This window comes from Podarcis vaucheri (assembly GCF_965113315.1).
Source record: "Podarcis vaucheri genome assembly, chromosome: 1".
Lineage (NCBI taxonomy): Eukaryota > Metazoa > Chordata > Lepidosauria > Squamata > Lacertidae > Podarcis > Podarcis vaucheri.
Genome location: NC_138759.1, coordinates 76,744,932 through 76,989,313, shown reverse-complemented (window position 1 = coordinate 76,989,313; position 244,382 = coordinate 76,744,932). Strand labels below are relative to the sequence as shown.

At 43.9% G+C, this 244,382-nt stretch overlaps 2 long non-coding RNA genes across 3 annotated transcripts; both read left to right on the top strand.

Annotated features, from left to right (window-relative positions):
* Nucleotides 1-10,627: 10,627 nt before the first annotated feature.
* On the top strand, nt 10,628-225,815 carry LOC309516684. Its single transcript, XR_014212969.1, has 3 exons — nt 10,628-10,786; nt 223,273-223,359; nt 224,174-225,815. It is a non-coding gene; the product is annotated as an uncharacterized lncRNA (long non-coding RNA).
* On the top strand, nt 51,675-92,737 carry LOC309516995. 2 transcript variants are annotated; one of them, XR_014213103.1, is made up of 5 exons: nt 51,675-51,737; nt 87,876-88,010; nt 89,489-89,558; nt 91,394-91,498; nt 92,335-92,737. It is a non-coding gene; the product is annotated as an uncharacterized lncRNA (long non-coding RNA). The 2 variants fall into 2 exon arrangements; XR_014213104.1 differs by lacking the exon at nt 51,675-51,737 and adding an exon at nt 66,588-66,711.
* Nucleotides 225,816-244,382: the final 18,567 nt, after the last annotated feature.

Genomic DNA, 244,382 nt, shown 5'->3' with positions numbered 1-244,382 from the left:
ATTTTTTAATTTATTACGACTGCGTCAGACCAACACGGCTACCTACCTGAATCTGAATTGGCAGACAGCCTCATACTTTGGGCACCTCACACTGTTTCAGGGATAACCTTGTTGGGTGTGTGGGATTGATGTGGGCACCATTAATGAGACACTAGCACAATGGCATATTTGGGAGCGGAGGTATCACGCAATGTCTTCCTGCAGCCTGAAAGAGCGTTCTGAATTTTCAGAACGTGTATACACAAACTGAGCTCCTGACCCAGTAAAAAGCACTGCCTTGCCCACTTAGTTATTGTGTGTGTTGTCAGTGTGTTGGCTTTGTCTATCAGGATTCTCAAATCACTGCATAAGGCTGCACTTCTCTCCCCGACTTGAATCAGTTACAGTGACTTGGGAAAAGGTTGCCATTTGCCTTGATTCTTGTTTAAAGAATTCTTTGCGCTTTTGTGTATGCTTAGTCCTGCTTTCCATTTTCTTATCTCTTATTTTTCAAGTTTGTTTTTCAGTTTTCAATGAAGATGGCACAACATTAGGCAGCCTGCTCTGTGGAAGCTGAGCTCTGTTGCTTTTTAGGGAAATACTAATTCAGATGTCGTGGTCTGTGGCTGGATATCCCAGAGGCCTGTGCTGCTACCTAAACCACCACTGTGTGCTTCAATAAACATGACCCTTTCCCCTCCTCAGTTCTCTTTAATTCAGCAAAGCCTCCGCCACTGTTTAGTAGGAGGGGAAAACATGCTGGATGTGGCAGACTATGAGCATTTTTCTGTTGTTGAGCTCCAGAGCTGCACTGTGCCCAGCCAAAGGCTGAGGCTTTGTTGACTTACTCGCTGCAATAGACCTAAGCCCTTGTGACTGGTGCACATAGCCTAACCTGGCTTATAGAGGTTGGCTTAGCTTGCGTACCTTTCTTTATATCCAGACTCCTTTAGAATCCTGAGTGATCAGTGGGTCAGGCTTGCTTAAGCCTGTGGATGACCCACTTTCCCTTGGGATCTTCCTTTCCCCTTTTGCTAGCCAGCTATGCAATTTTTCCACTGTTACTCAATCAAACCCAAGAGGGAATAATATTTGAATCCCAAGGCAAAGCACATTCAGTGCAACATAATAGACGTATAGAAGTCTGAGGGGGACAGTTTCCTACATCTACCAAAGTGTTGGGGTCATTCTTACTCATATCGCCTGCTTTTTAATTATAAGCTTAATTCATAAAATTTTCCCCACCAAAATATTGCCTCTACACACTCACACACACACACACACACACACACACACACACGCAGTCATACCTTGAAAGTGGAACGGAATCAATCCGGAAATCTGTTTGACTTCCAAAACGTTCAAAAACCAAAGTGTGGCTTCAGATTGGGTGTAGGAAGCTCCTGCAGCCAATCAGAAGCCCCGTTGGACGTTTGGCTTCCAAAAATCATTCGCATTCAATTCCAGGTTTGCCTTGTTTGGGAGCCGAAACTAGAAGCAAGCTGTTCAAAAACTAAAGTACGGCTGTGTGTGTATGTGTGTGTGTGTATGTATGTGTATATATACATACATATATACATATATACATATATATATATATATATATGTGTGTGTGTGTGTGTGTGTGTGTATGCGCGCAGAAGCAATTGATACATTCTTTAAGCTGACTTGAGCAAGTTTTCAGCTTAGATATAAGGATGTTCTGTTCATCCTATGATACATAACCTGGTTCACACAGCTCCTAGTAGGGCATTTCTTCCTGACTCCCTTTTCCACATCAAGACTTTAGGCAAGGAGAAAGTGATTGCCTGGGGATTCAATTGTGCTAAGCTGCTTCTGGCTTCATTTTTGCATAACATTGCTGCTCGACTGAATATGCCCTCAGAACAAAAAAATACCACCAGCAGAAGTTCTTCAGATTTGAAGGTGGAAGGTAGTGGAAAGCTAGGAGATGAGCAGGGCACAGAGAGAATTAATCCCCACCCAGTTTTTTCTAGCTACACCCATGGGCTCTACACTGGAGCCTGGATGGCTGGACAGAGGAATTGTTTGGGGATGAGGATATTTATTGAAAGTGGGGCCAGCTTGTCCTCTTGTGTAATTCTTCTACAAATGTACAAAACAACACAGAATGTCAAAGCTTGGTGAGTGCTTTGGCTTCTACTCAACTGATCTGTCCGGATGGTAGATTATTGATCTTTGGAGTGGTCTTTGGGAGGCAAAGGGTCATGAGTCGTGCTTTCTTAACCAGCAACATAGCAAAATCTCCGAATAGTGAAATGGATAAAGTGGACTTTAGTCCACAAAGGCTTCTACCATAATAAATGTTAGTCTTTACAATGTTTCCAGCCTTGTGCTTGCTGTTTTTAAAATCAAAGTGGGTGATCATTCTGAAGGTATCCCTAGTTTATTTGTTAATAATTTGCTTGCAGGCTGAACTGCTTCATTCCATTCCATCTCTTAATTCTGAAACTCAAGGAGTCAACCCATGAAAGTTAGCAGTACAGTCAGGGCAGGTAAAAAATGTTTTACTGTTTCGCTTAGTGAAAAATTAACTTTCAACGCTAGCTTCAATGGGTTTTTCAAAGAGGAGAAGACAACATGTCATGGAGATAATAACAGGTTTGGGGTTTGTAGCTGAATTAAATATCATTTTTCAGGAGCAACATACCACTAAATATTGGTTTATGTGGACACAAAATTGTTAGATGCTACCTACATCCCCTTTGTAGGCTCTCTGGAGCAATGCCTTCCTGTTTTCTTGTTTTGCTTTCTCTATATGATCAACTGAAGCAGCAGCTCAGTTACTGAGGAGGCTTCATGTGAGCATATACAACTTGAATTTTCTGCTTTTGATAGCCTGTCATTTGGACAAGCATTGAATCTTCCCCACTGACACCTTCTTTTTCTCTCCAACCCCCCCCCCCCCCGCCGCCGCCCTCAAACCTTGGCCACAACAAATGTTTTTCATTCAAACTTGAAATCAGAACAACTCATAAAATGTTTACAAGGAAACAGCTGTTCCCCTGAGAGGCAATCTAAGTAGGACTTTTACGCACACCCCTTCTGCTCATTAGTTGCCTTTGACACCCCCCTCTCCTTTTGAGTGTCCAGCGTGTCGCTTGCTGCTTACAACTGCTAGGAGCTGCCTGCCCCTTTTGTGTACAACTAACCAAAACAAATATTTCGGAGTGCGTCATGATCTACTTAAGCTAGCAGGTTGGTCCAAAACAGAGGGCGATCAGAGAGATTTTTTTGCCACACAGTAGTTAATGAGAAAAAGCCCTGGGTCCACCTACAGCTGGTCTTAAAAAAGAAAAAAAATCAGAATATATGCTGGTTTTCCAAAAGGATACAGTATTGGATTTACAAAGAAATGGCTTACCGTTTTGGATGGAGCTGGTTTGACTGAATAGTTGGCCTCCTGTATTCTATGTAGCACAGCTGCTTTGCAGCCACTATTGAATATTTAGCACCGCATGTGTGCTATACAGGGCAGTGAAGTCAGTGTTCACTGCGGGGTTTGGAATAATGAACAATTATTTAAATGATTAAAAATGGCACCTTCATATTTGGAAGCGGCATGGCTCTGTTTACCAGATACTGAGAATAAACCACAGCAGATGAGTGCTTCTGCATTTCACAAGGACATCTGGTTTATCCCCTGCTGAAACGGGAGTATTGGATTGTGGTTTGCTTTCATTCTGACTCGGCGAGGTGGGCATGTGTCTCGAGAGGCAATGTAGTGTGCCTTGGGATGAAGTCAGACTGCTGCATTAGCAACACCAAAGTGACCTCCCCAGGGCACAAGGCTGGGCAGTGTGTGTATGGAGGTCCCGGGCTGTCCAGGCCTTGCTGATGTGGTCCAAAGGAAAGCAGAGCAATACATTTGGGACCAGCTTGGCTGCGGGAGTTGCCAGAAGAAGGCATACAAGACACTATCCAACCGTCCTGCACTCTGGATTTGTGTAGAGTTTACTCCTTAGCCTTTTCTGCTCCCTAAGATATCCCACAAGGCAGCAGAAGTTTAGGACCAGAGTTTTCCTTCTCCTAGATAGGCTACCTTCCCAGTTGACAAACCCCAACTACTCCTTATTTCCCTCCACACCTTGTTCAGAAACTGGCTTCTTGAGCATTGGAGCCACTATTGGTCTCGTCCGCTCCATCCACTGGAGCCTGTCTTTGCATGCAAGGGAAGTCCCTAATTCACCCATCAGCTACCATCATGTGGTTTAGCCAGCCAGTCGAAGCCATTCCCAGGTTTGGGCTGCTGTTGCATACTGACAGCTTCTAGGAGCCACAGGTGAGAGCTGAGTGCAGGGTGGGGACCAAAGGTGGGCACACTACTCCAAAAGCAGCTCAATGTGTCCCCCACCAGATGTGCTACCCTTAAGGTAGAGCAGCTATGTTATGAGTACAATACAACGGGGCCCAGGGTGTTACTAGGGACTTGGGGAACAGGCCCACAACACAAATTTTCATACAGTCTGTATTTGCTGTTTTATATGTATTCAGGAAAGTGGCGTCTTGCCAGTGCTGCACTTCACAGTGTGTCCATATAAGACAAGTTTTTCTTTTTTCTTTTAGTTAAGAAATAAATAAAAGGAAGGATCAGGAAATCTGGGACTCACCAGAAAAAAAGGTGGTGGTCAGGCGCCCTGGGTTGTCTCCTAACTGGGTTTAATGGGGTTAGGATGAAAGGCAACAAGAATAGTGAGAATTTGGTAAGGAACATTTGGGTAGCAATGAAAGGTTGTGTGAGGCTAAGGTAGGGGAGAAGGGCCTTTGCTAATGGAGTAGGCCTTTGGAAAGAGGGAGGGAAGCAGAACAGCCTTCCTCAACCCAGTCATCCAAAACATCTGGAGGGGTAACTCCCATTAGCCCCAGCCAGGGATGGTGGGAATTAAAGTCCAAGACATGTTGAGGGCACCAGCTTGGGAAGGCTGGTGTGAGGAGGTTGCTTGTGGCCTAGGCCACCAGTAACATGGTGGAATGGCTAATGGTAGATATGGAAGGCAAACTTCTTTCTTAAATTCTCCCACTCCTGCTTAAGCCTTCTCTTTTTCAAAGTGTCTGAACAGCAGCCTGCAAATGGCTCATCTGATCCAGAATGGCGTCTTCAGCTGTTGTGGCCCTTTCAGCGGGTGCATTTTTCAAAAAGAAAACATGCAATAATTTGAAGTTAGCCACTGGACTTCAAAGTTAGCCTTCTGCCTCCTTTTACAGTGGACTGCGGAGAGCCAGCATGTCTGCAGTGCCAGCTGGCCCTGAAAAGGTTACCTGGCCAACTTCATTCCTGCCTCCCTCAGCAGTGGTCAACTAGTCTTGGGCATGTAGCCAAGTGGCTCCTTCCCCTGAAAAGCACACTGTGAGGTAGCCATGAATGAGCATCCTGTCAGCAGAGCCATACAGTAGAAATTCTGCATCAGGCAACAACTGCCATATGTTCGGATAACACCGTATTTTTCGCTCTGTAAGACGCACCAGACCACAAGTTTTTGGAGGAGGAAAACAAGGAAAAAAATATTCTGAATCTCAGAATCCAGAACAGCAAGAGGGATCGCTGTGCAGTGAAAGCAGCCATCCCTCTTGCTGTTCTGGCTTCTGGGATAGCTGCGCAGCCTGCATTCGCTCCATAAGATGCACACACATTTCCCCTTACTTTTTAGGAGGGAAAAAGTGGGTCTTATAGAGCAAAAAATATGGTATATCTTGTGGGAGACCTGGCTAGTGTAATGTAGGGGGTAATAATCTGAGCCGTCCCCTAGGAAGTCCTTGGTTCAAATGTCACCTTTATGACAAGCTCACTAGGTGGCCACAGGCAATTATCTCACAACCTCAGTTCCCCTTTGTACTACTGACCTACCCTGTGGTTGCTGTGTAAAGATCACTGAGAAACTGTATGTGTAGCACTGCTTTGAACACTCAAGACTGCTACGTAAGTGCTAAGTAGGGTTATTTACTGAATGCAGATTTGACTTTGCATAGAAACACAGACTTTTAAAACTGAAAGTAGATTCTGCCAAGCCCTCCACAGTGAGGCCAGCTCTTACATTGCGTAGGCAGGAGGGGAAGGTAAATGACATTTTTTAGACAGCTAGACAAATATTGACATTTTCTAGTGCAAACTTTTTAATTTATTGATGGGGCAACATACATGATTAACACAAGAATGGTTTATAGAATAAGAAGCCCATATACTAGGAGTCCTGGCAATCGAATGCTGATAAAACCCAACCCCAAACCCTACTTTTCTCCCCTGTTAAGAGCCCCATTTCCTCAGAAATCAGATACACAGGCACAGGCAAAAGAGATTCATCATTTATATGAACTGCCTGTTGCTTGCTGACATTGGGTACTCCAGATCCTGGTGTCACTCTTTTTCCAGACTTAAAAAAAACACACCCAAAAAATGCAAAACAAAGAACCACGGTAAATGTGGGATTCAGCTCTCTAGCCTTTTGAAGAAACAAAGGGCTCGTGGCCCCACTAGCTTTTGTGGCTAGCAGTCTACTCAGCTGCAGGCAGTCCTGATGCATTTTAACCTGGGACTTCTCCTCCAATGCAGCCCCTGCCCCAGCCACCCCAGCAGTCAAAGCAGCCCCTTCTGGGAGGCAAGAAGCAACTCGGCTGCCAGCTGGTATTTGGCCGCTGCTGGTAGCTCAGGAGGCAACAGCTGTACCTAGGAGGTCAGGTCCTGGACACAGAAGTGGGTGCATGTCTCCAAGGAGCAAAATGATTATTGGACAGAAGTGCCTGGAATGAAGCAACATCGTTTCTGGAGTGACGCACAAAGCTGTTTCTTACATTTGGCACAGGGAGGGCTGCAGCTGCTGGCCTTTCTGTCAAGTAGCGGAGCTGCAGGATGGATCCTTTCCCCTCTGGCTCTACATAGATCCATGACAGAAAGTGAACCAGGGAGACGGCGAAGGGATTTATGGTGTCTTGCCTCATCTACATGTAGGGGACAACTGCATCTGCACATCCTCAAGGCCAACAAACGGCACTGAGATGATTAAATTGGCTCGCAGTATTTCATTGTGTAATCCTCACATGAAGCTTCAACGATGTAGGGCACGGCGTTCCTTTGCATGGCAACTTGAACATGTTTGCCCCCGGTCCTAAATCTAGCTGATGGCTTTATCTGCGGGGAAAGATACATTTGAGACTATTTCACACACACACAAAATGACTTCATGAGGCCGTTGTCCCAGTAGATTTGTAGAAAAACTAGCTGTGGTAAATTCTGAGCTTCAAAGCAGCATTTCAAAAGCCAGCTCAGCTTAAAGGGCTTTCTGTGAATCTGGGCCGGAGCAGCAGTCCCAGTCCCACATCCCGACAATGTTGAGACTCGCTGGCTTCTGTGTGGCTCCTTAGGTGTGGTTAAAGGGAGTGTTGGCCATTCTGGATGGAATTAATGTGTTAAGGTGCATCATTTCCCTCTCACAGTACCCTTGGAGAATTCTGATGGGTTCAAGGCAACAGTCGCCCTGCTATTTATGCACATAGGAGGCAAAACATTCTGTCCAAAACAGGTTTGCCTTCCATGTGGTGCATTTGAGAGAGACACACACAGTATGGAAGCTGAGATTACATAAAAAGTCGGCTGCAGAATTTGGATCTGAACCCGCTATGTCTAAATGTTTTTGCTTTCCTTTGTTGTATTGTAATTGTTAACCTCTTGTAAGTTTGCCCTGAAAACCTGTTGAAGAGTAGACTATAATTCAAAAGACAAACCCCAAACCCAGGCCTTTTGACTTCCAGTTTGGGAGCATAGACCATCTCACAGAAGATGTGGTAAAACTATACATTAAAGTCACATGTTCAGCACAAAGTAAAACGCAGAGCAATAGACTCTAGTTGTCTTTAACTACAACTGCACAAATTGGCTTCTTTTAGTGTCCTAGGAAGAAGATGACATGATTAGGTTAAAAAAATCAGCCTGATAATGATAATTTGGCTTTCCCTTCCACATTAATTATTCCGTTCTGGACATTGGGAACTCAAACTTTCAATATTTTTAACACTAGGTGATTTCAAGTACAGCCATTGGCACCCTGAGGATCTATTGCTTCTCCACTGGGTTTCATATTTGGTCCTCACATCATGTGTGGTGTTTAGCACAGGACACCCTTGGTGTGTCCTATCAGCTGCAGAAAGTTGGTCAGGATACTTGGGCAACCTTGTAAACATCTTGTTTGTTCCAGAGAAAGGGAACAGAATGATAATGATGATGGCAGTAATAATAAGAATAAGAATAGGTTTCTGTTTTGAGCACTCCCCCTTGTTCTAGACAGCAGACAAAAGAAAATAAATACTTGATAGGCATGTGGATTTCCACGCTCCTCTCTGCTCATGTGGGACTTGACTTGAGCACACGTGGTGCCATATGGTGTGGGAGGGGTGTGGCACCAAAAGCATATCCCGATAGCCAAAAGAAAAGAAAAGAAAGAAGAGGGATTGGACCCAAGGCATAGTTGTTTCACCACAAAAAACACTGATTGTAAATGAGTTGGAAGGAAAATTGTCTCTCCCACCCCCCCCTGCAATGCTCCACCAGTTTGCTGTTCATTTGTCGGGACAGGGGAAGTTGTTTACTTTGCTAGGGAGAAGGCCAGATGCAAGAGAAGCTGTTTTGCATGCAAGGTTTTTATGAAAGGGTTGGGAAGAGGAGGAGGGAAGACAAGGAACATTCCAAGTCCTTTGCAACAGATTTTAAAGATCCAGAAGCCTGTTGTTTTGCTTGTTAAAAAGATGTATCAAGACCAAGCTGCAAGTTCTCAGATTCTAGGCAAAGCTAAAAAAAATAAAACAGAAATGGCTTTTGTGTGTGCATTGCCTGGTGTTGTGTATATACAGTTTTCCTTGGTTGGTATGTTCAACCAGGACAGAATGACACTGGGATATCTAGGAGAATGCACCTTGATCCAAAGGGTATTCACAGTTCAGATGTTTTGCACATGGGGAATCTCCCGTTCATCTATACAGAAGCAGCCTATGCAAGCACTCGTGGATTGATTATACCCAGCAAAGCAAAAGGGAAGGCTGTTCCTGGGTGGTTCCCTCTGTGCCAATTGCATGATTGGAATGACAAAATAGCAGTAAAAATAACCACTGTGCTAGGAGTCTAGTGGGAAGAACATAAATGGTGTCTTTCTTGTGTTGTGGGGGAGATAAAGGCTGTGACATTCATTTTAGAGCTGAAACCAATTTGCACCCAAATTAATCTTTCCTTGCAAACATTCAAATACTTATTTGAATATTTGGTAAATATTTGATGTTCAACAATGCATTTGACGCCCAAACATTTTGCAGTAGCAGTCAACACTGGGCAATTATGTAACAGCTGGCATTCAGCATCAGTCAGCATTTAATGGTGTCAGTATTTGAAAATATTTCAGCTGGACACACAGCTACCACCAGTATCTGACAGTAGCCAACACGTAGCAGCCAGCTGTTGCAGTCAACATCTGACTTGAAGCAGGATGTAGTATTTACCGAATCTGACATATGACTTTTAGCGTTTTGCCAATATATCTGACAACTGATACGCAGTATTTGATAAGTCGTGGCCAATATGTTATATGCAGCAGTAGATGTCAAAATGTCAGTAGATGTCATCAGTATCTGCCAACTGATGTAACAGAATTTAGGAAACATCATTCATTTAACCAATACAAAACAGGAAGATTGTGAAATTATGATGTGAAATCATGATTTCAGATGCCGGATGTAAAATTTCTGAAGGCAAATTTCAACATTATAACTTTTTTTCTTTTTGGTAATCTGTAGTTTTGCTGGGTTTTGAAAAACTGTATTTTGTTTCTGCTCTATTTCTTTCTACAACAGATCCCAAGTAAATGTCAATAATATGTAACATTCACAGCCATATCACACTGCCTGAAGCAGATTGGGGCTGTCAACACTTTTTGCCACAATCTCTGCCCCCCCCAATCTTCCTCATCCTCTGTTGCCTTCCAGGATCCCTTCATATTTGCTGCCTGAGACACATGGCTCAAAAGAGGACCAGCCCTGTAAACATATGAAACAGGCTCAAATGACACTTTCCCCAGGGCTGACGTGAGGAAGGATCCCTAAGTGCTCATCAGTTTAGAGCAGAGTTGGGGAACCTGTAGCCCTCCAGATGTTGTTAAAACCACCCCTGAGCATGCTGTCTGAGGCTGATGGAGTCCAATAATATCTGGAGGGTCACAGGTTGCCCATCCCTGGTTTAGAACCTACAGTAATGAGGCTGTCTTTTGTACCAAATGAGGGAGCTCAGAGGTGGGCAGTAGAATCCGAGTTTCTCTAAGAAACCTAGCAACTGACCCTTGAATTTTAAACACTTTTTACTTGTTAGTCCATGTATAGAGTGAATAATGGAGTTGATAGGAACTTTGGCTTTATTTGGTGCCTGTGCTGAAGCTTGCACACCAGGTCCCCAGATGCTTACTAGCAGCCATGAACCTGTGCTAGAAGTTATCCTCACTTATGTGAATTGGCCTGGTCTGTTTATGGCTATTCAAGTAATTCCCACATGCTTAGTCATTAATTTAGATCATTCCTTTGCTTTTGGGGGGGTGGGGGAGCAGGTTCCAGGAACTCAGCAGCCAGACGTGGTGGGTGTTATTTTGGAACATTGAGTGAAAGTGACTGCATTACTTTCCTGTGTCTTTCTCTTGTTACTGTAAATATTTTCACCGAACATTATGTATCAAATACTACTTTCGGATTATATCTGTGCTACGAGATCTGGGGGTGACGACAATGAAGTGCATGGCCGTGAATGACTCATACCACAGAGAAGGTAAGGAGACTCTAGGATCTCTTCCTGCCTTTGGCTGAATGGCTCTGATAATATTGGGGGAGCTGGAAGGGGAGAAGGAAGAGGGGCCTTGGAAAAGAGAAGGCAGAAGGCCAAAGGAAGTGAGGGGTGGAATGAAAACCGAGTGTGGGCAGAATTATGTTATCAGCTGGTATTCGAGCTTGGTCCTTTAAATAAACAGAACGACCAGCTTCTGTAGGGTTGATCATGTACTAAGGTCCAGTATACAACAGCATGGTAATAAATTCCCAAAGAATGGAGATGATCTTTTGTAGAGCGTTGTTTCTTCCTCCTCCACCTGCTGTTCTTAGATTTCCTTCAGCTTCCTCTCACTACTCAGGAAGCAAACTTTGAAACTTCCTGTTTCTTTCTTCACCTGAGCTCCTAATAGGATCCACCTGTAATTGGCTCTGCCTTGGACTCACTTCACATGTGCTCTAGATCTTCTGCAAGCACTCTCTCACACAGACACCTCCACAATCCTGTGACATAATACACAGACAAATGTCCTTCTTGGCCTCTGTCTCAACAAGGTAAATATCTCCCTGACCTACTGGGACAGAAAGTCATGCACACAAAGCAATTGAAAGGAACTAAGGCCTATAACATTTAAGCAAATATTGGTGAGTCAGCAGTAATTTCATTACTATCATGTTTACAGTAGTAAATGTAGAACAAGAAATGTTTGTGAGCACCTCAAGTGACTGTTGTGGGAAAGCCACTGGCAGACCTCCTCTAGAAAGCCACTCCACATTTTCAGTGACGGGGAGTTCTGTCATGGTCAGGTTTGGAATTGGAATACCAAAAGCATTTCCCTCAAAATGCTCAGTTTCTTCCAAGCTCAATTTAATCAAAACAGACCATGTTGCTATACCAGTTATGTCTTTCCCGAGTCTAATAAGGTCTGAACTCTTCCTCAACTTCCTAGCAAGCCTTGAAAGCTCCTCCCTTCAAATACCTGACCATCTCTTTTTTGTGATTGGGTGAAGGAATGTCTCTTCCCACTCTTGCTCTTGGCATACTAATGAGAAAACTACTTATCCCAGCATTCCTGGCACCTGGAGCAGCAGGCCAGGCACCAGAAGGAGGGAGGCAATAAAAAATTCCTCCTTTCATCTCACCCCTACCCAAGCAGTAAGGAAGGTAGTGAAGCAAATGGGAAGAGGGATTTAAGAACATAAGAAGAGCCTGCGGCCCGTCTAGTCCAGCATCCTGTTCTCATAGTGGTCAACAAGATGTTTGTGGGAAGCTTGCAAGCAGAAATTGAGCACTGCAGCTTCCAGTGGTGTAGCTATGGGGGGCAAACTGGTTTCTTTGTCCTGGGTGAAGCCTCCATTGAGGCTCCCAGCCTGTGTGTGTACACAAATGTGTGTGGGGTAGGTGCCAAACTGGGTCTTTGACCTGGGTGAAATAAAGCCTAGTTTTGCCCCCGTTTCCAGCAACTGGTATTCAGAAGCCTAGTGCCTCAGAACATGGAGGCAGAGTATACCCATCATGGCTAGTAGCCACTGGTAGCCTTATCCTCCATGTGTTTATCTAATCGTCTTTTAAAGCCATCCAAACGGGAAGCCATCACTGCCTTGGGTGGGAACGAGCTCCATAGTTGAACTGTGAACTGTGTGAAGAAGTCCCTTCTTTTGTCTGTTCTGAATCTTCCAGCATTCAGCTGCCTTGGATGTCCAAGATTTCAAGTGTTATGAGACAAGGAGAAAACCTTTTCTCTACCCACTTTCTCTAAGCCATGTGTAATTTTATAAACTTCTATCATGCTGCCTCAGACCATAGCTGTCAACTTTTCCCTTTTCTTGCGAGGAATCCTATTCGGAATAAGGGAATTTCCCTTAAAAAATGGAAAACGTTGACAGCTATGCCTCAGACTCGCCTTTTCTCTAAACTTAAAATCCCTAAATGCTGCAACCTTCCCCCCCTAAGGGAGTTGCTTGGTCATTTTAGTTGCCTCTTCCTGGACCTTAAAATTTCTTCTTTGGTTCAGATTAAAATCCAGGCAAGAGAAGAACTTTGGGGCCATAATGATTGCCTAATATTTGGAAATGAGTACTATGATGTGCTGAGATTCATATTATGGAGCCAGGATATACGAGTTTGGGCAGCGTTACTGGTGAAGATTGGAATGAGATTAGAGCATGCCTATAGGCAATTTTTTTCAGGCTGTGTCCAGCTAAAAACAAAACAATGTAAGCGTCTGAGACATTCCAGTACACATCCATCCCAGGAACTGCAGAAGGCTGCTCAACTGGGAAACTTCAACCTGCCAGGAAAAAAGTGCTCCATGTTATTAATATATGGGATGCCACTCTGCTCATCCTTCACAGCTTTTTTTGCTCAAATGATCTAACTGGTAAAGGCACATTTGTAGTGAACACTGGCTCTCTACAGTAAGTCACAAGGGTCTCTTTAATCCCAGAAGCCTTAATGTCCTATGAAAAATGTGAGAATCCCCCAAAGCAGGCTTGAACCCAAACAGTTTGAAATGGCCTGTTTTGCATTTACACTGTGTTTTCTGCCCTTTTATTTCTGTTTTATCATTTTTCCTCTTTCTTCGTTATTTTAATAGCGCTCTTCCTAGTCATAACAAGCAACTTTTTCCGAATCTGGCTTTGATTGATTTTATTCTGCAGATGCTACTTATGGCTGTGAAAAGGGGGTGGAAGAGGAAGAAGAGGGCAAAGAGTTTTTCTTTGCTATTGAGGCTGTTTTCATCCAAAGGGGAAAAGGAAGCGTTTGTTTGCCAGCTAGATTTCATTGCAGTCTGAAATTTGCCTGGTTTGCATATGAGAGCTTATTGATTTTGAAGCAGCCAACTGTGGCTCATGAGACAAATTCATTTCCAGCTATTGTGCCTGAAAGAGGGAATTGAATGGTGACCCCACCCTCAGCCATAGCTATTTAGCAAGTTGTTTCCCTAGATATATAAAAATTAAAAAAGGGTTTTATATAATACCATACCCCAGTTCTTACATACAGATTTCCCTCCCATGCATAGTGGCTTCAACACCACAGCCAAGTGAGAGAATCCATGTATGAATAGATTTCCCTGCACCATGTCCAATTACACATTCATGTAATGTCTTCCCTGTTTCAGGAAGTTTTTAATGTTTAATGCTCTATTGTGTTTTTGATATTTGGTTGGGAGCTGCCCAGAGTGTCTGGGGAAACCCAGCCAGATGGGTGGGTGGGCGGGGTATTAATAATAATAATAATAATAATAATAATAATAATAATAATAATAATAATAATAGTTTGTGTATACGTGTGAGGGAGCCTCAATGTGGTGAGCACACTGCATGATCAAGCAGCAGAATGGCCCCACAGTACATCTTTCACATGGTTATGGCAACTGGGGCTATTCTGTGCGAAGGAATATTGAAAGTAGGGACTATGGGAACTTTATTGAAGAGGCATCAATATACATTGTTGCCTCTTCAACAAAGTTCCCATAGTCCCTACTTTCAACTCTAGAAGAGTGTTTTAATTTGCAGATTTCTGAGATCTTGCAGGCAGATCACTGGCAACAACTTTTCTTTTCTTTTTTTACTTATTAGTTACTCCATTCCCCCAGAAAGGATGAATCTGGATTGAACAGATGGAAAATGTAGGGTGGCTATTTTTTATGCCGACGACAATGTGTGGACTCTGCAAAGATGTTGCAGGTGCAAGGGACACTGATCCCACAACAAACACCTTGAGTCAGCAGAGTCCATAAAAAGTGGTGATCTAACATTTAAGGTGACAGTTTGGGCCTTGGGCTCCTTTCCTTGTACTGCCCACAAAGGTCTGGTGGGACGCAGAACAAATACCGGTACATTTTGCAGTCATTTTTTGTTTACGTCACCAAAACCAGTGACAGGATGCAAGATACATCAGGCTGGGAGCAACCAAAAGGAAGGCCACACATTTATTCACATATGCCCATTCTACTGAGTCCTAAAATAACAACCACCATCACCACCACCAGGTGGTATGGGAAAACATGCTTCACCAACTTTGACTGATTTTAAAATGGCCTGCAACCACCTACTTGAGACTAATAGTCACTAAATGTTTCACTAAGGAGTCTAACCAAATAGTATACCTTATATTTTATGCATAATTTAGTTTATTTCTGCCAGTGATGGAGAAGAATACCCTGATTTATAAGATCCAATAGTCATGATCTCCAAATCACAGAACTCCTACTGAGACCTTTGCTTTCTGTTGTTTCCTCGACTATTCACTTATCAAACCTTTCCTTATACTGTAATCATATGGACTGGAAGCTTGGTGTTTGTTGGTTTGTTTTTAATTTAATGGAGCTGAGATTCTCAGAATCTGAATCTCTCTCTCTCTCTCTCTTTTATTCTTCATCTTCACTGTTGGAATTGTAAAACAGACCCACTGTACATAATTTCTTGCTTTCTGCTGAACATCTTAAGCAATTGATATGGGAGAAGGTATGTTGTAAGAGCTACGTAAAAGAAAGGCACAATATTGAGCAAATATTTTTTTTTATAAGTCAGTGGGCTTGTTTACAGGGACAAGACATATTACTGCTTATTACATGTATCTGTGTAATAAGAAAAAGAAATGAAAGCATAATTAAACACGTCCCAAATCTCATTGTGTATCTTGGCTTGACACTTTTTGGACCTCTCCCCCTTCTGCCTTTCTTCTTTCCCAGGCTGAACTAGGCCATTAAATCTAGGCCAGTCTTTTCCAGTTATTCAAGAGTGATTATCTTTTTGAGAACAGTAAAACCCTTGCTGCAAATATTAGTTTATAGTTGTTGTATTTTCAGGTGTTTAACATGGTTCCTGAGTATGAAACGAGAGCTCCAACAGTGCAGTGACCAAACTAAAAGAAACAGAGCTACTGCTTTTAAGACTTGACTTTGCTTTTATGCAGTTTATGATCCTTGTAAATAATGCACCACCCTTGTCTCCCTTTGGATGTCTATGAAGAGCACAGTCATTGCCTTACTGGGTGAGGCCAGTAGTCCATCTGGTCCAGAAATTCTTGGCCAGTTACTTGGTGCCTTTGGAAGCTGACAAGAAAGGCGAAAGTGATACAACTCCCATCATCCCTGAGCTCTGGCCTTGGTAGCTAGGGGTGATGGGAGTTGTAGTTCAAATAATCGGGGGACCCACAGGTTTAGAAAGGCTGGTTTAGGCTTTCCCTTGTTGCTCATCTATTCCCCAGTGTCTGGTATGCAGAGAATCACTAGCTGATTTTTTAGCACTTTCCTTATGGCCCCCATCACTTAAACCAGTCCTCCCACTGCATTATTATGAATGAAGGCTAACCATGCTCTCTCTGTTAGGATATTTAGAAAGAACCCCTCCTGCCTGCCCCCCTCTTCCTTTTTAAGGGTGTGTGTGGCTTTCAGTCAAGTCTTTATTTCTGGATCTTTATTTCATACCTTGGTTTGACAAGAGCCTTTAAACCACTTTCCTCCTTCAGATGTCACAGTGGTTTAGGAAACCAGGGTATCTTTGCTGAAGTCAGGCATGCGAGGAGAGACACAGCAAGCACACATTCTTAGCCTGGATCAACCCCATGGATTGTCCATACTGAGATCATAATGACACCTGAACCAGGCTGTTGTACTTTGTCAAACGTAGACCGCAAGACCTCATACTTGCTTTCTGGCAGAGCAGCCAAGAATATTCAGCTGAAAAATCAAATCAAATGGGAACAAAAGGAAGCCTTGATATTCATCACTGAGTAATAAAATAGAGTAAGATGGCAGACCTTTCAGCATGGATTGTAACAGTATTAGAGACATGAATACAGGGCTGGCCCTGCTAGCAGAAGTCTGTGCAAGAACTTAGTCTAGTAGGGCTTCCAACCCCCTCCCACTTGGCTTGGGTGGTTGAGAGCAGGGCTGGGTTTAAGTCTGATGAGGCCCTAAGCTGCTGAAGGTAATGGGTCCCTTTACATGTGATATTTTAGGAAGCAGGCTAGCAGGCGGGGCCCATTACTTACATCATAGGAGCCTACACAACACAAAACACTTGATGTATGTAGGTTTTATTTTATTTGTGTTTATCTTATATTTTGGAAATGTACATCTAGTTTTTTTCCCTTTAAATTTTTTGGGGGCCTCCAAGAGAGTGGGGCCCTAAGCTATAGCTTGTTTAGCTTATACGTAAATCCAGCACTGGTTGAGAGAACCCCCAGAATAGCATGCAGTGGGAGGGGGAGTAAGAAATATTTGCACGGAAGGAGCTAGCACGTTAGCACTATTGTGAATTTATCCCAATGAGAACATTATCAGTAATCTTTTTTAAAAAAAAAATGTTTGAGATATTAATAATCTCTGTTGCTGAAGTTTCAGTGTTTGTGGGGAGAGGATTTAAAAATGGTAATCTAGTGATTAGTAAATGAACCTACTGGAAATGTAAAACCTATTGCTGAAGGGATACCCTCATCTACTCAACTACAGTCACTGAATGTTTTTTGAACTCCAATAAAGCCTTCTCTTGTCTCCCCCAAATGCCTGAATTTCAGAAGTACTTGATTTATCTGTTGTTGTGTGATAAAATATCTGTGGAGCCTATAAACTGCTAATTGAAAGGACTGTAGATTGTACGAGAGCACATTTTCCTTCTCGGTTGTAAGTTCCTCTGGTGCATTTTGTCTTGTCCGCCAACCTTTTGTGTGCCTCTTTGTTCCAGTTCTTTTTTTCTTTTACATAACCCATAGATGTGTGTACTTGATGTGACAAATATGGCTTAGAGGTTTTGCCCCTCCCAACTCTTTTCAGGATTTTTTTTATTTTAAAAAAATCAACCACTAGAGAAATCATCTTGCAGATCCCTACTGAATGAAAACATGCAAATCCTTGATTTGTAGCTCTCATAAAATGTGTTTTTGCCAGAATGTAAAAATTATTTATGTGGCAGAGAAGGTGAAATATGAATGCATCTTTTCTTCTTCTAATGCACTCACAAAGGACAGGGGTTAGCAGTGACGGGATAGCTCAGTCAGTGTTTTCCAGATACTATCCTTATTTTTATGTAGATATTTTAATTTTGTAGGCTCAATAAGGCAAGTCAGGCTCTTACTTTATAGGATGATTTACTGGTTCCTTTCTCTGCTCACATTTGTTTCTAACATTTTGTCCTCTGCTGTGTAATGCCACCTGCAGTCTGTCTGAATAATTCCAAAAGACATTGATAATCAGGGTTGGTTTACATGTTACTCGCTCCCCCAACCTCTGCCAGAAAGCTGTTCTATGTGCTGGGACTCACACACCAAAGAGGCATGGTTAAATGTCTCTTCTGCATGTGCAAGTCTAAATGCATGTAATTTTTGCATACTAACTTCAGGTTGACCTGGAATCCACTGATTCCAGTAGGCAAATCATCCACATATGTAGAGCTTGCCAGCTTTTCCAACCCTATATGCATGAATTGGATGTATCATTAATCTGAATGTTCTCTGGGGAGGGGAAACAAATTATTTGGGGCAGGTAAGGCTGCCTGTCAGCCATGGCACAGCTGCTTATTATTTTTCTAAAGTATTTCTTCTTCTTTTCGGGCTGCCATTTTACACACACACACACCAATTTCCCAGACCTAGCATTGTTCCAGGGCACGCACGCACTCTCTCTCTCTCTCTCTCTCTCTCTCTCTCTCTCTCTCTCACACACACACACACACACACACACACACAGGTGAACCTTAAGAGATTATTCTGTCAAATGGTTGGCTTTAGGATGTGGAGAGCGTTCTTCCTAGGCTGCACACCTCCCCAGACCAAACTCCCTATTAGGGACGGACTTTGGTAATACGGCATCCAGAGCAAAGACAAAATCTGGTGCCCCTCATAAATATAGATATTTCCCCTCCTTGGCTTGGCAGTCTGTACAGGGGAACTGCCCACACCACCCTAAATCTGGTGCTGCTCCTATTTCCCTCCATTGGTCTTGCTCCATGGCCTCATAGGGTGCTTTTGTCTGGATGGAGTGATGTAGGTGTGGTGTGGGTGTATGTTGAAACTTTACAAACCTGTCAAACACTTGTCAAACCTGTTGTTGTACATACCTTTGCCCCTTGTCTTGCCCACCACTGGCATGCAGCCCACAAGAGCAGAGCCGCCTTTCCCATAGGCCTTAGTGGTGCATCGCACCAGGGCACCGGCCTCTCAGAGGCACCCCAGTGAGTGGGGAAGCTGCGCGGCTTTGCCAGCAGCCTCCACTTCCCCTGCATACCCGCCAGCTGCACCCCGCCAACCATATGGCTGGCGGGCATGCAGCTTGCCTCTCAAGTCTCTGTGGGAGGAGAGCGATCTCTGCAGAAGCTTAGGCTGAAAGCTGCACCCCACCAACCATATGGCTGGCGGACACGCAGCTTCCCTCCCAAGCCTCTGTGGGGATTGCTCTCCCACAGCGGCATGGGGGAGAGTTGCGCCCCCCGATGGCTGGCAGTGCACAGCTCCCCATCCCACTATCGTGGTAATTTGGGGGCGCTGGGTGGATATTTGCACCCCGACGCCCCATCTGCTAAAGATGGCCCTGCCAAGGAGATTGCTCATGAGAGAATGTGGCTGGAAGGCTGAAAAAAAGTCCCCCATCCCTGTCCTAAAGAGGGCAGCAAGGCCTCTCTGGTAAACTCTCATGGTGCCTTTTTGCTGGTGATGTGACTGGCTTGCCCTGTGCCCTCTAAGCTAGCCTGCTGCCTTCAGGCCAGCGGAAGACACTGTCCCATCATCAGTGTTGAAGAAAGATTCAACTGCCTTTCTGCTCAGCTTTTGTACATGGTGCAGGAAGGGGTGCCATCTTGTCCTTTGCCTCAGGCAGCGAACTTTCTTGAGCCAGCCCTGAGAATCAGGCACATAAATCCATTGAAATCAGTGAGGTTTGAGCCACAGTAGATGTGACAGGCAGCAGCTCTGTTTAAATGTGCCCTGCTCATGTAGTAGGAGGGCTTGGGTTGGATCCTCTTTCTCTGTTTATTGTGTCCCTCAGGTGCTCTTAACTCTATGTAGGCTGGGGAGACTCATGTCTTCTGCTAGGATTGTCCACTTCTGAGACAAGCCTTGGTCATTATGTTTTCTGCTAGAAACTGAACCTACTGGCGTATGAAACTCTTATTTTTTGCTGTCAGCAAGCAGTCACACTTAAATCTTGAGCAGAGAAAGCTTCAAACTTAAAGAAACACAATGAGCCTAGGAAAAAGATTCCTATTCTGCAGGCCTAACAGTTGAAGGAGTATTTGAAACATGTCTCTTGGCATGTTTGGTCTGCAGGGAAATACAACCAGCCGGTTGCTGAGAGGAAGCGGAGGAGTGTAATACAGGCAGGACCTGGAACTTCTTACCAAGAGGGTTATTCTGTCCCCTTTCTAATGACCTTCCATAAGATCCCACTTGGTGTCCCCCAGATGTTTTGGGCAAGAGCTCCTGTCTGCCACAGCCAGCATGGCCAATAGTCTGGCATGATGGGAGGAGGAGTACAATATCATCTGGAGGGTAACAGATTTGGGAAGGCTACATAAGATGGCGAAACCCTTCATGTTTAGGGAGGCTTTTGACCATAAATGGTTGCTTCCTTTTTCAAGTGGGTTTTGCAGTGCTTCAAATTTCTTTTGATGGTTTTATAATTATTTTTAAAAGATCTTTTTATCTCTCTGTTGTCCTATGGCAGCATTAATGTATTGCTACTGTCAAATGGTTTTGAAAATTATTATTGCTTTACCTCGTGTATCCAAACTGCCTTGGCTCATTGGGGAAAGCAGGGTATAAATGTTTTTAATAAATAAATAAATGTCTCAGGGAGGATGAGAAATGAGGGAAAGAGTGGGAAGGGGAGATAATGTGGGGATAAACCATGGCCAGGCTCTGATTGATTGGTTGCCTAACCACTTCAGGCTTGCCACTCTTGTACATTTAGATCTCTTGACGCAGCTCTCCTTGTACAAAGGGAACTCAAAATGGAAGTACTTCAAAGACTTTTTTATATTGACACTGTGGTGCAACTGAGTTCTTCATGTAGAACAGAAAATGTGCCACGTGTGTTAATTAATTCAATGTTTCTGACTCGAGTTAACCTGGACTCTGTAACGGCAAACGTTCCTATTATTTCACTGTGTTCTCTTGGCCTTGTTTTCTTATATTCACTCTTAAATTAATGCTTAGTGTTTTTACTGGTCATCTGGAGTAGAGTATTCCTCCCCTCCTAACAAAACAATCTGCATCACAATATGCTTTCCTAGACAAACAGTACCCTGCTCCCAACTGAAACATGAAAAATAAAAATAAAAAACCACTGAAGGAGAAAAAGCACACTTGGCTAAGCTCCGTTTAACATTATCTGATGTACAGTATTTGTTATCCTTAGATGGTCTGTTACTGTCTTTCCTTTCCAAAGCAATGTGCCAGCAACCATGTGTGTGTGATTTGCTTATACTGCACATCAGTCTAGACACCCACAGGGAAGTTGTCTAATTGATAGCACGTGCATTTGGGTCACCCCCCGCAGAAGAGTCAGAAGCCATTGGCCTTGGCAAGGTGCCCCATACCACTATACACACAGACACACACAGAGAGACCTATATCTACAAGGGGGCTGTTCAGCCATGCTTTTCAGTGAGTATATCTTTCAGGATGGCACTGATGCATCACTGTTCACTTGCTGTAGGGCTGGCTCAGGCAGCTGAAATGACGTAAGTCACCTGTTGAGAACAAAGCAGGGCACTGGAGGGAGGCTATACTAACCTCTCCCATCCTCTCCAGATGAGTGACCAGTTGTCTGCTAGCAGACATTTGCATTGGCCAAATCCAACAAGGACAACTGTGTGCACAGCTGTAAGTAATGGATGGGGATGATTTTAACCTAGTGCAGTGCCTCCAGTAGATTGCATCCAGCATGACATCTTGTACATAGAAACTTGCTTTTGCAGTTGATTGCTCTTGACTGATCATGGCATCTATCACGTGGCTGTAACTCTCATCAGCCGATTGCCAATTATTATTGTTTTAAAATGCAATGCAACACACTTCCTTTTAGTAACCTTATTGCGAACATATTTTATGGGCTGGATTGATGTATATGAGAAACAAGGATCTCAGACATACGTTTGACTATGCTCCTGTGACGTCGGAGAATGACACATAAGCATTCTAGCTCCTTAGGAGTAACCTCCAATACAGTGTAGGGCAGGGTTGGGGAATCTGGCTATTCATATCACAATGACAAGCATTCCTGATGACTGGGCATGCTGGCCGGGGCTGATGGGAACAAGTCCACTGGTCAGGGATCATGGGAAATTTACTCCAATCACATCTGGAGGGCCACAGGTTCCCAACCCCTTCGACAGGCATCCTGAAGTGGTCTTGGCACTTGGCCCTAGTAAAAGACAGCTGCCTCCATTTCCAGCCTCGCATCTCCTGCATCATGTTCTGCTATCTTTGTGCCATGCCTTCAATATGATTGCAGATTTTTTTGTTTGATGTTTTTAATTTTGTGTTCCAAAGGATATTAGTCAGAGGAAGACGTTATCGTCTAGAATTTCCTCTAGTCAATGAGGTACAAGCTAATTTCCTCTAAGTCAATGGATTGTATTTTATTATCTTCATTGTGAGGTCACTTTAAGTATTTATATGAATTTAAAAGGGAATTGCCTTCGGGACATCTGCTCTACCAGTTGTCAGTGCTGTAACACTGAGAGCAGAAGGAGCTGTCTGAGGTATCTTCTGGGGGTGCAGAAAGAAATTTGCCACTTGAGAATATCTCAGTTTGTATGTGCATTTGCATAGACGTATGAATTTCAGGAATGAGGTTCTGACCGCATAAGTCCCAGTGTATGGATATTAAATCTGTGGTTGTCTGACTTTTTTTTTAAGAATGATGCCACTGACATAAACAGGGCTTCCAAAACATTTCCCAGCCTTTCATGTTCAAGGCAGATGGTTCAAAATTGTCCAGCCTGAAGGTTCTGTAATTTTGTCTGATGATGATAGCTTTTTGCATATGCATGCTGGCTCCTTAGACTGCACAGTTGTTCTGTTGCTTTCACACACTCCACTCTATAATAGTGGCCATACTTCTCATTCCTCAGAGGTGCATTTATTTTATGCATTTTAAATCCTTCCCCCTATGGCATTATCTCTGAATCAAGGTCTGTCTTCCTTTTTGAGGAAGTGCGTATTTTGTGGGGACGAAGTTTGTGGCATAAGCCGCTTGGGCACCTGGGGTGGCACACCCAGGGGCAGGGCGAGCCGCCCATAGGGGTGGGCGGAGGGCGGGGTGCACTGTGGGGGCTCTGGAGTCTGCCTGCCTCCTCCCACTTAGCTGCCCTACAGCTGGGGGGGGGAGGCAGTGGGCAGGCCGTTTGGGCAGCATGGAGCCTGCGCGCGCCCAAGCCACCACGTCTCTCCCAGGAGAGACGCATGACTCAGGCATGCTGCAGGCCCCACGGTGAATGCTGCCCAGCATTTTGTCACCCCCCTCAGTGGGGACACCCGGGGTGACCTGCACCCACCGCACTACCCTTCTTCCACCCCTGGCCCAAGTTCAGTAGCGTAGCGAGCCAGGGGCAGGGTGGTGGTCTGCTCCTGTAGTGTGGCATGGTGCCTGCTGTGCACCGGGGATTGTTGTTATTGGTGTTTTGTATTTTATTGTTATATAACACCCTGACCAGGGCTAGCCTGCCCATGAGGCAGACTGAAACAGCCACCTTGGGGAGCAGAATCCCACAGGGGCACTGCCATCACTGCTGAAGAAGTGAGGAGAAGCAGTGGGGGTGGCTGCCAGTGAGATCCCATAAGATCTCACAGAACTCTGGTGAGATCCTGCCACCGCTTTTCCTCACTCTTCACTGGCAAATATTTGAGGGGGCCGAGGCCTCCTAAAGTGGATGAGCATTGCCTTTCAAATGGTGTCTGTGCATCACAACTTGTTATCAATTATGCTTATCTCTCCCCCCCCCCAATATTTTATTCAAATTGGTACCCCTGCTCGAGGAATCTTATCTTAACAAATTTCAGTGTGAACTGAATCTGATTCATGACCTCCCTTCACAATATGAGAACTGGAACTTAGTTATTCACTAGCCTTTTGGAACGCCACAACACATTTCTTGTTTTGTTTTGTTTTTTAAAAAGTGTTAAAATAAGGTTTCAAAAGGATGTTGAGAGAAAGTACATTTGGAAATATATATTAGCTGCAAATTTGTGTGCAGATTATTATTTTTTAATGCCGCATTAATGCAGAATCAGGGCAAAATGGCCTTAAGAGTGTACATACATAATTGTGACTTGGACTGGAAGTAAGATGGATTTGCCCATCCCTGCATTTGAAATCTCTCAAACCTTACTCTCAGTGTATAACTCTCTTCGCATCAGTAAATATATATGTGGGATGGATGTCCTGGCTGCTAGCTAGTGTTGAATGTGTTGGTTTTTTGGGGTGGGGGCAAACTGTTGCCTATAGGGTACTTCAAGAAGGACTAGCAATTTCTGATAGCTTGAGAAGACATTCACAGTTCTGTGTCCTGTTTCCCTGGCTCACGGTGGCCCCCATCTGCCTCTGAAGGTGTGAAATGTCGCTTCTTATACACGATGAATATCCCTCAGAGTTCTGAAAGCAAATTTGACCTTTCATTCTTTAAAAAATGTTTTTGTGGCTATTGGTATTTTCCAGGGGCCTTAGCTTTTCCCAACTGTGCGTCTGCAGAGGCCAGCCAAATTCCCTTGTTAGTAAAATGCTGGATTAAGAGCAGCAATGTGGCTCTGCTTGCAAGCTATATAAATGGTGTGACTCAGGGTCAGTGGAAGAAGTCTGTTCTACAATGTGGAGCGTAGTAATGGTGCCATGGCAGTCAGCTTGGAAGTCGAACGGTATCATAAAAGGGATCTCTGTAGAACAGAGTGTAATATATAAACAGTGGAGCAGTAGGCCTATTTTATAATCTGGAATGTAGAATGTAAACAGTGGAAACACAAGTTCAGTGGAAAACCCCCTATTTAAGAGAAGCAATGGCTTTTCATAAATGGTGGAAACACTGGGTCAGTGTAAGGCCCCTGTTCCAATCAATACCGTCTGCAATATATGTGAAGAAAATATTGGGTGGAATGAGCTCTTTGGCAATTGCAACAACAACAACAACAACAACAGGAATTGTCGTGTTTCTGGATATTGCATAGCTGCAAGGTCTCCTTGCTTTTAGTAAATCAATATGCTTCCTAAATTGGGTTTGCAACTTTTGATTTTAAAAATAGCATTCACCAAGAAGGGGCATAGTGAAGTCAGAGTAGAACCTGGAGGGTCAGTGGCAGAGCCCAGTGGAATCTGGCTGGTCATGCAGCCAGTGGCGTAGCGTGGGGGGTGCAGGGGGGGCCGGCCGCACCGGGCGCAACATCTGGGGGTTAGGGTTAGGGGGCGCAAATCCACTGGTTAGGGGGCGCAAATCCACGGGTTAGGGGCAAATTACTTGCCTTGCCCCAGGTGCTGACAACCCACGCTACGCCACTGCATGCAGCTGGGACAATAACAAGCAAACTTTGCCAGGTTGGTGCTGAAGTTCAATGGTTTTTAATACTCCAATAGCCTGCTAGAAAGCAATTTTACTGGTTGGCTCAGAAAAACAATATACAATTGCAAACAATACCGTATTGGCCTGAATATAAGCCTAACTTTCCCCCAAAATTTTGACTGTGGAAAGTTAAAGTGAGGCTTATATTCGTGACCTTACGGTGTGCAGCCAAGAGCGTGGGGCAGGCAGTGCCAGGAGCACGGCAAAGTGGTGCCCACCCCGTGCATAGTCCCCTGTCCTCTCCCCCAAGGCCAGGAAGGGAGAGAGAGTGAGGAAGGGGAAAGGCCACCAGCAACGCAGTGCAGCCCCCTCCCCCCTATGCTGCCAGGGGCAGAGAGGAATGGAGCGGCTTATATTCAGGTGTGGCTTGTATTCAGGCCAATGCGGTATTTACAACACATTACTACTGAAGATTAAGAAAGATCTTTGTGCCCTCTTAAGTTTTCAGGACTCTCTAGACCTGAACCACATCCATTACCTCCAGGGAGTGAGTTCCATAGTTTAACTATATGTGACATGAAATATTCCTTTCTTTTATCTGTCCTGGATCTTCCATGCAGCCAGTGGCGTAGCGTGGGGGGTGCAGGGGGGGCCGGCCGCACCGGGCGCAACATCTGGGGGTTAGGGTTAGGGGGTGCAAATCCACGGGTTAGGGGGCGCAAATCCACGGGTTAGGGGGTGCAAATCCATGGGTTAGGGGGCGCAAATCCACGGGCTAGGGGGCGCAAATTACTTGCCTTGCCCCAGGTGCTGACAACCCACGCTACGCCACTGCACCCACCCCCGGTCCCCCAAATCCCTTCCTCTGCTTCTTTACTTCCTTGCCAATTTCATTTGTTAATTGAAGTATGTTGGGTCAATTCGCATCAAGCTACATCTCCTTTACACTTCCAACATTACATGCAGAGGTGTGCTTAGGGCTTAGCGAAACCGGCCTCTGCTGGGGACACAGGCCTGGAAAGGCACAAAAATCACCTATCAGACTATGAAGTGTGTGTGGTGCATATTGTTGGGAGATTCCATTCCACCTTTTATTGTAGACATGGGATTGTTGTGTGTCACATGTCTGTTTACATTCCAGCAGAGACTGCTGGGTCTCTTGAGTGGAACTTCCACTCAGTATGTATTGCTTTTGTTTTTGAGTATCTCTCCGAGAAGACGGCAAGGAGAGACGACATGTTTCTTTGTTCTGATTTATGTAAAATGAATCCACAGTTTTAGTATGTATGCACAGCCTCAAGCCTCTCCTGTTGTGCAATTTACACTGCTACGTATAATGTGCTCAAGTCAGCTAGCTTGAGTCACTGATTTATGTCGGAGCCAGAGGTCGATGGATCTCCGCAGCGTGAAGGCTGAGAGGGAAATGATCTGGTTGCAACGTTCAGGGGGAGATGGATGTGTGTGATGATGTGTCAACACTGCCATGGCAAGATCAAACATGGGAGAAGCTTCCTGTCATTCTTGCACAGTGACTAAAAGGCATGTGGATTTTTCACCCTTCCTCATTGCCTTGATCTCACACTGGACACTTTGAGTACATGGGTCACATAAAATGTAGTAATTTCTAATGTGGCAAGTGGATTTCCCCCCCTCCTGCTGGACATGGAGTTCTGATACAGCTGCTTACACACTGCAGTGGCTTTCTTGAAGACATACAGTCTTGTGAATGAGGGTGGTTTATTTATTTAAAAGAAGAAGTTTTGAGCCTTTCAGTTCACTCTACCATTTGGGCTCCGATCTAAATCCAAAATATAGAGGAAGGCTCTAGATCCACGATTCACAAGTGTTTTCACTCTAAATTGTAGGTGATCAAACTCCTATGGGGAAAGGTGTCATTTTCCATGGATTTCATCTGGCAGGTAACCTGATGGTGATCTCAAGAAAATTAATCATCCCACTGTGCAGAGCCAAGCAAAACAGATAACCATTTAGGAAAGAAAATACCAAACAACTCAATCCACTGATTCACTTTGTTCTGGAAATCCCCATAGTCTCAGGTTTCTAATCCTGGCCTTGTTTTGCACTTCTTCCCCACTCCTTTTTGAAGAACCCCTTTGTCTTTAAATGCAACTATAAATGAACTGTCATAGCCAGAGGATTTTTTTTTTAAAAGTCCACAGCTGTCCAAGTCCATTCCTGGAATTAACTTAACATTACCCTGAAATGGGTGCAAAGAGGTGAAAACGGGACTCATCTATTATTGACTGACTTAGCAATTGCCTCTCTTGGGCCTTCTTGCCTTAAATCCAGATGACTTTTGCTGGACGAAACAGAGGTGAATTTCACCTTGGCAGCTCCTCTGCTGTGCTGGACAGGTGGTCTTTGAAAACAAAAAAGAAGAAGAAAAAGTGTTCCACAACCACAAGCATTTTCTAAACGCCTGCAGGTCCTCATGAGAAAAACATTGAGTAAAAGGGAGAGTTTATGTGACATTTAAAGCAGTATTGTGAAGATACTGTGGCAAAGTTGTGCTTGTATGTATAAACCATGGCACAGCATACATGATAGTTGTTGGTGCAGGAAATGGCCTGAACTTCATGAATGAAATCTAAGTGTGTTTGGTTCTCCTGAGCAGTGGCTGGATGATCTTATGTAAGCCACTCAGGTGTTTTTGGTGGAAGAGCAGAGCATACATATAACAAAATACTTACATTTTGGAGCAAGGGCTTTCATCAGGGAAGGGAAGGAAGGAGTTACTTCCTCTCACTTCACCAGGTTTTATGAGGAGAAGTTGACTATTGTTAGAAGCCTTCCCACTATGATGTCTTCTCTGATGAACCTGCCTAGAATGAGAGTGGGTGGTATTCAGCTAAGCTTTACTCAGAATAGATCTGTTGAAATTAATGGCCCTTACTTAGTCATGTTCATTAATTTCAGTGGGTCTTCTCTGGGTAAAACTTAATTGAATGCCACCCAGTGACTTTTAAAAGCAAAATCTTACTCTTGGACAGATCTCGGAAGATCAGCCTTCCTATGCCTGAGTTTGCTTCCTGGTTTTCTCTGCCTGTCTGAGCATTCTGGCTTCAGATTGGTGATCTCCAGTGTGTGGTTTCTCTTGTGAAACAGGGAATATTATGCTTCCCATTCAAATGAAATGTGTAACATGATCCAAGAGATGAACAAGGTAGGAGGGAATATTCGAAGTAGGGTGGCTACTTATGCATTGCCTCAAAAGAAGACAGTTTTGCATTAAATGTGCATATGCATAATACACACTCTTAAGACAGAAAATGTCTGAAGCATAGACATAGACTGATTTAGAGACTGTCCATTTAAAAGAATGATGCTTCTGCCATTGTGTTCATACACTGCTGTTTATTCAGTCTGTGGCTGAAAAATGATGCCATCAGCCTCAGAAATAAGTTCCACTGTGTTCATATAAAGGGCTATGAAGTCTTGTGACCCTATTTTCTTTACAAATACATGCATAGTTCCCATAGGATCCCATTCTAGCTTCCTGTGCTGGCTTTGTTAAAATGTTCTTTTATTTAGTTTACATTTATGTTTACCACAAACGTATTCCCCTTTCCTCAAAGAGCCATCCATACCAATCTCTTAGTTGCCATTGGATTTCCCTGGTGCAGCTTCCTTTTTAGACTCTAGCTGTAGGCAGAATATGAACCATTCCTTGCTGTACAAATTGTATGCAGGCTTGCTGTTGATTCAGTGGCTTCCTGTGAATGACAAAAAGATCCTTGCCACAGGGAACAAAGGTGTTAGGGAAGGATGTTGTGGGCCTTGAGCAAACACACATTGTTCTAGGTCACCGGTGCTCCTTCTCTCCATGGCAAGAACGAAAACAACAGAAAAGAAGCAGGAGAGAGAAGCAAAATACACTCTCTTGCCAGAAAGGTGGTGCAATTGTCTCCCAAGTATGTTGTGGCTCTCAGATCATGGCCAGTAACACGGCATTGCACAGGCATGACTTCACTTGTTTCCATTAGAGTGCTTTCTCCCGTTTCTTTTGTCTGTAATTGAGAAATGCATGAGCTCATCTCCTTGGAGCAGGAAATGAGAACCGTGATAAACACATTTCTTTGGATACATGTTGATACCCCAACTATCTATACATTCTAAAATGGCCAGAGATTACCGTGAGAGCACAAACACATTCTATGTACCTGATAAATGCCCTGTTAGGTGTCAATGGTTTAGCGACACCTCTGTTTCTTCCCAGATATTTAGACATTTGCTGCTCCATCTTCCTTTTCATAATGCATCCCTCTTCCCCGCCGGGACAGGCTTCCTTCAGAACTTAACTTTCCTAGTGGTTGGTTCTAAATCTGCAAGTGACACCATGCCTGACCCCTAGGACCTGATTTGTCAAGAGGGCCAAAGGAAAATGTTGCCCTCAAAAACATTCCTTTGAGAAAGAAAGGCTTTCCTGATAGAGAGTGTGTGAAATCGGCCACCTAAGGAGGAAGTTTTATTTATCTATTTCCCACCCTTCACCTTAACATCCCTGGGTGGGTTACAACATTAAAACAGTTTAAAACAACTTACAATCATAAAAATTAGATGGGTTCTAAAAATAGACACCTCAAGGATCAAAGGCCAGGGTAAAGGGGTACATCTTCAGCATCCTCTGGAAGCTGTGTAATGAAGGTGCCAGACGTAGCAGGGTGTTCCACAGCTTAGGGGTCACCACAGAGAAGACCCTCTCCTGGGCTGCTGCCACCCACCAAGCCTGTAAGTGTGGAGGAACTACCAAGAGGGCCCTCTCTGCCAGTCTCAGGACCTGAGAGGATCTGTGGGGAAGGAGGCGGTCTTTCAGATATTTGGAGCCTGAGTCGTATCCATCATGGTGCCTATCCAGTCAAGAGTATAAGGATGCTGATCCTTAGCCTCATAACTTTCTAAAGAGCTTCAGGCCAGCTCAGCCCAAGGACCCTCCATGCAAAGTCAGAGTACAGAAGTAAGAATCATACATTCCTCTTTCACTCTGTTTCTTAAATTACTTGAAATTACTGGTGCCTTTTAAACCCTGTGTTTAATCAATACAGATAACTCTACAAGTTCAGAGATACTTCCATATGCCTAAAGAAACTTGCACCCACAATCAGTCCTCCTAAATATTATGCTCCTGTTGTTTGGGGGGATTAAAAAAAAGCAGACTAGCATGGCTTCCTGCAATTTTTATCAGCAAATTGAAAGTATCTCTTACAAAGGTTACCTTCTCTGACCTTTTCTTTAGAAAAGGCCACTATATTCTCTCTAGTTGTCATCAATTCCTCTCTAGTGCAATCTAGAGCTCTTGATGTTGGAAGAGCAACATTTTTTTGGGGGGCAGCTGTTTTTTCTGACATGTTAGTCTGGAATGAGGGACAGATCCATCTGTTATATTTATGATTCACTAGAAAAAGTGACTGTACTTTGAAGTATGGGACTTCCTTTGGAATCATTGACATATTGCAATGCCACAAACCTCCTAGTGTTCTATTCTTTCTATTAAATCTGCTTTGCATTGAGTTATTCTAGCTACTCATGAGTATAGGCGTACTTACTTACTTACTTGATTGATTGATTGATTGATTGATTGAATTTATATTCTGCCCTATACCTGCAGGTCTCAGGGTGGTTCACCCTGATTTTCATCATGCTTTTTCTAGAAGAGGAAAGGACATCTGTCATTTGGGAATGTTGAGAATTTACTCACACAATAAATTTATTTCACATTACAGATAAAATCTTAATTCATTGCTATATTACAATACTGTACAAATGTTTCAATTGGTTAGGTAATACACCTTACCTAGCATTAAAATGAGCCATATTTCCTTCTCTATTGTCACAATGCCCAAGTTTTGTTGAGCCCTTCTTTTAGCAGTACCATTCATTCACCAAATCCATATGAAGAGGGTATAAACAGTATAATATGGGGTGGCTGTTCTACAGTTTTGGAACTTTCTTCTCCAGGAGACTTACGTAATTCATAACACAGCTTCCATAAAACATTCATCCGGAATTGTTTTCAGTAGCAAGCATTGAATTGGCACGATTTTGACCTGCAATATACAGTGGTACCTTGGGTTACATACGCTTCAGGTTACAGACTCCGCTAACCCAGAAATAGTGCTTCAGGTTAAGAACTTTGCTTCAGGATGAGAACAGAAATCAGGCTCCGACAGCGCAGCGGCAGCAGGAGGCCCATTAGTTAAAGTGGTGCTTCAGGTTAAGTACGGACCTCCAGAACAAATTAAGTACTTAACCCGAGGTACCACTGTATTTTGTGTGAATTTAGTAGTGCCTTAATATGGGAGCATGGCTTATAGATAATTGCATCCACAACCCACTTTTTGATCCTCAGACTTAGTAGAATATCTAGCGAGGCCTTGAGTGAAATAGAGGTAAGAGCCAAGTGGGATAATAACAGCAGCTACATCCAGGGCTTGCCCACATTTCAGCACTTTTAAGCTGTTAATCCACTCCTCCCACCACCACTTATATGAAGAGTAACTTGGGTCTTTCCTGTTCATGCCAGTAGGCCTTTTCTTTTATGTCTGTCATTGCCTTCTGATTTGTTTATTCTATGCCATTTAAGCACCAACAAGACATGCACACAGATACCTGTGTGCACCTTGTTTCTTTAAAAAAAATATGTCCTGCGCAAGAGGGGTGCAAAAGTGTGCAGTCAGGCAATTGTAGATTTGCTTGTGCAGTTTTCTGGTTTTGCGCAAATCTGAGAGTTCAACTCCCACCATTTCTCTCCCTCCCTTTATATCTCACCAAATGCCCCCCTTCCATTCCTTCACACCTTGCTAAACTCCCCTCCCACCTCTATTTACAACTCAGTAATGCCCCACCCTTTAAACATTACCACCTCATATGTCTGCAGCTTGACTGGCCTGCCTCCCCACCTGCATCTCTGTCCTCTTTCTCACCTGCCCACATCCTCCATCCTGCAGTTCCCTCTTTGTGCAAATCTGAGAGATCAAATTTAATCTATCAATATCTATATCTATGGCTAAGCTCCTGAACACCCTTACTATCAAGAAGGAAAAGAAATGAAAACAATAGGAAATTCTCAGCATACTTTTCATATTGCAGCTAATCTATATATCTGGTATATATGCCATCCATTAAAATCTGAGGCATCTGCTTGTGTAGTTTTCCGGTTTTGTGGAAATCTGAGGGATCACCACCTGCCATCCAACATTCTCCCATTCAGGAGTGCACTGGAAATAGTTACCAGCAATGACAGAAAAGAAATAAAAGCATTGAGGAAGTAATGGGCATAGAAAGGAGAGTAGCAGAAAGTAACAATTGATCTACCCCAAAACACAGAAAGATTCAGTTTGGAGCCTGATTTTCACCAATTTATACAATTATCCCCATATTGGGTAAACCTGAAATTACAGGGGGAAAGCTACAAGATTGGTGTAATCTGAGGGCAACATTATGTGGACTATGCAAATTAAATGAAAATGTAAACAGCTGCAAACATACAGTAAATTCCAGTGCAGACAAGTCCCTGGAATCTATCCCATCAGATAATGGATGAATTGTGAAAGTGGTGGGCTCTAATGAAGTTTATAAACTAATTTATGTAACAGTTCATCTGTTGGAATAACATCACTATAATAATAATTAAAAAACCCAGCTCTTCATTTTAGGGTTTTGGGCTCATCCTTTAAATGATTTGCAATCATTGGCAGTTTTATATCACCCGCATAGCAGAGAAGGGCACAGTTCACTCCTTCATGCAGATGGAGATGTTGACTGGTGCAGACCCTTGTGACTCTTGCTCAATATCTCTTTTTTTTTCCAGCTCAATGACAAACCATTCATTGTTACCTTTTGCAGGAAGTTTTTCATCCAACTACATATCAATGTCCTATATTAACACTTGCACCTATACCATACAGAACTAGTTTGAACTTATAAATTCCCCCTGCTCTCACACCTCCATGGTTATGTCAACACCATAGGTTGTTTGAATTTAAATCCATGTTCTTCGACCATCACCAGTCTCTCTAGAGTCATTCAATTAAAATAGTGTTCTCCAGCTAAGGGGAAACCTGCACTTTGAATTAGATCTAGTAAAACTAGTCTTTCTCAAGTGGGGGCCCCATATTTGCTATATTATATTTATGTTTCCATTGGATATTTTTCTACTTGCTCTCCCCTTTCTCTCTCCCCCCACCTTGCATAGATTTTTCCTAAATGAAACAGTAACCCAGTAACACTCAAGCCTACCTTTCAAACCCACAATGTTTGGGTGGCCCCTAAATTAGGCAAAACAAGCCTGCTCAACCCTAGAACAGACTGGACTCATTTTCTAGTTTACACACCCTCACTCAGGTCATTGGCATAGCCTGTTTGTATGCCCTAATAAAATATACTTCTGTTCTAGGCTTGGGACACCAGTTAATTCTAGGAGGTTGGGTATGTGTCGAAGCAGAGAAAAATCAACTTAAAGAAATATGAGACATATTAAAGCTTATCCCAGGATGCATCTTAACCAAGCAACACAAAATAGCTATTTCTGGGCATTTATTTTTCTCTTTTGTTAGTTATAAACAGGGATCTCTCACAAATCCACACAGCCTCAAGCCTATTTCACACAAACAACAGTCAATGGGGTCAAACGGTTTTGAGGCCAAGTTGCCTCAAATAGGAGGTGAGAGACACCATGACTGAATATGCCTCCACTGATACACTTCTTTCCCCTGATACCTAGCTTTCTGTGTGCAAAAGGTTTAATAGCCTAGCTTTCTCCCCAGATATGCTGATTTTGTATATGAAGGAGATTTGTTTTTCATGGGGAGGCATTCAGGCATGCGATTCCCCAACTTGTAACCCAAATCTACTGGGATAATCGAAGAATTTTGCTACCTCATCTGCTGGGTCCATGAATTGTCCATGAGTGGGTGGAGCCTTAGGAATAACAATATCATTTCCCAGGGCAGAAATATATGCTGGGAAAGGTATGAAGAGGCAGACACTGGGGTCTGGAGCCCAGTGGGGAAAACCCTTAGCACATGCATCTGCATGCAGGTAGGGCCCATTATCACGGGGGCATGGTTGGTAAATGTCTTGCCAGAGGAGTAGCCCTGGGTGATGCAGCCCGCTACCCCCATGCACACTGGGTGACTAGGCAGTCATGTGTCAATGCCCCTGTCCTGTAAATACCATTCATAAAAATTCACCAAAAACAAATTTGCTTGATAAAGCTGTGCTCTGGATCACAAGGATGATTCTGAATCCGTTCAGCTGAACGTTCTTAGGCTGTGTACACATTACAATTTACTTTGGCTCCAGTGTGTTCCCCTCACTGGTGTTTAAAGACGTGTGCACATGACGTAAGCCACAAGCCGCAGGTGTCCTGTGATGCCTTGAAAAATACTGGTGCGTGGCATACCTTTGCTCAAACCACTTCCACCTGATTTGAACATGTAAGCCACTTTCACTTTATAATTAAGGTGTGTGCATTTGAGACAGCTATTGCACCTGTGTAGATCACAGTTTCATGAATAGGAGACTGGTTTGCAGGTGCATGGAAACCAAACATGCCATGTGCAACAGTTAAAGACATCCCCGCTTTGTCTCTGCTATGTACAACCTTCCTGCATTCTAAGCCACTGAGAATGCCCAAGAATGCATCTTCAGATTTATCTTCTGAACATGAGAAGGTCCAAAGTGGCGCTATCACATCTGAATACACTGGGGCAGTGCATATGTCCTTCCCCACTATTAGTCTCTTTCAAGCAACTACTTGAATAGAGCTTCATTCTGCCTGGAAAGGGCAGGCTGTTCCTTCTTCCTCAACACACCTGCATTTGTCCAGCTTCATTGCCTCAGTTTGATTTAATTGGTGGGTTGCCTGCCAGCAGGCCTGCTTTTCAAGGGCTATCCCTTTCAAGCGCAGCCAGAGGGTTCCTTTTGCGTCTTCCATTTCAGTCATTGAACGGGCCCATTTAGAAAGAACTCAGCCACTCTTTAGAAATTAATCTGTTTGAAATAATATTCTTTCTCTCTCTTTTTTTGTTTTTCCAAGACAGGAAAAAGGAGGTTCATTTATGCCCTATCTTAAAATAATCCACAGAACTGGGTCTGTATTTCCACCATCTCAAAACCCTCAAACAGTGGAGAATTCAGCCAGGGAGTACATGCACCCTGCCCTTGGGGAGTTCTCATGCCAATTCAAGCTTTCAAAAGAAAAGGAAAATATCCCGATAATATTATAAGTGCTCAGTAGTTGGGAGAAGGGCAGAGAAACAACTTGGGGTGGGGGTTAGGGAAGAGAGAATTGCTGCTGTTTCTAGATGGTTCTTGAGGACAATTGAATTATTGCCTTGTGTTCTTATGACCTCTTCCTGTAAAACTCACTTTCTCTTAACCAGCTAATAAATGCTGGAAATGTGGTCAGTGGTAGCATTACCAAGAATAACCGCCCTTTAGCACATGTGGTGTTGGCATTTGGGATTTTCTTTGACATTTAAAGCCTTCTGTTACTTTCTCAAAGGCCAAAGGGATGAGGAGTTGTATTGGGTGGGTAGAGAAACACCCTGCAATTGAGCAGGCACTGCTGCTGCAACACAGTTTCCCTTGCTGGTTTTCTTTATGTATGTATTAAACTTGTTGCCTGACTCACTCCAAAGGCTCAGGATGAGTAGCAATATATAAAAAGCACGAAACCCAACAGACTATATGAAATAGACCAAACCTTATAAACATTAGAACCCGAGCCTTTGATGCTCAGAATAGAGAGTGACAAAGGTCCTTCCTCTGGGCCTCAAGTGTTTTGAATCTTTGAACTATGACAGGTCTTGGAGAAAATAGCCCTCACCAGGCATGGAAAGGAGTTGCTCAAACGACTTCTTCACCTGGACTGCTCCCATGGGTGTTTCTCACAGTTTCAGCTCCTTGAGGAGCAAGTTGAGAGTGTTATGGGTTGTACAACCAGCATCTTGAATTGATACCCACCACGGCTTGCAGAATTCTTTCTTCAGTTCACATAGGATCATAGAATTTGTAGAGTTGGAAGGGACCCCAAGGGCCATCTCATCCAACCCCCTGCAATGCAGGAATCTCAAGCAAAGCATCCATGACAGATGGCCATCCAAGCTCTGCTTAAAAACCTCCAGGGAAGCAGAGTCCACCACCTCCCAAGGGAGTTCGTTCCACTGTTGAACAGCTCTTTTGTCAGGGGGTTCTTCCTACTGTTTAGTCGGAATCTCCTGAAACTTCAACTTGCACAGAATTCAGCAACCAGGTTGCTCCTTGGGGCAAGATGGTTTGAACATATGACACCTGACTGTACTGGCTGCCAGTTAGTTTCCTGGCTCAATTCAAAGTGCTGTTTTTGACCTATAAAGCCTTAAATGGCTCAGAACCACAGTACCTCAAGTTACGCCTCCCCATATGAACCAACCAGGACTCTGTGATCATCATCTGAGACCCTTCTTCATATGCCTCTTCCATAAGAGGTCTAGAGGGTGTCAGCATGAGAACGGGCCTTTTCTGTGGTGGCTCCCCATTTATGGAATGCTCTCCCCAAGGAGGCTCACCTGGCCCCTTTGTTACATATCTTTAGACACCAGGCGAAAATGCTCTTCTTCTCCAAAGTCTTTGCTTAGTTAAACTGGCAGATGTGATCTCAGAACCACTGGCAGTCATCTTTGAGAATTCCTGGAGAACAGGCGAAGTCCCGGCAGACTGGAGGAGGGCAAATGTTGTCCCTATTTTCAAAAAGGGGAAAAGAGAGGACCCAAATAATTACCGCCCAGTCAGTCTGACATCAATAGCAGGGAAGATTCTGGAGCAGATCATTAAGCAAACAGTCTGTGAGCACCTAGAAAGGAATGCTGTGATCACCAATAGTCAGCATGGATTTCTGAAAAATAAGTCATGTCAGACTAACCTGATCTCGTTTTTTGACAGAATTACAAGCCTGGTAGATGAAGGGAACGCAGTGGATGTAGCCTACCTTGATTTCAGCAAGGCATTTGAGAAGGTGCCCCATGATATTCTTGTAAAGAAGCTGGTAAAATGCGGTCTTGACTCTGCTACCACTCAGTGGATTTGTAACTGGCTGACTGACCGAACCCAAAGGGTGCTCATCAATGGTTCCTCTTCATCCTGGAGAACAGTGACTAGTGGGGTGCCACAGGGTTCTGTCTTGGGCCCGGTCTTATTCAACATCTTTATCAACGACTTGGATGATGGACTCAAGGGCATCCTGATCAAATTTGCAGATGACACCAAACTGGGAGGGGTGGCTAACACCCCAAAGGACAGGATCACACTTCAAAATGACCTTGACAGATTAGAGAACTGGGCAAAAACAAACAAAATGAATTTTAACAGGGAGAAATGTAAAGTATTGCACTTGGGCAAAAAAAATGAGAGGCACAAATACAAGATGGGTGACACCTGGCTTGAGAGCAGTACATGTGAAAAGGATCTAGGAGTCTTGGTTGACCACAAACTTGACATGAGCCAACAGTGTGACGCGGCAGCTAAAAAAGCCAATGCAATTCTGGGCTGCATCAATAGGAGTATAGCATCTAGATCAAGGGAAGTAATAGTGCCACTGTATTCTGCTCTGGTCAGACCACACCTGGAGTACTGTGTCCAGTTCTGGGCACCACAATTCAAGAAGGACACGGACAAACTGGAACGTGTCCAGAGGAGGGCAACCAAAATGGTCAAAGGTCTGGAAACGATGCCTTATGAGGAACGGCTAAGGGAGCTGGGCATGTTTAGCCTAGAGAAGAGGAGGTTAAGGGGTGATATGATAGCCATGTTCAAATATATAAAAGGATGTCACATAGAGGAAGGAGAAAGGTTGTTTTCTGCTGCTCCAGAGAAGCGGACATGGAGCAATGGATCCAAACTACAAGAAAGAAGATTCCACCTAAACATTAGGAAGATCTTCCTGACAGTAAGAGCTGTTCGACAGTGGAATTTGCTGCCAAGGAGTGTGGTGGAGTCTCCTACTTTGGAGGTCTTTAAGCAGAGGCTTGACAACCATATGTCAGGAGTGCTCTGATGGTGTTTCCTGCTTGGCAGGGGGTTGGACTCGATGGCCCTTGTGGTCTCTTCCAACTCTATGATTCTATGATTCTATGATTCTATGATTCATTTATGGCCTTTTAAACTATGTGTGTGGTTTTTGTTTGTAACTATGTTATGTATGTTTGTGTTTTTATATTGTAAACCACCCTGTAATCTTCAGTTGAAGAATTTGAATTAAATTATCATTATTATAATTAGTAGTAGTAGCAGCAGCATAGTTGATGTAAAGTAGATGCACATTTCATTCTCAGGGCACCTGTATCTATATGCATGATATAGCCCATAGGCAATGTACTTACTAAAACTAATAGGTAAAGGTAAAGGTACCCTTGCCCGTACGGGCCAGTCTTGCCAGACTCTAGGGTTGTGCGCCCATCTCACTCAAGAGGCCGCGGGCCAGCGCTGTCAGCAGACACTTCCGGGTCACGTGGCCAGCGTGACATCGCTGCTCTGGCGAGCCAGAGCCGCACACGGAAACGCCGCTTACCTTCCCGCTGGTAAGCGGTCCCTATTTATCTACTTGCACCCGGAGGTGCTTTCGAACTGCTAGGTTGGCAGGCGCTGGGACCGAACGACGGGAGCGCACCCCGCTGCAGGGATTCGAACCGCCGACCTTTCGATCGGCAAGCCCTAGGCGCTGAGGCTTTTACCCACAGCGCCACCTAAAACTAATAATGAACCATAAATGAACTGCACAAATTCACTCCCTAGTTTCAGCGGTAATAATAACCATCTCCGCAGACTTTCCATTGAACCAATAACCACGTAAATGCCCTTATGAAATATAGATATGAATATTGATTTGGTTTTCATCCTAGACTTTAATCTATGTCAGGAAGCTTCCGCTGAGGCCCATGTGTGCATCATGTGTTCAACAAGTTCTTACAAAAATCTGCTTCAGGAGCTTCCAGGCCAAAGCACCCAGTGGGGAGTTTAGCACCCTTCCCCCTTTGCTCATTCTTCTGCCCACAGCAGACTCCTCAAAATTAATGAAGGCCAGATGTGAGTGTGTGATCACTACATTTTGCAGTAGGATTTGGCACGCTGCCCCTTGTCTTCTGTATCCTCAGCACAACTAACAGCAGGCAGAGCCTGCCTCCTTTAGCTGAGGTGGACCCATTTCAGCCTCAATGGCTCTGCAGTTTCAAAGAATTTCTGCTCCCCTCTGCCACATCTGAAAACCAGAAGATTTTCATCTCTCAGCCATAGATGTTCTTAGAAGCCTCTGGAAGCAGCATGCAGGAGAGGCAGATGGATTTGGCATGACTCAGAATGGCTCACGTGTTTGCCACTGGAACATCAATGTTACAACATTTCTTAACATGAGAATATAAGACTGCCAATGGCCCATTTAGTCCTGCGTCCTGTTCTCACAGTGGCCAACCAGAAACCCACGAGCAGAACCCAAGCAGTAGTATATGCATCATTGTGCAGCTTTGGACACACTTTTTGTCATCTCAGAATTCAGATGAGGGAAATGCTATTACCCTTTGGTTGTGTGCAAATATCTTCCTAAAATATGCATGTCCAATATAGAAGCCAATATCCAAATGAGTATTTGATACATTTGACTAGCCTATCCACTTCTGCTTCTCCCTTTTCCTATTTGAAGTTTAGTTTGCTTATTTCTGCATCACTTTTAAAAAAAGTTTGCATAAAAATGAATACGCATTTTTGTGAGGATAGTTGTTTCAGTTCACTTATTGCTTCAGGGAATGCGAATTAGATACAATGAATTTCTCTCCCATATGAACCTCAAACTGCTGAGAAATGCACTGCATCATTCAAAGAAGGACAAAATCGTGTGCATAAGTAAGTTCTAGTCTGTATCTGAGAAGAGTGGCTCAGAGCATTTTATTTTGGAATTTAGAGAGATTTCTCAAGCATCCCTACATTCCAGGTGGTTGTGGTAGCCTCATGGGAGGCCTTAAAAAAAAAAATGAGAGGAAGGTGGGTTATAAACATAATGAACAAACAAGCAAACAAACAAACATCCGACTCAGCTTCCCTTCTGCGCCTGTGGTTCCAATGTACCTCTGACCTTTAGGCAGGTTCTGCATGGGCGTGTGATCCATCTGGCCCACAAGGGAAACTGATCCAGATGTTCCACAGCTGTAAGGAGAAATGACCATGCAGAACTGAGCTTGAGGATCAACCGCACTGCTAAGGTCCTGCTTGAATCCATCCTGTGTCTTTGAGGGAAAGGTATCATCCCATAAACATGTGGTAGCAGTTGGGCAAATGACCTCAACAACACATAGACACCACTGTTTCTCGGCTGCTTACAGAGTCTATCCAAACTCTTAGCTTGACTTGGAAACTCACTAGGAATATTTAATGAGCCATTTTACCCAACTTCTTCATCTACGTCTTTCTTGAGTTTCGGACACTCCCTGCATGGAGGACATCTATGCCTGTATTTGTCTGTAGGTAAGGGGGAGAAGGGAGTAACATTTAAACACTGAGCTCTCTCTCTGTTAGACACTCTCACTTTCTTTCTTTCTTTCAGTCACCTTGTTAGAAATACCTGTGGGTAGAAATAGCATTATTGGAACAACCGCTTTGACTATGGTAACATTTTCCACTCAGATCCCTGACTTTTTATTTCATGTTTTCCTTGGACTGGCACACATGCAAACGGGTGAAAAATATTTTCAGCCAATGTCTCTCCAACAATTGGCCTTCCCCGATTCTGTCCCTAGAGGGCAGCTGAAATATAACGTATCTATTAATAATGTGTTCCAGTGCAAACACTATACTTCTATAGTAGGGAGTCTTGAAAGTTCGTCAATAACACACTCACTAAGAGTTGATTCACAGGGTCATTTCCCCTCCCTCCAGAAGCAAGCCGTGCTCCCGAGTTTTCCTTGGAAGGCTGCTCTTGTGGGATATTGGCATGGATGTTGCTGCAGCGATTCCTGGAACAGCAGTGCTGCTTTGACAGTTGGGATTGCTCCTGGCTGTGTGGCATGGTGCACTGCCACACTTACGGGGGTACCACATGATTGTGAGCACATGTGGGGCCAGGGACAGCTACAGTCAGTGGTGCAGCTAATGCTGGACCTCAGGGCCAAAGCTCAGGGGCTCCCCAGAGAGCAGTAGTGCATGGCACCATATCTAGCACCAATCAGCAGCTAGGTTGGCATGGGCATGCTGGAGTGCACCAGAGCTGGCATCTTTTCCATATATATATATATATAATAGACAGGGGTAACTAGCTAGTTAATGAACATGGTTAAGTTGGGTCAGTTACTTTCAATAGGTCTACTTTGAGTAAAGCTTCATTGAATTCCAGCCTTACTATCCTTTTCTACAAATTCTTCCCAAGTTTTAAAACTTTAAATGGTTTTAAAATGCAGGCAGAGCAAATGCTCTACTCCTGAGCTGCATCCTAGGATTAGTGGGTTTTTGGTTTTGTTTCTCTAGCATATCAAGAAGGTAGAAGTGGTTGTAAAGCATGGGATGGTTGTGAGGAGGAGCGAAATGTCAGTTATGCATTTATTACATCCAAGGTCTGCACCACTGCCTACCATTTCTCATGGTGGGGAGCAAGTCGCTGATGGATGTGGCCTGAGGAGGGGGAATAGCTTAGGGAGAGTCCTGAGAGCCAAATAGAGAAGCCCAGAGAGGCCCAGATCTGTGGTGACCCACCACTGGTCTATAGAATAAAATACTGCTGTGGTTAACAGTGTTTAAACCCTGATCCTACTCAGTGGAGTGCCAGTCTAGCCCTGGCTTCTGAAGGGGCCTCAAGGGCCATCACAGTTCTCCTGCTTCCACTCCCACCCTATACTGGAGTCTGGAGATGATGTAGTTTTTTATGGTATGGTATGGTATGGTATGGTATGGTATGGTATGGTATGGTATGGTAGTAGAGGGAAAGGAGGCTGCACCCAGCACTTGAGTTAATGTTTGGGTAGCTCCAGCCATAGGCAAATGTGCCCGTATTGGGTTGAAGAAGAAGAAGAAGAAGAAGAAGAAGAAGAAGAAGAAGAAGAAGAAGAAGAAGAAGAAGAAGAATTTTTTATTTATACCCTGCCCTTCCCAGTTCAAGAACCGGGCTCAGGGTGGCTAACAACAAATTTAAAACACTTTAAAACACTTAATTATAAAAGCAGCATAAAATACAGTATAAAAACTACACCAAACTTATTTGGGAAATGATACTTCTGATGTAGAATGGTGCAACTGTAAGTTTATTTATCCAGCTCTGGGAATGTTGTGCAAGTTGAGGAATTTGAAGCCATCTAATTAGCAAGATTTGACCCATCTGTCCAGGCTTGGTTAAATTTGCAGAAACATGAATAAGCATCTGCCTGCTCTCATATGAACCCATCCATTGACCTTGGAGGTCCTGCTCACTGCCTTGTCCTTACGTGAGATCAGGCAGGCAGCAGAGTCAGGGAAAAGATGAACTTTTCCGCCAGAAAGTGGGTGGGAAGATTCTTACGCAAAGTTGTAGATATGCAGCAAGGAGGGTTGTCAGTGGTTTCGAAGTGGCTTGTGTAAAGGTAAAGGGACCCCTGACCATTAGGTCCAGTCGTGACCGACTCTGGGGTTGCAGCACTCATCTCACTTTATTGGCCGAGGGAGCCGGCGGACAGCTTCCGGGTTATGTGGCCAGCATGACTAAGCTGCTTCTGGCGAACCAGAGCAGTGCATGGAAACGCCGTTTACCTTCCCGCCTATTTATCTACTTGCACTTTGACGTGCTTTCGAACTGCTAGGTTGGCAGGAGCAGGGACCGAGCAACAGGAGCTCACCCCGTCACAGGGATTCGAACTGCCGACCTTCTGATCGGCAAGTCCTAGGCTCTGTGGTTTAACCGACAGCGTGGCTTGTGTAGCTGTCCCTTAATACCAATCTGACCAGCAGCAATTAGCAGGTGATAATGTCATGAAAACCTTTAGCCTGTGATCTGTGCATATCAAACGCCTGTTAAAGGCGTTAAGACAAGGCCAGGTGATTTTCTCCCTCCCCGCCTCCTGTTTTCAGGCCAGTTGGCAGTTGAGGCAGCCAACTACTGCATGAGAGCATCTTTAGATTGTGGTCAGCGTGCTTAATGCTGGAGAGCCTGGGGTCCAGGTTAGTTGTTTACCTTCTCTCTTTCTGGCACCATCCTGGGCATGCATTTAAATGGACCAGAACCAGCCTAAGCTCAAAGGTAATTTAATGCTTAAAAGAATTAAGGCTGCAATACCAACCAGACATATTTGGGAATAAGTGAAGCTTGCTTCTCTGTAAACATGCATAGGGCTGGACTGTAAGCGGTTGGGTAGCAGAGGACCCCCCCTCACTCACCATCAAAACATCGCCACAGCTGCTGGAGAAGCGAGGGGATGTTGCAATGCACCCAGCAAGAATGGGCCACACATTTGGGGGGTAAGACAGGAACTGATGAAACTGTCCTGTTTGTGGCAGGACGAGATGACGAAAACAAGAGCAGGGAAAGCAGTCGGTGCAAACCCCCAAAGCCGTGTATTTTCTCTGTTTGGTTGCTTTTGGAACTATGTGGCAACAGCCATCCAATATCCTAGGGCTCTTGTTTATCTGGGGGTTTTTTTTTTCCGTAAATGAAAAAAGACGAAAAAATGAGAGAAAAACAAGTGTTGCTTCCAAACGGAGAGTCATGTGTTTTGATTCAATCTAATTATACAAAATGATATTTTTATAACCCCTGGAGTTGCCCCTGCTTCTTTGTGTCTTTCTTCATTTGTTTACGTTTAGCACAGTCGAGGATCCAAGTCTTAGTGACTTTTGAAGGAAGGAAGGGGAGGGGGGAAACTTTGCTGGCCTTTGGTATTTGCTACTCTCCATTTCTTCTGGCCTTGTAAACAAACATTATGTTGTCCTTGCTTCACAGTCCTCCTTCCTACTTGCTGCGGCCTCTATTTTCATTCTTCTCAGGAGCACCTGAACAGCTTTCTAGAGCACTGAGGCAGTCCCTGGAGGCATTGCCCCCTCTCAGCCAACTGGCAAGTTGGTTGGACAGCTCCCACGAGGCACAGAGCATATGTGGAACGGTGCTATGCGTCTTATAGGCACCATCAACTGGAAACTTAAGGGCCAAATATGCACCCTCAGGCCCACTTGCTAGCCTTTGTGGCTATCCAGGGGCAAGAGAGGTGTGTGGAGGTGATTGCATTCCTATCTTGCAGTCCATTTCGGAGAAGTGGACTTGGTCTCCGCTCTTTAAAATGGCTCTTCTGTAAAAACTAGGCCCCATCTGCACTATACACTGGAAGCAGGATGGTACTGCTTCAGAAAGCCAATGACTTTCCCCCAAAGCATCCTGGGAACTGTAGTTCGTTAAGCATCCTGAGAGTTTTTAAGAGACCTCAATTCCCCCCACAGAGCTACAGCACTCAAAATTGTTTAGCAGTCAATCCCTCTTCCCAAGAAACTCGAAGGATTGCAGCTATGTGAGGGGAATAGGGACCTCCTAGCAGCTCTCAGAACCCTTAAGAAATTGCCATTCCCATGATTCTTTGGGGGGAAGCCATGACTGTTTAATATGGTATGTTACTGCTTTATATGTACAGTGCAGATGGCTCCCCAGCTGATGAGCTAGGGAAATTATTGTTGTGCTTACCTTTCTTCCTTATGGGCTCCTCTTTTGCATATTGCACACTTAAGATGGGCCATTCTGGTTGCTAACTCTCCTATCTGAACTCTGTCCCTCACATGCATAGTGAAGCACAAGGCTTCTACTTGGCTGGTTGGGTCACATTTTTGTCTCAGGATATTGTAGGCTTGTCCTTGCTTGCCTGCTGTTTTCTTCAGCTGTGCATCCTTTTCCTCCTTTGCTGATAGTTTGGCCTGAGCTAGGTATTTTATTGGTAGGTCTCTTAACATGAATTGCTGATTGGCTTGCTTGATGCCAATGCATGGGTTGGTGTTATTCATGTTAAATGCTGTTAATTGACTTACTGGTGTGCTTTAGGCTTCCGTCCATTTTCAACATCATTTAAGTCAGGGATGGAGAACCTCTGGTCCTTCTGATGTTATTGGACTACAACTCCCATCATCCCTGACCATTGGCCTTGCTGGCTGGGGCTGATGGGTGGGACAGAGGTTTAAATGAACTATTCATTGCTGAACTGTCAATGTTACATTTGTTAAGTATTACCATTTTTGTGTGCTACTTGGATTTCCTATGAGCTACTTTGAACACAATGTGTTTGTAGGAAATGCAGTTTACAAATGTAACCATCACCTATAAAGAAACAGTTGGTGTTTTTTGGGCTCCCAGAAGACATCAGCCTCTGCTTGACCACAGGAGGGCAGTAGTGCTCTACATGGAAATGCCATAGGGAGACGGTGGGACACGAGAAAGATGTCCTTTTGCCTGTGGAGATCTAATAAATGACTGAGAAGTTTGGAAGGTAGGTGGTCTCATTGGCTGGCATCTTAGCATATCATTCATCCTCAGTTCGGCTGATAGCACTGAGGCACATCTAGTTCCAGATAAGGTCAGGTATAGAAGGCTTCCTAATTCTGTGTATCTGCTAAGAGAAATGGTCTGTAGCTCCTCTGAAGCTGCTTTTGCTTTCAGGCAAGGGTGAATGCAATTCATGGTTGCAAGGATGTGAATGCAAAAAGAAAAAGAAACTATTTTGTCAAGTAGATTACACTCTGCTTCTTGATAATATTTGTATTGCTTCATTTTCATAGAATAGTAGAGTTGGAAAGGGACCCTGAGGCTCATCTGGTCCAATCCCCTTCAATGCAGGAATCTCAGCTAAAGTATCCACAACAGACCCAATCTTAGCTTAACAGCCTCCAGTGAAGGAGAGTCCACCACCTTGTGAGGGAGTTTGCTTTACTGTCAAACAGCTCTTACCACCAGAAAGTTCTTCCTGAGATTTAGCTGGAATCTCCTTCCTTGTAACTTGAAGCCCTTGGTTTGGGTCCTACCAGCCAAAGCTAGATAAAGCAAGGTTGCTCCATCTTCCATGTAATATCCCTTTAGATATTTGAAGATGTCTATCATATCTCTTCTCAGTCTCTTCTTTACCAGGCTAAACATACCCAACTCCCTCAATTGCATCTCATCAGGCCTGGTTTCCAGACCCTTGATCATCTTGGTCACCCTCCTCTGCACTTGTTCCAGCTTGTCAATATCTTTCTTAAATTGTGGTGCCCAGAACTGGACACAGGACTCCAGGTGTAGTCTGACTGAGGCAGGATAGAATGGTACTATGACTTCTCTTGACTGGGACGCTATACATCTTTTGATGCAGCCTAGACTAGCATTAGCTTTTCTTTTCTTTTTGCTGTTGAATCACACTGGTGACTCATGTTAAGCTTGTGGTCTACAAAGACCCTTAGATCCTTTTCATTTGTACTACTGGCAAGCCAGGTGTCCTCCATCTTATATTTGTGCGGCTGGTTGTTCCTGCCTATGTGTAGAACCTTACATTTGTCCCTATTGAAATTAATTTTGTTCCTTTGGGCTCAGTTCTCCAATCTGTTAAGGCCATATTGAATCCCAGTTCTGTCTTCTGTGGCATTAGCTGCCCCTCCTAGTTTGGTGTCATCTGCAAGTAAGCATGGTGCTTTGTAGATCCGGGATGACTCTTTGCAGCAGGTAGTCCTAACTTCTGAAAAATGGCATTGAAGCTGGAAGATCTCATTGAAGAGATCTAGTTTAAGTCCTGCTGATGTGGAACTAGGGAATTCATTTGTTCTGGAAAGTTCAGGTCCACATCAGAAATATTTGTTGCATATGTGTATTCCTTGCATCAGAGTTGTGCACCAGCATGGAATGTGTAGTTTTTCCTAATGCCAACAGTTATGGTGCATTTGTATTTCATGTTCCTATATATTTTATTAAGTTTCATGTAAACAGGCATAATGTTCAGCCACATTAAGCATGTAACATAGAAGTGTCTATACACTGATTAACCTCTGTTGTTTATGTTTTGAAGGCTGTTACATGTAGCTCTGGAGCAACTACTCCCCATTGCTTCTGAATATTAGTGCTAATACAATTCACAACCACCACTTCTACACCTAAGCATGCAATGGAAAATCTGTTACTCTACCACTCTGGAAATATAAGCGGGTTTGTAGCCTAAGTGATTATGCAACAGGCTTGCTGTGGTTCAGCTTATGGAAGGGGAAAGGACACCATCATGCTCCCTCACTATCACTACCTTTGCAAATTTCGTAGAATCATTGAAGAGACGGAAGGGTCCCAAAGGCTCATCTAGTCCAACCACCTTTGCTGTCACCTTCATTCTTGACTTTGAATTTGGATTACCTTATGGCCGGGTATCTGTGTGCCTGATTCTACCAACCAATTAATTCCCTGGCTCCTTTCCTTCCATGGAAATCCTAGTCATATATTTCCTCTTCTTCATCCCTAGGCAGTACCCCTTTGGAATAAGTGGGGCAAAGAGATCAAGAGAGGTTTTTCCTGACAATCTCTCCACCATGAAACACATACAACCCAAGCCCTTCTTCCACCATTCATCCTGCTTCATCTTCCCAGGAATTTGGAGTGGAAGGTACTGACTGATTCCATCTGCCAGCTTGACTGTGCTTCAAAGGCAGCAAATCCTGGGGACTTTTAAACTTACAAACAGAAACATGCATTGGAAAAAGGCTGAAAGAAAAGAACAGCTCTCTCTAGGCAGGCTGGCTCGAGCCCCAGAGCAATCTAAAGCAAGCCCCCCAGGAGCCACTCTTCAGTGATAGCCATGCAGCTTTCTTTTTGTCAATAGAGCCTGTGCTGCTTGATGCATCCAGTTTTATTCCTTAGGTGCTCTGTGAGTATGATATAGAGGAAGCAAAGGGAGGAATAAAGAAAAATGACTATATCTGGTGTTGTGAAATGGACTTCCATAAGCAATATTTTAAAACTACATATACAACTTAGGATGACTAGAAAAAGAGGATCAGGCCTGGAACATCACCACTGACCTCATTAGATTTCCATCCCCCCGGTTCGTGAATCATATGCACCCTAGAAATTGAACAGTTAAGACCTATAGAATGATTGATCTCCTGGAAGGGAGCCATATTCTCTTTATTCATATGGAAACTTATGGAAGAAAATCAACCCCATATGCTGCTGTTTTACTATAGTGCCTCTAACTGCGTCATTTCTTATCTCAAGATTACATGTTACAGCAAATTGCACATCCCTTAACATGGTCCAAAGATGTCGTAAGTTTCTCATAGTTGGCCCTCAAAGGCATATTGCTCAGGACCATCCGAACAGGCTTTTTTTGAAAATAGAAAAGGAATCCCAATTGATGAAAGAATGGGAGACACATGGACTTACAAGAAACATGGAAGGGGTTTTTTGTTTTTGTTTTTTGTTTTGTTTTTGGTAATTGCTAATGGAATGGAATAACACGATAAAAATAAATAAATTAGTTACTGCACTCTTATACCAGTCAGGTACCATACAATAAGAGGGGAAATAGGCCAATTTTTTTCTGGGGACAGTGTGAGCAATTAGGAACATATTAACACACATGGTGGGACTGCCCCTTTGTCCAGTCATTCTATGGGAAAGATTTAGGCAAGAAAAAAATTCAGCTCCGAAATGAGACAGGGTCCTAAATTCAGTCTCCAGCTTTTTTTTGCTCAGCGATGTCCTACCTAAATGCAGAAGGAGCTTTTGTTATAGTCTAATGATAGCAGATCTGTTGTAAATCAAACAGGGACAGGAAGTCCTTCCAACAATTAAATACTTGACAGTGATTCCATTGGGAAAACTCACACATACCAGATCAGAGATGTAAGAGAATGGGGTCTGATGCTGATTTATTTGTCTCCTGGCTTCCCTTTATTTTGTACAAAAAGGCTTATTACATAGATCAAAAGCCTCCAAAATAATGTATAATTTACCTACGGTTGAATACAATCTAAGGAAGCTCAAATCTGTACAAAATCACTAACATGTTTTAGTACAAATGACACCCTATTTTCCATTTAGCAAGCATCAATCTGAGAGTTGATTGCAGTCTGGAAGCTCTGATTGTTGTTGTTGTTTGAAATTGTCATTGTTTAATTATATTTGTTGTCATTATCGGGCTTTGACAATATGCAGAGTCTCTCCCCACAACCCCTGAATATTCCAGGATAATAACTGACTGTGACATCAGCACCAGCTACAACCTTCCATCACTTGCTGCTATGGTAACTGGTATTAAACAAGAGATCTTGCCAGTCCCCTTTAAAAGCCCAGAAGCAGTGAGCAGGGATGATGATTGGAACTCCCATTCTATTTTTCCCCCTGGCACTTTCATTCAGCCTCTTCTCCAGCCAGATATGGGGCAAAACTAAAACCGTGCTTGCTACTGCAGGCAGAAGTTGAGTCAAATGTTGGATGGGTGGGTTTTGGTGGTCCAGTGGGTATATATTCTGTCATAAAGCAAACTACATATCACAGGTTCCATATTTTTGTAACATGTCCATCCAAAATCTTAGCCAGCCACCCATACTGCTTAGCATCTTGGAGTCTAATCTGTCCCCTGTTCTTCTTTTGGTAGTTTGGAGTATAATCTGTTTATACTTCTATATATATGGTGAAGCAACATTAACCCTGTTTACATACTACAGTTGTGTACCCTGTACACTCATTGAATGGGATGGGGGAGACAGAGAGGAGATTTCACTCTGCTCTCCCTTCCTTATGCAAATTGAGCATATCTCATGAAAGCATCTTTACACCTAGAAACTGTACACACAGCTGTGGAGATGTGATGGGGAGCCCTGTTTTTGCAGGGTTCTCAACCTGTGAAGAGCTCATGCAGATGCCTTTTATATCCATATATGCTATTTTACCAGATGCTGAACTGACAAAAGGAGGGAAGTTTCTATCCTTGCTCTATGCATGCTCTGTGTACATGACTGCAAGATGTGCAGAGGGCTAATGTTGCTTTGCCCCATCAAAAGAATAGTGTGACTAGGCCCTGAACTGCTAGGAGAGAGGCAGGGGGTAGGATAGACTCCCAAACATTAAGTGTGTAAGAGAGGGGCAGAAGCCAGTGGGTGTGGGACTGTGCCCTCCTCTATGCCTGTTCAGTGGACATGATCTCAACATACATTGAGTTCGTGTCTCTGCTCCTCCACATGCAGCTGCTGGGTGACCTTGGGCCAGTCACACTTCTTTGAAGTCTCTCAGCCCCACTCACCTCACAGAGTGTTTGTTGTGGGGGAGGAAGGGAAAGGAGAATGTTAGCCGCTTTGAGACTCCTTAAAGGGAGTGAAAGGCGGGATATCAAATCCAAACTCTTCTTCTTCTTTCTCTGGAGTGGCAGCCAGCCCTGTGAATGCATCCTCAGACTTCTGTGTTTGCAGCTCACCAGCTTCCCAGAAAACCCTTGGCTTGAGCCAAGAGGTAGTGAGCCATGATCTTCTTGGTACACATTGAAGGTGTGTTGGATCAATGACAAGACCAGACAGCACACTAAAAAGATCAGCTTTGGCCTGGGGGGGGGGATAATGGACTCATGAGTCCCATCTCATTAACTCACTCCTGTCCTCTTCTCAACCTTGTCTCATGAGATGTTCTGGACTCAAGGGGAAAAGACATCGTTTGCTGTGACACTCCAGTGTGTTGTGAATGTCTGCCAGGTTAGGTGCCAGGATGTTACAACACAGCATTCAGGAAACACCACTCTTGTGTCTTTTTTATTTTTTTATTTTTTTTTAAATCCACACTGTAGCATCCAGGAGTCTTTGAGTCCTTTCACACCCACCCAAACGCTTCTCTAACATCATACAAATGGCATGCTGTTTGTGTGCTTTCAGCATGGCTCTCTTGGGATGTGCCTGGTTTGTTTTCCAGTAGGTAAAATCATCCATGACTCAATTCAGCTCTTCAGGAGCTGTGGGATTGGAGAGGAGGTGGAGAAGAGGACTATGCACACAATACACAGTTCTATGCACCAATAAGCCACAAGCATGAGTCTCTGGAATGAAAAAGGCCAGCAGTTTTGGGGGGGGGGTGTTCACAAGAGCTTTCCAAGCTTGCAGAACACAAAGGAAAGATCTGGAGTATCATATGATCATTGTCAGTAGAGCACTGCAGGCTACCAGGCAGTACTGGCACCAATGGGGATTTGTTCACTAAGCCTCCTAGCTGCTTGAGGAGGGTTCGTTCTGATTGTGCTGGAGAGCAATGTGATAAGCACACTGCAGTCCAATGAGGATCCCTTTTCCAGCTGTGCCTGTAATTAAATAAGCAGAAACTTGCTATGTAGCTGCATGCTACGTATCAATTGAGTAGCTACAACACTGGATGTTGTACATATATGCTTGCTTATTAATAAATTATCTGTTCTAATTTACTACATAGAATCTGGACCTTCATGTTGATGACAGCACATGATACCAGCAGTGGAATACGTTGTGTGAAGGTACTGTGGAATATTTGAGGGCTCTGCATCCTTTATCTCTGTCACATGAGGCAGCTGAGGTCTGGAAGAGGGAGAGGTTTGAGTACAACAAGAAGGGAGTGACACTGAAAGGGAAAAGGGGAGTGTTTCAAACAACAGCAGAAGCTTGAGTTAATTGATGGGTGGAGGGACACTGAGAGCATGCTTTTAAAGAAAATAAAGCCATTTTAAGAAGGAGAAATAGCAGAAATGGGTACAACAAAGAAGCTAAAATTATTTATTTATTTATTTACTTACTTACTTACTTACTTACTGTACCTCAAACATTGTTTAAAACTGCCACTTTCCTCCCTCAGTGTCCAACCTCTCCAGTTGTTTAAAATGACTTCCCCTTTCCCTGTATTCTTCCCTCCCTACTTTACTCAAACTTCTGCCAGTGTTTAAAACCACCGCTTTCCACTCTCAGGGTTCGTTGCTACTCATCAATAGCAAGGATCCATTCTGAGTATCTTTGCTTCCTTGGTAGGTAGGGAAAGAGTAGGAAGAGAAAAAGAGAAGCTGGAATCTGAATCATAAATCCTGCTTGCACAGACTGTGTCTGTGACCTATATTCCTGCCAGAGGCAGAAGAGTCTTTTACACTTCTTTATGCTATCATCTGAAACTGTTCCCAGACATGACAAATCACAAACTTGGTAAGATAACTTTAACATTTCATTCACATTTAAAACATATGGCTTGGTTGGAATATTTTGCGAATGAAGTGTTATTTGCGTCACACAAGATTGTAAGCACGATACTTTGCTTGTGTGTGAAAGCCACTGCCTTTAGGTTGATACGGTGTATCATGTGCTGTGATTTGAGGGATGGTGTTTCATACTGCATGTACTGGCTAAAGAGGGATTCTGCTGCTACCTCAGTATGGTGCAATCAGAGTTTGTCTGCTAGATGAGGTTTGCCCTATCTAGGCTCAAAGCTCAGAAGAAGCAGAGTGTAGCAACAGCACTTCAGGTGGAGCAGAATCGCATCAGAGAGAGCAAGGTGGATATCAGGACCTTGGATAGCACACTGAAGAAGGTGCTGGCTAGAGAATTCTCCCAAAAGCATTGCTGTTGATTCAGCAGAGTGATGAGGCCTATTGAAGGCTGACTGGTCTGCGTTTGCTGATAGCTTCACTCCTTATGAAGAACTGCCTTTGTTTGTAAAAAGCATTTCAATCCTACAACATGGGTCTGGTGGGGACTGTTTTGGAAAGGCAACTTCTGATTCCAAGGAGTCCAGAACGGCCACATACGCTAGCCCAGAGGGTCCTGGAGTGGGAGGTGATGGTTTCCTGAGCATTGCCTCATCCGTATTCCTGCTGAAGAGTAGCATGATGTGATACAGACATCACAAGTAGAAACTATTGATCACCCTTTCCACAAATGATGTGGGGAGTGAATGTAAGGATCATGTGCAGGGTTTTTAAAACTCCTAGTCACTTGAGAGACACGTTTGTGTGTGTGTGTGTGTGTGACAAATGACCAACAAGATCCATAAATAATTTCAGTAATTGTTATATTGTGAACCACCCTAAGATCTTTGGATGAAGTGTACATAAATTTAATAAATAATCTTCATCAAGATAAAAATCTGTCCCATGTTGGTCAATGAACACCCAAGCCCACCTTCCGTCCCCTGAGCCCCTTATCCTCATGGGCTTATGCCCGCTTGACTTTGTGTAGGAGGATGCAACCCTATCTACAAACAATGCAGCATTTTCTCAACTGTCTCTTCACAGCCACAAGGTCCTACAAATGTTTGCTTTAAACTGGGGATAAGTCCTGAAGTTGGAAGACCCAAGGTGCCAGTTTCTATTCTCCAAATACCAAATTCCACATGCAAGTGCATGGAATGGATACAACACTGGCACAGCAATCTTATGCTATGGGAGCGAACCCTGTGGAATTCAGTAGCACTTCCTTCCTAATTTAGGACTGCACTACACATGTAGGGTTTCCTGGTTCAAGGCAAGCTCATAATTGCTATTTCACAAATGAAGTTTGTGCGTACACACATGCCTATTCTCTGGCAGCAACAAGGGAAAAGACATTCCAACAGGGATAGCAGTAAACTGAAGGCAGTGCTCAACATGCGAATACACTCCTCAGTTATCAATATTTTACTAAAGGGATGTCCTTTGACATTTGTCAAGAAAGCAACATGTCTTGTTCACTAGCCTGAGAAGTGTTGATAAAAGGATAGTTGAGAGTAGGAAGCCTCAAGAAATTAAAGTGGTACATTGCTGTAACTCTGTCCTTACCTTACCTCAAGCAACACAGGGCAAGTTAAGGACAGGAAAGCAATGGGAATGACTGCATTACCATGCTTGTTGTGGTTTGAAGACAAACTCATAATGTCACTGTAACACAGTTTGGTGAAATTTAATTTCCTTGGTATTATTACCATTATATTTTTATACAGCAGTAAAAAGGTTGATCTTTTTTTCTTCCTTTGCCTGAAGACACATGGGCTTTCTGAATCTCTGCAGATTACAATGAAAGGCATCACTGTGTTCTCACTTGAATACTTTGGAAATATGTTATAATTGATCTGATGGTCAGTGGCAAAGTGCTTTGTGGCTTGCAGAGCAGGACAGCGGTAGCAGAGTGTTTAACTTTACGATGGGAGAATTTCCTTCTTAAAATATATTTTGGGGCATGTGAAGTAGCTGTCTTGGGGAAAACACTTCTCTTGAACAAGGCAGAATGATTTGAATTTAAATCATTTAAATCACCAGAGCCTCAGCAATACAAATGTAAGAGATGGGAACTGGCTAGTCACATAAATGGCCACTGCTGCATTGCTTCACAAAGCCCAGACCAAGATGTCGTTAAAGAAACTGCATGCATGTAAGATGTCGTTAAAGAAACTGCATGCATGTCTCTTCCTTTCTTCCCCCCAGAGAACTACAAAATGTGACATAACCATGGTGTGCGTTTCCCTACAAATGAAACTTACAAGAATGTAGTGGGACAGTGAAATGATGTCCCTTCATGTCCTTTGTATGGGGAATTGAGGAGAAGGTGATGGCTCCTGCTTCTGTCAACAGTTGCACCATTTCTGCAATGCCAGGTTCCAGCTTAAGAAACTTAAGCATTTAGGCTATTTCTAGTCCTTCAAGATAGAGTGACTGTGCTTATGTAGCCAAAACAGTCACCATCACTCCACCCAGTGCGCAAGGGGGAGGTATCAGCCTTGAGGTTTGCAAAAGCACACACACACACACACACACACACACACACACACATATTCAAAGGAAAACCCCAAAGGCTGGAAAAACCACCCCAAATTCCCTAATGAGCGCTGAGCATTTTGAGTGGGCATGGGATGCTGAGTGACTGTTGGGGCACCAACTGTAACATTGTTGGTGGAAATTTAAATGTAAGAATGCTCTCATAAAAACATGGTTTGGTTTGTAAATAGGTAACTGAGTTGACATCTAAATGGAGCCTGGAAGATACAATGTAGAGGGGTTCTGCTGTTGGCATTCTGCCGAGAAGCAGATAGTCTGGCAGCTATTAGTCACTACCAAGGATACATGATAGCCTGAGCAAGAGGAGATTGGTAGTTATCAGAAATGCAGGGCAGCAAGGCAAAGAAAGGCTAGGCAGTCAGCACCTTCGAGGGAGATCGAGGTGGGGTTCAGGACCATGGATGGTGCTCTTGCTGCTGAGCTCAAGCATCTTAGGTTGTCTCAGCAACTGATTGGGGTTTATTACAGGGCTGGGGAATCATTGACTAGTGACTCCACACCACCGCCCCCAAAGTGCTGCCTCCTGGCCAGCTAAAGGGCTGACACCTTCTTCTGCAGTTGTTGGCTCTTTTCGGGTCATGAGGTTTCCAGCTTGGCAGGGTGGGAATCTCTCCTCAGGGCTCTGTTGATCCCCTGAGAAGACTGTGGATCAGCTGTCAGAGTCTGGCAACAGATGTGTCCATTCAGGGCTCAAGGAGATGTGCTCTGGTGTTCATTGACCTACACGGGACAGATTTCTATCTTGATAATAAGCATTGTAATTATTTTTTGAACTTGTGGGTCAATTGTGGGTCAACAAGAGTCTCCCAGGTGACTAGGAGGTGGGTCATCTGGTTGGACATTGCAAGAACAGAATGCTGGACTAGGTGGGCTATTGGTATGATCCAACCGGGCTCTTCTGGTGTTTTTATCAGTCTCCTCTTCAGGGCTGCAGTTGCTAGAGGACTCTGCCTCCAAGAAGTTCTGTTCTGGGCTCCTGAGAGTTGTTAAAGAGATGACTAGGTGTTGTCTAGAGTTTTCAGTCATGACAGTTGACAGTACCTTAGCCTTGGGGGCTGAATGTGGCCCTCTAGCCCTCTCTCTCCAGCCCTTCAGGCTCTGTCCAGGCCATGCACACCCTGACCGCACTGATCCTACTCTGTACCCTTCTCTAATTATGTTGCCTGCATCCTTGATCTTTGAAAATACCTCTTGATTGCCTGGATGAAAGGTGTGTCTGAAAAAACCCACCCCAGCATGGTTCTCCCAGATGTTTATTCAAGAGGCAATGTGGCCCCTGGGTTGAACAAGGCTCCCTGTCCCTGGCTTACATTAATACCATAATACTTGTGCAAATCTATGGTGAGATGGCACTTGGAACGCTGTATAAGAATCTGGTTGGCACACCTCAAAAAGGATATTGTGAAAAAGAGTGGCCAAACTGATCAAGGCACTTGAGCATCTCCCCTTTAAAAGTAGGTTAGAACATTTGGGACTTCTAAGTTTGGAGGGGAAGGGTCAGAAAGAGAGGATATTGTGGAGGTATCCAAAATTATATGTGGATGATTTTGCCAATGAATTTGTTTGTTAGGCCTATCCAAACAAACAAATAACAAAAGCACACCAACCCCAGGACGGTGTTTTCCTATTAATTTCTGCATAGGGTTGTTTTTATATCTGTAACCCATCCCTGTGGTAGAACTTTTCAAGCAAAGGCATACATTATGTATAGCTGTTGGAGGGCTGCAGCTTTGTGTGTGCTTTTCCTATGGTCCTCCTGGCAGATCCTTTGCTATCATTACTCATGTTGACACATTCTGCAAAGTAACTGAGGCAACTTTTGGGAAACAAGGGTTTCTAATTTCCCTTTCAAACTCTGAAGGGACAAAAAAGAGAATCTGCACACACACACACACACACACACACACACACACACAGGAACAGGCACACACACACACACACACAGAGAGAGAGAGCAAATAAAACAGATCATTTAAACTGAAATTTCATTGTGGACTGCCTCTGCTTTCTCTGTCTTACAAGGGAGCGGGAGTACAAAAACCCTTAGGTCTGGTTAGTAAAGGAGCCAGCATTTCTATACCTTAAACCTCCAGAGGTCTAAAAATTCCTGCGTTCAGATCCCATTTCAGAAGTGTAGTACAATAAAACACTGTGTTTTGTTTAAAACATGGCAATTTGAACTTTCAGGCTTGCCTTTCAAGCAGGATTTTGTAGTAGTGCTGAAAAGAGACAGCAAAAGGTTTTAATAATAACAATAATAAAGTTGTATTTCCCAGGACTTCCGGGGTGGCGCCATCAGCAATGGCGGACTCCTTCTGAATTGGAGGGACTAGCTCCGCGCGAAACGGGTCTTTTCCGCTACGGCGAATCGGGGACCCTTTTAAAAATCACAGGCGGATGAAGCCTGTGACCATGGGACTCGGCGGGCACCCTTAGCGCCCCCCCAACCCGCAAAGGAACCCGCTAACGGGCTCCAAAGCAAAGAGGGGGAAGTGGCGCAGTGCTGTGAGTCAACTGCTATTTCCGTGGAGCGAAGCCGCACAGCCGTTGCCGGAGAGCGCTGCCTTTTTCCTGGGACAATTTGGCTTCTAAAATAAGCACCCGTGAGTACTTAAACTTTGAACAATTGGACTTTAAATAAGGACTGGCGAGCAGAAAGGAATTGGACTTAAAAATTTTATTTCAATTTGGTACTGAAACGGGAAGGTCTAAACAGGAAGTCAGCCTTCCGTTTCTTTGTAAACAGAATAAAGCAAAGACAACGTAAACTAGAGCTCAGAAAATCACTTCTAAAGGATTGGCTTTCATCATTTAAAATTGTTGAACCCCCCTTCGGCAGCAGGAGAAGAAGGGGGATCTTTTCTGGACTGTTCTGCAGAAGTGAGTTTAAAGTAAAGTAACTTTCCATCGTCCTGATCCTGGAGCGGGGTGTCAGGACTGACGTTTGAAGCTCATTAACCAGAGACAAACGCTTTTGACAGATAGCTAAAATAAGAGAAACATAGTGATTCCATTGTTTCCTTTCGCACCTTAAAGGAACAAATATTGACAAAATATCTGAAAAATATCTGAAAAAAGGAAACTCTGTTGCTAGACTTGTCTTTAAAAGAAAGATTAAATAGAAGTTTTCCCCCTAGAGGGAGACTGTGAAACTGTAACCAACTCCTGGGAGCTGGCAGCTGTTACAGATTACAATCGTGGGAATAGACATCTGACCTTCAGGACAATGTATTCAGAAGCTCTGTTGTGTGCTTTCTATAAAACAAATGCCCTACTGGAACAGCTACATGAGAAGACGAATTTGATGGCTGATTCGATTAGAAATTTTGAACAGGCAGTGGGAAAATATGCGGAGCCCACCCAGGAATTAAATCAGGAGTGTGCCCTGACAGAACAGGCCCATCAGGAATATGAACTTTTGGATTTGACAAATGAACTTGGAAAAAGCCAGATTTGGAAAGAAAAGGTTTGGTTTGGTCTGGAAATGGGGGGTTGGATAGACCCTCCTATGCAGGGATGTTTGGACTTTTCAAGTCTGGAAATGGGCCGTGAGATGTTTGGGATTGTGGGGGCTCTCAATTAAATACCACATGGAATTTAGTGTCAATTATGGAAAAGGGGCTGATCTGTCGAGAAGGGTCAAAAATATTGCTAAGCTGGAGTTCCCACGAGTGAAACGAGCAGGAGACAAGGGAAAATACAGTTATAAATATGAAGAAGAGCTGCGGAAGGGACATGGAAGAGACTTAAGGGCCTCGGATATTAGGATACCAGGTTAATGCGCCAGATTGATGGGATAATGAGGACTGACAAAACCCGGGACCAGGAGGAAGGGACGATGGATGAAGATTGGATTTGTTTTTATTTCCTTTTTTCACTACTAGGACTGTTTTACAAAATTGATGAATGTTAGAAAAATGTTGGAATGAAATTACTTGGCTTTAGTAAAAATGTTTAAAGAATTATGCAAGAATATTATGGTTATGAGAAGTTGGTAAAAATAAGATTTAAGTTTTAAGTTTCAAGGTTTTTTATAGTAAGATAAGATTAAAATAGTTTAAGGTAATGTAATGACAGAATATTATGAAATATGGAAAGGATTTGCTGTGACAATTAACAACCAGGATACAAGGAAGGGGAGGAGGAGGAGGTCAAGGAAAGAGGGTAATGATAGTTGAGGAGTTGAGAATAATGGATTTGTTTTTAAATGTTTTTATATGTTTGTGGTGTATTTTTTTTCCTTTTTCTCTTATTTTGAATCTGTATATGTATGGTTGGAAGTGGCTTGTTTTTTTCTTTTTCTACTTTGTTTTTCTTTTGTAACTTAAAAAAAATTTTTTTTTCAATAAATATCATTTAAAAAATAAATAAATAAAGTTGTATTTCCCCATTTGCCTCTGACATGCTTGGAAGCGGGTCTGCTTGCTTCAGAAACACCACAACGTTAGTGCAGTCTCCTCCAAGCTAGTGCCCGCTGGGTGCTTTGGACTACAACTCCCATCAGTCCCAGCCAGCTGGAGCTGATGGGAGTTGTAGTCAAAAACATTTGCAGAGCACCAGGGTGCAATAGTTGCATTGGTGAGTTAGATGGGTCCTGACTCTTTTTTCTTTTCTTTTTTTAAACAAACCTTCAAAATGACCGAGACAGGATGCTGGTGTTTACAATAAAACAGGTTTATGGACCTTGTCATTTGACATCTCACATAGGGATGACGGCAATACTGAACTGCAAAATACGCTGCAAAGAGAAAGTCGTCATGTACTGTTCGGAGGTCACTCTGATGGATAATGACACTTTAAAACATGTTTTGCACTTTGGACTATAATTTTTTCTAAAAATGGGACAGCATCAAATACATTTTTGGGCTAATGAAAAACAGAATTGTAAATATATTAGCAAACAGGCCATCTGAATAGGCCCTGCTGGTGGTCTCTGTGGAGTCATATAACTGGGGCTGCTTGCACTTGGATAACCTCCTGGTAGCAAGAGAAAATGTTTATGAATCTAGAATGGCTCACAAACGTTAGAACAAATGATTACTTTATCCTGAAAAACTGAACTGCAAGTGACTTCTCCTGGCAGTTTGTCATTGCTTCGTCTCCCACTTTAAAGCATTTGGTCACCCCGCCAATAAGCAAAGATAACGTGGCTGAATGTTGACACCGAGTTGCAAGCAGACATTTGCAAGATGGCAGAGTGAACAGCTCACAAACAGAAGGCAGCCTATGAATGGATCTTACTGCCAAGGAAGGAAGAATGGCAAACAAATGGGAAGAATCCATAGCTGGCTTCCGAATCTTCTGCCCAAGCCTTGATGCCTCTGCTTGTACAAAATGTCTATACTAGGTTGAGAGAGATGTTCCAGGTGCAGCCTATTAAAGCTGATCCATGTTTGTTACTTTGAGAGCTCCTCACTCTGTTAGTTTTAAGCATCGTAGTATGTGAGTGTTTTGCAATCCTCAACATGTTTACCCCAAATCACCCTGCAAGGGAGGGAAAACTTGTCACTCCCACCCGGACAACATGGAGAACTGTATGACTCAGATCACGCAGGATCTTATTCCCAGAGTAGGAAACTAAAAGCAAGGTCTTGACCCTGAATGGTCTTCCACCTTGCTTCTCTGACATGGCTTTTAGATTTTTTTTCTTTATCTCCATGTTCAGGAGATGGGAGATTCTGAGCTTTCATTACATGTGTCAGGCAGCATACTGTTTCAAAAGAGGCAAAACCAGTAACCCTGAACTGGACATTGCACTCCCTGCAGTTTAATGCACCACCAGCCAGACATTCTAAATAATCCCTGATGCTCTCATTCCAAACCCCATGGCAAGCAGTTTCACATCTATAAATAGTCATACTACAAATAACAGTTAGCACCGGACTATTAACATATGCAAAGTCCTGCAAAGTTATCGGAGGAAGAATACAACAGAGAAGCCAGGCACCAATGCACGATTACTTCCATTTAACAGACTTCTTGTTCTGTTCTTCCCAAGGCATGATTTATGCATGACCCATGTAAATGTTTCACACATGCCTTGACACATTTAAATGCATCTGCAATATGCACCATTTGTTTGCATGAAGTGCTAATAGCATGACATCAGCATGCCCATCTGGGTCCCCATCGCCAGCAGGCTAATACTGCATGGCAATGGGCTGCCATTTGTGATGGCGGACTCCCTTGTGATATAGGCAGAAGTTAAGGAGTCCAGTGTGGTTGCATATGATTTGCAGTAAGATACCATTTGGCAAACGGTTGTCTTTATTCACGCTGAAAGAAATGTTAAAGTAATGAGAGAAAATATTTATGTACCCGTAGAGAGAGAAAGAGAGAAACATGTAAATGTATCCAGAGTATGGCCCATTTCACTTCCTAGCAGCAAAGCACCATGTAGAGAAGAGAATTATGGGATCTCTTTACAGGAATCCACTGAACATACATCTTTGAATGGGGAAATGGAACATATAGTGAGTTGGGAACAGTCTTGGTCATAAAAACATGCCTAACTCAAGTCCAACTGGTTTCACAGTAGGCCGATTGAAAACACAACTCAACCTGTAGGAAGCGTAGAAATAAGGCATGCCCTCCTGATTGACACTTACATAAGTACCAGAGAGCCAGTGTGGTGTAGTGGTTAAGAGCGGTAGTCTCGTAATCTGGGGAACCAGGTTCGCGTCTCCGCTCCTCCACATGCAGCTGCTGGGTGACCTTGGGCTAGTCACACTTCTTTGAAGTCTCTCAGCCCTACTCACCTCACAGAGTGTTTGTTGTGGGGGAGGAAGGGAAAGGAGAATGTTAGCCGCTTTGAGACTCCTTAAAGGGAGTGAAAGGCGGGATATCAAATCCAAACTCCTCTTCTTCTTCTTCTACTACCATGCTGTATGCCTGTGTCCATGTGAGTTCAGAAAGGCGATTGAGGGTGGAATTCAGTGTAGCACTGGGGGGGGGGGGATAAGGTCTGCTCGTGTAACAGGCCTCTCCTCCTCCCACGCCCCACACCACCTAAGCCTATTCTGAGGCTTCCCTCAACCCTCCAGAGCAGATTAGGGAATGCAGGGGATGATGGAGTCCTATTGCATGAGCAGACCTCATTCCACACACATATCAACTGTAGCTGAAGTGTGTGTGTGAGAGAGAAGCAGGATTGGGGAGGGGGGAGAATCTGGGCTTTATTTCTTCAAAATGGGCCTCTGAAGCCCAAAAGGACTTCTGCAGAAGGAGAGAACCTGATGCAAATATCATTGCATATTGCCTGTCTCTGCATCTCCATTGACTTAGGATTGATGTGCATGTTTGTGGACCACTGGCGGAGGAAGAGGAGTGCGGGGGGAGCGCACGGCTCAAGGCAGCACGATCCCGGTGGGGTGCCATTGTGGCTGCACCCCCCGCCCACGCTGGGTGCCACAGCCCCGCAGGCGGCGTGCCACACTCCCAGGATGCATGCCAGACCCACCCCTGCCTGCTTTCTGGCCCCCCCCCCCAGTGCCAGAGCATGACGCTCTGCCACTGTTGTGGACATCACATAATATCTCATCATGTGCACTTGGAGGCAATGTCAGGTGATATGGAAGCAGATGATATGTGATGGCTCTTTATTTACAAATGCCATCACTTCATAATACAATCCGGATGTGCATGTGCCAACTCATCCTTGCATTCCCTGCCTCATAGCTTTGCTTTCTGACTTTCATGATGTGCAGACTGCTCAGTATGTTCAGAAGCAGAAACTTAAGCCTGCCAACTTGCTTCTCTACTACTACCTAATATAGCTACACCTTTTTTTTGGGGGGGGGGGATTTTTGAGCTGCTTTGCTATCCTCTTCCTGTCCCTGCCATGACGCATGCATTGCACACTTTATGGATCATCACTGGTCATTTAATGACTTACTTTCCTCGCAGTGCTTGGGACGCGGGTGGCACTGTGGGTAAAACCTCAGCGCCTAGGTCTTGCCGACTGCATGGTCGGCGGTTCGAATCCCCGTGGCGGGATGCGCTCCTGTTGCTCGGTCCCAGCGCCTGCCAACCTAGCAGTTCGAAAGCACCCATGGGTGCAAGTAGATAAATAGGGACCGCTTACTAGCGAGAAGGTAAATGGCGTTTCCGTGTGCAGCTCTGGCTCACCAGAGCAGCTTCGTCACGCTGGCCACATGACCCGGAAGTGTCTGCGGACAGCGCTGGCTCCCGGCCTTTAGAGTGAGATGAGCGCACAACCCTAGAGTCTGTCAAGACTGGCCCGTACGGGCAGGGGTACCTTTACCTTTTCCTCGCAGTGGGTGGTGGTCATCTGTAGCCACTGGTAAAAGCAAACATTATCCCACCCCATCCCTTCCCCCTTCACATCATGGCCAGAAACGACAGACGATCACCTCTCTATGCAATCAGAGCCTCCATATGGTATGTTTTAAAGTGGCCACTTCATGACTGGCTGTCATCGGATTCCACTTCAGCAAGGCATTTGACAAGGTGCCCCATGATATTCTTGTAAAGAAGCTGGTAAAATGCGGTCTTGACTATGCTACCACTCAGTGGATTTGTAACTGGCTGACTGACCGAACCCAAAGGGTGCTCATCAATGGTTCCTCTTCATCCTGGAGAAGAGTGACTAGTGGGGTGCCACAGGGTTCTGTCTTGGGCCCGGTCTTATTCAACATCTTTATCAACGACTTGGATGATGGACTCAAGGGCATCCTGATCAAATTTGCAGATGACACCAAACTGGGAGGGGTGGCTAACACCCCAGAGGACAGGATCACACTTCAAAACGACCTTGACAGATTAGAGAACTGGGCAAAAACAAACAAGATGAATTTTTTTTGCACTTGGGCAAAAAAAATGAGAGGCACAAATACAAGATGGGTGACACCTGGCTTGAGAGCAGTACATGTGAAAAGGATCTAGGAGTCTTGGTTGACCACAAACTTGACATGAGCCAACAGTGTGACGCGGCAGCTAAAAAAGCCAATGCAATTCTGGGCTGCATCAATAGGAGTATAGCATCTAGATCAAGGGAAGTAATAGTGCCACTGTATTCTGCTCTGGTCAGACCACACCTGGAGTACTGTGTCCAGTTCTGGGCACCACAATTCAAGAAGGACACTGACAAACTGGAACGTGTCCAGAGGAGGGCAACCAAAATGGTCAAAGGCCTGGAAACGATGCCTTATGAGGAACGGCTAAGGGAGCTGGGCATGTTTAGCCTGGAGAAGAGGAGGTTAAGGGGTGATATGATAGCCATGTTCAAATATATAAAAGGATGTCACATAGAGGAGGGAGAAAGGTTGTTTTCTGCTGCTCCAGAGAAGCGGACACGGAGCAATGGATCCAAACTACAAGAAAGAAGATTCCACCTAAACATTAGGAAGAACTTCCTGACAGTAAGAGCTGTTCGACAGTGGAATTTGCTGCCAAGGAGTGTGGTGGAGTCTCCTTCTTTAGAGGTCTTTAAGCAGAGGCTTGACAACCATATGTCAGGAGTGCTCTGATGGTGTTTCCTGCTTGGCAGGGGGTTGGACTCGATGGCCCTTGTGGTCTCTTCCAACTCTATGATTCTATGATTCTATTCTATGATTCACTTGCAGTCATTGGGAGACTTTGTTTCAAGAAGAGCACAAAAACTATCACAAGACCTGCTTTGTTTTCAGGCAAGCAACAGAAATCTGTAGGCACAGGTTTAAGTCCTGGCTAATGTGCCTGTGATGCTTGCCTGTGCAGAGGGGCCATCTTTGTACAATATGGGGCTTCCCCTCCCCTTCTTAGGCACGATTCTGCTTTTTATTAGCGCAAACTGGCAATGAAGGAGATGGGGATGGTGTGTTGTGAGTTACTGGGGCGAGGGAAGGGAGAGCTGGTGCTAGTTCCTTCTTTAATGAAAACCAGCTTTTCCAGAAACAGAAAAGACCTTGATAAACCTCCTGGCTTCCTGCTAAGGGGTTTATTCACCCTTCCTCTTGGATCAAGCACCAGTTTTGGCTGGGATCTTGTTTTAAGACTTTCCACCTTAGGTAATTTATTTCGTTCACCACGGAGAATAACTTTAGGGCAAACAAAAGGATTTGTGCTTTACTGGTTGATCCAGTATGGACCACACATATATTTGGATGCTGTTATTGAACATAACATATACCCCCCACCCAATAACCAAGCACCATAGGATTTATCAGCAGTGGTGTAATGACCAGTGATGCATAGAAGGGCATCTCAAGGACAACAAGAAGCATAGCCATGGTCCCTTAGCTGCATGTTATTATTTGTAATTATTGTAGGAAATTATTTACATAGTATCTACAGTTATCTGCAGTGGAAGAAGTGGAGCATTATTACACTGCTCAAGCAGCAGGTAGGGGGGAAACTGACTGATGCCAGTGGCATTTGCCCACATGCATGTTGGATGGCTACAAGTCGATGACTTATCACTTCCAATGCCTACAGTTTCCTTTTATGCCTTCTAGGTGACCCAGAATGAAATCAGTCTGGCTATTAAAAGCAGTGGGCTGGCACAATCATACTAGGTTAGGTTGGAAGCCAGATCCGGTCACACTGTTCTCTAACTCTGCCGTGTCAGTATAGGAATAGCTCCTGAGCATGAAATTCTAATTCTTAAAATTTTTATTGTGGACATTTTAAACAGGGCCAAAGTAGACATGGCAAGTGAGCACAGAAAACAGCAACTATGTGTCTACTTCCCTCTCCCCTTCTTTTCTATAATGTCTAGTACAGGGGGTCAGCAAACTTTTTCAGCAGGGGGCTGGTCCACTGTCCCTCAGACCTTGTGGTGGGCCGGACTATATATATATATATATTTGGGGGGAATGAACGAATTCCTATGCCCCACAAATAACCCAGAGATGCATTTTAAATAAAAGGACACATTCTACTCATGTAAAAACACGCTGATTCCCAGACCGTCCATGGGCCGGATTGAGAAGGTGATTGGGCCGCATCTGGCCCACGGGCCTTAGGTTGCCTACCCCTGATCTAGTAGATAAGACCTCATACTGCAATATCAGGACAGTCTGTGTATTTTGACCCAAGTCTCCCTCACATGGTTGGCAGTCTGAGATGGGAATGGAGTGGATGCAGAAGACACAGAAAGCCATGACATCATGACATGAAGTAAGCTCTGTGAGGATCTTGACTTGTATTGACCTAATGGCCAGGCCTCCATTTTTACCAGTCCCTGACTCTCCCAATGGCAACACTTTAGTGCCCGTGGAATATTGGTTCTAGTCTTCCTCTCTGCAAATTTGTGATCTTCTGGAGAAACACACACTGAAACTTTCTGGGTGTTTCCCATTATTATTTTTTATTAATGTGTTGCTAGGCTGAAATTACCCAGCCATGGGGTATGAGTAATTCCTGGCCAGGCTGACCCAGAGATGATAATTTGGCCTTCTTCCTGATACCTTCTTTAGTATGGAGATTGGGAAACCATATTAGTATAGGCATTCCTGATTGGCTTTTTACAAGCCCCGCCTTTGAGAGATTGGTTGGTCTGTGTCACAGGGAATGGGTAATGCCCTCTTCTCCATCCTGAATATTCTGAGGTTTAAAAAGAGTCAGGATAGTTCCCCATCTCTCTTTTGGCTTCCTGGTTTCTGTGTCAAACATATTGGGCTGGTGCTTCTTCGGAGCCCAGGGAACATGTGCCTGTTGCCATTTCAAAATGGCCTGAAACAAAGACTCTCAGAAGGTGTATGTAAGTTTTGGCCTCTGTTTGATATTCCCATATCTAGGATAGGAAGGCATCACATAAGCATTTTTGTATTTAGTTAGCATAGAAGCATAGAATTGTAGAGTTGGATATATTTAAGTTACTTTATCTGCTTCTTTTCCATAGTAAGCTACCTTTCTTTTTAATAAGAGTTTGGTCTAAGAAAGGATTCTGTTTTCAGCTGTGTTTAATGAAAAAGTCTACCTGGATTGTTAGGCTATGTACTTTCATGGAGAGGGTTTCATGCCCAGATTAGCAAAGTGAGCTTGGCTTGGGCATGCAAGTGGCTCCCAGGTCTTAAAGCAGGTCTTCCCCCGGAGCTTATGTTTACTTTCAAGTTAGCATGAACTATGTTGTTGGTGGTAGTAATGAAATATCTGCTCATGTTGCTAAATACCCATGTTGCTAAATTACCTTGAAGTATGGCATGGACGCAGTGTTTTCCTCCTTCACAAATTCTAGCACATAGGTTAACTGCAGTTACAAAAGGGTAGAAAACCTTGACAAGTTCTGCATTACGGAGTAGGAAAGGGTAACTACACACTTGGCATATGTTCCTGGTGACAGCCAACCACCCCACTACAATCTGTTATATAGTTTGACCCACAGTGGAAAAAAGCCCATTAAGACCATGGCATTGAAGTTTCCAGCGTGGAGCAGGGGGCTAAATGTTAGCAACTGTATTAGCAACTTAAAGTTTCACTGCAAACAGCCCTAGGTGTTCTATATAAAAGCGTTAAATGTAAATAAAATAGAAAGATGAGGTAATGCTGGTCTTTTAATTTCTTAGGCCAAGTAGAGTTGGCAAAAAAGGACATAAGTAATGGAGAAATGACTGGGCGGGAAACTGACGTGTTTTCTGTCACCCATCTCTTTCTAGTATTGGTACCACCATGATACAAAGTACTGCAAGTTTTGTTTTGGGTGACTGGACAGGATTCTCTGAGAAACATTGTGTGGAAGAGAAAAAGGGCATAGTGAATCAACTCATAAGGCAGAAACATACATGGGGGGGGGGAGAGAGATGCAAATTTAAGATGAGAAAAGAACTTTGAGAAAATGAGGCTGCAAATGGGGAGAGGGAGAGGAAAGATGGATAATGGCTTGAGTGTATCTTGCCCAGCTGGAATGGTCTGAAGGGCTATCTGTCTTGCCTTTTTATTGTTTACTGCAGTGGAAAATCAGGGTTAATAGTACAAACAGGAATAGTACAAAGAGGAACAGCACGTTCCATGAGGAAATCTAGAGATGGTTATCCAAACCTGACAACTGCCTAAGAGGCATCGCAGGGGAGGCAGCCCTTAGCTCTGCTGCCGTGGGCAGTTCAGGTAGACACACACAACTGCCTCTTGCAGAATGGATGGCAGAGGAGAGAGATGCCCAGTGGGAAGCAAAGTGGGGTGGTCTGTTTGGCTAGGGAGCCCTCAACTACAACTTGGGGCTATTTTGCGGTGACCTGGTGGAGTCTTTCTGAGCTTTTCTTTTCCTACCTCATACTCTTTTCCATTCTAAACTGTGAGCTCCCTGTGGGCACAACAAATGTGTTACTATGTGTTTGCATAGCTTCTCATATTATGGTGACCTAATCTCCACTGGGGCGTCTAGGCATGACTATAATACTAAAGGATAATAAAGGATGAATGCCACAATAGAAAAAGGAAAGGAAGGAGGGCAGGGTAAAACAAGTAGTGGGGTTGGGGGCTGTAGAAAAGTAAGTAAGAATGATTTCATGGGAATATTTGACTTTGAATGTATGCAAACCAAATGCAGACTCTCAAGGATACAAGCCTTTTAGGAATAGTGCTTGTGCATATGACAAAGAGGTTTGCAGCTTGTAAAATTCTACTTTCCTCTCCAACTGTTAAATATGTCAAGTTTCACACGCGCAAAATTTGAAAGCATTTCTACACAATTGTACAGGTTTATCATGAGTCCCTTTCAGTTCCAGCAGCAGCAGCAGCCTGCACCTTTGTTGTCCAAAGTACCGCCTCCCCCTTTCCTTCCCCAAACCTTCACATTTTCAGTGGCTGACCTGCCAACACACTGAGCCAAGGAATTTGGTTGATGATGGACCAGTTCTGTCTAAGTGGTTTGCATCTCTGTTGTTGTACGGTGCCATAGTTATTGCTTCCTCCCATCCATTGCTGTCCATCAGCCAAAATGTTACATTCTACTATGATCTTCGGCCATATCCTCACTTCCAGTAACTGCAGCCTTGGCATGACCTAAGAAAATAGAATTGTGAGGTCAATCGAGCTTCACAGTTCAGGAACAGTATGACCCAGAAAGACCTTTGCTAGCAGACAAGAGCACAACGATAATGGTCATTGTGTTCTACCACTAGCTGAATCCTACCACCTTGGCTTCATCTCAAAATAACAATGTGGTGCACATCATCCAGTGGCAGTTGTGAAGTCGCTGCACATCTGCCCCATGTAAAAAAAATCATCATGGAAATATGCTAAATGTTAAAGGGCTAGAAGTGTTAACGGAGAAACCGCTATTGTGACAGCAGCTCCTGTATGCTGAATCTTTTCATGGCCACACTGTGACTTACAGTGAAATATCTTCTGATTAGTTCTTAGAGCATCAGGAGAGAGAGAGAGAGAGAGAGAGAGAGAGAGAGAGAGAGGAGATGGGTGGTTGAGGAAGAGGTGGCAGCTAGTAGCATGCCCCTATCATCAATTTCAGTTGTCTGGAGAGTCTAATTCTAGTGACTTTGGGTCTCAGCTGCAAAGTCTCTTGTTCAAAACTGGCTCCTGGTGTGAACTTAAGGACAAATGAAAAGCCCTACCAGATCAGGCCACATGCCCATCTAGTCCAGCATCGTGTTCTTAGCGATGTCAATAAGATGCCTATGGAAATCCCGCAAGAAGGATTTGAGTTCAATAGCGCTCACCACTTCTTAGCAGGGGTACCATTCAAGAATAGCAAGTGAGACCACTGACCCCTCCTACCTGTCTTTCAAACCTCATAACTATTTCTCAAAAGTGGTACAAGGCATAAAAAGTAACTGCCACAAGTATTGCTAAAACGTGCTCCCCCTTTTTTTGTGGCAATTCCATACCTGTCTATATAAATATTACTGTGGATCTGCAGAGTATTCTTACTACACTAGTCCTCAATCTGAGGGTCACATAGCTTGTAGTCTCAAACTTCTTTAACCACCTGTGCATTTACTGATAATTTTACTGTATTTATACAGTATAACCTGTGCATTTACTGTACCCAGTGGTTAACATGTTGCTTGCATTTAACCTCCCACCCCACCAATGGAATTTTTCCTTGCACAGTGTCCCTCGTACGATTGCATTAATGATATCTAGTCACCATTTTTGCCTTGCCTAGAGGAATAATACTCAGATCACCCTATCCCCCCCCCTCTTATCCTGCTGCTCCTTGCCTGTAGGCACATCTGGTCTAGTGTTCCTTGCTTGCTCCTGAGAAGGCCTGTTTGTGGCACATGATAATCTGGATGAGTAACGTTAAATTGTAAGAGAAGAGAAAGTGTGGCGTGGGCATGCCTGGGCAGAGTATGATTGTTTTTATTTCATGTAACAAAATGTATATAACGCATGATTATAAGGAAACCTCTGAGTAGTTTACAAGCTAATTGTGGACATCTCTGTCTGGCCTCATAATACTCCGAGAACGTTGTTTAACCTCTTCCCCTCCCAATTTTGCTGGCAAATCAGAAAGCTTGTGCATTCCTTACCTTAGAGTCAGAATGTGTGTGTTTATATGTGTGTGGTGGGGAAGGGGGAGGGTGGCTGTTGGGAGAGCCACACATATGGAACAAGTTATTTATTATTTGTTAAGGTTCTATTTGTGCTTGCATACAGCATATTAGTTACATTTTGGGCTCTTCTACAATTTATTGCATAAATGTAGTTGAGTAAGACAAGGTTTCCTAAAGGCAATACTATTTGTCCAACACACTTGTGCAATAGACCTCCTGGAGTCTTTGTCAACTTTTATCCTTTTAACACACTGAATCTGCACAAATACATAAGGCTGTGTGTTTTACAAACTTCTTGTTTCCCATTGGAAGCCACAAAGAAGTAGAGTAGGGTGTGATGAGCCCAGGATGCCGGGGTGTTGTTCTGGGGGTTTGCCCCCCTGGTTTAGGGGATGATTTGGTCAGAGGATCCTTGATTTGGGGCAGATTATGCATCTGGCTCCCTCGCTCCCACTGAAATCAGTGGCATTTTAATGTGTCTTGCTGGCTGGATTGCCATTTTAGGTGTGATCTGCATGTTGCACAGCAGGCAACCTTGAGTAAGGAAGCCTTGATAGCAAAGATGCCATCAGGAGGATGTGATTGACCGCAAAGAAATGATGGAAGCTTTAAAGAGTGCTTAACTCTTCCCATGCCAGTCTTTTGTCTCTTGCAGTTTCCCTTCACCTCAGGTGCTCTCACATTTAGATCTGTGTTTGTGAGGATAATCCAGCAAGCAGGGGAGAAGATGAATTGGAGGTCCATATAGTTAAAGCTATGGTTTTCCCAGTAGTGATGTATGGAAGTGAGAGCTGGACCATAAAGAAGGCTGATCGCTGAAGAATTGATGCTTTTGAATTATGGTGCTGGAGGAGACTCTTGAGAGTCCCATGGACTGCAAGAAGATCAAACCTCTCCATTCTGAAGGAAATCAGCCCTGAGTGCTCACTGGAAGGACAGATCCTGAAGCTGAGGCTCCAATACTTTGGCCACCTCATGAGAAGAGAAGACTCCCTGGAAAAGACCCTGATGTTGGGAAAGATGGAGGGCACAAGGAGAAGCGGACAACAGAGGACGAGATGGTTGGACAGTGTTCTCGAAGCTACCAGCATGAGTTTGACCAAACTGCGGGAGGCAGTGGAAGACAGGAGTGCCTGGTGTGCTCTGGTCCATGGGGTCACGAAGAGTCGGACACGACTAAACGACTAAACATCAACAACACTTGGAGTCACAGTGAAGCATGGAGACTTTGATCTGCAATTCTTAGTCTTGTCACATGAAGCAGCAGGATGCAGTCCCAAAGGTTCCCATTTCTGGACTTGGTGGAATCTTTCTTGACCCTGTTATTATACCAACTTTGGTAACCCAAAATTCCCAGTTACCCAAACTGCCCCTGTGCCCACTATACTTTCAACTGTTGTTGAATGAGCCTTCATTAATCTGATTTGTTGATTATCTAAATATCTTTGGCATTACACCCCCACCCCTTTCTCTGCCCAGCACATAAATGAGGTTGCATTGTATCGTCCCTTCTAGCTAATTAGCTGTTGGTATTGGAATTAAACAGCTATCATTAACGAAAAACAGAGGCCAGGCTATTTCCTGGCATAAATTGATTTGGTATGGAGTTGAACAGCTGAGTGAGACACCAAAACAGGAAACATATTTTTATGAATTGTTCTCTCTCTCTCTCTCTCTCTCTCTCTCTCTCTCTCTCTCTCTCTTGTTTTGCTTCTTGTCAAAGAAGAAAAAAGAAATTCCCGAGGAGTAAAGAATAAGGACAAAAGCATTTTCAAAGTGTTTGTTAGATTTTGGAGGACTCAAGTTGTTTTTGTTTACTGTGTGAGGTTCATCCCCCTCCCAGTTTCCCGTTCTCTGCCTTTGGGGCATGCATTCCAAACCAGGAGGGAGCCCACAAAAGGAATGGTCTTTCTTGTATTGCTCCCTCCTTGTGACAGCAAAGAAGTGAGTAAGCATGGGAGCCAAAATGGGAGAGGGCAAAGGAGGAGACAGCATCAACCAAAGGGTACAGAGCTCCTCATACTTTTGCAGAAAAATAGGGCAGAGGGTGAAAATGACCTGTACCTCACCCACCCCCACCCACCCATAAAAACCAGATGGGCTAAGAAACTTCATGCTACCAGGAAACATTGGAAGCAGAGAGCTGTGCACAGGTGCAAATTCTCAGCTGGGTGAGGCTAGGGAGTGAGGCAGAAGAAGGGGAGTAAGTGATATAATTAAAATCTAAGAGAAGAAGGAATCAGCCTCTAAGGACATGCACTATCAGACGCACATCCTCCAAGCTCACTTCCTATCTCTGAAAGGGACTTCTAATTAAGCTGTGAGAGTGATGCCCCCCCCCCACCAACAACTTAATGGATTCCAGGGCAGGAAGATTTAGCCATGCAGGGCATTAATCTTCAGTGACATGATACGTATCTTGCAAAGTAAAAGAGTACGGTAGACAGCCTATATGCAGTTCTCTAAATAAGCTCTTCTCTCCCTTTGATTCACGACCCAGTTTGTTTGCTACAGCCCAATCTCAGTTAGTGAATGAATAGAAACAGTATGAAATTTCTGCAAACACTTAGCATAGAAGGTTGAAGCACTGTGTTCTGGACACTATCATTTCAGGGTTGCAGAAAAGAAGCAGTGTTGATGGATCTATTCTAGTGCTCTCTCTGTGTGGAGTGGTGAGGCATGGAGGTTCAGACAGATTGCCATATGGCCAGGAATCATACCCTCTATCTGGGAACATGCATACTGGACTGGGTCTAGAAGACCCTGTCAGCCGTAGGATTCATGCATTAAGGTTCAAGGACCCACTCAGGTGGAATTTACACACATGTAAAAAATGCTATGAAAATGTGTGTGTTTTTTTAAAAAATGCTTCGAAAAATACATTGAATTCTGCATAGCTCCTTGCCGCCATCTAGCGTCACATTTGTATATTGCACTCTACAACATGTTTAGAACGTTTTATTCACGGCTGTGTAGCCGAGTCCTCAGTGTAATTTGAGACAACATTTTTATTTGGGGAGCATTATGTGTAAAATACTTTTAATACTTCATAATAAGCAGAGATATAGGTGTTCCTGAGGATTAACCACATTTCGCTTGTATAGAACTTCCTTCTGCCTTCCTTTAAGAGGTGGTTCTGCTAACCCAAATTAGAAACTCATGCAAACAGTCCATTTGAGTGAGCAATGGAATAACTCAGGTGAACGGGCAATGACAGCATGTGTTCCCTGTATTAGAAAAATCAAAAGATAATTTTTCTAATCATAGAAACAGTCGGTTCACCATGATCTTCCACTTTGGATGTTAATTGACCATAACATTGGTTAACCCTTTTCCATGTGGGCTATTTTTCCTAATCAATACCTCCACCCCTCCCCATTGCTTACCCACTGAAATATATTGACTGTTTCCTCCATCACATGGCATGGCAGTTGGATACGGGAGATTATCATAGCTTGAGGGGAAAGGATTGAGTAGTCCTTTCCCCTGCAGCTCCAATCAGATTTTCAGCTGCCCACGGCCATAGTTAAATAAACAAAACAAAGCAAAACAAACAACAACAAACAGCTGAAAGACCGTGCAGTAGGTTAGGACTTATGCCACAGTTAGCATTTGATTGCAAACTGTTACCCTGACTCTTTAGTTGGAACCTTTGTCAAGGTTCAAATTCCCTCAAGGACCGCATAACAGTGGTGTGTGTAGCAAACATTGGTACAACCACACACACGAACCACCCCCTACTGTCTGCGCAAGCAAGCAAGGTATATTATTACAGTTCCAGGACACATCCCGATTAGGTAAAAGCACAAAAGGACAAGGGCCAGTGAGGGTTGTGGCCTGGGAAGGTCTGGCCAGCACAGAGTCTTGAGGGCTGGATAGAGAAGCTAGGTTGTGGGGGGGGGCACATTTGCCTGCTGGGCCTGAGGTTCTCCACTCTTCCTTTGGGAAAAGCCATTTCAAGGGCAGCAAGCAGACACTGTGTACCCCAGCGGGGCACACACAATGTTTGTATGCGTTCAGAAAATGGCTACAGAAAAAACTATGGTTAGGGCAAGGATCCCACACCCCTCAGCCCTGAATACTTCCCTAAGGCACCATCTGCACAATACATTTAAGGCAGGAGTACCACACCACTTTGGACAGTATTGGCTTCTAGGAACAGTACTTTGTTAAGAGTGATGACAGTACTTTGTTAAGAGTGATCACACAGCTACAATTCTCAGAGTGGCTTAACAGTCAATTTTTGTTTCCAGAGAATTCTGGAAATTGTAGCTCTCTGAGAGGAATAGGGGTCTCCTAGTGACCATCAGCACTCTTAGCAAAACTACAATTCACAGAATTCTTTGTTGGAAGCGATGACTATTTAACGTCGTATGACACCGCTTTAAAGTTATCGTGCAGATGGGGCCTGAATTATGAGCAGCTGTCCTTAACAGAAGCATCTGTTAGGGTTTTGTTAGTGCATTGGAATAATGTGTGGTTCCACCCCCCTCCCATTCATAAGATTGTTTTAATGGAGTTTCCTCTGCAGTGACATCCACACTGCTTACTCGTTTAGATTTTAGAAAGGAGGGCAAGACCTCGGGAAAGCTTTTTAATGAGCAATTCATTGCCAGAGTAGAGTTCAGTTTTAAAAAAAGAAAGTTATTTAAGGACAACTGATCTTCATAGTGTTGATCTGATTGCTTCTATTATTCACTGCTTTAGATTTTTGTAAGAAATATAAAAATACATAAACATATATACCAAAACATTTTTTAAAAAAACCCATACCATATTTAATTCAGGAAAGTGTGAATGATGGAAGTAAAAAACAAAAAAAAGTAGGAAAGGGTGGAAGTATATTGCAAATCTTCCAGAATCCCCCCAAATAGGCATAAAAAGGTAAAGGGTAAAGGGACCCCTGACCTTAGGTCCAGTTGTGACCGACTCTGGGGTTGTGCGCTCATCTCGCTCTATAGGCCGAGGGAGCCAGCGTTTGTCCACAGACAGCTTCCGGGTCATGTGGCCAACATGACTAAGCCGCTTCTGGTGAACCAGAGCAGCACACGGAAACGCCATTTACCTTCCCGCAGGAGCGGTACCTATTTATCTACTTGCACTTTGACGTGCTTTCGAACTGCTAGGTTGGCAGGAGCAGGGACTGAACAATGGGAGCTCACCCCGTTGCAGGGATTCGAACCGCTGACCTTCTGATCAGCAAGTCCTAGGCTCTGTGGTTTAACCCACAGCGCCACCCGCATACAACTACCCTATTTTGCTGTTATTCCAGTGAATACTGACAGTCATTGTAAAGTAACCATATTTTTTTCCTGATGTGTCTCTGAGTTCCTTGAGGTTCAGAAAATTTATTTGAGATGAGGGCCGTAGCTAGGGGGTGGAGAGGTGGGCCCCCACCAGGCTGCGGGTGGGGGGGGAGATGCAATATCAGCTAAAAATATGTCCATAAATATGTCTGTAAATAAAAATATTGATTATTGCCTCATAAGAAAAGGTTTTAAATAGAGGGTGAATTGAATGGGTGGTGGTGGGGGGGCGGTTGGAGGAGAGGCGGAAGGAAGAGCTAACTTGTCCGTGGCTAAGGGGCGCAATCTGGACAGTTCTGCCGGGGTGCAATATCATCTAGCTATGGCTCTGTTTGAGATTTCCATTAAGTTCTTTTCAAGCTTTCTTCCATCACACAATTATAACTATATAATCGTAATCATGTGGGGGTGGGGTGGGACTGTGCTCCCTGGCCCCACCCTCAGCATTGCATCCTTGCTGCCTCTCATGGTTCACATGTTCGGTGGGGGGGGGGACATACGTATTGGGTGTGCGATTAGGTTTCTAAATCACACAGGGAGTCTCTGCATGTATGCTGTGTGTGGCCCTGCTCTCTCCCTCATGCAGCTGTAATTGTGTGGATACCCAAATAGGGCTTCAGTGGTCCAGGGAACTGGAAAGTAGGACATGAGCTATGCACTATTGGAAGGAAGGAAGTGGGCAGGCCAGGGATATATCGAAGATGAGAGACTGTGGGCCAAAGAGTTATGAAACACAGTCTCTAGACCCTCACAGGAGAATCCAGCCATTTGTATGTTTGATAGTTAGTTCAGCATTGCGACCTCGTTAACCTGAAGGCGGCAACAATGCCAAATAGTTGTGTTTGCGTTTGAACTAGCCCATCAATTCTTTGGCTTCAGGATTCTAGTATTTTAATCATCTCTTTGACAGCTGCATAAGGGAAGGAGAGGATAGGGAAAGTATATATTATAGCCTATGAACAAATGTGCCAAAATACAAGAGGGCGGCCTTGTCAGAGAATAATTTACAGCAGCTGACGTTTGAAATATATTGAAGCAGAAGTTAAAATTCAAGCTGGGAACTCAGCCCAGATTTGGTCATGAAGGGAATGCCTCAAAAAGTGTCCGGGAAATGAAGGGAGGCCCAGCAGAGTGAAATCAAAGTTAACAGACCTTCTTCCTCTAGCCCAGAGCACTGACCAAAGTAGAAGTAAACAGCGCTGAGAAGATTAGAACAGCCAGGGAAATAAATGGGGCACAGCATTGGACAACAAGGCCTTAACAAGACCACTGGGCATCAGCTGGCAAAGGCAAGGGTGGTATAATAGTGTTGGGAGTCTGGCTGTTGGAGTACTGTGAACGAGTCTGCCACTATAGTTTCTCCTGAAGTGTCACCTAATGAAAGTCAGGGATTTGGCAAAAGAAAGTTAATGTTTCTTTAATGGCTGTGGATGTTTCCTGAATGGGCAATCCACCTGCAGGGGGTCTAAGTCTGAGACTTGCACTTATGCAGATGTTTTTCAGTGGAGAGGGAGAGACATGAATTAGCTGAAACTGGAGTTGCAGCCATGGTACAAGTTGCTCTCTGGGGACCTGCTGCCTGCTGTAGAAGTGCCTGTTTGTCTCCACTTATGTTCTGCCATATATTTGTAAATAAAACAGACATTACAAAGGCACCTTAAGTCCGTGCTCTTTTATCCCCCTCCCTCCAACATCCTGTAGTGCTGCTTCTGGAACTTCTCATTGCTTGAGAAGAACGCAATGCTGGTGTTGACAGTGGCATATTTTGTGTCCTTGAAGAGAAACTGTGGGCTTATAAGTGAGCCATCCTAAGATGGAGCAAATGACAGCTCCAGCTTAAAAGGCAGAAACTCACCCAAAGTCAGTAAAAAGCCTTCCTGCCCAGGCCATGCATATTTCTAATTTTCTTAAATCTTCACTTTTTTGGCCCCTTGTTGGAGAGCAATTGTCCCCATACTTGTGTCAGCCTTGAATATTTGCATATAGCTTACTGATCCCCTGGGTATGCTGGAACCTCCCTTTTGTTGGTGGACGGCCCCATTTGACCAGAATGGGTCCATCTGAATATAGAATTAGAGGGAATGATTCCTCATAGAAGGGAGTCCAGTCTTTTCCCACCATCAGCCACCTCATTTTATGAGAAACGGTTGAGGGAGTTGGGCATGTTTGGCCTGGATAAGAGGAAACTGAGAGGAGATATGATAGCCATCTTCAAATATCTCAAGGGCTATCTCACAAAAGATGGAGCAAACTTGTTTTCTCCTGCTCTGGAGGGTAGGACCTAAACCAGTGGCCACATGTTACAAGAAAGGAGATTCCAATTCAACATCAGGAAGAACTTTCTGACGGTAAGAGCTGTTTGTCAGTGAAATGAACTCCTTGGACGGTGATGGACCCTCCTTCATTGGAAGTTTTAAAGCAGAGGTTGGATGGCCATCTGTCATGGATGTTTTAGTTGTGATTCCTACATTGCAAGGGGTTGGACTAGATCAGTGTTTTTCAACCACTGTTCCGCGGCACACTAGTGTGCTGCGAGATGTTGCCTGGTGTGCCGTGGGAAAAATTGAAAAATTCGAAAGTTTTTTTTAAAAAAAAAATGTCACATTTTCACCCACTAGGCGGGCGCCGGACTGTGTCCACCCTATTTTCCATCCGTCCTGGGTGGGGATCAGATCGGATGGGATCGGATGAGAGCGGACAGGCGGTCCGCTCTCATCCGATTCCCCATAGAGAGCAGCGGGGCTCTGACATCTCCCTCTCCGCACATAGTGGTGGTGTGCCTCGTAATTTTTTTCAGGAAACAAGTGTGCCTTTGCCCAAAAAAGGTTGAAAAACACTGGACTAGATGATCCTTGGGTCCCTTCCAACTCTACAATTCTATGATCACTCAACAAACACTTTAAAGGGCAAAGACAGGATGATATATATGTGGCTAGTCACAACTGATTCAATACACATGCATCAATGTGTTAGCTAACTAGAAGTTGATACGAACTATTGGGGTAAATAAACATTTTCTTTGGGCAGCACATTCCACTGAAATTAATGGGATCCAGAGTTGCAACTAACTAAACTTATTTTGCATGTTGCAAGTTGAATGGTGTTATATGGGGAAGGATTGTAGCTCAGGGGTAGAACAAATGCTTTGCATGCAGAAATGTCCCAGGGACCGGGAAGCAGTTCTGCAGGCAACATTGAGCTAGATAGGCTTATGGAGTGTTTCCCAGCCTTGGGTCTCCAGCTGTTTTTGAACTACAGTTCCTATCATCCCTGGCCACTGGTCCTGCTAGCTAGGGATGATGGGAGTTGTAGTCCAAAACAGCTGGAGATCCAAGGTTGGGAAACACTAGGCTAATGGACTGACTCTGCATGAAACAGCTGCCTAGGTTCTAATATATGAGATCGCCTTTATATATTGATGGGATGGATGAAATGCTGAATACCGTATTTTTTGTCCCATAGGATGCTCCGTCCCATAGGATGCATCTAGTTTTTTGGGGGGGAAATAAAGAATTTTTTTCCCCTTTATTCCCCCCCCCCAAAAAAAAAGCAGGTCAGGGAAACCAAACCAGGTCGAGGAACAGCGGGATGGCGGTGCTGCGCCTCCCTGCTGTCCCCCAAGCTTGTGGGGCTGGCCAATGTCTGCTTCAGGGTGCCCCGCCCGCTGGGCGGCAGGCTGCTATCCACAGCATGGGAACCCTGCAGGGAACTGCTGCAGGGCTCCCCACGCTGCGGATGTATGCCCGGCGGCAGCAGGCTGCTATCCGCAGCGTGAGGAGCCCTGTGGGGAACTCCTGCATGGCTCCCCACACTGTGGATGTCTGTCCGGCGCACAGGGCGCTCTGCTTCAGGGCGCCCCACCCGCTGGGCAGCAGGCTGCTATCCGCAGCTTGGGAAGCCTTGCGGATGTGTTCCCGAAGTGCCGGACGCTCTGCTTTCAGCGTGCCCGACGCTCTGGGAAGCAGGCTGCTATCCGCAGCCTAGACAGCCCTGTGGGACCTCCCCGCAGGGCTGCTTGGGCTGCGGATGTGTTCCCGAAGCGCCGGGCGCTCTGCTTTCAGGGCGCCCGATGCTCCGGAAAGCAGGCTGCTATCCGCAGCCTAGACAGCCCTGCGGGAACTCCCACAGGGCTGCCTAGGCTGCGGATGTCTTTCTGAAGCCTGGAGAGCAAGAGGGGTCGGTGCGCACCGACCCCTCTCGCTCTCCAAGCTTCAGCGAAAGCCTGCATTCACCCCATAGGACGCACCCAAATTTCCCCTTCATTTTTGGAGGGGAAAAAGTGCATCCTATAGGGCAAAAAATACGGTAAGCTCAAAAATTGGAAAAGAACTCCTGTTAAAATCAAACTCTTGTCTCGACTCTTCATTCTTTCTACCCCAAGATATATTACTATGAAAATAACACAGCAAGATTCATTTCTGGGATGCAGAGGCAAGGTGGACAAATTCCAGCTAACACCCGTTCCCTGTGATTGACACTGGCCCATTACAGTGGACAGCACAGTCAACTCCCAGAGTTTCCTACCCCATAGATCTTAAACAAACACTCCACTTTGGTAAATCTTTATTACAATTATGGAAACAACCCACAACCCAGAAGCACTAATGAGAAGCTCTCAAGATGGAATTTGAGCAATGTATCTTTGTATATCCTGACATTTGATATTGTAACCCTGAAATGTGAAGCAGTGTACGGGTAACCCCAATGTGGGCCGAAGAGTGAGTCATTGCACAAGGGGAGACAACATTGTTTATAAATCATTGCTTCTTTGAAGTAGAAAAAAATGAAGAAAAAATCCCCTAGACAGAATTATGATTAACCATCTAATTGTTCTGCTGGTATGCTTGCTTTAGGGCTTTCCTTTGCTCCATGCACATAAAGAATTTGTTTCTCAGCTTGCCATCCTTGCACCCAGATGATAGTCATTAAGAAAGGGGCCAACTGAGCAGTTGTGTATTTGTAATCCTAACACTCTCAGTCCTGTTTTCTTCATCTAATACTGGAGCAATGAGCTCCAGGAGTTGCTCTGATATAGGTTCTTCAACTGTTCCACCTTACCAGCCCTGGCTGTGGATAAGAAAACACTATATGCTTGGGAGGAAGATTCTGTGGAGCTAGTGGTTCAGTTGTTGTTATCTTGGTTCATGGACAACAGGCGCGCTGGCTTGCCCCCATGATGGAAGGGGCCAGCGTCGCATGCAGGCCTCACATCACGCACACATGCCGCAAGATGTGCTGATGTGTCGCGTGCACACTGTGCGGCTTAAGCAAGTGACATGTGCATGTTGTGTGACATGCGCTAGTGACGTGAGCACGTCACATGGCGTATGCACACAGCATATGCATGTCGCTGCAGGATATTCAGGGGGCCCAACCCACTCCTTGAATTTTTGGGGGGCCAAGGCCCCTCGTCCATCCCCCCTCCCGATGCCCCTGATGGACAACATGATTTAGGGAGACGTAGTTGTGGTGACAGCGCAGGTGGTGCTGTGGTCTAAACCACAGAGCCTAGGGCTTGCCAATCAGAAGGTCGGCAGTTTGAATCCCCGTGACAGGGTGAGCTCCTGTTGCTCCCAGATCTGGCCCCCGGGCCTTAGTTTGCCTACCCATGCTCTAGTCCATTGTTTTGAAATATGCCCACACATCCCTCAGAACTGAAGAGCAGGGAATTATATAATTAAAACATAAATTTAAAAATACAGTACATATTGACTAAAGAGCACAGTGCAGCTCTAACAGTTTTTCCTTTCCTACTGTCCTTTGACTACCCTTTACTATTTTTGGCATTTGTGGGGGCATTTAGGACATAGTGAATGTGATAAGCCTGTGGAGTTCATGGAGTGAAGCCATGGCTGGCCAGAGATGGGATCCATGTGTGCCCGACATCACCAATGTGGTGACAAGGGAGTGACTCCAACACCACCACACATGTTTTGCTTAAAGATCAAAGAGACAGTGCGTACACTGAAGAAAATAACCAGAATCTCAGGAGCAGAGTAAAAGAATCCAAAAAGCTTGGAGTAAAAGGAGAAACTATGGGCTAGGTAAAATCCAGCAAGACCAACAGATAGTTCTGGAAATCATTTTATGAAGGCGTCCTGAATTATTTATTACATAACATTAATTCTGCAGGGGAGCTAATAACACACGTTTTCCCTTTTTTATTATTCCAATAAGGATAATAATCTGCACTGCCTTCTTTCCTCAGTTCAGTTTAGTAGTAAGCAAACCCTTCTCAGCTTAATTAGGAATTGGCTCAACAATTGCAAGCTTTCTTTAGGAGCATTTTTTTGGGGGGGGCAGGGGGAATTGTCTGTTTCCCCAAACTTCTCCCCTAGCTTGTAATGATGGTTCATTCATGTTAATGGTACCCTGTGTGCTGGGAAATAGAGTTCCCAGCATCATCAACCATGGTCATTTGGAAATTCACCCCTGATTTCCAAAGTGAAGATACTAAGGAACAATATAAGGGACAAAGCAACCACATAAAACATTTACCTGAAACTATAGAACAGAGAATTGGTCCAAAGAGAGAAGACTATAGAACAGAGAATTGGTCTAAATAGAGAAGATCCTCTCTCTCTCTCTCTCTCTCTCTCTCTCTCTCTCTCTCTCTCTCACACACACACACACACACACACAGCGCCATTGAGGCATATTCCCAGTTTTCACATGGGGAAGCATGAAGGCGCTAGACCTACCCCCATGAAATACTAAAAAGTACATTGGAGCCCATTTGTGCCACATGTAAATGTTGTTAATACACAACACAGATGCAGTCCTTCAATTAAGACTACTTTAGACAGCAGATTTTAATATATCATTAGCGGGTAGTGTTGCCCATTATTTTTATTATTCTATTTTCACCACTGTGGGAGCAACACTGGGATATTTTGCCTCAGTCACCAAAGTGACAAGGGCTGACTTTGACATGTGAAAGACTAGACAGAGCATGGAACAGAGACTGAATGCAGACTGTAGCCAATGTAGAATTTATACATCCATTATAGACCAACTTAAGCCTCGCACATGAAAATCCCTTTCATGTAGGAAGCAAGGATCACAGTATCTTGGACTGTCAATTGATTTATAGGTACAGGGGCGAAGGTGAATAAGCTGAGCAACATTTCATTCCCTTTCACAAATGCTTGCCCATTTCCCTCAAATGGCTAAATTTATTCTGAGGTCACAGTTATGGCTCGGCTCATCTGCAAAAGCAATGACAACAGACCTATACAATGCGTTCCAAATGGAATGTTAAGCCAGCCACACTGAAGCACTAACATCCTTCAGAATGGAATTTTGATCTCCTCAGATCTCCTCCAGACCCCAGTGAAGCAAATGTGATCCATGTTATTGATTTCTGTGGGTTGTGGAGCAGACCCAGAAAGTTATAGAGAGTTCAGAATGAAGCAAGACAAGCCTGCGCCAGTTCCTACTGTAACTGAATTATGCATTTCAAATGATATGAATGAAACCTCATTTTGGCTAATTTGTTTCACAAACATCTGCTTGCATTTACACATTTTTATGACATGATATCAGGCCGATTATGCGTCTGCTGTATCTCTCCAGCATATGGTACGTGCTACAACAAATCGATCACAGTTATGTGATCAGAGTGTGCGGTAAACATCTTCACAGTACATATAATACTAGCATGGCTTTCCAGAACTCACTTTGCAGTTGAATCTCTAAAATATTCTTGGAAAGATTAACCAGTGGTTTTCTGAAATGCTTGTCACTTAAAGATCTTTGCCCTGCCTGGAAGTTACAACCTAAAAAGTTGGCCTCCCCTGAAAAATAGAAACACACCTTTCTCACAATCTTTCAGGAAAGGTCTGAGGCCCAGTCACAGCACGAATAGCAGCACTGTCATTTTTGTAAATAAATAGTTGTAGTAATCTTAGAGGGTGTGGGGCCTCTTTCTTTTCCTTGTCTGAGGCACTGGATTTCTTCAGTTTGACACTATACAGCAGTATTATCTGAGAAGTTTTAATTTGAGCAGAAAGACAAGACGCCATGTTCTTAGAAAGAATCTAGAAACAGTAACCTTTTATTCAGATGTTGCTTTGTTATTGGGCACATGGTGGCTGCCCGGTAAATAAAATAAATCTGCACAGTGTTTGTCCTGAATTCCTGCCTATCTCCCTTCAATCATACCTTGTTTTGTGTGATCTAACACTGCAGTCATTCTAAGTCAGATGACAGTAGGACAATGGAAATGGAGAAAGGACCGTTCATGCACTACTGGCAGAAGAAGTTCTAGGGTAGGGTATTCCAACAGTGCCACTATATCACCCCTACCCCTACCCTCTGTTCTCCCAAACTACCAGAGGATCTATATAATAGCAGGATCATAGGTTTTGGTCTTGAGCCAGAAGCACAGGAGATAACCAAATTGAATGAATTCAGTCTCCAAAGAAAACCATCATGTGCACTTTAAGCAGAATGGGTAGTCACTCAACACACCTCTTCATTTTGTATATGGCTTAGAGAACCCTGGCAGGGGCAAAGCCAAGCCCATGGCATCATCCAACTGAGCTTTAGTGATGCATGTCAGATTCAGGTGGCATCCCATAGTGGAACTACAGCAAATCTGATTTATTCATGAAAGACCCTGAAATGGGGGGATTCTACGTGCACTGGAGGCAATGAGCAGTAGCACCTTCTGCAGTGTCTTGGGCACATCTCTCCTATTGGTTGTGTCTGTCATGCTGAAGTGTCTCGCGTTCCTCTCCTGAATGCCCCCGTGGTAAAAAACAAAAACAAAACTAAGGTAAAGAATTATAGCAAAAGGGGGAGCACCATAATGTAAACCACTGGCTGGATTCTTCCTTGCTTGAGGAAATAGACACTGTAGAGGAGGAACTGGGAAGACATCTTGTCTTAAAAAATGGCACTATGTCTCCCCTTTTGATTAGATTATAGCAACAAAATGTCTGAGTCGATACAAAGTGATCACCTGCAGGCAAACCAAAACCATGCATTTTTCAGCTAAAGAGATGGTAACTGTGGGGAGAAGAGGACCCATTTATTTTCATTCTTTTGGCTAACCCAAGTTTCTTCTATTTCTCATTAAGCTTTTAAAAATAGAGCTAGCTTTCCTGAGGGAGAAACTGTGCCTTTTCTCATCACCCTTAGCTTTCTTTAAATAGCCACGTGCTGCTGGACAAGTGATGGGTAGCATTTTTGCTGTTGGTGGTAGATGGAAAGAGTTCAAATATTAAATGCTCCAGGGAGTATGGGAGGGTGAAGTACGGTACACATGTGCTTAAGGTAAAAGGTAAAGGACCCCTGGACGGTTAAGTCCAGTCAAAGGTGACTATGGGGTTGCGGCGCTCATCTCGCTTTCAGGCTGAGGGAGCCAGTGTTTGTCCACAGACAGGTTTCTGGGTCATGTGGCCAGCATGACTAAACCGCTTCTGGTGGGGAATCACTCTGGCACAACGGAACACCATGACAGAAACCAGAGCTCACAGAAACACTGTTTGCCTTCCTGCCACAGCAGTACCTTGGTACCTCGGGTTACAGATGCTTCAGGTTACAGACTCCACTAACCCAGAAATAGTACCTCGGGTTAAGAACTTTGCTTCAGGATGAGAACAGAAATCGCGTGGCGGCGGTGCAGTGGCAGCAGGAGGCCCCATTAGCTAAAGTGGTACCTTAGGTTAAGAACAGTTTCAGGTTAAGAACAGACCTCCAGAATGAATTAAGTTCTTAACCCGAGATATCACTGTACCTATTTATCTACTTGCACTGGCATGCTTTCGAACTGCTAGGTTGGGAGGAGCTGGGACAGAGCAACGAGAGCTCACTCCATTGCAGGGATTTGAACAACCGACCTTCTGATTGGCAAGCCCAAGAGGCTCAGTGGTTTAGACCACAGCGCCACCCGTGTCCCTCTAATGTATGTGCTTAGGGCTTGATCCTTAGCTGGTCGCAAGGGTGGAAGACTTCTTCTTACCTTCAGTGAATTTGGACCAAGCTGTGGGTAGTGAACACAATCTAAGAATGCAGGGCTGGTGTCAGACTTCAGTTGGCTCTCAGCAGGGTGCATAAACACACAGTTTCAGTGCACATATTCCATTCCCAAAACATCTGTGGTGTATTTTCTTCTCCCATTCAGAGGTGGCACATCTGCCTGCCCACCACTAGAATAGCTGTGTGCTGTGCAGAGCCCTGGAGGAGAGGGCAAGGGGTGGCAGCAAAGCTGGTGTGGGTCAAAGTGTGGGTGCTTCTGTTGCCCAACCCAACTGACTGCTGGCACCAGATCTGTATTAATGTAATGGGCAGCAAAGACAGGGAAATAGGCAGTAGATGGAGAGCTGTCTAGAGGTATTAATCAGTGCTCTCTCCTCCAAAAAGAGAATATAGACATATGAGGGCAGTTGAACATGCATTTTTTTCATTCCTGAAACTGGATGCAACCAGCCCAAGATAAGAGAGCAAGATATGCTATTCCCGCCCATTTAAATTGGCCCTGCCATGGAAGAAAAGCCTTAATTTACAGCCTTAGCTTAAGAGATCAAAGCTGCAAATCTTTCATCTTCTCTTGCCCTGGGAATCACTTGTAGCAGATTCATGAGTGAAGCAGATTCACCTTTATTTATGTGCAAAGCCCAGTGGCCAGTTGGCTTCCAGGCAGAAAAGTGTGCATGCAATATATCCCAAATTCAGAATTTTCCCTCTGCTACAATGTCTTTGAAAGTCAAGCTCATGATATGTTGGTCAGATGAGTTCAAAGGTCAAGGCTACCTAAGCCCAAAGAGAGGTCTTGGAGGCCCAGTTCACAGTGGTCATATCGAAATGAGATTAAAGTCTCAGCCTTTTGAAAATTCCGTACTGATGGCATGCATTAAAAAACAAAACAAAACTGAGTGGCCAGGATAATCTGTGGGAAAGTCCTGAGTATGGATCAGTGAATACTGCTGCAAGTTGTGTGGTATTCTACAACAAGAAATAATAAGTATAATGGAAGGACAAGAGCAAGAGATCAACTTTTCAGATATAAAGTATGGTAACATTGTGCAGCAGAGGGCAACCCTTTAAAACATGGGGCAACCAGCAACACTATTTTAATGTACAGGGTACTAACATAGTAATCAAGGGGATTATGAAGGACAAATGAAACTGCCTTCTATGGAGTTGGACCTTTGTTCTGTCTAGCCTACTGCTGTTCAGTAAGGCCACAAGCTTTCCCAATTCTTTTAACTAAAGATACCACTGATTGGTTATAGGTCATTCATTCTACTTACAGTGCATCTGCACTGCCACAGAGCTATGAACCTCTTTCTGTTTGACTTCTTGTCCTGTGTCTAACACTGGAAAAAGATACTAGAAATGCATATACTCTAATTACCCACTGGGCATCATTAGCATATCGATGACACCATATCCTCTGATGACTTTAACCAGCGGCTTCACGCAAATGTTGAACAACATGGGGGGCAGACTGGATCAACAAGGGACCCCCAAACTAGATAGCATGGGGCTGAATGCCACCTCCTGGAATGAGTCCTCAAGGTAAAAATGGAGCCACCCAAAACAGTGCTTGCAATCTCCAACCCACAGAGTTTTAAGTTGGGAGACAAAAGTTTGCCAATGGTATCAAATACTGCCAAGAGATCTAACAGAACCAACAGGGTTGTATTCTTCCTGTCTCTCCCACTGTAGGTAATTCATTTTGGCAACCAATGACATTCCAGGTTCAAATCTGGGCCAGAATCCAGGTTGAAGTAAATCCAATCAGTTTCATCTACTAGCTCTTTGGGTTGACCAGTAACCACTTGCGCCCAACAAGTTACCCCAAAAAGGGACACATGTCACCTGCCATCTGTAGTTATAATCCTCTGGGTTCAATAAGGATTTCTGCAGGAGTGATCTGCACAGTGCTTGGTGAGGGGCATCGTGGGAGCAATATAAAGCAACCACAACTTTATGCTTACCATATGTGAAACTTAAAACAATCATTGAAAAGGGTAGGAAGGAGGGCTGAGGTACCTAGTGAATTAAAGGTGTATACTGCTTGATATAATCCCATCACCTTTTTTGGGTGAAGTCTGCATACTTTTTTTTTTTAAGTATTTTGTCTTTTTTTCTAGTGAGGATGGATAATCTAAAAACATGGCAGCTCTCCCTCCTCCTGTTCCCATTGCTATGATGACTCAGACTACATTACTGAGATCATGGTCACCATGACCTGGTAGGCTTCTGATGAGCAAGACCCATCTTGGAAGGTGAGCAGAGTTCCAATAAGCTAGAGGCCCCATCTCCCCCATCTGTATTGTTGGGAATGGAGGAGGAGTTAATATTTCTTGAAGAGCCATTTAAAACTTACTGGGCCAGCAGGGGCAATGGTAAATATTTAGTTTGTATCCACAAATAAAGTCTATAAAACACCACTATAACAGAATATTTGTTGATTTTAGGTCACTGCATTGTGTTTTTCAGGTCAATAGTCCAATTTATCACTGTCTTCTTCATTTCATATACCAACAATGCAGTCCTACATATGTCTACTCTGAAACAAGTTCCAGTGAGTTCAGTGGAGCTGACTTCCAGGTAACCAAGCACAGGATTCCAGATGGAGAATCCCCATGAGAAAAGAAATGCTACCATCCTTGTTCCACTTATGATAATAGTACAGGGTTTCAATAGAACCCATTTTGAATTAATCAAGAGCTCTTTTGAAAATATAACCCTGCCAGATAACACCAAGTCATATAATTTGCTGGTGATGCATTGCAGTTAAGTACTACATTCAGATTCACACAAAAAACACACACCCTGCAGTTAAGTAGGAAAATTAATACAGACACCCCAAGTTTAATCACTCTCATAAGAATGTAAGAGCAGCCTGCTGGATTAGGCCAATGGCACATCTAGCCTATCATGCTGTTATTAGAGGGGCCAACCAGAAGCGTGTGGGAAATCTGCAAGTAGGGCCTGAGCATGAGAGTACTCTCCCCTTCTATGGTTTCCAGCAACTGGCATTCAGAAGCATTCTGCCTCTGACCATGGAGGCAGAGCATAGCCATTGTGATTGGCAGCCTTGTCCTCCATGAATTTGTCTAATCTTTTAAAGCCATCCAAGCTGGTGGCCATCACTGCCTCCTATGGGAGCGTGAAGTACTTCCTTTTATCTCTCCTGAATCTTCCAACATTCAACTTCAGTAGGTGCCCCTGAGTTCTAGTGTTACGTGAGCGGAAGAAAAACTTTTCTCAATCCACTTTCCCGATGGCGTGCATAGTTTTATAAACTTCCACTATGTCCCCTCTTACTTGCCTGAACAGCAGATTGAGCAGGCACACAGGTCACCTAGTCACAGTTTTCTCCAGTGTGGTGAAATATATTGCATTTCTATTTCATTTATAGTAATTACTTCTAAATTTGCATCTGCTACATATAATTTATCATATGTCAATGTTGTGCACATTTGTGCCTTCTTTTTGATGAGGAATTTCTTCATTTGGAGCAATGCCTAAGTGGTCACCCTAATTGGTGACTCTCCTGCATGGCTAATTTGGGAACATCATCTGCGACGGGCCTCTTGGGCTACTTGGGCTACCTTGGAAGGGTCTGTCAGTGTTGCTAGGCTGACACTTGTTTCAGTAGCTGTCATTGTGCTTCTGACTTAGCTGCTGGTAAGATCACAACTAAGCTAACGCTGGGGTGGCAGTAGCAGGCGTGACCATCCTGTTAATCTCCTTTCAGTCTGCAATAGCCTTTCAGCATGACCAGGGACAACACCTATGCCCAGCTGTGCCTCATGCAGATGCTGTAGGTAAGAATCGTGTTAAAATGTCTTAACACAGCAGTTACATCCAAGTCGTTAAGTGCAAACTAGTTCTAAAACAAAACGGCAAAGCTTGAAGCCAACACAATGCTATTTTCTGCTTTGTTTTCTCGGATGCCAAAGCCACGACTTTGTGTCTGCCTTTTTCAAGGCCCGGTGCCTTCCTCTCATTTTTTCCAATGAGAGGTAAACAGCTGGGGGCTCTGCCAATTCAATTAAGAATGCTCACACACACATTATATAATGAGGCAGGAATTTAGCCCCCTGAAGCCTAGTCCTGCAATCTAATCTGCTATTTAGTGGCCCCCAAAGATTCCTGAAACCTTTGTGGAGGGCTCCCCGCCTCCCTTTGCACACGCTGGTCTCTCCACACTTTCCCCTCTGTTTTTCTTTCCTCTTTGGCTTCCCTTCTCTGTATTGTTTTAAGTTGGTGGCTGGGCTGCCTGCCAGATTAAATTTCATCTGCTTCTCCTCCTCCTTCCCCCCCACCCCCAAATCTTCCCCAGAAGTGATACTGTTTACTTTCTCTGCTCCTTTTCTGAATGTCTTTGTACACATTGCAAGGGATATAATCACCAGCTGTGGAGAGCTTTGTGAAATGTTAACTTACTCCTCAATACCCTAGGGCTAGTGAGTGTTTTTACACACACACACACAGAGAGAGAGAGAGAGAGAGAGAGAGAGAGAGAGAGAGAGACGTGTGTGTGTGTGTGTGTGTGTGTGTGTGTTTCAAATACAAAATAAAACAACTGCTTCTAAAAGACATCAACATATTTGTTACATTCCAATGCAGGGGGGGGAACCCCCCTCAATTTCTCCTTCAGGTGGAATTCGTGTGTGTTCTATTTACTCCTTCAGTATATTCCGTGTGGAAGTGTGAGCTTATAAGGAGCCCATTGTTTCCCTCCACAAAACTTTGAGAAACAATGGGAGGCAGAAGAAAGATTAAAGTAGAAAAGGTGTCTCTTCCCCTCCTTTTCCTCTTTGGTGGGTGAAAGAGAGGTCAAGCTGTGCCCATTGACCTTTGCCCTCTGGCCCCTGTGAACCAAAGGCGAGCCTTTTGAAGTAGTAAAGTGCCCACGAAGAAAAGAAAACCAAACAAGCTGCCCGGCCTTTTCCCTTCCACCGACCAAACTGAGTTGGCAGATGCTTGAAAGACGATGACACACGGTGTGGTGGGGGGCAGAAGGGAGGCTTCTTGCACTGACCTCCCACCTACCCCAGCTTGCCGTTAATTGGCACCGTAAAAAGCAAAAAAACCCACCCACACACTGGGAGAGGGGGTGAGGCAAAGGGGGGGGGGGTGACAGGCCTTTCCTCCTCTTTCCCAGTCCCTACCTCCCGCCACCTAGCACATCACCGACAGGGGCAGTTCTTTGAACTCTCTGTGCTCTGCTAAAACAGGCACAAGTGGGAATGGTATATGGAGGGTTAAGAGGAAAAGCTTTGTATGGGAAGAGATCAGCTAGATCACCAAAAGCCTTTCCTGTTGTCAAACAGATAGGACTTGTCAGTTGTGTTACCTGAATTGATGCCGTCACATGCATGACCCCTGCTGGTAATATGCTGGAAGGTACCTTTGTACACTTTAGAGATTCTTCCTGCCTCTTCCTCCCTTCATTTGACCCTTAAATTAAAATAAGGGAAATGGTTTGTTTTCCAAAGCTAGGGAAAAGTGGAATTTGAGGGCAAAACCCATTGCAATGGTTTGTCTCTTCCCTGGAGCCCAAACCCAGGGCGAATCCAGTTGTCAGTTTTAGGATGTGGTTGCAACTTAATTTAATCAGGACCAATCTTACGGATGTTTCTGTTGTGCTCTGCAGGTTTCCCAAACATCTCACTGTGCATCTGAATGAAGAGGGAGGGCAAATGGGGCAAGGACGATGAGAAGCAGTTTGCTCCAGCCAGCTTGTAGGATATCAGGACAGGTAAACAGGAACTAAATTATCAGCAAAGGAAGTTTTATCATAATAGCACATGTAATCATTTACTTGGCTGTGTCATGCTATCTTTGTGACAGCCTGCTGCTAACACCTGCAGCTTCAGGAATCTTAAGGAGAGGATTTTCCTTTCTCTGATTCCATTGCTTTCAAAGGGTGCAACCATGACTCCTTTCTCTGTTGAAGGGAAGACGACAAGTACCAGGATACAATCCAGAGGAGAGTATTCTGCCTTTATGGTACTTCCAAAATGCTCATCCAAAATTCTCTCTGGTTTTTTGGGCTGGGTTGTTTTACCAGTGCACAGGAGCACAGGTGTGCAGTAGTAAAATGGTCCATAAAAGCATAGGTGTTCTTCTCCCCTACCCTGCAATTAGCATCACATGATTTATGCTCTTGAATATCAGTTACTAGAAACTGCAGGGGACAAGAGGGCTCTCGTGCTTGCATCCTGCTTGCAGTTTCCCACAGGCATCTGGTTGGCCATTGGGACAACAGGATGCTGGACTAGACGGGCCACTGGCCTGATCCTGCAGGCTCTCCTTATACTCACTCTCAGAATTGTAGCTCTGTGTGTGGAGGACCTTTAACAAACTATAGTTCCAAAGATTTGGGGGCGGGGGCGGGGAGGCAAGGTGGCATGACAGTTTAAAGTAGTATGGTACTGCTTTAAATGCATGGTGTGGGTGTGGCCTTAGAGAATAACCCTCCAACTTCCTTACTGTAGTTCTAGCCTATGAGGATCAGCAGTGGAAGTGTGGATCTTCCCACTCAGTTTATTGAACGTAGGCCAGATTTCATTTTTGCTTTTTTTCTTCTTTTAGCACATATGGAACAGAATTTGAGGATACTGGTCTGACTGCACACAGTATTCAGTTGGGTGCTGTGTATCATGCCAAAGTGTACTGAACTATGTGATAGCAGACGTTTCTTCATTTAAAACAATTACATTTGGACCACTTTTGACCACATTTTCCTATTTAGAAAAGGTATCTTGCAGCGGCACACTGCCACTGACATTGGATAGTGTCTGTGACATCCGTGGCAACAGGTTGTAGAGCTGAACCTGGCTGTAGAGCTTCATATTTTAGTGGAATGTAATTTTTAATACCTGGATATTATATGCAATGCTCTCTCTCTCCCCCCCTCATCAGCACCCAACTGTGCCTTCAGAATGAACCACTACTTAAAATGTTCTACGAAGGCACTCCACACCTCTGAGAATAGATCCTTGGCATTTCTGAAGCTGTACAAATGTATTAGATAGATGAAATCGTCATACATGGAAATAAACAGTTTGGTTCACCTCCAGATCACAGTGGATCTCTGTGTTCTTTTTGGATTGCAGGCTTTCAGTTTAGGTTTTGCTGAAACAAGCTTCACTATGCACATAGATAGCTCTGGGAGACAAAACAATGGCGCCAGTGCCAGGATGTTGGGGCCCCTGTTATATGCCACCCTCTCATCTATTGGGAATGGCATTTCAGTTCTTTATGAGTGACCTCAGTCAGGGCCAGCTCTGGGATATGTTGTTACAGGGATAGACGCACACATTTGAGCAAACTCTCAAGGATTATTCCTGGAGTGTTTAAGGGCAAGCTCAAACTTGCCTTGGAAATAATGTTGACTACTTGCCTTGGAAATAATGTTGACTATTTAAAGCTTCTGAGGATGAGCAGAAAGGATCAGATGGCAGAGGGAGGGCAGGGAGGTATGAAAGCAGGGAAACTGCTTTACCACAGCCTCCCCCAACCTGGTGCCCTCAAATAATTTGAACTACAGTGCCCATCAGTCTCTGCCAGCACAGTCTTGACTCCATTAACTTGGAGTCAATGGCAGTCACACTATTGTGTGGCACACTATTGTGTGGCAGTCACACTATTGCCCTAGAAGGGCTACATTCCCAGGTTGGCAATCCCCATCTGTCCCTCACTTCCCTGTGCAGCTTGTGCAGAAACTACCTTCTTAACCAATGGACCCACTATTAGTCTCATCCACTCAATCTGCCAGAGCCTGTCTTCACATGCAGAGGAAGTCCCTGACACATTGAGGGTTTGAGACCACTGGCTGCCCTTACCTGGTTTAGCCAGCCAGTTGAAGCCATCCCAGTGATGTGGCCATTGTCGCATGTTGACAGCTTCTAGGAGCCACAGATGAGAGCTGTATGCAGGGTAGGGACCAAACGTACCTTAGAAGGAGCACAATGTGTCCCCCACCACAGGTACTATCCCTGCCATGCATATTGAATTGAATTTCTATCCAATCCTGAATAGTCACAGGAGATTTTTGTACACTCTGAACTTCCAGACATACCATACTTGCTTAGAATTGTAGCGTGTCACTTTATATTGGGGAGGGGAGAAAGGAGGGGGAATATTAAGAACGTCACTGGCTGATGTTCCTTGTTCTGTTTTTTTTTTGTAAATTTCACTTTATTTAAGAGGGTCTTTGTTCTCTTGTAGGTTAGGTGGTACAGAAATAGATGGAATAAACAAAAAAAGTAATACTAAAGAGACTACAGTATTTCTGTTTGAGCCACTCTTAGCATTCAATATTCCTATGCATCTGCATAGTCACTTGACAGCTTTTGTTTTGAAGTAGAAATTGATTTATGTCTTGTATGCAAACAACAGACATGGTGGGGGCAATAGATGATTCTTCAGATTGAAACTATGGTAAGGGCAATGGGCTAAAAATATACCAGAGGGAAAACAACAATTTTGGGCCCTTAGTTTGAAAGTGATGGAGGAACAGCCAAATATAAGGGGATTTCTATGTACTTGAGGGACTCCTTAGTGTGCAGAAGTATATTCGCTTGTAATTTAAAAGGAAAGGAAAGGAAAAATAGACGGAAAAGGAAGAAAATTGACCTGCTCAAGCCCTTAACAGCTTATAGTAAATATATTTCAGGTGGGGATTAGGTTCAGTGGAATATGATTGGGAACATCATAAAAATCTGCTTCATCCTTTAAAGCAACTTTGCCATAGATGCCAAAGTCAATTTGATTCTCCCTATATCACCACTCCCACATTTATAAAACATGTTCCATGTCACACAGTTAATACATTTGACATTCTAATAGAAGTTGGCAAGTGGAGTATTCTCTGGAGTTGGCTGGCTAGTTGACTAACAGGCTGTGAATCACATTCATAAGAACAATAATCTCAGAAACAATGCTTATATTGAAAGATCAGTCAGGAGAACTGACCCAGACTCTCTGTTTGCTTTAACTGGTCAACTCAACACATGGCTTGGCTCATATTAATGACAACCTCTCATTTTGATTTCTTCAGTTATATGTATTCTTCTCACCCTTCTAGCTTCTTCTTTGAAAGAGGATAATTGAAGTTTATTGTGCTAAGGAAGTGTTATGGAAACTGTCTATGTGTTATTTTTTTTAAAGGAAAAATGTTTCTGCGATTTAGTCTCTCTAGCCCTGAGTCCCTATATTATTTTTGTTGTTCCTTTTTGTTCTTGACCTCTTCTTTTCCCAGGTCCTTCTTGACTTATCTTTCTTCTCTGCTCACTCATCCCATATCACCCTGCAACAAGGAATGAATGAAGGCATTCTGATTAGGTGTTTTCTTTTGCCAGTCAATCTTTTCACTAATTTCCTGTAAATGATTAGGTATCATATTTTAACATAACATGATGAATTTCATAACATTTTTTTCAGTGACTCATTTATATTCTTTCAGTGTTTGGTTTCTCTCTTTTTTTCTGGGAAGCTTTAAATATTCAATCACTCCTTCCTTAACCATTTGTATGAGAGGCCTGAAATAAATGTATTATTATAAACAATGCAGGACAAATTCATATAATTGAAAATTACATCTGCTAATGTGCCCAGTGTTATATTTGTTCCTCTTATTTGGGATAGGAAGATCCCTTGGTTGTTAAAAGGCACATTTAAGCATTTTAACTTGAATGGGGGGGATTAGCAAGAGTATGAAACATTTCCTAAATCTTTCCTAAAGATTTTGTAAACAGAGGTCTTGGAATTCTGTTCTCTCATGCACCCAGAACAATGAGTTTACATGTAGTGTGTGCGATTGTCTAGGTCTCTGACTGGTGGGACATTTCATGATCTCCCCCACCCCTGTCAGCCATATTTGACTGTTGGGTGAGGTTGTCCACCTGTCAACCACCAGCAGTGGCGTAGCGTGGGTTGTCAGCACCCGGGGCAAGGCAAGTAATTTGCGCCCCCTAACCCGTGGATTTGCGCCCCCTAACCCTAACCCCCAGATGTTGCGCCCGGTGCGGCCCGCCCCCCTGCACCCCCCACGCTACGCCACTGACCACCAGATATGATAGGGCTGTCTGCTGATTCTTTTTTGCCCACATGGTTTGCCATCTAGCTGTGCCATCAAAGGCACAGCCTTCAAAGTTCCCATCAAAGGGTTCTGCAAGACCCCATTGGAGATCAGCTGGTGGTCTATTGATAATCCCCTTGCAGAGAGAAAAATCTCCAGTGCAAATTAGGGCAATTTCCATATGGCAATGTGCATCGGAAAATGTTCAGCTTGCATTGGAATATTTTCTGATGCCTTAGAGAGCGATGTAATTTAGCATGTTTATTTTGCTGGTATTTAGTAAACAAGGATAAAAACTTTGAAACTGATACTGTATTTGGAAATTGGCATCTATTAATTTTACTAATGAATTTATGAAAAGGGAAAAAAATTATGCAGGAAACCAGAACACTGTAAAAGTCTCCACCCCCAATCACTGCCATGGTCCTATTATAATAGTGCTACAAGAGGGTTTTTTGGGGGGGAGAATTTTGGCTATTATCTGGGGGAATTTCAAATGTGGACTGTGTGGAGCACACAAGTGCTCTTACTGGCTGAACCACTACCTGCCACCATATTTCACATGACTGCACTATTTCAAGGGGTGCTGTGGGAAGAAAGGAACACCATCACTACCACTGTTGCTGCTAGTAAAGAGTCGCAGCAGAACCCTTCACCCCGCCCCCATTTTTTCACCACTTTCATGTCCTCAGACCCCCCTTTACCCCAAATTTTCTTGAAGTCCAAATCTGTGAGCTTCTGGCCACCCCAGTTTACATGCAAATAAATCCTGTTCAGCAAATAATGCTGGCATCTTCAATATTACATGTTGAGCCTGTTTTATTGCTTCCTGATGATTCTGGCTGGGGGATTAAGGATAACTAGCCTGTTAATTGCCCCCTTGAATAGCCTTTCTCAATTGCTCCAATGACAGATTCTGTTTCCACAGAGAAGATGGCTTTGATTACTCATTTCCTTGAATTTTTGTTCTTTTCATTTTTTCCTAGCAAAATAATGCTATTTCGCTATTAAAAGAAAGAAAAAACACACACAAGCTATTCAGCTATTAAAGTCTACCCCTCCATGAGAACAGATACTGAAATTGGGGCAATTGGGAGAGTCTAGTCAAAAGGTGATTAGCTGTCCATTCATCACTGATCCCCTGGCCAAAATTAACAGGAAGAAATATAGTTAATGGGGTGAACCTTAAAACGGCAAAATCTTAAAATGCAAAAGCATAGAAGTCCTGAAAACCTTGTGAGAGCAATCCTACAGCTGTAATTCAGCTGGCCATGGTGCTGTTGTGATTGGTGTAAATGCCATTTTGCCAAAATTCGCCAGTAGGATGTCGCTGTTTCCCAAGGCGCACTGGTATACCCTCTGAAAGCTCTGCATGTGCAGATGTTTGATTGACCAAAATGAGGTGTTTTTTGGGGGGGGGTCACCCAGGATCTGAAAGATGTTAAGCACTTTTGTTTCCCTAGCCCATGGGTAGGCAAACTAAGGCCCGTGGGCCAGATCCAGCCCAATCACCTTCTAAATCCGGCCCCCGGATGGTCTGGGAATCAGCGTGCTTTTACATGAGTAGAATGTGTCCTTTTATTTAAAATGCATCTCTGGGTTATTTCTGGTGCCTGCTTGGTGTTTTTACATGAGTAGAATGTGTGCTTTTATTTAAAATGCATCTCTGGGTGTGGGGCATAGGAATTCATTCTTCCCCCAAAAAAGATATAGTCCGGCCCCCAACAAGGTCTGACGGACAATGGACCAGCCCCCTGCTGAAAAAGTTTGCTGATCCCTGCCTGAACAAAAAATGAGATCTCAAGTATTCCAGCACTGGATCTGGTGTAGTTCATTCCTTCTCGTGGATTGCAAAAGAAAAAGAAAATATGGAGCAGGGAGGAGGGGGGAGGAAAACTATCCCCAGCCTTCTGTCCTGGCCACCAAGAGCTGGCAGATCTTAAGACATGGCAGTAGCTCCGCCATGGAATAACCCCCTCTTTCTGCCATAGCACTATGCACGAGTGCTGAAATTGCCTTTTATTACAACTGCAGATTGGGGCTGACAAAGCATAATTTGGCATTTGGGCTGTCTGAACACTATATTAAAAGTGAGTGAAGAAAGGATGGCAGTTCCATAGAAAAGGCTGGTACAGCAGCATTGCATGCCACAATTCTTTGGCAGCATGAAGTATGCCATACATATTAAGGAGAAATCTGTATGGAAGAATTCAGCCTGGTTTTCCAGGAAACTTACTGGAACAGGCTCCTAACTCCATTCATCCATGTAACACAGGAATGCAAGTGACTTGTCTGATTCAGAAGGGTTTGAATAAGGCCTGAGAAATAAAATGATTTTCTTTGTGACCAAGAAACTGCTAGATAGCAGGACCCAACTGTCATGACTACCCTTTGGAGTTGCTTTTATCTTCTGACTCACACAGAGAAACAAACTTGACCTAGCTATGTTTGGCTGCCACAGAGACAGTTTAAGGATCACATTTACTTCATGGAAGAGTAGCGATGAAACATCCTTTAATATTCCAGTAAATGTACCCATCTCTGATTAAGAATATTGTTATTCTGACTTGATGTGTGTATGTGTGTGTATTTACTGAGCTGTAAATAGGAGTAAAAGTATGTCAAAGGGAAACTGAGATGTAAATATCCCCTGTGCTAACACCATTTACAGTATATTATATTTTATATATGATCTCTGTAAATCACCTTTCATCAAAAGATTCCAGAGGAGCATACAAAAGTCTGGGACAGGGGAATTAATTCAGGCACAATGTATAAATACAATTTAAAATCAACAAATGAACATAATAACGTACAAAATAACCAAAGCAAACCGAAACATAAGAGAGAGCAAACAAGCAAAAATAACCTAAAATTTAAAATGTCTGGGCAAATAAGAAGGTGTTCAGATGGCAACAAAACACTTGTATTATTGTAGCTCAGCATGCCTCTTTGGGGAGGAAATTCCAAACCGGAGAAAAGGTTACCTTCCTTGTATTTATTTAAAACACTTTCATATTTTTCGGTTTACTTTTAAGTGGCAGAGAGGCAGTAAGGTGCCGATAGATTATCTGGAGTGCTTCCCACGTAGACAATGCAGATGCCAAAATTTATATCAATGGGTTTGTTATCATCATGAGTACACAAGAATTGGAGTACATGCTAAGGACACATTTGGACTACATGCTTTCTTCAATGGGGTCCACTTTGTAGGATTGTTTTTAGGAAGAAGAAACCCCAGGACATAATTTCCCCACTTTAGATTCATGTGAGAATGTGGGGAAAGAAACAGGAAGGAAAGGAGCAAGTATACCACTGTAAAAGTGTGCATTTGTATTTCAGATCTAGGGTGAACCCCAACTTGTGTCCAGCTCTTGCTCTTCAGCAAAGGCATTGTATTTAAATTACTTCTGAAAATGCTCTAATGGATTATCTTCAGCAAGTTTTCTAAATGAGCCCCATGCGACAATTTGTTTTCTTATCAAGTAAGGGCATTTTCACAAGACCCTTTGACACTGAGAGGAAAAGCCACTCCACAGGGACTCATTCATCTCAGAAATGGCCTGTGTGAAAAGGCCACTTGAGGGAAAGGGTGACGTAGTGGTAGCCTGCTTTAAATTAATTTATTTAAATATTTATTGGCCGCACTTGCACGAAAAATGTAGCAAGGCAGTGTATAGCACACATTTTTTAAAAAGCAATAAAAACTGTTTGGTTTTTATGGAGTTTTATGGAGATGTCTAAATGAAGCCAGGAATGGTTCCTGTGGAATCTCTCCTGGCAGGGAGTTCCCCAGGACAAAGCCATGCTAAAGTTTGCTCCCTAGTAATAGACAATTGAACTTCAAGGGCATAGGGAACCACAAGGAGTGCCTCATCAGAGGATCTCTGTGACGGAGATGGAGCATAAGGAATAAGATCCTTAATGTACTTAGGGAGACGTTTCGTGATGAGTGAGAATGAACTCTGCTGAACCACAGCAACACAACCTCCAGAACCCTCTAGCCTGGACTACCCAGTGGTAGTCCACACATACTTCTGCATGAGCTCTCCAGAAGATTGCCTGTGACGGAGGGCAGCCCTTGCTATAAGGAATGGGAATTCATAAAACTGCCATCCTAACCCTGCTCTTCTTGATGCACTGATGAGAAGGGTAAGCAAGACACACAATATGCCAATACCTGAAGGACCGCCTCTCCCCATATAAACCATCCTGGACTCTGTGTTCATCATCTGAGGCCCTTCTTTGTATGCCTCCTCCATGCAGTGGCGTAGCGTGGGTTGTCAGCACCCGGGGCAAGGCAAGTACCGTATTTTTTGCACCATAACACTCACTTTTTTCCTCCTAAAAAGTAAGGGGAAATGTCTGTGCGTGTTATGGAGGGAATGCCTATGGGTGGCATGCCTACGGATTTTCCTCCTCTAAAAACTACGTGTGTGTTATGGTCGGGTGCGTGTTATAGAGCGAAAAATACGGTAATTTGTGCCCCCTAACCCATGGATTTACGCCCCCTAACCCTAACCCCCAGATGTTGCGCCCGGTGCGCCCGGCCCCCCCCTGCACCCCCCCGCTACGCCACTGCCTCCATGTGAGGTCCAGAGGGTGGCAGCACAAGAACGAACCTTCTCTGCAGTGGCTTCCCATTTGTGGAATGCTGTCCCAGGGAGGCTCGCCTGGCGCCTTCATTATCTACTTTTAGGCGCCAGGTGAAAACATTCCTCTTCAACCAGGCTTTTGGCTAATTAATATTCTACAGCTTTTTAAATGTGTCTGTGGGAAGGGAGGGGTTATTGTTTTGCTGTTTTGTTTTACTTATTTACTTGTTTTTAACCTGTATTTTATCCAGTGAGCCCCCCTGTGATCTTATGATGGGCAGTATAAAAATCTAATAAACAAACAAATAAATGATGAAAATATGTATCTGAGTGTGGAACCCCACTCAAGTTTTTGTTTTTTTTTTAAAAAAGCATGTAGAAACTCCTTGCTTAGTGTATCAAGCGATAGGCAGGAGCCACTGAAAAACTGGGAGATTTGACGAAGTAGAATTTTGAAAGAGGCTTCCCCAGATTTCATAACCATAAAGATTTCTGTATTGTAGAGATCCATAATTTGACCCCTAACTAACATGAATTATTACATTTGAAGTGCTTCTAATTAACTCTGCTCCCCCCTTTTTTAAGAGAGATAATGTTGAAGGGGATTCTTCAGTGAAATAATCAGCATTTTCAAGATTTTTTGGGGAAAAAATGAGACTTGTTCCTTTGTTCCAGTGCTAAGAAACTCATTTCCAGATGTAAACCACACTGTCCTTTCCCTGTGGTTGGGAAGAGAAGGATAAAATTAAAGTGATGAATGAATTAATGAAAATAATTGAAATAACAATGGTCAGGAATCTCCTTTGTTCGCTGCGAGTGAGTCAGCACAGGGACTCCTGCTGTGAGTCCGCCTCTGATGTTAGCCACAGACATTACAGCAGGGATGCATACAGTGAGGGAGGCTTTGTTTCTGCTTTGTTTATTGTTTTGGCTTTGCATATTGGTAATGGAGAAGTCTTGGAAAGGGACTTAGGCACAGATTTTTCTGCCATGATTTGTTCACTCCAGACGAAAATCTAGCTTCATTGAAATATTTCCCTTCTTTGAAAAGGAATCATCACTGGTCCTGAAGTAGGGACAGGACTCTCAGGCCCAGGGGCTAGCTGGCAGTAAATCACACCTTGCAAGTTGGAGTTAACTATTTATTAGCCAAAGCATGATCTGCACAGACTTGGCGGAGTGTCAGGCCTAAAGAACACAGCAACTCATCCGTCAAGGTCCCCACCTTCCCACAGCTTTCTAAGTCCCTTCCTGTCTAGGGTTTTTCCCAAGTAATCAGAGACTACACTTGCATGCAGCCAACCTCTCCTCCACTCTTTTCATGCCTCTTCTGGTTTTGGGAGACAAGGGAAGAGGGGAGCTTGATGCAATAGGAGGGGAACACACATGTCACTGTTCACCAGTCTGATCCATCTCTGCCTCTTGGCCTCTCTCCTCTCCTGCTTCAGCTTCTGGACTCCTCTCTGCCACAGAGTACCAGTGTTGATAGATTGCTGGTCATGGAAGGGGAAAGAGGCAAAGCAGAGAGGGTGGGGTGCACACATTTTTGAAAACAACAGAAGTAATGGTTGGTGAGGGGGGGATTTTCTACAGTGGAGAGTTCTGGCACAGATAAATGCTTAGGAGACCACAAGATCCCTAGAGACCACAAGTGGCCATGACAGTGGGTGTGGGAATCAGTCCAAATTTTCAGGCCGGGTTCACAGGCCAAAGGAGGAAGTTAGGGAGAGACAGCAGAAGGCCACTGGGTCAATGAGGTTATCAGTGTATATGTTGAAGTCACTAAGGAGCAAAGTGGGAGTAGGAAACTATGTGTCAGTGTCAGATAAGAAAGTTGAAATGGAGCCAGGGTGATTCTGTAGCACAGGAAAGGACCGCAGAGGCATGCGGAATGAATTTTGAAGCTTGGGTAGCAGTGAGAATTGGGAAAACTCAGGGGTTAGAGATGGTAGAACTTGGCAAGAATACCGACTCCACCACTGCAGCTCTGGAAGGGGAGTAGTGGTGGGTGTTAGTGGAGGGCATGGAGTTGGGAATAAAGATAAAAGAAGAGATCATGAGGAATGTGGCTATTTTCTGGATGAGGGAGAAGACCTTCAGAAGGAATAGAATAGAACAAAGGAGCAAAGGCAGCAAATGATAATAACTTCTGAGACTAGGGGCGAAAGCATCAAAAGGCTGGGTATAATAGTTCTCTGGAAGCCCCAGAGAACCAAATTAGCCCCCGTGCAAGAGATGGAAGAGGAATTGGGCAGAAAGGTGAAAGTCAGTAGATGAGGCTCACTGAATGGAATGGGCAGAAGCGGCGCTCTAGTTGCAGACTTTCGGGGTGTGAATGGCACCCCAGAACGGATCAAGTCCATACTATACAGGGAGCACTGTATAGAAGTCATCATAACTAAGAGCTTTACTTTGGTATGCAGAGAAAGCACGTTGAGTACCATGCTGGAGACCTAAAGTCTTTGATACGTTTACTGTCACAAGGAAAACTCTATATGCCCCTTTCTTTCTAACAGAAATGTTTTTGGAAAGTTGGGTAAGCAGGATATCAGGGTTGTAAGCAGTCTTCAACAGTGCGGACACATTCTGCACAAGAGGTCTGATGGCTGGGGAAGTAAAATGGTTCACTTGAGAGATAATATATTCATGGGGTTAGAGTGATAGTCTGCAATGTTGAGAAAAATGGGTTCAAGTCCAGGCCAAGCTATAGCATCTGTGTGACATTAGCCATTCACTTAACCTCTCTGCACTTACATTACTGATAGGAAACGATTGAGCTAATAATAACTACAGGGGTGTTTTGAGGATGAATGCATTAAACAGCAGTAGGTGCTAAGATTCTACAATAACTGGCTCCATAAGCATCATTGGCAATTAGGAACACATACATCTTTAAAGGCCATGTAAGGATCCCATTAGCCTTCCTGGGCTGTTTTGATTCAAACATCTGTCCTGCCTGCGGCTTTGAAAGCTCAGTAAATATGTCAGTTGTTCAAGCTATTGCTCCAAAATCAAGTGGCCCTCTAAATTGTTTCCTTGTCTGTGCTGAGGGATATTACCAAGGCAAGTGGTGGTATTATGTTCACATTTCCTTTTTGTAACAGAGGATGAAATGTTTTTAATAACCAGTTGTTACTCAACATGCAATAATAATTTAATTTGGAACACCTAATAAGACAATGGACTTGTAGTAGTATTTTGTGTGTGTAAAAGTATCTGTTAAAGGGACAAGTAAGTATTAAGTAAGAATCCATTATCCATGTTTGTGTGTTTGTAATTTCCAAAAGTATATTACAAGACTTGCGGATCCTACAGCCTGCACTTAAATGTAAACAAAGGGGTGATCTGAAACCTTAAATCCACAAATCCTTGGCCATTTTATCCTTCACTTCAGTGGGGTATGGACTGAGGTCCCTGCCGTAAACACACTTGTCTTCTTCCTTTTATTGTATAATATACACTTAATTTTGATAATGTGTTAAGTTACTATGACAGTTCATTTATGGGCCAAGAAGTAGGGTAGGTATTGTAGATCAAATAAAATACATATGAGAATAAACCCCACTGCCTTCAATGGAACATTATTATGACTGAGCTTGACGTAGCAGCCTATGTTCATTGCCAAGAGCCAGATGCTGTTCTTGACTACATTCAGGTATAAAGTTTGCGTCTTTCATTTTCATTTCTCAGTGATCACTGAGCCGATCCCCTGCTTGTTGTTGACTTACACTGCAGGACACCCAGCTTTTCCTGTCATGAAGCTCCTGAAAACATGAGCACAAGTTTTAAGATGCAAATCCCCATAATTTCTTCTGAGTGCTTGTCATAATGAGACTACATTGCCAGTCACATTGGTAGTGTGTTGATATCACTCTAAAGCCAATTTAGGGTGAAGGTAATGCTCCTTTGACTAGTCACATGAATAACCCTCATCAACCAGGAACCACATAATGCATGTGAGGGCAAACTGAACCTATTTAGAGCACATGCTTCTTGAAAAGGTAGTATCTCTTCCTGAAAAGGTCACAAAACAGGAAGGCATTTTTAGTGGGGGTTTTTATATGCTTATGAAAATCACTCTCCTTTCTGCCTGGATATTGGTTAGATGTGTGTCAGTTTTGTGTACGTTTCATGGGCCAGGATGAAACATTGAGAATGGATAAGGGTGATTGAGGATACCAACCAGCTGTGTTTAGTGTTGTCCATTATTGAACATTGTGTGTGAAGGTTCAGCAGTCCACACCACATCCTGTGATCTGTCATTGCAACCTTATTAAGTCATAAACTCAGATTGCATTTTTATGGCACTATCCCATCTTTGTGCCTGGGATATCATTCCCTCCCCTCTTTCAGCCTCATCTAACCAAGCTAAGCATGTGGGGCAGCCAGACAGCATAGGGCCTCCCTTTGTGGCTAAATCTGGCAGGGGAAAAGGATTCCTGAACATTATTGAATAAATGTCCCTCTGAGCTTCACAAATTCTGATCATTTTTCTTGCATTTAGCAGTGGTAGCTTTTTCTTTTGTTCATTCTTCAGCCACCTTTGTGATCACTGCAAACCACAGTGTTATGAAAACTGAGCAAGTAGTGGGATTGAAGGCTTGCTCGCCTGGCAGACCAAGGACAACTTCAGAGTCACTGCTTTTCCTTACTTGCACAAAGTAGGGAAGTAAGGAGACCAAACCAAACCAAAAAAAACAAACAAAAAGAAAAAGCTCTGAATCCATAGGAGTGTTGATAAAGGCTGAACAACCACTTGCAAATCTGATACACAACTCAAGAGGTCTAAAGTAAAGCTTGAATGTAGGAGAGTCAAAGGAGGGAATCCATCTTAAGACAGAATGATGAAGATGGGGCACAACATTCTGTGCAAAGAGCAGTAAGGCTCAAGCAATGCACGTGCACACACATGGTCAGCCCAAGATATTTTGTTGCCCAAGGGAAGAATTCCAAATGGTGTCCTTCACTGTAAAAATATATAAATGCACTACATAACAGAGCAAATATGCATTCTGTGATGAGCCATTTCTAATTGTCAGAGCTGGTGTTGCTAGGCAGTGATATGGAGGACTTTGGGTGGGTGGGGGAATGAAAGAAAAGAAAGAATAAATGTTCTTAAATTTTAAAATTAAGACCATCAGAAGAGCCCTGCTGGATCAGACCAAAGGCCATTTGTCCAGCATTCTATTCTCACAGTGGCCAACCAGATGGCTTTGGGATACCCAAATTCAATATTTGCTCCTTTTTCAGTGCTAATGGTGGCCTTGTTGTGCTGCTATGAGGGCCCAGTAAAATCAAGCTGATTGTATGTTCCTACTGAAGCCTTCTCTCTTTTACAATTCTCTGTGTGCTACATAGAAAGGATGCACCTTCCTATCATACCTGCTTTTTCCATCTCATGGCTCATCCTGCCTGTGAACCCTTGACCTTCTATTTCTCTTTTTTCAGCATAGACTCCCCCCGCATTTTCCCAGGCAGGAAAGTCTCATGTTTCTTGGAATCTGGCAGTGTGAGACTTTTTTTTATTGATTGGTATAAACAATCTGAAAGGTCGTGTTTCCCCCCCTGCAATTGGGCAGGGGGGAATAAAAGTCTTCTCTCAAATTAACAACCACAGTGGAGTAAATATAGAAGCAACTGGCCAGGCAGTTCTAAATCTGCCCAAGAACTTAAGATGAGTGCTGCCTGATCAGACAGAAGGCCATCAAGTTCAGCAAGCTATTTCCCATTGTGGCCAACCAGATGCCTCTGGGAAGCCCACAAGCAGGACATGAGGACAATAGCCCTTTCCCACTGTTTCCCCCCAGTGACTGGTATTCAGAGGCATCATGACTTTGATCCTGGAGGTGACATATAGTGTGTGTCTGTGCATAGGCCCCTTGTATCTGTACATTTTTTAAAAATCCATTCTGTTTCTGAGTCACTCTGTGATCTCTCCATTTGATCTGTGGTTTGGATTCTGAGCCTGTCTGTATAAAACAAAGCTCTATGTTTCCCCATTCACTGGAAGAGGGAATCCAAAAATATGTATAACCTCCTTGCTTTTGGCTAAAGTGGATGAAATTTACAGGCACACAAGCCCCTCGAGAGTGGATTAAGCATGCCAAATTGCTGAGAAATAGCCCAGTGCTACAGCCCAGGCATACAAGGGCTCCCTGAAGAAATAATTGGGCAAATAGGTCTGAGGGATTTTGTTGAGAAAGGACAAATGCCACCAAACTTCATCAAATGTTTTCTAGGAGACAGAACTTACAGAAGAGTTGAGTGTTTTATGATTTCACCATCCCTCCCCTACAAGCAGTGTATGCAGTATGATAATCTAGCCCCACCACTCTGAATTTGAAAAGTGCAGCTCTCCCTCCTCCCCACCTTGGCATTCTTCTTATTTGCAACAGTTTTTAGACAGTCTGTCTGATTTTCAGAGACTATTTCCAACTACAGATAGGCATAACCCATTCTGTTGTGATTTGAAGCTGACTCAACCCAATCTGGATAGGGTATCTCAAGCTTGTTTTTACCAGGACATGTGCTCTTGAAAAATAGTGTTACAGAGTTATGGTACACTTGCATCTTACCTGCATTTGTCTCTCCTTTTTTTATTTATTAAAGATATATCAATCATACTGTATATGAAATTCACTATATAATCAGGGGAAAGCTTGTTTATCTGCAATAGATTGTTTCGTTACTCTCTCTTTTGTCTGCAGTTTCAAGTGACAGCTGGAGTCCTCCATGCAAGTGGATCTATAGAGTCAGTTTGTGAGAGGAAAGAACCTTGTTATCCTGGGAGGGACAGCTGTATGGGAATGAAACTATTAATAATATTAGCAAAGAAGACTGAGGAATAGCACTGGAGGCAGGGGTGCTGAAGTCCTTGCCCAGGGCACCAGTTCACTTTGCAGTGTTAAACCCCTGTCTGAAAGCACCATGGATTCTAGGCAGCAATTCCTCTGCAGCTTTTCCTTTGACTAGATTTCAAAGAACAGCACAGAAATCTACCAGGGCAAAGAAGGAGATAGTTTGTCCTTTCTTGTCTTGGAAACCATTTTAAAAGGGAGAAGGGATGTGCGCACAGCCTCAGCAAAGCATGTGCATTTGTCTTGTTTGTCTGACGCTACAATATGATTGTTTGCCATTATGGGGAGTGCAGCTTCCAGTTCTTTGACTTGGTATCATGTTAGGGACAGGCCTCATGCCAAGTCTGACCCATCTAGTGCTGTATAGTCTCCATAGATTGGCAGCGGTTTCAGACAGAGGGCTGAAAGATGTTCATAAGGGGATTGAGGCTCAGTTTGAGGGAAACAAGTACTTCCCATTTTCAGAGGAAAGCTTTCCCAATATTTGAGACAACTGTTTTTTACCAAACCAAGACCATCCACATTGCTAATTAAATACATGCCCAAGAGGCCAGCAGACCAGAAATCCATTCCAATCTTACTCGAAGAATGTGCATTTGGCAACTGGCTTTATATGCCTGTCTATAGATGTAAAAACACACACACAAAAACCCTTGATCCTTTGTTCTTTGAAGGAATTTTTATTTTCTTAAATCTGATACAGGTTTTATTTGGGGGTTATCCAGGTACAGGTAAACTTATTTTCTGTTCCATTTCCTTTGAAATGCTGCCTCATGGTTTTAAATTTCTGGCCCGAAAGTAGTAGTAGAAGCCTGCATTCATGAATGTGTGTGTCAGTCAGAGGCGTCACGCTCAGGGAAAAGTGCAGATCCACAGGATGCAAACTGAAATCTGCCGACTTCCCCATTCCACAGATTCTCTTCCACAAACCATGCCTCCCCCGTGTCCCAACAGGACTTAGTTAGGCTCCAAATTCCATCCTGTCCCTCTGCTTCCTGCCCTTTCACCCGCAATCAGAATGATAAAATAACATCAACCCTAAGGCTACTTATCAAAATAAAAAATATTGTTCTGGATGTTGTGACTTTGTGTTTTTCTGAGCTTGCTGTCTTCTGTCAATAGGCCAGTCTTTTGTTGCCTGTCATTGTAAGGAAAGATAGCCCTGACTTTGTAATGTTCAGGTCAAGAAACCGTTCTGAATTTCCACAAAGGGAGGGACAGTCTTGAGGGTCCAATGGATGATATGGTTTAAATTAAATTAAGGAGTTGCAATGGGGACTATCAGGGCATCATTCTGTATGCCAATTTAGAGTGCTTTAGTTACTGGGGATTAGGAAGAGATATAGTAGTGATGTCTAGGTGAGCAAAAAGACCCCTAAAAAAAACTTAAAGAAGCAGATAAGAAGGTAGGGGGGAAAGCCCTGATACATACCGGTAGCTCCTGCAGCTACACTGAAACATGTGGTAGAAACATAGACAAGTGTGCCTGATCATGCGACTGTACCACTCCAGTGTGTAGTATGATTCATAAGCAATCTCTGGTGATTTCCTAGTATTGCCCTAAAGAAGGAATGTAGACCTGAGTCTATGTCAAATCCAGGCTAATAAGCCCTCATTTTTCTGTCTAATAAATGCCTTTGCATCACCTGTGCCATAGGGTGGCTAGCCATATCTAAAGAAAATCAGCAAATCATATTCGTACTGCAGTTGGGATTTTGTTCAAGCTTCTTTGTCTTACTCATACACAGCACATTTGTGCAAACAGCAGGACATCTGCTCCTCCTTCATAGCATGGCAGAGTTCCAGAAGCTATTGTGGGACTTCTATCCACATGCAATTTACTTCTTGCACTGTAAATTGAAGCAGAGTAGCTTGACTCATTGTAGCCTTGGGGTAGCTCTTAGGTGTGAAAATGTGGAGGTAACACCAAACTGCTGTTGTGCCACATGTAAGCACTGCAGTTAAAAGGTGTATTACATCCATATGAGATCAATAAGGGCCTTGTCAAAAACCCTTGCTGAAATCAAGACACACTATGTCCCAGCCTTCCCCTGATCTACAAAGCTAGTGAGTATAAAGGAGATAAGATTATCATGGGATATTGTAATGTGCTCTGTTTAGTATACTTTGCTTGAAGACAGTCTGGAAGCTACAGCTGGTAAAATATGGGGCTGCCAAGCTTTTAAATAGTCACAACAATACAAACACAACATGTAGGCTAATAGTTGAGAATATACAGCAGAATATTCTATTATATTTTATCATTATTCTATTATATATTCTCTACTATTAGCCTACGTGTGTTTGTATTGTTGTGACTGGCTCTTGCAACACAGGGGTTTGTTTTAAGCTTTTAAATAGGGCAGCAAAATGGAGCCCTGTGTCACCAATCCTTAAAGAGCTGCATTGTGAGCTTGTTTGTTACCAGCCCGATACCATGTGTTGGAACTAGCCCTGAAGGGCTTGGAACCCAAGTACTTAAAGGAGCACTACTCCCATTATCTGCTGATGTGTGTCTTGAGCTCTGCAGGGGAGGTTGTGCACCTAGTCCCATCAATAGGCTTAGCTCCTTCAGCACAGGATCTGATAGAGCCGTCTCAGTTGTGGCAGCCTGGTTGTGGAATTCCCTTCCTTTGTAGCTGCTACAGTTCCCCTGATTGTCAGCTTTCTAACATCAACCAAAGGCATATATTTAAATGTACTGTGTTTTTTGTTTTGTTTTATTTGACTATATTGTAAACTGGAAGGAAGAGGAGTAAAACAATAAAATAATAGTAACGAGCTGATTGAGAAGCACATTTGGGCAGACTTAAGAGTCACATTGGAGGAAATCAGTTGTGTAGCAGTGCAAGAAGCAGCAACTTTTTTAATGTGAATGTGAGGTAAGTACCATTTGCTATGGGAAATCTGAACTTGACTGATTCCATCTATTTAACCTATATCATCATAGCCATGAGGGCAAATACATAAGTAACTAGCCTGAATATAGATGACTTCAGTAGAGTAATAGGAACAATTTCCCATCTGGCTGAGATTTAGAAAGTTAATGGCCACTGAAGCAAAGATGATGAACAAGAGTCAGAAGGAGATGTCCCATCTGGGGGAGAGCTGTTCCTTACAGCAGAGAATGGTTGCACATTCTCTTAGAGCACAGTGGTAAACCTAAGCAGATTTGGCCCTATAAGCTTCCTGGTTGGGACACTGTCTGGAAACTATACATAGTGTTTTATCACTTCAGAGGAAGAGCATGGAAGTGTAATAAATAAAAACATGTGGCAGGCTAGGGAATGGTAAGATGATACACTCTTTGGAGTTTAGGAAGAGCTGTAGCTGAGCCCATACATATTTGAGAACATTTACCTTTGCTTCTTTCTGGAGAGTTAGATTTAGTTAACACTGGATGAAAAGGTCCTGCAAATCTATGCGTAGCTCCGAAATGTCCTCCTCTCTGTGAAGAGGAAGAAGAAGAAGAAGAAGAGGAGGAGTTTGGATTTGATATCCCGCCTTTCACTCCCTTTAAGGGGTCTCAAAGCGGCTAACATTCTCCTTTCCCTTCCTCCACCACAACAAACACTCTGTGAGGTGAGTGGGGCTGAGAGACTTCAAAGAAGTGTGACTGGCCCAAGGTCACCGAGCAGCTGCATGTGGAGGAGTGGAGACGCGAACCCGGTTCCCCAGATTACGTGACTACCGCTCTTAACCACTACACCACACTGGCTCATATTTTTGCAGGGACTGATTCACACCTGCACATATATCAGGGAGCATGCTATCACTCTTAATAAAGTTTACTTAATGGGCCTCAGCTCAATGTGTGAACACATTCCACTGAACAGTTTCGTGTTTGCTACTCTGATGATAAATGATATGACACCAGCTGAGTGTTTCATCTGTAGTAGAAGTTTCATAATAAGTATGATCACTCAGTGAGCTTGTTAAAGTGAACTCAGCCTCATTCCAGTTAGCAATCAGGGCACACATCAGTTTTCTGGTTCCTTATTCTATTGAAATTGAATTTCAAAGACTGTGAAATGTGGGAGCTGTTAGGGGGATTCATGAGAAGTAACTCAGTTTGGACTATAAGCTCCCAATCTTTGTTATAATGCAGAGGTGTGGAACCATTTTGGTTCTGTAGGCCAAATTTGGCAAGTGGGTGGGGCAGACCACCTGCCAATCACCTGCTATCACAATGGCATTAGATGATTGAGCACTTTGAAGTCCTGAAGCTGGGACTTCAAAGCACCGCACACAGCCAGTCCAACAACTGATCCAACTCTACTGCCAATCAGCTGACATAAACAGCTTGATGTAAAGTTGGATGGTGTCTTCCTTGGATTTCCATGAAAAGTGGAAACAATCCCTCACTCTCTCTCTCTCCGCCTCTTTATATATAACCACTGACTGATGATGTAGGTGAAGTAGTTTGAACCGAGCTCTCAATGGTCATGTATATATGTGTATCATGGTGAGTGACAAGCCAAGCCAGCTTAGCAGAACTCACTCTTGCTGTGCACTTGGAGACAGGTGGGCTCATGTAAAAAAAGGAAGCAAGTCACACACACTAATGTTGTACTTCAAGGTCCTCAGGTGAGGAAATTGTTCAAGTCATTGTTAGATTTGTTAGAAGTCAAATAAGTTATCATGTAAATAGGGATATTTGGGGATAATAGAGCATCTTAGCTAAATGCAAAGACACAAATTTGGTTTGAGGTTGGTGAAGTGTTCATCTCTCCTAGTAGAAGTTTAGGCAGAACTGCTTGGTTGTAGCAGATCAGTTACCATTCCTGGAGATGTCTCATTAGTCCATATTTCCTGCCTTAAACGCAACTCTAGTTCTGTTCCAAAACCTCTCCTCAATTTTCCCGAAAGTTTTCCTCTTCGATTTTTCTGTCTCATTCACAAAATCCACAAGACAGACCAGTTTGCTCACTCTTTCCTAGTGAAGGTCTGTGTATCATTCATGAGGCTTCCTCACACCTTGACAACCTCGGCCAATGACTAATGAGCCTTTTCATGGAAGTCCAAGAAGGACACCATCTATCTTTGTACCAAGCTATCCTGTCATATACACACAATTACTCTCTTCACCCACACAGCAAAAACCCAAACCATCTTATTATGGCTAGCACTTGTCATGTATGTGGGGAAATTACAATAACAGCTTAGTCTTGCAGAGCTCTTTTGAAGTTATGGCAGCCAGCCAAATGAATATATATATATATATATATATATATATATATATATGGGTTTTGGTGTCTTCGGGTGTCTTCCCGTGTACTCTTACACGGGAAGACACCCGAAGACACCAAAACCTGCATTCCTGTACCCGTGAAAATCTACGAAAGCATATATATATATATATATATAACACACAATCCATAATGTATCTCTTATGATTCAAAAGCCTTTTAATTTTGAACTCTTAATGTGCAAGTATGGAAATGATAGGGTTTTATTTATATATGTATGACTAGATAGAGAATTTATGTCCAAGAAGCTGAACCAGATGATTTGTTGGCTTTCCAGAAAGCTAAAACCATTTACAGTGATTTTATTGTAACCCAAGTTACTAGTAATGTTAAGGTTTTCTTTTTTGTCAAGAAATGACTAAGTCTGAGAGATTTATTATTGTCATAGTCATGTTTGCAGTTGGCCAGACTACACATCCTGCCTATTTCATGACATACATCCAACAAAATAAATATTAATTGATTAATGTTGACATTTAGGGCCTGATCTAATTCTTGTTAAAAGTCAACGGAAATATTCGAATTGTCTTCAATGGGAAGTTAGATAATGACCATGAAAAAATAATGGAACTACATATCATAAGGGAGTTAGTGCTGTTATGAGAACCATATCTTATTCATTTCCTGACTTCTTACAATTTTAGTTTGAAATCATGATGTTTTCTTGTAAAAGCAGGGTGGAAATTGCAGCCGCATTAAGCTGAGGTAATTTTAAAAACCATTAGTTGCTCTGATGGCACTTGGCAACTCAATGGGTGGAAGTGGCTTCTAAAAGATATGTTACTATGATTTAAGGAAAATTTTTGTAGAAAAACAAAACTAAGAACCATCCACCTGAAAGGCTGCTACAGGTTTAAATATCATCATTATTTATTTACTCAGTTCTACAATTTATGGGCTACTTTATGTCCAAAGTTTTCTGGAATGCTGACAGGAATTAAAGGCAAACAAAATTACAATAAAATAACAAAATATAACACCATTCTAAAATTACAAATCACTTTAGAACAAAGGATAGCAACAAATCAAATTAAAAGTGAGGGCAGAGGTGTAAAATTCACAGAGCTACAGCTTGCATAAGGCCATAAGATGATTTGAAAGGACCTCAAAAAAATAAAAAGGTTATTTTCTGGTGCAGAATTTTTTTCCATGTAGATGCCTGGTGGGCTTCCCTGGGCAGGGCATTCCACAGCTGTGGGACCACTATTGAAAAGGCCCTTTCTCTAGTCATGCAAATAGTCATGTAAAGTACCTAATAGGTACTAGGAGCTGTACGGCATTGTGTCTTGGCACCCATTGTGCCATTTATCTATGTTTCACCTTCTTTTACCTTTTCCTTGTCAAATTTATATTAGTGGCATACACCATGTGGAACAGCCTCCCTTCAGAAATAAGGCATGTACCAAGGATATTATGTTCCCAGCAGATGCTGAAAGCCTACCTGTTTACCCAAACATTTCCTGGCCTTAAATATTGGTTGGTGCCTACAGGTGGCTTCTGCAGTTCCTGTATTCCTGTGACTTTGTCCATTATGAATGATCCAATTTACACAAAAAGTGTGTCTCATCCAGTGGAAGTTTGAGTATGGGGTGAGCCTGGTGGGTTGAAGCGAAGGATGTGATGTGGCCCTTCTCACCATCCCACATACAGAAACTGATCAGAACAGCACTTGAATCTTCCTTCAACATTAGTGGCTTCTGAAAGACATGTTAAAATGATGTATAGCTGGCGATGGAACAATTATGCAAACTTGTGTTTTCCATTGCACTTGAAGGCAACAGGCTGGCTCAAGCATGGCAGGTCACGTGGCACATGCAGCTCTGTCCTCCAGCACCTCACTGCTGCTTCCCACCCTTCAGCATCTGCTCCCTGAGACAGCTGTCTCATTCTGCCTAATGATAGGGCTGGCTCTGTTTGGGAAGCCTTGTCATAGCTGGAGAAAATATATCAGCAGAAATCAGTGGAAGCATTCTCAAAGAAATGATACGACTTGCAGGTTCTGGAAGATGTTACTTGCGTGTTCACGAGCTCCACCCTTTGGAAAGTATTAGCTATAGCTTCCAGTCACCAACTAATGTTTTCTGTAATGTATGGCAGAAAGAACTCAATGGGTAGGATGGAAGGAAACGACATGCCTGGACTTCTCACTCCCATGGAAAGATTGCTTTACCACAGACATTTCAAGAAAGGAAGAAATGCCTTGCAAATATTTTCTGTAGCCACACCATGGGTCTGCAAATGGGAGCCAACGATTTCAGCCTGTGATGATAATAAAAGATTTCAAGCAACAGTTGCAGGGTAATCCATGCAACTGGCTTTCCATTGTTGGCTCCCTGTTAAGTTCAGTAGCCACAAGAGCCATAAAAAGAACTCCCCCTTCATAAAACCAGAAGCAGCTGTTTATGATGAGTGCTTGCTTGGAGACTTGGATGTTGTAAAACTAAAGCCACAGTAACCTGGAGGTCTCACAGAACTGAAAGGTATATGTGTGTGTGTTTGCCTGATCTCTAACAGGGATGGCAGACGGGATCTCTCCTTATCAGTCAGCTAATGTGGTCCCCCCCCCCATCTTGATATGTGTTAGGGTTGTCAGGCTTAGTGGCCTGACCTCCTACTTAGCAAACCTAATTCTGGTCACCATGCTTTGGGGTCAAATCTTCTCTCAGGGCATTTTCAAGATGTGGTGATATTTATGGTATGTCTTGCTCTCTTGGAGGTCTTGATGTCAAAGTGCTGTAGCCAAGTTGCTTTGCACTCTGATCATCTGATTTGTCAGAAGCTCTCATAAAAGTAACAGGTGTTTGGCTAACATAGGTTGGTATTTGCTGGATAGACAAAAGTATCCATGGAAATAAAATGATGGGTTTATTTCCAAATAATATTACTGTATTAAGTGGTGGACCAAGTAGTATTTGGTATTACACTCATTCCTTTAAATGAATAAACATAGTTTGAAGCATTAATATTTCAGACCTCATCCTGTTTTGCTTTGCCTTTCTTCTTCATCTCAAACATCTACTATCACATTCATACATCACTTTTAAAAAGAAACTATTGGCCCAAACTTTTCAGTGATGTGCCTAAACATTTCTACTATCAGTACTGTATTTGTGTAATAATTTGAAGATGAAGAGGATGGCATACATAGTAGCAAATTATGATATTTAAGTATAAAGTTGATAGATTTATGAGACACATGAAAAGAAAGAGGCTCTTATCTATTCATATTGTCATCAGAATGTCCTTATGGCTAAAACTACTATGAATTAAATAGCTTGTTTGGTGAAGTACTAATAAGTCAGTTGAGGGTGCTAATAGTCAGTCTCTATATTTGTTATTTTAAAAAGGACTAGGAATCTTATGGGGTAAGGGAGAAAGTTTCATACCTTGGGAAGACATTTTTTGGAGGGATTCAGTCAAAATAGATTGCCCTATATGAAAATGCATCATTTTTCAAAACAATACCTCAAAAATACATCACCTCCTGGTGCATGAAACTTTTAAGCTTCTTGAGGCAGGTGGTCATGGACCAGATCCAGGCAATCTTGGAGGAAACTGATTTTCTAGATAATAATATAATAATAATAAATTTTATTTATATCCCGCCCTCCCCAGCCGAAGCCGGGCTCAGGGCGGCTAACAACAATAAAACAGTACAAAGGTACAACATAAACAACATTCTAAAATCATTCATTATAAAAATTAATTAATTCAAGCCACTAGCAACCATTGGGCCAGAGCTCTGCGAAGATTGCCGAGGGAGGGAGTCAGGCTGTGCCCTGGCCAAAGGCCTGGTGGAACAGCTCTGTCTTGCAGGCCCTGCGGAAGGATGTCAAGTCCCGCAGGGCCCTGGTCTCTTGTGACAGAGTGTTCCACCAGATCGGAGCCACAGCCGAAAAAGCCCTGGCTCTAGTTGAGGCCAGCCTAACTTCTCTGTGGCCTGGGACCTTCAAGATGTTTTTATTTGAAGACCGTAGGTTTCTCTGTGGGGCATACCAGGAGAGGCGGTCCCGTAGGTACGAGGGTCCTAGGCCATATAGGGCTTTAAAGGTTAAAACCAGCACCTTAAACCTGATCCTGTACTCCACCGGGAGCCAGTGCAGCTGGTATAGCACCGGGTGAATGTGATCTCGCAGCGAAGACCTCGTAAGGAGTCTCGCTGCAGCATTCTGCACCCGCTGGAGTTTCTGGGTCAGTCTCAAGGGCAGCCCCACGTAGAGCGAGTTACAATAATCCAGTCTGGAGGTGACCGTCGCGTGGATCACAGTGGCTAGGTCAGGGCGAGAGAGGTAAGGAGCCAACTGCTTAGCTTGGCGGAGATGGAAAAATGCCGCCTTTGTTATAGCTGCAATCTGCGCCTCCATGGAAAGGGAGGTGTCGAAGATTACACCCAAACTCTTAACGGACGGTGCTGGCACTAATTGCGCCCCCGCAAGAGATGGGAGTTGCCCCCCCAATCCCATATCGCCCCGTCCCAGCCACAGGACCTCTGTCTTCGAAGGATTTAGCTTCAACCGGCTCCCACGTAACCATCCAGCCACAGCTTCCAAACATCTGGTCAGTGTGTCTGGGGCCGAGTCAGGATGGCCATCCATCAACAGATAGAGTTGGGTGTCATCGGCATACTGATGACAACCCAGCCCAAAACTCCGAACAAGCTGGGCGAGGGGGCGCATAAAGATGTTGAAAAGCATCGGGGAGAGTATCGCGCCCTGAGGTACTCCACACACCAAGGAGTGGCGCGATGACAATTCCCCCCCAAGCGCCACCCTCTGTCCCCGACCAGAGAGAAACGAGCGCAGCCATTGAAGGACTGTGCCCTGGATCCCCACGTCGGTAAGGCGGTGGTCCAAAAGTTCGTGATCGACCATGTCGAAAGCTGCTGATAGATCTAAAAGAATCAGCAGCCCTGACTCGCCTCGATCCAGCTGTCTACGAAGGTCATCTGTTAGGGCGACCAGAGCCGTCTCGGTCCCATGACCAGCGCGGAAGCCAGACTGGAATGGATCCAGAGCCAATGTTTCATCCAGAAACCCACCAAGCTGTTCAGCAACCGCTCTCTCAATCACCTTACCCAGGAACGGAAGATTCGAAACCGGGCGGTAATTGGATAGATCTAAAGGATCTAATGATGTTTTCTTTAAGAGCGGGCGCACCACTGCCTCCTTCAGTTCCCCTGGGAATGTCCCCGTGCCAAGGGACAAATTGATGATATTCCCCAGGAGGGCCCGCACCTCGTCTGGACACGCTCTAATCAGCCAAGACGGGCACGGGTCGAGAGGACAAGTGGTGGGCTTTCCAGCTTGGAGGAGTCTGTCCACATCGGCTGGGGATATCTGGTCGAAGTGGTCCAATACTGGACCCGAGGACAGTCGAGGGGCCTCCAGTTCCTTTATTGTATCCAAATTGGCAGGGAGGTCATGGCGGAGCAACAAGACCTTCTCCGCAAAAAAGCTCGCAAATGCCTCACAGCCGTGTGTCAATTTGTTATTTAAATTTGGCTGTCCCTCAAGGGACGTTAAAGACCTGATTATGCTAAATAATTGCGCTGGGCGAGAGCTAGCGGATGCAATGGAGGCCGAGAAGTATGACTTCTTAGCAGCCTTCACCGCCATCTCGTAGGTTTTCATAAAAGCCCTATAAGATGTTCTTGAGGCTCCGTCACGGGCACCCCGCCATACTCGCTCTAGCCGTCTGAGGTCCCGCTTCATTTTCCGAAGCTCCTCGGTAAACCAGGGAGCCCGGTTTCTGCGGGGTCGCAGAGGGCGCTTAGGTGCGATCTCATCGATGGCTGCCTGGAGCTGGGCATTCCAGCCCTCAACAAGCTCAGTCAATGAGTCGCCAGGGGGAGCAAGGTCCCGCAAGGCTTGGCGGAATCTCTCGGGGTCCATCAGCCTCTGCGGGCGAGCCCAAATTGGCTCGCCACCTAAGCAGGGTGGGGGTGGAAAGTCAATCCTGGCTTTCAGAGCGTAGTGATCATACCATGGCACCTTCGTCGGAGGAGACATGATCACATCTATACCGACGCCAAAGATCAAATCCAGCGTGTGGCCTGCTTGATGTGTGGGGCCCGAAACAAACTGGGAGAGCCCTAGTGTCGCCATGGAAGACACCAGGTCCAGAGCCTGTGAGGAGGGAGTGGCATCGGCATGGATGTTGAAGTCCCCCAATACCAATAGGTTAGGGAACTCCAAGGCCCAGCCGGCCACCGCCTCCAGCAGGCCTGACAGGGTGGCTGCTGGTGCGCTAGGTGGCCGGTACACCAGCCAGACAGCCAAGCTCTCCTCGGAGCCCCACACTAGGCCAACACATTCAATGCCGGGGATCGATGGCGATGGTAGAGCCCTGAAAGGACAATCTTCCCGGATTAATAATGCCACCCCTCCCCCCCGGCCCACAGTCCGCGACTGGTGGAGGACAGAGAAACCCGGGGGCGCCATCTCTCGTAAGGTAACTGTTGCCCCTTCGCGCACCCAGGTCTCCGTCACACAAGCCAGGTCGACCCCCTGCGAGATAAAGAAATCTCGCAGGGTGGCGGTTTTATTGCCTATAGACCTGGCATTGCACAGCACCAGTGACGGAGGTGAGTAATCCTTGCTCACCCTACCCTCGTCCCTCGGGATGGGGCGCAGATTGGAAAGGGTACGAGCGTATCCATATCTCGATCCCCTTCGCCTGTAACATCTGCCCCCACCGCCATACCTCCCTCGCCCCTCCACGGTAGCAATCCCAGGCCTCATAGTGGCCTCCATTGATGGCAATTAATATTATTCTTTCACAGCCTAGAACAATAAAACCTTAAAACAGTAAAAACAAAAAACAAAAACAACCCAGAAAACAATACAACAATACAAACAAAAACTGCTAAAATTACAAATTCATCAAAATCTAACAAATTCCCCAGCCCACCCAAACATCCATCCCACCCCATATATAGAATCGAAAAGGAAAGGAAATATTAAAAAACAAAAACAAAACAAAACATGTTAAAAAGGGCTCTGCACTCCTCCGGGTCCTCCTGGGCAGTAGCAGCATCAATGGCAACAACCATCCTTGTGAGGCCCCACCCTGGGCCAGATAGTAAGTGGCAGGAGCAGTCCTTGTGAGGCCTGTCAGGCCCTCCCTAGGCCAGGTGGTAAGTGGCAAGAAGGAGCAGGGCCCTCAGGCACTCACGCAGGAGAGTCTTCCTGGGCAGCAGAGCAGTCCTTGTGAGGCCCCAGGCCCCGCCCCAAGCCAGATGGTAAGTGGCAAGAGCAGGGCCCTCAGGCACTCACGCAGGAGAGTCTTCCTGGGCAGCAGAGCAGTCCTTGTGAGGCCCCAGGCCCCGCCCCAGGCCAGATGGTAAGCGGCAAGATCAGGGCTCTCAGGCACTCACCACAGGGGAGTCTTCCTGGGCAGCAGAGCAGTCCTTGTGAGGCCCCAGGCCCCGCCCCAAGCCAGATGGTAAGTGGCAAGAGCAGGGCCCTCAGGCACTCACGCAGGAGAGTCTTCCTGGGCAGCAGAGCAGTCCTTGTGAGGCCCCAGGCCCCGCCCCAAGCCAGATGGTAAGCGGCAAGAGCAGGGCCCTCAGGCACTCACCACAGGGGAGTCTTCCTGGGCAGCAGAGCAGTCCTTGTGAGGCCCCAGGCCCCGCCCCAAGCCAGATGGTAAGTGGCAAGAGCAGGGCCCTCAGGCACTCACGCAGGAGAGTCTTCCTGGGCAGCAGAGCAGTCCTTGTGAGGCCCCAGGCCCCGCCCCAAGCCAGATGGTAAGCGGCAAGAGCAGGGCCCTCAGGCACTCACCACAGGGGAGTCTTCCTGGGCAGCAGAGCAGTCCTTGTGAGGCCCCAGGCCCCGCCCCAAGCCAGATGGTAAGTGGCAAGAGCAGGGCCCTCAGGCACTCACCACAGGGGAGTCTTCCTGGGCAGCAGAGCAGTCCTTGTGAGGCCCCAGGCCCCGCCCCAAGCCAGATGGTAAGTGGCAAGAGCAGGGCCCTCAGGCACTCACCACAGGGGAGTCTTCCTGGGCAGCAGAGCAGTCCTTGTGAGTCCCCAGGCCCCGCCCCAAGCCAGATGGTAAGTGGCAAGAGCAGGGCCCTCAGGCACTCATGCAGGAGAGTCTTCCTGGGCAGCAGAGCAGTCCTTGTGAGGCCCCAGGCCCCGCCCCAAGCCAGATGGTAAGCGGCAAGAGCAGGGCCCTCAGGCACTCACGCAGGAGAGTCTTCCTGGGCAGCAGAGCAGTCCTTGTGAGGCCCCAGGCCCCGCCCCAAGCCAGATGGTAAGTGGCAAGAGCAGGGCCCTCAGGCACTCACGCAGGAGAGTCTTCCTGGGCAGCAGAGCAGTCCTTGTGAGGCCCCAGGCCCCGCCCCAAGCCAGATGGTAAGTGGCAAGAGCAGGGCCCTCAGGCACTCACGCAGGAGAGTCTTCCTGGGCAGCAGAGCAGTCCTTGTGAGGCCCCAGGCCCCGCCCCAAGCCAGATGGTAAGCGGCAAGAGCAGGGCCCTCAGGCACTCAGGCACTTCTCAGGCACTTCTGATCCATTTCAATCAGAATTTAGGCCTCATTTTGACACAGAAACTGCTTTGATCACCCTATATGATGACTTCTGTTGGGAGAGAGACAGGGGAATTGTGTCCCTGTTAATTCTCCTCGACCCCTCAGCAGCTTTCGATACCATAAACCATTATATTCTTCTGAAGTGGCTGTCTGAGTTAGGAGTGGGTGGAACTAGTTCTGGTCCTACTTGGACAGTTGTTTCCAGAGGGTGATGCTTGAGGGATGCTCTTCAGCCCCATGGAACCTTCAATGTGAGGTTCCTCAGGGTTGAATTTTATCCCCTGTGCTGTTTAACATCTAAATGAAAACACTGAGTGGGATTATCCAGAGTTCTGGAGGAAGCTGTCAGCAATTTGCTGATGACACACTTCTCCTTTACATCTGCTGGTGTGGGAGAGGATGTGCTGGACCACGGGCTTGCCTTGGTAATGGACTAGATGAAAGCCAACAAACTGAAGCTCAACCCAGATAAGGTTGAGGCACTGTTAGTCAGTGGTTCCCTAGACCAGATGGCTGGGAGATTGCCAGTTCTTGATGGGATTATGCTTTTGCTGAATGAGTGGATATGTAGCTTGGGGCCCTTTTGCATCCTTTGCTGTTGCTTGAGACTCAGGTAGCCTCTGTGGCACAGTGTCTTCCATCAGCTTAGGCTGGTGGCCTAGCTGTGCCCTATTTGAACAGGATAGCCTAACTTCTGTTGTCTATGTTCTTGTAACCGCTAAATTAGATTACTACAACAGGTTATATGTAGGGCTGCCTCTGAAGACAGTTCAGAAACTTCAGCTGGTGCAAAATTCAGTGGCAAAAGTGGCTCACTGGGGCAAGATGGTTTGAACGTATTGAAACTAATCCTGGTCTGACTCTACTGGCTGCCAATTAGTTTCTGAGCCCAATTCAAAGTGCTGATTTTGACCTATAAAGCCCTAAATGAGTCAGGACCAACCAAAGTATCTCAAAGACCATCTCTCTCCATATGAACCAACCCAGACCCTGCAATCATAATCTGAAGCCCTTCTTTGTGTGCCTTCTCCATGAGACGTCCCCAGGGTGGCAACAAGAGAACAGGCCTTTTCTGAACTGGCTCTCTGTTTGCTTTCCCCAGGGAGGCTGGCTTAGAACCTTCATTGCATATCTTTGGGCAAGTGGTGAAAATGTTTCTCTTTAACCAGGTATTTGACTAATTAACATTCTATGGCTTTTAAAATGTGTTTGTGGGAGGGGGTTATTGGTTTGTTTTTGTTTGATTATATAGTCTCATTTTTGCATATTGTATTTTTCTGTTGTGAACTGCCCTGGGATCTTTGGATGGAGGGTGGTATACAAATTTAATAAATCACCACCACCACCACCACCATCATCATTTAATGTACTCAAGAAAATAGAGTTAGAATGTGAACCTTGTATTAATCTCTTAAGAGCATTCTCATCTCTCTCTTTCTCTCTCCCCCCCCAATATTGGATTTGAAATTTATCCTTGAAAAACCTATATGGAAAACAAACTCTTCAGATTTATAAGATACTAGGGGTTCTCTCACAACTCTACCAAGTTGAAAAGTTATTCAAGGTCAAGGTCTTACAGTGCAAATGTTTTATGTGTGTTTCTGAAACTCCTCGGATGTTCTCCAAAGAATTCCAAATTTAAAGTAACATAAAATGCTCCATCAAACATGTTTTACGTTCTCCAGATTATTTATTATGAGCCTATTAAATGTACTCCCAGTGGCTATTTCTGAGAGACTTTGAGCAATCCTGAAAACATTTCTAAGAACAAGGCAGAATCTGCTCAGAAGGTGGCTCCAGGAGTTGTTTTTGATTTTTTGGGTGGACTATGAGTGATAACCTTTATGATTTGATGATGATCACAAAAACCTAAGGTAGTGATACTCATTCACGAGTTCAATCCCAATTTCATTTATGCATGAATGATGATATCATCTGTTGAGTATGGGATTGGGTAGGCCCAGGGCTTTTCTTCAGCCAACACATCTCAGGTGGGCACCATTGCCATTATAAGAGAACAAGGGAGGCGCTCATTTTTCCAGAACCTCTTTTCTAGAAAATAGCACTACTGTAAGTAGGTCCTGGAACGCCAAACAAAGCAAGTTGTCACCCGTTGTCTCCTCCACTATCTATTGGCTATAAATCTGCCACTATTAGGACATTTTTCTCCCCAATATAGCATGTAGAAATATACTTGGTATGTTTAACAAATATATGCAGATATCATATTCAGAACTGGGCCTCCAAGTGCCCTGTCAGACAGAAATTTGGTGGATAGCAGAGAGAGATAGGGAGACAAAGTCTTCTCAGTGGTGCATCCCTTGTTTGTGGAATGTTATCCTCCAAAAGACTCACCTGGTACCCATGTTAGCATCTTTTAGGGGCCAAAGACTTTTCTCTTCTCTCAGGCCTTAGGTTGTTAACACCACATTGCTGTTATAGTGGGTTTTTCATACCTTGCTAACACAGAAACATTCCATTTACAGGCATTCTTACCAGTCATAAACTTCTTTTCCAGATAAGCGTGAAGCTAACTTTTTACATTAGTACAGAACCATGTTTACACAGAAATACACACACACACACACACACACACACACAAATGAGATTTACATATGAATACACACACACACACACACACACACACACACACACACGATTTACCGTATTTTTTTGCTCTATGAGACTCACTTTTTCCCTCCTAAAAAGTAAGGGGAAATGTGTGTGCATCTTATGGAGCGAATGCAGGCTGCGCAGCTATCCCAGAAGCCAGTACAGCAAGAGGGATTGCTGCTTTCACTGCGCAGCGATCCCTCTTGCTGTTCTGGCTTCTGAGATTCAGAATATTTTTTTTCTTGTTTTCCTCCTCCAAAAACTAGGTGCGTCTTGTGGTCTGGTGCGTCTTACAGAGCGAAAAATACGGTATAAAATTTCTGGATTACAGCAGTCATACAATGTATCATGCACACTACATTATGGGGGCCAGGGATTTTTTCACTAATTAATCTTAATGATGACCATGCTTAGGTTGCTCGTGAGTTTGATATTTGTTGTGTAATCTCTTGCAGTCATTCAGGAAAACAAAGGGGCATTAAGAGAGTTCAGTGACGCACTGACTGGGGAGAGGGTGGTGGCATATGGGGCGCCTCAAGGGCCACATAGAGAGGCTTGGAGGCCACATTCAGCCCGTGGCTCGAGGTTCCCCACAGTCTTTCTTTCTTTCTTTCTTTCTTTCTTTCTTTCTTTCTTTCTTTCTTTCTTTCTTTCCACCAAAGTGGTCAAGGTAATGTGTAAAATCATTAGCTTTCTCTTCATGTGGGAAGAATCCGCATGTAGAAGGAATACGTGGAGAGAGTTGTGGAGAGAGAGAATACATGGAGACAGCCACCACCACTCCTCCCCAAAATTTGTCTGTTCAGTGGATGTCAGAATGAGATCTATGCATATACAGACAGGGAATTCAGTTCCGGCACCTCTCAGGTGGGCGTCATTACCATTATAAGAGAACAAGGGAGGCATTCATGGTGAGTTCCAGCACCTCTTTTTTTAGAAAAATAGCACTGTATACAGATATATACTAGTGGAGCTCTTCCGTATGAGGGGGTACCCTTTCTGACCAGGAACTCTTCTCAAAGGAGAAGATCTGCATTGATTACATTCTGACAAGCATTGAACAAGCAGATGTTGAGGGAGAATCTACAGGAAGGTCTAACCCAGCAGTTTTCAACCTGTGGGTCCGCAGATGTTGTTGGACTGCAACTCCCATCATCCCTGAGCTCTGGCCTTGCTACATGTTGAGAAAGGCTGGTCTAACCTATGCAGAGGTTGCTGGGGGTTGACAGCATGCCCCTCTCTGTGCATTCTTTAAAACATGGAGGGGTCCATATGAACTTACCTTCTGTTGCAGAGGAGTCAATCTTTGTCTCCTAGCAGTAGGAAAGATCAGTTTCAATATCTGACACAATTCTAGATTGTGATTCTGTGTTCAGTTGTTCATTATTCATTCTTACGTCTGGATCACCCTAATGCAACTGACACAAAGTTCACTAAGCAAAGCATGGAAATTGTGGTGTGCGCGGTACATTGCATGACTTCTAAAATTCTCACATTTTATATATTCTGTGTATTGTCTCCCCACCCACCACCCCCATTCTAAATATTGTTTTGTACAACTTTAAAAACATAGCTTCAGGCTTATCTGAAAAAGAAGTTTACAATTGGTAAGAGTGCCTGTAAATGAAATGTTACTGTGTTTGCCAATTTGGAAAAAAAAACAACCAGGGTGTTTTTTGTTGTTGTTTTTTGAAAAAAACATTGGTATAGCACTAATCAGGCAGCCCACTAGCTCCACCAGACATGCTGGCTGAGAGGATGAAAACAATTCAGAGGAGTTTGTGGACAAGCTCCTTTGTGCTAAAATAAACATGAGCTGAAATAAACAGTGGCACACAAACTTGCCTAATTAGAATACAGACACACAACTATACGTTCGCAGCATATCAGAGATACGTGTTGTTGATATCTTGTTTCTCTCTAGTTTGGCTACAGACACCCCCCTCCCCCCCCAAAAAAGAAACCTTTGGATCCGGTTCTCCCAATCGAGTTATTGCATTCATCGCTCCCTTCTCTTCTCAACTGAATGAGACAGAAAGTGTGAATGGAAAGCCAAGGCATAGCCAAGGGACTGGCTTGGCTCTGGGAGCCAAAATGCAAGCTGAGCCATTGGAGCTAGTTGTACACAGATGAGAAGGAAAATGCACAGTGATGATAAATAACTTCACTATGACCTCCAGAACAGGCTGCCAGAATATTCTCCCTTGGCTGCGCTCCTGACTGGATTGCTCTCCGCCTCTCTCTCTCTCTCCCTCACCCCCCACCTAGCAGACAAAGAGGTGTTACTGCTTCCCACATACGAGCATATATTTGGACACATTTTAAACTGCTAAAAGGTCAGCTAGGTAAACTGCTGGGCTATGAAGAAAGCTTGCATGTGGAAGCACCTTTGGCCATTTTGGAACTGCTGGCCATAGGAGCATGGATTATGGGGCTATTTTTAGTACTATGGGCATGCATATTTTGCCAGGTGACAATTGGTTGCTGCAATGTATATAAATATAGTAACAACGAAAGTTGCCACTGATTCCAACTAATGTTTAATGAAATGGAATGGAAAGATGATACTAAACCCGACTCATTGATCCGGTTAAACATTTATTTGGTGCCTTTTTTAAAGAAAAGAAAAGAAAAGCCAACCTCCACTTTTTTAAAAGAAAAAATATTGAAACGCCACTTACGGCTAAGAGGCATAGTTTCCTGATTATCATAAGGGCCATCCAATCAGCACCCTATGTAGTCATATTAGGAAAGGAAAGGAAGGGGAAAGGAAGAACTGGTTGCTCCTGAGTTCAGTTCAATGTGGGAGGAGGAAATCTGTTCAAAAAGAGGTGAGTGCAGATCCATAATGGGTGCAGCTCTCAAGCTGAGGGACAGTAATAAAAAAATGGTTCAGGAAGTTTTCAAAAGAACATTTATTAAAGACTATGAATAGAACAATTTAAATATTTTGGAAACTGAGAATGGAGGCATGGATAAGGTATCTGCAGCTGTCATGTCTACCACATGTCCTCTCAATTGTCTACCATAGCTGGTTTGAAAATGTGGATGTGGGGGTTGTCAGGGTGGCTCCAGAATGTGATTAACATATCTTTGTGTGAGGGAGTGGTTCCTGTTTTGCTTAAGGAAGTGGTAGGGTGATCTCCAGGCTCCCTTGGAAAAAACAAATTATCTAGGTTCGTTTCATGCTGGACTCATTATGAGACAGAATATGCCTTGGTCACCCTGATGAAGTCATAGAATCATAGAATCATAGAATCATAGAGTTGGAAGAGACCACAAGGGCCATCGAGTCCAACCCCCTGCCAAGTGACCCTATCGATATTGCTGCATCTCTCATCAACCTCTGACACCATCAGTCATGGTATCTTACTGAACTGGCTTGGCAGGCAGGCTGGGAGTGAGGGTCACTGTGATGAAGCTGTAAATTGCCTACACACACACACACACACACACACACACACACACACACACGAATGATAGGAGGTCTTTAAATGGTTTTTAAACGATCACAAATAACAAAGCAAATAAACAATCACATATTTTTACAGGCATAGCAGATATAAGAGAAGCATCCCAAGATCCTTTGCAATGCCATAATGGATGGATGCCAGGGGAGCAAACCTCAGATTGTGCACTGCCACACACAGCCCAAGAATGGAACTCTCCCAACCTCCACAACACTGCAAAGAATCCCAGGGCAGACTTCCCAGATTGTGCAGCGTATCCATATGGGGAGTTAAAATCCCTTGGCCTGGCTGAGGCTATCAGAAGCTGAGGTGCATGCTGGGAGTGTGCTAAGGAGGGGGTGGGGAAGGAGAGCTTTAGTACAGATTTGCTTTTGTTTGACTTCTAAAGTAAATTCAATCAAACCAAAGCAGGGAGCCAGATTCTTCCCTCCCCTTCCCTCCAAATCTTCCCCCTAATTTATTTAATACACAATAAAGATTTCTCTACCCAAATTTCAAAAAGTGGGAGGCGCCTCTCCCCTCAGAGTGTTTTTAAAAATTCCAAAAATAGTTCCAAAGCTAAACTGTTGTTTTCAGATGCTTTCCCCCCTCTCTTTTGGTAAGCTCCTGGTTCCAGTCACGGATATTTAGTTGTGTTTTTCAAAAGGTGGCAGCCCTAAGCATGAATCTGGCCTGGTCCAATAGTCAAGAGTTGCCTGCTGGCTGACTCTTGTTTTCTCCAGGGAGGCAGCAAGCTCTACTCAGTGGTCTTCCTTGTCCTTCATCTGACAGTTCTTGGCAACTCTGGTGCAATGTGTTGTTAGCAGTGGTTTCTTCCTAATTAATGGAGAACATGTGTGCATATGTTCAGAAACATTTTTGCTGGAAATACCATAAAATGGTTTATATCCACTGTAAAAACACACACACACACACACACACACACACACACACACACACACACACAAACACAAGAGGTCTTTTCGGGAGGAAAATATTCCTATCCTAAAGGGTTCTGTTACCTCAGATCAACCCACTTTGCACAGACAAACATATTGAGCTTCCTCCAGAATAATTTTACTAATTAGCACCCTAAGTAAATGAATTATTTGGTGTTTCCTCAGGCTTGCTTCTCATCCAGACCAAAAAAAGTATCTAGTATGTGGGCTTGTATCCAGATGCAGCTATGCTCAGAGTAGACCCAGTGAAATCAAGTTTGATTTATGTTAGTTGTGAATCTGGATGATTTCAGTGGGTCTACTCATAATATGGATGTGTACACACAATGCCTTTGAAACATATTTCCCCACCTCAAAGGATTCTGGGTACTGTAGTTTATTAATGGTTGCTGGGAATTGTAACTCTCTGAGGGGTTAAACTACAGTGCCCAGAGGGAAAGAATGTACTTCGAATAAGGTGTAGTGTAAACTAAAAGGATCCAGCCCCATATCTATATTTATATGCTTTGAAACATAATTATTTTTTTCTGACAGAACATTTATTTATCCACTAATAACTGAAAAGATAGAACGGCATCCTATCAACTGCTCTTTATTCAGATAGAATTCACATCCATTGCACTTCACCCATCATTGGCACCACTATGAAAAGAGCTTTGTGCAAATCTCTACTCTCAATCAGAGATGGCCAATGACCAGAGTTGCCAAGCTGTTTTGGACCACAGAATGGCTGTTGTGGGGAGAGTGGTATAGCATAACATTAGAGAGACAGGCACCCCTGTCACAACCTTATGCTTATCATGGAAACTCAGCTATGGCCTTCTGGTCCAGAGTGTATAGATCACACAATGTTGATTTTACTTACACACACACACACACACACACACACACAGACTTGCTGTCCTATAACAACAGGCAGAATTCAAGAAATACAAGGCAGCTACACTACACTCACTGTCACATCATATAATCACTAGAAGGTACCTGCACATTTCCCCCATAACTTTATTTCCAGGAGGCCTAGAGACTTACTTACTTTAATATAAAAATGAATGAAAGCTCTGGGGCACTTTTGCAGGGACCATGGTACACATGGTGCCCATGAGCACTGGGTTGGCAGCCCCTGCCCTGTGGGATAAATCTAGTCCCTGAAACAGTCCCATCTGAGCCCTAGTAGGCCTTCTAAATTTTAAATGTTGTTGTTGTTTAGTTGTGTCTGACTCTTTGTGGACCAGAGCACTCCAGGCACTCCTGTCTTCCACTGCCTCCCGCAGTTTGGTCAAACTCATGTTGGTAGCTTCGAGAACAGTGTCCAACCATCTCATCCTCTGTCATCCTCTTCTCCTTGTGCCCTCAAACTTTCCCAACATCAGGGTCTTTTCCAGGGAGTCTTCTCTTCTCATGAGGTGGCCAAAGTATTGGAGCCTCAGCTTCAGGATCTGTCCTTCCAGTGAGCACCCAGGGCTGATTTCCTTAAGAATGGATAGGTTTGGTCTTCTTGCAGTTCATGGGACTCTCAAGAGTCTCCTCCAGTACCATAATTCAAAAGCATCAATTCTTCAGCTATCAGCCTTCTTTATGGTCCAACTCTTACTTTGTTGGCAAGGTGATGTCTCTGCTTTTTAAGATGCTGTCTTGGTTTGTCATTACTTTTCTTCCAAGAAGCAGGCATCTTTTAATTTGGTGACTGCTGTCACCATCTGCAGTGATCATGGAACCCAAGAAAGTAAAATCTCTCACTGCCTCCATTTCTTCCCCTTCTATTTGCCAGGAGGTGATGTAACACGTGGTAATCAGCATGCCCCCAGTTTCAGTGGTGAGAATATAAATAGGAAAGTTTTTTCTAGAATAATTTGTACAAGGGAATTACTTTCTGTAGCGACGTGTACTTCCAGTCCCTGAACCACTGTCTGCCTTAATCCAGAGGATTCAATAATTGGCCATCCCTGCTTTAAATATACACCCCAATTTAAGATCCTTCCCAAGAGACACTAGGCTAGTTGTCAAAAGATGCTTTGGGCCAAGAAAATTTCAGAAAGCAATGATATATGAGGTTCCAGTGAGTCTCACTCTTTGGGAACACAGATGACTGTTTTCATATCCACAGCTCTTTAATCTGTCAATAAAGGGTTTCATAACATGAAAGTGCCAACAGCAAAATGTCATAGTGGGAACTAGCTCTGCAACTGCAAGCACTGCCTCTGGAGATTCCCTCCATGGAGGGTAAGACTATCAATGGCAATTAGCCATGGTGGCCCTGCTCTGACTCCACTGTCAGAGGCAGCAATGCTCCTAAATATCAGTTGCTGGAAACCACAGAGGAAAGGTATGTGGGGTGCTCAGGTCTACCTGAGGGTTTCCCATAAGCATCTGAATGGCCACTATAAGAGCAGGATGCTGGAGTGGATGGGCCATTGGCCTGATCCAGCAGGTCTTCTTCTGTTCTTATGACATATTAGTAGGAATCAGAGTCTTAAGGGGCAAATAGAGATTCCCGAAGAGCCACATTTGGCTGCTGGGCTTGGCGTTCCCGGTGGTATCAGAGATTTAATCAATACTCGTTGGGCTTTTTGCTTTCACTTGGGTAGCTTCCCAGTGAAGCCAGTGGGAGCTGCCCAATTGATAAATGAAAAATGTCAGGCATTGCCCAATGTTTGTGATTGTTTATGTTGCTGAGATTAAGGAGGAAGGCATGAGATTTGATGCTTTCAAACATAGGCATTCTCTTTCAATTACTCTTTCTAAGAAATGCTGTTGTGATCCTAACATTGCCCAAACTAATTAGATGCCTAAACAGGCCACATTTAAAGGTAGTTTATATCACACTGGTTTTGTGACACAGAGCAAAGCATTTTCCTCTTCAGCACGCTGCCTTTGATATGGTATCTTTGTTGTCTCTGTTGCCATAACAACAGTAAGTGTGGCCATACGAAAGAAGAGGGATTCCCCAAATCTTGGTGTTGATATTGCTGTTCTACTATATATTTTTGTGGCTGAGTTCTCCCTTTTCCATAATGCTTCTGGGCCTTTCCCCATTCCTATTTATGAAGACGCCAATGAGTGGTGACCTTTGCAATGGGGAAAATGTGATGGTATTAATACTAACACATTGCATTTGGACTGTTCTCTCCGGGCAAGTGGCTTCTCAGCAAACAGCAGTAATTGTGAGAAGCTGTGGAGCTTCAAGCCCATGCCCACAATATGGTGTCAGGATGTGGATGGTGTGAGAAGTACAGGATGCCTCTCTGAATACCTTCAGAAAGCCTTCTTTATTAGTGGGATCCTTTCATATTTGTCCACATAATGAGAGAGCCTATATGCCTTCTTGCACTTTAACAAATAGCACAAATCTTTGGCTGAGTCCATTATTCATCAGGTTGGTGGCTGCTATGAAGAAGGCACACTGGTTAATGGTCCATAGATGATGGAATCAACTGCCTGGTGCCTGCTGAGGTGTGCAAAATTCAGGAGCTTGGCCCTTTCAAATAGGCTATAAAGCCTATTTAGCCTATCTTTCTAGACTATCCTTCTGTAGTTAATGGTCTTTTGATTTTATTCTGTAGTTAATGTGTATTTGATTTTACTGAGTTTTATTGGCTGCTGTTTAGTTCGGTGTCTCCCCCCACTCCTCATCATTTTCTCTTCTAGTTTTATTGATGTTCTGGGATTGTAGTGTGTGGTTTTGATTGATGTTCCCTGTCTTGGGAATCACTGTATTAAAATGCGGGTTATAAATTTTCTAAATAGATAAATAACATTGTGTTGGTGGGGTGGAGTTCTATGATGCTCACAACTATTCACCTTAGAATAGATACCATCTTACTCAGAATCAAATATATTACTTGTGAACAGCCAGAAAGGGATTTTTACTCTCTTTCTTCCTTTCTCTTTCTTTTCTACCCTAAAAAGTTCATCTTCCTTGTGTATTTAGTCCTCAAATGAAACAAATCAATAGTAGCTCTCCTTTGCTATTTTGCCCTTCTATCTATTTTGGAGAAAAACATGTTTCCAAACCAAGACTTCTCTGATTTTACAATAGGAGATTATGATTTAGGGCTAAGCTACAACTGACCCAAAGGCATAGAATAATAGAATTGTAGAATTGGAAGGGATCCCAAGGGTCATCTAGTCCAACCCCCTGCAATGCAGGGATCTCAAGCATCCATGACAGATGGCCATTCAACCTCTGCTTAAAAGTCTCCAATGAAGGAGAGACCACCAGCTTCTGAGGGTGTCCATTCCACTGTTGAATAGCTCTTACCATAAAAAAGTTCTTCCTGAAGTTTAATCAGAATCTCTTTTCTTGTAACTTGAAGCTATTGATTTGGGTGCTAGCCTCTGGAGCAGGAGAAAACAGGTTTGTTCCATCTTCCATGTGACAACCCTTTAGATATTTAAAGATGGCTATCATATCTCCTGTCAGTCCCCTCTTTTCCAGCCTAAACAAACCCAACTTCCTTAACTGTTCCTCATAAGGCTTGGTTTCCAGTTTGTCAATATCCTTCTTAAATTGCATAGAGTGATTCTATGGCTTCCCTTGATCTGGACACTATACTTCTGTTGATGCAGCTTAGAGTAGCATTTGGGGTTTGTTGTGGTTTTGGTTCTGTGCTGATAGAGATGGAAGCAGGAAATTCCATGATTAGAAATTTAGTAATTTTGTCCCCCCACAGTCTATAAATCTGTTTTCATGGAGAATACCAAGGGTACAACTACACTACAAGCTTAAATTGTATTCATGTCATTTTAATCAATATGACTTTCCCCCAGAGAAGTCTGAGAATTGTAGTTTGGTGCAGGCGCTGAGCATTCTCTCTTAGAGATCTCTACCCCTTCCTCACAGAACTGCAGTTCCTAATGTTTCCAAGAAGAGGGATGATTATTAAAACAGTTCTAATGTCTGGTGTAGATGTGCTTCAAGAAGTGCATTGGAGCCTCTCTCACCCTTTTGAGGCCACTTATGAAATGTGTTAATCCAGAACAGACATAACAAGAAAAACAAAACTGTATATGCAGCCTAACCAAGGGAGATTTTTCATTTGCATGAAAAGCTTAATTAAAATACAGCCAATTTATGCACATGTATGAACTCAGCTCCTGAGCCCCTTGTCTCAAGCTCACTCTTTGCTCCCAGGTGACTAACAGATTTTGAAGGTTACACTTTTTTCACAGTCCTCAGTACTTTAAATTGTACTTGGGAAGTAAAGTGTCAACTGCTTAGCTCTGCAAACAGCTGGGCGGTATCCTCCCTCCATTTAGCACTCTGAAGCCAGGACTTCTGTCAATGCTCTGTAAGTAGGAGTGGAATGTAGGCAGTGGCAGAAGGAAGGAAAAGCTCTGCAGGCAAGATATCTGTTCCCTTTTGGGAACTTCCCTGAAGCCAGATGAATCCCTATGGATGTGTCTTTTGACCTTGACTGGGGTCCTAAGAAAGTGCCAAGCAGTTTGGTAAGATGCTTTGATGTGAGGAAGAAGCTGCCCAACTCCTCCACATTGTGGTCCTATCACTGATGATGATAAGATGTCACATTCCTGACCTTATCCTTGCGTTGTTATCCTCCTTCCTGCCCTCCTTAAAAAACAGGCATGGATTGGAGGTAATGGGGATATTGGAGATGAGAAATGAGAAATTCTTTTTTGGTCTTGTCTCCTTCCTACTCTCATTAACCTATGTACAGTGGAGCAGATACATTCCTGGTGTCATAACCTGGAGAATGAGGTGGAAAAAAGGATGTATAGAGCTTCAAATTATTGTTGGAACTGGCTTGAATGCAAGGAAATCCCTCCCCTGCCATTCTATAGAACATGATTCGCTAACCTTAGCCATGATTCACAAGGTACCTGCTCAGCAGGTAGAAACAGGGGATGAATTTATTTCAGTTCACATTTTAATATGAAACTACCAAATCCACACTTCCTGAAGTAATATGAAAGCCAAAATGCAGCTATCCTTTGGAATTCACACCTCCAAATTCTGCAATGCAGTTTTCCAACCAAATGTATACAAAAAAGTGTGTGTCAGTGGACAGTGTGCATATATAAATGAAAATAACATTAAAAAAATACATTGTTGGGGAGTTACTGTATGCAAAAATGTCTATTAGGAAAAATTGCCCAATATATATCATGGCTAATCCCATGCTGTTACTGATAAAGTAGGTTGTTTCCACGCATTCAATTCTCCTCCTCCTCCTCCTCCTCCTCCTCCTCCTCCACTTGTTAGTTGTTCGTTACCAAAATGCCTCCAAGTGACTTACAATGCATTTAAAAGCATAATCATAAATACATAATACCACTGACAATTTCATGCAAAACATTTACATATTGGGTGAAATACGCACTTATCTCCTGCAGTAGCAACACATGAGCATAAACTAATGGGGTGGGCTGTAAACCACGCTAACAACACATGTAATTATATTGCAACCCACCCTAACCTTACAGCAGAAGATTCACACATTGCCAGGAATGCCAATATATGAAATGCACCTCTAAAAGATGAAAAAGGCAACTGATAAAATTTGTGGGCTGCCTTTTCCAAGGAGTCAGCCAAACTAAAGCTGTTGGCAGGACACCAGTTATTGTCAGTCAAAGAAGGTAAGGAACCTCTACATAATCGCTTCTCTAAGGACTCGCCCGCACTTACTTTTTACCCTGCACTTTCTAGGCACTGGTCTGCATCCAAGCACTCTTTCCCCCCCACCTTGCCCCTTTCCCCAAGAAAACCCGCTCTTTTAATGCTGAGTAGGAAGAAACAGCAATTCAGGTTTTCCACAGATTGCTGCTTGCTCTGATTCTCAGGGAAAGGGGCAAAACAAACCAACACAAACACAACGCTTGGACACAGACCTGGAAGGCCAGACCTGGGCTTAGAAATGCAGGGCAAAGGTAAGTGCAAATGAACCCTAAGACTGTTGCAAAATATGCCTGTTCTGGGTGCCACTGTTGCCTTGATCTGACTTTCAAGGAGGAGAGGGGAATTTTGCAAAGCATGTTCTTCCAATGCCCTGGCATGGCTGTTTGGGATGGGTACAAGAGGGAACAAACCAGGCAAAGAGAGCTATGAATACCTTATAGGACAAGCCATTCAAAGAGCACCAGGTACTGTACTTTAGCATCTTGTAATGTCTGAAAAGTGCCCCAAAGCTATAGAAACTTCCCCCTTTTCCCAGTACCATGATGAGATGTTTCTGTGGTGTGGCATTCAAGAGTATTCAGCATGCAAATATAATTACTAGGCCTCAGGCCTGGCCCAGGACATTTTGCTGACAGAGGCAAAGATGCTGCCTCTCCATCAATTCCACATATAGAAGCCAACCAGACTGGGGACTGAATCTTACCTGGCAACAGGACTCCATACCCTGCTGCACATGAGGGCAGCATGTGAGCACAGGGACAGGCAACACTATTCTCCAACACTTTGCTGCCACTCTCCACTCCATCATCCACCACTTTGCCTTTTGGTACAACTGACCCTGCTAAGCCTGGGATGAGGATCCTATTGTTCAAGTGACTCTCAGAATTCTCTGTGGTCGTTTTTTAGGGGTATGTATGCTGAACCTTGCTGCCATGAGGCAGGACTTTCCTCTAGCAGTGGGGGGGGGGCGGTATGACTTCTTGTTCTTTAGTTTGACAGTGCTCACGGCAGCAGTGACGGCAGCAGAGCAGCTCCACTCCAAAATGTAATGGGGACAGGGGATAAATATAGTGCCTACCACAAAAACAAGGCCTCTGGGAAATCAACAAACACGACAACAAAGGCAATAGGCCTCTCCCATTTTAAACAGGTTTGGAGACAGTTTTCGGGGGGATGATTGGGCCAATGTGGACCACAGAATATTGTGGTCTGGATCTTTTTTTTTTTCTTTTTCTTTGTTAACAACAAAGTTAACATAGCAAGGAAAGTTTTTCTCATTTGGAAAAAATGTCTAGAATTGAGTTTAAATCACAAAATTGCTTCTTTGGGTGCCACTAAATTAAACATGGAATTTCCAAATGGGCTCTGCAGTCCTACCGCACTGAAGTGGCTTCCTTCAAATGAAATAAAGAACATAGCCTAATGGATCAGGCCAGTGGGCCATCTAGACCAGCATCCTGTTCTCACAGTGGCCAATGGGATGCCTGTGGGAAATGAGGGAGCAGAACATGAGCACTTTGAAAACTCCCCCTTCCCTTGGTTTCCAGCAACTGGTATTCAGAAGCTTTGCTGCCTCCAACTGTAGAGGCAGTGCATTGCCATCATGGCTTTTAGTTTTTGAGAGTCCTTTCCTCCATGAATTTGTCCAATCCCCTTTTAAAGCCATCCACAGCTTTAAAGGCAGAAGCTACACTTTCTAGGCTCACTGTTCTTCATTAGTCCCTTTCCTCCCTCTTTCTTTGGGTGCTTGTTGTACATTAACAGTACAGTGGTACCTTGGGTTACATACGCTTCAGGTTACAGACTCCGCTAACCCAGAAATAGTGCTTCAGGTTAAGAACTTTGCTTCAGGATGAGAACAGAAATTGTGCTCTGGCGGCGCGTCAGCAGCAGGAGGCCCCATTAGCTAAAGTAATGCTTCAGGTTAAGAACAATTTCAGGTTAAGAATGGACCTCCGGAACAAATTAAGTACTTAATCCAAGGTACCACTGTATAGCCCTAATGCACCTTTACTCAGAGGGAGTTTCCTTTGTGCTCAATGGGACTTCCTTCCCAGTTTGTGTGCATAAGCTCACACTAAAAGACCTCCTGTGTTTTGTAGGTAGTGTTAATCTGTGACCAGCTGGCAATGGGATTGCAAATGTGATTCCACAAAGCGAACAAATATCCTGCAACCATAATCCATCCTACAAATGGATGAGTTTGTTTAACAGTACTGGTAGGCATATATGGCACATTACCAGACCCTCCAAGTGTCCCTATTTTGCAGGGACGTCCCTGATTTAGAGAAGCTGTCCCAGTTTCTGATTTGATCCTGGAATGTCCCACTTTTCCTTAGGATGTCCCTTTTTTCATCGGAGAAATACTGGAGGGTATGGAGTTACCCAATGCCCAAGCCATCTGAAGGCAGCCCTGTAAAGGAAGTTTTTCAGTGTTTAATGTTTTGTTATGTTTTTATAGATGTTGGAAGGTGCCCATAGTGGCTGGAGCAAGCTAGTCAGATGGGTGGGGTATAAATAATAAAATTATTATTATAGATTAGGATGTCCCTATTTGCATTTGATAAATGTCGGAGTGTATGCATTACAGGTGACCACTAATCCAGCCCTTCCTTATGTGCAAAGACATATGCAGAAGCACTATTGTAAAATCTAGCCTTTCAGAATATTTAGAAGCATAGAAATATGCAGGGCAGAATCACAGCACCCAAACATCTATTTGAGCATAGATTATATCTAACTATTTCAGCAAGGCAGAGTAGATTGTGGTTTCCAGTTGTTCAACCATTCTTTTGCAATTGCCTGCCTTTCACATTACAAATGGTTGTCATTTATGTGCAGTTGTAGTTTTAACTCATTATTAAACATAAATCAAAATACTCTTGCCATGCTGTTATGTTTCACAGAATAACATTGCCAAAGACTAGTCACTGAAGAGGTAATTACAGAAGGGCCTGCACTGAAGGAAGCGCAGTAGCAGAGAGGCAGACAGGTGTGGAAAACAACACCATCACCAGCCACAGCACTGCCAGCTTTCCACAGAAGGTGTAACAATAGCATTATGTCATTCTACACATGTAATGATCATGCTGCAGCCCCATTTGAAACAAACAAAAGTCACTTGTCAAAAGGGCGAAAACATGATGGGAACGTAATGGTTTGAGAGTGACGTCTGAATTCTCACAAATAAATGAGAGAGTGAATGTTGTCAGTTCCAAAGAGAATGATTAGTGTGGTGGCAGCCCTTATTGGCCTGCAGTTTCCCAGACTTCTGCATTCTTTTCTCCTTCCTCTCTCCTTCTCTCTCAGTTTTATCCAGATTTGAACACTTTGACTATCAGCTATAAGACCCTGAGAATTTGCTTTGACTAACTAGTTTCTCTGCTTTTACCAGCCCTTCCTTCCTCTGTGATTATTATTGTGGAAGGAAGTGCAACATTGTAACTGTAGAATGCTCCCTGCTCTTTTAAAAGCATTTCATGTCTGATGATACGTGAAAAGTATCATGGGTTTGTTAGCAAATGTGCCTATTTCCTAGAGAAGGCGCATTTACTGTGGCCCCATATCTTGAGAGCTGCCCATGTGCATCATGTTCCAACACACATTTCCATGCAAATCAAAATATAGATATAAATATACTTGTGTTTTAGAAGGAGAAGAAATACTTCAAAGGGGATGTGAAGTCTATGTCTTAATACCTCTGTTGATAAGATAACTTTTATGGCTGTAACATCTTTCAAGATGATGTAAGAATGCCAGCTCACTTAAGTTCTTCTTTTTATTCATTCATAAAATCCAGACTAGCATTGTTTCATTGATAGCCTGTTCTTCATGATGTGTTATGGTAACATAGGGAAGGAGTCCCCAGTAGCTCCTTTCGACACCAGCATCACCCGTTCTGGAAATGTATGTTGCGTATTTGATTTTTGTATTCTTTCATCTTTTATTGTTGGGGCATTGCTGGGAAGGAGTCACATTATGAACTTCTCTCATCTGGCCCAGAGCTTCTGATGTTACCAAGCAGTGCTGCAAGTAGCTGATGTTACACATGAAGAATAGGTCCATGGAATCTGACAATACTAGAAGCACTCGTTAACATGGTTCCTTGTTCCTGAAATGACGCCTGTATAGGTTTTGCATGACCTTATAATAATACAAAAATGGTTGCTATTGAGCAAAACATCTCCCATTTCCTGCAGTTCTGCAGTCAGATATGGCCCTGCATAGATTGTGTTTGCCCGGTCTTACAACTATTGCATTTTTGCATGCGAGACCCAAAGTGGATCCTGAAGGGAAATACCCAAGCACTCGCAGATTGTTGCTACAAAGTGCCACAGAAGTTCCATTTGACTATTATCAAACAAGATGAATTCACTCACTGGCCATAATACAAAGTAGAGTGAAGTGTGAAAACAGCGGGCTTAAGCACATTTCACTCTGTGTTGGACTGTGGCCATTCAGTTTAAGTGCAAGCTGCCCTTTGATGCTGATACAGCTATCGTGGTCATCTAACATTCGTGTTCCCACGTGAATAATGTAAGATTTGCCCTTGGTCTATGTCTGTCATGGAACTGCTTAGCATATGCACTTTATACAATGAACACTGTGTGCAAGCATGCATGTGTGTGGCCTTGAGAGAAAATGACACCCCAAAAATTGGATTACTGGACATTATCAAATTAACAAACGGCAAATGAATAAATTGGGGAGGCAGGATCTCTGACTATATGGTTGGCAGATGAAAAATATCACTGTAATGATGTGTACGCAGGTGGGCAGGAAATAGGAAGGCCAAATGTAACTGAGGGGGGAAACAGGATGGCTTAGAAACAACTTTTCAGAAACAACAGCGTTCCCTGGATAGATAGAGGATCGAGGAGATGTGGCTTCAGAATATCCTGGCCATCACTGAATTCAGCAGAAAGAATGGAAAATGTAACAGAGCTTTCAGCTAAAGATGAAAGTGGTGGTAGTGGTGATGAATTAATTAAAATTGATATGCTTATTTCAATTTGCTTGGTGCAAAGATAAGAAAGTGCAAAGACGAAAGAAAGAAAGAAAGAAAGAAAGAAAGAAAGAAAGAAAGAAAGAAAGAAAGAAAACCTGTGGTGTACATTGTGACTTTAAAAACCAAATTCTGCATTCCTAGCCCTAACTCTGTGCTTTTTAAAAAAGCTGAACTCCAAGACCTGTGCAAATTAAGCACATTTGCATAATGATCTTATTTTGTATAATTGATTCTGTCATTGTTATCATAGCAAACAGCAGCTGGATTTATTAAGTAGAGTGTGATGAGTGTTGCCATTTTTCCTCCTGAAAGATACCCAGTTGCTGCTCACTTGTGTGAGGCAGTTCATTTGTTTACATGTCAAAGTCCAGCTAATTAATCATGAGGCAGGATGAAAGTTTAGTGTTGGGTAGCAAATTTGGGACAATTTCCACACACCTGAATAAAATGCCTGTCTTAGAGCATACCAATACAGTGGTACCTTGGTTTACAACCATAATCCGTTCCGGAGATCTGGTTGTAAACCAAAACAGGTTGTAACCCAAGGCATGTTTTCACCAATGGCGCCTCCAAAAAAAAAATAAAAATGGGTTGCAATCCGAAAAAAGGGACACGCACTTCCGGGTTTGACGTGGTTTAATCCAAAACAGTTGTAATCCAAAACGGTTGCAAACCAAGGTAGGGGTTATTTCAGCAGCAGTGGTGATGTGTGTGTGTGTAATTACTCAAAGATAGCCCTGGGCATCCCTATTTCATTCAGGTGTCCTAGATAGGCAGCAACACCTTCCTCAACCTGGTGTCCTTCAGATGCTTTGGACCACAGCTCCCATCTTCTCTGGCCACTGGCCATGCCTGTTGTGGCTGATGGGAGCTGTCATCTAAAATGTCTGAAAGGCACCAGGTTGGGGTAGGCTGGCCTAAAGCATCTGATTTAGGAAGTCTGCTCACAGTGCACATATGTAGCAGCATTTGGGAAGTATCTTCTTGCTGTTGCTCCCACTTGAGAAGTAGTCTTGGGACCCATACACAGTTTGCTTGTCCCATGCCAGAAAGCAGTGGTCTTGAGAGGTTTTTCAAGGTGCTTTCTAGGTATGGGCTAAGTGGTTTTCTATTTGCCCTGCTGCTTTCCTTGGGAAAAGCCGGTCTTCTCTGCCAAATCAGAGCAAACATCAGTCCACAGAAAACCTGACTGATGTTTGCTCCAATTCAGTGGTAAAGAGCGGGTTTTCCCAGGGGCAAGTGCCAGGGCAAGCAGAAGACTGGGTGAGCCCTAAGTAAGTGCAGCTTCAGTGAGATGCCATAAGCACTAACAAGGCTCAAATCACACATGGTTCAGCCCATCTTAGACCATACCATTTCACAATGCAGTATATGTATGTGTTTGTGTTCGCAAATTTGACTCCTCTCCCCTGTGACAACAGCAACAACTTCATAGAACCACCTGCACAATGCACATAGAAAGCTAGCATATCAGGGAGCAGGAAAGAACCCTTCTCGATGATATACTTGCCTTCTGTAGGCAGAGCATTTTTGATTTGGCAAAACACTCCTTCAGTACACATATCTCTTATTGTATGTATTATCTGTGTTAATAGGTTTTAACTTGATTCTCGCCCCCTCTGGAAATCTTTCTTTGTTATTAATATGCAGAGGAACTGAGCTGCAGTTAGTGGTAGAAGTTCACCTCTTGCACAAATTATCTGGTTTTACTTTATACAGCAGGCTGTTGTGTAGTGACTAAGAGTACAAACTGTGAACTTGGAAGCCACTAGTTCTGATTTTGTCTCAGCCATTAATTTATTATTAGGAGGCCTTTGGCAAGCCATCACCTTGCAGTCTCAGACTCCCATTTACAACACAGTCATAGTATTACTAGTGTACAATTCTGCCTTAAGACTTACTGGCAGAAAGTATGTGAAGCACTTTGAATTCCCCGAAGCACTGTACAAATGCAAATCATGATTTATAGTCAGTTACTTCATTTTTGGAATGAAGATTCAACAAACACCACATTTGTGCTGCAACCAACCCATCAGGAGACAAACTGCTGCAAGGAAGATAAGGGAGCAGGGGTAACTGGTAAAGGCTTAGAATTGGCAACCAGGAACCTTCTGGTCTGTGAACTGGCACCCCTTCTGATGGGAAGCATCAAACTACAGAACGAAGGAAGGGGTGGTGCAGTTCTCCTTGGTGATAAATACTTCCAGGTCAGGTCTGGTTCAAGTGCCAGACAGCGGCTGCACAGTTACTTGCCCCAGGTTTGCTGCCTGTCAGCCTTCCTGTTCCTTTTGCTTTCTGTCTGCTCCACTTCCAGTCAAGCAACTTCTCAATCTGCTTGCTGTCCGCCTCCATCCTCATTCCAGCCCTGACCTCTCCCTTGGACAGACTTTTTTGGCTCCCTTCTTCCCAGCCTGCATTTGACTCTAGCTCTGGATTCATCCTCCTGTTGATCTAGCACAGTACTACACCCTTCTCCAGTTCCTATTAGAGCAAGATCACAAGGCAGAGTGGAGTGGTCTGTTTCAAGTGGTGGGTAGAATCATAGAATCGTAGAAGTGTAGAGTTGGAAGGGGCCGTGAGAAGACATCTAGTCCAGCCCCCCTGCAATGCAGGCATCTTCTGCTCAGTGTGGGGCTCAAACTCATGATTCTGAAATCAAGAGTATTGTGCTCTACTGACTGAGCTATAAGAGAGAGCAGATATGTCAGATGTATAGTTTATCAGAGGCGGCTCTAGGGGAGCATGACTGGCATGGAGCTTCTGGGGCACCACAGCAGGCACCACCACTATTATGTCCAATGGAAGGCGAGAGGTGTTTTGATGTTGCACAGGGCGCTACTGAAATTTGAGTCACCAGGGTCCGCCACTGAGTTTATTATTATATTTTTGTTACCATGAAGGGAAAGGTTGTCCTTTTAATGTTCCATCTCAGGTGCCCAAATGATTCTGGGTCTGTCTCTGTTTTTGCAAGGACTTCCAGTTGCACTGTAGGGCTTTCCCCCTCTCTTCCCATGCCCCCCCAAATGGACTCTGGGACGGCCATGAGAACCTCTAGAACAGCATCTGGAGAGAAGGGACAGTGATTGTTCTGTCTGGCGTGCCACAATGCTTGCTCTGATTGAACGATTGCCATAGCATGATGTTGAATTATTCACAGTGTCTTTAGATGTTTATAAAACTACTTTTAATTGAAAATTTTAACATTTATTGCGAACCACTTAGAGGTTTTTCTACAATCAAGTAGTATATAAATGTTGTTGACTATCCCACACAATATACATGATTTTACAAAAACTGAAATACATTTATGTTCGTTATTTTCATGAATATATGCATTTCCATGAATATATGCATTTTTTATATACTTCCCCTTTATATGAATTTTTGCAGACAATACTTGGCTGGCGAACTGCGCTGCAAAATCTGGAGATATGAAAATTTTGAAAGATAGCTGCATTTCAGTTCATATTTTGGAAGTGTGAATTAGATAGGTTTGCCTATAGATTTGGTTCAAATTTCTCTCTAGTCCTTAGCTGGGAAAAGTGAGTCGTGATAGTTTTAAATCTGGATATATTTTGCTACTGGTTATATTCTGGATTTTATTTCTGGATATATTTTATTATTTTAAATATTTTGTTGCATGCAAAATATTAACTGTCTAGAGAACTTTCATTATTTGGTGGCATATAAATATTGGAAATAAAATTAACTGATCAAATGCCTCACTCTGATTTGCAGCAGGAAGGTAAAGAAAAACTTTGAAGCTGGATATAAATGCTAATAATGCATACCAAATCCAAGACCAATTTCAGAGAGACTTTACAGAGCCATCTAAACTTTATGGTGGTAAAACATTTTACATATCAGTTTGCCAACACCAAGACTAGAAACTGAAATCTTTTATCTGATACTACAATAAGGATTCGTCGTGAAGCTCCAGTAGGTGGCGTCAAACATCAACCCCACCCAAAATGAATCCCACTGCCTTCTATAGGATGTTGCGGAAGAAAAATACTGTGTATCTGTTGCATTGTATGAAAAATTTTGCTATTTCCAGCATTTAAGTAACTGTTCACATTGCTGGTGTTTGTGTTATCAGATTAAAACTTTCAAGAATCTGTTATTTCATTTATGCCATACATTGGAGAAGTGACTTTAAGAAACAAGCAGTATTCATTTTGTGACCTGGCACTGTGATTTGGCCTGCTGCTTATATCTCCCATGCTTGGATTTTCAAGTCATACCTTTTAGGACATCACCCAGTCCTAAAACTCTTTTTTACTTCTTGATCTCAATGGAAGAATTAAGAGTGTGTGCTTGACTTAGGGTGGATCACGCCTTTCATTTGTGTGGATCAAAAGTAGCTTGTTACCCTCAATTGGATGTCTTTTGTACTAACAGCATTTCCTTATCATGCATTAAGAACATACAAAGAATCAGGCTGGATCAGACTAAATTCCTGTCCAGCTCCTGTCCCATAGCCTTATTCTCCATGCATTTGTCTAACCCTATTTTAAAGCCACAGCTCAGGCCACATCTATACTGCACAATTAAAATTCTCTTATAGCACTTTCACAGCTATTGGAAATCCAAGGAAATGTAGCTTGTTGCAGGTCTGTGAGATCAGTACCCTTAACAAACTACAGTTCCCAGGATTCCTTGGTGGGAGTCATGACAGTTAAAGTGGTAAACATGTGCCTTAAATGTACAGTGTGGATGTGACCTCAGTTGGTGGTCGTCATCAAGTAGGAACATAGAGACATAGAAAGCTATCTCATACTGAATCAAATCATTGGTTCGTCTAGCTAGGTGTTGCAACCAAACAGGCAAGACTCAAAAAATATTTCAATATTTAAACCCAAACCCAATCTGTATAGGGGGATCGAAGTGTGAGATGTAACCATTAACTTATCTAGGGGTTAGCCAACCTTGCCTAAGGTCAGGGGTAACCCATCCTCTACCCCTTGCTTAAGCTCTGCTTTTTCAGGTGGCTAGCAGGTCTTCCTGCTCCACCCCCTCCTGGACCACCAGATCTATGCAGGATTTGCAACGTGTGGAAAATATAGGTTGTTAGACCTTTAAATGTCCTAGTATTAAGTGCTTACAGTTCTCCCCCGCCTCTACCGCTCTGGGAGTGAATAGACTACAAACTTGAGTAAGTTTAAATGCTTTACTTACCGTAATCACAGGTCTCCCTCATGAATTGTTCAGTGCTACAGCAGAAACAACACAGGCAAGTATTCTTGGTTGCGGAATACAGAAAGTATCTTCAAACATGGAGTCTGATCTTGGAACTCCAGTCTCACGCATTTGCTCAGACGGGCTGATCTAGGAAGAAGAGCAAGTTGATTGTACTCTATTTATTCATTTCCACCCACCCCCATTTCTTTTTCACTAGCTGAAAAATGTCTCTCTTTGGGGGGACTTTTTGGCACCCCCACACAAACCTGCCAACCATCTTTTGAATGAACTTGCCTCTAAAAATCAATCTGAGCTTGGGCCAGCTTTTGGTTGTAGCTGCTGCAAAGGGCTAATGTAGTTTTAGGCTGTTAATAGAACCATTGTTTCCAAATCCCAAGAAGTAGTAATTCTACTTTGCTCTGCACTACTCAGACCTCATCAGCAGTACTGTGCCCAATTTTGAGGAGGGCACTTTACGAGGGATGTTGGCAGGCCTGACCCACCAGTGAGGCAAGGTGAGGTGCCTGCCTCAAGTGGCAGAAGCCCAGGAGATGGTTCCTGCTTCGCCTCCATCACCTGTTCCACCTCTGCTGGCAGTGGAGAAGTGGCACCAAAGCTGATGCCATGCAACACTGGTAAGAGAGGCGCAGTGCCCAGTGGAGACTGGGGTGGTGTTTCCCATTCTGCAGCTTGAGGGGAAATGGGAATTGCTGCTTTGCCCTACTGCTCCTGCAGCTCCCACCACTGCCTACCTCTTCCTGCTTCTGTCTGCCCTGCCACAGAAGTGGCACTGCCATGAACGCTGCTTTGGGGTGCAAAGGAATGCAATCTTGCCCAAAATCAGCACCACTGGCAGAGGCAGCAGGGCAGGCAGGGCTCCCAGGGGCATGCCAGCTAGGAGGCTTTTGCCACCTGAGGCAGCAGCCTCACCCTGCCTAATGGCTGGTCCGGCTCTGGTGGGGACTTAATAGCACTCTTCCCATATCTGAATGGCTGTTCCACAAAGAAGGGGGGGAATTAATGCTCTGTCGCTTCAGAAGCTATGCCAATAATGAACCAGCCTTTGTTACAGGAGGTTTTGGTTGAACATTAGAAGTCATTTCTTAATAATAAGAGCAGCTCAATAATGGAACGAATCACCTAGCTTGGGGCAGTGGTGGCAGGGCTCTAACTCATTGGTGATCTTCAAGCAGTGACTGGATAGCACCTGCTGGCGATGCTCTAGCACTGGAATCCCTCTCTCAAGCACAGGTTGCACTAGATGGTTTGCACATTCAGAAAAAACTTTTCTGGCAGCACTCACAGTGCGCTGTGGAGAAACTGGAACAAGCCCTTGGGCACCCCAATTCTATGGAGGCTGCAGCAGCTGCTAACATGCTGCTGCCAGTCCATGATGCCTCTAGTCACTGAAAAGCTGATCACATCATTGACGGCAGCAGCAGTGATGCGCCAGAGCAGCTGGATTGGTGGGGTGGTGATGTGCACCCACCCTCCTGACTGCAATGGCACTGCTACTTACCTGGATCATGTGTGGGTGGAGCTGGGGGGGCAGTAAGGTTGGGGCAATGAGGGTGCACCAGCAGAATCAATTTGGTACTTCCACCAGTGTGCCCACCCAGCCCCGATCTCACCACCATAGTACCCTGTCCCTGCCCTGTCCAAGTACGCAGCAGTGACAGTGCTCTCAGGAAGGCAGATCAGCTGCACCACCCCATCATTCCTGGAGGTACCTGAAGTGTAGAAAGCCATTGGAGTATCATTGCTCGCTTGAGGGTGAAGAGTATAGGAGCCACCATCTTGGATGCCTACAAACCATGGGTTTGTAGATCCATGTGATCTTATTTGATGAGAGTACTCCTGAGGAGAGCAGCAAAATGGCATGGACAAAATTAGTTCAAAAAAACAATCATTTTTTTTAAAAAATAAAAAGTTGCTTTGGTACTGCTTACAGAACCATTCTCCCCTACCAAAACCATATCTTTTGTGGTAAAAATTTCAAATGCTCAATACAAACGAGCCCAAGTTCTGACCAAAAGAAGTAGGCATGTGTTATGTGGTGCCGTGTGTGTGTGTGTGTGTGTGTGTGTGAGAGAGAGAGAGAGAGAGAGAGAGAGAGAGAGAGAGAGAGAGTATAAACTCATGACTAGAGAACACTCACAATCAGCTCTCTGTTTTTGAACTTTCCTCCTCATCCCACCATCATTTTCATCAAGTAAGCTCTCTGCCTTTTTCTGCAGGCTGAGCCAGGTTATAGGTATCTGGCTGTGTGCGCCCCTCCGTTTTCAAGCAATAGTTTCAGATACTCAGGCCCTTTTCACAATACCATTTCCCATGCCGTGTGAGGAGGGTGTAAACATGTTTTCCCATAGTCTCCCACCACCTGCTTTGGAGCCAGCAGTGCAAAGCCTCACAACCCTGCTGGAGGAGATCATAGGCTGAAAGCTGGCACAGATTTGCTGCTTCACAATACTGGCTTAAGGGAAAGGAGAGAGAGAGAGAGAGAGAGAGAGAGAGAGAGAGAGAGTGTTGCGACTTCTCTCCCTCTTGTGTCGTGGCAAATGGTAGCGTGAAGGTTTCTGTGCCTTCAGCAGAAGATGCACACCCTCCTTTCTGCCCCTTTCCCATCTGCCTCCATGCATACTAAGAGGCACACTCAAAAGCAACATAGACAAGGAGATTTTGATGGGCTCTCTGTAGGGCTATGAAATGATCGGGTGCTGAAAGCCTGAATGGTTGGGTGTTGTTTTTTTCTTCACAGCTGACCTTCCTCATATGTGGTTAATCTTGGAATAAAGATTAAAGGCCCTGACCCAGGGCCCATTGAAATTGATGGGAGTCTTTTCTTTTTACTTCAATAGTCATTGGATTTGGGCCTAAAGTGGAATTGTCTCTTTCTCCCCCTCCTCCATGGCCCCTTTCAGATGAAAGTGGGAAATGAGGGGGCCCTCTATGAAGAGAATCTGTTGAACACTGCACTCTCCTTTTCCCAAATGTAGCCAGAACGGCAATATACATTTCTGAGGTCTGGCAGCAACATCAGAAAGCACATTTTTGCCAGAGGGAAACTGGCTGATTTGTATGGGGCTGAGGTGTGTGGGGAGAAGCAGGGGGAGGGGGAGAAAAAAGGGGGAGGCAGGAAAAGAAAGCATTCTCTACCTGCTCTGCTTCCCCTTTCCAGTGGCAATTTTATCATTTGCCTTCTCATGTTTCGTTTTTGAGGCAAGTGATATATATTCTTCTTACATCCCGGGCCTTTAGCATGACAACACTCAGCCGACAAAGGGCGAGAGAAAGGGATCCTTAACTTTTACACCAAAGAATACCTGGTTTTGTTTTGTTGTCTTTTGTTTAATTTTCATTTCTAAAACCAGGCCATTTCATGACCCAAGAGTGATATCCTAGCTGCAGATTTTATTGCATTCCAAACGCTATCTTAAAGCTACATCATAAATAAATTTATTTAATGTTTGTAATTTGATTGCGGTCACCTCTCCTAATGAACATTGTGGTTTTCATTTTTAAACGATCCTGCCAACTTAGAGCTTAAAGGATTTCAGATTTTAAGCCACATGTTGGCTGAAGTCCAGCAGACCTAACCTGGTCAATTTCATCAAGTTCTAGTTAAAACACTTATGATGGGTTAGTGAGTCATTTCTCCTACCCCTTCAGGTATTTGAGAGTTCAAGCTCAAATGAAACAAAGCCATAAGGTTCTGCCACATGGTTAAGGGGAGTGTAGAAGGAGATGAACCCATTGTGCTTTTTTTGTTTTTCTTTTCTCCCGTACATCTGTTCCACTTTGACCAGAAGTTCAGATTAAAGTCTGAAGGAATGAATGGCTGATAAGTGGGCTTCTCAGAGATAAGATAGGAAAAGAGACTATAATTTTGGATTAGAGTGCAGAGTGTTTTACATGTCTAGAAGTTTGGTTAAAAGACAAACTGTTCCAGTCCTATACATATATGAATTCTTGCATGTGTATCTTTCAGTGTTCTTGGGAAAGACATTTTGTCTTTGAGCTGGATGAACCCAGACACAGACACACATGTATGCTCGCACACACGCACACACATTCTGGCAGAAGTTACTAAGCATTCAGTCAATGAAAAGGGTCAAATCATTCAGGTATCAGCTACTTTCAAGAACTATATATCCATATTACAGTGACAGTGAAGATTCCCAATTCTTGCCCTATTCTTACCGCTCTAGTAGCTTGTCTTCTCCAGGGCAATTCAGGGTCTCCAAAATTTTGTATGTAGAAGGATTGAGGGAGAAATGCGTCTCACTACTACAATACTTAGTTAGTTATTCCAAATTTAACAAAAGGATGAGACCTTGTGTGTCAGTGACTTTCTTCCTGTGAAATTGCATTTGCAGCCCTCATTATCATTTCATGCATTTTCCTTTTCACCTTTGCTGAAGACCTTGTCCCAGTTTTCCCCTTTATCCCCATTTTCCTTGCTGCCCTGAGTTGTGTGGATTGGCTTATTACTTGAGCCATCTGGAATGGTTTAAAGAGCCATTTTTCAAGACACCTTTGCTTGTTTTGGTGCCAACTTAATTTTTACCTATCTAGTGTCTTACTTGCTCTTGATGCATTGTGAATTGGACCTGATTTATGTATAATTTTTAATCTGTCAATTTGTTGGTTGTGTCCTTTCTTGAGATCAGTCACAATGGTGGGTGGACTAAAAAAATATAATAAATAAATAAATAAAATTAAATATATGGATTTGTTTCTGTTTAAAAGGTATATAGGGTGTAAAATAAGGAATGCAACATAGTGACTGCTGGCATTAGTATGCCTGCCATTATGTCCTAAGGCACCCATGAAAGATCTTAGTATCCCCTCAAAAATCTACAGTATGCAAGAGTCTGTTTGCTCTTCCATCCTCCTCCCCATTTTGAACAAAGAGAAGAGCTTCTTTCTGTGAGTGAGCATGTTGGTGGCTGGCATAAGTGCCTTTTTGCCCATTGGTAGGAGTTCCCCATATGTTATTTTGGCCTTGTCTCTCTTTTTCTGCTCTTTCAGATGTGAGAGGCATTTTGTGTCATAACACATACCCCATGGCAGCCATATTGTGACTGATGCCGATTGCACTTTCTCAAGATTCAAAATGTGCCCGCTTGTCTGACATAATGGTGTAAAATGAAATATGTCATTTCAAATTCTTCTTTCTCCTCCCATAAATGTTTCTGGTACTGCCATGAAACCCCTGCACAATAAAGCAGAAGGACAGCACATAGTGAAACGATGGAGCTTATTTCCACAGGAGGCAATGATGGCCACCATTCTTGATGCTTCCGAATACCAGTTGCTGGAAACCACAGGAAGAAGAAGAGTTTGAATTTGATATCCCACTTTATCACTACCCGAAGGAGTCTCAAAGCGGCTAACATTCTCCTTTCCCTTCCTCCCCCACAACAAACACTCTGTGAGGTGAGTGGGGCTGAGAGACTTCAGAGAAGTGTGACTGGCCCAAGGTCACCCAGCAGCTGCAGGTGGAGGAGCGGAGACGCGAACCCGATTCATCAGATTACGAGACTACCGCTATTAACCACTACACCACACTGGCTCTCCACAGGAGAGGAGACTGCTCTTGTGCTCAATTTCCCCTTGTGAGTTTCCCTCAGGCATCTGGTTGGCCACTGTGAGAACAAGATGCTGGACTAGATGGGTCATTGGCCTGACCCAGCAGGCTCTTCTTTATGGTTGGTCATAAGCCCATCACGTTCATCCATAGAGGTTGCGTTAGCAAATTTGTTTGTTTTATTATCATTATGCAGGCCTACACAATTTGTGACCTACCAGGGTGAACGCTGCCAACCAGGCATGTATTGCAGCCTGACAGGTGTCTGACAGCTGCCCCTGTTTTCCCAGCAGGCAGCAAAATCAGAAATATTGCTCTTCCAGTGAGCTGCCATACATTGCAGGTGGGTTGTACTTGGCTTGGTAGATCACAGATAGTGTAGGCAGCACTGCTTTCCAGAAGCAGTGTTTCCGTGCATTTCTGGGAGATCACTTCAAACTCTTCCTAGATCCCACAAATTGCAATGCTTTCCCACATCACAGTTTGAGGTGTGCCTCTGCCACCGCACTGCTATACATTCTGAAGTCTAAGTCATAGCAGCACCTCTCTGTTTCTTATTCATTGCCCAAACATCTTGGTTAGCTGGGACCTATTAGTGGCTTTGGTCATTTGGAGCAAATGGGGGATTCTCCAAAGACACTTGCGGAGGTATAAGATATCAGTTTTGGTTCGCCCTGCATTTATATAGCTCTGAGGGGAAAGCCACATCAAAGAAGTTGAAATCTGGTGATGAGTGCCAGCCCCAAACTTACTAGAGTCAAATTAGACTGTTAAGAGATAAAAGTAGAAGGGAAACTATCAGTCTTTCAATGTGGCTTATTTACTAGAACTTCATTGCCTTTTTGTGGCATGGCTCCTTAAGACGTGTTATTGCTTTGGCAGGCACTGGGTATGCCATGTGTGTGTGGGGAGGGTAGATTTACTAGATGTTGATAAAGCCAGATTTTGACAGTAGCCTATCATGTCCGATCATACTGTGAAGAAGAAAAATGGGTAGTTACAGTGGTACTTCAGGTTAAGTACTTAATTCATTCTGGAGGTCCGTATTTAACCTGAAACTGTACTTAACCTGAAGCACCACTTTAGCTAATGGGGCCTCCTGCTGCTGCTGCTGCGCCACCGGAGCACAATTTCTGTTCTCATCCTGAAGCAAAGTTCTTAACCTGAAGCAATATTTCTGGGTTAGTGGAGTCTGTAACCTGAAGCGTATGTAACCCGAGGTACCACTGTATATACAAAATTGGACTTTAAATAAATATTTCCATTGTCTAGTTCCATTAACTAAAGTGTAAAATATTGCCCAACTACATATTAAGCAAGCGATCAACAGAGAAAATAAAACAAACGAATTATTGTAAATAAATAAATCAAATTACGTAATCATAACCAAAAACGGGATTTGGTAGGATTTGGTATAGAATCAATCCTATACACCCATTCCTGGAATTCTACAAAAATAAAATAAACATCCAAAAATGGGTATATTAGGGGAAAGTGAGCACAAAAATGCATGTATTAGTGAAACTAATGCACAAAACACACTACAATAGGGGAAACTGCTTACGAAGATATATACATTGGGCAAAATCAGGTTCAAAATCTGTATATTTAGAGAAATGACCTCAAAAATGCTTATGGATCTGCAAACAGACTTTTGAAAAGAAACAATTACAAACTGATACAGAAATGGGGTGAATTTAAGTTTGAAAAAAGGAAAAAATGTAGAGAAAGCAAAAGTGACAGATTTGTCCATCCCTAGCCCCCCTGGCATGCAATGCAATACCATACATTCAGAAACAAGCCCACTGAGTTCAAGCAAACTTATCTGCAACACAAAATTTGGAGAAGTGTGAATTTTGAAGCAAAGCAGTTTTTAGTTCACAGATTGGTTCAGGAACTACGAATGAGATAAAATGCGAAAATAACAAATTTCTTCCCCATCCTGTCTGCCTCTGTTTCTGTGTGAAATCAAGGTGCTTTAGTTCAGAGAAAAGCCATCACTCCAACAAATGCAGCAAGCAATGGAGAACAACAGAGACATAGTGCAGATACCGAGTGATAGAAATTTTGACCATGAGGTTGTTTGCTTTGTTGCGGAGGCAGGCAGAAGCTTTGATAGAGTCCTGGCATAGTTGAAGTGCAAGAGGAGATAAGGAGAAGGAGGTTTATTCTGGTAATAATCCATGAGTACCTTGTGAGGAATGATGATAAAATCCATGCCTTGAAATTGAAACATTCTCGGAACCCACATTCTTTCCTGACCTCCTGTTGTTGCAGGAATGTAGGCGGGTGTGTGTGTGTGTGTGTGTGTGTGTGTGTGTGTGTGTTATGGTATAATGTAAGCATTCATACAAAAATGATTGCTAAATAAGATAGGAGGCACAAACTCATGGAACCAGATAGAAATGAAAATCAGAAGATGCCTCACAATTCTTATTCATGAAGAATAGAATTACACTCGGCCATGGATCTCATAGTATGACAATGGGCCAGTCATATCCTCTCAGTCTAATCTATTTCACAGGGTTGTCGTGAGGATAAAATGAGGAGGGAGAACAATGTTTGGGATCTTGAACTTGCGGGAGCAGAGGTGATATATAAATGATACACCTGCTCAGCTCCCCCAGTCTTCTCCCATAAAGCCAACTGAACTTGATCTAGCAAAAATAGACCACATGGTGATGGCAAGGAGCTGTGGTAGAGCATGAGATACTTAATGTCAAGGTCATGGGTTCAAGCACTCTGTTGGGCAAAACATTCCTGTATTGAAGGGGGTTGGACTTGATGAGTCCTGTGGTCCCCCCTATGAATCTATGAAAATACCTGGAGGTGGTATGAGAGGACCTAGACACTCTAAATGAATTCCAAGTCTTTAGGTCCAGATGAAATGCATCCTTAGGCACTATTAGAACTTGTTATTATGTATTTTGTGTTTTTATTCTGAAAACCAGATTTGACAGGACTGGGCCAAAACTAATGAAATTGAATTACATCACAGATATACAGTGGTACCTCGGGATGCAAACGGGATCCGTTCCAGAGCCCCCTTTGCATCCCGAATGGAACGTAAGATGTGACAGCGCGTCTGCAGGTCGTGTTTTGCAGCTTCCGTGCATCCACGTGACAGCATTTTGAGCGTCTGCGCATGCGCAAGCAGCGAAACCCAGAAGTAACGTGCTCTGTTACTTCCGGGTTGCCGCGGAGCGCAACCAGAAAGCGCTCAACCTGAAGCACATTCAACCCAAGGTATGATTGTATGCGCAGTTCTGCATTTAAGTAGGAGAAATCAGATGCACAAATGTAGAATGGGTGACACCTAGTTTGACAGCAGTACATCTGAAAAGGATCTAGGGGTTTTGATAGACCACAAGATAAATATGAATGATCATATCAATGCAACTTCTAAAAAGGCTTATACAATCCTAGGTTACATCAACAAAAGTATAGTGTTCAGATCAGTGCTATTTTTCTAGAAAAAGAGGGGCCGGAACGCATCATGAACGCCTCCCTTGTTCTCTTATAATGACAATGGCGCCTACCTGAGAGGTGCCAGAACTGAGTTCCGGTGAGTTCCGGCTGAAAAGAAAGCCCTGGTTCCAATCATAAGAAGCAATGGTATTACTCTAGTCTGCCAGACCTTGCCGAGAGTGTGCAGTTTAAGACGAATATTGACAAACTGGAACATATACAGAGGAAGGTGGCAAAGATGGAGAGAGGCCTAGAGACTATATTCTGTGAGAAAAAAATAGAAGGAAATAGTTTGATGATGATAATTTGTACTCCACCTTTTTTCCATGATGATACTCAAAGTAGAGTTAAGCCTGGAGAAGAATTGATTTAAGATATGATATGATAAGATATCTGTCTTCAAATATTTGATGGACTATTAAAATTTCTTTTCTCGTGCTCCAGAGGACAGGACCTAAACCAAGGAGTTGAGACCAGAAGAAAAGGGGATTTTGACTAGATATTAGGAAGAACCTCCTGACAACATAAGCTATTTGACGTTGAATCAGACTCCCTTATGAAGTACTGAATTTTCCTCCATTAGAGGCTTTTAAAAGCAGAGGCTGTATGGCCATCTATTAGGGATGCTGTTGTGGTAGATTTCCTGTATTGGCAAGGGGTTAGGCTAGACTACCTGGAAGCTTCTTGCAACTCTAAGATTCCATGAAAATTCCAGCAGATATTTCACATGAGCAGGATCTGAACAGTTCTCCTTAAATTTCTCATTAGGCGAACTAGTGCTGTGCCAAACCCTTCTAGGAAATTTTGCAAATCTTACTAAATTCCTTTACATCTTTGACAGAACAGAATGGTCCTTTGCCTTAGTCAAATTCAGTAACAGTTCTCCTGAAAAGGCTAACTAAATTGAGGACTTCCCAGCAAGCTTTCTTTCTTTCTTTCTTTCTTTCTTTCTTTCTTTCTTTCTTTCTTTCTTTCTTTCTTTCTTTCCAGAACTGAAGACAAGTTATTCCAAAGGCTTGTAAAATGGCAGTTAAAAGCCAGCAATTGAAAATGACACCCATTACTATTAAAACTAAATTGAAAACATTTGTTTTCTTTCCAAGCCCTACATTCCAGTCACCAAAGCTGAGATAATCTCATGGAGGAAGTTAATGGATATTGCTAACTGTTGGCTCAAATGTACAAAGAGTTGAGAGAAGATAGAGGGGCAAGAGATAACCTCTACATTGAAGGATGCATTTGTGGGTTTGTTTGTTTTTTACATAATATCAGAACAATACCTGGATTACAAGTTTAAAAATTAGCTACATCATATATTGATAAATCTTGATAAATATGTTTCCAAGTGAAATATGCAGGTGAAGCACCTAAGGAATTTCAAGCAAAGCTATGAAGAATTGCACTAAAAGTAGCAAAATTAATTTGAGATGGAGTTGGTGTACATAATAATAATAATAATAATAATTCTTATCATTGAATGGAACAAATGGAAGAAAAATTCAATTAAAAAATAAAGTTAATTTCATGGTTCCCCTTAAAACAAAACCTTTGAGGAATCTCAAAGGGTGTTGGAGGGGTTTGAAAACTCTCCACAGGTTACTTGATCCAATTATTTTCTTATTGTCTATTGATATTTGCACATAATATGGTGGAACATGCCTCAGAAATCTTCTTATTGCCAGAGACTTCGTGAGGTTAGGAAGACAGGAACGCAGAATAGTTATCCCACGTCCCAAATTCTTGTGAAGATTTCTGCTGTCACTGTGGGGTTGTAGTGGATTAGATGAAAGAGGAAGGTGAGGCAAATAAATTACTGTATTGCACCTGAGGATCAGATGGTTAATAACATGAATGTGATTGAGGCCTCTTGAATTTGTCTGTTTATATATATTTACTGTAATATTAGCCTGAGCAATGGAGTAAAGACTTTCCCTAATCTTGCCTCACTGCCTCCCATATGTGAATTGTGCTAGAAGCCTTGTCGGCTCCCCCCATTGCATCGCCCCCAAATATAACCTCTTCAGAGACCACACATGGATGTTTCTAGATGAGAGGGAATGTGTGGAATGTTTTGCAATTGACAGCTTATGAAATTCCTTTCCTATATGTATCTGAAACTTCTTTAAGTCAGAGACAGAGAGCACAAGTGCTTCTCAGGGGAAGCCAGAGTTCAGGGGATCACTTGCTTTCACAAACATTCTTTACTGGAAGGGGAGGGAGTGGAATTAAAGAAAAATAGAGATGTAGACGATGGATTTAATTTCCAATTGAGCCCTGGAAAAGAGGAAAGAGCAATCCACTGGGATGGAATAGTTCATAGGGCTAGTAACATAATATAGAGCCTTTGGCTGCTAAGGAACCCAATCAAATGCCCATCAAAGTTTTCTGGATAAGAAGGGCATTGGAATAGTTTGAAACCAGCACAGCGCTAAGGACAAGCACCTCCTAGCCCATAATTTACAGGTCAGATGATAAAACATGCCCAAACACCATATTCTGCTTAGTGAGTCTCAGCTTAAAGGTAAAGGTAAAGGTACCCCTGCCCGAACGGGCCAGTCTTGACAGACTCTGGGGTTTGTGCGCCCATCTCACATTTATTGGCCGGGGGCCAGCGCTGTCCGGGGACACTTCCGGGTCACGTGGCCAGCGTGACAACGCTGCTCTGGCGAGCCAGAGCCGCACACGGAACGCCGTTTACCTTCCCGCTGGTAAGCGGTACCTATTTATCTACTTGCCCCCGGGGGTGCTTTCGAACTGCTAGGTGGGCAGGCGCTGGGACCGAGCAGCGGGAGCGCACCCCGCCGCGGGGATTCGAACCGCCGACCTTTCGATCGGCAAGCCCTAGGCGTTGAGGCTTTAGCCCACAGCGCCACCCGCGTCCCTGAGTCTCAGCTTAGGGTGGACTAATCTGCCAATTGCAGTTTCTCTCAGTTTCTCGTTTTTCTTATCACAAATTCAGTTTGCTTTGCTTGTTACATCAGTTTGCATGTTTCTTTAAAGTCCACATGAAAATTCGTATTCATTTTTCTGCATATTTTGCCTCATTTATACTTATTGAAAGCAATTATGTAATACATTTGTGTGCATCTTATTTCCACTCACATGCATGTTGCACACTTCCCCTTAATATACACATTTTTATACACCTCTTTTTTCCATTGGAGAATTGCCTCACAAAATTCAGAGAAGTGTTCACATTTGTGTTTCAGTTTGAGCATTGTTTTGGGGAGTGAAATTTAGGCAGTTTGCATTAAAATGTCAGCTGCACTCCCCACGTTTCTCAGCACAGAGGGGCAAAGGGAAAGCCAAAATTGAGTTGACTCACCTCCCTTGTTCAAGCCCCATTCCTCTATTTCTCAGCCTTGCCCAAACGGGAGCAGCCAGCATGGTGGGGCAGTGCCACCCTTCTGACACCAATGTTGCAGCCACCTACAGAACAGGGTGTGGGACACGGCAGGAGGAGGTCAGCACTGTGTAAATACACCAGCAAAGCCCACCTGGTGCTCTCCCTGGCGCGTCCAGGTTGTCCCAAACTTACTGTCTCCCTGCGCCACTCCCAGTGATGAGAGGGTACATTGCCCCACCAACACTGGCTGCTGCTCTTGGACCCAAATTCACTGCGTCTCTGACAAGGAACTCACCTTAATTCAGAGTAGCATATCAAGCTTATTTATTCCAGTTCGCTCCTCACTTTCTCTTTTGTTATGCCTAGTTAGGCACCACCCACTCAGGTATCTATGAATCTACTTCGGAGCATTCAGCCAGAAAAGCTTACATTTTATATATGCACTCTGTGATATTAAAACTAGGAATGGTCATAGCTCAGTAGAAGAGCAGGTGCCTTGCATGTAGAAGGTCCTATGTTCCATCCCTGATTTCCCCTGGTAGGAATTAAAAAGGCCTACCAGATACCCTGGAAAATTGCTGTCAGTCAGACAACACATGGACCACTGAACAGGCTTATGTTCCTAACCAAGTTCTGTTACTGACTTTGATGAGGACAGATTAGACCACTGAAGGCAGCTTGTACTGTTTCATTTTAATTTTTGTAATCCATCAGTCAAACAGCTGACAACATAAGGTTTTTTATGCATTCATGACAATGCAGAAACACAGTTGGAGTAGTCTTTCATCTAGCTAGGATTAAGTATTTTGTTTCTTTATCCCCCTCCCTCTGCCCCCTCTTTAATGTGTGGTTATGGACTGAGTGCCACCATGGGATAATAATATTATTTCATATATGGACTTTTTCCCAGTGCAGTAACAGAAGGCATTAGCAACCACAGTCTACTTGAGAAGGATGATGCCTTTCTTGCCCAGCTTCCAGTCAGCAAATGAAGTCATCCAGATGTTTCTTCAAGGGGTGTGTGTGCAAATTTGCAGATCATTCGAGAGGGTGGGAAGATGAATTCACAGAATAACTGGCAGATGCGGCCGAGAAATTACAAATCAGTGAATTTGATGAGTAAGTTTTGTTTAATAGAGAGTAGTAGAAGTCAGAGATGGAAAGAAAGTGCCTTATTATTATTATTATTATTATTATTATTATTATTATTATTTGCTAACCTTTCCTGTAAGTAGCCAGCCAGTTAGTTCATGACTTTTTCTGGGCAGGGCTCTGTAAACTTGTTTAACCATTAGATAAGATGCATGCCTCATTCTTACATCGTCCTCTTTTTCTTTTTTTACCAGAATCCCTGTGGTGCTTCAATGTAATATAAATTTACAAAGCACTAAGTACACACTCAGTACATCTTAACCATGAAGGCACATAATTAAACTATGTTAAGAGATCCTTCTGAATATTAACTCTTAATTAACAGTGTTGTGCCGGATCAGATGAAGGTCCACCTAATGTTGTTTTCTTTGTAAGAATCCCACCAACCTAGCATTATCCCACCAGAAATTGTCTAATTGTCTTCAAGTAGATCTTAACTACCTTCTGCCTATCCCTGAATTAGACTGCAAATCTTTCCTGACCTTGATACCCTTGAAGCTGAATGGAGCCCACCGGCCACATAATGGCCTCACAAGTTCTCGGCCCTCTGCATTTATTGTGCAATCTTTGGTAAGCAAAGAGCTGTGTTTTGTTCCTTGGTGGGCCACTGTGGCTTGTGTTTGAGTTGGTAGCTCACAAGTTTCTCAGGCTTTCTATAGTCTGTCTTTACCTTGCCAGCTATGTCATAACAGCCTTTAAGAGACTCATCTGCTGAAGATTTACAGTGCATGGATGCTTTCTACTCTTGTGCTTTCCCTGGCTCTGCCATTTTGTAAGTAGGAGTGTGAAAATCTGCCTCTTTGGAATAGGACTTTCACGCTGGAATTACGATCCTGCTGTAACTTTCTGCCCATACAGTTAGCCCCTTTTCATATGCAGGCAACACAAGTTGCAGATCTTGTAACCTAACTAAAGTAGATCCAATGTGGATCCAAGTACTGATCCAAGTGCAAGCATGCATTAGAATTTTTAGGTGTATCTTTAAGATTTTGAACAGACCATATGAACCGACCCAGACCCTGTGATCCTCATCTGTGGCCCATTTTTTGCGTGTGTATCTCCTCTGTGAAATTCCCAAAGGGTAACAGCACAAGGGCAGGCCTTTTCTGCAGTGGCTCCCTGTTTGTGGAATGCTCTCCCCAGGGCAGCCTGTTGGATGCCTTCATTACATATCTTTAGGCACCAGGCAAAAACATTTCTCTATAACCAGGCCTTTGGCTGATTAACATTCTGTGTCCTTTTAAATGTGTTTGTGGGAGGGAGGTCATTGGTTTGTTTTTGTTTTATTATGCATTTTGTGTTCTTATTTTGAATTTTTATGTTGCAAACTGTCCTGTGATCTTTGTATGAAGGGTGGTATACGAATTTAATAATGATGATGATGTAAAGCTACCTCTAATAATGTAAAGACTCAATGTGTCTGACAACTCACATATCGTATTGGTACACTCAAAGAGTCAGGATTAGCTTGGGCTGCTTATTGATCTTGGTAAAATCCAGGGCTGTTGCTTTGTAATATGCTGTGCTAGTGATTCCACATCATTGCCTGCTGCTCGTGGGGACTGCAAAAAGCAGATCAGAATGACACTGTGGCACAGGTAATAAATGCTTGAATGTCACAGTGGAGGAATGTGAGGACTCCATACAAGGCTGCCATTTTGGGCAGCAGCCCTGTGCCATGTGCTGTTCTGCCTCTTAGAGATAAACTTTAGTGTCTGCATGTTGAAAACAGCATGGACAGGAGCCAGAAAATTGTATGTGGAGTCTGCAAATGATTTCAAGGTACAAGAAAGGAGATTCCAGCTAAACATCAGGAAGAACTTTCTGACAGTAACAGCTGTTCAACAGTGGAATGGACTTCCTCAGAAGGTTGACGGATGGAGATTATTAAGCAAAGGTTGGATGGTCATCTGCCATGGATGCTTCAGTCAAGATTCTTGCATTGCAAGGTGTTGGCCTAGATGAACCTCTCAGGTCCCTTCCAACTCTACAATTCTATAATTCTATGAGTAATTCATCCTAGACATACATCACTCAGAAAAATATGAAAATTAGCACCTTCTGATATCTCTTCATTTTCAATCATTTTATATTTGTCTGGTTCAGATGCATTGTCAAACTATGGCTTAGAATCAAGGGCTTGGAATCAAGGTCACACCACAGGTCTGGATTCAACTAATGCACAGCCTGCACAAGAACTTCTGTTAGTGCAACAGGGCTTTCTCCCCTCTTCTGCCTCTATGCTCCACTTGTGGGTGGGGAGGGAGAACCCCCGGAGCAGCATGCAGGGGGAAAGAGGCAAAAGAAATCCCATCTGAGAAGCAGAAACACTTGTGCTAAGTGATCTTCTTAGTGTCTATTGAATTCCTCCCAACATTTCCAATCCTGGTATGCAGGGCAAGCGTGAACTACACTTGCCAATTCAGGCAAAATATGGTTTATCTCACTCCAGGAAAGTAGGGAGGAAATTGCAATGTAAGAAAGTTAAAGGGGATGCTGTGGGTCAGTGATAAGGTCCTTGCTCTACATGCACAAGGCCCCAAGTTCACTTGCTGGTGTCTCCTAGTAGGTCTGGGGGAAAGCCCCCTTGAACCTTTTGAATGCAGTGCCAGCCAGTGGGTGATTCTGAGCTAAATGGACCTGTGTTCTGGCTAGGTAAAAAGTTCCATATGCCATCTATGTAATCCAGAGGCTCCTTAAAGGCTCACTAATTGCTCCGTTGCTTCTTTAACTCCAAATTCCATGGTTCACGTAAAGCATGCTGCTGTTTAAAATAAAGTACATCTAGTTATCAGCAAAACCCTACCTGACCTACTTTACCTTTCTGTACAAACTGCTCAAGAGCTGCATGGATTCCCGTCTAATCAGCCATCTTTTCCTTCAGTGTTTCCAACTCATTGGTATCACTAGATGGCAATATATCCCTATACAGGTTACATATTCCCAGGCTGGTAGCAGACAATCCAAATTTGAGTGTATCTGTTACTAATATTTAATCTTCAGTTTTGCAGCAGGTATGTACAGAGACATGAGCCCGGTTCAAATGGGCCTAAACAGCCACTTCTTCAGAATGATACAAAAATCTCTAGAAACCAAATCAGGCTCCTTGCACCCTAAAAGATGAACCCCAAACCCACTCTTCATTAGAATTAAGTATTTACAGCAAATCCCACACATGCCATTGGCCATGTTGAATGAGCAATGGCAAATTCCTTTACTGTGCTTTATTTGGGATCAATCACTTGCTATAATCATTTGCTGTACTTACAGTACCCAGCATTGCAGAGATTGATTGATTTCAAGCATTTGAGAAACAGTGTCCAGAGCCAAACACTATTTCTCAGAACAAGAAACTCTTCAGATCTCACTACTGGATAAGCAGAGCCACCATTGAACAGAAATGCTTCTAAGAATTGTTTCCAGGTCATTTTACACCCAAGCTGGGAGATAGAGGGCTTTCTGAACTATATGTCAAATCTACCAGTTGCTGGTATGCTTATCGCAATCAAATTAGTTATAGATGCAGTGTTAGTAAGACACAGGAGTTTGTTCAGAGCTTAAACGAAGCTGTGTACTCAATTGATGTGTGGAAAATAAGTCCTTCTTTAAGGACAAATAAATGATTGCCACAGCTCTCAATTCAGCTTATTGAAATTACCCTGTGTGACTTCTGAGGATGCCCAACTTAAACAAACCTGGCGTCCTGTTAAGGGTGGGGAACAAATTTGATTCCATTCTCATTTCAAGGTGAACCTACCCAATAGGCACTTTCTTACACAAGGTGAGAAGCGAAATGGAGATAGCTGGATAGCTCAGTTGGAAAAGCATTAGGCTTCTGATCTCAGGGTCATGGGTTCGAGTCCCAGGTAGGGCAAAAGATTCCTGCATTGCAGGGGGTTGGAGTACATGACCCCCGCAGTCCCTTGCAAGTCGGCAAGTCTGTGATTCTGTGAAACACAGCCATCCTTCAAAATTTGCACACCTCTGAATTTTGCAATGCAGTTCTCCAGGGAAATTATGTGTACACAGATGCATATACTGTGGGAAAGTGCACCTAAAATTCATTATGTTAGAGAAAAATGATTTGCGAATATGTGTATATTAGGAAAATTGCATACAAATGTGTATTTTGGGATAAATTCACACTAAAATCCTGATGCGTGTTCATGAGAACTTTTAATTAATTAATTACAATTTGATGTGGAACTGTGGAGAACTGGATTTAAGATTGGAGAAATGAAAGACTGAGAGAAACCAAAATTGCCAGATCTGCCCATCCATGGGTGACTCCTGTTGAAGTTGTCAGACTGCACAGTTCATTCCAGTAGTTTGGAGGAAGGTAAATAGGTGCAGGTTCCTAACGAAGCCATAGGACTTCCCTCTGGTTCTTTAGGTCTAAAGTTTCTAAAAGACTTAGGTGAGCAAATCTGAGGTAGTATTTTTTTAGTGGCTGACGAGGCTCAAATATCGATTTATTACCCACTTTGTAAGATATCTGGTGCCTTTAGGGTTTTTGAGCATTTGCCTAGGTATACTTGCTTGTCCCTAAACATTTGTGTTGTAGACACCTCTGCTGGAGGAGTGAGCAAATGAACTGTGCAGAGAGCTTCCCCGAGGACAGAACCTTTTGAGGTTCTCCCTTTACTGTCCAGTATTCCTGTCATAGGATTTGGACTAGGAGGTAATGTCACACTTAACTGTCAGCTTTCTCCCTCCCTCCCTCCCTCCCTCCCTCCCTCCCTCCCTCCCTCCCTCCTTCCCTCTAGCTCCTCGTCTTCAGCCCAATCTTCAATATATGACCCATCTTAATGTGCCAGAGGAGGAGGAGGAGAAGTTCTCTGTCTCTGTTGTTTTTGCCTTTCTTCCTCATTTATTTATTTATTAAATTTGTACACTACCCTTCAACTGAAGATCTCGGGACAGTTCACAACATAAAAATGCAAAATGAAAACACAAAATACAGAATAAAACAAAAACAAAAGCAGAACAAGCCAATAGAATGTCAATCATTTATCTCTTTTTCCTACTATTTACTTCTCTCGTGTGCATGTTTCCTCTTACGTTTTTATAAAATAAATAATTTTAAAAGGGGGAAAGTGATGGTGTCACTGGAATGACTCATATGAGATCAGCATGCACAATGGGCCATGCTGTGCATTACAATGGATTGTTATTACAATGGATAGGAGGAGTCCTGGAGAAGTGGACATACTTTAGCTCTAGTCTCATTCTACAGCACATGATGGCATATCCTGGAATATAGGAAGTTACTTTACATCAGCTCTGTCAATTGATCCATCTAGCTCAGTATTGTTTACATTGACCAGCAGAGGCTCTTCAAGGCTTCAGGCAGGAGTCTATCCCCCTACCTGAATATGACAGGATTGAGCCAGACCTTCTACATGTGCCTACATCCCTTCCCCAAGCCCTGAATTAAGCCCAGATTTCAGGACCTCCTCTACTGCTTCTGTTCTATTACAGGAAAGTTTTCATTGCCAGACATTTTTTTCCTAAGGGGAAAGAAGGGAGCCAAACCAATTTTGAAAGCGGCTAAGTTGTGTTGAGTAATGCGAGTCCTTCTCTTGATACATGTTGGCATTCAAAGGGAATGTGGCTTTCTGAAGTGTGTGTGGGGCTGCCCAGTCGCCTTTCAGTTGCTTTCCTTGGGAGCTTTCCAGAAAAGGCCAGTAGAATCTAGTCTAGAGAAGACAGACTTGTCAAAAGAAGCTAGGTTGAGTCACAGGTGCTAAGTCAAGGCTGGTGCTGTGACTGTTGTCACTTGGGTGCTTTGTCTTTGTCTGAAGTATTAGCTGTGGGCCATGGCTGGAGACAAGACACCAGGGTAGATGGACTCCTGTGAAAAATCTGAAGTTCTTTGAAACTGATGAGGGCACTTCCAAACCACAAATTATTTCCAGAAACAGCTTTGGTGAATGAGAGGAGGGAAGGCCTGCACATGGCAAGCTTGCCTCAGAAAGGGGGAAAATCCTTTGAGATGAAGTCATTGTGCAGAGAACAAGCTGCTTACAACCAACCCTCTTTTACCAGAACAGTTTGGATCCAGATCCACACCAGTCACTAGAAGTTCACCCACCACCTACCTGATCTGAAAAGGCACAAGACTAATAAGGGGAAATCTTGGAGTGGCCTGTGAAATTTAATTTTTTGTATATCTCTCCTTCCTTTAGCCTGTGGACTCTGCTCTAGTGGCAGGTTAAAGAAAGAACTTTTTTCAATAGAGAAGAGAATTAAATCATTGCTTTATCAGGTGTGCCCGTTCACTAAACTTTGCTTAACTTGTGCAACTCTCTTTGGCTCCATTCTCTGGCCTTCACCTTTGAGCAATATTGATTAGCTGGTACTTGTCCTGGCATTTGATCCCAGCTCGTGTCAGATATTTCCTGTCTAACAAATGGATTGTGTTAACTCTTTGGAAATTCTGTTCTCAAATCATGCAGGGCAATCTTTTGAATTTTCCTGATCCAGGAAGTCTTTAATGGTAGGAAGGTGACAGATTCTTTACTGTTTCACCTTTAAGTCCTTTAGTATTATGACTGAATGCTCAACCAGACAAGGGATCCCAAGGATCATCTAGTCCAACTCCCTGCAATGCAGAAATATGCAGTTGTCCCATACGGGGATCAAACCTGCATCCTTGGCATTATCAACACCATGCTCCAACCAACTCAGCTACCTAGCTACAGCACACATTTTTAGTGTAGAAGGCCATTCTGTTTTGGCCCCTAGAATGTCCAAGTAGTGACAGTAAAGACTCCCACCTGAAACTTTGCAGAGTCAGTGATAGTCACCATAGGAAATATAATGATATATAAACTACTGGCTTAAGTTTCCTCTTAGCAATGTAGATCTGCGTCAACATAACTGGTTCCACAGTAGCTGAACATTTCTTAGGATGCTGTACAAATGAGTCATCTCCCATTTCATCTGTCTATGCAATTCTGCTGTGCAATAACTTTGCATAATACTGTTAATATCAGAACTGGAAAGAATGGTCATTAGTGATACATGACTTATGATGCCGTGAGTCAGCTGAAGACTCCAAAGGAATACCACAATGTCATAAAATCACACTGAGGCAACCCTAAATATTTCTGTGGTTCAGCAATTCTTAAGAAATAACTTGACCATGGTTATACAGAACGTCATTGGCATAAGAATTTAGCCTTATCTCATGTCTCCTGGTTCTCAGTCTAGTGTGTCCATTTTATTAGCTTTATTAGCATTGCATAAAAAGTATTAGCCTTTTGAGCTGAATCATGTTTAACTGGGGTCAGAAAATATGTTGCTCTTGATGTGTTTGGATGCCTGAGAAATCATTAACTAGGCAAATCACAAACAAGAGCTCTACTTTTCTGCACAACTCTGATTCCTAATGGAACTTCTTTGACTTCCAGAATAACCAATGAACTATTTGAAAATTATAGTTTTTGTTTTAAAAGAACTTGTTTTACAGGTTCTGACTACTGAAATGATTTTGGGTGAAGGCAGTGTTTACAGTGTAGCCAAACATCTATTACCAGAGAGTGGGATTTTGTTTGTTTGTTTATTTATTTATTGCATTTATACCTCACCTTGCTCCAAAGAGCTAAAGGTGACATACATGGTTCTCCCTGCCCCCAATTAATCCCCACAACAGCCCTGTGAGGTAGATTAGGCTGAGAATCATAGCTGAGTGTAGATTTGAGCCTTGTTCTCCCAGGTCCTAGTCTGAGACTCTAACCACTACATCCCATTGGCTTTCATCTTGGATCCATGGTACATTAAAATTCTTTCCTATTGTGACCCATTGTTGTGATCTGAACCCCCCACTTGGGAAGAGCTGCCAGTGTGAAATAAATAGATGACTGAGGCATTTCAGTAAAATGCAGTTTCTCAGGACTGTGCTTTCAGTCTCTTTAACGAAGCAGAGGCTCAAGTATAAATGGACATGAAAAGTGCATTGTACCTAGATTGGCCCTATTGCAATGTCTCTATGGGTAGGGTGTATGCACTGTTTTGCTGCAGCTTATTGGCTGGGAAGATAACGAGCAACTGAGCAATGGAATCTGACTCTATCGCTTCTCAGTCAAGTGCTTGTCATGGCCAATGAGGAGCAGGAAGTGGAACCATAGACTAATGGGATATCAGATATTCTCACCTGGACTGTCCTGTCGGTCAGAGGAGCCCTGATTTCTCCCCCTTTCACTTATGACAACATGAATACTGCCAAACTGCTACTGAGTCCAGAGCTGTGATGGAGTTGTTCCCCCACCCCAGTTGAATATCAGCTCTGTTTCCTATTTACTCCCCACCCACCTCACTGCTTACTAATGTGCTTTCTCAATTTAGTGTCTGAGTTTTACTTTTGCTGCCTCTGATGCTGTCAATACCATGTTGGGGTGCAGGGTGCATATAAAAAAAAGTAGACTGAGCTTAACATCTGGCAATCTGCCTTTGAGGGTGGCAGCAAAAAGATGGAGCTTTCTGTGGCAGGACTTGGATAGCATCATTCTCAGAGGTTAACAGTCTTTATCAGGTTTTAATTGAGTTGCTTTACCTAACTTGAGTAGCTGTTTAGGTTCACAGGTGACACACAGAGAACTGATTAACCATTTACCCCACGATAATGATGAAATTAGTTTCTTATTACTATTATTACTATTACTATTATTACTACTACTTCCATGTGTATGTGTGTCATATATTAAATTTAGATGCATGAGGCTGTGACTTAAGAGACTCACACCACTTAGCTACACTACCCTTCCCGAACCTCCTGATGGTTTGATCTGCACCTCCCATCCGTCCTGGTCAGCATGCCGAATGATCATAGATGATGGGAGTTGTAATCCAAAACATCTAGAGGGCATGAATCTGGGTAAGACTGAGTTACATGCTCTGTGCTTGGTGTTATATTAACAGCAGGTATGGTGTAATGATATGAGGATACTATCTGTCCATGCAGGACCCAATTTTTCTTGCTTATAGTTCTATCCAGGATGCTGTTGCAGGAGCATACAAAAGAGTTGTTTTCCTACCCATTTGGCATCTGCCTCTGCCTGCTGGCTGCACATAGAAAAGGAAGCCCCAATAGGCCAGAGTACTTAAAAAATCAATTGGGAAGAATGGTGCAGAGGCCAGGGGGTTAGTCTGAAAAATGTCAGTTTCATTTTTGATCAAGCATGTGAACAAACAGAACATTTATCTCTACAGTTCTGACAATCTTGTTCCCTTTCAGATTGGATGGGGGACTCTGTATTGAGATGCCTGCACTGCAGGGGGTTGGATTAGATGACCCTCGGGATCCCTTCCAACTCTACAATTCTATGGTTCCCAAACATTTCCTGCTAGTACGAAAGGAAATCAGTAAGCGGCTACCATAGTCATTCAGTTCAAAGCAGCAGATACTATATGAGTTGTACTATAGCCTTTGTAGGTACTTGATGTCAGATGATGCATCAAGATTGCAAGGACAAGCTTTCAGCTTCTCAGATGGTCGTGCCAGATCACCCAGGCTCCAAAACAGGAAGAGGGTCAAACAATTCTGCTAAATAAAGGCTTTAGATGAGAGGCTCGGGCAACTATGGTCACCTAGGGGTGGTTCCACTCCAACCCCCATCATCCCTGACTTGTCTGAGACTCATGAAGTTGATGAGACTCAGGCAAGTTAGGGATGATGGGAGCAAGAGTCCAACAATGTCCGAAGGGCTACAGACTCCACATTCTTGCCTTAAAAGAAGCCCATTTCCATCCATATTAATAAATGCTGAATTTGGAAAGAAGTTAGAACTGCAATCCTCTGCCTCCTAATACGGGAATAAGTATTAATTACTTCTAAGTCAACATGCATAAGACTTCACTGTTAGCCAAATACATGATTTGGTACTGCTGCCACCTATTACTTTTGGCTATGATGCGTAATAGTAGCTATTCAGTATAACTGCCAATGAATATTACTGAGATGGAAAGCATTTTTTTATACCTGTAGCACCATACCCACAAACCCCAGATTGGAAAGAGCTTTACAAATCACATTTTGAAAGCATGTAACCTCATTATTTCCCCATAGTTTTGTATATCTTACATTTTTGTCGTCTCTTTTATATATCAGCTAGTGGAAAAATGAGTGGAGACAGTCCTGCATTCTCTATTCTTTCACTAAGAAGTAGATATAATTAATGTGTCACCACACTTTACTCCCTTCTAAATTGCAAGCCACAAACCAATAATATATGATTCCATAGCATTCACTGTGTGGTTTTGTGCAAATCAATGGTTGAACAACGAAAACACTTTGATGCCTCCAAAATCAGCTTTTAAAAACCCACTGCCCATCAATTGCTTCCAAATTTTCTTTAAAGCTGCCACTAGCAGACCAGTGCAATGAATATTTAACATGTACTGATAGAGCAACACCCCCCACCATCCTCTGCATGATGATACCACAGACCTGAACACACCAGCAAATGTCATAATGATTCAATTATGCAGAAATGGATGTGTGTTTGTGTGTGTTTTTAAAAAGTATTGCAAAAAAAACAAAAAAAAACAAATGTTAAGTAACTAGATCCAGAACATTCTGCTGCAAACTCGGGGTTCAAAGATGGAGCAAGGGAGGAAGGAAGGAGAGAAGGAAAAAGGAAAGGGGATAGTTTGAGGATGGGCCACTGAAGCTTGCCAGATAATCTTTCAGTGTCCAATAACTTCCTTAGGTTGACTGCTACTGGAGATATGTCGCAGACACCTAGAAGTCTTCCCAGTTACTTTTCCTGCCTCTGAACTGATATTGTGACCCTCAACCCCCTCAATTATTGTCTGACCCCTCCAATCTGTTATTCTTCTTGATAAGCATGCCAGGTCTTCTTCTGTCCCTCTGCAACCTTAGAAATCTCAGGCATTGTTCACAGAGAGAAGAAGAAGAAGAGTTTAGATTTGATATCCCGCCTTTCACTCCCTTTAAGGAGTCTCAAGCAGCTAACATTCTCCTTTCCCTTCTTCTCCCACAACAAACACTCTGTGAGGTGAGTGGGGCTGAGAGACTTCAGAGAAGTGTGACTGGCCCAAGGTCACCCAGCAGCTGCATGTGGAGGAGCAGAGACGCGAACCCGGTTCCCCAGTTTACGAGACTACCGCTCTTAACCACTACACCACACTGGCTCTCAGTGTTTCTCCTCCACATGCTCAGACAAAGGGCACACATAGAATCTATAATGGAGGCCGCTTACACTTTCCCAGCCATATCACCTGTTTAACCTTCATACCACAGAAAAACATGCAACATGCCAGTTTGAACTGAATAAGCCTTAATTCACCAGATCTCCCATTCTTCCATATATGCTAGGTTCTGCACCTGTAAACTTGCCTGCAGCACATAGGTCTGGAATTCAGGATATCCTGTTCTCCATCTCCCTTTCCAGCTTCCTGTTCTATGCAAAATCGGTGGGCTGAAACTTGGTTTGGTTTCCAAACAAAGTTCACAATGCTAGATCGATTCTTGACTGTCCAAAAGCTGCTTATTTCAGAGTAGGTTGGATCTGTTGGTTAATATCTCTTTTAAATCCTGGCTTTAAAATCCTAGTATTTTACCATTGTGATTATTATTCATTTTATTATGTGCATTACTTATTAGCACTTTCACCGGAGCTACCAGTTAAATTAGAAGGATGGGAAAACACCTTGATGTTGCTATCACATCTCTTATTCACAAGGCTGTAGGGATATTGAGTGCAATACACAGGAGAGATGCCCTTTCCCTTTATGGCCATCCTTTTCTCTAAAATTGATTAAGAGCATCCTCTTGACAATACCATCTGTTCACCAAATCAAAGCAATTGGAGCACTTACAGAAGTTTAGCTGTAGCTTGCCTCTCCAGGACCACTATAGGGCCCCGAGAATTAAGGATGCAACAAATGCATGTATTTTTTTTATTCCCAGAGTGAGAACCACATATTCACATATTCACAATTCCAAAAACAATGTCAAATCTGCAAACACATACACCCATGCACACACAGAGACCCCAGTATGTACCTGTGAATGCCTTCAGAAGAAAGCCTGTTGAGTTTGACAGAGCCTACTCCCAGGAAAGTGTGCATATAGTGTTCAGGGTAAAAATATGAACTCATTATGTAGGATGTTGTACGTTGCTGCCAACTGCACTCAATGGGGAAGGTTATAGAAGAGTCCAGCCTTTTGAGAAAAGCTCACTATATAACTGGTCAGAATTTAAATGGGGAACAATTGCAAACTGCAGCTGACACCCCATGCAATAGCAACAAAATCAGTACACTGAATAAGAAGACACACACTTTAAACTTGCAGAGTAACTGTTTGGAAAATGTCCTTTTGGGAATTATGAATCTGCAGTCGTGGATAAGTGTTCCAACCATGTGTTATCACATTGCAGTGAGACAGAAATATCAGCCATGGTAGCAGTGGCCAGGCTTTCATGCATCTCTATTGAGGACTTATCCAGGCCTTAAGCCTAAACATACTGAAGAAATGTTGTAAAAAACAGTAATTTTTCTCTACAGGCCAACAGCCTGAATCCTTGATTGGCCGTGCACATTCTTACAACTGCTGCAAAGAATTCCAGTTGGCAGCTCCAATCACAGGAATTGGTGCAGCTATATCTGTCTTCCACTTGCTCCAAATCAACGTTCCTTTTTAACCAGGCCTTTGTTTGACCTGGTTGACATTCTATACCCTTTTATAATGCAGCTCTTTTTTTTTGGGGGGGGGTGCTATTGGGTTATTGTCTGGAGGCGGTTGGAGGATGGATGGCGGCTAACAGATTGAGGTTGAATCCTGACAAGACAGAAGTACTGTTTTGGGGGGACAGGAGGTGGGCGGGTGTGGAGGACTCCCTAGTCCTGAATGGGGTAACTGTGCCCCTGAAGGACCAGGTGCACAGCCTGGGAGTCATTTTGGACTCACAGCTGTCTATGGAGGTGCAGGTCAATTCTGTGTCCAGGGCAGCTGTTTACCAGCTCCATCTGGTACGCAGGTTGAGACCCTATCTGCCTGTGGACTGTCTCGCCAGAGTGGTGCATGCTCTGGTTATCTCTTGCTTGGACTACTGCAATGCGCTCTACGTGGGGCTACCTTTGAAGGTGACCCGGAAACTACAACTAATCCAGAATGCGGCAGCTAGACTGGTGACTGGGTGCGGCCGCCGAGACCATATAACACCGGTCTTGAAAGAACTACACTGGTTCCCAGTACATTTCCGAGCACAATTCAAAGTGTTGGTGCTGACCTTTAAAGCCCTAAACGGCCTCGGCCCAGTATGGAGCGTCTCTACCCCCATCGTTCTACCCGGACACTGAGATCCAGCACTGAGGGTTACCTTTAGCGCCAACCTAAGGTCTGCTTTAAAAACCACTGTGTGACTGTGATAGAGTTTTACCATTGTTTCCCTGGACTTCACAGATTTCTACATCATGCCCTGAACAAATAAAACTCTCTCTTTTTATTTATCTTTATGCACACCACACTGAACAATCGGTTCCTTTTCTGCCTGCCTGCCATGTTTTCAGCTTTAATCAAGGACAGATTCTTGTGAAAATAGGGGTTTTTTGTTGTTTTATTAATTTCCTAGAACTGCTTTGATTTGGCTGCCCCCTGCGGACTACCAAAGGACAATTAAGTGTAGGGGTGGGTGGCCCTTTTTGCTGTTTGTTTTAACCATTTTAGCCCTTGTAAAGTAAACTATCATTCTTTTTTCCTGAAACAAGACACTTCGGCCAGTTTGTAGCAAGGCTAGAAAAAGAGCTTTGACCCCCTAAATTCATTAATTTATAGGGCCATTAAAAAAAACACTAAAAGTACAGTAGCTGAAAAGATAACCCAAACCTCCAGTAACGGTGGATCTTTGAGCTTTCCCCTTTTCTTTGAGCAGCCCAATAAAACTTTGCTACAACTATTAAGGGTTGTTGGAGAAGTCAAAGTAGAAGACAAGCATGTAAAATGTTGCCTAGCATTGGTTAGAACAGATCACGGAAGAGAACCTGCTCTTGGAACATACCTACCCTTTCCAATCTTCCATGATCATGATGGAGCCAGGCTATTCTTTTGTAAATTATGGTACAAAACAACTGAGCCAGGAAGTAATATCACTTTCTGAAACCTAGTATGGGGTTAGTAGCACTCAAATGCTGAGCATGCCCTAACAGTAGCTCTTTACATTGTATGATGAATGACAACTGTACAGATGCAGAAACGGGACATCAACTCACAGCGCTTCAATATGAATTGCAAACAGGACAAGAGAGGGGGGTTGCTTTGGCAGGGGGAGATTGCTTGCTTCACAATAAGATGAAGTATCATGAGCATATTGAGTTTGCATTATGAGTTTGCAAGCTTCTTCAACATTCTATCATGAAATCAGTTGTATAAATGCATATGTAATATTAGCTTGCCAAAACACCTGAAACCTCAGAGGCCAGAGCTAGACTATATGTTTGACTCCAACACAGAGAACCTCCTCCCAGCTCCACAATGAGTGAAAACACAGTCTGACATCGTAGCTGCAGATATAAACACGCCTACATATGCAGGAGGAGGCCTGAACTTCAGCTTGATCCATTCTGTCAAAAAACTCCCCTTAAGAAGCAAGGTCCTTACCTAAAACAGGGAGGAATTACATACTAACAAGGACCACACAACTGCTGAGGGAACAAGGGGTTGGGAAGAGGATTTAGAACCCTTCCTGTTTGGTTGGGAAACAGGCTTGGAACAAGCCGAGTTATTTCCTAAGGTTTTTCAAGGAGGGGTTGACAACAGTTTGGCTTTCCTAGTCTAATTCTCAGCCTGATTGGGAGAATTCTCCTGAATTAGAACGTGCCAGTCAAAGAATGGCTCAGAAAGCTTTGCTTAAAAAAAAAAGTTAATTTGCAAAATGTTTACTTAAATACCTTAAAATTTCACAGGGGTTTAAGTGTCAGCTGAAACTTTGCAAAGTTTTTGCCTGCACACCCTAAGTCTGTGTACCTGACGGAAACATTGATGAAATACTGAAGCAGCCAGGAGGCTTTGTGCACCTGGGATTATCTATTTTTCACTAGAGCGGGATGAGGAAAAAGCAAAAGTGTGCTCTTTGTTTTAAGGTCTAGCATACACAGGCTAAACTTTCATAGCAGTTCTTGAGGTGTTCAGATTAAGATTTGCCTTGATTTATTGGTCATGAATGTGAAAGCAGCTACTGAGCAACTGAGAGCCAGTGTGGTGTAGTGGTTAAGAGCGGTAGTCACGTAATCTGGGTAACCGGGTTCGCGTCTCTGCTCCTCCACATGCAGCTGCTGGGTGACCTTGGGCCAGTCACACTTCTTTGAAGTCTCTCAGCTCCACTCACCTCACAGAGTGTTTGTTGTGGGGGAGGAAGGGAAAGGAGATTGTTAGCCGCTTTGAGACTCCTGAAGGGGAGTGAAAGGCGGGATATCAAATCCGAACTCTTCTTCTTCTTCTTCTTCTTCTTCTTCTTCTTCTTCTTCTTCTAAGAAAAGAAGCATCCTTTTACCCCACTCTCTCCCTGTAATTGGGAGAGCCATATTAATGGAAATGGCTGGAGAAGGTGTATTGCCTGAGCTGGCTCCCAAGGGTCACATAGGGAAGCCTTGAAGGCTGCATTTGACCTAAGGCTATCTCTCTCTCTCTCTCTTAGTTCCAGAGTGGTTCATTGCAAAGGGTCCAATTTAATTGATGCCTAAAGGGTCGTAAGCACCAGGCATAGACATCTTTGCAAGAGAATGCTCAAACTATTTATGGGAGCATACTAATGAATTCATGGATATTCCTTGCCGTTTCAGATTGGTGCATTTTTCTTCCGAGAAAAGGAGCTGGTTTCAGTTATTCGGACTTGGAGATGGATTGGTTTTCTTCGCTACTGCATTGCTTTATGCTCATTAGCCAGGGCCAAGCCGCACGCTCATGAGGAGCAAGAGATGATCAGATAAAGTTTGGAAATGTTCCTTCTGAGGGATATGTTTAGTGAGCTCCTGGAAATAACTGGAAAGAAGAGTTTTAAAGTATTCAAAGCAAATATTGTCCTAATCCAGTTCTGAGAATTGCCTTTCCTGGTGTCCTCTTCGTTTGGAGGCATACAGATAGAACTGGCAGCCTGACAGATCTGGACCTGGGCCTTCGTACCCTCCATTTTCATCTTAATTAAATGTACGTGAAAAGCTTGAAAGTGTGTCTAGCAATGTACATGTTTTGTGAGCTGGTTGTCCGACAGATAGTTTTCAACATGTCCTGGAAGCAAAGCCATTTGTTGAGTTTGTTGCTCCATATTTGCTTGTTTTGCTATTTTATTGCTTTTATTTGAATTTTTAATCTTTTTGTAGATTACATGATTTAAAATTACTGTCAGGGGTTTAGGAGCAGAGGCAAGGGCAAGGGAGGAAACAGAGAGCGAAGGGGAGGAGGCAGAAGAAAAGATGAGTGATGACGACGACCCGAGATCTCCGAGTCTTTCCAGTGAATCAGAGGATTCACAGAAAGGAGCACCAGTGGCCAGGGCAAGGGGGGAGTCTAGGGGGGCACCCCAGGAAGATAGAGCCAGAGGGGACTCAGAGGAGAGCAGTTGGAAATCGGGACCAGCGTCACCGCCAGAGAGCAGGGAAGAGCAAGGGAGCCAGGGGGCAAGCGCTGGCAGCTCACCACAGGAGGGAGGGCATGAGTCAGGAGTGGCCACACCTCCATCGGGGAGCGAAGAAACGGTTAAGAGGAAAGTGGAAGGTTGGGCGCGCGCGCCAAGTTCAAATGCAGAGGAAGGCGGCGCAGTAAGCAGCCCGGAAAGGGAGCCAGGTCCTAAAGCCCGGCGCAAGGAGGCAGGAGGGTCCGGGTCAGCGTCAGAAGAATCCCGGAAGGAAGAAGCCCCGGGGGGTAGAGGGACCCAGAGGAGGACAGTCAGGCGGAAAAGGTGGAGCAGGGCTAGGATATTAAGTTGGTGCGCACGGGGCGGAGACTCAGACGGAGCTTCGTCGATCTAGCTACTAGACGTAGAGTTGCGCGCAGCAGCGTGAGAATGGAAACTGTAATTCAATAAAGACTTTTACTAAATGATCGCTGGCTAGCGTGATCCTCTGTGAGCTAGGATCTTCAAGCAGCTCTGACAGTAAGCTCCGTCTCCAAATTGTGGGCATCTACAGCCCCGAGGAGGGGAGAGAAACAGGTGCCTACTAGTGAGCTCACGAACAGCAGACGACATGACGGCTGAGCAGCAGATAGAGGAACTCAGAAAAGCAGTGGCACAACTGAATGCCGAGGCTCTCGCATCCAGGAAGAGAGAGGAGGAGGCAGCTGCCGCCTGCAGGGATCTCCAGATCAGGTTAGACGTGCTGACGAAGCAGACACCCCGGCAGGAGGGAATTGGGTTGGCGAGACGAACAGGCGGGCTGGTCTCTCACTTCGATGGGAACCTGCAACAGTATCCCAACTTTAGAGCAGACGTACTGTGCGCACTGCAACTGCTGCATAAAGACTTTAGAGATGAGCAAGAGAGAGTGGGATTCATCATGGCCCATTTGCATGGGGATGCTAAAGCATGGCTACGCAATTTATGGAGGGATAAGGATCCGGCGCTCCAGAATGCAGATGCCTTTATTAAAGCGATGGATGGGTGTTTTTTATCAAGTATTGACGTGGATCTTGCCCGGAAGGAGGTGCATGGGCTAAGACAAGGGAGGGCCAGCGTCAGACAGTATCATGCACGCTTTTTCGCCTTGGTCAGTGCCCTGGAATGGGACAGAGATTCGGCCCCTGTAAGAGACCTCTTTTGGGAGGGGTTGCACAGCTTGATTAAAGATGAGATCGCGAGGGGGGAGAGACCCCGAACCACCCAGGAGGTCGTTCAGAGGGCACTGGCAGTGGGGGTGAGGCTGGAAGAACGTCCGTGGAGCAGGGACGAAGGGCGTGGAGGGCGCGAATCAGCCAGGGGCCCCTCCTTCCTTCCCAGAGAAGCAGCGCGGGCGCAATCCATGCCTCCGCCAGGAGGAGGAGCCGAACCTATGGAGGTTGGAGGTGCAAGGGCTCAGACAGCAACCAGAGCCCTAGCACCGGCAGCAGTGAAAGCGAAGCCTCCTAGAGGGAACAGGAAGTGTTACGTCTGTGAGGAGCCAGGGCATATGGCGAAAGAGTGTCCCCAGAGGCTCCACAAGCTCACTGCAGCCTCAGCAATGGTGACTGCAGCAACGCAGCAAGGAGAACCACAGCAGGGAAACGACGATGTCTGGCTGGAGGAAGAGGCACTGGGGCCCAGCCAGACATGTCAGTGAAGCAGTCCCCAGAGATTTTACAGCCCGTGAACCCCCTCCCGCCCAAACCAGTGGTGAGGCTCACCGCATCTCTCCAGCTGCCCAATGGAATCACCATGGACGTGCCAATTACCATCGACTCGGGCAGCAACGCGGACTTTATAGGGCAGGAGTTTGTCGACAAGCACGCTATACAGTTGCTGCCTGCCACGCTGCCCCTGCAGGTTGTCACGGTGGATGGAAGGGAGTTGCTAGGGGGGCAAGTGGTGAAGCAGACGCCGCCAATGGTGATGCGACTTGGGAATCACAGGGAAATCATCAGCTTCAACGTCACTCAGCTATCGGACACGCCCATTGTATTGGGCATGAGTTGGCTGGACAAGCACAGCCCGGCGCTGGCTTGGTACCAGAGGCAGCTGACCTTCGGCTCTTCCTTTTGTGCTGAACACTGCATCATGCCCCAGCAGGAAGGGGAGCAAGAGGAGTCACAGCTGCAGCTAGGCACGCTGCAAGCGATTCCCCACAAGTACGCAGAATTTTTGGAAGTTTTCTGCGAGAAGGAGGCGGACAGGCTACCCCCTCACAGACCATATGACTGCAAAATTGACCTGCTGCCGGGGGCGGCGCTGCCCAAAGGGAAGCTGTATTCCATGTCAGAGGACGAGCTGCAGGAACTCAAAGAGTTCTTAGATCATAATTTGGAGCGCGGTTTCATCCGAGAGTCCAAGGCAGCGGGGGGCAGTCCTGTATTCTTTGTTAAAAAGCGAGACACGCCCCAAAAAAGACTGGTCGTGGACTATCGCATTTTAAACAATGGGACCAAGCCGTCGGACTTCCCCATGCCACGAATCGACGACCTCCTGGCGAAGGTGCGGAAGGGAAAAGTGTTCACCAAGTTAGACCTGCGAGGGGCGTACAACCTCATTCGCATGCGGGAGGGAGATGAGTGGAAGACGGCCATGTTCACGCCACTGGGTACCTACGAATACAGAGTTATGCCTTTTGGATTGCAAAATGGCTCCCACGTTTTTCAAGCTTTCATGCATCACGTGTTGGCGGGACTTCTCTACAAGACGTGCGTCTGTTTCTTAGATGACATCCTGATCTTTTCGGAATCGCAGCAGGAGCATGACAGACACGTCAAGGAAGTGCTGACCAGACTAAAGCAACATAGGCTCTACGCCAAGCTGGAGAAGTGCCAATTTGACGTGACGGAGGTGGATTTTCTGGGCTACAAGTTGTCTGACAAGGGGCTCGCCATGGACAGCGCCAAGGTTCGAGCAGTATTGGATTGGAAGAGTCCACGCAACCGAAAAGAGGTCCAAAGGTTTGTCGGCTTTGCGAACTTCTATCGCAAGTTTATCAAGGGCTTCGCTATGCAGACAGCGGCCATCACAGACACGCTTAGCTCCAAGAAAAAGAAGTTCGTTTGGACAGAGGAGGCGGAGCAGTCCTTTCAGGCACTCAAGCGTCTCTTCGCGTCGGAAGAGCAGCTGCTTCACGTCAACCCCAGCAGGCCGATGAGGGTGGAGACAGACGCCTCGGACAGAGCCGTGGGGGCGGTCCTGCTGCAAAAGGACCAGCAGGGGGTGTGGCGGCCGGGAGCGTTTTACTCCAGGAAGCTCAGCAAGTCCGAGCAGAACTACACCATCTGGGACAGGGAGTTGCTGGCCATTCATGCAGCGTTCAAAGCGTGGAGGCACTTCCTGATCGGCGCCAAGCACACGGTGCAGGTTTGCACGGACCACAAGAATCTGGAGCACTGGCGCACGGCACAGTTCCTAAACCAGAGGCAGATACGTTGGGCTGAGTTTTTTGCGAACTTCGACTTCCGCATAGAGTATGTCCCGGGGGACACTAACATCATGGCGGACGCCCTCTCCCGTAAGCCACAGTATCTGGAGGACGCAACGCCAGCGGCCGCCATGCACATCTTCGCACCAACAGTATGGGCGTGCGCCGCGGCCACCGTGGACCTGGAGGCGGTGCGACGAGCGTTGCAGGATGACTCCTTCGCGCAAGCAAAGATGGCAGAGGTGCAAAGGGGCAAGGCTGCGGCCGACGGTTTCCAGCTACGAGATGGATTGCTCATCCGTAAAGGGGCCATCTACGTGCCGGGAGACGACCTTCGCGCCAAGGTGCTGCAGCAGCTGCACGACGCGCCCACGGCCGGGCACTTTGGCAAGGAGAAGACGGTGGAATTAGTAGCCAGGGATTTCTGGTGGCCTGGAATGAGAGGGGAGGTCGCAGACTACGTGGCGAGGTGTGACACCTGCCAGAGGGCCAAACCAGTGCACAGACCGCCGGCAGGACTGTTGGAACCGCTGCAAACTCCGGTCGAACCTTGGGAAAGGGTGGCTCTGGACTTTGTCACAGATCTGCCCAGCTCGAGGGGCAAGACGGCAGTGCTGGTGGTGGTGGACCTGTTTTCCAAGATGGCACATTTCATTCCGTGTGCGAAGGTGGCCACGGCGGAGCAAACCGCCAAACTGTTCATAGACCACGTGTTCAAGGTTCACGGTCTGCCACGGTCTATTCTGTCCGACCGCGGGCGGCAGTTCATCTCGAATTTCTGGCAGAAGCTGATGGGCTTCCTAAACGTCAAGATCAACCTGGCGTCGGCGAGACACCCGCAGACCAACGGGCAAGCGGAGCGGGTCAATGCCATCATGCAGCAGTACCTGAGATGCTATGCGAATCAACAGCCTGCGACGTGGGTGGATTACCTGCCGCTTGCCGAGTTCGCCTACAACAACACGAAGCACGTGTCCACGGGGGTCACGCCGTTCTTCGCCAACAACGGGAGGCACCCCAGAACCTTCCCGGGACTGGAAAGAATGGGGGAGGGGGAGCCGCAGACAGCAGATGCGTTCGCGTCGGAGCTGCAGGAAGTCCACGATCAGCTGAGGCGCCACCTGGAGCTGGCCAAACACGCATACAAGGTACAAGCGGACAGGCACAGAAGGGTTGGCGAAGAGCTCCACGTGGGAGACTGGGTCTGGTTAGCAGCCCACGCAGTGCCGGCCAGGTCGTTGGCCAAGAAGAAACTAGGGCATAAACAACTGGGACCCTACCAAGTCGAAGAGCAGGTCAACCCGGTAGCTTTCAGACTGGCACTTCCGGAGGGTTCCAGAATGCATCCGGTGTTCCACAGATCGGTGCTCACTCCCTACAAGGCACCGCACAGGTTCCAGGAACCCGGAACGGCGCCGAGTCCGGTCAGAGACAGAACGGGGCACGCGGGAGTGGCACAGAAGGAGCGCATCAATGACGTCACGGAGATTTTGGACTCCAGATGGGGGGAAGAGGGGGTAGAATACTTTCTCGCCAAGGAGGGCACCCTGGCCAGTGCGAACAGCTGGGTGCCGGGCTATGCCTTGGACGAACCTCTACTCAAAGACGAGTTTCATGCCCTCTTCCCACATAGACCTATGCCAGCAGACTTTTTCGACGACTGGCTTTTCACGCCCACGCTTTCGGCCAGCACTTTCCGGGGGTTCGACTCGGACGAGGACCCGACACAAGACGTCCGTTCCCCGGAGGGGTCACCCTCGGGATCTGCATCAGAACCCTCGTATTGGTGGGACGATAGACCAGAGGAGCAGTTCCGCAGAAGGTGGCTGGAAGGCCCAGGACGAGCAACGCCGCCAGGAGGAAGTGAGGGAGAGACGGACATGGACGTTTTCGGGGACGACCCTGGTTTCGAGCACGGCGGCACAGAGATGGAAGCGGAGGTGACCGTCGTCGACGAGAGCAGGGAGGAAGACCCGCGAGACTTCAGATGGAGGCCCGCCACGGGAAGCGAACGATATCCGACGTTCGTCCCTTTGCAACAGCACACCCCAGCTCCAGCACCGGAAGGAGGGGAGGGGGGAATGGGGGGCTTCGAGGGGGGGATGGATGTCAGGGGTTTAGGAGCAGAGGCAAGGGCAAGGGAGGAAACAGAGAGCGAAGGGGAGGAGGCAGAAGAAAAGATGAGTGATGACGACGACCCGAGATCTCCGAGTCTTTCCAGTGAATCAGAGGATTCACAGAAAGGAGCACCAGTGGCCAGGGCAAGGGGGGAGTCTAGGGGGGCACCCCAGGAAGATAGAGCCAGAGGGGACTCAGAGGAGAGCAGTTGGAAATCGGGACCAGCGTCACCGCCAGAGAGCAGGGAAGAGCAAGGGAGCCAGGGGGCAAGCGCTGGCAGCTCACCACAGGAGGGAGGGCATGAGTCAGGAGTGGCCACACCTCCATCGGGGAGCGAAGAAACGGTTAAGAGGAAAGTGGAAGGTTGGGCGCGCGCGCCAAGTTCAAATGCAGAGGAAGGCGGCGCAGTAAGCAGCCCGGAAAGGGAGCCAGGTCCTAAAGCCCGGCGCAAGGAGGCAGGAGGGTCCGGGTCAGCGTCAGAAGAATCCCGGAAGGAAGAAGCCCCGGGGGGTAGAGGGACCCAGAGGAGGACAGTCAGGCGGAAAAGGTGGAGCAGGGCTAGGATATTAAGTTGGTGCGCACGGGGCGGAGACTCAGACGGAGCTTCGTCGATCTAGCTACTAGACGTAGAGTTGCGCGCAGCAGCGTGAGAATGGAAACTGTAATTCAATAAAGACTTTTACTAAATGATCGCTGGCTAGCGTGATCCTCTGTGAGCTAGGATCTTCAAGCAGCTCTGACAATTACATATATAATTTGGCAAGAAAGTCTTCAAATTGCAGCCCATACAGGACAAGTGTTTGGATATCTCTGTATTTCTCTTTATGATACTACCATGAGGGATAAAATTGTTAGCATTCTCACACTGGTGGAGGAAGGTTTATGTATAAAGAATAAGCTATTAACCCAAAAGGTATGGGACAGGGCTTTAAATCTTGAAATTACACACAGTACCCTTTTACTATATCTAGTACTACTATCCTATTTCTTGCTCTTGAAGTTTGACTTCCAATGGACCTACTGTATTTGTGTGTGTTATATTTCCACCTGATGGGTGGTCATTTTTTTCTATACCATGTGGCAGGAAAATGTAGCTAAACCATTCATCAAAATTATAAACCAATAGCACTTTGGAAAAATGGGTGATGGGCAGCTGTAACACAGAGCCCTGCAAATCTTGGTTCTCTGTTGGATGACAATCAGGTACCACTTTGGATGTAAGCTTTGGTGTAACTCTAAAGCAAAGGGCCCAAATGAGCAGAGATCAATTTCAACACTTCCCTGAGAAATTTGTTCTCCCTTTTGCAGCTGAACCCACATAGTTGCCTTCCCCACTTCCCAGCAGATGTGCTGGAACCAATGCAGCTGAGCCCAGGGTACTGCTGTTCAGCAGCTGTTTCACAAAAGTGTTTTGCTGAGGACTGACCCAGGCTTCCCAGCGTATCTTTGGAATGTTTGTTTCATTTGAAAGTATCGGGTCAGGACAGTAGGCACGATCTCGACATATTGATGAACATTCTCCAATATGTACTTTTCTCAGAAGCGCCATTTTGATTTTCCCTGGAATTGCCTCTACGTTGCCATGACTGTGTGAGAACAGGGATAGAGTAGAGTTGTAGCTGGGCATATGAACTGCTTCAGCGTGTGCCGGACTCTGCACAAATCCGCTCCACTCAGATGTATAGTGTGCTGATATGGTTGTGTGAATTAGAGTCTGTTAAAACAACCTGGGTTATCTCTTGGGTAGTTTTTAGGAATTAGGGAAGTTGAAGGCCTGGATAGCTCTGTTGGTTAGAGCATAGTGCTGATAATGCTAAGATTGCAGGTTCAATCCCTGTATGGGACAGCTGCATATTGTAGGGGATTGGACTAGATGATTGCCAGGGTCCCTTCTGACTCTAATTCAATGGTTCAACTCTTGGACTTATTAGATAAGCAAAGGTTAAATAAATAGCATGTAAGTTTGGTTCACATATTGAAGTGAAACCTTTATTTATTTATTTGCGTTACATTCCTGGACTTCTGTTTTCTGCCAATCAAGATGTCTCTTGAAACCAGATCATTTCATCCTATCCACCCAACTATCACTCATGATTAAGGATGAGGGAGAAATTTGATTCAGTTAGCATTTAAAGGTGAACCTACCCAATTCACTTTCTGAAACAATGTACAGATTGAAACCCAGCAATCCTTTGAAATGGCTCTTTAATGAGTGCTTAGGATTGGAGCCCTGAAGTCAGAGGGCCATGTTGAAAAGCTGGTGAGTGAGGTGTTAGGCCATATGGCCTGGGAAGATGGGATGGATGATTGAGGGTTAGAACAAGCTTCATCACTGTGTCAGTTAAGGTCAAAACTTTTTTCATTTTTAAGCTGACTGGATGGGAGGGCGATTATGAGAATTCTATCTTGCTCCTGCCTGACCCAACGGAATATGTCACAGCTGCCTTTAGATGTGTTTTCTTGAGCATGCTAATTACGGTCACTGTCTCTTCTAATTGGATCCTGCAGTGTGCTAAGAGGCACACTGTGTTCTCACGGGAAGTTTGCTACAGTGCCTGAGAGTGGCCCAAAGACTGGTGTTTGCAATAAAGCTTTGTTAATAATTGCCTCCAGCCCCAGCCCTTTCCCAATGCTTCCTGAAAGCTATTCAGAGGAGTGGAATTTGATATGTATGAACACCGTGGCACATTACTGCCTGAAATATTCTCTTGTCCACAACAGAATTTCCACTTGGATGTTAGATAAGGCCATTGGTGCTTCCAGGCTATCACTATTTTCAGGTGGAATTCAATCACATTCCAGCAAATTCAAGTGGTGCAATTAGAGATGTGCAAATATGTACCAATCTGTTCTGAAATTCATTTATACTTTCATATGGTATTTTCTATTCTGTTGTAACTGGTTTATTTTGCAGAAGCCTTTATTCTGTTTTGCTGTCTGCTGATGTGGAAATATACTTTTTTTAAAAAACAGATCTAACAGCACACAATAGTCATTGAAATATCAGTCATCAACAGATAATTACAAATGAATTGCTTCTCCTATGTTTTCCTTTTCAAAGCTAATGAACTCCCAGAGGAGTACATTGTTTATTGCTTTCATTTTATGGATCAATGGTCTCATTAGATAGTAAAATTCATGTTTAATTGCTGTTTTAGGAGTTGTTTTTTAACGTCTGGAACGGATTAATCCATTTTGCAGTACTTTCTATGGGAAAGAGTGTCTTGGTTTTGGAATGCTTTGGTTTTGGAACGGACTTGCGGAACGAATTAAGTTTGAGAACTAAGGTTACTGTATATCTAGCCCTCTGGGGCATCACAGCACTGCAAGAGAAAGTGAAACGTGTCTGCCCATGATCAAACATTGTAGAAAAACCTATGGCCAGTTGGGCTATTTTTATTTTTTTAAATCTAAGGGGGAAAAGCTCAAAAACTCCACCCAGATTTTCACTCTTGGGAATATGGCAACCTTAATGTTGTTGGTGTTGGCAGCTGGTGGGATGGAAGGCAGGGAGGGCAACACTACATGGAGGCAGAGCCAATAGCCTTAGTTCTACTTGATTCCCATTGAAATCAATGTGATCAAAATCATGTTTACCTTTTCACATTTATTTCATTTCAATTACAAATAACTTAGGCTGGCATTCTATGCCCACTTAACTCAATGAGACTTATTTTGAAGTAGACAGGTACCACAAAGTTGTACTATCAGTGTGGATCCAACTCAAAGAAATTGCATTCAATAAACAGAGGTGCTGCTACTTCCTAGACCAGGCATGGCCAAACTTGGCCCTCCAGCTGTTTTGGGACTACAACTCCCATCATCCCTAGCTAACAGGACCAGTAGTCAAGGATGATGGGAATTGTAGTCACTGGCGGAAGAAAAGGAGTGGAGGGAGTGCACCACCCCCGGCAGCTCGATCCCAGTGGGGTGCCATCACGGCTCCCCCCCCCCACGCTGGGTGCCACGACCCCACAGGTGGCGTGCCACGCCCCCATGACACGCGTCAGCCCTGCCCCCACCTGCTCTCCAGCCCCCGGTGCCAGAGCATGAAGCTCTGCAACTGATTGTAGTCCCAAAACAGCTGGAGGGCCAAGTTTGGCCATGCCTGTTCTAGACAGTTAACCAACTAAAGGTGGGGTTGATTAATCTACTAATTAAATCTATAATCTTCCAATGAGGTCACCTCGTTGTTTTGTCTATAAGCAATCTTTCCCTTTACTATTCCTCAGTCCGGATCCACATTTTGGTGCTCCTGTAAACTGAATTGGTCCTTCCCTCTTGCTGATAGTCCTATTGACATCAGCATACAAAAAGGTAGCTAGCTACGTGCCAGCCTGCCCCTTCTTATCTAGTCACAGTGTGTTCTCCTGAGAGCATTTTTGGCCTGGGATAGTATGTGTATGTATTTGTATTTTATATGCTTTATTTTTATCAGAGCAGGGATAGACAAGTACATGATGTCTTCAGACCAGGATGGTTACATAGCAGATAAGGGAACTGTGGATGTTGTACATTCAGTTGCCCGGCCAAGAAGTTGCATTGCTTGCAAAGAAACCACTATGAACAGAACATGTACATTGTTTCCAGCATTGCATACAAGTACACCTGACTTGTGTCAACAGACTGAGATCCAAGCTGAGATTTCACTGCTCATGTGGCTGACAGCAAAAGGGGAAAGTCCATCACTTCTTCCTGATCTCTAGCCCAGAGGAAGGTAGACTTCGGGCTTATGGAATCTACTTGGTGTTTTACTTCAATCCCAAGATCCTCCAGCTGGAGCCAGATGCAAAAGACACATACTTAGCATGGAAGAGTATACTGCCTCTCAGCAGCTGTTGAACAAATGGGTTTGTTTTGAGCACCAGCTGAGCTCACAGTCATTCCAGGCTAAGACCCACTGCTGTTACTGTTTCACAATTGAGAGTCAGAAATCCTTCTCAATCTCCTCAACATGGACCACCAATAGATGCCAATTTACATTCTTCTCGCGCCTTGTCTATGCCTTTCTACAATGCAATGCCCTTAGATTACAGTGCAGAGTTCTGGTCATGCCATATCTCAAAAAGTTATTGTGAAGCTGGGAAAGATTCAGAAAAGGGCAACCAAAATAATCAAGGGAATGGAGCAACTCCTTCATGAGGAAAGTCTATGTTTCAGGCTTTTTAGTTTAGAAAGCAGGTGAGCTACTGGGGTGGGGAACATGATTAGGAATGAATGAATCTGTAAATTTCACTTCCTCACGGCTTCTCATTCTCCCAATCTTCCATTTTTTGTGTCAATTTGTGACACATCTCTTCATCTCTGATTTTTGAGGAAGGCATCAGTATTCAGACTTGAGCCAATTGCACCCTGCAGGCATCAAGCATGGGATACTGTGCTATATAAATAATGCTTTGCAGGAATCACCTCTGACAAATGTGCCCTGGGGACTGTATGACCCTCCATGTTGCACCATTGTCTTTGGCATGAGGTTGCCAATCTGTCATGATAGAAACCAACACTTACCAGTAAATGATGAAAACAAGGGTGAAAATGAGTCATATATTGAAGGCACTTGGTGAGCCAGCAGAGAATGTGGTAAATATTTGAGTCATGAGACTTACGTTTAATATTCATCTCTGAAACATGCTAGATCCTGTATTTTATTGATAAAAGATGGAAATGGAGATGGGTTAATCATTGCTGGGTCTTCAGTTGGTCTTGACTTTTATCAACAGATGTCAGAAATGTTTGTGCCACAACACCTGATATAGATATTTACATGGCAAATGATCTCTGTTCCTGGTAAACAAGAAAAAATGAGAACAGATCTTGGTCATTGTCAAGATGCTGGACAGTAGTCATGCTAGGCTAGACTCTAGAGGCACAAGAATCCAGTGGCAAGCAGATAGGTTGTGGCTGTCTGATAGGCATGGTCAAGTAGGGGTCCGGGCCTAGACAACAGAGTGCCTTGAGAAAGGAGCAACTTTGGTGACCCACTCTGTTTAATGTTTGGGGAAGGTATCTTTCACTATATCATAGCTCCTTTCCCTACAAATTGTAGCCTCCACATCTTCTCCCTCTTCCCTTTCATGTGTCTGTATGTGACTTTTCTTTAGAAGCCACATGCACCCCTATATCTTTCTCAACATGGATGGTGAGTGGGGGGGGACCTAGGGAAGGTGGATTAGAGCATGGGAATAGAGAGGGAAAGTTTGAGTAGCCTCTCTCCATCCAGCCTTCATCTACTGAAACTCACAGTCCACCCAAGTTGATTTTGGATTTATACACACCCACATGAAAAGACACGAAAAACCTATATATTATGTAGCTTGAGACCTGTACATCAAACTCTTTGGCAACCAGCTGTCTTAAAATTGTGTGTTTGAGGCACTACTCTGGGTGAAAGCATTGACTAAAAAATTCCAAAGCAATCTTGGTTGGACTGCCCACTTACCAGCTGATGGGGTCTCAATCCGTTTTTGTCAGAGTTAGTAAAGGTAAAGGGACCCCTGACCACTAGGTCCAGTCGCGACCGACTCTGGGGTTGCAGCACTCATCTTGCTTTATTGGCCAAGGGAGCTGGCATACAGCTTCTGAATTTGCCACTCCATTACTGCTATCCCACATGGATAGGTGTCATGACCCCTGAATCTAGCAGTAATGCAGACACAGAGTCAGAGGCTGCCTAGGCACCAGATACAAGTGCTGAGTGCTGAGCTAACTGCTGAAGATAAAGGTAAAGGGACCCCTGACCATTAGGTCCAGTCGTGACCGACTATGGGGTTGCAGCGCTCATCTTGCTTTATTGGCCAAGGGAGCCGGCGTACAGCTTCCGGGTCATGTGGCCAGCATGACTAAGCCGCTTCTGGTGAACCAGAGCAGCGCACGGAAACGCCGTTTACCTTCCCGCCAGAGCCAGACCTATTTTTCTACTTGCACTTTGACGTGCTTTCGAACTGCTAGGTTGGCAGGAGCTGGGACCGAGCAACGGGAGCTCACCCTGTCGTGGGGATTCAAACTGCTGACCTTCTGATTGGCAAGCCCTAGGCTCTGTGGTTATCCCACAGTGCCACCCGCGTTAACTCCCTTCAAATTCATATTTCCTGAGATTGACCCACAATAGATTGAAAATATAAATGATTCCAGAGCAATGGCTGCTGTTAAAGACAACATGGAGATTGCAGATGAAATTATATAAATACTTTACTAATGTTTGACACTTGTGACAAAATATTTAAAGACAAAAACAAAACAAAAATGCTGAAAATACCAACGGATGCGTTCAACAAGTTACTTGATGAAATAATGCCCTTGGACGTAGACAGAGAATGACAATTCAAGTCATAAGAACATAGGAGGAAACATGCTGGCCCATTGAGTCCAGTGTTCTACTCATACACTGGTAAAGCATAATAATTCTGATTGGCGAACATATTTGAACTCTATGGTGGCATAGATACTCTTAAGTTTGATGAGACAATTCAGGCTTGTTCTGATTTTCAAAATCATGCTCATATAAGTGTTTTGTATATGAAAAGTCTTATGGAGGAAACCCTCCACTTCCAGTTACAGTTCCAAATGTATCCATTGAAATGGCCACCAAGCTATAAATAAAATCAGGTGTCCAATCTCATGGCGTTTGATAAGTAGATAAATGTGTCTGGCAATCAGATTGATCAACAATATTAATAATACATAAGTACTGAACAAATTGTTCATAAAATGATAAAAATAATGAGACGTGTATGAAGTATCTAATTCCATTGTTATTTTTCTCATTCCAACATATTGCAAATATTGCCCGTCTCTGCATAAATTTGGCATGCCTTGTTCATGCCCCTCAAATCTTCTTATGTTGAAATACAGTGGTACCTTGGGTTAAGAACTTAATTTGTTCTGGAGGTCCGTTCTTAACCTGAAACTGTTCTTAACCTGAGGTACCACTTTAGCTAATGGGGCCTCCCACTGTTGCCGCACCACCGCTGCACGATTTCTGTTCTCATCCTGAACCTTAACCTGAGGTACCATTTCTGGGTTAGCGGAGTCTGTAACCTGAAGAGTCTGTAACCTGAAGTGTCTGTAACCCGAGGTACCACCGTATGGTATTTTCAATGTCTGCTGTATTCCTAACTCAAAACAATCAAAACAGAAATAGGAGTGGAAAAGGCTTCTTTTTATAATGAGCCATAACTATTTTTGCTGCCACTAAGAACTGTTTCACTAACTCCAAACCTCTTGTGTACAGATCTATTCTACACTTCTGTCAGTGCAAGTCAGGAAGGCATTCACTGAGACAGCTGTTAAACAGGGAAAATAAAGGTTGCAAGCTGAAAACAGGAGGGAGCAAGCTCCAGGCTACCCCCCGAATAATCTGTTGCCCCAAGAGTCCTTGGAAAGAGGATGGACTTTTCTCCCTTACCAGCCATTCTGGAGGATGCATGCACCTGTCTTTTCCTCCATGCAAATCTATACAGATTCCCCATTGACTTGCAGGGTGTTTGGGGAGGCTGCACTCCCAATCACAACTGGAGGAAGCCTAGCACTTGGGACTATAAGGGCCTCAATGGGGCTCATCTTTCACCCTCCCCTTTCATTTTGGGGGAGGGGTACAGCTTTTATTTTCCTCCTTGGACAGCTGTCCCCATACTAGGGGTAGAAAAATCCACTAATTTTGGTTCTCTTGGATTTTCTTTTTTCCCCCACTCATAATTTTGGTTCTCTACATTTCTTCAGCAATTTGGGGATTTTCTTTTTTAAAATCTCTCATAGAATTTTTTCAGCATTTGTTGCAAATTTATCCTAAACATTTTTGAATGAAATTTTTACTTTTCGTTTGCAAGCTGAAAGCACACATTCAGTTGTCCTCATACTCTGTGAAGCTCTAAAGGGGGTCCGAAGCTTTGGGACCAGTCTGCTTCACTTCAGTCCAGTGCTGAGAAGAGCAGGTTCTCTTGGGAAGAAGTCCTGATATGTCCAGAGTGGTCTGCTGCCATTCAATATTTAGGCCTCATCCAAAGTGGATGTACATTCCTTGTATCAACTGCTTGATCGAGATGGTTAAACAATGCACTGTTTGTATTCATTGGTATCTCACAGCTTGTAATGCGATAGAACACTCTATAATTTTCCTGCAGCATTTTCTAAATAAATGAAGTTAGCGTCACCAAAAAAGACATTTCATTATTAATATGAAGACAGTAATGATTTCAAGTGAAAGATGCCTGATTTGTAATAAAAAGGAGCATTCCAAACATAGCAGACTCATAGAAAGTTGGAAGGTACCCTGAGGGGCATTTGTTGAATCTCCTGATCTCAACATGCGGTCCCCCATCCAATTTGAAACCATACTGGCCCTTCTTTAGCTTTTGCAAAAAATGCTAGAAGTTTTATTGCTGCACCACTTAATATAAGGTTGTTGCTTACAAAATCTTATTACTTTACAACAACATTTATTTAGTTCATCAGTTTAGATTTAAAGTCATCACACTCACTGGAACTCTTGAAAGCCTTGGAGGGAACATCTTAAAGGTTACAATTCCCAGACCGTCCGCGGGCTGGATCCAGAAGACAATTGGGCCAGATCCGGCCCCTGGGCCTTAGTTTGCCGACCCATGTCTTAAAGGTTAAAGTTCACTATGCTACAACTTACCTATAACTGTTTTGGCAAGACAGGCTTTTGCTCTGGAGGACGTTTACGAAACATCCCTGTGCACACACCCCTTCTTTCCCTGAGAGACATTTTTTCACATCGGCTATCTTAATCTCAAACTGCTTCTTAACACTTACTGGCATTTGCAAAACAGTTTGGAAATTTGTTACGAAAGTTATTTGAAAGGGAGCTCAGGGGAAACCAGAATATGGTGCAGCTGTTTCTTCTTGAACTGTGTTGTGCCAGACACCTTAACCGCTTTGGGCTCAGAGGAGTTTAATCAGGGTCAGGAGGGTCTGAGGTACTTTGCTGACTGATGCAGGACGGGTGCCTTTCCATGAACTGAGATATGGTCCAGATACACCTGTAACATTGTAAAATATTTGGGGGAACGGTTTCAGTTTGCACTGAGCAACAGCCTGTCCCTGTAAAACGTAGTCTGAGGCCAAACACACAGGGCACCCATCCACACTTCTCTTTGCCCTGTGATTTTAAGTCATGAGTCTGAGAGATGGGTTTTTGTTTTCTGTTTCGGCCCTGCTGCTTTCCCCGGAAAACCCACTGTTTGCTGCTGAATTGGTACAAACCTCAATTGGGTTTTCTGCGGACTGACTTTGGTTCAGCAGTAAAGAGCAGGTTTTCCTAGGGAAAACGGTGGGACAAAAAACAACACCTCTCAGACCCATGACTTTAAAGCACTTTAAATCACAGGACCAATGGGAATGTGGGTGGGCCAAGGGTCCTGTTTGTATTTTCCACATAACTTTTTCTCTCTATTTGTGTTTTAGATACCCCACAATCCCAGGAAATGCTTTCAGGGCAATTCTAAACAAATAATGCAATGGCAACGAAAGCAAATGATAATAGTAGTCATCGTTGTCATCAACATCCTTGCACCAATGTGAGTCTGTGAAGAACGAAATGATGGGAGATTCCTTGACTATCCCCACCCCCCAATAGCTGTTTCTCAATTCAAAAATTCTCTCCCCACCCAGCAGCTTTTCTCCCTGCAAAGATACAGATGTCCATAATCCCCCCCCCCGGGTGGGGTCTTAATAACAGGCTACAGAAGGCTACGCTACTCCCACTGCTCTGAACACTCTGGGGTTCCTTTCAAACTTTTGTTTCCCCTCTCTCATTGAAGCCTAGTTCACACAACAGTAGATGAGGTGGTAAAATGGTGCCTGGACTGTTTCACCCTGGGCCTACAAGTGAGGAAATGCATATGCCTGAAAGCTTTTATAATAAATATATTATTATTATCATTATTATTATTATTTATTTATTTATTTATTTATTTATTTATTTATTTATTTATTTATTTATTTATTATTACTTATACCTCACCCATCTGGCTAGGCCTCCCCAGCCACTCTGGGCGGCTTCCAATATTCAAGACACCTTGCAAAACTGTTCTTTGTTTGTTTTCTAATACTGCCCTTCAACCAAAGATCACAGGGTGGTTTACAATAAAAAAAAAGTAGAACTCAGAGTGAAGCATCCTGGCTTGCCTTTTTCCATGCTATTTTTTGTGTATATATAGGGATGGATGGATCCACTGAAGTCCAGTCTGTCCTAGTTGCCTGAACGAATGGGAATAAATCTATCCCATCCCGTTTCCCACCAGATTTTTAAGGGAAAATCCACCTGGAATCCTCTACTCCTTAAAAACACCATTGAAATCAACTTATGAGGTGGTCCAAGGGTTGTTCCTGTGTTTACATGTGGGGTCCTTGTGTTCTTCTATACAATTCCCACTGGGAGCAAAGGAAAGTCCTGTTGTTCTTAGGGGGACTCATTCACTGTTTGTTCAAGGCATGCAGCAGCAACAAGCCCAAAATACAATAAGAAATAGGGGGAGCAAAAGAGACAGGGCACAGCCCTTGTGCCACCTTGCATGTTGTTTTCATTATGTGCTCTAAGGATGCAGTTGAAGGCAAGAGAGGCAGCACACAAGCCTTGTAATGGAATCCTTTGGATTGTGGATTCTGACGTGGACCATTGATCGAATCAGCATCATGATCCGCCTGGATCAGATCAGGTGTGTCTGCTTTGGAATCCAAGTAGGGTAGATTTCGCCCTGCTCCCCATCCCATGTATGTGCAGGGATATTTTTCCCATGGGAAAGCTATGCAGTCCCCTCTTCCAATCTGACATGGCAGGTTCCAAAAGCTGTTTAGCCACCTAATATATTTGTGTGAATGAAGCTTTTTCATATTGTCCTCGTGCATATATAGGCACTTAGGCTCTTCTATATGATCAGGAACCCTCAATTATATGTTAATGGAGGTTCTTTTCATACCTTCTACTGGTGGCAGCAGATGCCATCTGGCTCTGCTTTTGTGTGTTCGGGACATGCATGGTGAGAAGGTGTGATGGGGCTATAGGCTATAGGAGAGTTTTGTAATACAAATAATTATGGAATAGTCTGGGGACAACACTGATTCCTTCAAGTATAGAAGAGCACATAGAATGGTTTGCATATAGAGGCCCCTTTCCACATCTTCCAGTGAAGACAGGGGACAGGGCGCTGAGCCAGCAGCCACTATCCTGCTCCCCGCTCTACACAGTCAGTATATTCACAGAGGGAAGGCATAAAAGAGGCTTCCTTGCTCCCTAAATGTTTCAACTAAAAACAAGGGAACACAAATTTTCAAATTGTGCTTTTTGATTGTTGTTTCATACCACTCTCCCTACTTAGCTACTCTGTTAGCTTCCCTGGAATCATACTGGTGAGAGATACAATTTGAGTAAATAAATACATAAAACTATCCCCACTGAGTTCAATGCGACTTACTCCAAGGTAAGAATATCAGCTTACATCAGTGAGGATGGAGTGGACCTCCAGATGCTATTGGACTCCTAACTCCCATCAACCCTAGCCTCAATGCCAGTGGTCAGGGTTGATGGGAATTGTATGCCAGCAATTAACAACAGGCCCTGGTTACTATGCAATACAGTGGTAACTCGGGTTAAGAATTTAATTCATTCTGGAGGTCCGTTCTTAACCTGAGATACCACGTTAGCTAATGGGGCCTCCCGCTGCTGCCGCGCCACCGGAGCATGATTTCTATTCTCATCCTGAAGCAAAATTCTTAACCCAAGGTGCTATTTCTGGGTTAGCAGAGTCTGTAACCTGAAGCGTCTGTAACCTGAAATGTCTGTAACCCGAGGTACCACTGTATGTCAAAAGTACATCAGAGTGTGAAACTAGAATGCTTGGCTGTTGACAGTCTGGATGCAGCACTGTGTTGTCACACCAAAGCAACACTGTAACCTGCAAAAAATCATCTTGTGGATCGAGGGCCCGACCCCGCTATGTGAAATAAATACACAAGGACACGTGATATAAGGTTAATGGGCAAGAAAAGGCCACAACTTTATTGATTACAGCAGTGAAAAGGTATTGGCTTAGGCATTGGATGACTATAGGTGGTGGGTTTATTCAACAGTAGGTGGGGCCTGTTGATGCTCATCCAACTATAGGCTCACCCCCTGATGTCACCGGGGGTCGTGCCATGGCCTCCCGCCAAGCAGGCATCGGACGGAATACACGACCGCCAGATTCCTTTACCGGAATAACCCACGGTAGATAGCATAGGCGATGGCCACACCTAGCCCTTGACACAGCACAACACATGAATCCAATGCCTAACCTACCCACCAATACCACAAAAGTTGTGACGATTGCTACGAGGTAGGCGAAAAAACCAGAAGGCCTAATGCCTAATGGAAAAAATCCTACCAGGCCCCCAGACAACCAGGGCAACCAACCTAAGGTCCATAGCAAGGCCAAAAACCTATACCCTGAGCTAAATGGGAGTGGAGGGTGGGTGACTCGCTGAGGGACGACGACAAGTGAGGAGGAGGCGGAGCTGGCACCACAGCATTAAGCTGCTACACACGCCCCCCGGAGGCACCTGGTTGGCTACCTCCGGTGGGCGTGGGCGCCAGCCAGGTAAGGAGGGGAGGGGGCTAATGCCCCCTACCAGGGGCGGAGCTCGGTCTCCCGCCCACAACCACTCCCCTCTCTTCCAGGGAGGAGAGTCCTTCCCACAGGTATGCAGTTGTCACCACTGGAAAGTTCATGGTCCTTTTCACTAGAGACAAAGCAGAAGACCTAAGACTGAAGAACCTTTTACTCAGGAGAGCTTGTATATAGTTGTGACTCTACCAATGGAGAATAGATTGGCTTTGAAAGTGGATATATATTAGATGGGGCTTACAACAGGAAACATCTCATTTATTTCCTGGCAGGACCCCTTCTTTTTCTCTTTACCCAGCTCTTCCTGTGATTTTCTGGTGGTTAAACTTTGGCTGAGATTCACATGAGGTTGTAAACATTAGCTGTGACTCCTTTGCGGTTGAATGTTGGAGTCGTTCAGCAGCCAAGGCAGCACTTTTCCCTGGAGCACCTTCAACCACAAGGGTGAGTCTTTCTCCCACTCTCCTCCCACAGGTACTGACTGAGGCTACTGAGGGATCAGTGTGAGCTACCTGTGGTTGGCTCCTCCCAGTCCTAAAGAGCATGGCTCAGTCAGCTTGTATATACCCAGTGGGGTTTAGGAGCCCACAGCCAGGATGTCATGATGTCATGCTCCACCTTCTCTTCCCAGCCCTGGAAATGGCATCACTGGCACAATCTTGAGGCTGAATAATATCCCACAGTGGGTTAAGGAAACAAGTTTGGGCAGGGGGAGACTGTCTTCCTTACCTAGCTACTGAGTTCCACCATTTGCATGATGCCCAAGTTAATTGTTTTCAGGGTGCTGCCTGATGAGCAAGTTAATATAATGCTCTTAAAGTCATTGTGCTTTCAGAAAGTTCTGTTAAATGAGCAATATATCAGGGCCTGTTCTTATGTGGCGTGGTTGCTGCTTGTTGTTTCTCCATCTGATGTTCTTGCTAATTTAGGAATGCAGAACCAAAGCCCTCTCTACCATCTGACCTAGTCTCTGAGATGGTTGTGGTTCTTCCAACATGATTCAGTTTCTCTCCCCTTCCCCTTCCCTAATTTGATTTCTGTATTCCTATATTACTGGAACATTGTGGAATAAAGCCATGAAAGAGGAGAACCAGCCCTCCTCAGACAGCTAATTATGCTCCATATTCAATGTATTGCATACTTTTGTGCCCAGTGAGAAGTATTCTAAAAACAGGTTCCAAGTGAAGATAAATGAGTACAGCTGGCCTACCCATTAGGTGGGGTGAAACAGCTGCCTCAGGCAGTGGAAGTGCAAGAAGTGGTACTCTGCCCACCCCACTGCTTCTGCCAATGCCACTGTTTTGTTGAGAGGAATGTGTTCTGGTGCGCCATGTTGCCACTCACCTTCCCTTCCCCTGGGGTGAAGAAGTCCTTGTAGAATGCCACCTCTCACCGAGATTTGGCAGCAGAAGTGGTGGGGCACAGTGGCGGTGGGCAAGAGATGGCACAATCCCATTTCGGTTCAGGTGGCAAAATGGGATGAGCTGCCTCATCCCATTGCTTTACAATGGTGAAGAAAATGCTTAATGCAAAATCCCTGAGTTCAACAAACATAGAACAAGATTGATTGATTGATTGATTGATTGATTGAATGAATGCAGTGAAAACACTAGAGAGACGGCTCATTTGTATATTTGTGTGCTGGTCCACCTGACACTGTTGCATAGTACTTCCAAAAATGTGTTTCTTGCCACAAGGGAAGTGGGTCTAGGGAGACACTTTTGTACACTTTCCAGTCCCAATTCAAGATGCACACACTAGTGCTTAAAGTCCTAAATGATTTGGGCTCCAAATATCCTCTTTCCATACAGACCCTCTGGCATATTAAGAGCAGCAGAGGGGGTCCTCTTGGTAGTTCCACTGCCCTCAGAAGCTTGGGTTGTGATTACTATTTATTTCAAACTGCTTTTAATGCTGTATTTTACATTGCTATGTCCTGTCCTGGCAATGTTTGGCAAAGGGCAGGTAATAATAATGATAATGATAAAAAGAATAAGGGCTTACATTCACATTACAATACCACATTGCCCAGAATGCTCATTACAAAAACCTCTCCTGGAGATTAATAATAATAATAATAATAATAATAATAATAATAATAATAATAATATTTTATTTAGACCCCGCCCTCCCCAGCCAAGATCGGGCTCAGGGCGGCTAACAACCAATAATAAAAACAAGTTGATTAAAATACAATTTAAAAGACTAAGATACAACATTAAAACATTAGGATGCAGCCTCTTCACGGGAGGAGAAAGGAAAAAGAAATAGGGGGGGGAATCAAACTGATTCTAAGCCAAAGGCCAGGTGGAACAGCTCTGTCTTACAAGCCCTGCGGAAAGAGATCAGATTCCACGGTGCCTTGGTCTCAAGAGACAGAGCATTCCACCAGGCCGGAGCCAGTGTTGAGAAGGCCCTGGCTCTGGTTGAGGCTAATCTAACTTCCTTAGGGCCCGGGACCTCTAGGGTGTTGCTATATGTGGGCCTTAAGGTCCTCCGTGGGGCATACCAGGAGAGGCGGTCCCGTAGGTACGAGGGTCTTATGCCGTGAAGCGCTTTAAAAGTCAAAACCAGCACCTTAAATCTGATCCTGTACACCGGGAGCCAATGCAGCTGGAAAAGCACTGGGTGAATATGCTCCCATAGCAGAGACCCCGTGAGGAGCCTCGCTGCAGCATTCTGCACCCACTGGAGTTTCTGGGACAGCTTCAAGGGCAGCCCCACGTAGAGCGAATTACAGTAGTCAAGACTGGAGGTGACCATCACATGGATCACTGTGGCCTGGTCAGGGTGGGAAAGGTAAGGACCAACTGCTTGATGCAGCAAAGGTGGAAAAATGTCGCCTTGGCTGTTGTTGTAACCTGGGCCTCCATGGAAAGGGAGGCGTCAAGGATTACACCCAAACTCTTAACGGAAGGCAATGGCACTAATTGGGCCCCCGCAAGAGAAGGGAGTTGGTCCCTCATCCCCATGCCATCCTGACCCAGCCAGAGGACCTCTGTCGTCGAAGTATTTAGTTTCAATCGGCTCCCACGAAACCATCCAGCCACAGCTTCCAAACATCTGGTCAGTATTTCAGCAATCGAGTCGGTATGGCCATCCATCAGCCGATAGAGCTGAGTGTCATCAGCATATTGGTGACAACCCAGCCCAAAGCTCCAGATAATCTGGGCAAGGGGGCGCATAAAGATGTTAAAAAGCATCGGGGAGAGGATTGCGCCCTGTGGCACTCCACACACCAAGGGGTGGCACGATGACAACTCCCTTCCTAGTGCCACCCTCTGTCCCCGACCAGAGATGTGGAGAACTTGAGAAAGCCCTATTGTAGCTTCCTCTTCCACATGAAACATGACCAGCCTTCAACATAAAGGAAATAAGAGAGATTCAAAGATGATATAACATACCCTCCAACATTTCCCTGATGAAAATAGGGATGTCCCATTCCATAATGACAATTTTCCTATTTATACCCCACACATCTTACTGGGTTACCCCAGCCACTCCAAACATCTACCAACATATATAAAGACATAAGGTAAAGGTAAAGGGATCCCTGACCATTTGGTCCAGTCATGACCGACTCTGGGGTTGCGGCGCTCATCTTGCTTTATTGGCCGAGGGAGCCGGCGTACAGCTTCCGGGTCATGTGGCCAGCATGACTAAGCCGCTTCTGGTGAACCAGAGCAGCGCACGGAAACACCGTTTACCTTCCCACCAGAGCAGTACCTATTTATCTACTTGCACTTTGACGTGCTCTCGAACTGCTAGGTTGATAGGAGCAGGGACCGAGCAACGGGAGCTCACCCTATTGGCGGGATTCAAACCGCCAACCTTCTGATTGGCAAGTCCTAGGCTTTGTGGTTTAACCCATATAATAAAACATTTAACATTAAAAAAACCTTCCCTATACAGGATTGCCTTCAGACGGCTCAGGGGTTGGATAACTCCTTCTGCTTGTGTGACCTGAGCCCAAGAGTGTCCAGTGATGCTTCCCACCAGAGAGCCACACACCACAACAATACACGAGGGTAGCTACGCTGTTTTCCTTCAGTCTCATCTGTGTTTGAGGTCTATTTTTCTGTTATGCTCTTTTTGATTTTAAGCCACAACGACAACACAACTCTGCGGCCCAAAATACACAGACAAATACAAAGTCCAATAGACTATGATAGCCTTTGAGGGGTTTTTTTTGGGGGGGGGATTTAAACAAAAATGGGAGAGGTGGGGAAAAGGAGATGATTGAGAGTTGGACTAAAAAAACTTATGCCCCCACTTGTGAGGATCTCACTTTATTGTATTCTTTTACTACCGAACAACATAGTGGCCAAAAATATTCCAGATTTGAAAGATATGGTTCTTAAAGGGGTGAAAACTCTTTCAAATATTGGAACAGACTTTGTTTAGCTAGGCTTTAGTGACATTGGCAAGTGGCTTCCAAGGCCTGTGGGGGGCAGGGAATTGGCTACAGTAGTGCTATTATTGCTTGCGCAACCTTGTACTGCTTGCAGACCTCCCATAGGCACTTGGTTGGTCATTATGAGAATGCTAGATATGATTAAACAGACAATGTTTTTTTAAGTGTGTTCTTATGTTGCTGTGATGATTTTTAAAGCACTTCAAATACTTCTAAGCAGAGCACAAGGAGTAAAATAGTTGGTTCCCTTACAGTGCAATAGACAAGATACAAAATGAAAAAGTGATGGGAAGGGAAGAGGAAAATAAGTACATTCTGGTGCCAACCTTTATATGCCACATTTATATGCCACATTGTGCCCAGGTAAAATGGTCAGTCACTGTAAGAGACTGTCCTTCTGAGAGGGTAGGAGCCAAATGGCTGTTTCACCTCCTTTTTCCCTCAGAAGAAGAGAAGAAGAGTTTGGATTTGATATCCCGCCTTTCACTCCCCTTCAGGAGTCTCAAAGCGGCTAACATTCTCCTTTTCCCTTCCTCCCCCACAACAAACACTCTGTGAGGTGAGTGGGGCTGAGAGACTTCAGAGAAGTGTGACTGGCCCAAGGTCACCCAGCAGCTGCATGTGGAGGAGCGGAGACGCGAACCCGGTTCCCCAGATTACGAGACTACCGCTCTTAACCACTACACCACACTGGCTCTCAGATCATGTAGCCAAGTGGAATGGCTAAGGAGAGAGACTAGGAATGCCAGCAGGATTCCCTGGGTTCAGTACCTGTATGTGGATTGAGCCCCTCTATCCCCTCACCAAGCTATGGGCAAGAGATGCTGATTACGTACATATATCAACTCAGCCTAGCGTACCTTACAGAGCTGGTGCAAAGATAAAGGAGGGAGAGCAGGATACAGCACATAGCCCCGAGCTCCTGAGAGGAAAGGCAAGACACAATGTCATCCACAGATCATGTAAGGAAAAACAAAACATGCAGAGAGCCAGAAAACACCCCCTTGCTTCTGGCGGAAATGACTGGCAGAATCCGAGACCAGGGAGAAGAGTTGGTGGAAGAAGATTGGAAAAAAAATTAAAGTATATTTACAGAAATATTGTAAAATTAATGAATGTTAGAAGGATGCTGGAATGAAGTTACATGGTTTTAGCAGAAATGTTATAAAGAACTAAGTACAAAGAGATTGTTAATGGGCCAAAGTGTAAAATTTAAGGTCAGATTGTGTTAAGATAAATTATAGAACAAAAATTGAGAAAGATGGAAAGGATTTGCTGAAATAGCTAATTGAACTAGAATACAAAAAAGGGAGGTGTGAGGAGGTCGATGATACAAGTAAATGAAAGGTAGAGATATAGAGATATTGGATTGTTTTTTGAATGTTATTGCTTTTCTTGTTGTTTTGTTGTATTGTTCTTTTCTTTGTTTGTTTGTTTTTTTCTCTTTATTTTTGATGTATTGTGAACTTTTTATTGTTTTTTTCTGTAACTATTAAACTTTTAATAAATATCTTTTTTTAAAAAAAGAAAAGAAAACACCCTCTTGCTTCAAGTGCAGCATACCCTGCTTGTAGACTTCCTGTAGACATCTAGCTGGCTGCTGTAGGAAGAAAATGCTAGACTTAACAGGCTTTTGGTTTGACCGCGCAAACAACTGCTTATGTACAAAATACATGACATGGGGGTTTGCTGAACCCTATTGTGGTTTGCAGCTCAGATGCCAATAGGCTTTGGGTGTCTCCAAGAAGGTGTGGAATAAAGATTCATTAGCAATGGTGACACTACAGTGTGAAAAAAAGCCTTCATAGATATGAACGCCTAAAATTGCACAGGTCAAAAACACCATGCCAGCGTGGGCCACTGATCTTGGTACTGTGCTAGTCAACATACAATGTATTTTTGCTATTCTTTTGAAAGCCCTTTCAGTCCCCTATAAAACTGAGGATAAAGTTCAACAAGAACATAAAACATCATTCTTTTATGTTCCTATGTTTATTTTTCTTCCTGATATCTGTGCTGTATCAGTGTTGCCCTGTGTTTATAGATTGACGCATGGTTCTTTTCTCTAAGCATGCCAAATTTGAGCAGGTATCTGAAAAAACAGGCTTCATTCTTTCCAAGTGTACAGGTACTTCAGATGTTTATCGGGGCACTTCCAAACTTGTATTAACCTTTTAAGGCTGTAAAGTCTGAGGGGGCCTCTGGAGCTATTTAGTTTGGGCTCAGTTCAAGTCTTCAGATGAGTCAAAGTGGTGAGGTGTTATTCCCTGCCCCCCCCCACCTTACACTCTGTTCAGAACCAGCCCTGTTTCTCTTGCTTTGCAATCATCCCCCATAAACAAAGTTCTGAGGAAAGAGCTTAGCCAATATTTTTTTAAAAAATAAATAAATAATATTTTTCCTAGGGGAAACTGGAGAGCAAGAGGCTTTTCCCCTCCACAGACAGATCTCCATTAGCTTGGGAATGCTGACCTCAGTGAAAATGTGTTTGCATCTACTATCTAAGCACCTGCATATCTCTCAAGATATGCCAGAGAAGCTGATATGGACAGTGTGCAGTTATTTCTCACACCACAGATATTCTCCAGAAATGTCCACTTGACTTTGCTGAAAAGGTGGGGCTGACCAGTTGCAACTTGCGTAGCTGAACCCGACAAGTGTTTGGTAGCTTGGCATCTGGAGGTCAATGAATCATCAAAAACATTTCTACTCCTCCTCACTTCCCAACAAGCAACAAGCATCAGTTCAAAAGGAAGCACGGCTTTTATGAAAGGTCTCGTAGTGGAATTTAGACTTCATGAATTTAAACATACATCCAAACCTTATGAAGGGATGGGGCTGCTTCAGTGTACGCAGAAAAGTTCTCTCACTCCCTTATACTTCTTCCCTGCTTCTTGAGAATGAAGCTGTGTGTGCTTTTCTTATTTTTATTTTTTAGTGCTCATGGATTGTCCCACCCACAAGAATGAATGAGAACATTTCACACACATGTACAGGACTGTAGTGTAGAATCCTGGATCATGGCAATTGTCTTTAGAATCTTAGTCTTGTCAATGGGTTTGTAAGTTAAAAACAGACTAAAGCAAGTGCTTCTTCACAACGCACATTATTAAACTATGGAATAATTCAGGAGGCAACATCACAGTATCATGGCTGAATTAATATCCACGCATCATTTTACAGTGGTACCTTGGGTTACAGATGCTTCAGGTTACAGACTCTGCTAACCCAGAAATAGTACCTTGGGTTAAGAACTTTGCTTCAGGATGAGAACAGAAATCCTGAAATTTTGCTTCAGGATGAGAACAGAAATTGCACGGCGGCAGCGTGGCAGTGGTGGGAGGCCCCATTAGCTAAAATGGTGCTTCAGGTTAAGAACGGACCTCCAGAATGAATTAAGTTCTTAACCTGAGGTACCACTGTACAAACTCTTACGATAAGTATGTTAAAAGGACCATGCATGGTACAGTGTTGCTTCTTTATGCGGCAAACCACCCTGAGATTTTCTGATGAAAGGTGGTCTAAAATTTAATAAATAAGCATAATTTCCCTTCACTAATTTTTCATGTGATGACTTGCACATGTGCAAGCCAATCACCAATTGCCATGTTTCCGTTGATTAGTCTGTGGGTGCATCCATTAGTTTGCCCTTTCTAAGATGCCTCATGTGTTGAATTCTGGCTCAGATATTGTCTCCTGAATTTTAGCCTCTTAAGGCAACAGAACAATTTGGTGATTCAAAACTGGCAACAAAGCCTGCTGATATTATCTCATGGGTGCGGAGGAGAAGAATGCAATGACATGGTCAGGAGCCCTAACAAGGTACCTTTTAAAATGAAGAGGCATTAGCTTGGGAAGTGGTGATGTAACTCTGTGGAAACTAACAAGCAAAATAACCAGCAATTTTTTAAAAAAACAAACAAGTCCAATCACACCATCAGCCACTCTACATACCTTAGCATTGTACAGTCTGTATGTATACCTGCACTTCAATCTGTTAAGGACTTTGGTTTGTGAACAATCTTACTCAGTTTTTTGAGGGGAATATTCCTATTGATTTCATTAAGAGCTGGTTCCACCCATTGAGCTACAAACCAACCCAGAGCTAGCTGCACTTAAGACCATTTATTTTAATTAGCTTAAATAGTGTGTGGATTTGGGTCATTATCTTGAAAAGCAAGCATTGTGTATTCCAACACAATACTACTGTTCATAATAGCCAGTGCTGAATCAAACTGGGGACATAATCTCCTACAGTAAAATACACCCCTTTCCTCATTTCGTGATCTTTCTAGGGGCCTGTTGTGACTTTACTGTTTTGTTTTGTTTTGTTTTGTTTTGGCAGAGGAGTCACTTGAGAAAGAAGGTACACTCCCAACAGCATTCCTTGCCACCCACTGGAGATCACTTGGGCAAATCTGAACATCACTTGAGTGATGTTTAGTTACTAATCTAGAAATTAAAGAGCCTTTTGGGCAGAGTGGCAATTGTGGTAATGGAACTAGTGGGCAGTGCATTTTAAGAGCTTTGCCAGTATCCCTGCTTTGCCACCATTCCTTATTCCCTCATTTAAATGACCCATTAGGAAAACTAGCTGCTGACAAGAGATTGTGCTTGGCAGCATACCTATCCCATGCATTTACATTCTGCTCTGTTATAACCACAGGCGTTGAACCTATTATACCAAATTTTCTCCTTACAGTCTTTTATAGACACCATGAAGTGCACATTATCCTTTAAACCACTTTTCCCTGGGGGAATATGGAGTGCCTTCTGGAATATGTGCTGTATGGATCAGGGAGAGTTTCTAAGTTAAATTAAAAGTATCTAAATTTCAATCTGCTGTGATATAGCAGCTCAGGTTCAACAGGGGCTTTTTAACTATAAAGTAAAAGTGTAGAAGTGTTGCTGACTAGAACAGTGGCTGCTAGAGTGCTTTAAACTCCACAGCTCTAATGCCTCTGGTTTCCTTCCTGCCCAAAAATCCTCCTTTATGGTCCAGTTGTTTCTAACACACAAGCTCTGTTTGTATTTTTAATGGTTCTTTCTACAGATATCTTACAGCACTGCTAAAAAGGGCAGCAAAATCTTCTAAAATTACAGGACTGATACTGGCCAACCTAGGACACTGTGCTCCACTGGCTTATTAACTTCTGAAGAGACATTAGCAAGCCTCACCTTGCCAGCTCTAATTCAGTTACACTGAACAACAAGAGAAGTGGCTAAGTTTGCAAATAGAGAAACCAGCCATGCTTCTCAACCCTGCCAGTCCTAATTAATGGCTAAGTCCATCCCCCCACAATTTTACTATTTGTTATTTACAGTGGAAATGGGTAGTGACTGAAGGACCCCCCAAGTCAGCTTCTGTATTATCAAGTATTGACAGCATTTAAAGAGATTGAATTTGAGCTTTCTTTCCAAAATGGCCAAGTACAGTTAATTCCATGCACGCACGCACACGCACCACAGCCTTTTACAGTCAACTGCTCTTTTTGAGATTTCGCTGGCCATAAAAGTACTGAGAATTGACAAGGGATGCTGGTATTTATTTATTTTTTACTCTGCTTGAAACCGATATTTTGCCCTATCTTAACTTCAGCTTCCAGGCCAAATACAATGACAGGCGCTTGGGCAAAGTCATGTGGCAACCACTAGCTTAGATGGCTTTAAAAGGAAGTTGGGCTGGATCTAGACACATCCAACAAGTGTTTCAGTTTAAAGCGTTGTAAATTTAAACAGGGAAAACAGGTAGAGAAAAACAGGACTCTACGCCGCCATCTGGTGGCACAATGTTATGTCGCACATACAACACATATACATAGTTTTTTTCTTAACCAGTCGAGCTGAGTCCTAAGTCAGGTTTCTGTAGTGCAGGACTATCCAATAGCTATTAGGCATCTGAGTTGCTCTACTTAAGTATCCAGTCCTCATGCACTCTCTGTACTATAGGACAGTGGTGAGCAGTCTTCAGGATTGTGGGAATCTACTTTGTCTTTCACTGGATCCCCTCAGATCTACTCACTGGAGTCAAGTGCAAAATAGTGTCCCAGAGAGTAGGCACACCATCTGGAATCAAAAAGCAGGATACCCCTGAGCAGTCATTCAGGCCAGGCATTTGTACTTAGGCTCAGAACTGAGTTCTTGGTGTCCTTTCAGTAAAAAATCAACTCCTCATTTTCCCTCAGGCTAGCCTCGTTTCAGCAGCCCAATCTTTTTTGAATAAATCTGTTAGTTGTTGCTATTGTTAAACAATAGCCCATCATCCATATACCTACCAGTAGGTTCCGATCTATGTACCTTCTGACTGTCTGTGCTATAGGAAATACCCAATAATGGTTTTTTTTAAAAAAAGCCTTAGCTGATGTAGCTTCAGTGCAAGAAATACATCCTGCTGAATTCAGTGGGACTCATTCCAAAGCATGCATACAGGTCTATTGGGAATGCAAATAGATCTGCAGTGGGAAGAAGTCGGTGTTGCGCTCTTTTTGATCATTCTGTCAGCACAAGCATTTTGATATTGTCCCCCTCTCCTTCCTTCATGTGATGGAGGGGCAGGGGGAGGGCAGGGGGGAAAGCCCCATTGCTGAAGAGAAGAGAAGTTTCTTGCACAGGAATTCCACTGATGGGACTCTTGAGCTGAATTCTGCCCTCTGAAACAGAATGGGTTCTTCTCACTTGATTTGCACAGGACACAGAATAAAAATTATGATGTTAGAGAGGGCCACACAGGGTTACAATCACTGAGGCTGTATGTAGGAAATCCACAGCTGAAGCATCTCCAGCAAGATCACTCTTCAAACCTTCCAGCAGTGTTCTGACCAGGAATCAGAAGTGGACAAGGAGCCATTGCACCAGGAATGGGAAGCACATGACCCTCCAGATTTTGCTGAACTACAACTCCCATCATTCCTGATCAGTGACCATGCTTGGTGGGGTTGATGAGAGCTGTGGTTCAGCAAAATCTGGAAGGCCAAAGTTCCCATACATCTGCATCACACTGAGAAATGCATAGATAGGCCAGTGTTTGCTGTGGGGATGGCTTTTTCAGTGACTCTGCCCTGTGTATGGAACAATCTCCTCAGAAAGGCTCACCTAGTATCTCCTTCTACCACCAGGTTTACTTCCTCATATTTTCAAACTTCTGACTATCTGTTTCGTTCTGAATTGTATTTTACGCCACTTTTAGAGATGTGCTGGTTTAGCTTATTTTTCATGTGCTTGTTATTTTGTGGCGATTTTAAAATATTTTGTTGTAATGTAAGCTGCCTTGACAATCTGATTGAAGGGCAGGCTGTGAAACATAACCAATAAATGAATGTGCATTCAGATCTTGCAAAATAGTGCTGGACGAAGCACACGGAGAAGAATGTCCTCTTTAGGGGCAAAAAGTGTTCAGGTCAGCATCCAACAATTCTTTTCGGTAACTTATGTACCCTGTTGTCAGTCTGTTTAGTTAAATGTAACTCTTTGCTTACATGCAATGTGTGTGGGGAAGCTCTGGGATTTGCTGAATTCAGATACAATTGAATGCATTTTATTGATTCTGAAAAACTTTCTAAAATATATTATAGAAGAAATGGGGAGACATCTCACTGTTGTCTCCAGCACACTCCATATACTTTTAGTTGTTTCTCCCCCACCCAGCTGCACTGGACTCCTTATCTACCCAGCCTTGCTATCTTGGCGGTCTTTGCACAGCTAGTCAGCTGCAGAGTGAGAGGAGTGGGAAGCATCTGATGGAGAAAGCAAAAGATTTGCTAGAGCATCTTGGAGAGCTCCAGTATTTTCCTCCCCCTCTTGAACATCTGGATGGATAACACTCTTTTCAAAGGGCAGTTAGAAGGGCAGGCAAAGAAATCTTGGAAATCTTTGTTGAAAAATATTGGCTGTAAAAAAGGTCGGGAGCGGATGGTTTGAAGAATTAAGTAGGCTGAAGTTGAGCCTTTTGCGGGCTGATTAGAAGTTTGAATTCAGCCAAGGTCACGGTTTTAATGGAGGGGCAATATTTGCTATCTGAGAATGTCAGCTTGGCCACTAATTTCAGGGATGCCACACTATCACAACTCTCCCAGAGTTCTGTTCTATCATCAAATTAAAACCACTTCAAACCCTACTCACTTAGCCAACTGTTACAAAAGGCAAATTAGTCTCAGGATGAAGAGCCCTTAAACTGACCTGGTCCAGAGGAACATAGGACATAATCAAGGGATGGGGAAAGTTGTGTCCTTCCTGTTATTGTTGGTCTCCAAATCCCAGCAGCCCCAGCCAGCATGGCCAATGGTCAGGCACAATGAAAGCTGCAGTCTGGAGGGCCCTTAAACACTGACAATATCAGAATTCAGATGTTGCAGTTTATGCTTTCAGGCACTCACAGTTTGTGTGTGAGGGAGTGCTTCTACTATGCTGTCCTCTCAGCTGCAGTGGCACCGCCACTTGCTGAGACCAGGATAGGACAGTGCAGGGCATGGTGGTGGAAGCATGAGCACATATCCATGCACACCCTCACCCATTCCCACCAATTCAGTGTTCCCTCGCCCTTCCTGCTGCCCTGTCCTGCCCTACACTATCCTAGTCCTGGTGAGTGGCAGCACCACATCAGCTAGAGAGGCGACTCAGGAGTGGGGCCCTGTCCCACATGCTGTGACTGCTTTCAGGAGTGCATGCACAGAAAATAGTAGAGCTAGCTGAGAGGCAACACATGGAGACGTGCATTGATTGTTGCAATGCATCCCTAACTGTTATTATTACATAATTATAATATTAGTGTTAGAAGGTTGCATAAACTCAGAAGTGGCTATGAGGGTCGCAGCGGTAATAGGGAAAAGGCTGTGGCTACCGCAAAGAGACCTTGAGCTTCTGAATTTGCAACTCCATTACTGCTATCCCACATGGATAGGTGTCATGACCCCTGAATCTAGCAGTAATGCAGACACAGAGTCAGAGGCTGCAGAGTGCTGAGTGCTGAACTAACTGCTGAAGATAGGGAGATGATTATGCTTTAGGTCGAGACCTCACATCCTTTGTTGGAGCAAGTTGCTCACTTGGAGTTATCTGTGGTCCAGTCTGCCACTTTCTTTGTAAGAGTCTACATCAGACCCAGAACACAACATCAGATCAGGCTGCACATAATTCCTCATGGATAAATGCGGCAAAAAATGGGGATAAAGTATTTAAAAACCAATGGGGTATAGTGTGTGCCTCATAGCAGATATTTAAATTTGGTACAGCATTAGTTCTTGGAGTCTGGGGCCCCTATTTTTGACCCTGTGGAATGAAAAACAGGACACACTTTATATTTAATCCACTTACTGACTGGAAAGAAAATGTTTCTTTAAGATCAGTTCTGTGCATGTTTAGGGCTATTATGCACCTTGATGTGAGGAGTGGGCCACCAACTGATCTTAGTTAGGAAGATGTCCGAGGGTGGCTCTGTAAAGGCCACAAAATGGGATGTGGGGTTGTGTAGATCATTGGCTGACTCAGCTCACCTTAACCAATTAAAGGCTCTCTTTGAAATTTCTTTCTATTTATCTTTGCTTCCTTACTGTTACTCTCTATCAGCTGCTCATTCCAAGAGAAGCTGATGGGTAATATTTTATCTTATTTCTCTGCACACATGTCTCCAGTGCCTTTTTTTTCAGGGGGTACTCAAGGGTACACAGTACTGGCACCTGTTTGTTGTTGTTGAAAAGTGTTGCACTTACTGTAACTCATAATCTGGTGAACCGGATTCACGTCTCCGCTCCTCCACATGCAGCTGCTGGGTGACCTTGGGCTAGTCAGACTTCTTTGAAGTCTCTCAGCCCCGCTCACCTCACAGAGTGTTTGTTGTGGGGGAGGAAGGGAAAAGAGAATGTTAGCCGCTTTGAGACTCTTTTGGGTCGTGATAAAGCGGGATATCAAATCCAAACTCAAGCTTCATGGCGAGTCTCTCTCTTTGGTTAAAAAGTGTGACACTTACTGTAACACCTATTTTTCTAGAAAAAAAGCACTACGTGTCTCTAAATTGGGAACCAAGATGGTAGATGCAGGGACACGTCAACTCCCCACATTTCTTCCCTTACTAATCAAATATGCTCAAGATTCTCACTTACTTCCATGTGAGTTGGTTTAGAAGTGTACACTTCACCTTTTCAAAGGTGATAAGCCTAAGCTTTCCCACCCCCTTTCCATAATGGCTAGCAGGGGATCAGCACTCTTGACAGTAATATGAAACTGGACTTCCCAGATCATGCCCAGAAGTGAAGGGTTGGGGAATCCGTGGTCAGGGGAATCTGTGGCCCTCCAGACTGCAGCTTTCATTGTGCCTGACCATTGGCCATGCTGGCTGGGGCTGCTGGGACTTGGAGTCCAACAATAACAGGAAGGACACAACTTTCCCCATCCCTTGATTATGTCCTATGTTCATCTGGACCAGATCAGCTTAGTCCTTGGAGAGAAATTATTGACAATAAGGTGAGACCTAAATATTTTATAGTATATTGCCCCTTGACTTCTTCTGAACACTGAATAATTTTCAGATGTCTGCATAGAATGGGTGTTTCTGAAGCGGAAGCAGCTCCTCATAAAAATAAAAAAATAAAAATGGGTATGAGGCCAAATTTGAAACTCCCTAAATGCCAGTAATGGCCAAAGTCAAGTGGGACTTCCGATTGCAAAGGAGTGCCCAGCAAGAGTGGTTCTAATCCCTGCTGCTTTTAGTCCTGTTTATTGGACCCTTAACCATTGAATTGAGGAACCATTCAGAATTTACTGGAGGTGGCCATTAAAGGCATGCATCACGAACTGGCACCATTTCCAGATGATACAGCATTCTTTGTTATTAATATTGCCACGCCACATCCTTCCCTGCCTCTCAGAGGGTAATTGAGCACTTCACTAATGCATCTGGTCTGTCCATTAATTATAACAAATCTGAAACCTTGCCAGTTTCCCCCTGGACTCTCAGTAGAGGAGTCACTCTCTTTTCCATGGGAAGACTCCAAACTGGAAGTGCTCAGGTGGCGGCGATGGGACATCATGGCTGCCATGTGTATGCGGAACTGGAAGGCAGAGCCAAACAGGTTCACCCCTGCTACTATCTATCATGTATACTGCACATTTAATTTGCACAGCATTCTGCATTCACCCCAATTTATATTCTGTTTCCAATCCACCAAACCACATAGTCTTCCTTCCATATTAAGAGGCTCCATTTTCACAAATAGAGAGCACATACGCAGGGCATTTTTGTCAGGATTTCTAGGGGGCACTGCGAATTCCAAACTGTGGAGTTCACTGTGTCATTTTGTTTGAAGTCCGCTCTGAGACGACTGCAAGTACTGAGAGTTACTGTCATTGAGAATCATACAACGGAAAAAACAGGCCAGCCAGCTACCTCGGGGGCCATGAGTACCTGCACACATATCCAGGGCCAGAAACAAAAAGTCTTAATAATTTAACACAATATTGGGGAATCTCAGACTTGAGGGACCAAATGCATGGATTTAGGGTGGTGCAGGTGGCTCCCCCCCCCAAGGTGCCAAGTTGAGGGGTTGCTAAATAAATAATAGTAATAATAATAATACATTTATATGGGTACCTACTGAGATGGTCCATAAAAGGCAACTGTAGGAATAGGAATTATTGTGAACATAAGAAATATTTCATGGGCAGGGGACAGCAAAATTTGTCCTCTCTCAGGGTGCCATATTACCAAAGTCTGCCCCTGGCCCAAGCCATGCTTCTTACTAGCCCTGCTCTGCACCTTCTCTTAGTGCTTTTACCTTCCAGAATGCCTCCTTGAACTCTGATAGTTCTTGGATGGAGGCTAGAGCAGAGGGGTGGGTGAATATCTGTAGAAACTAGCCTAGTGTATAAAGGTAACATTCACATTTGTTGATTGGCCCACTTCTGCCTGTGGGCCCAGAAGTTTGCCCAGGAGGTTGCCCAGCCCTCAGGCTAAAAACAGAGAATGTGTGTCCCCAAATAACTTAACATACACATGTTGAGGGCATATAAAGTTTTTCTCAATGAAAATTTGATTGCCAGATATTTATTTATTTATCTGTCTTCCTGCTGATTACCTTGGGGGGGGGGGAGTCTCACTTCCAGCAATTAAAAAGTCTGGTGTGTGTGTGTGTGTGTGTTGTTTTTTTTAAAAAAAAGAATAAACATTTTTGGTATTCCTTACTCCCCTTGATTTTTATCCCTCTTTTGTGTGCTGAGAAACATGTGCCACAGTGACAGATATCAAAGGAATCATCCCGAGCATGCAATCGCTTATGTAACGCTTCTGCCAGACAACAGGTGCCTGGGCCACCCATTGACAGAATTCTAATATGCTCAAAAGACTGGGGGAGGAATTCTTGTGCTATATTGAAATACACAGGAAAGAATTCAGAGCATGCTCAGGTGCTGTGTTAACTGGAAGGATGTTTCACTTTTGCATTCAAATCAGAGACGTTTATGGCCCTCTGTTTTGTCATCCGATCCATTTTGCTGCACGCCAGAGACAACTGTATAAAATGGGATATGGGTTGATGTCTGCATATTAAAAAGTTGTTTTCAAAGCTGTGCGTCTGCCAGCCAGCTGCTCCTCCTCTCTATGGCAGTCGCTGGAGACCACTGCAGATGCACAGTTGCTAGGGTCTGAAGGGCAAAAATGCTTGTGTCTCGGACTCTGAATTCCTTAAATAAATCCCTGCCATTCTTGTGTTTTCACAAAGATGTGGGCTTGCTGCCGGGTGACCTGGAAGAGGCAGCCTATTGCTTTGTCAGCACATTGGGCTCACTGCAGACTTTAAAGACCACATCCTCTTATTAATCATTTAGAAAAAGAAAGTGAGGAGAGAGAGGATTGTAAATGTATAGTTTGGGCTCCTTGTGGTGGTCGGGTGTGCGGTAAAGGTTTGCTCATGTAAATCTAGATTGCGATGAGGTGCAACAAACTCTCCACTGGAAGGGCTGCACTCTGACTGCATGCAAAGCCAGGCTGTTGATATGGCACTGCAGATCCTCCAGTGTGGGCTGTGTGGTGGAAGACTTAGATTTTCATGTATATAGGAAGATTTGGTGAACGTGAAGTTTCTCTTTAAATACCTTCTTGCTAAATGATAAAACAACAACCACCGTACACCATGTTACTGTGTTCAAAGCACCAACACTGTCAATTTATGGTATGAACAATGTGCCGGGTAATCCTTACTGAATGATTTGGCAAATGCCCCAGCTAGTAAACAGGTACGTGCCAAACTGCCAGCATATGAACTAACATATAGCCTAAGCTTTGGTATTCATAATAGGGTTTTCTTTTTCTTCTTTTTTAAATGTTCCTCGCCATCAGGCCTATGCATCACAATGAAGACAGTAATTATATGAGTTTGCACCAATCTGACTTTCTAAGTGGTAACCCTAGGCTAAAATTACAGAGCTGGGAGGGAAAGACGAATGCACTGTGTCTGACTTAGAGGAAGGAAAAACAGAATAAAAACACATGATAATGCTTGTTTACCCTAGGTATGTGTGTTGTAAGACATGTTCCAGGGTAGCCACATGCATTAGGGAAGGGCATCAATTTACCAAGGCAATAGTAAGCTGTTTTCTGGTCATCACCAAAATGATGATCTTACACGGGATCCTGGGTCAGTCTGTGCGTAAATGAAACCATTAATGAGCAAAATAATAACACCAGAGCCTTTACCCATGTATTGTGTCGCAAAGGAAAAAGTGGTTAGGCCTTATCTGCACTGGTGGTTTAGGGATGTGTCAGGGTGGTTATGAAGCATACGTCACTTGTGGTGTTAGAGTAACTCTGCGTAGTTAATCTAGTCCTCCTGCTTTTTGGTTCTATTGAGTTGGCAAGGCAAGAGGACCTATTGCTGCCAGTGCCACCATGCAAGTTAATGCTCTCGTAAAATTCTTCATCGCATCTGCAGGTGATGAAATTCCACATGTTTCTCTAGATATCAGAGCAGAAGAGAACGAAGTGGAATTATCCACCAGTTGGGAGAGGGCTGACAAGGAGAATTCTCTTCTGAGCTCATCTGGATGAACTTGGACTGAAGATCTTTACTTTGTTTAGAACTAGTTTTGGTTTGGACAGGATAAACTTGAGTTAGAACTAGTTCCTTTTTAAAATGAATGTTCTGTGTATGCAGTGGGTGGGGCTGCATATGACAAACAAAAACGCACAACAAAATCCCAACAGCCCCTGCTGCCAGGGCAAAGCAGAGCAGTGGGAGGGGGGAGGGTGTTTAACCCTTTCCCTACCTGGCACTTCCCTACAGCAACTCTTCCTTCAGGTGCAAAGGGGACTTGCCATGGAAAGGGTGGTGCCTGGTTTTCTATGCACATGTTTGCAAGTATAATGGACAAGGAATTGTGTTTTTTATAATGTTAATACTAGTCATTCTCAAACACAGCATCATGCACTAGCCAATCATGTCCTACTGATGTCTTACTTCCTTAATTCTTTGTGCTTGGATTCCAGCCTGATTCTTGAAATATTCCACCATGTGGCTGCTCTAGGTATGACTTTCCCCACTTTGTGTCCAACAGGGATACTCTTTCCACTGGCGGAGGAAGGGGGTGCGGTGGGTGCGGTCCACCCCGGGTGTCATCCCTGAGGGGGGTGACATCGCTGCCCTGTCCCCCTGGGACACTCACCTAGGACTAGACCTGACCCTGGGTGCACAGCATGTGCGCCACTCTGGGTGCCGGAACAGCTAACTCCGCTTCTGACTCTTTCTCTAAGAAAACTCTGGTCTTTCCTGTTACCTCTTCCTCTCTGCTCACTTGCATTGCTTGCAAAGGGTGAGCAGAAAGCCCACCATTAGCATCTGATGCAAGCAATATCATCCAGTGGCCCCAAATCATGTGATCACCTCTCCTGGTTGTTCTGCTTCTTGTGCTCCAGTATTACACTCAATAAGAGGCTGTAGCTGTCAGCATAAATATTGTGCCCACCAGCTCCAGGAGGTCACAATACAGCAGCCATATTGAGAGCCTGATTGGGTAGACACAGAGTGCAGTCCCTTCATGGCCAATATCTAAGGAAAGGTTTGCTCTGTGCCCAGATAAAACAACTGGAAAATGCCTGCAAGGCCTGGGAACCAAGAATCCAAGGAATACAGACCCTGTGATTGAGGTAATGAAGCACAATTGACAGAGCACCTGTCTGTTCTAAATTTATGTATATATATATATATATATATATATATATATGCAGGTTTTGGTGTCTTCGGGTGTCTTCCCGTGTAAGAGTCGGGGTGTCTGTGCGACGTTTCGACGAGGTCTCACTCGTCATCTTCAGGCTGGTGCTTTCGGCTTCTTGTTACTGGAACAGAGCCAGTAACTGGCTCTGTTCCAGTAACAAGAAGCCGAAAGCACCAGCCTGAAGATGACGAGTGAGACCTCGTCGAAACGTCGCACAGACACCCCGACTCTTACACGGGAAGACACCCGAAGACACCAAAACCTGCATTCCTGTACCCGTGAAAATCTACGAAAGCATATATATATATATAGAGAGAGAGAGAGAGAGAGAGAGAGAGAGATGACATGAATGACACCTTATGGAAATCTATTAAAGTGTTGTTGTTGTAAACATTTGTATACTGCCCTTCATCCATAGATTTCAGGGTGGTTCACAACATATGCAACAGGCCACCGCAGTACATTTGTTACAACAAATTGACTGTAAGAGCTAAACGTGTAGATATTTATAGATACATGTGTCTTCTTTTTCCAGTAAATAACCAAAGTGTTTCAATTCTGAACAAAATTATTACTATTTTCTCTTTCTCTTTCTCATCTAATATTTCCAGAAGCAGAGCACTGCCAGGCAATCAAGAAGTGAAAAGCAGGAGTACCATGTTGTTCCAATGCTATATAAGCAGGAGGAGTAACTCCTTGTGCTGCAAGGCCCACAATGCTCCAAAAGGAAAGAACACCATCCAGCAGCAACATCACACAATGTCAACCATACAAATCTTTACTAAGTGTCACCTGAACATTTGGTTCTTCTTCTGATGACCAGCGTCACTGGCTTTGATAGGCTCTGTGCGTGAGAAAGACAACAGGAATGCTAGAAAGCCTGTTTCTCATCTCTCTGTATTGAACAGACTAGGATTTGTGCTAATACATCTGTGCCACAACAAGGGACAGCCACTAGCATGGGAGCTCCTGATAGATGCTTCTGTATCACTGGAGGAGGTCTGTTGATGGGTCATGGTACCAGCATTAGACCTCCAGCAGTAATGCTCCATTGATACTGGGATGCTAGACAGGATCTTATCTGCTAATTTATTCAACATAGTCTGTGAATAATTGTTTCTTTCCCCACCCTTCCCTTTGTTAATCCACACTTTACATGGCATATAAATTTGCTGCTGCTGCTGCTTCATCAAATATTTCCTGGTGGATAATAACGCGGTTTTGTTTTGTTTTTGAGAAATGCATCTCTGCAAACACAAAGGGTCATAAAGTGGACCCATGCAGATGAATTACGATTTGGCTCCCCTTCCTAGCATGTTCCTACCACATATATACTGGCGCAGGACTCCTCTTTAAGCATTATGGATATTCACCAGCTGCATTGTGCTGGAGAAGCGGCAAATCCATTTCCCATGTAAAATATGATCCAGCCATTAGAAAGACATCTGGAACTTTTCCTCCCCATGTCATAATTTCCTCCTCTGTCATTTTCATTCCAACCCATTTCTATTCTTATTTGCTACTGAAGTGATAACACTTCATTCTTTTCCTTTGGGCGGAGAGTTTTGTCAGAATTCTTGCATATCTTAAGAAAAAAGTGTGTGTGTGTGTGTGTGTGTGTGTGTGTTGTGCGTGTGTGACATACTTTTTAAGCAATAAGGGGACTCTTCTTGCACCGTCCCTTGATCCATGCGCAGAAACCCTTCATAACAGGCACTTGCATTAGGAGAGCTGATGGATGGAAGAGTGGAAGGGGTGGGAAAGGGAGAGAAAACCAGGGAGTGCTACAAGGTAGCCTGAGGATAACAGGCGTTATAAAGAGGAATTTTTTGCCTGCTGTTTTTGTTTGTTTTATCACAGAGGCTCAGCGGAGCTGGCCAGCAGCCTCACACAGCAGGTGCTGCCTGAGAATGCAAGAGGGGGGGAGAGAAAAATTCCTACTAAATAGGAGCATTATTCGACACCACTGCCTTTCGCAATATTTTCCTTTTGTTTCAAGCAAACTCCCAAGCCTCTTGGGCATCAGTGGTCAAGGCCATAGCAGGACACTTCTGCAAGGAGGAGGGGGCGCAGCTTGTTCACAGGCATTTCAAGCTGAAAAGGAGGGGGGAAGACACCTGGAATGATGGTTGTGAAGGGTCTGAGTTATCGAGACAGGAGTGGGCAAAGTGACAGGGAAGACCTTTCATCTACTTTTCCATATAGTATAATAGTATAGTATGATATTTTACATTTGCATTGCAAATATCCTTGCAGCAGCTCTACAGGAATGTTAGAGTCTGCTTCGCAGAGCAGGAACTGTGATGCAGGGTGATTTGAGTAATGTTATTCGACAATAGTACAGTATACTATTTACAGTCTGCACTGTAAATATTCCTTCAGCAGCTTATAACTTCTGCTTCACAGAGCAGGAATCATGATGCAGAATGACTGGAGTCACATACTGTATATTAAGTTGTATCTGCGCTGTACATTTAAAGCAGTGTCGTATCATGTTAGTAATGGCTCCTCCCCCCCAAAAAAATAATAATCCTGAGACCCTAATTCCCCTCACAGAGAAAAAATTCCAAGAGTTCCATGAGGAGGAAAATTGACTGTTCAACCATTTCAAGAATGGTTGTTCTATAAGGGGACTACAGGCCCGCCCTGCTTTCCCTCTCCCACTTTATTTAAGAAACCAGGCACTTGAAATGTTATCACATGTTTCTTGTATGATCTACCTTAGCCCTTCATTGACCAGCTATGGCAGAACATGGATAGAAATGTGCATTTGAATACAGATCCTAATGCAGATCCCGATGAAAGGAAGGGAAAGGAGACTGCATGGGTGACACCAACATCAGGATGTGCATTCCAACCTGGATGTCATCCATGTGAAATGCATTTTTTTCAACAGAGATATGTGCTTGCATGTGTATCTGAATGCACATTCCCATCTGCATTCTGCCCCAACAAGTCATGTATACACACAACTAGAGCTGGCTGAAGACAAAAGCCTTGCCGTGCGGTGCTGGCAATCAATGAAACCACAAGTGCAGCATGGCAAGGCAGGAAATGTCAGACCAATTACCAGTGGAATAGCAGTGTGTTTCCTCTTCCTTTCTCCCCTCCTGCCCTCAAACACCGCAGGAGATCAGAGGACAATGCATGTAAACAAGTGCAAGGGGAAAGAAGTGCAAGAAAAAGAAAATAAGGTTGGGGATTTGGACAACTTTTTCCCCGCCCACTATGAAACAGCAACTTTTGCCATCAGTGAGAATCAAATCTCATTAAAATTTGGCTCAGGGCTAAACAATAACAAAAGTATAAGGACAGAAGCCTTCCAAGGCAACATGAAAAGAGATGATGATGCAAACACACCCTTGAAACTGATTAGTGTCTCATAATGGAGCCAACGCTGGTGCAATGTGGGTCACTTCAAGCTGACATGCACACTTGGCACGGTGTTCTCCATGCAATGTTGTGTTAAGGAAAGTGCAGCAGCTGCAGACTGCGCTGTATCACCATGACCAAAGTTGCTGGGGAAAGCAATCCAAGTGTCATTCACAAAGCATTGCATGCTGAACAACTGCTTGGCAAAGGTCCACTACACCATGTAGACGCAGCCCCTCAATGCTAATAATAAGCTATAATAATACACAGCTGACACAATAATACGCAGTCTCACAATTTGGCTGCTCCACTTTGCTAGCAGCTTCAGTTATTGCCTGGCTATGAGTTTCCCAGGGTGACAACTAATCAGCGAGAAACTGAGGTAAAAAAATCCCTCATAGGGACTCACTCTGGTTTAAGTCTAGAAGCCAAATCAGAATGCGGGCAGTTCTCTCACAACATAAAGGAATAGTTAAACATAACTGGGAGCATTTAAAAAATGGGGAAATAAACATGTCAGGGTGGAACGTGTTCCATGAATTTTGGCAATCACATTTCTCAAGTATGAAATTTGGAAAGGGGTGTAGAATTCAGCATTATTAAAATATCACATTCCTTCATTGTTATTCTATTTTAAAGCACATTTTTGTCTCTTAGGGCTATGGAAATAGTAAGAGCATGCAGCAACCACAAGATTTGGTTCAGACACCAGTTGGGAGTTTTCGGAAACAGTCTGCCTGAGCCTGAAGTGCTTTGGAGGGTGCCTTGATTCAGGGTTCAAGTCCACTTCAGGAAAAAATAAGGTTCTGTTCCCTCTCTAGGCATCCCACTTCATTATTGGGATATAAAAACATGACCAACTCCCCCCCCCCTTTGACAGAAGTGAATGAACTTTGCAGGCAATGGGAGGGCTTCAGTGTAGTACTAAGAAAATTGCTCTGCAAGCATAAACATTTCTGGCTGCCTGGTGGAATAGTGTTCCTTCTCCTCCTCTCTGCCTGCTGTTCTGGAGGTCCTCCTGACTCTCCAGTGTGAGGAGTTGGGGTGGGGGAGAGAAAGTCCTATTGTGCTAATGGAAATCCTTGCATAGATTTTCATGAAATCCTTGCGTGGGTTTCCACTAGTGGGACCCATTAGTTGAATCTGGCCCCTAGTAGTCTCCATGGAGGAAGAAGTCTACCAAAGTATAGGCATAGGATATGGAGTGTTTTATGCCTGCATATTTAAAGTTTTAATTTTTTTAATTAACTTTTTTATTTGGGGGAATAATATGATTACATTTACAGGCATTATAGATCCTGTTGGGGAGATTTGGGGGGTGAGATCCATTGACTCTAATAGGAACAAGGAAACAGCACAAGACTCAAAAACAACAGCAATATAAAATCAAATATTAGATTAAATCCAGTATTAGAGTGAGTAATTCAAACATTTGTTCACCAATTATCAAAATGGAGAATATTATGTGTCAACCAGGTAGTTTTCAATCATTAGCTTGTGGCCAAGGTAAATAAGGGTACTAATTATTCTAAGAAATCTTAGGTACTAGATTTAGATAATGAGCAGAGAAAAGATTTAAATTGGGAAAATCCTGGCTTTTATGTTTGTATAAGAAAGTGCGGAGAGGGCTATAAATTTGCCACATGAAAATGGGTCTAGGGAAAATGTGAGGTAACAAACCTTTAGATATTAGAGCTCGCTGAGAATTCCAGATAAGAATAGGCTTGGCAGTTATGGTTGGACAGTTTAGAGTGGCGTGTAAATAGCAACTTCTCTATATTGTAGGTAGGTGTTTAGCTCATCTGGAGAGACAGGGCGGGGGAAGCATAAAATTGCCTCGATTGCAAAGCTAGAATTTAAATAGAAATACAAAGCACTCGCTGGAATGGGGAAATTGTGACCAAGTGACCTCTGCACCTGTTCAGACTTCTGTCCAGATGATGCTGATGAGCATCTTCGAGGTCCCTGATCTATTTTCTTAGCATCCTTTAGCCTTAAACTAGGCTTAGACCATGTAGACCTTCAAACAGAAAACTGTACATATGTGAACCCTCTATTGTAATGTTAAATCGCCAAATAAAAGCTTTTGTTTATGAAGCTGAGCATATTTCACAGAAGTCATGCTTGTCCAATAGGGCAAGGAAGAAGCCAAAAACCATTTCACCAAATCATTTCTCATTTAATACTATTTGGGATCTGCCATTGTCACCTTTTTCTGTCAGGGCTCCTGCACCTTCAGCAGCTACATCTAATTTGCCTCTTTTCTTTGCCGCTCCCCCCACCCCCCGCCATTGAAACCACTTCGTAGAGCAGGCACATGAAACAGACTGCATTGTTTTCCTACAGGGATAGCATGTCAGTGACGCATGCTTTCTATGCCAGTAAATCCAGCTGAAGTAAAACAGCAACTTCAGCTCTGAGGCCACACAGAACAACAATGTGCAGGTATGGCAGGAGTTAAACAATACAGCAGGCCTATGGCCAAGCAACCAGAGAATTAAGGCTGCTTTTCAAAACGGCATGCAAATCCCCTTCAGCTTTCAAAATCCCATCCCATATATCAGCAGATTAATAAGAAAAGATTAAAGTAGAAATTAGTTAGCTAAGGAGAACGGAATAAGGTTGTGATGTTTGCAGGCAACAGCTATAGCGAAAATGGAGAAGGTGACAAGTATCAATGGAAAATTTCTGACCTGTGTGGAAAGTAGCCCAAAAGATCACATTTGTAAGAGTAAAAATAACACTGTACCTGACAGGATCCATGGGATTTATACTAATGAATGTCTGCATGCTGGAAACTATACAGCAGAATCCAACATAATTCATTGCTCATAGCCACCTATCTCCCTATGGACTGCTGTGCCCAGCAAAAATGGACAGGACAGACTCAGCCATCTTAACTCACTTTCTGCTCAGCAGTACTTATTGTGGAAAAGGTAAAGGTAAAGGGACCCCTGATTGTTAGGTCCAGTCACAAACGACTCTGGGGTTGCAGCGCTCATCTCGCTTTATTGGCCGAGGGAGATGGCGTACAGCTTCCGGGTAATGTGGCCAGCATGACTAAGCCACTTCTGGCGAACCAGAGCAGCACACGGAAACACCGTTTACCTTCCCACTGGAGGGGTACCTATTTATCTACTTGCAATTTGATGTGCTTTCGAACTGCTAGGTTAGCAGGAGCTGGGACCGAGCAATGGGAGCTTACCCCGTCACGGGGATTCGAACCACTGACCTTCCAATTGGCAATTCCAAGGTCTGTGGTTTAACCCACAGAAAGGCTTCTTCAAATCAGATGCAGGTGGAGACAGAATGTGGAAGGGGCAGGATGAAGAAGTGGTGCCATTAAGTCCAAACCTATCCCTTCTTACATTTTCTTTGATGGTGTTCCTACTTCGCACTAGTGGTTTAAGTGGCAAGGTATCTTTGTAAGATGGCTTGGATTTCTGATCAACAGTTAAATGTTACCTTTCAGCTGGCTGAAGATCTTTTGATCAACATCTTAATCCGCTGGCCTACCTGGCAGCCAGACAGTGAGCCAAGACCGAGTTCAAAATCTGAGGGTCGATCAGCACCCACAAAGTCCACAGTCCAAGATCAAATGCTGAAAGGCCGAAGCTCAGGAAGTAAGGTTTAGGGTCAATCCAAGTCTGAAGTCAGGATGCAGCCCAGCATCAAGCCCAAAGTACAGTCCCGTGGAGGTGAAGGAGTATCCTAGACAAGACATGAGCAGCCACAGCACCTCAGCTCTGCTGCCCTTTTGTACTATGCCTGTTGAAGCAGCATCTGTGCTTGATGATGCGTATGACCCCCACCTGCTCCAAGCCTACTCCAGCTGGGGAATCACATACCAGAACAAGTGAGCCCCACCTGGTCTCACTTGAGCTGGGCTATGGGCCCTTGCCTGCCTCTGCCTCCTGGAGCACCCCACTCACTGCTTCATGTGCCTCAGAACCCACCATGTACGTGGAGACAGGTGCCTCTCAGTCTCTGGTGATGAGTCCTGCTGCTCTGGCTCCTGCATACCAACCTCCATCCCTCCGTCCTCCTCTGTCACCTCATGAGCACTTCCAACACTAACTTCTCCTTCCCCATCCTCAGCTTGCCCGGGTGTGTCCCAGTCCCAGCTACCCCCCTCGCTGGGATCCTCTTCCTCCTCCCCTTCCCCATAGTCCTGCCAGTTCATGACATTAAAGCTCAGTGTCTTTTATATTTTGAACCTATGTGGTCAGACCTAAGCACTACTGGGTTCAGTGGAGCTTACTCCCAGGAAACTGTGCAAATTAGGATTGTACTTGTGCTTTTCCTAATAAACTGGCTATTATGCTATGCCCAGTGTGGGGAAACTTTGGCCTTCCAGAGTTACTGAACTACAGTTGCCATTGTCCTTGGCCATTGGCCATGCTTGCTGGGGCTGATGGAAGTTGTCATTCAGCAACATCTGGGAGATCAAAGGTTCTCCACACCTGTGCCCATGTGTGCTGATACAGATTGATTGATGGAGGATCAACCCAGCTACCTGCAATTTTGGACACACTCTTGGGGGCATAGCTATAGCCTAGGGGCTGAGTTTCTGCACTTCAAAATTGACCACTACATCACTTGTCAACAGGATTAAGTGAAGGACCAGACTCACATTTTCACTGGGACAGTTCTGAACATTAGAATTGCGTCAAATGTGTGTTAAATGCCTATAAAAACCATAACCTAAACAACTCCTTATGGAACTTGAGTGGAAGGCTAGGCTGGCACCAAGTGCAGGGACCCATCTGAGGCAGAGGGAGTCAATCACAACAGGAAAAAAGCACTGGAACAGCATCACCATGCTCCCTGTACACTCTGTGTGACTGGGGCAGTCTCTCACTTTGTGCAGGGCTACTTGAGCGTATCTTGTTTGACATGCACCACCATGCTGTATTGTGGCTGTACAACACACCAGCACAATCTGGCTAACTGGCACTCGCTCCAAGTCACTTACACCCTCATGATCACTAAAGGGAGGCTGAAGGAAGGAGCAGCTCTCAAGCTGTGGCAGGCCAGAATATACAAATTAGGGGTAGGGTACCAACTAACTTGAAGTGCTAGTACAGCAGCAATATTTTGCAGATACCTGTGCAAGCTATAAAAAGGAGACGACAGCTGATATGGTGACCACCAGATCGAAGGGAAGCTACTGAGGTTAAATAAGTTACATTAGAAAATGATCTGACAGTTTGTTTACCCTCCTCAAAACAGATATGGTTTGTCACCCTTGCATTCATCCCTTTGGATAGGAAAGGAAATCAATAAGTCACTTCAACCCTAGTACAACAGGCAGATTTAGCAGCAAGATGACGTTCCGGGATGCAACATGAGGAGGAGACCATTGTCAGGACCAACTTATTTGTTTATTTTATTTAAAATACTTTCACCCCATATATCAGGTGAAAAAGCCTCGCAAAATGGCTTACAATCGATAATAAACATAGTTCTTGCTCTTAGCCTTACAGCAAGATACAAAAGGTAAACAGATTTAGAGGGAGGAGTGGGGGAAAGGGCAAATTCAGGCATAATGAATATTGTATGCCTGTATTTGTCACTCATTGATACTGGAATTCAGGGTCTGACACCTGACAGTTTATATTTTTGACAGTACTTGATAGCTAACACGCAGTGGTGTTGCTACTTGGCAGTACTGATCGCTGATATCTGGTGGTTTGGTTTAAACTTTCTGTCTTTAGGAAACACTTTCCACATGGATTTGTCTGCCAAGGAATCCCTGTACATCTGCTACGGAGGATTCCAATACATCGCCATCTGGCAGGGAGGCTGTAGTTGCAAGATTCCTGCACTGAGCAGCAGATAGCACACTAGATTAGTCCCAAGGTACTTTAAAATCAAATATTGTCTGAGTGCAAAGGATTCTAGGGTTCTAAGGGGCACACTCAGTCCATGACAACTCTGAGTGTGCCCTAAAAACACTCTGAAAAGAAAATTATACTATCAGAACATTGCAAAGCAGATTCATAACAGTGGGAATTGTGTTCTTTTGGTTTGTTTGTTTTTCAGAAACCTTGCCTGACGTTATTCATCTTCTCATGAAGGAAAAGCACTCCAGAGAAGATTCAAGGAATCCAGAATTCTCCCAAGAGACAGGTTAAAAATCACTGCTGTATTGTATTTAACAGTATTTCATGGTTGGCATTCAACAGCATTTAATATATGAGAGCATTTGACAGAAAACCTTCAGCAATATTTAGAACCTGAGAGTACTTAATGGCTAACATGGAGTGTTGATTAGTTTTTAACTACTGACAGCTCATCAGATTCCACATTTGATGACTATTAAAATAAAAGCATATAAGAAATAGTTGGAAGTCGCCCAGGGTGGCTGGGGAAACCCAGCCAGATGGGTGGGGTATAAATAATAAACTATTATTATATTATTATTATTATTATTATTATTAGCCTAAAGAATTATACACACACAGACAGAGAGAGAGAGAGAGAGAGGTACCTCGGGTTAAGAACTTAATTCGTTCTGGAGGTCCGTTCTTAAGCTGAAACAGTTCTTAACCTGAGGTACCACTTTAGCTAATGGGGCCTCCTGCTGCCACCACCACAATTTCTGTTCTCATCCTGAAGTAAAGTTCTTAACCCAAGGTACTATTTCTGGGTTAGTGGAGTCTGTAACCTGAAGCATCTGTAACCCAAGGTACCACTGTGTGTGTGTGTGTGTGTGTGTGTAATCTATCTTTAAGCTTATTCATATTTCATATATATATATATATATATATATATATATATATATATATATATGCATGCTTTTATTTTATATATATTTATATAACATCCAAAATGCAGATTCAAATTCTGGATTTTAAATCTTTCTTTCAAACTTGGTATGGCGAAATTTGGAAATTCACAGAATTTAATTTTCAAAGGTATTTCATTTTCCCCCCCCTTTCAGATCTACTTTGTGACTTTGCAGTACAGTATTGGACCTTACCAGGTCCCTTTAAAAAGTCAAGGAATGAGTCTCTCTGCAGTATTGTCCAAAGAACAAGGATTTACTTTGCTAAGGACTTGAGGTTCTTTTCAACGTCTAAGCTATGACTGTGCCAGACATTTCTGCTGTATTTGGCCGCAAGCATTCTCCCATCAGTTAGTGAGAAAATAAACTGTGTTCAAAAATTATCAAAGGCGAGAGGAAATTTTGGTGAAATTTTGGTTATAGTTTTCAAGGTAATTCTCCAGTCCTTGCTTAAGATCATTTGAAAATTGGAGGAGTGGTTGCCATTCATAGATAGAACCACATTTCAGGAAGAAAATATTTGCTTGTGAATTTAAAAATGAAAATCTTGTCCAAATAGTTACACAAAATGACACTGGCTACACTTAAGTCCTAAAGGAATGGAAAATGAGCAGCGGCAAACCAATAGACAAGAGCCTAAACACAATGCAATGTCTGCTAAGGCTTCTCTGTTATATAATTACTGAGCTCAATACACTAGAAAAGTTACTGTTTTATTAAATGAGCTTTTCACTACTGTAATGTCACCATAGATGCCACATGACACGGGGTGGAATAAGAGATACAGAAACCTCAAAGAGCTACGGGTAATGTCCATGACAGCGGAACTAATGTACAGGCGATCATTCTTACATTATTCAGCAGTTTCAATCACTTTCTTTTTTATAATGGTTATATGATGTAAGAATATATAAATACTGTAGGGGGAGGATCTATATATAGCTTAACAATGGAAATATTAATGTGTTGTTCCCACGCTATCTTCAATGGCTGCAAAAGGACAGGAGATTTGCAAAGATGAAGGACAGGATATCCATTCGAATCTTTCCTTCTGCTCCAATAAGGGAGAAAAGTGTAACAAACATTTGGCAGGTGGCAGGAGTTCCCTGTATCCAAATAAGGAGGGATCCGTTTATTTAAAAAAAGATTAATCTGAAGGACACTTACTGAATGAACCTCTTGGTACCGCAGAGATGTATGTTCAGATCTCTGCTTGGATCAGTCACACTATTTCAACTTAAGTTACCACAAAATGTTCAAAGAAGAGGACATGTTCTCCACCACAACCTCCTTGGTATCCCTAGGGTGGGATACAGAATAATAAATAATGTCCCAAAGGATGCCATAAGCAGGACCAAGAGGCCTCCTTTACACCTAGTACTCTTCTTGACATGAAAGGAACCCTCTTCTCACTTCACATCACTTACATAAGTGAGAAGAAAGTCTTCTCCATGCTGAGAAGAGCACTGGTTATAAGTAGCTTTGGGTGACAGCCTCCACAGGCATAACAGCAAGTGTGGCAAGCAAGACAAACCATCTCAGAGAAGGGCAAGGAATATGCTTAACCAAAGGACAGATAATGCCAAATATGGCTGTCATTGAACAATTGTATCTCAATATTACCATACCATCTTCAAGGAAGAAAATGCCCTTACCTGGCTACCATGTCTGGTTTAGAAGCTCCAGCAGTACAAAAATGGAATTTTCTACCAATGAACTCAGCAGGTGCCTTCTGTTCCAGCCTTTAAATGCCTGCTGGAAACTTTCCTGTGCCACCAGACATACGCAGGCAACCAAGAATCTGTCTCCTTTTATAGTTAGTTGTTGGTCTCTGATTTTAAATTTGTTGGTTAGGTTATATAAAGATATTATTGTATACTGCTTTGAATTTTTTAATGATATAGTGGTATAAATATTTTGAAATAAATAAATACATAAATGCAGGGTTGGTAAGTAGTATGGTTTGTGGGAGAGTTCTGAGGGACCCACATTTGATGTCTGGGCCAGAGGTTTCCCACCCCTGCCTTAAAGGTTACTTGTCATGCAAGCCTGAGGCTTAGTCTCACATCCTTTTGTTTTTATGGTGGACGTATCTGTGAACAAGTCCTTTTCCTATTGTGCTTAAGGCTATTTAATTTCTTGCCTTTGACAATTATTCCAGAAGCCTAACCCAGAAATATTTGTTCCTGTCAGGCCTAGAGTCACCTTTTTGTGTGGCCTCTACTTCCTATTTGGACAGCATGTCCCTGTCTTCTCCTATGCATGGCCTTTCAGCCTAGATAATATGTCCTAAATCCCCTCCCCCACCTACCCACCTGCCTCCAGGTTTTCGTGGAGTGCAGTTGAATTTTTCACTACCTACTAATATTTCCATTTTTCAACAAATACCAACCAGACAAACAGGAATGAAGGAAAAAGATTGATGGGCTCTGCTACGATACTTATCTGGCCCACATTACTGTAGTATCTGGATGCTTCAAAATATGTAAAGCATTTGTGCTATTTTCCACTTTTGCAGATGGAATAGTTGCGGACTGCAAGGCTTCATGTCAAATTTGTTAATATTTCCCTCAGGGCAAATTGTTCAAGTAGGATCTTGCTCTCTGAAGTGTTGATCTTCTCTTGTGTTCTAGGCCCACATTTCCTGTGCTGCTCGCTTCCCTTGAGCAGTGAGCAGCTGATAAACATCGGAGGTGTTTCTACGGAGGAGGCACAATTTGTTCATATGGGAAACATGATGTTGCCTCCACAAGTGAAAGGGAACTAGTTTCAGAGCAACTGTCCCATTGATTCTCTGTAAACACTCCCCCTCAACTGTTCTATGTGCACTTGCTCTGCTCTGTGCACTCTGCAGTATCTACAGTTCTCAAGCCTACAGTTGTCATAGGTGGAAGTTCGCATTATGCCACCCCTTGATTTCCTGAAACTTCAGCAGCTGCTTCTGTTTTGAAAAGTGGCATTAGGAGGGGGCAATTCACAAGGAACAGGTGGCAGCATAGCAGCCAACTCCTAGGGGCCGGAGACTCTTCACACACACACCCAACTTAATGGACATTGCCATTCGTGTGTGTGTGTGTGTGTGTGTGTGTGTGTGTGTGTGTGTGTGTGGTGTCATGTGAGTGATTATGTGGGGTGGGGCTTACCTGCCCCCCTATTTTATTCAAGTTGGCACCCCTGAGTGGCAGATGAGAGAAGGAAATGCTGGCCTGGAACACCTGTTGGAGAAGAAGCAACCAGTGCCAGTGGAGAGTGGTTGAGGTGGTGGGGAGATAGGACAAGCACACCCTTTCCATCTCTGTGTCTCTGAAGGGCAGTGTGGTCATGGTAAATTCTGAAGTGCAGGAGATGACTAGGCGAGCATCCCTAGTCATGCCCCCCAAAGAGAGTCCAATTTCTTCAGATCAGCTGAAACAATCACAACAGGGATCACAACAGTAAAGGGTGGTGTATTGATTAGCATGTTGAACTTTCACTGGGAAGACCAGGATTCACACCCCTCATCAGCCATGAAGTTCTCTGATCAGCCATGAGGTTCTCAGTCTGAGCCTATCCCATCGATATATAAAAAAGGAGCGATGTGCCAGGACAGACCTGCCTCCAGGCTTAAAACCAGCTGTGCTGTGTGTGGTGGGGCAGTGCTATGTAGCAGCCCTCCTGACACTGGTGTCGCTGTGGCTTGTCCGGGCAGGATCAAAGCGGGGCAGCACCGAGGTGGGAGTCACACATTTGGGAGTGCAGGATCAGTAGCAGCACTCCCATTGGTTTAACTGTGCAACTCCAACCGCAGGAGCATAGGAAGCTGCCTCCTACCAAGCAGAACTGTTGGTCCATTTAGCTCAGTTTTATCCTGACTGGCAGTGGCTCTCTGGGGTTTTCGAAATGAGCCTTTCCCAGCACTACGTGGAGATGCCAGGGGATGGATCCTATCCCACTCTGCATGCAAAGCACATGCTCCGCCGCTGAGTTTTGCTCCTTCCCACCAAGCCGCTGTAATGTATGCAAGCCTTGCATTCGCTTCAGAATGAATGTACCCAGAGGAAAGTAAGCTGAACTGAAGACTGGATCGTTTACACATTACTTATGCATTTTCCTCAGATAATACAAGGAATATGATGCGGAGCCTGGGACTTTAAAAAACAACAACCCTCCTTTCTCAAGCCTCAAGCTATTTCTGTAACCACTATGTCATCCTTCTTGGCTCCCGTGTGGTCCCCTACTTAAGCAAGTTCATTCTCATTTCCCTTCAACATAATATCAACCAGAATGCCTACATGTAATCAATGTTTTGGCATGTGCACACAATTATGATGTTCTGGAAAGCACAGTGCACTGCTTTGTCCTTTATTGTCCATTTCCTACAAATACAATTAGCGAAGAACAAATTAGATTGTAACATCATTTTGAGCAGGCTGGCCTTGTTTTGCTCCATTTCCAATTTTCTTAGAATTCAGTGTTTACAGAGATTAAAATACAACCATGAAAAAGTTCAACCAGAAGACATGAATAATATATAAAACACATTTTTTTAAAAAAGAACTCTAAAGAAGAGGATGGAGATGGATACGCCCAGGAGTTTTGTGGTGGGCTGTTCAGGGCAGAGCTGGCTGACACTGCTTGATGAATTCAAGGCTGCAGTTTTGGAAGAGGCTTGGTAAGTCAAAAACAAGAGAGAGTCATGCTCATATATGGCTGCCAATTTATTTCTAGGTCCAGTTTAAGGTGCTCACAAATGACTTAGGCCCAAAATATCCAAGAGACCACCTTCTTCTCTACAGTCCCTTTTAGGTGTTAAGATCAGCAAACTGATATTTATGACACCCTCAGAAGCATGGGGATGGCATCCCAGGAAAGGGCAGCCCGTTTGGCTCTGTGACAGCCCCTAAATTGTAGAAACTTCCCCATAGAAGTGCATCAGGTATCACCATTGTATAGATTCCATTATATGCTGAAGAGTGTCCATTTTACCCTGTCTTGGACACCTGATATAGACAAACAGACAGACAGACAGACAGACAGATTACCCACCTGCCCCCCCCCATTCTATCCCCTAAGAATATGACCAGTAGTAACAATGGTGTAATCTAAAAGAAATTGGCTTTGCATTAAACTAGAAGTATACCTCAAAAGTGCACCTCTCTTTCTTGGAGGTTTTATTGATTAGTACATGTCCCATTTGGACATACAACATTTGCTGTATAATATTGTATTTTGCTCCTCTCAGAATTTATGGGAAGTTCTGGACAGCCATTGCAGGATAACTCAAAACACTGGAGATTTTATTTTTCTTAGCTTTATGAGATAGATCCCTGCTGCTTCTCTTTTATAATCTGCGAAGTGTCAGTGACTGTACTAAGGTTTGAACCCCTCCCCTTCCCTTCAAAGTGGTTGTGACAGATTTTACTTGTGGCTTTTACCAATGTATATAATTGGTTGCTATGTTGACTCGTGGTCAGAAAACGGTTGGACAAAGCAAATGGATTTAGATGTTCAAGATTCTCTGGGCTGATTCACCCATGCAATTGTACAGCAAGGATGGGGGACCTGCCACTCTCTGGATGTTTCTGGCCTACAGCTTCCACCCTTCCCGACCACTGCCCATGCTGGGTTAGTGGGAGTTGTAGGCCAACATCAGCTGAGGGGCCACAGATTCCACGTCCCTGATTTATGCAGCTCTATTTCTCTTCCTTTAACTACTCACAGGCGAATGTATGAACTTACTATATTAAAAGCATTTTGTTTGAAGACACTCGGTGGTAATTATGATAGCTACATTACCTCCAGTATTAGAGGCAGTGTGCCTCTGAATACCAGTTGCTGGGGATCACAAACAGGAGAGTGCTGTTGTGCTCCTGTACTGCTTACGGACTTCCCTCAGATATCTGGCTGGCCACTGCCAGGACAGAGTGGCAGTCTAAATGATCTTATGGTCAAATCCAGCAGCACTTGTCTTATTTTCTTAAATGAGATGAGGTAATCTGAAAGTTCCATCTGTGGTATTTCATGGCTCATTACTACTTGTAAGTCATCAAATATGATTTATGGTCGGAGGCATCAGTGCTTCTGAATATCAATTGCTGAAAACCAGAGGGAGGGGAGAGTTTTGTTGTGTTCAGGTCCTGTTTGTGAGTTTTCCTCAGGCATCTGGCTGGCCACTGCGAGAACGAGATGCTGGACTAGATGGGTCATTGGCCTGATCTAGTAGGATTCTTCTGTTCTTATCACTTGATGTTTCAGACATAACATGGTGAACATGCACAAGGGACATTTAGAATTGAAGTCTTGAGGTAGGTTTTAGTATTATGATGATAAGTAATTTTGAAGGAAGAAAAATAGCTGTCTACATTAATTTTTTATTTAATATTTTGCCCCTGGCTCCAGAATTAAAATTGTTTTGTCCATTGCTGATTTCTTCTAATAGAGCCATTGTTTGCTTTAATAGCAGAAAGGATGAGCTGTCAGAAGACATTTTCATACTGCCCATGGAGTCATAAAGAGTAGGAATGTGTATATTCAATCCTCAGTTGTTAATGAGCAAGGAGCAGCAAGAATTGTTTCCTGGGTGGTGGTGATATTACTTCCACGCAGAAAGATCCACTTCAGTTGGTAAATACAGATGAAAAGGTCTACTCACTTCCCATTTGCACTGGGAGGTTGAAACAGTCACATATTTAAAACATACCAACAATACTTCTTGTTTGCTTGTTTGTTTGTTTGTTTGGTGGTTATGTGTTTAAGGTGAATCTGTAGCTGATACGTCTTTGTGCATAGACTGCGCTTCTGGTGAGCTAGACCAGAGTTCTGTGCTCATTTGTGGGAAAGGATCCTGGCCATCGAAAATGTTTACTACATCGGGAAATGAATTCACTATTCAAAGACTCCAAGCAAATATAAAACAAAAATTGAAACAAGAGCCTCATATAACCCACTTTGTGTTTTATCTGTTGCAGACACTCCCATGCGTAACAAGTTCAGAGTGAAAGAAGTAGTTTTATTGGGGTGGGGCATGTAGATTAATTCCCCATATGTTTCTATTTTTTTGCACATGTTGGTACGTTAAAAATCAAATCAGGTCTTTCCTCTACCTCTCATTCCAAAACTTCACTGTGAAATAACACTCGGCAAAATGACTTCAAGCTGTCACCATTACACAACCTAAACTTTATCTCTTCATTAATGCATTACAGAGCAAAAAAACAATGAGAGCATTCCTTTGGAATGTGTGTTTACTGAACACAAAATGATATGTTTACTGAAATAGCAGTTGCTGCCGGGTTACCCAGTGGGGGAAAGCTTTCTCTTTCCATACCATTCAGATCTCCTGGTGTCACCCTTATCCCAAGCAGTACCCTCCAGAGGCAGGATGATTTCTTCTCCACCCTGCTCCTAAAATATTCAGGCAAATCTACTACATTTTAGTTATTATGATCCACGTTACAAGAGCCAGGCTTTGTGTGGAGTGCAGGAAAAGAGGTCATTTCATATTGTGCAATGGTCACACAAAGACAGAAACGTCAAAGCAAATATGGTGTGCACATGAAGCTGCCTTCTACTGAGTCACACCAGCCATCCCAGGATAGTCTACTCTGATCTGGCAGTGGCTCTTCCCTGGCCAAAGTCTTCCTCAGACCTGCTATTATTTAAAGTGGTCATGCTATGATTTCAACAGGGGACCTTCTACCTGCAAAGCACGGGCTCTTGCACTGTGCTATGTGCTTGCTCAGCAGAGGAATGATCTAAAGATTCAGACCAGATTTAGTGGAGCTGTTCCAGCACTGTGGGACTGAACTTACTCAGGACAATGCTATGGTTGCTTCCTAGTTATATTGTGCTTTAGGCAAAACTGCATGAAAATTGCATATGATGATAAATTTGCATTCAAATGCTGATGAATTTTAATGAGGACTTTTTAAAAAAGTAAACAGATGTGGAAATGTGGAGAACAGACTCCGTAGCTTGTGAGGTAATCAACGTAAGAGGTATTGGAGGAGTGGCACCTTAACACTTCAGACATAGCTTGGAAGGGCAGCGTGGTAAGTTGCCATGTAGCAAGGTTGCCAGTAAGGCCAACCAGGAATGGCCTGTGCCATGGTGGTAGTGAGAATCCAGCAACCACCTCCTGGAAGCCCAACCTTCCAGCAGACAGGCTGCCTGATAGGAATAATAATAATAATAATAATAATAATAATAATAATAATAATAATACTCGGCCCATCTGGCTCGGTTTCCCCAGCCACTCTGGGAGGCCCCCAACAAAGTATAAAAAATACAATAAAGCATCAAACATTAAAAACTTCCCTAAACAGGGCTGCCTTCAGATGTCTTCTAAAAGTCAGGTGGTTGTTTATTTCCTTGACTACCGAGAAGGCCCTCTACCTGGTTCCCTGTAACTTCGCTTCTTGCAGCGAGGGAACTGTCAGAAGGCCCTCGGAGCTGGACCTCAGTGTCCTTGCCCCATTCTGCAATGAAATGATGTAATGAAAAGTTGTGGTCATGTTTTAACTCGCACTCTTATCGCATGGGGATCATTGCTCCCAGTACGGATGCCTGGGTGCACCAGGGGCACAAACTAGACTCTGTAGAGAACTGTGAGCAGTAGCTAGGACTAGCTCAAGCCTTGTGGCTTTTTCAGACAATCCTGCAAAGCGATACCTGACTGCATTAGCACAGGGATACTTTTTACTATTAGGAAAATGTGATTCTTTCTCCCACATTTTCCTAATTGCAAAAAGCACCACAGTTTCAGTGCTGGGAAATGGAGATCTTGCTGCAACAGACGTGGTGCCTTGAGGAATTTGCTTAAATCCCCTACAGCAAAAGAATAGGAACTGTGTACTTCCCATGCCAAAAATAAAAATGATGAAATGGAAAGCAAAGGACCAACCTGGTCTGCTACTTTATGTCCCCCATCTTTTATGTTGATAATCACCATTAGGGTATCCTTGGGGCAGGTGCTGAAAGCTCATATTGCCTTGGTCCCATCTCACAGAGGCAAAGCATTCGGGTCCTGTTTGCAGGCTTCCCACAGGCATCTGTTTGGCTATGTTGAGAACAGGAAGCTGGACTAGATGGGCCCTTGGTCTGATCCAGAGGACTATTCTTAAGTTCTTTTAAAGTTTTTCACAGCTCTAATGGTTGGGAAACAAGACTGTGTATTTGAGTGGGAGAACATGAGACTATGTATATGGCAATTCCTTCTGCTTTTCTGGTCCAAGCAGTAAAATCAACCTGCACACAATTATGGAACGTTTTTCTTAATGCAGCTGCCAAGCAGACATCCATATTGGCTGCAGTACTGCTTGGTGTGGATATACCACCATAACTCCCTAGTGATTCACACCAGCCAATCAGAACAGAGTTCATCAGTTCAGCAAGCAACATAAACAAAATATCAGGGGTTTTATATTCAGTCCTTCATCCTTAAAAAGAAACACACTAGAAAACGTTCCCTGCCAGCCCTAACCTGGTACAGCATATTAGACTAATGAAGGGATGCTGTTCATGGATCATTCACAAGCCGCCAAGATTGGGAACAAACAGTCCCCACAATTTGGATGGAACTGTTTTTGAACTTTGCAGAGGCTCATAATCTGAAAATTCCTGACAGGACAGGAAACGATTGCTCCTTCCTACTGCTTCTCTGCTATGTATAAATTAAAGGCAAATGCCAAGATGGGAATGAGACTACAAAGATTGCAACGATTCTTTCACACTTATGTGCAAAACAAGTTCGCAGAGCGATCGGTGACCACTCAGGACTCCTCCTAGGTGAGAACCATTAAGAGCCTTTGTTGTGCACCAGCTTTGCACTGATATGCACCATCCCATGGAACCTAAATTGTCTCATGGATGCAGTTGATAGGTAAGCTATTGCACCCACGCAGCAACTCAGTGATGGTTTCCCCCACTTCCTGTCTCAGTGTCATACAATGGAACTGTTGGGCAGTAGTTCTGAGACAAACTAACAACAACAACAACATAATTAACCTATGAAAATTGTCATGACAATATGTGATGATGGCCACTAGGTCAGGTGGCTTTAAAAAAAGGGATTAAAACAGCCAATGTGATGCCATCCAGATGTTCAGGACTAAAACTCACACCATCCCTGTTCATTGCTTATGCTTGCTGGGGCTGATGGGATTTGTTATCCGCCACATCAGGAGGGCACTTCATTGGCTATCCCTGGCTTGATGCATGGAGGAGGGTAGTTCCATCCGTACCTGTGGTGTCTAAATGGAACCTCCATATGGCAGTATACTTCAAAATATGAGCTGCTGGTGGACAAGCAGTACTGAAACGTATGGCAGGCCACTTTTGGGAATGCTGGACTAGATGGCAGTTCAGTTTTGTTTGTTTGTGACTTCCTTGTCAAAATGGTTTCTCGGTGTAAAATGAGTTATAAAAATAAGGTGAAACATAATTAAAATGCACAATAAAAATTTCACTGAAACATCCATAACTAAAATGCACAACAAAGAATATAACAATATAACAATGAAAACCAGGTGCCTCTTGTCAGGAAAGCAAGAGAGCACTTGTGTGAACAGATGCGTCCTCAAGAGCCTGCAGAATGCCAATACTGATGAAGCCTTTCATATTCCAGAAGAGAGAGCATTCCAGCACACTAGTACCAACACTGAAAAAAGTCCACCTCTGTGTCACCATCACTGTGCTGGTAATCATCAGGCCATGGGAGAACTGAGTTCCATTTCTTTACCAGGCAGCGGAGGGTCTAGCAGGGCTACTCTTATGCTCTCAAGTATCCTGTTAGTATCAACCTACTAAAATCACATAAATATTTGTTCTGTTTCTTGCACAAGGCTCTGTAGGTTGGAGAAGTAAGAACGGAAGGTGAGCACTGTATCTGTCCATTACCCATGTTGTCTCCATCTGATATTACCACGCACCACTGGGGAAATGTCACTGAACTGGAAAACTAACAGCATTTTGGCATCACTTGAGACTATGCTATGCACCCTGGAAACTAATGTTCCTATGCTTCTCTCTCTCTCTCTCTCTCTCTCTCTCTCTCTCTCTCTCTAAGAAAAAAAATAGTATTTCACATTTCTGGTCCTTCAGCTGAATGTTAAAAGTAGCTAGATCTATTAACATTGCCATAAAATTCTTTTTATAATTAATAGGGCATAAAATGCCTTGTCTGAATCTTTGCAACGTTAAGCAATAAAAGTTATAAAATGACATCATTTCTTAATATTGCTGGGAAATAGTTTATACACAGAGTGTAAACAGACCCCCATTCTCAAGTAAACCCAGTGACCTAGTCTGGAATTTGTTAAGAAGAAGAGGTGGGCAATGCATACTAATAAAGTGTGTCTGTGCCCCACGAGACAGACAAAAGTCTGTAATCAATGTGGAACAAGAGGGAAAGAAGCTATAAATATTTTTCTCCACTCACCTAGACTGTTGCCTACACACACACACACACCCCTCCAAGTGCTTTTCCATATATTTTTGTGCAGCTATTACAAAAATAGCTCTTTGTTGAAGCAGTATTTTAGTATCTCCTGTGTATGTTCTGTTCACCATTAACTCTTGCATCAAAGGTTAGTAATATGTGTACCTGACATCAATCTTGTTTTTAGACACTGGACCCTGAGGATCCAGGAAGACAGTGGAAGCCATTGTGCCACTATCTCACATACGTGTATTCTTTCAGGCTAAAAGGGTACCACCTAGTTAATATGGGTGCAACTTCCCTTTCAGAATGTTAGAAAGCCCCAACATGTGGGGTTCTGCTCATATATTGCAAGCTTCACACGTGGAGAGACTATGGAAGAAACCAACTGTTTCCTGTAATGTGTGAATTTGAGTTGGGTGTTTTGTGTCACATGGATAAAGAAGATAAGGCAACTTTCGCCTCCAGGAATCAGTTCTTCTCACCCCCAGTCAAGCTGATATTTGCTGTGGCTTTTACTTTTTGCTTATCAGCTTGGCCATATACCCTCTCTGAATTCCCATTTGCTGCTCTTTCTAATAACCTGTGCAGCAGGATCACACAGAGTGCTTTTCCTTAGGAATGTTGTTTCAGTATCCTCCTCCGCTGCAGTTCTCAGGTAAGCTTCAAGTGGGCGTCTTTAGAATTTCTACATGCTCATTTGAACTGAATGTCAACCCAGGTTTGGCTGAACAAACTTACACACACAAACACACAAAATCAAGGTGCTTCCAGATGGGTGTTTATTGTGTGATCAGTGCTGCTCAAGCATGAAGGTCCACGCGCACCCCCAGCAATCACATGACATCATCAGCATCAACATGCCAGTCTGTATTTCTTCACTCCATTTTAATCAGGACTTTTCCTTCCTGTGGAAAATCCACTAAGTTTAATAAAAAGCCCACCCTGTTACCAGTAATGAGTTTGTGATACCTAAATGACCCATTAACAGTTTTAAACCCTGGGGTTGGGGCCTGTTCAGGGTGGGGCAGCATGCTTTGCCCCAAGCAGTCCTTTTTCTGCCCATCCACAGTGAGTGCAATTTCACCACAGAAATAAAACCTGGATAGTTACTGATATAACACTGTAGGGCACTCCCTATCCTCTTGTTTCAACACAACAGCATCCCATTGAGCTCAATAATTTCTCCAGAGCCAAAGAATTCATCACTTTGCTCTATCATTGGCAAGCCAAGCTGCATTACAGAATGAGCTACATCAGGCATCATTCATCATTCCACACTTTTAATGTTCTTAGATAGTTACTTCAGGTATCCCAATCTTCAGACCCTATTTAAAATGTTTGCATCCTTCAATAGTGGCCAATGCATCAATGATACCCAGAGTATAGCAGCATGTGGTTGTATGTATCAGGGACTGTAAGTGGGGGCAATACATAAAGCTTCCATGATATCTGCTCAGATTTGCAGATTGACAAATGTTCAAACTAGATCCCAACTGGAATAAGCTCTTCCTGTGAAAGGGTCCCCTTTGCAAGGGTCACAGGATAAAATGTTAATATCTAAAAGTTGGAGGTCTGTTTACTTCAGGTGGCCTAACTAATTTAGAGAGCTTTGGCCAATTAACAAAACATCAACAGAATTGTTTATCACAGCAGCTCTGGCAGAAGGAGTTCATGTCTCAGATTAGATTTGCAAACATGAACAATTAAGCACAGTCCAACATCAGTTGCATGCAATCCTATTTGGGCCAACTTTATTCTTTGAATCACTTAGGTGCTAGCAGTATTATCATGTTGATTTGTGGCCACAGCCCTGAAACAGTTGATTGAGGGCAAGCTTCCAAGTTCAAGGACATCTTTGATAATCAGCCACCTGCTCCGCAGAAAGAGAAAGGATTATATTTGTTAGGAAACCTAAAGCATTCATCCCATACCCCACGCCGGCTTTGATAGAAGTGTAACTGGCCAGAAACCACTACTGCTATATAGTAAATGCCTTTGATAACTGTAATTACTCCCACTTTCTTTTTACGTTGGCTTTCTTTATATCTCCAAGCCAAGGACATTTCCCAGCAAAACATCAGGTGTGCAGGAATGACCTATGCACTTGCTGTTGGCAGAGGGAATATTTTTTGGTTGGGAAGTAGCACTGTGTAAACTCTGCCATCAGCTTTAAAGCTAGTTGTTACATGCAGCCCTTGGAGCAAAACATTTATCTTATTTTATAAAGCGGATGAAGAATCCGCTAGGTGTGTTTTCTGTTTGTTTTAGGAAGAAACCTCACTGAAGAGAACTGTTATTTTATTCATTAGATAGAAGGCTACGCTTGCAATCCCATTCCAGCCCTTCAAAATCAACAGGTTCCATCGTAAGTGGGCATACTGGACATAGCTGTCTATAAATTTTAATATAACTTAATATAATATAAAATGTCTAGGCGGTTTACATAATTTTTTTTAATAAATAGAGCACTATTCAATAACATTTCCTAAACACTGGATAAAACAAAAACAAAACTATGTATTATAAATGAAACTGAACAATGTACAAAACAAAAAAATCACAAATCAGAGTCCAGGAAAGCTTGGGTAAATGTGTACATTTTAAAGAGGTATTAAAAAGTCATTACTGTTTCTGCCTCACAAACTAAACAAGGGAGGGCATTTGCAAGGGTGAGTGATTTGCCAAAATATCTCGTTCTTCAGTAATTTTGGATTTCAAAGAATATAGCCTGGCCAATTTTATGGACCCCTAGCAACTTTAAGGGATCTCCTGAACTTGAATGCATCACATTAAACTGCATTTTAAATTGCTGCAACAGTCCCCCCACCCCGGAAACTTATGGTGAATAATAATAGCGTAATCATTAACGACAATAGCATCTTCATCTTCCAATTGTGATCTATATTAATGGTACATTATATTTATATCTAAAAACAACTGGGGAATAAATTTTAATAGATTTAATTGGAAGATGAAGCAATTCAAGTTTTAATAGGTTAATCAATAGAGCCAATTTTAATCAGGGGGTATAATATATAAAGGGACGCGGGTGGCGCTGTGGTCTAAACCACAGAGCCTAGGGCTTGCCAATCAGAAGGTCAGCGGTTCGAATCCCCGCAACGGGGTGAGCTCCCTTTGCTCGGTCCCTGCTCCTGCCAACCTAGCAGTTTGAAAGCACATCAAGTGCAAGTAGATAAATAGCTACCTCTCTGGCGGGAAGGTAAACGGTGTTTCCGTGCACTGCTCTGGCTCACCAGAAATGGCTTAGTCATGCTGGCCACATGACCTGGAAGCTGTACACCGGCTCCCTTGGCCAATAAAGCAAGATGAGCGCCACAACCCCAGAGCCGTTTGTGACTGGACCTAACGGTCAGGGGTCCCTTTACGTATAACATATAAAAGCCTTGCTTTGGGGGGGTGGGGGTTGTTCCAGTACATTACCATAACAGGGAATGGATGATAAAATATGAGATGATATTTCCTAACAATGAACAATGGGTTTGATTACTCAGTTTTCACATCCTTCCTTCAATTTGTAGAAAAACACCTTTGTTGAGGTATTAGTATTATGTGGATATATTTACATTTAATCAATAAGTCAGTTACTCAATGTTACTCAGTGAAAAAGGCAGGTGGTTAATCAACTAATGATTAATCAGCTGCTAACCCTAAGGATGATACATATTTTCTGAAGCTGCAGTATTCGGGCACACGCTTCAAAAATTAGGCTTCCCTCCTGTGTCAGGCTTAGTGCCTACTGATTTCAGTGCCTAACTGATGTCCCCTGAAGGCCATCTTATACAAAATACAGGCATAATCTTTCCATTCCATATAGAGTGTGCTAATCTTTCCAAAATCAGAAATAAATTTGTTAGCTCTTCTAGTAACCCACTTCCTCGTACCTGAGTAAATAGTTACATCCATTCACATGATGGTTGTTGTTCCTCCAGTGATGTCATGAAGAATGTTGCCTTGGCATCATCCCAGCAACCTAGATCTGTATCTCCGTGAATCCCAGCAGAAAAGTCACCCAGGCTGTTTGACCCGCCCTTGGCACCATCACATGATTCTTCTTTTAAGACAATGCTCTGGAGTGAAGAAAGAGCATCGAGAACATGGGGCTGAATGAACTGCTGGCTAGGGTAAGGAGGAGTTGTCTGCATATAGTTGGGTAAAGTGTTCATATAACGGTATATGTGCAATCCAAAGTGTGCACTCTAACAAGTTAAAAGAAAAACACTGCAATCCCATAATGTCAGGAACAGAAGCTGTCAGAGGCGTAGCATGGGGGAGTGGGGCACACATTTTTGAGGGGAAACAGTCAGGCACCCCCATGGCAGGCACAGAGCTCCAGCAGCTGAGCTGTGGCAGTGGGCTGGTTGGTCTACCGGGCTGGTGGATGGAAACAGCAGGTGAGGAGCCTGTTGGAGGCGGGCTCCATTCACCCTCCCCATGGGCTCCGTGTGTGCCCCCCTGGCACGTGCCCCACTCCAGCTACCCAGTCCACCGGGGGGGGGGCAACACTTTCCCTGCCCCAGGCACCAGCAACCCACGCTATGCTGATGGAAGCTGTAACAGGACAGTGGAGTTGGGGTGTGTTTGTGATGAACACTTTTGCTCAGTAATAATATTTTGTCATTGTCCATACTAGGGAAAATCTTCCCTAGTGATCTCTTTCGGAATGACATCTGGATTCTCATAACTGGAAAACAGCTCTGCCATGTAGATTCCCCTATAATAAGTGTTGGCTGCATGGGGATAGCCCTATTCTCTTGAGTTGGAGGAGAGCTGGTCATCCATATTCTTTTAGAGAAATTTCAGAGAGACAAGTTAAATCCCAGATAATTCTCTGCAAATGCTTCCAGTTCTTTATGTGAGGCCAATGTGACGCACTGCTGCGATGTTTTAGCAGTCATTTGTGAAGACTGCAGGAGGCTGCATTTTATCAGTTAAAATATTTCAAGAATATGGGGCAATTATTGCAAGAATGCAGGTATCAGAAGACTATATAATGTTTGTTTCTGGAAGCATGGCCAAAAAAGAAAAGAAAGCTGCTCTAGGATAAATGAATAGCAGGTTTAGAAAATGACATGACTGCTAGAATTTTCTAACCAGGTTGCAACATTAACACAAATGTAATAGTCACCCTAAATCCCAACCAATTCCAGTTCCCAATGCCTCAGTGCCACCAGGTGACTTTTAAAATGTATTTGACCCTGGCAGTTTTTGAGAAAAGAAGGGGTAGCAGACAAGTGTTATTTAAAAAATTTAAAATGGAGGGGGAATTTCTATACTAACAGAAAGAAGGTTGCAGTTCTATATACATTTACCGGAGAGGAGGGATGGGGCAAAATTAGTTTCAGTTTGTATTCCAAGATGTATCTATCAAATTCACACTTTCCAAAACAATAAGAGAATGGAGACGTACCCTCCTATGAAATTCACACTGCGTTCCATCAGCAGCAGTGTTTTGGTTTGCCAAATGGAATGACCCCACTCCCCTGCCCTGGCATGCACTCTCCAAGCTGAGAAGAGGAGGAAAGCCCAGAGCACAACTGAAAGTCCGTACACTGAGCTTCTGCTGATGGGACTCATCACCTGGATCCTGTCCTAAGCATTCCATTGCTGGAAGTGACTGACAAGCTCCAGATCTTTATGGTGATGTCCTCTGCATTTCCATTCTCTTTTCCTGGCAATACAGGAGACAAGTTAATGGGTTGAATGGGCTGGTGAATCTGTTCTGACGTTACCTTAGCAGGGTGCAACCTTCCTCAACATGTATCTTTCTCGTGCTACTCTCCTAACATCAGGAGTCTGGTACTGCATGGGAGGACCTGGTGCTGTGGCTCCTTCACACAGGCCAGCTTCATTTCTGGGAGGGTGGTGCTGGCATGGGGAGGAACCACAACATCAGTTCATCTGATTTCAAGAGCACCACAGGTGAGCACAACAAGAACCCTGCACCCCAGCCATGAGAATTTCCCCAATAATGTTTCTCTCCATTGTGATAAATTTCAAACACATTTTCAATAATAATAATAATAATAATAATAATAATAACTTTGGCCGGCTTCCAACAAAAGATTAAAAATACATTAAAACATCAGTCATGAAAAACCTCCCTAAACAAGGCTGCCTTCCGATGTCTTCTAAAGTAAGATAGTTGTTTATTTCTTTGACATCTGATGGGAGGGCGTTCCACAGGGCAGGAGCCACTACTGAGAAGGCCCTCAGCCTGGTTCCCTGTAACTTCACTTCTCGCAGTGAGGGAACTGCCAGAAGGCCCTCGGCGCTGGACCTCAGTGTCCAGGTTGAATGATGGAGGTGGAGACACTCCTTCAAATATACTGGGCCAAGGCCATTTAGGGCCTTAAAGATCAACACCAACACTTTGATTTGTGCTCGGAAACATCCTGGGAGCCAATATAGGTCCTTCAGGACCAGTGTTATATAGTCTCAGCAGCCGCTCCCATTCACCAGTCCAGCTGCTGCATTCTGGATTAGTTGTAGTTTCTGGGTTACCTTCAAAGGTAGCCCCACGTAGAGCGTGTTGCAGTAGTCCAAGCGGGAGATAACTAGAGCATGCACCACTCTGGCAGGATATTCTTCATTGATGGAGAATGATTAAGAGAAAAAGTGGGAGAATTTTCCTGCACGGTATTAGAAAAAGCGCTCGCCTGTGTCCTCCTGCACATGCCAGGTGCCATTCACTTGTGGTGGGAGGGAGACTCAAATCTGAACACTCGAACTCCGCCTGACGCCCCAGGTACCTTTACAACTTTTGGCCAATAATTCCATTCCATCGCCTGTCCGTTCCATTATTCATTGCTGTGCTCCTGCTCTGGCCATCTCAAGCCATTTCCTTTCCTCTCCTCTCATGTGGTTTTAAAAATATAAATGAAGGGGAAGGGGGAAGGGGAGATAACAAGACATTGGGGAAAATGTAAATATGTTACTTGGCTCTTTTATTTTCTTCACTAATGTCTTTTTCAAATAATAAAAAGGGCTCCCTGCCAACTCTCTTGGTTACGATTTTGTTTAACTGTTCTAGGCATCAAAAAAGGAGGAGAAAACATGAAAATTGCTAGCAAGCTCCTCTCCTTTCTGACACAATACTATCAGTGGTGGTATTTGCTTACATGGAGTGGGAGGAGGACAGTGGTTTAATTTCCTGTGAAGTCTGCTGTTCCCAAGTGCACTTGCTGTTTTTCATGAAAGGAAAAGGGATTTTGAGGTCAGGCGATGAATAAATGATAACACAAGATGGCAACTTGCTTCTACATCGAAAAGGAAGCATAAAACAGCACCACTCAAAGGATGGATCCAGCGACTGCTGCTCTCCCAAACTCCTCACTTCTTCCCATCCTCAAGGAGAAGGTAGCCCACTCTGCCTAGAAGCTACTTGAGAGACCACCTGCCCCTGTGTGGACCTGGTACATCACTTAGATCACCTGTGGGAAATACTACTCCAAGCAATGGACCTTGCAGAAGATTATAGGGTGGTGACCCAAAAAAAAACCAGGCATTTTCTGTTGTTGCCCATGTTCTTTGAATGCCCTTCCCTCTGTTGTACATGAAGCAGCAACCAACAGTTGCTTCAGATCTCTTGTAAAGACCTATGTTTTTGCCCTTGCTTTTGCTGACGCATAAGATTGGACCCTGTTTTATGTGTTTGAATCTTCTGAATTTCAATGTTATTTGCTTTTTTGTGGATTTATTTTGCTGTTTTACTGATTTTTGTTCAGTCTTTAAATGATATGTCATTGGTTGTTGGCTTAAGAAACTTTTGAAATATTAAGTGGTATATAAATATTTTTAAGTAAATAAATAAAAATTTAAAAAAATATTTGGAATCCATAACAATTTTTATCTCTATTTTTCACCAAATGAACTTTTATTTTAGTTTATGTATTTCATTATAAAATTGTGATGTGGCTGTTTTGCTTTTTCTGTGTAAACATTTGTTCTTTGCATTTAAATATGGAGCTGTAGATTTAAAATGCTCTCCCTGGGGGTTTTTTTTGGGAGGGGGAGGGTTGCATTCAAGATCCAAGCTACACATTAAAAAATGCCCTAGAGAAAATAAAATCCAGTTGCATTTGGCCACGCCCACTTAGCTTTTGATCAGAACCACTTGCCCATCAGAAGACAGCCCAGAATAAAATATGACCCTGGGGCTAAAAAAAGATTCCCTACCTCAGCTGCACAGTCTTGGCTGTATTCAGCTAAGTCTTGCTCAAGAAAAACCCATTGAAATTAGTGAACCTAAGTCAATCATGTTTCTTAACTTCAGGGAGTACTCTGAGTGGAACCGGCACTGAATATCACCTACTGAGCCTCTTTGCTGGGTAACCTGGAAGAACGTTGATGTATTCAACAACTTAAAACTAATTGCTCAATCCAAACCCTTCTTACCTAAGAATAAACCCCATTGCTTTCAATATTATTTAATGCTGAGTAGACATGGTTAGAAGCCTGAAACTACACCGCCTTCTGTTTAAAACTGACTTATCAGTTTTAAACTGAAAATAACACACCCAGAGGAAAACTCTTTTTCCTGATTAGATATGGAGAAATCCAAAACTGTATATACAGGACAAAAGATGACTAAAAGGCACTGTAAAAGGGCAGGTGTGGAGCTAGGCCTCTTTATCAAGCAAGCAATTATGTCATTCAGTCTGAAAAGGAAAGGACTTCCCAAAGCATATAATACAAAAAGATCATCAACGGCAGACAGGAAGTATGACCAGTTGCAGCCTATATACACAAAGTCAGCCTGCGTGTTTAACAGGCGGCAGGCTATTAAAAACTCACTTAAGAAACAAACAAACTTGATGCAGCAACTTTGCCCGGACTAAGAATTAAGAATAGTCTTTTTTATATTATTAATCATTAAATAAACAATTCACACACACGAGTCACATTTCAGTTTATCATGTTGTAATA